General features: G+C 45.2%; 13 protein-coding genes and 1 non-coding gene across 28 annotated transcripts; 5 read left to right on the top strand and 9 right to left on the bottom strand.

Moving 5' to 3' along the window:
* Positions 1-1,743: 1,743 nt before the first annotated feature.
* Positions 1,744-9,280, bottom strand: STEEP1 (STING1 ER exit protein 1). The gene is made up of 7 exons (XM_075007875.1): positions 9,107-9,280; positions 8,267-8,384; positions 6,618-6,659; positions 5,950-6,088; positions 4,176-4,265; positions 3,000-3,092; positions 1,744-2,218 (listed from the first exon to the last, which is right to left on the bottom strand). Exons 1-7 carry the CDS (start codon positions 9,228-9,230, stop codon positions 2,156-2,158), a joined length of 669 nt encoding a protein of 222 aa, XP_074863976.1. The 5' UTR covers positions 9,231-9,280; the 3' UTR covers positions 1,744-2,155.
* A 6,627-nt stretch (positions 9,281-15,907) lies between these two features.
* On the top strand, positions 15,908-28,094 carry UBE2A (ubiquitin conjugating enzyme E2 A). The gene is made up of 6 exons (XM_075008181.1): positions 15,908-16,167; positions 16,463-16,543; positions 17,115-17,140; positions 24,523-24,612; positions 26,103-26,191; positions 26,700-28,094. Exons 1-6 carry the CDS (start codon positions 16,124-16,126, stop codon positions 26,826-26,828), a joined length of 459 nt encoding a protein of 152 aa, XP_074864282.1. The 5' UTR covers positions 15,908-16,123; the 3' UTR covers positions 26,829-28,094.
* Positions 28,095-28,242: 148 nt separating this feature from the next.
* Positions 28,243-42,865, bottom strand: NKRF (NFKB repressing factor). The gene is made up of 3 exons (XM_075008180.1): positions 42,435-42,865; positions 35,600-35,736; positions 28,243-33,140 (listed from the first exon to the last, which is right to left on the bottom strand). Exons 1-3 carry the CDS (start codon positions 42,719-42,721, stop codon positions 31,156-31,158), a joined length of 2,409 nt encoding a protein of 802 aa, XP_074864281.1. The 5' UTR covers positions 42,722-42,865; the 3' UTR covers positions 28,243-31,155.
* Positions 42,866-49,640: 6,775 nt separating this feature from the next.
* Positions 49,641-106,487, bottom strand: SEPTIN6 (septin 6). Of its 7 annotated transcripts, none has more exons than XM_075007935.1 (11): positions 92,244-92,373; positions 83,649-83,763; positions 72,130-72,325; positions 70,982-71,168; positions 70,225-70,386; positions 63,150-63,246; positions 62,646-62,814; positions 61,239-61,371; positions 59,777-59,967; positions 57,130-57,172; positions 49,641-50,641 (listed from the first exon to the last, which is right to left on the bottom strand). In XM_075007935.1, the coding sequence occupies exons 1-10, from the start codon at positions 92,271-92,273 to the stop codon at positions 57,169-57,171; spliced, it is 1,284 nt and encodes a 427-aa protein (XP_074864036.1). In that variant the 5' UTR covers positions 92,274-92,373; the 3' UTR covers positions 49,641-50,641; positions 57,130-57,168. The 7 variants fall into 7 exon arrangements, with proteins under 7 accessions (XP_074864036.1, XP_074864034.1, XP_074864035.1 ...); XM_075007934.1 differs by lacking the exon at positions 49,641-50,641 and adding an exon at positions 52,186-54,450; XM_075007933.1 differs by lacking the exon at positions 57,130-57,172.
* Positions 106,488-106,528: 41 nt separating this feature from the next.
* On the top strand, positions 106,529-111,744 carry SOWAHD (sosondowah ankyrin repeat domain family member D). Its single transcript, XM_075007938.1, has 2 exons — positions 106,529-106,666; positions 107,152-111,744. Exon 2 carries the CDS (start codon positions 107,322-107,324, stop codon positions 108,324-108,326), a length of 1,005 nt encoding a protein of 334 aa, XP_074864039.1. The 5' UTR covers positions 106,529-106,666; positions 107,152-107,321; the 3' UTR covers positions 108,327-111,744.
* Positions 111,745-115,312: 3,568 nt separating this feature from the next.
* Positions 115,313-121,833, bottom strand: RPL39 (ribosomal protein L39). Its single transcript, XM_075007939.1, has 3 exons — positions 121,773-121,833; positions 120,752-120,855; positions 115,313-115,774 (listed from the first exon to the last, which is right to left on the bottom strand). Exons 1-3 carry the CDS (start codon positions 121,773-121,775, stop codon positions 115,726-115,728), a joined length of 156 nt encoding a protein of 51 aa, XP_074864040.1. The 5' UTR covers positions 121,776-121,833; the 3' UTR covers positions 115,313-115,725.
* LOC142020434 (small nucleolar RNA SNORA69) lies at positions 116,297-116,431 on the bottom strand. The gene has a single exon (XR_012647401.1). It is a non-coding gene; the product is annotated as a small nucleolar RNA SNORA69 (small nucleolar RNA).
* Positions 121,834-127,840: 6,007 nt separating the features above from the next.
* UPF3B (UPF3B regulator of nonsense mediated mRNA decay) lies at positions 127,841-137,280 on the bottom strand. Its single transcript, XM_075007716.1, has 10 exons — positions 137,131-137,280; positions 136,337-136,443; positions 136,081-136,187; positions 134,692-134,790; positions 133,569-133,679; positions 132,602-132,645; positions 131,829-132,017; positions 130,966-131,126; positions 130,074-130,386; positions 127,841-128,968 (listed from the first exon to the last, which is right to left on the bottom strand). The coding sequence occupies exons 1-10, from the start codon at positions 137,242-137,244 to the stop codon at positions 128,822-128,824; spliced, it is 1,392 nt and encodes a 463-aa protein (XP_074863817.1). The 5' UTR covers positions 137,245-137,280; the 3' UTR covers positions 127,841-128,821.
* Positions 137,281-137,655: 375 nt separating this feature from the next.
* NDUFA1 (NADH:ubiquinone oxidoreductase subunit A1) lies at positions 137,656-139,788 on the top strand. The gene is made up of 3 exons (XM_075007718.1): positions 137,656-137,836; positions 138,352-138,441; positions 139,643-139,788. The coding sequence occupies exons 1-3, from the start codon at positions 137,735-137,737 to the stop codon at positions 139,664-139,666; spliced, it is 216 nt and encodes a 71-aa protein (XP_074863819.1). The 5' UTR covers positions 137,656-137,734; the 3' UTR covers positions 139,667-139,788.
* A 151-nt stretch (positions 139,789-139,939) lies between these two features.
* LOC142020109 (putative defense protein 3) lies at positions 139,940-150,947 on the bottom strand. The gene is given in 6 exon segments (XM_075007717.1): positions 139,940-140,985; positions 143,790-143,854; positions 147,067-147,182; positions 148,247-148,284; positions 148,287-148,361; positions 150,746-150,947. Coding segments are annotated over 6 exon segments (597 nt in total). The 3' UTR covers positions 139,940-140,884.
* Positions 150,948-161,983: 11,036 nt separating this feature from the next.
* AKAP14 (A-kinase anchoring protein 14) lies at positions 161,984-173,179 on the top strand. Of its 5 annotated transcripts, none has more exons than XM_075008040.1 (6): positions 161,984-162,202; positions 162,292-162,383; positions 165,074-165,253; positions 166,459-166,517; positions 166,738-166,790; positions 169,127-169,980. In XM_075008040.1, exons 1-6 carry the CDS (start codon positions 162,085-162,087, stop codon positions 169,201-169,203), a joined length of 579 nt encoding a protein of 192 aa, XP_074864141.1. In that variant the 5' UTR covers positions 161,984-162,084; the 3' UTR covers positions 169,204-169,980. The 5 variants fall into 5 exon arrangements, with proteins under 5 accessions (XP_074864141.1, XP_074864144.1, XP_074864142.1 ...); XM_075008043.1 differs by having other exon boundaries at positions 165,111-165,253; XM_075008041.1 differs by having other exon boundaries at positions 165,122-165,253.
* On the bottom strand, positions 170,126-179,932 carry NKAP (NFKB activating protein). Its single transcript, XM_075008039.1, has 9 exons — positions 179,505-179,932; positions 177,393-177,473; positions 176,939-177,012; positions 176,615-176,728; positions 173,710-173,758; positions 173,117-173,229; positions 172,904-172,979; positions 171,419-171,568; positions 170,126-170,914 (listed from the first exon to the last, which is right to left on the bottom strand). Exons 1-9 carry the CDS (start codon positions 179,846-179,848, stop codon positions 170,740-170,742), a joined length of 1,176 nt encoding a protein of 391 aa, XP_074864140.1. The 5' UTR covers positions 179,849-179,932; the 3' UTR covers positions 170,126-170,739.
* Positions 179,933-205,766: 25,834 nt separating this feature from the next.
* Positions 205,767-213,246, top strand: ZBTB33 (zinc finger and BTB domain containing 33). Its single transcript, XM_075007452.1, has 2 exons — positions 205,767-206,037; positions 211,172-213,246. The coding sequence occupies exon 2, from the start codon at positions 211,174-211,176 to the stop codon at positions 213,220-213,222; it is 2,049 nt and encodes a 682-aa protein (XP_074863553.1). The 5' UTR covers positions 205,767-206,037; positions 211,172-211,173; the 3' UTR covers positions 213,223-213,246.
* Positions 213,247-214,266: 1,020 nt separating this feature from the next.
* On the bottom strand, positions 214,267-267,816 carry TMEM255A (transmembrane protein 255A). 5 transcript variants are annotated; one of them, XM_075007456.1, is made up of 9 exons: positions 267,442-267,807; positions 261,501-261,643; positions 250,880-250,942; positions 233,982-234,071; positions 231,291-231,353; positions 230,064-230,152; positions 227,118-227,277; positions 225,630-225,773; positions 214,267-221,476 (listed from the first exon to the last, which is right to left on the bottom strand). In XM_075007456.1, the coding sequence occupies exons 1-9, from the start codon at positions 267,497-267,499 to the stop codon at positions 221,318-221,320; spliced, it is 969 nt and encodes a 322-aa protein (XP_074863557.1). In that variant the 5' UTR covers positions 267,500-267,807; the 3' UTR covers positions 214,267-221,317. The 5 variants fall into 5 exon arrangements, with proteins under 5 accessions (XP_074863557.1, XP_074863559.1, XP_074863554.1 ...); XM_075007458.1 differs by having other exon boundaries at positions 221,315-221,476; positions 225,599-225,773; positions 227,118-227,280; positions 267,442-267,816; XM_075007453.1 differs by having other exon boundaries at positions 221,315-221,479; positions 227,118-227,280; positions 267,442-267,813.
* Positions 267,817-271,306: the final 3,490 nt, after the last annotated feature.

Genomic DNA, 271,306 nt, shown 5'->3' on the forward strand with positions numbered 1-271,306 from the left:
ACAATGATTAAGACCCAGTAAACCAGCAATGGTGACACTTATTCACTCTGAACCACACACAATAATCTTCAGAAGTTCAAGAACCTTGAGACACACAACCTGCCCCTGGAGGTGATGGTATCTTGGGCATGGGGCTAAAGCAGGGGTATCCAACAGGCAGCTCATGGGCCAGAATGCAGCCCGTGGGGGCAGCTGCTGTAGAACCCTGGCCTGGGGCAGAGCCCTGACTAGGGGGCACAGGGTTAGCAGCAGAGCCCTGGTGAGCAGAGCGCCAAGCTGCTGCCAGCTCCGTGGGGCAGAGCCCTGGCTAAGGTGTGGTGTCAGCAACAGAGCAGCATGGGGTTAAGCCTAGGGGTGGGCAGGGGACAGACTGGGGCTGTGGGAGGTTTAAGGCTGGGGGCAGTTTGGGGCTATTTTGTGTTCGCCTCCCCAGAAGATGTAAAAAATTGCTGCATGGCCCCCACTGAAAAAAGTTAGGACACCCCTAGGTCTTTTGACTCCAGCCCCTCTAGGGTAGAAGCTCCTAGTCCAACCGCCCCGCTGCAGGGCAGAAGTCCCAAGTTCCTCCCCACCTAAATCTGGTTGGCAGAGAATAAGGGGTTACAGGGAGGAGTTCCACCAGCTGTACTTCAGCTGTGAAAGAGCTGTAGTTGGTTCACCTGTTTGGCCACACCTGTAGTAGACAGATCTTTATGCAAATTGGAATTCAGACCTCCTGCTGTGCACAGGCTGGTCCTTGGAAAGCCAAATCCGAGAGAAAAGGCCACTTTCCTGTGCTGTGCTGCTACTACTGCCTACAGGCCACAGATTCGGAGAATGAAGAAGTTAATCAGAGGATGGAAAAATGTCACAAGTGGCTATTAATAGCCACCGATTTTGAACCCAGCCATCTTTTCCCAAAGCTGTCTTTATCCTAGTTGATTTAATGCAATTAGTGAAAATTTGCATATACAACAGTGTATGCATGTGTACAAATGCATCATACAGATGTGATAACTGGCAGTTTTGTGCTCTTCCAGAAAAAGGTCCTGAAATCATCTCTCTCTGTATTCAGTCGACAGGGTTTTGGCTATAGCTGATTTAAATAGGAGTAGGCTCAAGCTCTGTGTTTTGCGTCAATCACAGGGCTCTATAAAATTCGGCATCCCAGCTGGTATCATTGACCATACTGCAATCATTTAAAATTAGAATGATTTTTGGTTTTAAAAGCAAGTTACAATCCTTGGATCCTGCTTGGTAAAAAAGCCCCAGCCAGGAATCCCAGCTGGGGCTGCCGAGGTGATGGTACAGCATACGGGCACAAAAAAGGCACTGGTTAGAAACCAGCAGGTTTGTGTGCAATAGATGGAGAAGGCAACAGGCAGGTTTGGACTTCGCCCTCTCACATCTATACTATGGGCTTAGTTGTTAAATTGGATTTAAAAACTTCATCGCCACTATCTTCTGACTTTCAGAAGCAGGGACTCAAATACTTAAATACGTAAAAACAGCCTGGCTTTCAAAAGTGCTGGGAACCCAGCAATTCCTATGATTTTAGAAGAAGTCAGCTAGGAGTTTACAAGGATGCACTGCTTACCAATTGCGTTGCAACAGGGAACCTTGTTTGTATCTGCTCAGTGATGATTTTCTGTTAGCAAATGAAGATTTTTAGATTATTGCCTTTCCAGCTTGTTAGGGTGAAAATTCCCTTTGTACAGATTGCATGATTTGAATAATTGTTTTTTAAAAGAACATGGAAACAACTGAGTGTGTCAGGATTTATTTACTGTACAGTTAAATTATAGCTTTACTTACACATCTAAGGCATACATCTGAAAATAAAATACACACTGATCTTTTGTAATACAACTGGTGAAGCTTTTCCCCAGAGCAGATGTTAGCCCAAACGTCTGGCTCCTAGAGACAAAACACCAGAAGGTGCACAGAAATGTAAGTTTTAAAAAGTCTCTGAAGTCCTTCACTATATAAAAATACCAGAGATTAAAGCACAGCCTCTAGCTGAGGCAGTGTCACTTTGATGCTCATTTCAATGCATGGCTCTGAAAAAGTCATCCAGATGCAGGTTGATTGAAGTCTCTGGTGGAATCTCAGGAGTTGATGTTGGTTTTCCTACTCTCCAACTATTCAGCTGCCTGAGCAAGATCCGATGGGAATCCTATTTGAACTGATTATCTATCAGGGTTCCTTTCATCTTGGCTTTCTTGGCTTCCAGCTCAGCCTGATTAGGAAAATTTGGACAAAATTAAAATGTTACACAAGTTCAGGAGTAACTTTCTCTCCAGTGCTCTGAGGCATGACCTTCTGGCCTGAGCATGACTAACACAGCCACCTGTCATCCGAGTAAAGAACAAAATGCTTCAAGTCTCTTCATTCAGGACCGTGTTTCTGGATGCAAATCAGGAATTTGCAGCCCCAAAAGGTCTGGGGCTTATTACATAAGAGGTCATTTCACACCTTAAATTCTGTATTACCAGAGAGGTGAGTCTAGTCAATCTTTCCACCTTAGCTATCTCCAAATTCTATAAGCCTGTCATCATAGTTAAGATAAGATGGGATGTTCTTACTGTTGGTTTCTAGGTTGACCTTTCCAGAGCTCCTGCACTGGCAGGCTCCCCTCTCCGCAACCTGGTCCCTCTAGTAGTCTACACTAAAGCCCAGGTATGGAAGGCTCAGATATAATGCGTAAGGTACATTCTGTTGCTGAAGTTTTGAGGTAACTTCCCCAAGCTGTAATCTGACCAGTCATGGGTTACTGGCTACAGAGGCTGTCCTATTTGCACCAGTGCTTAGTGAACAACGAATGATTCAAAATAAAGGCTAAATAATGTGGATTTATGTTTATGAACCACCCCCTCCTAGCTCCCAAAGCTTCATGTGAAGTCTAAAGCCCCTTTAGGGTGTTAAGATACGATGCTTATGTATACTAACAGCAAGAGAATTGGACACCAGATAAGAGATACAACTGCAGCAACAACACACTGAAAACAAAACAGACATACCAGTTCCTGCAGCCTCCTCTTGCTCATGCCTTTACGTTCCAGTTGCTTCTCAATCACTTTAGCATTTTGTGCATAGGAATCTGCAATTTCTCGCTGAAAAATATACAATGCTAAAGTGTTATACCTGGAGGCAGTGCAGTTCTGGCTGAGTCAACTGATTAGTAAGATGGGTAGTATCAATTTCCAGTGGAGTACAAAAATGTGAGAACCACCTAAGCCTGTGAAAACATCTCCATTGTGCTAGACTGCTGCTTTATATTTATACAGCATCCCCCACAAACATCTCAAAATGCTCAAACTGACAGGCATATGAAGCGATAATTTTCTTCTGCCACTGAAAGGCAGTCCCCTCTAGGGGGCAGCATGCCTGATGTTTAAAGTGCATTGTAACAACAACTTATCAGGAAGTAAAGAATCAGGGCTACCAGTCCCTGGCCAACTTTAGTCATCGTGAGGGTCTGGCTAGCACATGCAAAATGCAATCAAGAAAGGCTGTTATGTGGTTTGTTCTCTGGATCAGGCCTCTTCATTAGAATCACAGCAGAGACAGTGCAGGGGAAGTCACAATGGCTAAAGGATTCCATTTAGGCAGATGGGAGATCATTAAACACTACCACAATGTGGAGACAGTCACCTGATTATCTGAACACACTTGACTTGAGATCTACCACTAATTTCAACCAAGAGGACTGCAGAATGAAAGTAACTAGAAAAATGACACAGCAGGAGAGAGGTTGCAACTGCCCACAGTTTCTTCCACAGAAGGAAAATAAGGTCAGGAGCCCTCATAGGACAGAGAAGCAGACAATGCTGAGAGGTCAGCTACTGCAAAGTAACTCACTAGCTTTTTTAGTTGGCTTGTCCCTGTGGTGTCCAACCATTTCTGAAGCAGTGGCCACTCTAGCAAACTAGCCACTTATTCTGAAAACATTTATTGCTCAAGCCAGCTGGCCAAACTCAACCGGTCAAATAGACACATGCGGCATGTTGGACTACACGGTGATAGAAGATTTACAATGCCCTTCTTAACAGTAGGATGATCCATGCCTAGGGCATGAATCTTTTCAGCTGCAGAAACGTTTAGGTAACCAGATACTACAGTGAAGAGCTTAGATTTGATGCCCCAACAAAACTTCTGGGTAATTTGTTAGCATTAGCAGAACAAAGAAAACTCACTGCTTCAATCTCCTCCTCCTCTTCATCAATAGTGGAGACTGTGACTGAACTGAACTTGCCCATGTCCTTGGTCCGTTTGGTCATCATCACCTAGGAAACAAACAATGTTTTGCTTTAGTTCAGCACAATTGGTGTCATCAATAACTTTTCTTTACTCTATAACCCTGAAGGCTTGTCCCGTAAACCTGTACTGTTAAGTTTTGCTGTTTATGTGAAATACAGTAAAACTGGATGGATTTACCAGTACTGAGATGTTCCAGCTCTTGGAATCAATGTGTTCAACATCGAGAACTGGAAATAGTATTCACATGATAAGCCTGAGATGTTTACAAATGTATGTTCTATGTTGCTTAGAGCAGCGTTTCTTAAACAATATTCCGCAGAACGCTGATGTTCTGTGAATGACTCGCAGGTGTGCCACGAACATCTGATGCTTTTTTGCTCTCCTACACTGATGGTCTATCTTTCCTGTTATTAAGACAAGATACAATGCTACTTCATTGCCATGACACCTGATTAAAATACTTAATTTTGTTTTTGCTGCATATGTTGCTGTTTGGTGGGTTTTTTTCTTTTGGTCTGACAACAATTTTTGACAAGTGATTATCATAGGTGTTCCACATAACAAATATTATTGTTTGGTGTTCCCAACTTTAAAAAACACTGGTTTAGCCCACAAATCTAACAGGTGCAGGGATCTTTCCCCTCCTTATTGCTCCCTCTTCCAGTTTCAAAAATTTCATGTTAGTTTTCCTTGGCAGAAGTTCATAATTCAAAAGGATCTGGATAAACTGGAGAAATGGGCTGAGGTAAACAGGATGAAGTTTAATAAGGACAAATGCAAAGTGCTCCACTTAAGAAGGAACAATCAGTGTCACACATACAGAATGGGAAAGGACTGCCTAGGAATGAGTACAGCAGAAAGGGATCTAGGGGTTATAGTGGACCACAAGCTAAATGAGTCAACAGTGTGATGCTGTTGCGAAAAAGGCAAACATGATTCTAGGATGCATTAACAGGTGTGTTGTGAACAAGACATGAGAAGTCATTATCCCGCTCTACTCTGCGCTGGTTAGGCCTCAGCTGGAGTATTGTGTCCAGTTCTGGGCACAGCAGTTCAGGAAGGATGTGGAGAAATTGCAGAGGGTCCAGAGGAGAGCAACGAGAATGATCAAAGGTCTAGAGAACATGACCTATGAAGAAAGGCTGAAAGAACTGGGTTTGTTTAGTTTGGAAAAGAGAAGATTGAGGGGGGACATGATAGCAGTTTTCAGGTATCTAAAAGGGTGTCATAAGGCAGAGGGAGGGAACTTGTTCTTCCTTGCCTCTGAGGCTAGAACAAGAGGCAATGGACTGAAATTGCAGCAGGGGAGGTTCAGGTTGGACGTTAGGAAAAAGTTCCTAACTGTCAGGGTGATCAAACACTGGAACGAATTGCCAAGGGAGGTGGTAGAATCTCCATCACTGGAGCTATTTAAGAAGAGGTTAGATAGATGGCTTTCAGGGATGGTCTAGAAAGTGCTTGGTCCTGCCATGAGGGCAGGGGCTGGACTCGATGGCCTCTCGAGGTCCCTTCCAGTCCTACTCTTCTATGATTCTAAGTTGACTGGTGTCAACACCACTATTTCAGGTCAACCAGAAGAGAACATTACCATGACATAGCCCAGGGCCAGGCACTCTAGCAGAAACAGCTTAAGATCTGTTAGATCATTTTATCCATCCATACCCTTTCCACAGGCAAAGACAGTTTCATAACTCATCTAAGCAAAGTTACCTTTTTAGGAGGCTCCTGTTTCTGAGTGTATATGTTTGTTTTTCCAAAGCCCTGTCCAAACTTGACCACAGCTCCATCCACAATGAAAGTAACTGGGGCATTCTTCTGCTGATGCTGGTAAAAGAGCAGCAGTCCACACCTGGAAACAGTAATTGATTGGTGAAAGAGTGCAGATCGCAGTCTCATGCTTGATGCTTTTGCTGTAGTTTCTTTACCAAACAGGTTTTTAAAACAGCCTATACTGGTCCAGTAAAACTGGTCCAGGGATCATGTAGCTAATTAGCCTCCTTGTACAGGCTGGGACTTTTTTTTTTTCCACATAAGTGAGCATCAAAGAAGGACGCGGATCACAGACCAAACATTAGAATGTCAACAGGTAAAGAGGCACAAATACAGATTTCTATAAAAAGCCCATCTTATAATATTGTCTTGTCTCACATAGGAGTGCTGATAAAAGGTTGGCGTTTCCATTCTGGCCCCAGCTACACGAGAAGTATCAGGGCTACACAATGTTAATATTCTTACCACATGACAAGTCAAACACCTCCTGTCTCCAGCAGCTATTCTTACAAGAAGAAACATTTCTATGGGGGTCTGACAATCAATGGAAAGTAAAAGAGCAGCATCTCTTATGCTGCAATGATACGTTTTTCTCTGCTGACACTTACTTCCCACACTTCTTCCTATACTGCCGCTCAATGCCTTCCGGTCTGGGGGAGAAAGAGAATTTATTGAAAAATGGAAAGACATCAGCTACTACTGTCTAGATACTAAGGAGAGGAAAGCATTACAAATATCCAAGACTAAACAGAAATAATTCTGAATGAGCAATGAGATAGTACATTAGGGGTTGGGTCTAACAGATGTTTATTACCCCTTTATGGGCCCCTAATGCATTACAATCTCATTCTGGGCACCATTTCAAAGAGACACGGGAGTGGGAGGAGATCATGAATGGGGCATAAAACTCGAATCAATGGTGCAGTAGCAAAGTCGGGAAGACGCATCACATCACTAGACCATAGAGGAGTGGCATTAGGCCCAGAGTAAAAATGCCTTTTCCTTTAAACCCTCTTTTAAAGTACTTTTTCTTCAAGGGAGACTTCCTACTTTGATTTTATGCCTAACAAACTTCCAACACCCTTCCTTACTTGAGCTGTTGTGTCTTAGGGTTTGTCTCTATGTACCGTGCACAGCAAACTTGGGTCCAAACCTGCACTACACTAGCCTGCTGTGCACAAACTGGCTCTGTGAACCCTGCTGCCCTGCTCGGAGAAGACAGTAGAGCCAAGTGCGCTGCAAAACTTTCACTGGATAGCAGCAGGGCCCACTGGACAACTTGTGAAGGTCAGACTACTGCAGCAACATTCACGCACCAGCTTGCCACACCACTGAACAGGCCTTTAATTCTCTCTCTACAAATGCAAACTCTCTGGGTCAGAGAATGCATCTCAGTCTGTGGTGTACCATAAGGGGCCACATCAATGTGTATGAGATGTTTAAAACTTGTTCCCTAACCAGGCCTGCCAGTGGGGGGACCCAAGAGGGCAGTTGCCCCAGAGCCCAGCATTTCAAAGGAGCCTGGAGCTCCAGCTGCTGTTGCTACTTTGGAAGCAGCCAGAGCTCAGGATCCTTTTGATATACCACTGCAGTGCTGCTCTGTGTGGCTCAGGGAAGGGAAGGGCAGTGCCACAGTCTGAGTGGTGCTGAGGGCTAACTGCCCTAGGCCCTGCCCTTTCCACTTTTGGCCCACCCTTCTGCGGACAGAGCTGGGCCCTCCTCCCACCTTGCCTTGATGTCTGTAACAGAGTTAGGTCACATATAGCAGCATTAGAAAGTACGAGTGCTGCAATTTACCTAAAATCCAAGAAAAGATGAAAAAAAGCAGAGGGTCTCTTCCCCCAGATAGGTGGCACTTTAACCTGTCAATTTTGTATTGCAGTGAACAATGTGTTATAAAAGTGATTTTACAATAAACTCCCCCTGGCCTCCCTGCAATGGCAGGGTTCTAGCAGTCAAGCTGTTTGGAAGCTGCTCACTTCAGATTTGATAGTTTTGCTTCACATCTGGTTTCGTGGTGGTCATTAAATAAGGACCAGGTTGTGTTTTTTCAAATGTAATTTTTTTTTTTTGTAAACAGGAAAAAGAATTAGCATTCTGTAGTATGTTGCTGAAGTAGCTCAAAGGGGGACCTGAACTATTTGCCCATATCTTTTTAATACCAGCAAGTTAAATTATGAGACTTACAGGACAAACAGTGACAGCGTCACAGCAACTGGCAAGGAGGGAGCCACTGGCTGAACTGGAGGTTACCTACCTTCTGAGATAAACATTTTCCTCCTCCTCTGTGTTACAAAACTTATGGGCATGTTTGGCTGCATCAATCACCCGAGCCCTGTCTCGAGGCCTCATGGGCAGCTTCTCTAGCTGACAGTCTGCAGAAGTGAAGAGAAAAGGTGTTATAAAACGCAGTTTTAGGCCCAGGGCTCAGAAAGGGGGCTCTGATATCTGAAGTGTTCATCTGAGAGAGAAAGAGAGAAATGTTGAAGGGTCAATTTTTCTTTCTGTGCCTCTCCAGTGACTTCCCTAAGTCACACACATATTTGTTTTAAACATGGCATTATCCTCCTGCATTAAAAACAACCAGACAAAACCACTGGCCCACTGTGTTAGGTTTCTAGGGGATCTCCTGGTAATAGAAGTGTTCAGTGGTTTAGCAATTCAACTGGGCAGTCCAGGCACAAAAGAGTGCCCAGCACAGCAGTGTCACAGTTCTCCTTTCACCCCACTTAGACAAGGTACCTGGCCAACACAGGGGACCCTTGGTCCCTCCCCCTGCCCTCCTCTCAGCCCCCAGATGCTTCCCTTCCAAGTCCCTGCTCTTCCCACCAGGCCCCAACCACAGCTCTCTGTGATCCTCTCCCAAGGCCCCAGCTGGGGGCCTTGTCCTAGTCCTAGTCCTGGTTCCTCCGCCTCCCCTAGGCCCCAGCTGTCCCCTCCCTCCATTCCAACGACCCCCACCCCGTCCTGTTCCCGGCCCTTCTCCCTCCCCCTAGGTCCTAGCTGCCCCTTTGCCCGGGTCCCAGTTCCTGCCCCTAGGCCCCAGCTGCGCTTGGAGCCCACCTACCCCCACGCCCCCGTCCCCCCCGCGGCTCACCCAGCACCAGCACCATCTGGCCGCACAGACAGTAGTACACGTGCAGCGGCTTCTCGCCATCATCGTACTCCTCGCGGTCCCGGGTGTCGGAGCAGACCACGGAGCGCGACACCACCTTGGGCATGGCGGCGGAGCGCGCGGGCCGGCCGCGGGAAGACCCCGCCCCCTGCCGGCGTCGGACCGCCCCCTCGGGGGCGGGGCTGAACGCTACTGCGGGGCCGGGCACGGGAGACACGCGGGGCGGAGTTAGCCTGGCGCGCGGGGCGGGGTACGCTGGGGCAGGGCTTGCCCTGGGGGGAGGGGTTTGCTCTAGCCTATGAAACACTGGGCTGGAGGCTGTTGGCCCGGGATAACACGTGGTCTGACGCGGGGGATGCCCTGGGGTGCAAGACACTGGGGGCGGGGGGACGACTGCCCCGCCATAGGTTGTCACCGAAGCTTTCATCTGTTGCGACGTGCTCCCGGAGAGGGTACAGTGTGTGCACTAGAGGGGCCACCTATGCATATGTTAGCAGTAGGTCGCGGGTATGACCCACACTGTAATAAAGCGGCCCCTTTGACCCGTGTATTTTGCAGAACACGCTATGTGCATTTGGGATTGCGATGACCCACCTTAGCACAGCCCACGGAGCAAAGGATGCTGCAGCTTCTCTGATCTATGCTTGTAGGAAAAGGAGATTTTCAAAGGCAGTAATGGGAACTGGACAAACAACTCCAGACACTTTCAATAAGAAATGGGCGTGTGACTCCTTAAGGTGCTTTTGAAAATCTCAAGGCTGCTTTGCACTTGCAGAGAAGCCATTTAACACCGAGTTCAATAACAAGCAGTCCTGGAGCACCTAAAGACAAACGCATGTATTAGGTTATGAGCTTTTGTTGGTAAGATCCATGACCTCAGATGATTGGAGTGGACAATTAGAATCCAAGGTTCATACAGCAGGGAGAGGGGAGGGGGAAAAGGGTTACCTGTCACGAGTAGGACCAGTAGATGAAGCAAATTAAGTTTGTATAACAAGTCCTGTGGCACCTTACAGACTAACAGATATTTTGGAGCATAAGCTTTTGTGGGCGAAGACCCGCTTCATCAGATGTTTGCATCCTAGATGCAGTGCACATTTTAGTACTGAAAAAAAATCACTTTCTTATATAATACTTCCGCTGTCTAAGTCAGTTTCCTTATCTGTAAAATAGGAATTATACTACTTGCTAGTCCTCTTCACAGAAATATTGAGGTTAATTAATATCAGTAAAAGTACTTTGAGAGCCAAATAACTTCAGATTCAAACAGAGATAGCCATATGAATAGTCAATCAAAAATACCCAGCATTATAAATTAGCGATGATAAAATTCTGGAAGCTACATCAAACCTTGCATTGCAGGTCTTAAGTCTATCTCTGATTACTAGAGAGCAGGATGAGCTGTAGGTGGGGAGGCAGAATGGATTATCCCATGTACGCTTACAGCAGGTTTCTTTTATCACCTTCTGAAGCATCTGGTTCTGGCCACTGTCAGAGATAAGATCTTGAGCCAGATGGATGGCTGATCTGGTCCAATACGACAATTTCTACTATTCCAACTTCTCATCCACTGTAAAGCCCAGGTCCTTTTCTGCAGAACTGCTGCTTAAACAGTCAGTCCCCAACCTGTAGCAGAGTTTGGGATTCTTATGTCCTAAGTGCAGAACTTATTTAATTATTAATTATTATTATTAATTATTATTACTACTAATTATTTGATTTAATAAGACTTATTTAATAAGGACTTGTCCTTTTTAAACTTCATCACATTTCTCTTTGCCCAGTCTTCCAATTTGTCTAAGTCACTCTGGACCTTATCCCGAACCTCCAGCGTATCTACCTCTCCTCATAAATCTTCCCATAAATAATACCTATTTTATAAGCTCCTAACTGACTTTCTAAGTATGTAGCTATTGTACAACTTACTAATAATCCTCCATGTGGCCTCAAGCAATAGTTACATATATAAGAATCTGGAGGTACTAATGGACCACATTTATAGAAATTAACCAGACTGCAGCCACACTTATCTGCAGTGCATATAATAGGCCCCAGCATAACATGTACTCTCTGAGCCATAGGTTCAAATACATGAACACCTGTGCAGTCACACAGGACTGATAGCTGTGCCTACCTGTGCTCTGTATCTGATACATTTTTCCTTAGTGTTCTTCTTTTAACCTTGTTGTGGACAGGGATGGTAGCCTTCTTTCTTGGCATTGTGTGGAGCGGTATACCAGTAGATACAGTAATTGTGTGCCCAGTTCTGTGTGGCTTGCAATTAGATTATTTCAGTGCTTGGGAGAAACCTTTCTTCAGACTGGTATATGTTCTATATCACCGAACACCACAGCAGAAAACATGATCACAAAAAAGCAGCAGTAAATACACTAACAAAACGCAAAATGTATATGTGAACAGGAAATCACATAGAGCAACTGTAAAGCCACACAGGCAGGTAGTATTTGAGGGCCTTTCTTTCCATGCACTGTGTTTTACCAAACTGTGTTGCTGTTTGTACACTTACCAAAGTTTATGCACAGAGCTGCCCCTTTGCTGAAGGTACAATCCCCTTTTGTTACCCCACATAGCTGTTTTTCTTTCCTCTTCTGATCATCTGCTACAAGTCATATGCAAACTGCCACAGAACCTTTGGATTACAAACAGTCCATCTGATTCTTGGAGGGCCTAGAGATCATTGAAACTGGTGACATGCTAAGGAAAAAGAGCTCTCAACCATGTAGGTAGTTCTTTCCATCACTTCACATGGACTCATACATTCCAGGTGTCAAAGTGGCACTCAAAAAGTGTGACAATCCAGGGAGATTTGTGTTGATTCATGCAGGTGGCAAATGAGGGTCATTTGATCCATGATGGGTTATCTATATTTGGAGTGATGGTGGCAGGTTGTTTTGTGATGTGGGTGGTTGTGAAGAACTGTGGCAGCTGGACTAAGTAATCCACCATCTGTGCAGTTTCCCTGGTACAAACAATTAAACTCTTGCATATAAATTGGCTTTGGAGGAAGGCGATTGGTTGAGCTACCTCTGCTATTGCAATGGACTAGGGTTCTGGCATGGCACAGATATGTGTTTTTACCGTAGCTGTTGTACACTGACTGCAAGGGTATAATTAATTAAATCAAAATGGCTTAGAATTAAAAAATTAGACTGTAACTGACTGCTAAATCCAGTAATGCTTCAACCTGGTGATATTCAGGACAAAAAAAGAGCCTCAACTAAGCTTGTAGCAGCTTTTGTTGTTTCACATGAACTGTACAGACATAATAAGCTTCATGTGATAGAGTAAGATTACTGGATTCTTTTTATATAAATGATATAATACACTTTCAAACATCCTCTGCAAGCTACAAAATTATGGTGAGGGTTTTTTAAAAAAAATATGAGGCAGACAGCATATCCTTTGCCCAGTTAAGTACCATCTGGGCAATTTTCTAGGAACCCAAAGGGATTCACCACATTTATATAAATTGACGAGATTGCAGCCACACTCAACTGCAGCACATATAATAAGCCCCACCATATCATATACTCTCTGAGCCACACAGAGACCATTCAGATCAAGAGAACATGTCCCATGGAGTCTCCCTGGACTGCTCCCTTTTAACTCAGGGAAGCTATAGGCCATATTGTAGAACTGATGGAGCTGTACTTCTGACTTTGGCTATAAGAAGTTCAGCAAATAGCCCTTATAAATTCATTTATTCTTCTCTTTCTCTCGCCCTACTGAAGCATCAAACCATGCCTCTTGTTCAGTACAGGTTTCCTATTTATCCCTACCATGTGTGACAGCAGAGGGGTCCTTATCAATTCAGTTTTTATTATTCCATCTCATGTATTTTCCATGAACATGGGTCAGCTCATCCCACTAGTATAGAAATATTTATAAAGTCAACACCAGTGTAGGTAGCAGGTAATCTACATTCCCTCTTACACCCTAAAGGCAAGGTAGAAATTCACTGCTTTATCGTCAAATGGGCTTAATCTGCAGCAAGGGAGATTTAGGTTATATATTAGGAAAAACTTTGTAACTCTAGGGATAGTTAAGCTCGGGAATGATCTTCCAAGGGAGGTTTGTGGAGTCCTTACCACTGAAAGCTTTTAAAAATAAGTTAGACAAACATCTGGCAGGCATGCTTTAGGGTTACTTGGTCCTGCCACTGTGCAGGACTCTTTGGACTTCATGATTTTTCAAACTCTCTCCCAGCCCTATGTAGCTATGGTTCTGTGAAAACTACAAGAAACCACTTGCCATTTTGGAAAATTAAGAAGCTCCCTGGACCTCTATAACCAACTCTAGGAAATCCTATAAACCAGGTAAGAAACCTCTTGCACCCCACAAATTAAGTCACCCTAGCTGTAAGGGCAGCTTTCTGTAAGAAAGTAAGAAACCTCCCATTCCCTTTACAAACATTTAAGAAGTCTGATATCCCATAAGCAGGATAAAAGCTCTCTTCTGTCCCATAAGAACTCCTTCCCCCTTGAGCAGGTGTAATGCCCTCTTAACAGAAGGGACAGAATGTTGGAGTTAGAAAATTCCATTGCAGTTAGAGATGTATTTAATAACAATAGAGATGCAGTGTTGGGATCAGAAGATTCAGAGACAGCTGGGACCTGTCACATGGACTGACATCAGAATTTTGCCCTCCTGAAGTTCTATCCCAAGTGGCAGAAGAGATTGTCTTAGACAATATTAGGAAATTTTACTCAGTCAATGAGATTGAAGATGTTCCAAAAGGTAATTTTTAATGGGCTCCTTTTTCAGTTGGGAAGCAATCGTCATGGGGGAGTCTCCATCACAGACAATTTAGGACATCAGATTAGATTATTACAATGTCCATTCTGGCCTGGGAATCTATGAATGGCATTCCATATGGAGCACTCTCCTCTGATGAGAAACAAGAGTGACTAGCAGAAACTCACAGTGGACACCAAAAGCTGAGAGTGGAAGACAGGGAAGGATCAATGCCTAATTGCCTTGTACTGTACACTCTACCTGAACCTCTGTTATGGGCCACTGTAGGTGACAGGATCTGGGGCAAGAGGGACTGTGGTCTGACCCAATATGGCTGCTTTTACAGGCTGGATTGCAGGAGGTCCTGATGATGAATGGAAGTGATTCCCAGTGTTTCACTTGCCAAGGAATAATCATGGCTCCTGGGACAAGAGCTTCATGGCGGAGGTGTTTTTGGTAGTGTGTATATCTGGGGAAGTAGGCTCTCAGGGGAACAGTAGTGGTTCCTGGGTATTTCAGTGTAACAGAGGTATAAAGGAGAAAAGAATAAAAGAGAAAAAATATTTATTGATGGCAAATAGCAAACAAGTGACTACAAAGCATGAGGGACCAACACAGAGAAATGAGGCTTTTCCTAATTCAAACCTTTCTGCCAAAACCCAAAGGAAGACAAGAATGTATAAACTGTATACTGTGCATGTTATGTGTGACAAAAGTCATTAAAAGGATGCTGGTGTCAAAGAAATATTAGCACTAGATACCAAACAACCTTACCTCACATGTAAAGGCATCAGTATATTCCCAAGGACATCACATGCAGCCTAGGCTTTCCTTTCAGCTGCCCACTTTGAATCAATCAACATAAATATCTAGCATGATTTATTTACAGAGACTCAGCTGCCCAGCTGGAGTAAAATAACTGCCTCTCCAGTTAAGTAATTTTAATGTGGAATATAAGGAAAAAAGGGGAATAGTGAGACAGGCAAATCATTATGCAAACTGAAAATCATTTAGAGTGACTCCTGGAACATGTTGTTATGCATAAAGATCAGACTCTCTTGTGACACATTCTCACCAGACACACACAAATAGAATAAAAGGCAGCGAACACTCATGTCTATACAATGATTACCACATGCCTCTCTGATCCAGAAAATGATGGAGTTTATTCAAATAACCAGTGCCAGGGGTTCCTAGTGGGACCCACCAAGACTGGAACCTCCCCAACTCCCATCCTGCATATCACCCAACACAATATGCCTATGTACTATACTCACCCATCTGTACCACAACTTGCGTACATTCGGGCAATGCAGGACCTATGTATTTTATTCACCATGTAAATTCGAGTCTGTACATGTTGCAAGCGCTGTACATATAGCATGAGATCGCGCTGCACATACCCACCCCACATACTATGTACCTGATCCTGTGCATTATGAACACCCAGCTCATGTACCTTTCCCCCAACCCAACCCTCGTCCCCAGATTCCTACTGTAACTTGTCTTTGAAACACTCCTTACAATAACACCCCACCCGCGAGGCAGGGCAGCTTTAGGTGCATTGGGGTGCTTCACACAGGTCGGAAGCCCAGCCCCCATTCTCCCCCATGGCCCTTCTGCTTCAGAAACCCTTCTTTGCTCCTAAGGATCAGACCCTGCCCTTTGACTCCTTTCTTGTTAACCCAGAAGCGCCTGAAGGTTTCCCCCTCATCCGAGTAGGACCCCTAGGCGGTGTGTCTACCCCCCAGCACGTGGAGATCCCCCCTTGCGACTGCCTCCCCATAAACACATCCCCACGCTGCCCCGTTCCCCGCCCGGCTCCTCTGCCCACCCGCACACCCTGGGGATGCTCGCCCAGCGCCGCTGACAGACGCTAGGGGAAGGGGGAGATCTCCCCCGCTCCCTTCTCCCGTGGTACGGTCCTGGTGCCTTGGACACCGCCTTGCTCCCACCTCTTCGTCGCGGTGGTAGAGTCTGATTTGGCTCAGCTGTATCCGGCTCCTCCCCCTTCTGGGGCAGTGGTCTCGCCCGGCAGCTCAGGCGCAGACGCAGGAGTAGGTCGTAGCTGCCGCCTAAGCCTCCCCCGCGTTCCCGGCCCAGTGGTAGATGCCGGTTTCGCTTGTCGGCAGCCGCCGCCGCCTCAGTCGGATCCAGCCGCTGTTGTAGAGGTATCGCTGGGCGCCTCGTCCTCAACTCCTGCTTGGGGCTGGTGTATGAGTGATTTGTAACCCTGTGCCCGCCATGTCCACTCCGGCCCGGAGGCGCCTCATGCGGGACTTTAAGAGGTAACGAGCCCCGCTGGCTACGGGAAAGGAGGGGGTGGCCTAACATGGCGGCGGGGTCGGGAGCGCTACGCTGATTGCGTAACGCGGGGCCACGCCGCCTGGCTGCGAGTTACGCGGCTTCCTCTGCACAGTGTATCTAGTCACCAGGTTACGGCAATTGCGCAGCGCAGGAGGGAGGGGGAGTTACTCGCTGGCTACGCTCCTTGCGCTTTTTGCGGAGGGGAAGGCTACGCCGGGAAGTGGGGGAGGGGCTAATGCTGGGGTGTCCCACGGCTGCTGTGTCTCCGCCCCGCAGGTTGCAGGAGGATCCCCCGGCCGGGGTGAGCGGGGCCCCGTCCGAGAACAACATCATGGTGTGGAACGCGGTCATCTTCGGGTGAGGCTGGGGCAGGGGAGCCGGGGGAGGGGGAGAATGAGGCGAGGGCGAGCGGGCGGGTGCCGCACCAGCGTGGGGTAGGCGAGACCCGACAGCTCCCCAGATGGTCCCACTATTCCTGGCTCGGCGGTCCCCAACGGGTGCTTCTAGTGTCTCGCATCTGTGTCCTGCGAGGGTCCGGGCGGCCTCAGCGCACAGCCATGGGATCTGTTACCCAGACGATCCCCCCCCCCCCACCTTCCATCCCGGGTAAATGTTACATGGGGGCCTTTGATCGCCTGCCCAACAGCTTTAAGGGGGACCTCTTCCTCCATGTGTGCGCACACCCTCAGTCGGGTCTGTGTGCTCTTTAGCCATACGAATTGGGAGGATCTTCTGTAGGACTGAAAAGCCTTGCAGCCATAAACATCCCCCCCGCCCCCGTGGCCGATTACAGAGTTATGGGTGTGGCACCCATGCAGGACACTTGTCTGAAAGATTGTGAAAAACTTAACCCCATTTTGGGGTGGGGGGTTGAGGGGACCAAAGTCAAAGTGTGGGGGTGTAATGACTGGTTTTGTTTATTTTCCAGCCCTGAAGGGACCCCTTTTGAAGATGGTAAGTATAGTTAAAATCCTGGGTTTGTCTTTTCTTGGGGCGGGGGGGGGAGGGGAGAAGAGTGTGTAAAGGGTTAAACTACAAAAGTTTGACAATCTCAAAATGTTACTGTGCTGGGTACTTGGAACAGTTTTAGATGATATTTTGCTGTTGGAGTGAGAATCCTGTACAAATCAGGATAACATAACATTTATCTGAGATTCACTTGGCAGATGTGAGAACAGAACTTGCCTTAAAAATTGATATTTAGCTTAGTTTCTTCTGTGGCCCTTGGAACATTCCTTACTTCCCTTTACCAAGAAGGTCTTTTATTCCCCTCCTGGCCTCTGGCCCTGATCCGAGGCTGTCCTGCTGTCCACTTTCTGGCTGCCAACAGTGGCCCCTGGGCCATTGGCCTGAGCTGTGGATCCAGCTCCACAGACAGATACTGCTGTCTCTTCTGGCTGCCAGGCTGGGGTGGGCTTCCAGCCATCGACACTCAGGGCTCTGGGTCTCTCTGGTCCAGCAACATCCATAGTAGTGTTGGAGCACAAAAGTCACAAATTTTTTGGGGTTCAAACTGTATTAACATTCTGTCAAGTCTCTGTTATTTTCATGCTGTAAATGTAAATGGTAAACCAAGGTATTTGTGCTTAAACAAAAAAAGGGATTGGATGCCATCCTAAGTTTTTATAGGCTGTTACACAAGTTTGATTTTTTCAAAACAAAAAAGCAGTCCAGTAGCGCTTAAAGACTAACAAAATAATTTATTAGGTGATGAGTTTTCATGGGACAGACCCACTTCTTCAGATTATAGCCATACCAGAACAGTGTTCTACTGGTCTTCTATCATGTTGCCTTTAGTACAGGAAGTGATCTTTAACATCCCATGATATGGAAAGGCTAGTGTCTATTTACAAATGCTACTCTGCCCTTTGCTTTAAATTCCTTTGCTTTAATCAACTTAAAAGGATACCACCTTGAAATGTTAAGAATTAAAGGTACATTCAAATAATAAACTTATCCCTAAAATCTGTGCTAGTTTCTGAGGCTTAATTATCGCTCAAAATGTTTTCACTTCACTGATGCCATATGAAGGCCCAGTGCACATAGTGGAAATTTGCTGGACATGAAATGCTGTCAAATGAGCAAACCAAATGAACAGAAAACAGTGGTACCTTCGAGGAGTACCATCAATGCAGGACTGTAATTATTCTTGGGTTTCATGCTGAAAGCCTGTGCCAACTCTAGCTCTTAATGCTTCTGACCCTCTAAGGAGTCCCTCGCAAGCTGGATTCAGGCTTTGTTGTACCGATCATGCTTTACTTTCCAATATCTTAGACCCAAGAGTATTTCAGCTACTTCCTTTTTTATCCTTGGTCAGTCAAGAAGTTCATCACAGGAGCTGCCTCAGTTGTAATTAATGCGGCTCCAGTTTATATTGTACCTTAGTTTTGAGGCTTGGTGGGTTTTTTGCTTATTCTTTTTTTGCAGTGCTTGGTGGTAGGGATCACCTCTTAATTTATGGAACTGTTTAAGGCCAGCTAAACTCCCTTTTTGCTTTCTTGGCTGTAGCGTGCTAATGTTACCAGACCTGTTCAGAGGGTCACGTTTTTGGTGCACTGTTTCTAATGCCATGGTGCCCCATATGCTAGCAACATATTACTATTTGGCTGGTTGAGTGTGACTAGTTGGCTTGAACAATAAATATTTTTCAGAGTGATGTGGCTGGTTTGCTATAGCAGTAGCCACAGTAGTGGATTTCTCTTCTCTGTATCTCCTGAATTATTGGCATTTAATGTCAGCTATAGTTTTAAGCAGTGTTTGTTAAAGGTACCTGTACTTTACCAGCTCCCTGCCCCCCAGCCAGTCCTGTGGATGGGGCTGCCAAGGAGCTGGTACTCAGTACTGCTACAAAAAAGTACAGGTTTTTAATATTGGTATTGTGCTTTATATCTAGACAAGGAGCTGAGTGGATTCTGGCATTACTTGGTACAAATGCGCATTCACTCTGCACTTAAGTGTCTTACTAATATCTTGACACTTGGGAACTTTAGCAGAGCGTATAGCACTTCTCTTCACCTTGATACCTGTTGGATTGTTCTGTGGATGAACAGTCCTAGGGATGATACTCTGGCACTGGGATCTTATAATTGAGTGAAGAGTAACAGCATCTCTGGTAATATTTGCTGACTAGAGCCTATGGAGACTACTTTTTTCCTAATGTATTGGTTAGAACAGAATATATTTACTTTGTACAGCACAGCATCACCTTCTAGCATAATTCAGATGCATTGGTTATGATCTCTTCAGGTACTACTAGGGTAGCTTAGTGGTGCCTTTATCTTGTGCTCTATCTCTCACTAAGATTAACATACTAGTATTTATTTTTTTATACCTGTTCTGGATTAGTAAGACATGACTCCAAGAATGCTTTCTTAGAATCACAGGATAGAAGAGACCTTGAGAGGTCATCAAGTCTAGTCCACTGCGCTCATGGCAGGACTGAACCCCATCTATATCAGTGTTTCTTAAACTATGTTCCGTGGAACACTGGTTCTGTGAACAACTCGCAGGTGTGCCGCAAGCATCTGACACTTTTGTTACCATACACTGATGATCTATATATTCTCTTATTAAAACCAGATACAATGTTACTACTTTATTCCTATGATACCTGATTAAATTACTTCATTTTATGTTTTATCCCTGGATGTTTGTTTGGCTTTTTTTTTTGGTCTGACAACAATTTTTTAAAGAGAACTTCCCTAGGTGTTCTGCACTGAAATATTGTTTGGTATTCCATGGTCTCAAAAACTTTAAGAAACACTGATCTAGATTGTCTCTGATAGATGTTGCTCTAACCTGCTCTTAAGTATCTTCAATGTTGGAGATTCTACCACCTGTGTAGGCAACTTATTGCAATGCATAACCCCCCAGACAGGAAGTTTTTCCTAATGTCCAACCTAAACCTTGCATGCTGCAATTTTAAGCCAGTTGTTTCTTGTTCTACCACTGGGGGTCAAGGATTAATTTTTCTTCACTCTTCCTTGTGACCTTTTAGGTACCTGAAAGCTGTTGTCATGCTCCCTCCCAGTATCCCTTGCAGACTAAACAAACTCAACTCTTTCAGTCATTCCTCATAGGTCATGTTTTCTAGGCCTTCAGTTATTTCTTCAGTAATACTGAATTTTCAGTGGCCTGGCAACTTGCTGCAGCGTGCTTTTTTTTTTTTTTTTTTTTTTTTTTTTTTTTTTTAAAATCAGCTGCCCACAGTGATTCTTCTTTAGGCATCAAACCAGTCCATATGTTTTTGCCTTCTTTAGAATACAAGAGATACTTAGGAATGTCTCAGCAACATTGGGCACTCAAGTGGAGCTGTGACACATCATGATTTCTTTGGGCTTCAGTATCTGGGTGACCAGTGTTTTATCGGGCAGTTCTTAAACCCCTCTTTGGAGTGGGCTCCATCTTTGATCTAAGTGTCTGGGATGTCTTTTGTGGTGGTCTTAGCATCTGTCAGCTACTACATACTAAACAATATTATGAAACTTGGAAAGGAAAAATAAGATATCTTTGTTTATACATGGTCAAAATGTTCTAATGGATCACAAACGGGGATTCTGAAGTCTATGGATAACTGTGCATTTGTCAGATGTTCTGCTGTTCCACGTAAGTAACTCTCCACTTTGTGCAGTGGAATAGCAAACCTGTCAAAGTTCTGTAACATCTCGACTTACCGTGAGTGGAGGTTATGGAGCTGGTTATATCAACAATTTTTACAAGGTTTTGAGTCTTACAACCACAACTGGCCTCATAGTTCGGATACCTTGACTCAAATAGAGGCATCCCTTTTTTGCCTGTGAAGTTGTGTCTCTTAGGAATAGCTCTTAAGTGGGGAAGTCACTGAGAGTGTTGCTTTTACTTCAGTGAAATTAGGATTTTACTGCTGTTACCCATACAGAGGAAAAAAGTGGGGGCACTGTTTTGTGTTAGCACATGCTATAATCACTGGCAAAGAGTCCCTGCTTTGGCTCTCCTTTTTCCAAGACTGGGCCTACTTCCATGCCTACTGACATCATTAACCTCCCTTTGCTTATAGGAAAAGGAAACAGACAGGAGGCTCTTATTGTGACAGATTCTCACACTGGTCTCTGGGTCATGGAGTACCTGTAGAAGTTTCTACAGTGGCACACACTAAAGGCAAATCTCTTTCTCCTCTAAACTACAGACTGTGGTAAGAGTAGAATGAAACTGTTTGAGCCAGAGACATCTCTTTGCTAAGGAGGGAAGTGCTTAATTTTGTGCTGGAACCTTGCAGCAAAAATCTCAGGAACAAATAGTTCATCTTGTACTGGTTCAGAAGAGTACAGTTCTTAGTGCACTGCACATACCAGGCCACCTCACTGTCTTAAACTTAAGCTGCTTCCCTTCAGTTTTTGTGTCCTGTCTTTAAGAAGCTTTGGTAGGCATGTGGTCTCCAATTAAATGATCTTTGAGAAGCCAGGATGACCTATTTGTAAATAGACAAGATTTCAAGTGTGGAAGTAGTCTCATGTAAACTAGCTTATTTCTTATATGAAGTACCTGATCCTTCTTTTTCTGTCCTAAATAATTTAATAATTCTTCAGGTTTGCCCTGCAGCTGTTTAGCTGCTCACAAACTAAATCAGAGGTACATTAGTGCCTCCACAGACTTTCTTTCTCTGAGCTCACTGCAGTCATTGGTACTTTGAAATCCTCCATTAAGAAGTCTTTGTCTGTGACTGATGCGCCTGTGACAAGGGCAGTGTATTTGTTCTTGGTTACGCTATGTGTAGGCCCCAAGATTTTTGGTGGAAGATCACTTCCTGGTAACAAGGTTAGCTGCAGAGTAAGAAATTTGGGGTTTTATGACTAATTCTATAGAATTTGGTATCTGATGGCTTAAATTAGTACTGAGAGAATCTTAGATCTCATCCAACATGATGAGAATTCCACTTAAATTATGTTGACCTGCTTGCATCCTTTGTGTGTCTGCATATCTTTGAGCCTCTTCTCTGGATGCCCAGCTTCGAGTCCTTACTGGTTTGTGAATTGGAGTTACGAGTCCTATTTTGGTGTTCTATTGCTATGTAAGGTCATGCTTCAAATAAGAGAATCCTGTTTGTGTGGCTGACGTAGACATCCTGAACTTGAAAGTCATGAGAAAGTAGTCTCATTCTAGCCACTACACTGTCTGTTGCTTGCCTCAGAAGGTGGTTGTTGCCCCTTGAAAGAGGATGCTTCTGCCTTATGTGTTTATAAGACTGTTTGCATGAGTTATTTACCCTTTTTTTTTCCTTTTTATCACTGAGTATTGTCTGCAGAACCAAGGTCATGCAGCCTTTAAATGAGTGAGTTGCTTCACTCATTTGATTCACTGAAACTCTAGTGATACTGTTTCTTTAGTGAGACCGAACAATTAGATTTCCTTTGAGAAGCTATGAAAATCTTTTCAGGTAGAACCATATTAATAAAATGAGTGCAGTGAGAGACTTTCAAGGACTGAATAAATGGGTTTTTGACTTACTCGCACAGTCATGTTGTAACTCAGGCAGCAAGACAACTGAATTCACTATGTTAAGCAGGACAGCAAGACGCACCTCCCCCCCCCCGGTATTGGGATCTGTTTCCAATGTATTTGGTATCATTTCTTTTTGGCAGATAAGCTTCTCTCCTCGTTACATTGTAGCCACTGTTCTAGGATAATTCTAGTCCTGTCTTTCAGGTACACTCTGAGAACCTCTTGATGTCTATAAATAGCCTTTGCCCAGTTTCCAGCCAGATTAACAGGCATGCCATATTAATGTTATCTCAACTTCAGTGTCGTCTTAAATGGCATTGGACTCATGATGCTTTTTATAACTAGCTTGTGTACAGAAAGTGCAAAATTAAGATGTTAAGCTCTCAGTTACTGCACTTGCCATCTGTATGGTAGAAATTCAAACAATACTGCTGTTTTGGGTTTCCTGTCTGTTCCTATAAAACTACAAGCATGTTACCATGCTGGTCCTGCTGATGATTGTGAGAGGGGAAAGGAGCTGACAAAATACTCCATGGCATGCTCTTAATGCCTGCCACAAGGGAAGGCTTAAAGTTTCTCTAGAACAGCTAGTGTTTGGCTAAAACCACTTTCTTCTTAGTATTAATTATTTAAATGGTATTTGCTAATGATAACTAGAATTAACTTTTATATTCAGAGTAGAAACATGAATTCTCGTATTCAGGATATCTGGGGAAAAAATTGTTTTTAAGCTCCCTAGGTCTCAGTAGGTTGTCACTGGTCTGGGAAGAAGGTGCATTACAAGAAAAGTTAAATTGCAGTTAGCTTCCTTTAATCAGGGCAACTGATTGTATATGCTAACTGGACACTAATAGATAGTACAATCATATCTGTTGCAGGAGACTTTGTAAAGAAGTTATTTTTGGCTTCATACATTTTTGGCTTTTAACCTTTTTGTGTGTTATGAAAGAGAAAACAGTCTCTCTGTATTTTACTTGCATGCAGTTGGTGTTTCTCAGATGCATTGCTCACCCAGTCCTTTTTTTTGCTTGTACTCAAATACGTGGGACTCTGCTTATCTGCAGCTTAACTGATGGATTTATTTTTCCAGGTTGTCATAGCTTTAGGAGCAGGACTAGCATAGCCTGTATCAGCAGAAGCTATGTTAAAGTTGTGCTCAGAGGATTTAACCAGCTCAATTTGTGGGGCACACATTTTGGTAGCCTCAAACCATAGTGAATAGCTCTGACAGCATCAGATGGCTGGCAGATAACAGACCCTCCAAAGCTATTTCAAATTGGCTTCTCAAGGCTAATTACCATGGACTCTGCAAATCTGACAGTTTCAGTAAGGCTCCACTAAACTTGATGTGGGAGGGAAGTCACAAGTGCAGGAGTCTGCTAGAAATATGATTTCAAATTGTAGTACAAGCATCAAGCTTCAAAACAAAAATAAATCCAGTTACATATTGTTGGGAATGGAACATTAGGAATCTGCTTTGGAGGGAATTGCAGTCTTCCAGACTTGCAAAACAACTATTTTCCATGCATCCAGATGTTCTGAGGAACAAGATGTTTGGAAAGATATGGTGGACAGAACTATTTCCTCACCTATGACTTCTGACTAGGACAGTTCAGAATAAGAATGCTGTGAATATTACTCTTAGTGGGAGAGGCAGCTCAAAGTAGGTGTTGCCTAGGATTTAGAGCAGAGGAATGGTAAAGTTGAACAGCTTGGATTCTATTTTCAACTGTGTATTATGCTGGGATAACACATGGGACACCTCTATGCCCTGTCTGTAAATGGAGGATATTTGCCCATGTGAAGCATATGGATGTCCTTGGACAAAGTTATTTATAATTTTTCTCTTTCAATGCCAGGAACTTTCAAACTTACAATAGAATTCACAGAAGAATATCCAAATAAGCCACCAACTGTTAGATTTGTCTCTAAAATGTTTCATCCAAATGGTAAGTACTCAATCAGCTGCAATCATTGTGTGGTCTGTGGCTTATTACAGCATCCAAGAGTAAAGAATATTACTTGCTGATTAAACAGTAGTCTTTTTATAAACCTCTTTGTTTTTTATGTAACAAGTGAGCTAGATCTCATTCTGGTATAGGAGGCAGCTGGAATTGGACATGTCTCAAGTAACACCCAGGGGGTGGGTGGGTGGAGGGACTATTGATTCACTGCTCTTATGGAGCAGTCTTGATGTGAATCCCTTACATACCTGTGCTGTTTTGCTACCATATTTCCATTAAACATCTTTTGCTCAGAATTCCTTAACCTTTGAGGACAAAGACCTTCCATGTTGAGAGTTGGGGAGGGAAGGGAATCATGGTTGTTTACACACAGTCTGGTTATTTAACCCGAATGAGTAGAATCTTATGCAAACATTGTCCTGTTACTTCAAGTGTTTTTTGCTTTTAAACACCATTCCATTATATAACACTGCCACAGTTTTCCATTGGAAAAAAACCATCTGTGGGATTGTCATGTAGCCATGTGCGAAATCTTTGTAAATGTTAAAATTTATAGTCGTAACTCTTAATATGTGTATTTGTCACTTTTAAGCCAAATTTGATCATTTCTCTTCTGTGAACCAGGCATCTCCTAATAGCTTTTATCTATGCTTCAGTTCAGTAACATGGTGGCTTATAATATCAGATTCCGTGCTCTTAAAGTATTTGTGTAGATTTCCCCTAGCCCTGGCTCTTCTCTGCATTCAGAAATACCTCTTGTACAGTCAACTTTCCTTTTTCTAGATAGCTGGATTGTTTTCTCTGTTTCAGTAACTGCCTTCAGGAGTAGAAATTTCCATTCAGTGTCAGATTGCATTCCTTACTCTTGAGTGTATTTGCTTCCAGCTGTAGCTGCAGACTAACAATGGCATTGGGGCCTGCGCAACTGTTTTTAATTCCAAAGGCTTTTCATTAAATGCTTATCAAGTACATGAATAAAATTAAAACCTTTGTTTAGTGGCTAACCATACAGGGGTCGAAGACACTTAACTAGATGTAAGGGTTCCTTAATGTAATGAGTGGAAAGACCATGTCAAACAATTCTTTGTTTAGTTATTAGTCAAGTGCATGAAGACAATAATTGCTTCAAAATAATCGCTGCTGGAAGTAGTATGGTAAAGACCTCTTCAAAGCCCTTAGTTGTGAGGTCACAAAGGAAAGTGTGTGTTTGAGTGGCTTTTTTTGCTTATTCCTCAGTCTAAAAATTACCTAATTTTGCAAAAACTCTCCTTAGCAACAACTGACCTTTTTCAAGGGAAAAGGGGTCACTTTTCTTTTGGTAAGAGGTCATCAGCTCGTCCTAATACATCTTCCATTATCTCTGCTTTTGAAGATTTGAATAATGCTAGCAAAATCTGGTGTGGCATTTTTAAGGTTGTCGTCAGTGTTACCGCACCTTATGTTGTTGTTAACTATTTTTTTAACCCCTGTTCTAGTTTACGCAGATGGTAGTATATGTCTGGATATCCTTCAGAATCGTTGGAGCCCAACCTATGATGTGTCCTCCATCTTAACATCCATACAGGTAAAATGACATTCATGGTAATTCTATATGTGCATGTGAAGTTGCTGAGACAAACTTCAGGTAATAACTCAAACTAGATTTTTGCCCAGTTTAAGTCCAAGCAAGAGAGATTTTTCTAAATGATTCTAATCAATTACAGGGAGTCTTTTGGTAGAGAGCAGGTGAGTGTTAACTTTGTCATTGGGTACTTTATATTCATGTCTTACACTTGGTGTTTGGTTATTGATTTAATTGGGAAATATATTCTTGGACTTGTGTTTAAAACCAGGAGAGAAATCTTTGACTTTTAGAACCTACATGGGCATTAGTTATGCTAACAGAACACTGGCTATGCATTTCAAACCTCTCACATGAAAGATGAGGGATATCTGTGAACATGGCAAATAACCAAACTGTGATGCTACTTGATTAGCTACACTGCTTGAGTTCAGTGTGAACACTAGCTATTCCAAATAAGTTTGTTTTAAACCTGAGAAACTGATGAGATTTTTTTTTTTCTTTTTAATAGTCTCTGTTGGATGAGCCGAATCCCAACAGTCCAGCAAACAGTCAGGCAGCTCAGCTATACCAAGAGAACAAGCGGGAATATGAAAAACGGGTCTCTGCAATAGTAGAACAGAGTTGGCGTGATTGTTGACCCTGGATGATGCAAATGAACACTCTGGTGATGAGGAAAATATATATGAAGTGTCTGAGTCATCTTCCTCCTAGCATCATTGCATTTACTTTGAGCGCAAAATAGCTGTTGTGCTGTTGCCACCCTCCCTTGCTGAAGCTTCCCTTCCTTGGACATCAGAAAACACCCATTTTGAAGTCAAATGTACTGTACTTGGGTTACTTGCAAAAGAATTACTGAATTCATTTTTTGTGATCCCTCTTCTCCAGTCTTAGGACAGTATTGTGCATTTCTGTAGTGTACACTAAGCTTTTAATTGTAATTGTGTTATACACAGTGATGCTTATGTGTAGCTTGATAAAAGGGATGTTTATATACATATATACATTTTTAACTGGTATTACTAGAGTGCTGATCTGTCCAGGCTGGTAACTTGCCTCAACTGGCGGTTTTAGACCCCACTGCATTTGTAAGTACTGCACAAGCAATTTCTTTCCTGTTTTTACAGGGTTGTCAGCTGTTCAGAAATATAAAACAAACTGACTTACCATCTAAGTAGTAAAATATTGAAAATGGGGGATGCTGGCTACTTTACTTTAAGTGCAAGACAGCATATGAATACTGTTATGGTACTTCTGTTACCCTAACGGGTATGGTTAAGTACCTTTTTTTATTTACAAAAATAGGGTTTTAGAAGACTTGCCTATGAGGATATTGATGAAATAGGTTACTGTAGTCCTCTCGAGGTACTTGCTGGACAGATCTATGTTCAGCTGTTGTATTTAAGTTAAATCTTGTTCATTTGCTATTTTGAGTATTAAACACCAAGGTAGGGTGAAAAAAAACTTTCAAGGTGAGATCACATTCATTAGTACTTTATTCCTTATCTAACTGCAACAGTTAAACATCTCTAGAATACAACTGTTTTGGAAAATGAGTTAGCAATGGTAAGATGGGACACTTGAGGCTGTGGAGCTCTTGTTTAGTAAATTACTGAGGGGCAGTGTGAGCCACAGCTACTTTGGAAAGATACTTTCATTAAAGTGGGTAGAAAGTAACAAGCAAACTTGCAAAGCAGTCCAAGCACCATCTTTTGCAAGGTTAATAAGCTTGTTTGGCTTGGAAGCAGTACCTTTAACAGCAGTGGGGAAATGAGACCTATAACTGTTGTCCACTGTCCCTGTGTCTTATGTGCACATTGGTCTGTTTTGAAGTATAACTTTGCACAAGTAACCCATGTAAGAAATTGTACATTTTTCAAAACTTGTAAATAAAAGTGTAGCCTTATCCTCATTGTACAAATAGGCACAAGATCCACAAGGGTAATAACCAACTTCTATCTAGCTCCTGTTCAAAGATGTTCTCTTATGCCCAACAGAGCTGTGCATCTTCTGATCATGTGCCATACTCTTCAAGCACTACTTGAACTAAAGGGTTGTCCTGTTGTTGTTAGACCATGGACTGTCCTCTTGGCCAACTTCCATGGGTGAAGAGATTTTCTGAGGTCTTTTTGTGACTAAAATAAGCCTATTTTATTCACAAAAAAAGCTACTACCTCCTCCATATTTGATTACACAAACTGGAAGCATAGGTCAGACTGGCATCAGTCTGCACTGCAAATGACTAGTGTATAACCAATTACTGTGGAGCTGTTTTCAACCTTTCAAACAGTGAAATATCAAAGCTAGATCTCTCCACAGCTTAAACTTGCATCTGCAGCTAACTGATAAGAATTGTCCATGTTTGTAAATTTGCAGGGCTCTGCCTAGAGAGGCATCTGTTAAACTAGCAGCACCAAGTAGTTTAGGTGGAGGATTTAAGAACTGACCTGTCTTTCACAAACACTAAATGTATACAGTGGTGCTTTCTGCCTGTGGAAAAGCAGGTCCATTTGTGATAGTACTATATTAAAACTCAAGCCTTTTGGTAAATGCATTTTAATTTCTGGAAAGAATATCAGGAAGACTTTAAAAGGGAGACAAGCCTGATAGGTATAGCCACATTATTTCAGGCTGTGAAACAGCCCCATAACTATGCTATGCAGTTAGTGCTGTCTTAGGTCAGGGCTTACATCAGTTCATGCCAGGGAAGGAAAAGTATAGACACCAACAGTAGCCTTCCTATCGGCCCATATAAAGTCTTCAGTGAACAATAGCAGTGTTTTATGTGCAAAGGGCCTTCCCCACATCATTGAAAGATGATCCAGAGATTTAAAACATTAAATTAGAAAGGAGTGAGTTTTTCCCTCACTCGTTAGAAGAGGGGCAGGAAAGAAAAGTGTAGGGTAGCAGAAGGGACATTCTGAATTGTTTCCAGCAGTTCCTCACTGTGGAAGATTCTGGGCAAATGGAAGGTGCATAAAGCTGGCAATCCCACACAAGTGTGCAGAAGCTGGGGGCTCTTAATTCCTTAACTCAAGAAGGTGACTGGAACAGGAATATAATTAATTGGTAAGCAACTCTCTATACTAAAGTTTCAACAACTGCCCTACTCACTAAGATCATGCTTGAGGAAGATGCGAGAGATCAGATATTTTCAATTTGTTATACCAAAGGTGCATACCTAGATCTTAACCATGGAGTGTAATTGCCTTTGGAAAGCCCCATTTAACCAGATTTCTCCACACATACCCCAGCCTTCTAGGAAAAGGAATGCTCATTAAGAACTGTGGTTCTGCCAGTGTGTGTAGGTTAGGATCCTGGTGGAAAAGGATCCATTGGGGAACTGAGGCAGTACTATTAGATGTACTACACTGCCATGCAGTCTCCAGGCTTTGGAGTACTATCTGCCACAACCTTGAGTCTTAGAGAGTAGGCATGTAGCAGGAATCTGAAGAGAGAATGTGCTTGCAGAACTTGTGGAGTTACCATTCCTCCAGTTGTGGGAGCCAAGCTAGCAGAACAAATCCCAGGAAGATGAGTTGAGGAGTGCTAATGAAAACAAGGATGGGAGGGGCATTCGTTCATTTCTAAGTAAATGCTACTCACCTGTAACTGTAGTTCTTCAAGATGAGCATCTATTTTCACAACCATGGGATTCAAACCGCCTGTGCCAAGAGCCAGCAGGATCTTCTGCAGTGCCAGTTGGGGCCACTTCCCCTCTCCTCAAAGCCAAGGGTATAAAAGGCAACACAGGAGGATGGACTGACCTAGAGGGCAATGTAAACAGATGGAGAGGCAGATATGGGAGGCAGGAATGATAAACTGCAGCACAGGGAGAGACAGGAGAGTGGATATTGAGGCACATTATCACACAGCTGGTTGAGTCAGTGAACCTAATAGTTACCATCTGAACACGCAGCACCTATGGAATTTACACTTTTTTTCCCCCGGAGATTGAGTTTTATTGTTTTACAAGGCCTGGTTCAGAGTCTGGTTTTGAAAGGTTCAGCAATGGTGGAAGGACACGTCCCCAAAATGAAGTCTTGCAGCAGCTATTTGTTCTTCATGCAAACACAACTGTTTTAGTCATCTAGCCCAGGTAGGCAAGTCCTGGAGGCATGCTACACTCAAACCACATGTTGGAGCAGCACAAAACTTTTACTCTACTTGACATATACAAGCACAAATACATTAATATAGTGGATAGAAAGAACGAAGCACAATTTAATTTTGTTCAAGGTTAAAAAGCTCCTAGTCAAGGTAAAAATAGGTTTTTCCACTCCACCATGGTATTTGCACATGTCAAGCAGTACTTCTGGGTAAAAATCCTTCCAGCATTAACTAAGTTTAGTATAAAGTTGATTAAGGGTGCATTCATTAATTCTCAGTGCATCAGAAATTACGATTAAACTGGAACATTAGTTATAAAGAAAATTGTACTCTTAAGTTGGTTAAAGACTTCTCTGCAGGAACACAAACACACAGACATTTTACTTTGCTAACTCAACTCTTCAGAGGTTTCATACAAAATGGGGCAAACCCTTTTTTTTTCCTGGAAATAAAACTATTTTTATTGTAGGTCATACCAACTTTACATCATACTTTTCTCTGAGCTGCATTTCCTCTGTTTTTAAAAACGGCAAAATTTCTTTCCTGGGGCAAAAACAACAAGGAAATTATAATTTTAACTGGTGACTTTTTTTGGGTGATTGGATAGGTTTTGCTATTACAAAAGTATTAAAATGTGAAGGACCAATTGATACCAAAGACACAATAACTGCACTATTGGCTGCTGGGTTGCGCTAAAACATTTGGACAGAACTTTGTAAGTTCTTTTTTCTAATTTTAGAAATTAAATGAGCAAAGTAAAACATAATATATCCCACAACAAGAAAATGTAGCATCTGCTTCTTTAATCAGGGATCTAGGAAACAGTCTCCTTACGCATTCATTGGACACTATGAAACTCAATTAGCTTGAGGCATGATAAGTTCATAATGTCCAACATGGCCTTCTTGCTTCAGCTGGTCTAATAAATCTTCCTTGCGTCTCTTTCTGCTTACCACCAAGAATCTATCATGGCCCTGACCATGCGATTTACTTTTTAGACCATATTTTTGGGCAATTTGATGTATCTGCTTCCGCTCATCATTGGTAAGTTCTGTAGAGAAAGTCAAGTCAACATGACTATCTGAGCGTGCGTAATTTCGAATGATCTGCTCAATATCTCTTTTAGCAATTTTGTTTACCCTTTCCACATCAAGCCCAAGTCCTTCCCTTTTAAACTGCTCCTTCACTGCAATAGGCTCTCGTATCCCTTCACCATCTTTCCCTAACCCACCACCTGTCCAGCCCATTTTTCTTAAAATCTGATTCCCTATATTGTCTTCCTTAATCTTCTGTTTGAAAGCCTCCTCTGCGGAGCGGCCCCGAATCTCATTTCTTGAGATGACATCTTCGATGGTGCCTTTCTTCAGGTTATTGACGACAGTCGGCTGTGTCTTTTTGAGGATTTTCACAGCTTCCTCTGCTGCCTCGTGCTTCACTGATTTCTTAACCCCAGTTGCTTCAGCAATGAACTCATCTTCAAGCATCACCTTGCACTTCCACCGCATGCCTGTCATCCTTTCAAAGACATACTCCACTGTCATCTTGTTGAACTGAGCAGTATCATTCAGTGTGCACACAGGATTATCAGAGTTTTCATAGATAACAAGATCTTTCAAGTCTTTCTTTTTGCCAGAGCCCCGGGATAAAAAGCCCACTTTCTGAACCTGGGTTGTTTTCACAGGTGCCACGGTGGGCTGCATCTTTTGAAGAATTTTTAAAGCCTCATCTGCAGCTGCATGTTTGCTAGTTTTCTTACTGCCATATCCCTCAGCTAAGCAGTGGTCCTGTATATACACTCTACAGCGCCATGAGCGGTTTGACATTAAGTCATACTTATATTCAATTGACATTTTGTTAAATGAAGCAGAGTTATTAAGTATCCCTATAGCATCACTAGCATTTTCCGTGAGGACAAAATCAGTCCAGGATTTGGTTGAACTACTAGAACCTTGCAAGGGATCAGAACCAGACTGCCCAGGTGAAAAATCTTTGTTTGCAGCAAGAAAGTCATCAAGCTGTTTGAGAGCAGGAGGCAACTCCTGTGGGCATGTGCCAGACTCGCACACTATTAAGTCCTCTCGATACGTATGTTTGAACTTCCGTTGAGTAACTTTAACTTCAACAGGCTTTTGCAATAGTTTGACTGCTAATTCTGTGGCTCGATCCCTGGATCCGTTTTTGCTGCCAGCATAACCAGTGGTCAAGTAGACATTTTGGCACCTCACTTCACAAGCAAAGCCATCTGTTGGAAGCTTCTTATTTTTTGGGAGGTCAGCAGGGGCAATTTCTTTTAGAGGAGCATAAATATATTCAGGATTTGTCTTACATGCCTGAATTGAACGAGTCAACAGGTACGTATAATTAATTTTATCAGTCCCAGTGTTAGCGTCTGGGTTAGAGAGATTCTTCTGGATTGCTGCTGAGAGTCTGTCAATAAAATACTGCTTTGTTGTTATAACTGACTGGGGGAAAGTATCCGATGAAGACTGGAGAACTGAAGAGGTGGCGAAAAGTTGTTGTGGGATATCACTCTGGATAGCGTCTATACTGTTTGAAACGACACTGGTGGCTGTAGTCCAGCTACTTGCATAACCAAAACCGAATGAGTTGGAGAACTGGGGATCTGCTTCCTGCGTATTGAAACTGTTAAAAACAAAATCCACAGAGTTTTTGACTGGCTGAGCAGTGCTGTTCATGTTTGCATCCTTGTTTGACTCCTGTGTTTGGTTGTCTGTAGGATCTTCTTTTCTTTCATCTTTCTCACTACTGGCTACAAAGTGTACAGGCTCAAAACGAGGTCTCACGCGGAACCTGGGGAGGACTTTTTTGGGAGGCTCTGGATCTACGGAATGAGTGAAATTTACAACATTAAAAAAAGTTTACAACACAGGAATATGTACAGTATGATCATCTGCAGGAGCTAGTAAGCTACTGAGTACAGGAATTCCCACTCCCCACAATCACAGACACCAAGGTTTTCCTGCATAAAGATGCATGCCATAGGTAAATGGAATTTTCATTCCTGGGCAAAGTATTGAAGAAATATTTCCACTTCACTTACTGCTATGTGCAATACTGGTTTTGATACACTCAGGTTCATAGGTTTCAAGACAATCAGATCATTTAGCCTGGTCTTCTATATAAACACAGTCTAAATTCCAGTTACTCCTCTAGCAAGCCCAGTAACTTACAGATGAATCAGAGGTGTAGCCCTATTAGTCTAACTTCACAAATAAATGGCAGCCCTGTGGCATTTTAGAGACAAACGCATTTATTAGGTCATGAGCTTTCATGGGTAAAAATGACTTCATCATATGGGCTTTAATGTAATCCCACCTGAGGAAGTGGGTTTCACCCACAGAAGCTCATAACCTAATACATTTGTTAGTCTCTAGTGTGCCACAGGATGGTTTGTTACATAAGGACGGTCATTCTTGGCCAGACCAAAGCCAGTCTGGACCAGCATCCTATCTTCCGACAGTGGCCAACTCCAAAGCTTCAAAAGGAATTAATGGAATGGGTAATCTACTCATCAGGATATCCACTCCGTTACCAGTTTTGTGTGAACAGAGGCTAGGGACATCATCCCTGCTTGTTCTAGCCACTAGCCACTGAAGGACCCATCCCCGGTGAAATTATCTAGTTCTTTTTTGAACCATGTTATAATCTTGGTCTTCACAACAGCCTCTGGCAGAAAGTTCCACAGTGTACTGTGCATTCCTATTACACCCACTTCCTATTATTTTATTTGATAACCCCAGTTCCTTTGCTATTAGAGTAAATGACACTTCATTATTTACTTTCTCCACAAGAGTCATGGTTTTATAGGGGTCTCTCTCTTTTTCAAGCTGAAAAATGTTTTGTTAATTGCTCCTCATACGGAAGTTGCCCCATATACCTAATAATTTTTGTTGCCCTTTTCTGATCCTTTTCCAGTTGCAAGATATCTTGCTTATGATGGGAAGACCACATCCACACATACTATTCAAGAGGTGGGCATACCATGGATTTAAAAAGAGGCAAAATTATATTTTCTGTCTTTTTCTGTACCCCTTTCTTAATGATTCTGAACATGGTTAGCTTTTTTACTGCTGCTGCAGGTTGATGGGATGTTTTCAGAGGCTTATCCACAATGCCTTCAAAATCTTTCTTGAGTGGTAATGTAGTTGCGATTGTTTTCCAATGTGCATTAGTTTGCATTTACCTACATGGAATTTCATCTGCCATTTTGTTACTTAGTCACCCTTGTGAGACTATTTGGGGAGGCAATGTTTTCTCCTGGACAGAGCACAGGACTGGGACACAGAAGACCTGGGTTCCATTCCCAGCTCTGCCAGTAACCACAGCAAGTCACTTTACCTCTCTGTGCTTCACTTTTTCCCCCATGTACAATGTGGGGAAAATGGTACTGATCATCCCCCACTTCATCCTCACTTTAAGATCTTGTGCCTCATTTCTAATTTGAATTTGTCTGGATTAGAAACAAAACATTTGCATAAATACTGTAAAGACGATGGGTGTTGCCAGTAATTTATGCACCTGGAGAGCCACTCAAGAGAAATTCAAATATCACCTAGCTGGTTAGCAGAGCACCCACTGCTAGGTTGTGTGTGTCTATTGATGGTGCACATTTGCACATGCCTTGATGCACATAATTTTATTCTGTACAAGGATGGATAAAATCTGCACATGGATAGAAAAGATTCGAAGGAACATTAAAGATTATCACCATATAACTAACCTGAATGCTACGTAATACATAAATGCAGTAAGTACTTGGACACCCATGGAGCAGAACGTCGTTCTAACGTTAATTCCCACGTCCCAAATGCAAAACACGTGATTTCACTGGTGAAGCAATGGGCCATCTCAAGCACTTGGGAAGAACAGTCTGATCCAGTGCTACAGTGTTCATGCTAGTATGGGTTAGGCTGCCAAGTGCATTTAGACACCTTTGTCGCAGCTTATTCATCGTAACCCAGTTCATCTTGGATGAAAAAATTCCCTGACATCTGGATCAGATGTTAAGATTTTAAACTTTTGCAAGCTCCCCAAATACCACAACTCTGATTACTTCTACCACAAGCCAGCCACCCCTGCAGAGAGGGAGAAATCCAGCCTGCTTGTGGTAGTGTAACTGTGCACTAAGTAGTCTGTTGTTTTTCCCCGGGAGCATCGACTATTAGCTTGAGCCAGCGGCAGACTCTGGTCTGTTCTGCTGTTGCAGTTTCCACATTCCTAAAATCGTATCTGAAGTAGTAATGGAGGACGTCCCCTTTGATAGGCAGACAATATACTCACTGTCATAAGCAGAGCAAGGTGGAGAACAAGGTCTTTTGGGTGGTTTCGCTCGAGGCACCAACTCGAATGATGGCATCTCCCCAATATCAATACCTTCAGCCATCTCGAGGACTTTCTCCATAACTTGTGAGCCATACCTGTGTTTAATTCAAGGACAGATAGCATTAGAACCTGCTACGTTAAATCTTCATGCTGCCAGGTTTTTCCAGGTGTTCCCCACTTCTAGTACCAAACCCCTGGTGTCTACAATCAATATTTCAGTATTTGCAAGTAGGCAGACAGCAAAACCTTAACACCTCACACAAAGAAGAGCATGCCTGTGTGAAATGTGTTGTATAATCCAGTGTGGCTGGTGGATACTGCCTAATAACAGACTAGGGAGATCCCTGTGACATTACAAGCCAAACCACGGTTCAATCGGACCTGGATCCAGCATCCAGTAAAGTCAATGCGTGTCTTTCCAATGACTTTATTGGCATTGGACCAGGCTCTAATAAATGGTCCTGAAAGTTGCTGAATCTGTAATCAATTCCATGCAGGCAGATTTACGTGACTGTGTGAAACTCCAAAAGAAGTCGGGAGACTGTATGGCTTTCCTTGCAGAATTAAGGCCTTGCAGAAGAAATCTATAATAGCACAACAAGTCACCAGTTTTCATACATATTCTGAACAAACTCATGTATCTTAGCATCAAATAGTCTGTCAATCATTCATCGCAAGTCATCAAATGAATGGAGTTTGGAATTAAACTGCAGCCCCTTTAAGGTATTTGCTATTGGAACATAATACAGCAACAAGGAAAATTTCAGCAGTAGTAGGAAAGAAACAGGAAAAGTTATTGGGTTTTAATTAGTGGAGTAAGAACAGAATTGAAACTGACTCACTGCCACTAGCTGAGACAAAAAAACTTAAGTGACAATCTGTGACATGTCACCAGACATTTGGCATTGGCTGTCAGACAGTAGGCAAAAAAACCTTTAGTTTTTACCATAGGAACTAATCTGCTTGTTACTATTTATTTTAAATTAACATTGACATCACTGCAACATTCTAACCCTCCCCCCCCCCCCCCCCGCCAAAGTGATGGTGTGACAGTGTTATTTCATAAGGAGTCCTGCTTTACTTGCAGTCTGGCTCCTGCTGCAAAAGAATGTTGCATAAGAACAGCCAAGGTCACCTGCAGTTCCAGTCAAGCAGAATTCTAGCACCCTGAACTTACAAAACACCATGACCAAGATCTTCCATTGCTCCTGTAATTTACTAAATCTCTGCAGGATATTTGGACAGCAAAAGTGGAACTAAAAAATCTCTAGCGAATGGTGCCCTGAAAACACTGCATCAAGCCAGTGCTGTAGATTTTCCACTGCAGTACAGGAAGGTTGCACTGTTCTACCACAAGGCTGGTATGTAAATTAAGCAGAGCATCAGGTCAACACATTATTGTCTTCCAAGGCAGACCAAGACTAAGGCTACCATTAGATTCTAAGCACAGCAGCAAGGGATACTTTTTTAAAAAATGAATGGCCTTAGAACAGATTTTCAACACCAGTGCCACGTGTGTATGGAAAGTCCACTCATTGCTGACATATGAGACATATTCCTTGCAATGCATATGTCTTGGATATAAGTTTATGTTTAAATGTTCCATAATAAATACAACAAGGGACCCCTCTGAATGTAAGCTGAGGCTGTGTTTCCTTCGAGTTCCGCAGAGACATTCCACTACCAGTGTTCCCTGTAAGGTGAGCACTTGGGCAGCCACCCAGGAGAGATTCAGGTGCTACCCAGCTGATTATCAGAGCCCCCACAGCAACCCACAACTGGCAGTACGGGTTCCTATTGGTCACGCACATCTACACATGCCTTGGTGCACATAAAATTTATTCCACCCACGGACAGAAAAAAATTTGAGGGAACTGTCCAATATCTAGCCTGCTGGTCATTGCTCTTCCAAGCCGCTACTATTCAGAACCCTCTGAATAGAAACTGGAACCCTCAAGAAACAGGTCAATTTCATGCTGCTGCTTGTGAAAATTAGAAGCAGCCTCAGCAGCTCTGGCAGGTGCTACAGGTATTCATGAAAGAGAGGTAGCCGGGACAGAGAGAGAGTAGCGGATGCTACCCTTCCCCTTTTGCAACAGTCAACGAGTGGAAAAATGCAAGCCCTGTCTACTTGGAACCAAAGGAAGGGATACTGGAACTTAAACTTCATTCCCTTTCAGCTACAGGGTGATATGTAAGATGGTAGCCTACCTAGGAGGGTGGCAGTACAAGAATTCCTCCTGACTAATGAGTCAATATTCCCACTAGCAGGTGCCTGGGAAACACTAACCTTATATTAACTAACTTACAATTTAGTTCTTACACAGCAAACTTCCCCCCTCCTCTTGTATCCTGAGAGCAAAGACAATTTTCGATTAAGAATTAAAAAAATCTCCACTTCATAGCCGTGTCTACACGTGCACGCTACTTCGAAGTAGCGGCACTAACTTCGAAATAGCGCACGTCACGGCTACACGCGCCGGGCGCTATTTCGAAGTTAACTTCGACGTTAGGCGGCGAGACGTCGAAGTCACTAACCCCATGAGGGGATAGGAATAGCGCCCTACTTCGACGTTCAACGTCGAAGTAGGGACCGTGTAGTTGTTGCGCGTCCCGCAACTTCGAAATAGTGGGGTCCGCCATGGCGGCCATCAGCTGAGGGGTTGAGAGATGCTCTCTCTCCAGCCCCTGCGGTGCTCTATGGTCACCGTGGGCAGCAGCCCTTAGCCCAGGGCTTCTGGCTGCTGCTGCGGCAGCTGTGGATCCATGCTGCAGGCACAGGGTCTGCAACCAGTTGTCGGCTCTGTGTATCTTGTGTTGTTTAGTGCAACTGTGTCTGGGAGGGGCCCTTTACGGGAGCGGCTTGCTGTTGAGTCCGCCCTGTGACCCTGTCTGCAGCTGTGCCTGGCACCCTTATTTCGATGTGTGCTACTTTGGCGTGTAGACGTTCCCTCGCAGCGCCTATTTCGATGTGGTGCCGCGCAACGTCGAAGTTGAACATCGACGTTGCCAGCCCCGGAGGACGTGTAGACGTTACTCATCAAAATAGCCTATACTGACGTTGGCTTCACGTGTAGACGTAGCCCCTAAGATACGTGTGTGGTCCTCTGTCTAGTCCACCACTGCACGGTATGTTAATTTTGTACCTCACTGCAGTATCTTTGGGAAAATCTTCCTGGAAAAATCTCTTGACTGACCCTTCCTGCACTCTCTCATACCTGACCTATTCTCTTTTGTATCATCTGTGAGTTTGTAAGTTCTTCAGGGAAAGGAACCTTATTTTTCCCTGAGTCCTGTGCAGACAGGGGACATTTTAGTCTTATGTAACTGATTTAAATTTATCATTTCTGCTTTGTAAGATGGCAGTAGAAATGCCAAAAACAAGGAGTTCCCCATCCCATAAACCACAGGTGACTCCTCAGAAAATGGGTCTCCCTTGGCACCAGTCACATAACAGATAGTGCGCTGCAGGCACCACCCTGCATCTGCGCATGGCATCATCACAACAGGATGCCACAGAAGTGCCAGAGTCACCCTGCATGCAGCTCATGAAAATAAGATAATTGGCAATGTAGCTGCAGAAGCAACTTTGGGCCTTGATTTGTTAGCCTATCAGTTTTTAGAGAGATGGTGAACATGCAGCTGGAAAGTTTAGATCCAAACCAAGACTCTTAATTGAAATTCAGACAACTTATGAGGAGCATCTACTGAAGACAAGGTTTGTAACAAATCTTAACAGTCAAGTCTAAATTACCTTTAGTTTCAGAGCTTTGGTTGAGTATTATTCCCTGATGCACTGAAGTCAGTTGCTGCACTTAAGAGAGCTGCAAGTACTTATTTTTCTTCACATTTCTTACTCTCCCACTTTGTCACCCCCCCCCAAAGAAAAATTAACTTCTCAAATCTGAATTAATATGTACAGGGAAAACAAAAAAGCAGTTTCTGTATCACTTTAAAGACTAACAATATAATTTATTAGATGATGAACTTTCATGGGACAGACCCATTTCTTCAGATCTGGAAACTCCTGATGAGCGATATAATCTTTGTCTCAGTTATCTTTCATCAGGATTTTCCAGCTCCGAAGAAGTGGGTCTGTCCCATGAAAGCTCACCACCCAGTAAATTACAGTTAGTCTTTGAAGTACTACAGGATTGCTTTTTTGTTTTGTGGAGATACAGACTAACATGGCTGTCTCTCTGAGACTATGCACAGGGAAAGCAATCCTTTCATTCCGACTAGGAGGGATGCAGAAATTTTAAATAGTATCCTAGTTACTGTATTGTATCTGAGGATAGCAACTACATAACTTTTCCATTATTCAAGTTTGGTTTAAAATAGTCAGAAAATTCAGTTTTGGAGTGCTTTCTGACAGGTGCTTTATGTTTTAAATAAAAAGACAAAATTATTCCCACAACTATCTTTAACAAAACACACCTAAGATTAACAGAAACAAAATTTAACAATGTAATTTAGTTTTCATGATTTATACAGCTTATTTCTTGCATTTTTCTCATCTTGAGTAAGGGAGATTGGCCACTTACAATTTAATTTTTACGTCCTCCTATATCAAGGTTTCTCAATCACCCCTCCATGGAGCAGCACCACTCCCAGGGACTGACTTGATGCAGATTAGGAAGCAGCAAGCCAGTACTGGGAATCAAACAGGAAGAGAAATGTTGTTGTATGCTGTCTGAGTTCATAAGATTTTGGGAGGTGATGTGTTTAGTATTCAGTAAAAAACATCTAGGAAAGATGTATTCTGACTTTAGCATGTACATCTTACGTGTGCAATACGGGGCTAGGGCCTGGATAGAGGGATGCACCAAAAAGGATAAATAAAAGAGTGCACCTGCAAATTATTGATGAAGAGAACTATTCAGACTTCATAATCTGCTGGTATTTCCTCCCTAGTATGATTTATTTACAATTCTCTTCCTTACTTTTGAGGCCCTTTATTATGCAGGCCCCACCTACTTCTCTGACCTGATTTCCTTTTGCAGTCTCTCACCTCTTTACCGCCCTGAGTATGGCTGTGCTGCCCCTTCAGGCTTTGGGTGCCCTCCCAAAAGCTGCTCGTGAGGGCTCCACACTCATTCAAGTCACTCCAAAAAGTGCAGTCCTGCAGTTACCACTGACAGAAAATGAACATGTTTACACAATCATATAACCCAGCAAGGACTCACCAAGTCTGCCTAAAGAGAGTAACTGCATAACTACTTTCTATAAACCATGCCCTCTACCTCATCCCAAAGTTATATTCCCCCTTATCTAGCCAGTCCACTATTTCACCTCTTATCCTGCTATGACAGGGGCAGAAAACTTATTGGCCCTGGGAGCCACATACAACAATCTTCAGAAGTTTGAGAGCCATGTACATCTTACTGGGATCTAGTACTACAGCCCTGTAAGAATCACCTTATAGGGCATGGGGCTTCAGCCCCACTCCTGCTGAAACCCTGAGCCCCAGCAGGTGCACCCCTGCAGGGCTGAAGACCCAAGCCCAGTGTTCCCTGTAGTGTAAGCTGAGCACTAGGATGGCCACCGAGAAAAGATTCAAGTGCTGCCTAGCTGATTAGCGGAATGCCCACAACACACACAGCCGGAAGCATGTGCGTCCATTTGTGGTGCACATCTGCACATGCCTTGGTGCACATGACAAAATTTATTCTACCCATCAATTAAAAAAGAGGGGGAACCATGCCCAAGAACCCCGTTCCTCATTGGATAGAGGCCCTAAGACCCCTCTCCCTCCCGACAGAGATGCCACCCTGCTGCAAGCAGACGTGCTGAGCGTCCCCTGCAAACTCGTAGGTGGAGAATGGGGGTTGGGGGGAACGAACAGCACCAGGTGCTCTGCAAGTTGCCTTTCCACAGTAAAAGAGTTGCCTGTGGCTCACAGGGTTATGCAGGTGAGGATCTGGAGCCATGCTGCACCAAGGCTTTAAATAATGAGACCTCTTTCTGTCTGAGTGCCTCAGCCATTTTTTCCCCCCAAATTCTTTATTATCCTGCACCCTCAGGTATATAGAGCATCTACCAGTGTCCATCACTAATTTCATTCTTGTGCTAGATCTAGTCAGGCATCTGCCTGTCACACTGATGGATTTCACCTCTTTCTGTACTCTTCCGTGTAACGTTTCTCTCTCTTTGTCCAGACACTGTCCCTATGACCACTTGCCACAGAAGTCGTGTTGGTGGTATCCTTAAAATCATATCCCAAACATGCCCACCATCATGTCCTTATGCATACAGAAGCCATCACTTGGTCCGCTCGACTTGGAATGGCTCATATTGCAAGAAACTATTTTTCCCAAACCACTCTGAAGATCGTCCAGTGGGACGTTGGACCAAAATAATAATGTAGCTCTTCCCCCACCCCTAGCTTGTTCCCACGGCTGGCCAGAGGGGCAGGTGCGTGAAACACCATCTTCTCAGGTGGGGGGCTTAAAGGGCAGTTTGGGGAATAGGCTCAAGCGAGGGGTTCCTAAGCAACATGGGGGAGGCAGCCTAGAAACAGACCCGAGAGGAGGGGGTCCGGAAGGGAGCAGGAAGGCTGGGGTAGGACCCCAGGGGAAGTGGGGTCTGAGATACGGGTGAGAACGGGCTGGAGGGGGACGCAGGGAAGAACCTATCGACGCGGCGCTTCTACCTGTCACTGCGACAAGGTTACCGGGAAGGGAAAACCAGCCCCGGTGGCCACTCCATCTCCGAGGCGGGCGTCCCTCCCCCGGGAAGCCAGATCCCCAGCGCGGCCCTCTCCCGCCAGGCCCGGCCCGGCCCGGCCCCTCACCGGCAGCCCATGAAGACGTGGTTGGTCCAGAGCACAGAGAGCGACAGCAGCTGGTCGATGGCGGCGCCCGGGTAACTGGCCAGGTGGCGGAGAATGAAGCGGCGGCGCAGCCCCCAGTGCCGGTCGCTTTCCTGGTACTGGCGCCACTGCTCCAACACGGGCTCGGCCACCTCCGGGGCCGGCGGCGGCGGTGGCGGCGGCGGCTGCTCCGCGGGGGGAGGAGGAGGCGGCGGCGGCGGCGGCGGGGTCAGGAAATCCCCACCCAGCAGCATCGAGCCGCCGGCCATCAGCCCGGCCCCGCGCCGCGCCCCGGCCTGGCCCGGCCTGTGGGGGAAGGACGGCGGGCCAGGCCCCACGTGCGGCCCGAGCCAGGCGCTAGAGAGGCCGCGCCGAGGTGGGGTGGGCTGGGGTGGGCCGCGCACAGCGCACGCGCACGCTCCGCTCCGCTCCGCGCCCCTCACGTGCGGCCGCGACCCCCCGCCCGCGCCTCGTCACACTGTAACCCTTTTTTGTTACACGCTCGTCACGTGGGCGCGACGTCAGCCGCCCGCGAGGTGCCGGGCGCCGAGCGCAGCGCCCTCTGGCGGCGGCGCCCAGCCGGGACCTAGACTGGGCTGAGTGCGGCCCGGCTGCCGCTGGCCGAGGAGGGGGCGTCCCCGGCACAGTGCGGCTGCAGGGCGAGCTCAGGTCGGCAGCCGCGTCACGTCCCCCGCCCCCTGCGGCCTTTCACCGCGCGAGCCCAGCGCCCCCCTCGGCCAGGGCGCCGGAGCCCCTGAACCCATCCAGGCCCCGCTCTCCCTCCTCTCCCCGCCCCCACCGCTGAGGCCAGCTCTGGCTCCCGCCCCCAAATCCACCCGGGTTTTCCAGCAGAGGAGCCGGCTCCTGCACCGCCCCCTGCAGGCAACATCGCTCCACCAACGCCTAAAGCTGGTGCGTCATCTTCCCCGGGGAGCGTGCGCCCCTTTCCCCTTCCTTCCCAGGGCCCCGGGTTCACTTCTCTCCTCTCATTACCCCCCCCCCCTTACGTGCTTGCTCCCACGGATGGGATTCAGTTTACAGAAGCAAGTGGAGCCCTGGAGCCAGCAGGAGTCCCGACCTGGCTCCTAGACGACCACAAGGTGAGAACCCTACAGCCCAGAACCTGGTTTATCAGCCTTGGAGTTAGGAAAAGCTGCGGGATCCTGTCCTCACACACCAGCATCCCACTGCCCTTGTACCCTTTCCCCGAGTAATAAGCTCTATTTTCTTCCCACTCCGGGATTCAGTCTCTTGTTAAAGCGACATTAAGTACATTCGGCACTGGCTGTTTGACCAGGAGAGAGGAAGGACTATTACTCAGTGGATTACCTATTTATTTTTTTCTATGGAGATACACCTATTTCATAGAACTGGAAGGGACCTTCAGATTGCACATGCAGCAATTTCTTCAGCCCCACATTGAGCAGGCAAAAAAGATCCCCGCTGCCAACAGTCTAGTAAGTTCTGGCTGAGCCCAGACATGCTTATGTCCTGGATGTTCTAGAGCACACTTGGGGTTACCTTATTTGACCTTTAAGAAAAGAGCACATCCCTGACAGTGTGTCTGTATCCGTACCTGCCAACACATGTATTAAATATACACACTATAAGACATTAATACTTGAGCTAGTAGACATTGGTACAGAGGGACACGCCCTCTCTCTGGTGTGCTCTCTTTTTTATATGGTCACCCTAACACACTTGTCAACTAGGGTCTGTGTGATGGCTACCAACAGCTTTCATTCTAGGTCCTCATTCCTAGTCCTGCATGAGGCTAGTACAGTAGATCCCTGACTTACATGGAGGTTGCATTCCTGTGCAATTCTGTGTAAGTCAAATTTCATATTACTTGTGGGAGCCAGGAAACTGACCAGGGCTGGACAGTTTCCTGTCTCCTGTGCAGAGATGGGAGCCTGGCTCCAGCTCCCCACCCCTCTCAGCAGCAGGAAACTGGTGAGGTGCTGGAGCCTGGCTCCCAGGAGACAGGAAACTGCTCAGGACTGCTGCCCCTATCAGTTTCTCTGCTCCTCTGAGTGGCAGGAAGCTGGCCCCTGGCTCGAGCTGCCAGCCACTGACAGGAGTCCAGAAACTGACCAGCGCTGTGGCACCCATCAGTTTCCTTGCTCCCCTGAGTGCTGAGCAGTCTGGATCCAGGGGCCAGCTCCCTGCCACTCAGTCACATTAACCCCAGATTTGCACAACCAGAGTACACATGTCCAGGGTTCTACTGTACTGCAGATCTAATCCACCCAGTGCAGTAATACCAACTGTATTCTCTCCCTGCACCGCTTTTTTGGCTGAGTAGATTTTGTCAGAGCACTTAAGAGATCAGGCTTCTAAGTCATTTCAGATACAGCTATTAAGTGAAGGGACAAACAGGCTCAGAATGTGTGTATAGCCCATGTACATTTTTAGAGCACACAATTGAGTATAGGAGAGAGAATGTATCTCCTGGCCCCTTGCTAATATTAGATCCACAGACATTTTGTTTGACTATTAACGGAGAGTAAGCCATGCTAGTCTATGCTTTGGAAGGAGAAACTGCTGAACTCTCTTTCATGCTCGAATTCCACACATTGGCACCTGGTTTGAGCCGGGATGCAGAATTTTCTGGGACGCTATAGGGGCTCTTTTGCACAGTTGGCTTAACCTAATGCTTGACCCCCCACCCCTCTGCTCTCTGTTTAGCTCACCTTGATAATTTTTTTTCTGATTTGTCAACCTCGATTACTGTTTTTGGTTCTCTGTGCCTTAAATATTGAGTCTGTTCTGGTATGGCTATTGTCTGAAGAAGTGGGTCTGTCCCATGAAAGCTCACGTAATAAACTATTTTGCTAGTCTTTAAAGTGCTACTTGACTGCTTTTTTTTAATTTTGTTTGACTATGTTGTCCTATTGCTAGATACAGCAAGTGCTGGCATCAGCAACCAAAAGAGCAGGAGGAGCTATTTTTTTCAAATTTGGTAAAAACTCAAATCATTCAAGACCCACAATGTACATGAATGAGAGACGGTCCTTAATAGATAATGTCAAAGCATACTTTTTGTAACCCCCATTTCAAGAACAGTGCACACAGTGATTATAATGCAATACATGTTTACTGCAGGATATTCACAAACTTTTTACACTTTTTCCTCCCACTTTACATGTCCATGTGTTTGTACCACTGTCTTCCTCACTTTCACTCCCAAGCCCACTTTAATTAAGCCAATTTTATTTCATGTTTCATTTCAGTTTTCTTTCTTAAAATGCACATTGCCCTTCACAGCAGGAATGCCACAGGCCTTCTTTTCCTTTTCAAAATCAAGACTTGATTAGCAACACAATCAAAACACAGATACAGTATCATGTGCGACAATGCACTGCACATATTAAAGGGGGAGCTATCCAACGTTTTGAGATCATATATTGTTTGCTATTTAGATATGAGTTGTTTGTTTTGGGGCTTTTAGCTGTTCACCATTTATTGACAGCAATCAGTTTTTTGTTTTTTGGTTTTTTTTTTGCAATCTGGGTCAGGAGCCACAAAGAAATCCTTAAAGAGCTGCATGTGGCTCCAGAGCCACAGGTTGCAGACCCATAAGCAAGTGCACTTAGCTTTCTGCATCCAAGTTGTCAATGGTATTAATATGTGTAACTCTTGGCAGGCCTTGCGCTGTATACCAAGCAGCCTCCACCATTGGGGGACCCAACAGGGTAAGTGCACACACACAGACAATGTACTCCTAAATTACCGGACAGTGTATTTTAAAAATGTAAAAACTACGTCTGGGGAAATGATTTTCCTGTCAAACATCTTACTGAAATTTCAATGTAAACACATACCCCTGTCCCACATCTCCAGTCCAAATACTGCAGTGTTATGCTAGTACAAGAGTGCCCTGAAAGATGGAGAGCAGAAACACAATTAAGCCTAGAGAGAAGAGAGTAGACAGTTGTAGAGATTGTGAATAGTGTGTACTGCTCAGGTGCGACCACGCTCATAATCTTTAGGCGTATTGTGTGCTTACCTCATCTGTATGATTAAATGAAAGGGTTACTAATTTTGTGTGGGCATGGGGGACAGAAATCACTGAAATTTTACCTCAGAAATTATCTTAAAATCGAGTGTAATCACTTCCCTATAAGACTATTACCAACTGCCATAACTGACATTCTACGTTCAAAAATTCAAACCTGGTGCAGTCCTCAATCAGGTCCATCATACCTGAGGGGACCGGCCCTTACCAAATAAGGGCATCCTTCCAGAACTCTCTGAATACTAATGAGGATGGCCTATATAAGGACACACCTCAGCAGCACTGGGAATCTTAGGATCTCTCGAAGGAAGCGTGCGTGTGTGACTGACCGGACCTGACCTGACCTGAAATCACTTGCACTGTTGGCCTTTTGAGCCGCAGCTGCTACTAGACAGCACTTCCCTATAGGGGGAGCCTCGTCTGCTGCTGCACCATTCACCACCTGAGAGCCAGCATTCGAGGAGGAACTGCGGAGTCAGCAACTGCTGTTTTTGGCGCGCTCAACACCTCAGCGCACCACCGCCACCCTGGCACTGACCATCTTCTCCTGGCTGGCGTCACCTGGACCTGCTGCCATCAATTGCTGCTTCCACAGAGGGCCTTGTTTGTTGCGGCGCCCTGTGCCAGCCTCTCAGCCACTTGCTGTACAATAAAGGCCTCGTGCCCTGTTTTTCAGGCTCTCTAGAAGCCGAAGACCATACCCTTTAAACTGTTATTTATAATTGTTATTGCTCGTTATAATTGCTTGTTATAATTGTTTATTATGATTGTTTACATAATATTAATGTAGGTAAGCTAGTTAATATAGGTATAGATAGATATAGAAAATAGTATTTATATAATCTAATTATTATCTGTGTCAGGATAACCACCTAGGGACAGGGAAACCCTGCACTACATTACCCAACAGTGGCCTAGCAACCCACTGACTAGCCAAATAGGCCCTGGCCATACCAGCCACAAAAGCCTAAATAGGGCACCTCAGCCCAATATCTTAAAGGCTTTTAGCCTACGTATTTCTGGTGGGTACAAGGTGCTCCAGCCAATCCTAACCAGATACATACTAACCAACCTTTCAGTTAATCCTGACAGCAGAGTACTGTGACCTGTGACAACCAAATTATCTACTATGTTACCGACAGCAAGTTAAAACGAGTTTCATATCTTGTATTTGTTGCTGTCTGTTTGTATTTTGCTGTTGTTTGTGAAATAATAAACTGTTTTTGATTCGTTCCAATTAAACATTGTCCCCACACTCCTCATTGTATCTCAATCCCCTGGGCACAGGTACAAATTGAATCAGTATTTATCTGGACTTACCTGCACATTATATCTGGGCAATTCAGGCCGGGCCAAGGTTAGCCGAGCCCGCTCCCCTAGAACAGTACTAGAGGCATTCAATTCGGTACCAATTTACCATTTTTATATAATTGCCTCGACAACAGTAAGGCATCAAGACTTCTAGCTGCTCTGGGAAAAGCCCTACCTTTACATTTGGAGACCAGGAGCCCTGTGTTTCTGCACTTACCTGACTGCCAGTGCTGGACAGTTCTGAGCCTGAAACCAAAGTCCTAGCTGTAAAGGGACAGAAAGCACTGAGGAAAGGAGACTGTCTTCAACCCCCAACTGCATAACTAATGACTAATGTGCCGAGTACATCATGCAGCTCCCGTACCTTCTGCCTCTTGGTTGTCACGTCTCAGGGAGCTCACATCTATGCAATAAGCCATGGTCGTCATCTCTGAAAAAGACAGCCTGGGGAGAAATGGTGGTAGCAGAATTTTGTCTCTGTTGAGAGGCGGGTGGAAGACGCAAAGGATATTGACATAGGGGCGTGGGGAGAGTGGGCAGACTTATTGGCCCAAATATCTTGGTTAAAACAGCACCTTGTGGGGAGGCAAAAGACATGAAAACCTAGAGTCTCTCTCTCTAATTTGAGACAGAAGCAAAACTAGCCTGCACTGTTACTACTATGCATAGCCATGAATATGGATACCACCCATACAGGCAAGAATACAGTACCTGTGTAAGACATACTGTAGTATCAGTTGCCTGCAAGGATCAGGTCCCCCTCCTGCAATAAAACCCATTGATATAAAATGGGAATAGGTGCCTAAAATAGTGCCCACTTGCTCATATGACTAATTGCAGGACCAGACTTTTCTGTGATACTGAAGGGTTATTAGACTATCCAGGGCAAGGGAAAAATACATGGTCCATTTCCTCTGTGATCAGATGTTTTCCCTCAATCAACTGGGCATCTTCTCGTTCAAACCAGAATTTTCCATGTGACGCAGCTACCTACAGTAATACTACACAAAAGCAGACAAATATCATCTGTATTATTAAGATGAAATACACAGTAACTATAGGACAGGTTGCTCGGGATGCTTTAAATACACTATTTCATTGTTCAGTTTGAGCAATTGGTTCTGTCAATTTGAAGTTGCACACAAACCCCAATTCTTTATTTTGAAGTTCAGATGTCTCTAGTTTAAGTAGCCAACCTCAAAATGCAAAAAGCAAAGATCCCATGAAAGGCAAAGAGCAAAATTGAATATTTATATTTTGTTCTAATAACCTGTAATGTTACTAACACAAGGAAATTCAACTACTATCCTGACACTGCCTCCTTTAAAAAGGCACCTATTCTTCATCTTTAAATGCAACAGATTAAGGGAAAATCCATGTTGAATTTATAGAGCTTTCATCTCTAATACATTTTGGCATGTAAAATAATTCTGTAATTTCACCAGCAGTTATACTAGCTCAAGCTATGATCTTCTCCACTAAGCAGAGACAGACCTGGGAAAGAACTGTACGATCTCCCAGGAGAACCCAAAGTGTGCTGCAGGAAATGGTGCTGGCAGTTTAGTGGCAGGCAGGCTTTCTATCAAGCCAGGACTGCTCCAAAGTTCAGCTTAGCATCTCATAAAAGAGATTAAATATTTGGGATGAGAGGTTAAATACCACACCCCCTCCCCGCATCCTCACCATGTTGCATTAATGAACCTGTGATCTTTCTGACCAACAGGTTAATCACAGTATCCTGGTTGGATTGCAAAGAAGCTCATTTACTGAGATGCATACATTTCCTTCTAAGAGAACATATGACCAGAAGATGGATTGATTGAGGAACCCTCAGTACAAACAACAGTGGGACACAGCTGGGCTTTTGCATTTCTTTAATTGAAAATTTACATTGACGTTAGAAAGATCTTACGCTTTAACACTGCTGGTTCTCCAATGTTTGTCATGTAAATATATATGCAGTGCAGTCATTAAAACTTCCATTTGTAAAAAGGAAACAAAAAAAATGGAGAGACAGAAGAATACAGTTTGGAAAAACATGCAGCAAATGTACCAAGGGAGAACAAGACAAGCAAAAAGTTCTAGGACAGATGTCAAATGCATTTTAAGGACACTGCACTCTACTCCCAGGGTATCTGGATGGAGTACTTGTAGCTAATGACAGATCCACCACTTTCAACTCAATAACTCTAAGTGTAAGATCGTTCTCTAACTAAAGCGCACAGTAAGAGGTCAGACTATTTGGGGACAATAAATGGTTAAGCTTAAAAACAATGTCACTGAACCTGTGTCAATCAGGTGATGCAGGTTAATAAGGGCACAAATTACATTAATGGAAACATTTCATTCTGATTCACTTTTGTTCAAATTAGGTAATTTGTGCCTAGCTAGCAATGTAACAAAATCACTTATTTCTCTCCTTTGTCATCAAGTGCAACAGTTTTCAGAACAAACCAATGAGCTTCCACATTGAAAACACCACCTCCCTACTCCCTAATCAGGCATTCGAAGATCTTTAGCGGAGTCCATAACCTTTCTATTAAGCCCAGTTACCGGAAAAACCATAGCTGTAACCCAACGTTATGAGAATTTATTTGGCTACTCAATCTAAAACATCACATTTCTGTTGCTCCTCTAGATTTTTTGTACATGATCAGCTTTCCCCAAGAGTGTGCTGTCTTGTTACACAAAACACAAGACACTTCAATTTTAAATACCATGCAAATCAGAAAAGAGTGTCTTTCCAAGACGCTAACACTGAAGACTGGTTACCCCCCAACACATTAGAGGACCCCTAAACTCTTCTACAAGTGGCAGTCTTCTCCCTCAGAGCAGCTGGCGGAGACAGATTTAAAAAAAGCTACAGAAAAAAGAGAGAAAAAACAGGAGATCATCAAAAAGGAGAAGGATATTCAAAAAAAGCAAGAAGGAGACTGAACATGAAAATAATAATAGAGAGATGGGCACATGCATCATTTTAGGCACTTAAGGATCTTGAAGGGGCTACTCAAAGTGCTTGAAGAAAACAAGACAAGTTAATTTTTTTTTTAAAAATACTTTTAATAGCATTATTAAAGAAAGATCCAATGATCTAAAACAACCTGAATGCAGAAAGTGAAAGCAAGATGAAAAGCCCCTTTCAGCTAATCCCTGACAAAGTGAGACTGATGCGTTTCAGAAAATATGATTACATTCCACGGAGCTGAAAGAAGCAAAAGCTTAATATTTCAACTTCTAAAAAAGAAACCAACATTTTTTGGAGGAAAAAAATATATTTATGGTGAAACAGGATACCTGAGACAATATAAATAAAATGCAATTAAGAATTTTAGTAGTCCTGATTTCTAAAACGAGGCCACACCTTAGTTTCAGTTCTGGATTACTGCATGAGGTTAAACAGATTACTTGAGTGACTGAGTGGAAAGGAGACCAGTACTTTAAACTCAACTACCCATATTTGCCAGAAGTTTTGGGGTAGTATGTGATTCAAAAGCTTGTCCTTGAATATGAAAAAGTCATGATATTCACTATTTATCAATGTCTATCACAATACTCAGCTTTAAGATGAGCGTGACCAAATGATTAATGTTCGGGCAATAGCAAAACTGTCACAAACGCATTGGGGCAGTCAGCAACCATTTAACCAGAATAGGATTTGGGTGGCAGGGGTGTGGAGGGTGGGAGAGATGTTTGTTTCAAACTTTGTAATGTGCACACTTCAAATCTTCCAAGGTAAAGTTCTCTCTCCGCATACAACTCTTCATTGAAAGAACATTTTACACCCACAACGGCAAGGAAAGTGTGCTTATCTTACACCAAATTTTAAAGTAACAGAGAGGGAGCCATGCTAGTCTATATACTATCAAAACAAAAAGCAGTCAAGTAGCACTTTAAAGACCAGCAAAATAATTTATTAGGTGAGCTTTCGTGGGACAGACTCACTTCTTCAGACTGTAGCCAGACCACAACACACTCAATATTTAAGGCACAGAGAACCAAAAACATAATCAAGGAGGACAAATCAGAAAAAAATGATCAAGGTGAGCAAATGAGAGCATGTGCGGGGGAGAGGTCAAGAATTAGATTAAGCCAAGTATGCAGATGAGCCCCTACAGTGACTCAGAAAATTCCCATCCCGATTCAAACCACATGTTAATATGCCGGCACATCAACACATGGTTTGAAGCGGGATGGGAATTTTCTGAGTCACTATAGGGGCTCGTCTGCATACTTGGCTTAATCTAATTCTTGACCTCTCCCCCCCACATGCTCTCATTTTCTCACCTTGATCATTTTTTTCTGATTTGTCCTCCTTGATTACTGTTTTTGGTTCTCTGTGCCTTAGAAATATTGAGTGTGTTGTGGTCTGGCTACAATCTGAAGAAGTGGGTCTGTCCCACGAAAGCTCACCTAATAAATTATTTTGCTGGTCTTTAAAGTGCTACTTGACTGCTTTTTGTTTCAAATTTTAAAGTGTTATAAAGGTGATATTTGCGAACATGGACCCTGATCTTGCATGGGGATCGGTGCTGGCAGAACCCCACAAGCAGGCAGAGCCAGTGCGCACAGATCCAACTGCCATATCAGAATAGTAGGAATTTCAAAGGAGTATTAAAAAATCTCCATGTTTAGGCAATGTGACTTGGGAAATCAATAGAAGGAGAAAGAGAATTAATATTTTGCAGCAGTTATATCACTACAAAGCATCCAAGATACAAGGAAAATTCTTAACCTCTCAGTCATGCCATAAGGAAACCAAGGCGGTGTTGTCTTGTTAAACTCACAAATAAATATATTTTCATCTGTACTGTTATTTTGACAGCACACAAAAAAAACCCCACAGAATTCATTTCCACATCTCTTAATATTTGGGGGCAGGGGAGAGGGGAAATACATTAAGTGTCAAAAAAAAAAAAAGAGATTTAAAGTTACAATGGCCAAAAACCTCATTACTAACTTATTTTACATGGCTTAATAAAAGCAATAACCATCAGTACACAGTAAAGACAGACTCATGATGAAGATATCTAAGAGAACGGCTTTGCATAGGAAGGCCAGGACTGAAATATTACAAGAAGCTGTCAGTTTCTACTAGAACCTGCAATTTAACAAGTAAATGAAGGTCCATTCCAGCCCATTGTATTCAGGGAATACTATTCAGTACAGAGCCATGGGTTACTGTAAAAGAAGGGCAAAAAAATGTCATGTTAACCAGAATTCACCGCCTGAGGAAGACTGTTTTAAACATTTCCCCAACAAGAAATCTACAAGACACTTACATGCAGACTATGGTAAGATGTATATTTAAGGATCACAGTGTACCTGGCCACTGGATAAAATACTGGCCTCTCTGAAGTCACTGGCAAGAGTTTCACAGTTTCTGTGCGAATCTCACTTGAAAAACATCTTTTGCTGAATAGAAACTTAAGCAAATTGGCAGCATCTGCTTAGGAAGGCACATGGTGATCTTTTTGAGGTAATATTGTGCGTGTTAAAGCCAAAAAAGTTACAGGTCTTGAAAAACAAGTCACATGGAAACATTGCAACATCTCTTTCTTCATAAACACCAGTTCTAGCAAGTAAATATGGGTTCTAGCCATCAATATTCCCTGAGTTTGGATCCAGAGTTTGTTTCAACCCACACAAATTCATGAAGGGTAGGTCCATCAACGGCTGTTATCCAGAAAGGGCAGGGACGGTGTCCCTAGTCTCTGTTTTTCAGAAGCTGGGAATGGGTGAAAGGGAAGGGATCACTTGATGATCACCTGTTCTGTTTATTCCCTCTGGGGCACCTGGCATTGGCCACTGCCAGAAGACAGTATACTGGGTTAGAAGGTCCTTTGGTCTGACCCAATATGGCCATTCTTATGCTCATCCTAGTGATAAGGCAAGGAAATTGAGAATGTGGCCTAGACTGAATCAGATCTGAACCTCCTAGAATGTGGGAGCATTGAGATCTGGTATTGAGGTTTAGTTCACCAGGGGAAAGTGAAGAAACCACGGGGATTTTGCTGAAAAGACTGGATCCTGATACAAGTCTTCCCCAAGTTTTGGGTGGAGGGTTGTTACAGCTTCTGGGTTTTGGCTCAGACCCATCCCTGCTAGCAAGGCAAGTTTTGTAACAGTCACTTAAAATTAATCCAATCAAACAAGAGCACATCTACATAACAATGGACTAGATGTTTATACGTGAAATGAAAACAAAAAGAGGAAAGCCTCTATCTCTAGGCAGCCACATTTCACCCAAATGTATGACTATGGCATTCACAGGCAATCTGTGACAGGGCTAGGAGTCATGGCACTAAAAGCAACCAACAAGCAGCCGTGCGCTTACCATGCAGTCGTGAAACAAATGTAAAAAACGGTGGTAACAATTTAGGACAGAAAACGCTAGTCCTTAAAGCGCTCAGCCAACATGCTACTGATGCCGGGAACACATAGCAGCCTTTAGCATCTCCTGTCAGTTCCACACGGGATACTGCTGGGTTCTTCACCAAAAAACCACCAAGGATGCAGACTCTTTGGCTTTTTGTAAGAATGATGAGAAGAGGAAGGGAGTGGGAGGGAGATAAAGAGGGACAAACAGGCACAATGGCATAACTGTGTGTTAACTGAATGTAGGGGCATTCGGTTCTGGTGCGAAGGGAAAGGTTCTACAGGAAACCCGAACTGAAAATGAAAGAAAAAAAAGGAAGATTAATGTTTTTATGGATTAATTTAAAAAAAAAAAGAAAAAAGAAAAAAAAACATAGTCCTAACATACAGAACAAATGAAAATGTTGCAATGTGTTAATGAAGTTTAATTCGAGTGATTACAAGACATGCTTTCCACACAGGCTCACACAAGCAGTGGGATAAACCAGGCTTCTTTTTAAAACAATCCTTCTGGATCACGGCAGATGGCAAGATTGATCGTCAGTGGATCATTTACATCCTTACAAAACAGCAATGCCCTCTAGGGGCCAGTAAGTATTGTAATTATTTTTTGAACTGTTGGAAAAACTACCAGATACATATATTCAGCTCAGCAAAGACAAATGCCCATTCAGAAGCCACTATCTTCAACGGTGTATTTTGAACAAAAGAACTTTATTGGATTCAGAGCCCAGCACACAACAGCATCCAGTTACAAGGACTTCCAAAGGCAATCCAAACCCAGCCAGAAACAGTAACGTTCACTCCAACTGCATTTTAACTCTGGCTTTGCATTCTGCTCTAGAATAAACATTATTGTTCTTTGAGCTTATTTTTCACAACCAGATGCTGAAAGAAAAGAACAGTTCTTTTCTTTCTTTGATGCTGTTCTCATCAGCGACAAGAACACTCATCATGTCAGATGGCTTGAGAAGATTTCTTTGGATTATTTCAGTCAGCGTAGGACACTTCTGCAGATCTTACCACTAAGAGGAGCTAGATTGAATTGACGTTAATGCAGCCATCAAGCAATGTAACATTTGCTTCGTCTTCTAATTAGGATTGTTTCCTCTCTCTCAGAATAAAAGTAGAACTGGCTTTTATTTATTTTATTTCAGACTACGGCTTTGTTAATACCTGGATTAACAAAGCGTGTAGGATTCTGATTCCCTTTGTAAAATAAGTGGATAAATATTATGTTTTTAAGGATATATTCTTAATGTTGGCAGGGCTTATGCTCCCCCAAGACTTGGATAATAAATATTGTTGATCTGCCCAAACACTAGATGTTGTAGTGTCTAGTAGGAAATTGAAAAATTTACATATATGCTTATTCATTCCTGTGCTTAAAAAAGTCAACAGCTGTAAACATCCATGTATTTTTCATCCATTCCACAGAGATGGGGGTGGTTTCCCTTTTTCCTTCAGCCAGAGGGGTGCATTTCTGAAAAGTTATCTTTATATAAGTTATCCTCCCCTTTATAACCCAAGATCCAAAACGTTGAAAACACTTACTCGATGTAAGTTACATTAACCCAGTTCCCGCACTGGAGGATGCATATCCTCATGTGGACAATGAAGCTTCCCTAGTGCTATGCAGCTCACATTTCCATGTTATGCATGTGGTAAGAACAGTTGTTCACAACAGAAAAGACTGCAGTCAAGACAAACCTACTTGTGCATGGCAAGTATTTTTGCAAGGCTGGTTAAAACTCCTTGAGGACTAACATACTGACTCATTTATGCAAGAAACACTTCTATAGCCTCTCTGTTGGAGGATGTTTTTCCATTAGGCTGAATGAACTACCTTAGTCCTGAATGTACAAGGCATGGCCCAGAGAGGGGAGGGGCATTACAAGGGATAGTTTTAAAAGACTGAATGCATCTAGGATGGGTGATTTTTTTTTTAAACCAAAAATCCTGGTTTAATATGTAAGACTACTGACATCTCTTGCTCGATACACAAAGCATAAAAAATGTTTCTTATCTCAGTTATGGAAGCCTGCAGCCTGTGATCCCGGATTGCTTTAGATAAATCAGTCTGAACTCCATTTTTGTCTTATTTGGCAATAGCTGATTTAACAAACAAATTCATGGTTTGTGATTATATGGCCTGAAGATGAACAGAGGCTCAGAGAAGTTCAGTGACTTTCACTGGACTACCTGTGACCTGGGGCTAGAGAGTTAAGAATAAAACTCAGTTCTGAAACCAAATCCTGCACTTGAACCATGAGATACTACTACATCCCCGATGAAAAAGCCAATTTTCACCAGCTAGCTTGATTCTATTATTACCACATGCATTTCTATAGCAACTGTTGTCATAGTGTCTGGGGCCAGGTCTACACTAGCGAACTGAGTCGATTTCAGTACACAATTCTAGCTATGGCAATTGCGTAGCTAGACTCAACGTATCTGAAATCAAATTTACCTGACTGTCTTCACTGAGGGAGGTCAACCGGAGCATTTCTCCCATCAACCTCCCTTACTCCTCACGATGGCAAGGAGTACAGGGGTCCACTGCCAACTCCAGACAGATCGATTTTGCCCATCTTGACCAGACGCACAAAATCAAACTGCAGAAGATCAAGTCTGACCAGATCAATCTTCTGTGTAGTATAGGCAAGCCCTGAGAAGCCTACCATCTTAGAGAATAATCTAAATGGTCCTTATCCTTATTTCAGTCCTATGAATATTACAAATCAGAACAGTTTCTTAGGTATAATCATGCACATTATTTAGCAGCCTCTTCAAAGAGCATATAAAATTACAGTGCATAGGTGAAATGTGTATGCACCATGACAGACTGGTAACACATCCACAGCAGGGAAAGGGAGCAAGCAGCATGCTGGCATTAAGTTTGTGTGGTCTGTGCTGATTTCAAGAACTGTAATTGATCCCACTGCAAGATCTGTTTAAGTTAATAAAGCTTACCAGGACCAGGTACCTCATGCACCATGCAGCAAACAGCAGTTAACTGTAAAACAGCACATAAACAAGAGCTACTGAGGATGGAATGACAATAACAAAAGAACCCAAGTCATGAATAAGTGCAATTAATGGAGTTTGAACTACACAAAGAAGCGAGATATGCTGGGAAAGAGATGGGAGAGTCTAGGTTCAGCCTTTATGAAATGAAAACAGTTTAAATACTGAGTAAATATAATCCATCACTTGTTTTGGTGATTTCTGATCTAAATATTGCAATGGAATATACAGGACAATAGCAACTCAGATTTAGGTAGACAGCAAAGTACAATATCACACATTAAAAACAGCTATTGTACTTGAGAGCAGAGAACTCCCTTAGGCTATGTCTACACTAGGCAAAGTAAGTTGAACGCAGATATGCAATTCTAACTATGGCAACTGCATAGCTAAAAATCGACATATCTGCCCTCTGCTAACTTGGCTGTCCATACTGGGAAAGTTCAATGGGAGAGTTTCTCCTGTTGACATTCCCTTATTCCTTGTGTCTCATGAGGAGTACAAAGGTTGACTGCAACCCCTTAGAGGTTGATTTCCCACCTCCAGATTCAACATGCAAAACTGAACCCTGGTAGGTTGATCTATTTTAGTTAATAAAGCTTACCAGGACAATGCAACCCCCGAGCAGGTCAATTTTCTGGGGTGGCGTAGAGACAGCCTCAGTAAATCACTCTGGCCCCAAAGTTGGCTTCAGTGCTCAGTATCAACTCTTGCTGGTGTTTTCTGGGCCCCTGAAGTTTGCTGTGAAGAGCACACTAACCCTTTTCAGCCTAACGAAGCTGAATTTTTAGGAATGACACAGGGGAGGGCGGGCAGTCTGAGCTCAGATACACCAAGCATGCTTGGGTGCTTCTGGAGCAGTTTTGTGCTGTCATAGATCATCTCTCCTTCCACACAGCTCTGGCAAGATCAATCTTAGGGCAAAAAGTCTCCAATTCACAGTGCAGATCATGCCTGTTCTGCAAGTAACATTTCTCGGGCTGTGGGTGTGTTCTCAGCCTGGAACACATGCAGAAGCAAGATCGGGGACAGACCTCTGGACCCCAGAATTCAGTCCAGTCACCTCAGTAACGAAGTTCCTGAGGAACCCAAGGGCACTCAAACAAAAATAAAAGTGAGTAGGAGGCTGAAGGAATCAACATGAGAGGAAAGGACAGAAATGCTAATTAGTCATCAGCTATGCCTTACAATGCTTGCACAGCCCAAGAGACACACTGAGGCAGTAGCAGTTTAGGAGAACTAAACCGAAACATAAAATGATATATTTAATGTTGGACCTGCTTCTTAACCACACTAATGAGGAAACATCTCTAAAACATTTCAAACAAAGAGGAAACATCCTGTCATGATAAACATTCCCACCCAGCTCCTCGGGCATCTCCTGTATTCTTCATATTAATAGGACTAATTGGGTTACTTAGCCCTGCTGGCAACATGTGAGATTTACTCTGCATTTACACAGATGGTCTAGACAGGGATCAATCATGGAAATTATAAAAATGGATCCTGATAAATAGTTCTATGCACAATGCTCCTAGAACACACAAGGCGGCAGTGGAACTCTGTGCCAGGTAACGTACCATCACAGAGAGACATGGTAACTGGCTACTTTTGGGTGGAATGACAGGTTGCTTAAGTATGGACGACTATCCTGCTCTCTAGTGCTTGCAGACTAAATGTTATGGAGCCAGTTCTCCATTCTGTTACACTCACTTTTTTCACCAAAATATCACCACCAAAATCCTCCTTTCAATCTAACAGCTAGCTCAAGTCACCCCCCAGGCTCTTACACTTCCGCGTGGAAGATGTCACGTGGTTTATAGTTGTTCTGAAGTAGCTAAAATTCATTAATGAACCAATAAATTTCTACAGATTGGCATGTATCTGAGGCAATTGGCTTCAATGGAAACTGCAATGTAACCAGGGAGAGCTCCAGACAAGGAAAACTCAGCTCTCCCAATTTTAAATAGAAAGGTCAATGAGAGAAGAGAGCTCCTCTGCTCATCTTTTGATACAAACTCTGCTCAAACCCTGCTCTAGATGCATGGTGCCTCCAAATGGCTCCAGGGCTCTCCTTGCTTCTATACCTAACTACGGCTAGCTGAACTCTGTACGAGGCCCATCGCTTTACACCTCTCTGGACCACATGAGATTGTTCCCCATCATGGTGCTCACATGTTGGACGCAGGGAAACACTGGATGTCCCTAAACAACCACTACCATCAGGCTGGTTTTGTTTGGATTGCTTGGAGGAAAGAGAGCTGAGTCCTACCCCTAAAAAGAAAATCCTGACTAGGCCTGGTTTAAGGCACCCATTGGCTAGTGGCAATCACAACATTATGTTGCCTCGTTAGCACTGGGTTCTTTGCTCTTCAAGATGAAACGTGACAGTCAACAGTATCACACTGTTATTCAGCCATAGTACAGGCTGAAAGCCTGTCTTAATGCAGCTGGCCCTGAGGGCTGTGCTGGGTTCTACTGAGTGAGAAATGGTCCTGAGAGTAGTTTAAATGAAAAGAACCCAGTTCACCTCTAGAAACTAATAAAAGAAAATCATTCCCAGGAAGCAACCACCACCAGGTTAGCCACTTACTTTTTCCTCTCCTTCTCCCTTTTAAGAGTCTGTGACCCTCCAGCCTGCTGGGCCTGAGACTGGAGCAGTTCGGCTGCCGCCTTCCTCTGTTTAAACGCGTTGACTTCATCATCCAGAGATTTCTTCTTGTCCTCCAGCTTCTTTTTTTCATCCTGATGCAGCTTCTTGAGACGGTCAAACTTTTCATGCAGCTGGAGTGAAGAAGAGAGGCAGGTCGTCAAAGCAGAACGGGGCATAAGCAGGCTCTCTGTTCCAGAAAACACTGAGGTACAATATGGATTCTTCCTCCATCTGACTCTCCCTGGGGGAATGGATTAGATCCCACAAGACTGTCGTCATAGGTCCATAACTGTTCTACAGCCCATGGAAATCACATGCTTATTGCGGTAGGGCCTAGGTCCCCCACTGTGCCACACAGAGTAACAAACAGTCCTTCCCCCAACACATCCCCAAGCTAGGCAATATTTTTGTCATACATCATTGAGAAAGGTATGGAGGGGATGGGACAAGTGGCAGATGCTATTGAGTTACGACAAGTAGCAGTCAGTTTTCGGAGGGGAGGTTTTGGGGGAAAGAAGAGGAATTCTTGAACACCTTAAAGACAAACATTTATTTGGGTGTAAGCTCTTGTGGGCTGGAATCTTACGCTCCAATAAATGTGTTAGTCTTTAAGGTGTCACAGGACCCCTCGTTGTTTTTTCTGAAATAGACTAACACATCTCCCCCCCACTGAAATTTGGGGGAAGGGTTTTAAGTTTATTTTAATCCATCCATTTTACTTTTTTTTAATTTCTTCTTGAGTACCTAATTAGCTACAGAGGCTGGTAAATTATAGGCTTTAGGCTCCAACAGCCAGAAATGGATTATAGCTATTTCATGCCATGAAATTCATTCTCACAAGCCACCACACAGCAGGGTGTAATTCCCCTTATGATATTCAGAAATTGTTTAACTTCCCAGCACACGGTGGGATGTGGGGAGGTGGAGATGATGAAGACTGAGGATTCAGCTTCTGTCAAGACCCTGATTTCACTCCTGGCATTTTGGCGCACACGCAGACAATGAGGAGCAGCATTCCATACGGCAAATAAGAAGAGAAGCAATCAGGGATCACAGCTGAAGTATGATGCCCGAGATCTCCCTAGGCCATGTACACAGACATAGTACAGTGAAAGCGTTGCATTTATTTAAGGGCCTATGGTATTGTCTGGTAGCCATCATAATGGAAGAATGTTGCATTTTTTAGTGGCATGCAAATGTTACAACCAGATTTCCCTTACTCTGCAGTAAAACAGACACAATCCATTCTATTCCTGGGCCAGACCTGGACCCTTCTCTCTGTACTGGAAGTCACTACAAAGCTAGGCCTCGTTCTCTCCATTTGATGACAATTTCAGCAACATTTTGGAGATGAACATAAAGCTCACAACAGCAGGTGCAACTGGAGACACAGTATCTTTACCTCTTTTTCGGCCTCTTTAAGTTCAGCTTCTTTCTCCTTGACTCTCTGGACGAACATTTGCCTCATCTCCTCTTCCTTTTTCTGCAGTTCCCCCAGAAATTCATTCCTCTTGGCCTCGTAAGTCTCCTGTAAGCTAAGCAGGATGAAGAAACCCATGGGAAAAAAATCAGTGGTCTAAATTCTGCTCTCATTTAGGGCATCTCCACTGACATCTATGAGGGTGACCTGGGGTGAACACACGACAGTGCAGAATTTGACCATGCAGCTCTAGATTTTAAGGGAAGGGGCCAACTCAAAATCCACATCCCACCATGCTTAGGAGTCTGCGTAAGTTTGACTCTAGACCCAAGCTTGGCAGAGGAAGTCTGTCTCAATTAGCAAAGGGTTTAAGGGACTGTCAAAGAACAGCCCTCTGCCAAAGAATGTTGGAAGTACAATAGCCTCCTCAGACCTCCTGCTGGGAACAGGGGCACCGCCTTTGCTTCAGAGAAGATGGAGTGCTTCAGTCATTCCAGTCATCTGAGTCTCACATCCCCAATATATGTCAAGCTTTTTTCCTGTGCTGCTCTCTCCCGACTCCCTCCTCCTCCTCCTGCCCCATTTTCCTTCTCTCACTTCTCCATCCACAGGCCTTGGAGGTCACTGGAAGGCTTTCAACTGACTTCGATGGGCTTTGGCTCAGACCTTCACCATCAAACCCTTCATCCACATATGGATCAGCAAGCAGCATGTGGTATACCTCTCCCAGGGCCTTTCCCTTCATGTAATTATCAGTTCTGTGCATTATGACAGGGCTTGAATGGACAGGCACTCACAACGAAGCTGTCTGATGCAGCAGTTGGCTACCCCATCACTGCCTGACTGCACTGTTCTAGTCTCCTAGCTCAGCTGTGACTCTGCGAAAAAGAACAGCAGAGACCACTACTGGATACTGGTGTGAACAGACTGCCAGAGCAGTCAGCCAAAGCGTTTAAAGATGGACATTTGCTCTCCATGCATAGCAGAGGCTCCTATGAGGCTGCTCAGCTTCTTAAAGAGGTCATTTCCCATAGTTCCCTCTGCTTCTAGCATCCCCCTCCCCACACCCTATTCCACTCATGCCCCACGCTGCATCGTCCCTTCATTTCTCTACCTCTTCCCTTGTTCCACTCTTACGTTGATTGAAGTCCCCCACCCACTGAAACGTTAACCAGCTGCGGTGGCTGCTCAGCCACTCGTTATCAGCAGGGCTGCACAGAGTGTAATTAAGAGTCCAAAGATCGAACATCTCAGGAGGTTGGCATTTTCTGCAGAACCAGGCCACCATGCACTTACACAGAGCGATATGCTACCCAGCCTCCTGCCATGGCCCACGCATGCCTCTGCCAAGCTCTTTCTCTCCTACATTCAGTGCTGCAGGGATAGTACCTGAATGGCTTGCTGTCTGGATCAGTGTCTTTAAATCCCATTTCCTCCAGTTTGCACCGCCGGTACAGCTCATAGTGGCGCGTGTGGGTCTGCTCACGAAGATCCTCCATGTTCACGCGGATCAGCATCTCTCTCAGCTTCACAAAGTCACAGTGAGTTTCGTTCTCCACTGTTCAGAGTTGTGAGAGGGAGTTACAAAGAGAGACATGCACAGGTCTTCTCTGGATACCCCTCACCCTTCCACAGCCCCACAAAGGGGCTTCAACAACCCCTCCAGAAGCAGAAAGCAGCCCCTCTTAAGAGAAGCCCCATGCAGCAATGCACTACGTGGCGTGGACTGTAATTCTTAAACAAGAAACTAAGGCACGGAGGTGCCCAATGCCTCAGCAGAGCGACAGCTGGGGACTAATGGGGAGTCACTCCTGCTTCTGCCAATGAGCTCACAGTGCCTCTGGGGAGAATGGCCCCAGCATGACCAGTGAAACACCAGCCAGCAGCACTTACCCTGAACTGTGCCCCAGGGATACTGACGGGCTTTCATCATTTTGTTTCCTATTTTCAGTTCCTCCGTGCTGCCAATCACTGCGAAGGGCAAGTGGGCCTGAAACATTTCAAACAGGTCTGTATTAGACACCTTCTTACTAGTGCTGCTTGCAGGCCCCATGGCTCTGCATGGTTTTCACAGCATGGTTTTGCTCTTTCATTTCCCAGAAATGCAGAAAGGCCCACAGGGGCTGTTTTCTACCACAAAGCAGCAAGACTGAGAAATTTGAGAATTTCACCTATTTTTTTAGTTCTGAGACAACTAGCATGTGAGGAGTAACAGAAAACAGCACAGCCTAGTAGACTGAATATAGGGTTTGAAGCCAGGCACTTCCAGGGTCTGTTGCCAACTCTGCTACCAACTCCTTCCCTGACCATGGGCGAGTCACACAACCTCTGACTCTCAGCTTCCCATTGCAAAATAGGGCCCATACTTAGCAACCTCAAATGGTCCCTGTGCAGATGGAAGTTGGAAAAATGTAAAGTGCTCTATAAACATTAAGCTGTTGCTCATAGCCAGCTAGTAGATACACTCCAGCCCTCTCTCTAAAACCTTCCAGAAAAAATGCAGCAGCTGCTCCCTTAAGTTATTCTGTCTGCTGTGTGACAAACTAGATCAGAAGGGTGGGTAAGAGGGTGTTAGCGCATTCTGCACAGCAGCGAATAAATCACACTGTTTAAAATAAGCAGCCAGCTCCTTTGCCCCCTTCTCCCCCACAGCCCCACATACTGCATGGCATGTGGTATTTGCTAGTAAGAGCCATTAAAGTGCACTGAATTCTGAGTAATTAATGTAGCCTTGGAAGAGCAATTACACCAGTAAGATCAATGACCTTGGCTTTGCTCACAGGAATAAAGAATGAGGATTTAAGCTCACAAGTAGGTTGCAAATTTGTTTGGATTAGTGACAAGAGTCAGTAAGAGAACCAAGCACTCAGAGAAGGAAACGTGGAGAGATTTGTTTTTAAGCTGAAAGGGTGCAGAAGAGCTGGCTCATCCCACTCACTGACACACAGAGCCAGAGCCCAGTCCCTCAGCAGTGGCAGGCAGAGTCCTTAGAAAAGGGGAGGGGATATCAGCCCTCCAATTCAGTAAAAGCCAATCTGGCACCATGCTTGAGTCAAGCCTCAGTTCCAAAGGGAACCACGGCCAGCCCCAGTTAGCTTGAGGAATAGCACAGGAGAGAAACTCTATGTATTGAGGAGCCCCAGGAAAAGTGGGTGGATGCAGTGAATACCTTGTATGTTAGTGACAGGTCCTGCCCTGGGAGTTTTCCTATTGGAGTAGGATTGAGTTCCTAGTACTTTTAATTATGTGAGCTTCAAACAACGGATTACAAGTTTGGTTTTTTCTCCCCCCCCCACACCTGCACATACGACACATCCCACCTGGCTTTAAAAGCAGGCTACTGACTAAAACAAACAACACTACGAAACTGCCTGCTAGCATTAATGACAGACTAAGATGAGCCACACAGCCTTCTCCTAGGCCTTACTGCTTTCCCCCGATGGTCAGAGAGCAGATATGAATACAGCGTACTAGAAAAAAGGCTGAATGCTGAGACAGATGCTTAGCTCTGGCGGACCAGGCAATTGTTCAATACCCTGAGGTGGACAGACACCTCTACATTCCCACCGAAACTAAGGGGCTTGGAAGAGTTTGTTGGCACAGACTTGACCCCATTACCTTCAGGTTTAACTCCTTCTGTGTGAAGGAGCAGAGAGCTTTATGGCACAGAGCGGCCAAAGGGAAGAAGGCAAACTCCCAGCTGGAAAGCAGACACCTGCTGGAAATCAGCTAACTGTGAGGGACTGGAAAGCTGGGTCTGGACTTTTCTAAAGACAACTAAACCCTTATCGAATTAGAAGCATTGTGCGTGTTCTCGTTTTAAATGTATTTGGTTTTTCACACAAAAAAATTGCCAACGTCCCCCAGCAACCGCAGCCCAGAGATCATAGGGGAAACATCTACACTCGGAAGTGGAATGAATTCATATTAGCGACTGCCCAGAAAAACAGGATATTACCACCTACAAGATCATGAATGGGACATTTGTTTCTCACAGCACTGGGTAGGAACAGCCAAACACAGCTTCCAGAAGACAGATATTTGAAAGAAAACATAAAAATGCAGCTGGACTGAAAGAGACTAACCTGGTAGACCAAGGGGGCCAAATTTGGCCCTCAGTTACACTAGCATAAGTCAGAAATAAGTGACAATTTTACTGCAGGTATGCAAGTGGTGTGACTATCAACAGAATGTGCCATTTAGCCTATCTAGGCATTTATGCTATGTTTGTCACCATGGAACAGACCATCCTCAGTCCACACTGAACAACAACTGTTAGAAATTGTCAAAGAAAATTCATGCAGTTAAAAGGCAGAGGTTGCAGGCTTCTTTCTAGGACTAGAAAGTGTTTCCAGAGAACACGACACCATATTTCAGGCAGTTGAGAGCCTTCCACTGGACTGTTGACCCCTTATAGCCACGAAGACATGTTGGGTTCTCATGTTGGTGTCATTCTTTTGGTCTCTGCCTATTCCTGAGCGTGAGCATGTGTGTGTTACAACACACTTGCATCCTGCTAGTAACCCTCTCCCTTCAATAACCCACAGGTTATTTTAGGCCATCACAATCTATTGGCTCCCATCTTGTGTTCTTTCTTCCACTCCTGTTGTTCCCAGCCCAGCGGATGTCACATAAGACCTGTGCTTTTGGTTCTTTAGGCTGTCCATAACCAACTCACTTGGCCTATTTTTATTCCTTTGTTTTTGCCATTGGTTTGCTTAAGTTCAGGTATTGAGCAAGTACGGTCAGGTGCCACCCAAGGCCTGTTTACAGTCCATGGATTGTATTGTTGGAAGTTGATCACAGTTTCCAAAGCATTTTCAGTTTTCTAATAGCCAGCTGGCTTAGCTGTTGTAGAACAGTCTCTCCTGATGTTTTGAAAATCTTGCTTGGGACTGCCAGCATTACCTAGTTTCTGTCTGAATTCCTGGGCTTCTGTGGCCTACCTAATATATGTGAAGCTGTACTAGTGCCCTAGCTTCCAACTGAATAGCTCATTGAAATCTTAAGCTGGATATCTCAATACTCACAGTGGCTTAGATAACTGAAGGAGACCAATTTGGCTAATACAATAGTTCTATTAATTTCTGACAACTAAATGTTAATATTCACTCCCTGAAGCCTTTGTATATTTTACAAGGACTTTCTCAAGCTAACCTGGCTCTTGAAGATCAAATGTCCTCTCGTCAAAATAAAGCTTTACATTTAACATCTTGGCTTTTTGTTTTCTGGTAAGTATCCCAAAGATTTTATAAGGTTTGCCTATAATTAAATGTGAACATTTATACTCTTATTAGCATTCTTTGATCATCTCTCTCGTATTTCCTCTGAGTAACCTAAAGCCCTTTACAATCACGCCTCAAAACATCCCTATGAAGAGTACACAAGTATTATCCCCTTTGTATACAGGAGTAAACTTAAACCTCATTTCTAAAGTCATGACACTTGTGTATGAAAGAAGGAGGAACACAACCCCTGGGTTCTGGCTCAAAATCCTGTACTCTGCCGACAAGACAATGCACCATCTGTTTGAACTATTTTATCATCCAGCTGTTATTTTAATCTTAAGAGCAAAGTGGCTTCCTTCACTCTTCTAATTTTAGTTTATTTGCAGTTTTACAAACTATTGTAGCAGAGGGGCCCTTGTAATGCTCCTGTCATGTGACACAATTTATTAAAAATGCAGTAAACAAGTGAATAGCCCTGTCTGTTCCTCCAGATCCAATCATGTAACCCAGCAACAGCATTGCTCTCATGAGGATTAATTGATCCTGCTAGTTCAGGAGGGTTTTGATTTGCACAAATATGAAGGATCTGATATTTAAGAGGCATTTAGTTCTGCCCCTGGGTATGGAGATCTGGGAAGGAAAGGAAAGCCTCCCCTTCTTTTAGAGAAGTCTTCCCAATAGGCTAATCCTATCATCTGTTCTAAACATAATTTAAAAAGGAAAGACTCTCTGCTCATGCCCTCTGCACTGTTATCACAGGTTTCAGCTACTCTAGCAGGTTATCTCCAGCCCTGAAAGTCTAAGCAGTTTCCCGTTATGCAATTAATAAAACAGATTACAGTAAACTCTTTCATACCCAGCACCCGGGATGCCAGATATTCAAATATTCTGGATAATAGAGAAGTCTACCCAGCAATACATAACACTAAACAAAAACAAGATTAGATATTTAGAAACATCCAAAAATGCATGCAGAGTACTTTACCAACAACAGTAGTGTTCTACACTGTAAACTTATACTGTATTTATTTGTATTTACTTTCACTATACTATACTTTTGGAAAACGGAAGTAAAATTTACTCGCAGTTAAAATGCTGGTTATGAGAGAGTTCCGGGTGACAGAATGCTGGACACAAAAGAGTTTACTGTATTAGAATCCATCTTTTCCAGGTTTAATAAAATGCTCAAATAAAATTCAGATTCTTTCCTGTACACCATTAGTCCTTAGACTAATTATGATTGACATCAGTGTAGCACGAGAACTGAAATCGGATTTTACATCTATGAAGGCAACTCCCACTCAAGAGAAAGAGAAATGGCTGAGGGATAGGTGGCTATTTACCACTGACCTGAGCGTTATTAAGAATGTGGTGGTTGTTCCACATCCAGCTTCTCTCAGGGTTAATCCCAATTAGTTTACACCTTGCAAAGTAAGTGCAGCCACGCAGAGAGTGCGATGCAACAACAAAACTGTTCAAAATGGCGAGATCAACACACAACAGAAAATACAAAAAGCAGCTGCCCTTGGTGCGCACCCATCTAATAAAGAGCCTTGCCACTTCACGCCACATTCTTCCAAGCAGGCGTTATCCAGATAGGAAAGTGAGGCAGAAACTAAGTGACACCCCACAAATGGAGCAGTCAGGGTCCCAGCCCGTGTCCCGCGCTTCGCGTCTGCATTCCAACTCTAAGCAGTGCTGGTAGTATGTTCTCATTAGATAAAAAGCCACATAAAATATTGCCCAAGCACCCCTAGACAGAAAATACCTTTTCCATTAGAAGGCTTCAGAGAATGATGGAGATGCAAGGAGATGAGAACATGATGGTGTCAGTTTTCAAGGGGTCCAAGGTATTTACAGGGACAATTTGTGCTACAGTCAGGTAGAGCAGCACTGGTTCTCGTAGCTCAACCACAATTCAACTGCAAGCACAAAAAGTGCTAACGCAAGTGTTGGGTGTGCAAGAGGTGGGTCCCTCTCTGCATTACAGCGTTATACGCTGGAAATCCAGACTTGTGCAGGAGAATTTCTCTAAGCTTTAGGGAAAGAGCTGTTACTTGGACAAAGCTAATGGGCTGCACCCCCTTTTGGGGAGGGGAACCATTGTGGCTGTTAGTCCTCCAAGCAACAGTTCACCTGCCTTCGTGCTACAGCTCAAAACATGCCACCTCCATCAAATCACCTCCAAGGCAGGGCAGCCGGAAAAGCTTCTGCCTGCGAAAGCATCAAGACGCCGCACAGAGCGATCGTAGCCAACCAGGGGAGTTATTGCTACACAAAGCCACGGCTACAACACGAGGAGGAAGACCCAAGGAAATGCATGACTCTACAAGAAGAGAATGCAGAAACACCAACCACTTGGCCGAAAGAGCCAGGATGCGGGGGGTGGGGGAAGGAGAACAGCAGAGCACGGGTGCATCGCTGGGTCCAACGCAGATGACAATGATTTGAATAACGCCTGTCCCAGAACTCCACTTGTGTCACAGAGCCAGATTCACCCATCTGGCCTGACCTCCCCTGTGTCTGCAGCAGCTGCAGCAGCACAGACATGTCGAGACAGCAGCAAAGAGGCTGAAAGGATGCATTATTTCTAACTGGGACAGGCTAATACGAAAGGTAGTAAGTACAGCATGGGCCTCTGCTGGCCTGGGGTGAGGTTACGTAACCGGAGAGAAGCAGAGAAGAGTTGTTTTGACATGACTGAGGCTGGACCCCTCGGGCGTTCCCGTAACATCCAGTGACTCTCTTCACACTCAGAAGCACACGCACCCCCCAGAAATCAGTGACTCAGTGCCCCTAACCAGGTCTATGGGAGCTTCTCCCAGCTCAGCCATGCTGACAAAGTGCAGAGACAGCTGCCGAAAGCCAGCAAGGCAGAGCAGAAAGGGAGATTTTAACACCCTCCTTGCCAGAGCCCTTCAGCCTATCGGATTCTGAACCTGCACTGGGACGGGGGGAGGAGGGGAACACGGCAATGTTCCATGATTAATTAAACATTGTCAGTGGAATTCCCTTCACCAATGAATCTGACCCAAACAAAGAACTAAATCAATCCCACTTCCCCAGATCAAAAACCGTTCGTCTCTTAAAATGACAAGTGATACTGGCACTTTTTAAAACCAACGTAAGACCGTAAAGGTGGCCTGAAAAGGTGAGAGGCAGTGGAAGGTTCTTCCTGTTTTTCCTTCTTTACAGAGATATGAAATTGGCCTTAAAGAAGAGGTCTCCAAGCCATGGGGCATACCCCCATAAGACAACCCAGCCAGCCCAAGCCTGTCCTGAGACAGTCCCGGCCAGAGCTCTAGCTCTACTGCAGACACAGCCCAAGCTGCAGCCACAGCCTCCTTGCCTCTAGCTGCATCCCATCTTTCCCTCCCCCGAAGAGCCATGGCTCCAGTCCCAGCTCAGCTCAGGGTTGAGAGGGGGAAGACAAGAGTAAAGGTGGTGATGATGATCATGAACAATTGTGGGACCACTGCCTTGAAAAGGATATTTTGAGGGAAGAGACAACTCTGCTTGTTTTTTTAAAAATTAGAAATTCAAGCTGCAACTCCAGGGGCAACTAGGAGAACAGCAGTAAAGACTCGACAGAGTTGGCTTTTTAAGACACTTTGGCTTGAACCGAATTATAATATAAAATTGCACCAAAACCCTCTTATTCCTCTTTAAAGTGGAATAAAACAGAAAACGGAGATCAAAATCCATCCCACCTTGAGCAAATCACAGCTGTTGTTACTTACGTTCATTGTCCCGTTGATCTCAGCTACTGATTCATCGTCAGTCGGGAACTGGTAGATCTGCACGCCATTGCTGACCAGTTCACTCGTAATTTTAATTTTAAATTTCGTCAGCTCACTCTTGGAAATGGCATCAGATTTGGCAATGATAGGAATGATATTGACCTGAAAAGGAGGCAATAAGGAAAGGGTTTGGTCTTCATCCATTTAGAACAATGAAATAAGCAGTTTCCATGTCTAGCAAGAAAAAACTTAGACAGACATGAAGACTTCAGGTGTGTCCTATGGAGCTTTCTCAGTAACGCCACAGCAGGGGTCAGCAACCTTCCCGAGGTGGAGTGCCAAAATTGGGCCTTTTAACCTCTATGTACAGTCAGAGTGCCGGTGATACTTTTTACAGTCACTAATAGTCCTGCTTACAACAGCTTCATTAATAAATAAACTAAACATGCAGATCTTTAGGTGGTGGTTGGCTGCATTAGCTGGTCCTTTGTTAGTCCACAGGCGTCATGGCTTTGAGAAAACTCCTGACTGCATGGGGAAGGTGAGGCAGGCTGAGCTACTGTCTCGTGTGCCGATGAAAATTGGCTCACATGCCACTCTTGGCACCCATGCCGGGGTTGGCTAACTCCCGCGTTATAGGATGGTATGTGGGACCCGGCTAATCTAGAGATGGAAAGGTGGGGAAGACACCGGTGACAGATCAATCAAGTTTCATAAGAGTCATCAGAGCAAAACAAATAGAGGATCCACCCCCTACCTTACTGTCCAGCTTCTTCATCGTTACCAAGTCCAGGGACTTCAGCGAATGGCCCGTGGGGGCAATGAAGTACAAGCAGGCATGGATACGGGAGTCATGGAAATTGTGCAAGACTCTCTTGATCTTCAGTTCCTCTTGCAAGTAGGCTTCAAACTGAGCATCAATGAACTCAACGATGGGCTTGTAGCTTTGAAGGAGAAGGAGAAGAGAACTGCACCTCTTGTGCTTCTGAGCACGGTCCGTTTCTCATGCCCCATTACGACTGGCTACTAACACACTGCAGCACATGATCACTTGTGACACTTGCCCTTTCGTATGAAGTTCACATTCCCATACCAAAGGGTCCTCTTATTCCAGTACCAGGTCTGACAGAGACCAGCACAAGAAGTTCAGTTTAGTTTCCCCGGAAAGCTATTTGGAACACTGAGTGCTGGACACGCTGCAGAAAGAGACTGACTCTCACTTAACTGCCAGGATTTACTTATATTGTTTTTTCAATACGCATCCAGGGAGCCTCTGCAGAAAACTACGCATTAGGAGGGTCTTTGTGTGATCAGCACACAACTATTGTGCTCTTCAATCCTAAGAACGGATGCACAGTTATAACCATTCTGTTTCAGAGCCCTGGAGGCAAGCTGCCAAAGACCATACCAGCTCTCACAGAGCATCTAATTAAGGGCATGTCCCATACTTTTATTTGAAAAGCCACTGCCAGCAACAGGCAGCCACTGGACTGTAACTGCAGTTTGCATTGCCAGAGCACCAGTGAGCGAGGGGAAAATGCCTCAGCTCTCTCTGCTCTTTAGACAGGTGGTGCTCAGGCATCCAAAGGACGTAACGCAGCTGGGGTTACTGAGAAGGGCAGACACAGCTTCCAATAAATGGACACCATCTCCTGGCCAATGCTCCAGGCAGAGTGAACATTCTGCAGGCTTCTGAGAAGGCCAGTTGCTGGCCCACCCACCCTGCCATTCCAAGCAGCTGAGCAGAAAGGGGATTCAAAATGTGATTGCCAGGAGGTGAGAAAGCACCAGCCTTTCAAAGCCACCTGGACCAGCCTGGCCAAGGAGCGGATAGGAAACTGCTCTTTGGTTAAGTCAGAGACTGAAACACCCCTCACCAACAAACTTCTCCCCCTCCTTACTCACCTGTCTTCTTTGTTAATCTGGTCCCCAAAGCCCACGGTGCCCACAATGGTCAGTTTCAGACTAACATTGCTCTCCTGAAGGTCATAGGTACTGGATTTCAGCTGAACTCCAGGCTGCGAGTGGGACGCTGGCTCCCCTTCGAATTTCGTGTTGAAAAGGGTGTCCATCAGTGTGGACTTACCCAGGCCAGTTTCCCCTTAAAACGAGAGAGAGAGCAAGTGGCACAACATTTTACAAGGGTTGAAAGTTCAGCCCATCCATGTCAGATAAGTTAGTACGGGTGAAGTTTCAACAAACAGAAGCAGAACCCAATGCTCCAAGTGAACCATCGAGTCAGTGCCGGATTTACGCACAAGCTAAGTAAGATGCAGCTTTGGGCCTCAGATTAAGAGGTGCCTCCAGTACATGTTTTTCCAGTAATACTATAGGGCCTCAAACTGGACAAAGCTTAGGGTCTCAGAAGGACTTCATCTGTCCCCATGTCACATAGAACAGGAGCCCGTGTCTGCTGCCCACTGGGCTGCGTCAGTAAAACCTGGAGATGAAAGAAGGGAAAAGGCAGAGGGGAAGCAGCATTCAGGCCCCACACAAGTCCTAGCACTGTGCTATGAACAGAATTCTGTGGCATAGAGGGGATCGTCACCGTCAAACACAGACCTCTCTAGAAACTTCATTCCCAAAACAGAGGAAGAATATTCTCCAACCAGCAGCTTCCCCTCCAGTGTGCAGCAGCTCTGATCACTTTGCTTGAGAAGTCTCTGCAGGATCTACAGCTGAAGTTGGGAGACCCACCCCTTGTAGCACTGACATCCACATGCCACCTACATACTTAGACTCCTGCATTTACACAGGTCTAGTGGCAGGCTCAGGGCGTTTGCCTGGCCAGGGACCACATCTGTCCCTGTCGCCTAACAGACTGGTGGCAGTACAAGTTACAGAAGTAATACTTGGAAACCTGCTTCCACACTTCTTGGAACAACACTGAACCACATCTTGGATCCAGGCTACCAAAACCTGAGCAAACTTCCTTAGCTGAACAGCACAGACAGCTCCCAATCAGAGCCTGGCTGCAGTGCAGAGTTTAACCCAAACTTATCTACCACACATTTTAGCAAGAGAACTGCATTCACTTCCAAGAGGAGCCTAAACTTCTGCTATGGCCAATTCGGAAGGATAAAACTGCTTCCATGATGATCCCACTCCCACTGGTTTTTAAGATGCATACAGCTTTCTGGCCACAGTGGTTTCCCTCTGTCCTCCATCTAACCCACCGACTCCTTAGAGATCAAATCGACCCAAAGGTAAACATCCAGTTGCTGTAGAATTAGAGAGGGGGAAAAATATATATTTCCAGCATGGACTACATATTTTACAATACAGTTCACTTTCAAAGTTAGTGAGATGATTTAACAGCTGATGCTAAACCCTTTGAGTATTTCTTCCAGAGGACTGGTGACTTGGCTAGATTTTAGGGCATGGAAGCTAAAATGTCTTTGCGCCTGCCCTGCTGACATTTCAGCAGCCTAACTGATCCTGCCCACTTTTGTGAGCCCATGACAAATGTGCATGGCTAAGCCCGACAGGCTATGATTCTGCTGCTGGGGCATTTACAACCCAGTAGGGAGATGGGCACACACACACACTGCTCACTATGGAAAACAAATGAGCTCCAGGGGGAGATGCCTCCTAATTTCTCCATGTTCACTTTTAAAAAGCCAGGACGTCTTTTGGAAGCGTATGTGCTGCAAAACCTGTTTCTCAGACTTGGATCTGATGTTATTTGTCTGCTTTTTCCTTCTTAAAGGACTTCTGTATGCCACCCCCTACTACAGGCCTTCACTTTCCTTCTCAGACCTGCAGGCAACTTCTCCAGCACAGCTGGGAATACACTAGCAAGGCAGCATGGATAAACCCCTCACTGCTGTGAGAAGACACTCTGCCTGTCTTGGGAGCAGAGTGGCCTTTGATCTCCAGGGTTCTAGCTCTAGAATACAATATTTTCACAAGCACCTAAATTCACTATGGTCACCTCTACACCACATTCCTCTTTCAAGAGAGGAATGCAAATAAGGGAAATTGAAAATGCAAATACAATGCTGATTTACAAATCTGGCGCTTCATTTGCATAATCTCATGTGATCACTTTTTCAGAAGAGATTTTTTTTTCATTAAAAAAGCAGTGTAGACAGTGTTCTGTCAACAAACAAAAGAAAACAAAGCAACCCTTTTTCGAAAGAACCCTTATTCCTGAAAAAAAATGAGGAATAAGGGCTCTTTCAAAAAATAATTATTTTTTCTGAAGAACCCTGTCTACCCTGCTTTTTTTTTCAAAAAAACTCTTCTGAAAAAGAAATCACATGAGATTATGCAAATGAAGCATGAGATCTGCAAATCAGTGCTTCATTTGCATCTTCAGTTTCCCTTATTTGCATTCCCCTTTTGAAAGAGGAATGCAGCGTAGACGTAGCCCCTAACTTGAAAATTGAACAAGTGTGTGCATAATTATTGGAGAAAGAGAGAAAAAGAACCAACAGCTTCCCTCATATACAAAGGTAAATGTCAGGATTACCCATTGCTCATTAATTTGATTGCTCGTTACACACTAGCTACTGTTAAGAATTAGTGCATATATCAAAAGGACAATGGGCTAAGACACAGAAGCCAGTTGCAGCCATCCACCTTTTTATTAGCACAGTCTTTTGTGCTATACTAATGCACTGACACAGTTTGCTGCACTGCAGATCAAAGACCATATCCCCTACAGGAAGAGGGCATGGGGCAAGCAAACCACTAGCACCGAGTGTGCGGCAGCTCCCTGAATTGCTCCATTTGACAATCACATCTGCCTGAGGGCAGTCAGAGGGCCCAAAAGGAAGGGTCTGATCTCATGGGATGGAAACAGGTAACAGGAGATTCTCACTCAGGCAGTAGCAGAATGTTTTCTGGGATGGCAACTGCTTACCCAGTCCCAAGAGATGGACCGAACCTGGAGGTATGACATACAGCATGGCCAAGCACAGAAACTATGTCCAAAATTTAGATCAGGATGACAAGACACGTGAGAGCTAGCAGCCAGCAGCAAGCACAAAGAGATGCCTGTTCTGACCCACAACGACTTTCTCAAGGATTCCAGGAAGAGGGTAGTTTAAAAAAAGAAAATCTAAACAGACTTTGAGAGGGCTGTGGTATTTCCAGGAATTCCTGCCAAGCTTTCCTGCCTGTGCTGGTGGGATAAGAGTGGTGGAGTAGCAGCACACACAGGCACCCATACAAAGCCTGGGAGTCGGGAAGCACGCTGGGTACAATAAATTTAGGGCTGAATCCTGCACCATTGAAATCAAAGGAAATTTTGCCACTGACTTCAACAGGAACATGCTCGCCCAGGTGACTCAGGACCAGGAGAGGAGAAGAACTGGATAGAACCTGAGCCCCGGGAACACAGTGTATGAAAAACAAGGAAACACCTTCCTTTTAACGAACACTTTCCTACTGTACATTTCCCCATTCATGTACCAGCAGCAGACATGTTGAAAATTTGGTAAACTTTAAAAAGCTGTCTATGCCCCTGGAAAACAATCTAGAAATAATTCTGTTGCTAAGTCATCTCTTTCTGCGGTCTCCCTTCCCTCACGCTTTAGCAATAAGGGATTTTGCACAAAAAAAAACCCACAAGAACTTTGCTTCTCAAGAGCCTACACCTGCTACTTACCACTCACTAAAAGCAATATAATCTGGCTGCAACACTACAGTTAGATGACCGCAGTGTCAATGTGATTTGATGTCGGAGAAGCAGCAGCAGATCCCTTTAAAAAGGACCAGTTTTCAAGCCAGTGTTTTCAGTAATAAGGAAGAAAAAGGAAATACGGGGCGTAATCCTGAATCCATAAAGCCAGTGGGAAAGCTCCCACAGATTTCAATAGTGCAGCATTAAACCAGACCTCAAGTACTTTATGCAAGGGCAATGTAAGTGAATTTAGATCCACACAAAATTAGATTTTGTAAAAAAACAAAAACTTATAAATGCAACAGCGACTAAATCTGTTTGTAGACATTCTTTTCGAATCTTAATTAAGACTTTTTTTTGCATTTTGATTTCAGACCAAAAACTTAACCCAAATTTACAATAAAATTAAGACCAATGGAAATGCTGAAACCAAAAATGTGCAGCTATGGGTGTGTGTGTGCATGTGTAAATAAAACGAAGATTTAAGTTTTTTTAAAATAAATACTTCCCTGCCACGTTTAAAAGCCCAAACATTGCAGCACTAAAAATCTGAAAGCATAATTGAGCTGTAACAGAGAGGAAGCTGTGCTAGTCTATACACTATCAAAACAAAAAGCAGTCAAGTAGCACTTTAAAGACTAGCAAAATAGTTTATTAGGTGAGCTTTCATGGGACAGTGGGTCTGTGCCACGAAAGCTCACCTAATAAATTATTTTTCTAGTCTTTAAAGTGCTACTTGACTGCTTTTTGTTTTTATAATTGACCTGAGGTAAGATGAAAGAAATACAAAACAAACAAACAAACAAAAAAAACCCCACCACGGCAAGGGGTCCATGTTAATGTAAAAAAGTCATAAGATTTTCACATCATTTTCTGGTTCTAATAAACTCTGCCCTTTTTTAAGCCATCTGACTGAAATGAGGGGAAAATGCTGTTTTAAAAGGAACAAGGAATAAAGTGAAAGATTATTACCAGATCCCTCAGGACTCCTTTCCCAGCATGGAGGGAAACTGTAGCTGGCAAGAAAATGAGAATGGTACAGATAGTGACGTCCAGATGGAACAGATGGTAAAAAGGACAAGAGGCAAAGTAGTCTGGGCTCATTCCAGCTGACACCATCAGGCTCGTCACCAGAAATGACGGATGGGAATTAAGTGAGGTGTATTACCCTGAGAACAATGCAAAAATGCCAGTTTGCTCAACCTAATGAGAACATCCTTACTGGAGAAGAGGCTGCCCACTGTTAAGGTTGCACACTGAGGGTAAGTCTACACAGCAAAGTTGTTCTGGAATAGCTTATTCCAGAGTTGTTATTCCAAAATAAGCCATTCAAGAATAATGCACCCACACAACAGGGAAGCCCCGGAGTAAGCAAACCTTATTCTGAAATAGTGCGTCTACACACAATTGAGCCTATTTTGAATTAGAGCCACTGACCGCACTGTGGCTTATTTCGAAATAAGTGCTATTCCTCATACAATGAGGTTTAGCTATTTTAAAATAAGGCATCTGCTATTTCAAATTCACTTCAAAATAGTGGTTGTGTTGTGTACATGCCAGCAAAGTTATTTCGAAATAACTCTGCTGTGTAGATATGCCCTCAGAGTCCAGTACACTCATCCCTCGCTATAAGAGAGTAACTGGTCCCCAACTTTATGCTCATAGGCAGAAACTTGTAAGAAGGACACTAAATTCCTATTAAATTACATGTAAAAGTCTCTAATTAGTTCCTGGGGTTCCCCACTGGGGGAAGGAGAGGCAGCAGGTGGCGCTGCTTTTGAAAGGTGAGTGAACCTTGGGTTGGGGAGGGTTAAAAGCTGGGTGTAGTTTAGGGCTGTGAGCAGCAAGCAGGGTTAAAATCTCGTGGTGGGTTGGGTCGGGGGAGGTCAGGCTGTGGGGCCACAGGGGGTACAAGCAGCAAGGGGGGGTCTGGCCACAGGGAGTACAGGCATCAGAGGGATCTGGCTGCTGCTGTCTGGGGCCGCAGGGCTGGCAAGGGGGGCAGGTCAGGCTGCGGGGCTGGCGGGGGGCCTGGCTGCACTAGGTTGGGGCTGCGGGACCGGCGGGGAAGGGGGTGGTCAGGCTGCGGGGCCAGCAGGGGGTCTGGCTGCACCAGGTTGGGGCTGCAGGGCCGGCAGTGGGGGTGTCAGACCATGGGGGGTTGGAGCCGCAGGGAGGGGTAAGTCTCGTATTAGTGGGGGAGTTCACTCATCAAGTGAGCTAAGGTAGGTATACGAGCCCCTCTAAGTGAGTACTCGTAAATAAAGTGCTCATTTAAGGAGAGATGAGTGTATTGGAAGTTGCATCTAAGGGTCATGCAATACCACATCAGTCTACGTTACCTCCACCCCCCAAAGCATGGCTGGGAATTCGTTTAGGAAATGAAAGGAAGGTGGGTGACCTTGCTATTGTTCTCATGTGCTGTCTCAGGAAGCCTGGACAGCCTGCACACCTACGGAACAGTGAAAGCAACCTGACGTACACCATCGCTTAGCAGCCATGGTGACCACACACACTAGAAAAGCAGACTGCAATCACTTACCACCACACTACCTCTTCAAGAGGTTCGTGTTCATAGAGGCAATTTGGCTGGATAAAACCATTCCCTGGAGACAGGAGGACAATAGTTCCCTCAGGGCTTGTCGGCATGGGGGAGTTTCCCAGAGTGGCTACCCCAGTACAACGACTGTTCTACAGCTTTGCTCACACAAAGCTCCCAGCTGGCCACGCTTCTAGAATACAAGTGATTTTATTCCACAATATTTACTCCTCCTTTTCCAGTGGAAATGTACAGCAGTGTCATTACATCAAACTAGTATCAGAATAGCCACGTTGGGAAACCTTCCCACAAAGACAGCGCTGCATGAGTCCATTACAGGGAGCCGGGCTCTCTCGCTGAGGGTGGGGGCAGGGCTGGGAACAATCCCCTTCCCCCTTCGCCCAAGGTGTGGGGTCAGAGGCAACCTCCTCCCCACCCCACTCCGGTCCTGCGCCTGGGTATTACTCGGGGCAGATGTTCCGGACACGGTGGAGGCAGCAGGGCTCATGCCAGCTTTTAATTCTAAAACACGGGCAGCGGGAGCAGCAGCCTGTCCGTCCTGCCACGCCGTGCCATCCTCTCAGCCTGCTGGGAACAAGGGGGATGCTCTGCTTCCCACCCCTGTAGAGAAGCGAGGCACAGCAAGTCGGAAGGGCAGCGCAGGACAGAACAGGCTGCTGCTCCCACCCCCATGTGGCGAGTGCAGGTGGAGGAAGGAGACCTCAGCTGCGTCCACCACACCTCGCCCTCTGCCCCAGGTATCCCCCACACCCTTCCTGTCCATAAGATGGCTAGGGCAGCTGCCACAGAGCCCCCAGAAATGCAGGGCCTGAGGCAACCGCTCCATTTGGCCTATGGGTGGGGACAGCTCTGCAAGGGAGCTTCCTTGTAATTTTAGCTGGGGCTGGCAAGTTCTGCTTCAGTAATGAGGACAAAAGAGGAACAAAGTATCATTTCAAAAGCAGTATCTGAAGCCGTCAAGTGACAGGCAGCACCGATTTCCAGGCAGGTGAAACAATAATGAACCCTCCCCGCACTAAAACTATCCCTAGGTTTCCAGGCGACTTAAAGAGACAGACAAAATTAACTCCTATTGGCTCAAAGGCTGAATTTTATATTCCATGGGACGAATTCTCCTCTGCCCACAACCCCATTGAAATCAGTGGGGGCTACACAGGTGCACATGAAGGCAGACTTTGACCCCAGATACAGAAAACACCATACAATACACTCCCCGGTCCTCTTTTCAAGAGCACCTTTGCATGCAAAGCAACCTCCTTACTCTGATCGACACTGCAGTTTACAATGGCCTCCTCGAAGTCACAGCTCAAAACATTACTGCGCTGTCATCACACAACCCTGCACGCATCTGCAGCCATTCCAGTCTCTTGGCACCTTAGATTGAGACTTGTCAGCTGGGGTAATCAGCCAGATGCCTCTGAATCTGTCCAGTTTTGTCATCAAAGTATTCTCTTTGGGGAGAAAGCAACTGAGACCGGTAATTGCCAAAGGCAGTGGACGGAGCATGAACCATCTTCAGCCCTGCCATCAAACAGCACAATGGTTAACGTTACCTGGACCAGGACTTCTAACACCAGGCTCGGTTTAGGCTACAAACAGGAATTCAGTTTCTTTTCTTGGCATAAAGCTGTCATACAGTGAGACTGATATGACTACAACTCCCCTGCATGCACATAACGAAAAGCACAGACCGGGTTGCAAAACTGGGAGAAGTACAGCTTGTAAAGAAACCAGACCAACATGCTTATGTGCTGGAACTGGGTCTCTCTTCTCAGTGTGGCTGTAGCAAACTATGAGACCGAGTCCCATTGCCGGGCTCTGTCGGCGTCTCATTGCTGAAAATGCAGGAGGAGCAGATATTTTCATCTTAAAGATTCCCTCGGGGGAGGAATGAACTGAGAACTACCAATCTAACAAGACACGACCATAATCTGCACTGGCCTATATTGAGAAAGCTCACTGAAGGGCAGCAGCCATCCAATTCTATTCTCTCTCTACAACACAGATAGTACAAAGGAAACCATCCCAGGCACCAAAATATTTATCCAAGTAAAGCACCGAGGTGGAGGGCAGCCCCCATTTATCACAACAGCTGTGGAAGGAAAATTGTTCCACCGAGGGATAATTATTAGGGATGCCGTTTGTGAACTTCATGGCTTCTACTACATAACTCAGTTATTTTTCACTCCCCATTTTTGGCTTTCATCTCAAGTCAAAGATCAATGTCAGCAGAAGGCAGCTGAAAATTGCCCTCAGTGTAAATTTCACCATTACAAGTCACCTGTGCATGGGTCCTTAATAAAATATAATTGTTTTAAGGTATTCGGTGAGATTCAGCAGAGTAACAGACTAACAGCTAATGGGGTATCTATTAAAAATATCTACATAATTTCCAACAAAGGTGACTTGTGATTGAAGCATTTAAATGTTGTTCTTTCACATTCAACTGCCTTACTATGGGATTTGTTATGAACTAGTTGAGTAAGCATCCTGTTGAAAGAATCACCCCTCCATAAGTACTGTGTATTACGGAGGTTAGCAAAAAGGAGAACAAAGGGAAATCAGTCTGTGCCATTTGCTGGTGTTTTAAGATGTACCAAAGTGAACTAAGCTTTTTCTTTCCCTTCTTGTGTTTTCGGATTAAAATGCCATGTCTCTGCTACTTTTCTGGAAGAGAAGACTTTCCGGATGAGAAGAACTGACAATGATGTTACGTAAATTAAACCTGACACAAGGAAGGGATAAAGGGTTTTTTTGTTGTTGTTTTTTCCAGAATGTTTCAGAGTTTGATTTTGTTAAACAAGAATTTAACCCAAATGTCTATAAGAAAAAATATTTATCAACCTGAGTCATTCAAATAAGGCTGAAGAAAATGTATATTTTGTCCTTTGTCAAGCCAGGTGTATGACGTTTTCCTAGTAAAGTTCATTGAAAAAATTGTAATTTCAAAAAATGAAGCTAAGTAGAAGTGTCTATTCTGATTATTTATAGGAGTGGTGATATTAATATGTGTAACATTCATTGTAAAAATATTAATCTTGAGGAACCCTTGTTATTCATATTGATTAATGTTCGATTGTTCAGGATAAAAGTTTGATATGCCAAAGAATCAAGCAGTAGTAGCCTAATGATTTCCCCATATCAAGGGGCACACAATCTAAAGCAGTCACACCTGTATTTTAGAGGAAAGATTGCTTGTTAAGCAAGTGTGAAGGAAAGAGGAGTAAAGCTACACAACAAAATAAGAGTTCCATCTTTGGGAACAGTGTTTTAACTATGACGTGAATAGGCCATATTGAACACATCCAGTGGAATTACCTAGCAGCTGAACCACACATTAATGAAGTTTATTTCTCACAAGAATTCCATTGTAAGAGAAAGTTTCCCCTCTCACATCTATTTGGCAGAGCTCATCTCTCGCCATTCTGCTTTTCTTGTCTGAATTTCTCATGAATGCCATAGTGCTACACGCTGCTTTGCATATTTGGATCTTGCAAACAAAGGGAGGGGATGTTAACACTGCAATAAGACACTCTCAACTGGCCAGCAACAGCAGACATGGGCTCACAGAGCTCTACGCTGCAGCTTTAGAGCCCTGCAGCCTGACATTCAGGCGCAGACTAGAGCCGTCCAAGCATCTATACTGTGACTGTATGACCTGACAACCCACGTCAGCTGACACAGGCCAGCCACAAGCGTTCTACTGCAGGGTACATATACCTGGAGAGAACTTCACCCAGGGGGAGCTTCAACTGTTGCAGTCCAGACTGGTCACTGGGATTTGAGGGGAAAAATGTGCTCTTATTAAGCATTCCAGATTGAACCTGTGAAATCTGGGACTCTCTAGTCCAGCATGGATGTTGCTGGACCAGAGAGCCCCAGCTGCCAGGAGTTGGGGCCAGGTCAGAATCAAGCAGCAGGAGCCTTAGCTGAGGCAGGGCAGCCAGAGCCAGTGACAGGGGGACCCAGCAGCAGCTGGGAAGCCAGGGGTGGGAAGCTGCTGGGGGAGCCTGCAGGTGGGGCCATGGTAACGCAGGCCAGAGAACCACAGTTGGGCCTGGGGAAGCTGGCAGCTAGGGCTCAGAAGCAGGGCCCAGGCATGGGAAGCCAGTGGCTGGGGATGGGGAGCCACAGGCAGAGTGCAGGAAGTGGCTGTGAGGTGAGCCCTGAGGGCACTGACCTCCTCTGGTCCAGGACTGCTCAAGTCCCGAGGGCACCAGACCAGGGAGGTACAACCTGTGTGATCATCTTTTCCTTTGACTCTGCTTGTGTCTTAACGGTACCTAGAAACCAGTGACACACAGGTGTAGTCTACTAGGAACAGCAGGAGTAAGGTAGCAAACACACTTATTTCACCCTCGGGGTGTTGACTTAAGCCAGTCAGCAGAAGTAGGGCAGTCTTGTCCCACCAGTCATTAAGGAACATTCATTCACCCTGTGACACCAGGTGTGAATTTTGTACAATTTTGATCCTATGTTATGAAGAGGCCATTTGGCACAGCAATCCCATCAAAGACCAGAGGGGCATCAGCATGATATATGATATGATATAAGACAATCATATGATAGTAAGATCCAAAATCATACAGTAACGGCATACCATGACTGAGGTGCCCTGACAGAGCTGCGTGAGGACAACTTGGTCCTGCTGAGACACACAAAGCCCAGTCCAGATACTAACTTAACTCCCCTGCAAACACCTGGGCCCACACAAGTACAGAAGAAAAGCAGAGAGGGAGAGAGAAAAACAAGATAAGAAAACATTCTTTGTTTTTTAAGAGTAGCACAAGTATTGTTTAAATAACTGGCAAGGCCAAAAAAAAACAAAAAACCCTAATATTGAATTATTTGACTCAAATGTCTTATTTTCTACTAAAAGTATTGCATTAAAAATCACCATCAAAATAAAAAGCCAGGGACCTTAGAAATCACTTCAATAAAATTTCACATTTCTAGATCATCTAGATGGTACCTGATCCTGCCCTGAGGGCAGAGGACTGGACTACGACCTCTTGAAGTCCCTTCCAGTTGTAGTATTCTGTGATTGCATTTCCCTAGGATTTCAGCAGTAGACTTACCAGAGTGCCAGTAAATCTCATTAGAAAATAGATCAGATTTAAAAATAACATTCTGAATAAATCAAAGCTACCTTGTTAACCCAATTACCTAAACGTGACTTCTGGCTGCAGAGCAGCTGTGTTCAGCAATAGAATCTCCCAAAATGGAAATACTCACCCACGCACAAGATGTTGAAGCAGAAGCCATGGTTAACTGACTTATTCACCAGCTGGTCAGGCAAACTGTCAAATCCTACATGTCCAGACAGAGGGACTGTACGGCAGCCTTCACCCTGGAAAGATTTAAAACATTTTTAAGAAGTTACTGCTACGCCCAACATTCTAATTGATAGATACTTTTTAAGTCTTCTTGAAAGGACTGTGTCACTTCTTTCTTCTGCTGAGCATCCAAAAACAGATTTATATATACTGTAAATCTTTGCTGCTTGTCTGCATACTTCCCTCACTGCTTAATAAATGGCTCCAGATAATGCAAACAAAATACCTGAATCCACTTGCATTGCAAAGTTGCTTTGCCCCAGAAATGTGTTAGAGTACTATGTTTAAATAGCTGCCATTGTGTATGTATACAGTTTATTCATAACTGTTAAAGCTTCGAGGCACATGACACCCAAGACTTTCCTTTAATGGAAGCAACACACCTGCCCTCCCAGGGAAACCAGAAGTTAATTATCAGTAACTATGTCTATCTGTAACTTGATGGCTAGAAAGAATTTGTAACTATGTTGTAACCATATCCAATAATCAGACAACTGGAATGCAACATAGTTGTAAAGTATTAGTATTGTAACAATTGCCGCCAACACAACCTAAAGAGCAGCAGAACATGGCTTGTTTGTATTGTTGCACATGCAAACATCATAGTTAACTGCTTAGAGTCAGTAAAATCCAAATACAGGTTGAACTTCTAGTCTGGCATCTTTAGACGAGAGAATTTGCTGGATGCTGGGAGGTCAATATTGTCTACTATGTTACCAGTACTTCTACTGCTTAGTGGGCTCTTTGAAGATATTTAGGGTAAATTACAGCTAAATAACAGCACAGAACACTCACAGCCAGGACTGGTGGCTGTTAAACTTCATGGGACCAAAGGAAACTTGTTCACATCCAAGATAAGTAGTCATCTGGCTAACTAAAATCATGCTGGTTACGGATGTTGCTGGACGAGAGAGGTTCAACCCATAAAGACAATCAGAAACAGGAAACACACACAGCTACCATGATTGCAAGGAACAATAGGGAATAAACCCACACTACAGGTAGACTGACTAGGTCACCTAACAAGACTTCTCCATTTCTACAAATTACACTTCTGGGACTGCTGTTGTCCAAGCTACAGACAACACATAAATGCTCATTGGCAGACCGTGTACCGTCCTACACGTTTATCTATCCACGAGAGGCAACAGTGTGTCCAGGAAAATTCCATGAGTTGGACATGATTCTAAATGCTCGTCTTCTCAGATGGGAGAGATTTTGTGTTGTGCACAATTGCTGCATCTCAACCATTGGCATCTGGAACTAAGACAAATCCCAAACCCTAGATCCACAAACCTTGCATTAACAGTGACTCCTCAGCAATGCTCTACTACCCACAACATTTGGCGGCCTGGTTCCACGAGCTTAATTGCCATAGAGTCAAAATTTCCCCCCTGCATCAAAACTCAGAGGAGACCTTCCAACACCAGCAATAACCACTTATCAACTGGGTCCAGTGGAAAGACTGCACAGAGGGTGGCAGTCCCAAGACTCCATCCATTCCTGGGTCACAACAGCACCATCACGAAACACACAACAGCTATGCTGAAGCAGAGGAACTTCTGGGAAGTGAGAGGGAGAAAGTCCTTACTCCCGCACCTGCCTGGGAAACACAGAGAGATGGGCCTGGAAACAAACAAGGCTTCTGTATCTCTCCATCCCAGGGGAAACTGGGCACCAAACAGAGATCTTACTCCTCGCTGCCAGCCTTTTATAAAATGTTCACCTACCTCCATACACAGGTCAACTTATGATAAGACATTTGGGACACAAGCTAGAAAGCAGGACAAAAAATACCCAAACCAGATGCGAAGGTTCATATTTAGAGTCTGACTCATCCAAAACTGTATCTCAGTGTTAATTTCATATATTTGCATACAAATGTCATAGCAAGAGCAGTTTCTCCCCCACAATGACATTTCTCTTCTTCAAGGCATCTCCCTGAATCAGGCATTTCAATCTCCTCTGAAGAAAATCCAAATCCAGTTTTTTAAACGCATCATTAGTTAGAGTATTGCAGCATGACGAGCATCAACATCAGTTTTTTGCCCCTCAGATTTATATCTTTACATAGATAAAATCCTTTAAAAAAAGATTATGAAATGTGTTTTTCTTCCATTCAACTAAAATTTTAGAACAGAAAATGCTGTCAAGAAATGCGCTTGGAATAGACCCATCACGAAAGTTTTATTTTTTTTTAAATCTGAGGCTTCATGTACGCTCCAGACCTTAGCTGTGTCTATGGCCTGTTACGTGTAAATACGTTAACCCAGCCATATTTTGTGTGTGAGTCTGCTTCCTCCTGCCAACACGTTCGCCAAATATGGCGCTTGATGAATTCCAAAGCACCTTGTCTCCAAATCACATGTTTATAAGAGGAATGCATTCTAGTCACCCAAGGGATGTTATTTTATTTTATCTCAGAGGGCTTCTGAGCATGCAGGTGTGCATTGTGATCATTCACAATGGAGTAGGGATTAGATAATATTTTGCACAGGATGGAGAAGAGGTGAACCAGTGTGCAGTATACAGTCTTTGCGAGCATATGTTTAAGCAAGCTAAAATAAAAACCACAAGAATAATCTGGCACGGGTTTGTCTCCAATAAAGTAGCATCACTCCCTCAATAACCTATTGGAAACAGCCCACTGATGAGCACTAACAAAAGCAACAGAGAAGAAATGACAAAACAAGATTCTAACAAAAGACAGGGAGAAATAGCAAGTGTGTTTTCAGTATCACATCCTAAATCTGCAGTACTGGAATATTACCTAAAACACTGAAATTTTAGGAATTTAATCTGATTTGCTACAGGAAATGCAAGTGGAAGTATAAGCTCTCATTCAGAACACATTTTCTCTTCCATCCCTCAATACAAATGGAACCTAAAAGTTTACCCATAAAAAAAAAACAAGAGGCAAGCCATATTTCACCCCCTAGAACTATCTACACTTCCTGTTCTCTCTTCTTTAGTCACCTGTGGTTTAAAAATGCTGTTAAACCGCACTGCTCATCCGTTAAAGACAAAGCAGCAAATACCGTGCAGATAACTGATTTTGAATTGTAGTGTGTTAACCTTCTATGTTAAAAGAGGAAGAGTGTGTAAAAATAAGATGACCTATCAGTCTAATATACAGAGTGCAGTAAAGAGTTGTCAAGATAAACAACCCTGGAGTATGGAAATTCGAAAAGTCATAAAATGAAGCTGATCACTATGAAATATAGTGTAACACACTTAAGAAAGCTCCACTAATTTTTCTTGATACTTCAGTCCGGAAGTTGAAAGATAAGAAGCAGTGAACTGTGCTGGAAAGTAATGGTTCAGAGTAGACTGAGGCTGCTTGGTGCAGACCAGAAAATCAGCAGCAGCAAGAAAATCCATGGGGAAAGGACACCCTTGGACCTAAAATGTTCTGCCTGCTGATCACCTACTTATGTACATGAATGTTTTCACAACCAGGGTCTCAATCTACAAAATGCCTCATTCTCAGAATATTGCCACATGTAATATCTAGGTTATAAACCACACAGAAGTAAGAGAGGCAATTCATACTGGGTGCTCCAGTGCAACTCTAAATTAAATCTTGCTCCAAACTGATGGAAAAATATTCCAGTCTGTGTGGTATTTTGTGTGGTATTTGCTTAGATGCACTCAAGAACTTCTGCCATGGACTATCCTTCATTAAGATTTTAGAATAGGATCTGAGATGCAAAACCTGGAATGCACATTTTTATAATATTACTCAAAAAAGTTGTCCAGGAACCTGAACAAATAAAAGCATATGTAAGAAAGGCCTCTGTCTGACTGTTTCTGCTAAGAAGTTTGTCCTTTGATAACTGTGGTTAGGAAGAGTCTAACTTTTGAACAGATAAAAGATTTTCACTTCACCTTAAAGCAAGGAAAATGATGTTGCAACTTCATTTTCTGGGAGTAAGATTCTGTATTGTGATACTCATATAATGTAGACCCCAACTGGCTCTGATCAGATGACAGCCTAAAATGGCACTTTTACTGACTACTTCTAACTTGTACAAGTTTGTGGTTCTTTTATACAATGACAGGAATCCCTGGGGGCCAGTGTAAATATATTGCAGATGTCTGCATTATACTCATGGAGGAAAAAGGCTTCATGCTTTTTTTTCCTTTCCCAGTTATTAGTAGCAGTAATTGGTAGATTAGTTTTTTTAGAAAAGTGATTTTGAATTCACCAAGAAGAAACAATGGCAGTCTCTCCCTTTAAGGCGACTGCACTGATCATCCATTCAACATCCAAGAACTGTCAAGTGCTTCTGGACTTGCAGACTGACGGCTCCTTTGCAAACATTTCTTGATGCCCTTGCCAAAGGTTGCAGAGATGTCAGGCTACTTGGATATTTTCCCAGGAAAAATTCCCTCAACAAAAATGGATAGGAAAGCATTCAGCACCCGCCTCTCATTACTTTCAATCTTATACTAGATAAATTACATATGACAGCTTCCCATGCAAATAATCCTGCAAACTGACACCACACCCCCAAACCTTTTCATCCACGCAGAGACCCAAGTTCAAATGTGAGCATTGGGCTTCTGCCTATGACAATCAACTTGCAGGATGAGGACCTTATTGCTCAGGAAAGGTGGTCACTTTCACAAGAGACCTGCACCCTGTTTATCTACAGAGCAGGTAGCACAAACTCAGTGGCACTGCCCTGCTAACATGCCTCAACCAGGAATAGAAAGAGCTGCCCTCTAGAGGTAAAGGGGGAATTCCTTCTTTGCATCTCAGCCAGTGTTCTCTGTTTGCTGAGCGCTTGCCCGGCTGCTCAGGAGAGATTCCGGTACTGCCCAGCTGATTAGCAGAGCTACCCACAGCCAGCAGCCTGTGTTTCTATTGGTGGTGGACATCCACACATGCCTCAGTGCACACAAAGTTTATTCCACCCACAGATGGAAAAAATTAGAGGGAACACTGATCTCAGCAGAGAATGACAGGAACAGTGATCATTTTTGTACTGTGGATACATGTTCCCCGGAAACTGGATCGATAGCACACGTATTTCCTAGAGACCACTCAACAGCCATTTAAATGGTGATAATTTCCCATTACTGTTGACTTGGGCTGGTACCAAAGAACAGCACAGAGACAAAAAGTTATGTATCCCCACAATGAATCCCTGGTGCCAGCCAACGCCTGCCCTCCTGACACCATTTTAACTGCTCTCAACAAGAACAGAACTCTTCTTCTCCCCCATGCTACAACCATACACAACAAACCAATGCCTCAAGCCGGGCCGTAAGACAACATGAATCATCTCGCAGGATAAAGGCATTTTCAGTTTGAGGCACACTCATTTTTTGTCTGTCTAAAAAAATTGTTTTTAAATCTTTGCAGAATGCAAATAACCAGCTGCCTACCTTGCCCTGTAACAGTAGCCATGTATCACACCTCTCTGCGTTACTAAAACATGTTTAATAGCGCCAAACAGCATCTCTGTGAGAATGGAATGCTGAACTTATTTTAGAAGGCAAAGAAATACAAGCAGTGTGCCAGCTTTCATAGCATGACAACATGCCAACGGGAACGTCTCGAAGGAAATAATGTCACCAACTGGCAAGGCGACAGCTGCAATCACTAGTTTAACCAAGATTTGGTCACTGAAAATTTACAGCTTAGAAACCAAACTCTGGATATTCTACTCAAATGTTATTTTCATCTTAACACATGACTATGAAAGCTGGAAATGCACCAAAAGCACAGACCAGTATCTAAATCTCTTCAGAAAACACTATGTATTTTAAAGCAGCAGCACCAACAGGTGCCACAGGCCCAGAAGCAAGGTGAGAGGGGGGCAGAGCCAGCATGGAAGAGGCAAGGCTTGGGGCAGTCAGCCCTGGCCTCCCTCCACGTTCCCTCTGAGCTGTCACAGAGCCCTATACAGGGCTCCACAGGCGTTTCAAAAAGGCCCAGAGCTTTGGCCACAATGGCAGCCAGAGCTCCAGGCCCCTTTGAAATGCTGGACCCATGGGGGGGCCATTGCCCTCTTTGCCTCCCCTTTCCCCATCAGATTTTAAAAGGAATCAGTTTATAACAAATGCAGAGATTCATCACTATTCCACGAGCCATTGTATCTGGAGTTACCCAGAAAAGGAGATGAAGATACAGCAAACTCTTTCATATCATACTCTTAAATAACTGGCATTTTAACCATAAGCCAATTTTAGTTACAATTTCCATAAGTACAGTAGAGTGAAAGTAAATACAAATAAATACAGCATAAGTTTACAGTGTACAATGCTACTGTTGTTGGTAAATAAAGCACTCTGCATACTTTTTTGTGTGTTTCTTAATATCTAATCTTGTTTTCCTTTAGCAGAATGCATTGCTAGGTATACCTCTCTATTATCCAGAATATCTGAATATCCAGGAACCTCCTGGTCCTGGGGCTGCTGGATATGAAAGAGTTTACTGTATTTGGAACATCTGTTAAGAATGAAGCCAGAACAGCTGTGCTGCGAGCCGGTGGAAAAACATGAAAAAGGAGATGAATAAAAGAACACTTCCCTCTAATACTACCCAGAAAGAGAATACATATGGAGCTTAACAGCACAGGGACATGCACAGAGCAACCCAGGATAGACAGGGTGGAAGAGCTTTGGTTGCATCCTGAATGATGTGATGTGGAAAAGACGCAGAAGTCTATTCAGAAAGTGATCTGTTAACAAGCAAAGAACAGAAATGGTAAAGGATGGCTCTTTATGGATGGAAACAATGCCAACTAAACAAGGATTCATAGCAATGGATGCCACACAACTAATATTATAAATGAAAACTCATTAACGTCCCTAGTCCTCCAAATGTAAAAGCTAATTCTTACTCCATTTCTGAAGAATTATGTACCAGTCACTTTTCTGTTTGGCCTTTTGATTCAGGAGTATATAAATGCAACACTTCACCATAACAGGGTGAGTTAGGGTCCGAGCAGCTATGCAAATCCAAGTATTATTCATAAAACCACATAATTTTTTCAAATAACCACACAATCAACAAAGGATATTCCTTGTTTGCAATACTACGCTAACCTTCTATTCCACTGCCCAGCTACAGCCTTAGTATCTCACCTCTAGAGACAACTACACAGGTATTTTGCAGCCAGAGGGATCAAGCCTCCAAGGGTGGGTTGACAGACCCGGGCTTGTGTTAGAGCTCCAAAAACAGCTGTCTGGATAGCGTCTAAAAGGTACAGGTTAGGCTCTGAGGGCCACCTCCATGGCCCAAGGGCACAGCTTTGCATGCATAGCTAGAGAACTAGCACAACTGCCATTAGCTCAAGTCCACCCAGGCTGCAGGGCCTCAAAATGCTGTGGAGACACACCCTGAAGTGATGGATGTACACACTGCACCAAGCACCCCTAGAATCAAACACACAATTCCCCACTGTTGTCACTAGGAACCCTCCCCTGTGTACATCTCTCTGTGAGACACCTTCCAGTACCACATGCAATGTCACCCGCCATGTAAGGCAGGGATGTGCTCTTAGCTGTTTTGCAGAGAGGGGAAGTGAAGTGCAGCAACTTGCCCACAGCCACAGGGAAGTCTTGGGCCACACAGGGAATTGAACCTCACTTTCCCCCCAAACGCACCCAGGCAGCAGCACCGCAACCCCTACCCTGTCCTCCTGCCCAGCTCCTCAGTCCCTCTGGCTTCCCCAGCAGTGCAGAAAGTTGCAGATGAGCTGCACAGGCAGCAAAGCCCCACAGTCAGGGAAAGGTGCCCCTTCCAACTGGGATGGAACTGGGGGGAGGCTGAGATCCTGAAGGGTGGGGGAGCTGGGGGGCTGGGCTGGGGATGAGTAGGGGGGTGGGGAGGGGAGCTAAGATGGGGGGCACTGGGGGCACAGTGGGGTGGGGAATTGGGGGCAGCTGAGATCTGGGGGTGGAGAGCATGGGGATGAGTAGAGGGCGGGGTGGGGCAGGAGCTGAGATGGGGGGGCCTGAGATGGGTGAAGGCTGGGTGTGGGGGGATGAGGAGGGGAGCACGGGGGGCGCTGAGATCGGGGGGCGCTGGGTGTGGGGGGATGAGGAGGGGAGCACGGGGGGCGCTGAGATCGGGGGGCGCTGGGTGCGGGGGGATGAGGAGGGGAGCACGGGGGGCGCTGAGATCGGGGGGCGCTGGGTGTGGGGGGATGAGGAGGGGAGGACGGGGGGCGCTGACATCGGGCGGCGCTGGGTGCGGGGGGATGAGGAGGGGAGCGGAGATCGGGGGCGGGGAAGGAGGAGAGCGGCAGAGCTCGCCTCCGAATTCTGCCTCTGGCGCAGTGGGGACGCGCGGGCCCGGGAGCCGCCTCCCCAGGCGGGCTGAGCGGGGAACACGGGCGGCGGCGGCGGCGGCGGCGGCGGCAGCAGCAGCGCTCCGACCCCACCGCCCGCGGACCCGCAGCCCGGGCTCGGGGCCGGAGCAGCCATTCATTCGGCAGCGCCGCAGCCCGCCTGCCCGCACCCCCCGCCCCGCGCTCACCACCTGCCGCGCGATCTCTGCCGCCGCCATGGTCCCGCCGCCGCCGCCAGGAGCCGAACAGGCAACTCCCCCTCGTGCGGCCGGGAGCCGGAGCTACACCGGGGCGCGGCCACTCCGCCGGGGGGGGAGCCGCAGAGCCACCCGCCGCCTGCACCGCCGCGCAGGCCGCCTCGGCAGTGCACCCGCGCCCCCCCTGCACCGCCAGCCCGTCGTGCGGCCGCGGACCGCCCCAGAGCCCGCTCGTTCGCCGCTGCGCGCCCCGAAAAGGCAGCGGCTGAACCTTCCTCCCCCGCCGCACGCAATGGTCTGGCCCGAGCCCTGGGCTCGGCTGCAATGTGTCTGAGCGCGAGGCTGGGAAGGGGCGAGTCCTGCAGCGCCTGGGAATGTAACCCCTGTTCACCTCCACCGCCCCCGCTCACCCCCCAGCTCCTCACAGCCCCCGGGGATGTATCCCCTGTTCACTCCCACCGCCCCCGCTCACCCCTAGCTCCTCACAGCCTCCGGGGACGTACCCCTCGTTTACCCCCACCCCAGCTGTGCATCTCCACCGCCCCCGCTTCGCACAGCCCCCGGGGATGTACCCCCCGGTCACCCCCACCCCGGCTCTGCACCCCCACCGCCCCGCTGACTCCCCAGCTCCTCACAGCCCCCGGGAATGTACCCCCCCGTTCACCCCCACCCCAGCTCTGCACCCCCACCGCCCCGCTGACTCCCCAGCTCCTCACAGCCCCCGGGAATGTACCCCCCCGTTCACTCCCACCCCAGCGCTGCACCCCCACCGCCCCTGCTCACCCCCCAGCTACTCACAGCACCTGGGGATGTACCCCCCGCTCACCCCCACTGTCCCAGCTTCACCCAGCACCTGGAGGATGTACCCCCCAGCTCACTCCCCTCGCTCTGCACCCCCACCGCCCCCGCTCACCCCCCAGCTGTGCACAGTGCCTGGGGGGATGCACCCCTCACTCACTCCCTGTTCACCCCTCCAGCTCATCGCAGCACCTGGGGGTATGCACCCTCCCACTGCTCCCACCCAAACCCCCATCTCAGCACAGTGCCTGGGGGATGTACCCCCCGCTGTCGTGGCCCACACCCCCAGCGCAACACAACGCCCAGGGAGGGAGGTACCCCACTGCTACTCCCATCTACACCCCACAGCTCAGCACATTGCCCAGGGGGATGTACCCTCCGCTTCCACCATCCACACTCAGCTCAGCACATTGCCCCTCTCCCCAGGAGAGCCAACACTCTGTCCCCCAGGGGTGCTTCACCCTTCCCCTGTCCCAAGGGGACACAGCTGCCCCCTGCTGTCCTGCAGAGGCCTGGGCCAGGCAGCATCCAGCACAGCTCTGCCCTGCTGCTGGGAGGGATATGTCCTCTCCCCAGGGGCCCAGCTGTGCTGCCCCCAGATCTTCCTTGGTCACATGCAGTTTCAAGCCTCTTTCCCCCCCTTAACTTCATCCTTTACTCCCCTGAGGACCTCTGATGGGTTGCTGACATTAGCTGGTGGTCAGCTACTTTAGCCTTCCTGGCTATTCAGTTTCTCCACCAGGGTTCCCATTAACTCCTTCCATTCACGTGTGGAATAAATTTTGCTATGTGCACCAAGGCATGTGGAGATGTACACTCCCAGTAGAAACCCCTGCTGCAGGCCGTGGGCACTCTGCAAATCAGCTAGGTGGCACCTGCATCTCGGGGCCCCCCAAGTACTCAGCTTACAAGGAGCACAGCTCTTTGCCCCATTATTTTGGATGGTTCTTCTCTGAACTCACGTCAGTCCTAATTTAGCAGCACCTCTGATGTATTGCAATGGCAGTCGATTCACTCCAGGCTTTGAGGTTATTAATTAAGATATTAAATAAGGCTCCCAGCTTCTAATGCGTTTCATATCCATGGAGCGCCTAGCATGCTCTGCCCAGACCCAGGGATTCACACAGTGCCCAACGTTAATCTATCAAGTGCCACAGGACTGCTCGTTTTTACAGTGCCCAATGTGTGTCAGGGCTGAGCCCAGCACCTCTAGGCTTGGCAAAAAGTCCCAGAGTGGTAGCCATGTTTGTCTGTAACTTTAATAACAACAGACCCTCCTGTGGCACCTTAGAGACTAACACATTGATTTGGTCATGAGCTTTTGTGGGTAAAACCCACTTCCTCAGATGAGTTGGAGCTGGCTTGGCAGCTCCTCGCCCTGGCACTGCTGGGCTTGCCTCACATGTGCTCCAGCTCCAGCACCACCTGTGTGATCAATTCGGCACTGAATGTATTAACATAGAGCTGCTTCCAGCAACCAGCCCAATGACGCAGCTGACCTCAGTCTCAGTGGCACTTCATTAAACATCTCTGCCAATAGGGTATTTCTGTTCAGCTTGTCAGCCACTCTCCTCTTGGCTACACCAGCCAGGTCTTTGCCTTGCAGGCTGAGACCAGGTGCATCCCAATCCCTGAATTGCTTCGACGTCTCCCCCGTGACCACTGGATACCCAAAGAAACCAGAGATCTGCACCCAAAGGAACCAAATACCCTTGCTTATCAAACAGAAGGAAATATTTTAAAGAACAAGCAGCAATTCAAATAAAAACTAGTGTGCGAGATGGGAGCAAATTGTTGAATAGCAAATAAAATTATAACTCACATTCATGAGCTAAAACTTATGTTTCTTTAAACAGGAAGATAACCTGTTAGTTATGTCACCCAAATTTCTCTCCATAATGTCTTCAGCTAAGCCTGGCAGAGATGTCTTTTTCATGAAGCAAACCAGCTCTGGGAGTATCTTCTAGCTAGATGAAGGAGGCCTCCAAGTCTCTCTGCACTCCCAGGTATAACAGAGAAAACATTTGAGGATCGCCTCAAAATAGAGTTCCTCCCCTCACCACCATTGTTTACCTCTTCCTGTTAATGTCCTTTTGAAGCCAGATTCATATTGTATGACATACATACAACAATGCAATGATCCACTATGTAGATGTGTCTCACACCCCTCGTTGGGAGAAATTTGGCTCAAGACTTGCTACCTTTGAGTGGCCTATTTTTAACTACATAAGGGCTTGTCCACACTACATCCCTACTTCCAAGGGAGGATGGTAAGTAGGGTGCTGGGAGTTTATTAATTAAGTGCTGTGCTGCATATGCAGCAATTCATTAAGTAAATTCCCACCACCACCACCACGGCAATTTCAAAGTTTTAAACTTCAAAGTGCTGGCTTGCATCTAGCCACGGCTCACCTGCCAGTACTTCAAAGTGCCTGGCCAACTCTGAAGTCCTTTTACGCCTCAAAATTTTGAAATGGCCATGCTAATTGCCAAATTGGAGAATACAAATGAGGTGCTGAAATGAATATTCAGCACCTTATTAGCATGCTGCCGGACGCAGCACTTTGAAAGTGCCATGGTTCATTCACGCACAGATTATCTACTAGGGGGGCCTTTTCGAAAGGACCCTGCAAATGTCAAAATCCCCTTATTCCTTTTGAAGTGCTGCAGCCAGCAGTGTGCTAATAAGGCGCTGAATATTCATTTCAGCACCTCATTAGTATTCTCTGATTTGGCCATTAGCATGGCCATTTCAAAATTTTGCCCAAGTGTAGACATGGCCCAGATGGGATTTAGAATGGAACTACAGAATCCAGGGTTTATATAGCAGGGATGAAGGGATGCATGGTAGGGTGGGGAAAAAAGAGGTCACCTGTCATTAGTAGGACCAGTTCACAAAGCAAATTAAACTGGATGTTTTTTATGCCCACAAATGTCAAACATGGGGAAATTGCATAAGACGTTTAAGATCTCTATTCAGGCCAAGCTTAAAAGTGTCAGATTTAGAAATGAATCCCAGTTCAGATGTCTTCCTCTGTAATCATGTGCTAAAATTATTATATAGAAGAATGGCTATTTTTAAATCCATAGGCTTTCAATGGAGACGTTACATGACCCCTTGAGGTGAACCCCTGGGCTCCCTGTACACCATACCCACCATGCTTAAGTCACACTCACTACGTATGAAACAAAAAGCAGTAAAGTAGCACTTTAAAGACTAACAAAATAATTTATTAGGTGAGCTTTTGTGGGACAGACCCACTTCTTCAGACCATAGCCATACCAGATCATGGTCTGAAGAAGTGGGTCTGTCCCACGAAAGCTCACTTAATAAATTATTTCGTTAGTCTTTAAAGTGCTACTTGACTGCTTTTTTGTTTTGATAGTATATAGACTAGCACAGCTTTCTCTCTGTTATGTACAAAAGTGTGTGAAAATGGTGGACAACTCATGCCTTTGAATGTCACTTCTGCCTGAAATGCCACTCAATTAACCTTCCTCTCTGCTGGAGGAAATTCCTCTGATGTAAATTAGAGACTCGATAGAGTTTTGTTCCCTTTGACTAGCAGCATTTTGAAGTTCTGAGGCTCAGAGGGTCACATTAAAAAGGCTCAGTTAATTAGCAGCTTGAAAGCAGAGCTATGCTTCTTGTTAGCTGCAAGACAGCACAGGTAGCAGCAGAGAGATGGCAAAGAAATAAACATTAAGATTCAGATCTCTGTACTAAGTGGCTGATGCTTTCCAGAAAATAGCACATTCATGATCATCTGAGGGGCCAGTAGGAGCCAACCCTCTGCTCAGTCTGGAACTAGGGCCAACAATTAAAATCCATCCTTAGGCACCTAAATGAGGTTTCACTCCTGCCCTGGGATTCCCTCTCTCAGCCTGTGCCTGTAGAGAGTCCTAGTGGCTTCAATGGGACTGGACATACGTGACCACCTTAACAGAGCCCAGTATAGGAAGGACCACTGATTTAGTAAGTGCCAAAAATTCACTGGCTTCAATAGTGCAGGATCATACCCAGTTCTGTAATATTTTGAATATCCTCATTTCCCAGTGAGTCTCATGACATGCACACCAGTCATCTCCTTGCGGAAATCACTCAGCTCCTCACAGCATAGGGTCTTTGAATACAATCGGGTCCTTAAAATATTTTTGGGACAGTACAACCTTCCCTAGAGCATATAATGCAACTAGTTTCATCGCAAAAGATATTGTCTGGTTGCTTGCGTCAGGAGACACTCACGCTCCACCTCATTTTTCTAAACTTTGTGGCTGATCTATTAAAATTGGATTTAAATCTCAGTATGTAGGGACACCTCAGTAGGGACACCTCACATAAGTACTGATCAGCAGCACCAAGCCCATGCAAATCTCAAGACCTGCGGAAGGCCTATTACATTTTGCACTATATATTTACTTTAAGATTTGGGGGATTTAAGTTAGTGGCAAATTTTTCAGGAACTTCACTGGAGCCAGGATTTCATCCCACAATTTGTTCTGTCTTACATGTCACTGAGGTAATTGGTGGAAGTGAACAAATACTGCCAGTATTTGCTTTATACCTGTAAATAAAACTTTTAATCCTGTCTTTCTGGAAATTTCAGCAAATCCATATTAAGACCAAGAGTGGGCTGTTGCTACCCACTGCAGAAAAAGGGACAAACAGAACACACACACACAATGGAAAAACTATGAATTTTGCAGGGGAAAAAAAGCCACTTCACTGGTTAAAAGTGTATTCTCAGTTTAAAATCCAGATAACACTTTTATCCTGTGCTAATGCAAAACTGTTTGTAAGCACTTCTCTGGGACTGGATCATGGTTTATGGCTTGGATTTAAGTATCTTACATCTGTGAGCCTCAGTAAATTCTTTCCTCTCTAAAAGGAAGTATTTACATATTTGTATATTTGTCCAGGGTTTATCAAAACAATTTGATCTTTCCTAGGCATTGGATTAATGGCTCCCTCGCTGTTTTTCTTATTTTTAAACAAGTTTAACTACAGCCTGATGCAAATGATTACAGCTAGAATTTACAAAAAGACCTGAAGATTTAGGTACCTAATACCCATAAGAAAGGAGAGCAGCATCTAAATCCCTTAGTCACTTTTGAAAATACCAGACCATAACATCGTGTGTATAAATTTCATGGCCTGCAATGCTGGACATTGAATCTGTAATAAAGTCTGCCTCATAACCTTGTGATGGGTTAGATCACAGAAATCCCATTGGGGTTGTCTCTGGTGTGCTAATCAAGCCAATGAGGTCCACTTTCCTGCCCTCCAAGGCTCCCCACCACCCTGTCCTGTTAAGCCAGAAGCTTTGGTCTCCCACAGCCAAGGTACAGAGTAATGACATAATGTCCACAGCAACAGTAACTTAGGAGGGTATTTAACAGCCACCACTAGAGTCAGACATCATTACTTCAGCAAACTCACCTAACTTGCATCTGAGAGTTATAAAAGTCTAGGCCAAGGAAGTCTCTGGACCCGTAGTGTTGATGGGTTTATAGAAGGTAGATCTGTCAGACTAACAATCTCTTTCGAATGAAATTACATGTGTGGTCCATAAAGGGCATAGTACTGATGGTATGTCCTTAGCCTTCTGCCTTAGTATCGTGACAGTTTGGTTAAAAATAGATACAGACATCAACAAGGCATATATTAAATGGATTGAAAACTAACTAACAGGAGGGTCTGAAAATGGACTTGTGAATAGGGAACGATTAGTGAATGGGTGCATTTCTAGCAAGAGCCCTGTACACTGGAGTCAGAAAAGCCACAAGAATTAGGACACAGGCTTTATATTCAAGGAGTTCAATCTATTTAGCTTGCTACAGGTTGCACTTCCCTCGTCCAGCACCCTTGGGACTTAGCTGGTCCCAAACAAGGGAGTTTGCTATATGACAGGAGGTCTCCCCACCTGCCTCAGCCTGCTGCCCCTCCCTGATGGCCTCTCCATACCCCACTGGCCCCTCTGACTCCACCAGCCCCCACTTCGAGCCCTTGATGACCTCCTACCTCCAGCCTGGCCAGCTCTGGCCCTGAGCCCAGACATGACTGGGCTGCTGGCTGCAGCTCCAGCTGCCAGCCCTGCAGAGGCTGGTTCCAGCCCCAACTAGGCTGCTGACGTGGCTGCGGCTCCGGCTCTGGCTCCGGCTCCAGGGCACCAGCTTCAGCCCAGGCCAGGCTGTTGGCACAGCTCTGGCACCGGGATCAGGACTACCTCAAGGGGAATGGCTCTCTGGTCCTGTAAAGTCCCATGGTCCTGCCACATCACAGATGCTGTCAGACTAGAAAATGCTGGTGTTGGGAGGTAGAACCTGTAGCAGATTTACCTACTGTTGCTTGGGTCCTTAACTCAATCAATTTTTTTGAAATAAAAGGAAAAGGTACATGCTTTATATAAATCACTGTATTTTTAAAAAATAGTGTTATTTTTATGAAGTTATTTTTATTTTAAATTTCTTAAGAAAGGGGACTGTTAAAATTTGTCCTTTAAATTTTTTGGTAAATGTTTTAAATGTGAATTCCACAAAGTATATATTTTTCTTCTTCTTCCCTATAAACTCTTTATTTTTTTTCTATTTTTCAAACCTTAAACATTGATTTAGGTGCGCCAAAACAGAGCACTACTCCGAATTTCTCCATTGTCTCTCTTTTCTGGACGGTTTATTGAGAAGCCATCCTATTCCAGGTTCATCCTATTTTCCTGGCTCATATTGATACCATCTCTTTCAATATTCACTCGGTTATGGCACTTATGAGGACTGCACTTGACTGGGTGATTTTGTCTTTTTTCTGTTTGGTTTTATGAGCAGCAGTCCCATTCCAGGCACATCCTATTTTCCTGGCACAACCAAACCCTGACCTTACTTTAAGTTATGATAAGAGGAAGCTGTGGTCCTAGCCTTTCCTATTTAGGAGTTCTCAATCAAACAGACAAACTCTCTAAAATATGCAGTGGAGTAGAGAAATGGTTAAAGGGTGATTTGATCACAGGCTATAATTACTGACAAGAAGGACAGAATTTTCTCACAAAGGATCATTAATGTAGACTATAGAGATAGCTTAGCATTTCATTAGAAGTAACAGAGAGGTAGCCATGTTAGTCTGTATAGCCCCCAGCTCAAACCCCTGCAATGCATCATTAAAAACCTACAACCTATTCTAGATCATGATACTATGCTCTGGAAGGCCCTAGGTGACAAGCCTGTTCTTTCTTATAGACAACCTCCTAACCTAAGAAAGCTTTTCATTAGCAATCACAGGCTACACCACTGTAATTACTAATCCTGGAACTTTTCCTTGCAACAAACCCCATTGCCATCTTTGTCCACATCTTTATTCTGGGGATATCATCCCTAGACCTAACCATGTTAATTACACGATCAAGGGCTCATTCTCATGTACTTTGACCCATATTATATATGCCATTATGGGACAACAATGCTCCTCTACTATGTACATTGGACAAACCAGGCAACCATTTTGCCAAAGAATGAATAGACACAGAGCAGTCATCAGGAATCTCAATACACATAAGCCGGCCAGTGAGCATTTCAGTGGAGTGGGCTATTCTGTTAAAGACCTGAGGATATGCATCCTACAACAAAGAGACTTTAAAAACATATTACATAGGGAGATTTGTGAACTGGAGTTAATATTCAAATTCGACACACTAACACTTGGTATGAACAAAGACAGCAATTACCTCACCAGTTCCAAGGACTGCTTCCCTTTCTTCGCTGTTATCTCAAGCAAGACACTTATCATCACCCCCTCCAGCCTCGCCCCCGTCCTTCAGTTCCATGTATTTGTCAGTTTTTATTGCAATTTTATTGCCATTTTTTTCAGACCTCTGTGCTATAGAGATGTCTGTCTGGACTGGAAATGCTGTTGATCTGAAGAAGTGGGTCTTTCCAATGAAAGCTCATCACCTAATAAATCACGTTAGTCTTTAAAGTGCTACATGACTGCTGGTTTGCTTTATTTCATTAACAGTCGTACAAGGAACACGCACGCCTACAACCTGTCAGACATTAGCTCAAGCAGTTAGCATAAGGCTTTGAGGCCTTTGAACTTTAGCCTAAATAAGTGGCCCAACAGTGACCCATAAGGTCCCGGCAACATTATTAAGATAAGGAAAATAGATATGGGCAAAGGACGCTGCATATTTGCAGGCATATTCATCACAGTAGACCCTTTAATAAGCTAGACCACCATAAAAGAGAGATCTGTACCACTGGGCTTGTTTGCCATAATAGGGACAAAGCATGTCCTTTGTCTCTTACACCTGCTCCTCAAGAAAGGGTGTCAACAGAGGAAAGGAATGGTACAAAACATTAGCTTCATGTTATTTTTCCAGTATCTTTTTAAGTGGCTAGAAGCATTTGTGGCTTTGTTGTGAACATCCGTATTGCCAGCCAGACACGGAATTTGATCGTCCTGATGTTGGGATTAAACCCCTACAATCCCCAGATCTTCAAATGAGTCATAAATTGGACATCCATAGTAGTCGATGACCACTGAAGACCTGGGGAATCGCAGACCAAGATGTCGCGAGATCCAATGGTTGGACATTACATAAGAATATAAGAACGGCCATAGTGGGTCAGACCAAAGCTCCATCCAACCCAGTAGCCTGTCTGCCAACAGTGGCCAGTGCCAGGTGCCCCAGAGGAGGTGGAGCAAAGACATTGATCTTGCGATTTGTCTCCTGCCATCCACCTACAGCCTCTGACAATCAGAGGCCAGGGACACCATTCCTACCCTTGGCTAATAGCCTTTTATGAACCTAACCTCCATGAATTTACCTAGCACTTTCTTAAATTCTGTTACAGTCCTAGCCTTCACAGTCTCCTCTGGCAAGGAGTTCCACAGGTTAACTATGCACTGATTGAAGAAGAACTTTCTTTTATTAGTTTTAAACCTGCTACCCATTAATTTCATTTTGTGTCCTCTAGTTCTTGTATTATGGGCACAAGTAAATAACTTCTCCTTATTCACCCTCTCCACACCTGTCATAATTTTATATAGCTCTATCATGTCCCCTCTCAGCCGCCTCTTTTCTAAACTGAAAGTCCCAATCTTTTCAGCCTCTCCTTATATGGGACCTGTTCCAAGCCCTTAATCATTTTAGTTGCCCTTTTCTGAACCTTTCCAGTGCCAGGATATCTTTTTTTTAGGTGAGGAGACTGCATCTGTACACAGTATTCAAGATGTGGGCGTACCATAGATTTATATAGGGGCAGTAAGATACGCCTTGTCTTATTTTCTATCCCTTTTTTAATAATACCTAACATCCTATTTGCCTTTTTGACTGCCTCTGCACTCTGTGTGGATGTTTTCAAGGAATTATCCACGATAACTCCAAGATCTCTTTCCTGATTAGTTATAGCTAAATTAACCCCCCCCATATTGTAAGTTGAAGTTAACAACAAATTTGGACTAGAAAAGAGGCATAAATATGGAATAGTGGAGGTGATTAAGTACAGGTACAACCCACCAAGGACTGTGATCGTCTGTAGCACTGGTATATCAAGAGTGAATATTTGAACTAGAATATCACACTTAGGAAAACAGGAATGAATTAAGGGAAGTTCTGTGAACTGTGTTATCACGAAACCAGAAGGGACCATTATAATCCACAGAGAAAGCTGAGTAAACCAGGAGGCATTCAGCACCTCACAGGATTGTGCCAGAGTCTCATTTCCCAGTCGACACTAGCGTAAGTCAGGAGTAATACAACAGGAGTCATTGGAATTATGACTTGGAGTTCTCCTGCAGAGTAAACTAAGCTTCCCGGGACTTAAAGTGCACAGAGACAATTAACCATGTGCAAATATGATTTAATATTCATGTGACCCCAGAGGAAGCTTGTTAGTTTGATAATCTTGATGCTCTTGCAGAGATCACAGAGAGGGCGAGGAAGGCAGCGTGAAGGCAAGGCAACCCAAAGCCATCCTGGGATGAAAAGCTCTTAGTAGGTAATTAATAATAAAGACCTATGGAAAAAAAAACTGGAGATGTTTCAGAGACAGTGGAATTTTGGCTTGTCCGTGCTCCCTTGGAGGTAAAGGGGAAAACTTCCACTGACTTCAGTGGGAGTAAGACTGAGCTCTAGAGTGTGTAGTTAGTGTGGTGATCCTTATTGTATATGTAACACCCACAGCATTCTCAGCCCTGTACAAAACAGAGGAAAGCTCCCTGTTTAGCCCAAGGAGTTATGCAAGCAAGAGAGGACAGTTCAACCTCGATGAGTCAGCGCACGGCACCGATCCTGAGCTCCCAGTACTAGCACCTCACAGGATCGGGCCCTTACAGCATAGCAAGTTTGCATCCAAAAGAAGCCGTGCTTTCTGAACCAGCCACTAGTCCTGCCACCAAATATGGTGATCACGTTTTCTTCAAGCAACACAGAGCAGAAAGTGCGACCTCTTATGTCCGCTCTGCTGAGCTCACCATGGCTACAGCAATGCCCCCAGGAATAAAGGCCAGTGAACATTACCTGCATGTACAGGTCACCTCCACCCGGCATTCCATTGCAGCCTTTGCAGTGTAAGTGGAACAACAAAGGAAGGCCGCACGCCTATTCTTTCCTGGCAACATCAGTGTCTAACGTTACCAGCCTCATCTGAGCAATTTTATCCTCTTTTGCTATTCCAAAATGAATTGGGAATAAGGGAATTTTGACGTGTGGGGTTTATTTTGAAGCCCCTGAGTCTATACAGCTAATCCGCGTTTCGAAAGCACTTTCAAAGTGCAACTGGCCGCCATTATGCTAATGAGGCATTGAATATGCATGTAGATAGTATTCTACTTTACTCCCATTTAATTTATTTTGATAGTGCAGTTGAAACAGTTGCATAAGATTTTTTCTCAGAAAATTAACACCGTTGCAGATAAAAAGAAGCTGTCTGGAGTGCAGTATTGTAAAAGAAGGCTGAGCAGATTAGGAAAAAAAGAAACCTAGCAAAGCAAAAAAGTTCCTTCCTCAAATATCTTCGATTTGACAAACACTCAGCTGGAAGCGGTTCACAGCATCCAGATGAAGCCAGATTACTTCGAGATAGAGACAACTCACCACATCAAACTGACGCTGAAGTTGAGAAAACATATAGTGGACACCCAGCTTATACGGAGGTCGTTTTCTTGTGCAACCCCCGCCATAAATCAAATTTCCCATAACCGGGGCGGGGCGGGGCGAGCCAGGAAAATGACCAGCACAGCACCGCTGGTCAGTTTCCTGTCTCCTGTAAGTTGCAGGCAGCCCAGAGCCTGGGTCTGGGCTGCCTGCTGCTCATAGGAGAGGGGAAGCTACCACTGGTCAGTTTCCCAGCTTCTGTCAGGTGCAGCAGTCCAGAGTCAGGCAGCCCACCACTCAGAGGAGCCAGGAAACTGACCAACACTGCTGCACTGGCCCCTTTCCCTCCTCCCCACCCCCACGAAAGAAAAATGGAGGCTCCCACAGCCGAGCTCAGCTCAGAGGCTCGAGCCCAGGCCAGGTTAGGCAGGAGCATTTCCTTTGCTGGTTGGAAGCCATTTGGAGCAGGGACCATGTAGGCTGATAGATCTGATCATCACCCTGGGACAACTGGGTGGAGCTGGTTCAGTTTGTGACCGTTACCTCAGAGCCCTGGTGATTCCCCAGCACCAAAAAGAACCCTGCAACAATAACAAAATGGTACTTCTGTTCCCAGGCAAGACTGCAGAGCTGGCTGGTCACCAGCAGCTTAATGGGCAGGACTTTCCCGAGCTCAGGGGAGCCCACAGGGCCTAGTAGTCAGCACTCATGTTGTCACCATCGCTCTCCTCTTCCTCCTTCACCTCAGACAACTCCCACCCCTCTCCTGGGCTCAGGCATCAGAGCTGGGACCTTCATTTATGTTCCTTGGCTGGGACACATCAGCTCCAGTCACTTCTGCTGTCCTGTGGGGCAGGTGAACCCAGCAACCGCCTGCAGCAGCCAAGCCCATGTGACCCTTAAAGGGGCAGACTGCCTCTTTACAGTTCATCTTTCTGTCCGCATTATAGAAATGCACTTAGCCCAATGGGGCCAACGATAGGCTCTGTAACTGCGCCAATTCTCATGGCAATAACTACTGCTAGTGTAATCCATGGGAAGGCTTGAACCCTACCACTTGCTTTACAGTTGCAACATTTCTGAGAATGAGAAGTAAAGTAGAAGGCCAGTAGAAGGAGAGGCCCAATAAGGACCTATTTATTGAGCGTGGCCATCATTTCACTGGGGCACTAGAGAAATAATCCCTGCAGAAATCAATTGGCTGCTGGATTGCCTGAGTGGGCCACAGCCTGGCCTCACTGTGCATGGCAGGCTCTGTGTCACACACCAGAAGCCTGAGGCTGCTGGTAGCATAGATCCAGTTCTGTGTTAATCTGGAATTGAAAGGGAGAACTGACAGTTCTCTGGAGTTTGTGCTGGCATTTCTCTGCCGGGGGGCGGCTGAGGGGTTGTTGCCAGTGAGACATTGCTGGGCACAAGAAGGGTCTGCTTAATCTGGAGGTACATTAAAAGACCCCCAGTCATTTTAGAGTTTGGATTGCTGGCTGGCTTCGAATGGAAGCTGTAGCCCTCCCTATTTCCTGTGATGTTTGTGCATGTGGCTTCAGAGCTAGGGATGTTGCTTGGCTGAACAGAGTGGCCAGTCAGACTTTCAAGGCAGCAGAAAGAACAGGAATCAGATCCTGCTGCTCCAAAAGCACAAGCCACTAGACTTGAGTTAAGAGAATCTCCATTAGCTGCTAGCAGTAACAGCCCATGACACACAGTCAAGCAATTCTGATTCTGTGCAGCAGATGGCAATCAATCTCTCTCTCACACACACACACACACACACACACACGTGCGCACGCACACACACGCGCACACACACACACGCATGCCACACTTCATCACAGGGAGTTTCCAAGGGGGGGGGGATCTTTAGAGTCTCTTTCCATGGAGAAACAAGGACATCCCCACTGGGAAGTTGCTTAGCACTCTTGGAAACAGTCAGCTTGCAGATTAGCCCAGCCCTTATGACCCACAGTTACCCCTTAGCTCTGACAAGTACAGGGCTCTTCCACGTTCATTCCTGTGCATTGCTGAGTCCAGAGATGCTGCATCAGGCCTTTTACGTTCAAGGGGAATCCCTTAAGTTGCCTGGCACAACTGGTTTTACCTGCAACCCTCCTTGTGCAGCCCGAAGCTGTGACTTCACAGGCTGAAGACTTTCAGTTATGTCCCACACATGTTGCTCTGCTCCCTGGTGCCTCCAATGTCACATCACCAACGGCGGAGCCGAATGCCAGGCCTGCTGCTGCAGCAGCAAAGTCACGCGCAGCCGCTTAAGCTGTCGCCACTGAAAGTGAGGACAAAGGTCCTGCCACAGCATTGCCTGCGCAGCGAAACTTACCAGGGATAACCGTCACACAAAGGAACTTGGCGAGGAGCAGGCTGGTGCGGCGGGAGGGACGTGAGAACCCACAGGCAGAGGAGGAGGGGCCCTGTGGCTGGCAGCAGCCCTCCAAGTGCCCAGCGAGACGCAGCAGCCTGGGAGGCCTGCCCACCCGGAGCTCTATTTCTCCACCCAGCACAGGAGCCATTGGAAAGGTAAGCAGCAGCCGCTCCAGAGAAAAGTCCCTGCTTGTTTTCTGCTTGAATGGGCAGAGTTCCTTTTTTTCGTCTGGCTTCAGTTCCCAATGACTTGCCAGTAGAAAGGAGCACATCAAACAGCTCCCATATCCACAGATCTAGCTGGATGGTGGAGGTTATAATGTAATGAGGTTGTCAGACTAGTCACCAAAAGCTAGAAAGGAGAGAAAACACAGCCTCTGTCTGGGGGTGGGGGGGTAATTGAATATTAAGCACCAGGGAGCAGGTAGCTTGGAGAGGAGGGGCTGAGAGTGGGAGGAAATTGCTCTAGCCTTGGTAAACAAATGGCAGGCAGCAAAGTCTTTGCAAAGTAGCTGATCACTTGGAGGGTGTGCTGCCGGTAGCCCAGAAGCTGCTGGTGCCTATGACTTATTTCGCAAGACGCACGCCTTCCCCGTGAGCTCAGAAACTAAACCCTGGTTCCTCTTTGCAACATTTCTAAGGCGGACTCAGGAAGCTCTGCAAACAGAGAGCTCTGGCGGGGACTGGAGTGAGAGTCACATCGGGACTGGGAACCATTTTGCCCACCCCAGCACAGAGAGCCTTGACCATGCCTTACAGGGAGCCCCAGGAGGCGATCTTGGGGATGGTGAAGCCTGCTTGAGGAGACAGCATGGCCAGGATGCAGGAGAAAGAGCATCTTGAGGTATCAAAGGCCACTGAACTGTGTGCGTTGCCAGAGGCCCCCCAGTCTCAAAGAGAGGCACTTATGGATAGCCAGGCACCCAACCCCAACGTCCAGGCGTTATCGTCATCTGCAGCAACGGCAGCATGGAGTGTGAGTCTCCGCCAATTACAGAAGCGCGACCTGATCAGGAGCCTGGGCAGGAGCAGCAGAGGTTCAGGTAACTGGGAGGTGAGCTCTGACGCAGCCAGGCTCTCCCTGGGCCGGGGCAGCACGCGGCGGAGAGGGCTGAAGGAGATCCTGCTGCAGAGCAGTGGCCCAGAGGGAGCCATGTGGCTCGCAGCTGCTCAGAAGATAGCCAGCGGCAGCAGCAGCCGCCCAGCGGTGGAGATGCCCCAAGAGCTGGAGCAGAGCCCTGAGGACGTGTCCTTAGCCCTGGACCCCCTGGAGCACGAGTGGATGCTGACGGTGGCCCAGGGGGAGCCGCAGAGCATCCTGAGGTTGCTAGACATGGATCCCAGCCTGCTGGCCAGGAGAGATTTTGTGACAGGCTTCACTGCCCTCCACTGGCTGGCCAAGCATGGCCGCCACGAGGAGCTGATTGAGGTGATCACCAGCGCAGAGAAGAAGGGCTACCGTGCAGACGTCAACATTCCCACCGCCAGCGGTGGGCTGACCCCTCTGCATCTGGCTGCCCTGCACGGCCATGTGATGGTCATCAAGGTGTTGGTAGGAGCCTATGGGGCCAACACGAGCCTGCGGGACCACAGTGGGCACAAAGCCTGGCAGTACCTAAAAGTGGATGCTCCCCGGGAGCTGAAGGAGCTGACAGGGGCTTTAGAAGAGGACCTGCCCCAGCTCGGTACGTGGAATACCAACAATAACTGCAAGTCGTCCAGCAGGGCTGCTCGCTTTGGTGATGAATGGTTCTCCAGACTGCAGCTCTTTCGGAGCCTGTTCAGACAGGCACGTTCATTCTTCCAAGACCTTTAAGCTGTCCTTTGGGGCTAAGACTCAGTGTGAGGTTGCCTATGAACTAGTTGGCTAGGAGAGGTGGGGCAAGGGGAGCAGCAGGGTGGCAAGGCTGGGTAAAGGAGACAGGTGCAGAGCTGGAACTAACCCCTGGGAGCTGATGCACTGGGGTTACTCAAGAGCTATTGACTAAGGCTTCTGCAAACCTGTGCAGACTTGGATCCTGCTCCCAGCTATGTGTGCATCACGCCCCTTGCAGGCCACGTGATTAGCGCCTGTGTATGTGTACCCAGGGGCAGGATTTGGCCCTCAGTAACTATTCTGCTTGTACGACGGAAGCCTCTTACAGTGACTTTTCCTTGGCTGCTGAACCTCCCGCCCATGCAGGGCTGCCGAGCAGTGCAGCATGCCAGCAATGGCCCTCAAGCAGGTGCCCCGTACAGGCCCATTGCCCCAGGTTCTGTCCCGTAAGCAGAGCCTCGAGATACTAAGGGTGTCGTATAAGCAGGCCCCTTTGCTTTGTTTACAGCGTTTCTCGGCTTGCTCCAGCGCTGTGAGGGCGAGCAGCAGCCCGGCCAGCGGTGCTCTTCTGCCGTTTGTTCCGTTGTCGCTGCTCACCCAGTCAGGGTGGAGGAGGTGCAGTCCAGCGGTTGAAGAACAGGGCTGGGTGGCAGGAGAACTTGGGAGTCTATTTCTGGCTTTTCACGTGACATTAGTCAAGTCACGGCACCCCTCTCTGCCTCGGTTTCCTCTTTTCCGCATGAGGATAATCCCACATCGAGGCTGTAAGGTTAGCAGAAGCCTCGTCTGCAAGGTGCTTGGACTGCGGACACTCAGAGGCAGCCAAAACATTTCACAGTGACTCACTGAACCACCCCAGAGGGGATGGACTTCAGGTGGGTGAAATAAGCCGCCACTGACACTCCAATACCAAACCTCTCCTTCTCAAGTAAAGTGAGTTGCCTAAAGGACATAGAGGAAAAAATACAGAACACAGGTACAGCCACTACACTACAGGTGCCTTCAAAATGCCCTGGGAAGGCTCATTTGCATTGCTTTTCCTAGAACCTAGTGACTGTGTCCAATAAAAGCTTAAGTCCGCAGTTCTACTCCAGTGCTGGAGCACGGAGAAAATGGTGGAGTGAGGCAAGCAACAGCACTGTTTAAGCAGCTCCAGAACCCCCCAAGGGATGGAGAGAACGTGGAGAAAAGGAAGGGAGCTCAGAACACTCTGATGTCTTCCGCACACGTGGGCTTGGAAATTGTAAATTAATGAAGAGAGCCCGGAGCAGGAGGGCCAGACTAGGCAGGTATTAGTGGAAGTAGGTTCCATGTGGAAGAGAGGAACTGAACTCACATTCCTAGAGCAAGGAGGAGCTGGTGACACATTGTTTTGAGAAATGGAAAAGGTTCAGAGATAAGAAAAACAAACATAGTAATGCACTGAGAACATGGTGCAAAGGGACACTCCAGAGAAACAAGGGAGTGGTTAGACTCCCTCTTCCTGATGTAGCGCTGCTCAGAGTTGTAAGCATTAAAAAGGTAAACCCTCTGCGACTCACCTGTCTCACCTGTACCTTATTCATCAGGAAGGTGCGACTTTGCCCAATTTGTTTTAGGTGTTGGGGGTGCCTCTAAATGACCTGAAATAAACAGCTTGTCCAGCCTCAATTTTGCACAGAATCATTCCTGGGTCATTTTTAACTTGTCCCCTTTACGTACAGCGTGGTTGTGCTTTGAAAAGTGATTGTAAAATGGCCTTTTTGGTACTGCTCACTCATCTTCTCTGGACTCTATTTATAAGGAAAATGATATTTTCCCTCCAACTGCCAACCCTGGAAATATAAGATGGGCTCTCAGATAGGCATGTTGACGTGATTAACCAGTTAAATGTTAGTAACCTAACCAAGTAACTATTTTGATTTAGGGACTGGCCCTGCCATGGCTGTGGGGGTACCATTACCCAGCCTGCTGGCCACGCAGGGGCCAGTGCTGCTCTGGCAGGGCATGGCTGGCTGCCAACAGAGTTCACCAGCAAGCATACCAATAAGCCTCCTGCTTACCAGTTAACCATTTAACATCACTCCTCCAAGACTCAAGCTAGTTTCTTTCCTTGCCCATGCATAATTACCAGCAATAAAGATCCTGATTGCCAAATTAGGCCCTTTGTGACACCCAGGTGGATTGATTTAAATCAAGGCCATTTAAATCACCCCAAAAAAACCCATTGTTTTAAACCATGTTATCCCAAAGCCAAAGACTGAGCACTTAATTTTGAAGTAAGCCCCCACTGAACTCACTGGCTTGTCTGTTTTTTTGAGAAAACACGTATGGAACGGAGTTCCCTTAGAAAAGCTAAGTTATGCAGAAGAAAATTAGGAAATAGAACAATGTCCCCTCTTTTTCCATCCATGGGTGGAATAAATTTTATGATGTGCACCAAGGCATGTGGTGCACCACCAATAGAAACACATGCTGCCAGCTGTGAGGGCGCTGCTAAGTTGCTGGGCAGTGCCTGAATCCCTCCTGAGTGGCTGCCCAAGTGCTCAGCTTACAGAGAACAGTGGAATAGACATGGCATGTATTATATAAAACATAAAAACGACACAGTGACAATTGGCAACTTCAGCTTTCTCCTACAGTAGCTTTCTGTACTGCATATTTGAGCGATAGCTTCTAAACCCGGTTAACTAAACATGCCCTAAGGATTAGCAAAGCTAAACTTTTTTTTCTAGCAACATCCAACACAGGAAACAGCTTGAGAATTTACTTGTCAGGTCACACTTGTACTAAGACACAGAGAGCCTTGAAGAATGATGCATTGCAAAGTGAATTATTTAAGTTACGAACCCATTGTTCTGCATCCACATCTTTATCCATGTCACTCTTCTCTCCATCCATTGTCCTTATGATAGTTCATCCTTGCAGCTAAGCCCTGCAAAATCTTCTCGCACTGTTTACACTTGCCACATTTTCCCTTTTCTAACCTATTGCTTCAAAAGATTCCCAGTTAGGGTATTTCTTACACCCAGAAGCTAAGATGGTTTTTCTGTGGCCCAAATGAGGGGCAATATAGGAAGCTGTGCATGTGTTAGATAATGTCTTCCAGTTTTTTTTCCAGTCCACTCCACTGTTCCATTCTATTCTGACTCTGTCCTGTCCTATATGTTGTCTCATTCTTTCAGACAACGTCTTAACTAACTCCCCTGCCATGCTTGACCGAGGCCCGGCCCCACATAAGCGCAGAACAAAAACAGTCTCAGGCAGCTTGTATCTGTCTTCACCTGTGTGCCTTTTTAGTCTGCTGAGAAACAAACTGAAAGCCCAGAACTTTCAAGAAGCAAAGAGCTAGTAGTTCTTCTGGACAGACTAAAGCCATTTATTCCTTTCTATGAGACTGTAAGTGTATGTGCAGCATGTTTGTGATAAGCTGTAACTGTTATTGTTAATGGAGACATTCATTATTTTATTTTATTGATTTTAAAATAAAAAATCCATTTAAAATGTTTTTTTTTAAATAATTCGAGGATTGTTACACTTGGGGTTGCTGTCCTGGCATATTTGCCACAGCCCTCCCTCTTCTGCCAGACCCGCCCCCCCAAGTGAAGGCTGGCGGCTTGCCAGACCCACTGCTGATGGAGAGGCACGGGCGATTGAAGCCGACGCTGCTGCTGGAGCCATGGCAGCCAGATCCACGCCAGGGGATGCAGAGGTTGCCATGGCATGCAGCAGTGGGATACATCCATGGAGCAGGTGGAGGGCTGCCCAGTGTGCGGCTCTGAGGAGCTGCATTTAAAGGCTCCAAGCACCGCATGCAACTCCAGAGCCCAGGAATTGCTACGCCATGGTGTCCTGTTCACCGCATGTGGCGAGTCATGACAATATTGGGCACCAGGGCTTCAGTGAGCTAGCACTGGTGTAACTACAACTGATGATGTGAGATAGAATTCACCAGCCTCCTAGAGGTGGTGGGTCTAAAGGGGTAATAGACTTAGTAATGACCACTTAAAATGGATTTATTTAGGAAAGGCCTGATCTATTCAGTGGCCGTTTTATGCAGCTTTAACACTCTTGGTTTAGAAACAAAGAGATAGTATGAGGGAATAAATCATACTAGTATAACTGCCTTTACGTCAGTGTAACTGTGTCCACACTGGGAGGCTGCACTGATCTAGTTACAGTAGGATGAACACTGGAGGTACACGATGCCTAAGAAAGGGTCATTTTTCCACAGTTCCTCTTCACAGCAGAACTAGAATTGACTTAAATATTGGGAAAAAAATGACATACGCAAGTTAGTCCAAAATGGATTGAAAATCAAGCAAGAGGATTTTTAGCACAGGATCTCTCCCCTGCAGCTAACAGGAAAACCTGAAGACATGTTTTTTCCTAGCTTTTCATGGGTCTGAGTCTCCAGTCTGCTCCCAGAGAGCTAGCCATTGACTTCCAAGCATAGCAAGAACCTAGACCCACTTAACTGCACCCCATAGCTATCTTCCAGCAGCCTTTGCTGGGGATGTGTAAGGCCAGGTCCACACTTGAGGGGAAGGTCAGATAAAGATAGACAACTCCAGATACATTAAGTACATAACTGAAGTCACCTTACCTTAAGTCGAGATTCTGTGCCATCTCCTTGACAGGAGCAAATGCTCCCATTGACTTCCCTTACGCCTCACAAGGAGCAGGAGTGCTGGTGCCAACTGGACGAAGCCCTATGAGTTCAATTTAGTGTATCCCTACCCAATGCACTAAATCACAAAATCTTTTGAATTAAAAAAAAACCAAACGTTAAAAACACAACACACAAGGAAAACTTACAAACAACGCTATGGATCAACCTCAAAACATGGGGCTCCTGGAGAACCTTGGAACAGGAGAAAGCACCTTTTCAAATTGTAGCGAGGCTATTTTCAGCACATGGTCTGCGGTTAGATTTAAAAATATCTTTATTAAAGCTTCATGCTCACATCCCATCCTAGACATATTCAGCCCCCCAGTGATCAGAAATTGCTTATATCACATATCCCCCTGAAGAGCTACTGCACGATCAAGTGTCACTGATGTGTCCAGAGGTTGAGACAGAACATTAGTCCAGGGGCAGGGTTCACCGACATTTCGGGTGGCCACCCTGACAGTTTTTACCTGAAGTGCTTAATTACCTTTAGGGGAAAAAAAAAATATATGTACATGTCCAAACCACTGCAATTTTTTATGTAGGATATTATTGCAGACTCAATAAAAATAATGTACAATGATCTCTATTCATTACTAGACCAAAACCGAAGAAATCATGTCCTGTGCATGTTCTTGTTGCTTTTCTATTTTTATTTTTATTTTTTTGAGGTTTGCTGGCTACTAAGTCTGTTTCTGTGGGAAGCAGTATTTGCATGTTTGCTCGCTTGGCTTCACCCCTCCCTCCACAGGTGGCTGCATGCAGCTATGCTGGACACATTTGAGAAACACTGCACTAGCCTCACTTGCCTTGGGTGACTGGGATTTCCAGTAAGGCTTTCAGAGGTAGTTGTGTAAGACGCAACAAGCTGCCTTAAGCAAAATATGTGATCCAGCTCAGCAAATGCCGCACCTTAGCATTGACTTACTGTGAATGTCAGCAAAGAACAGCTCCATCCATTTATCACATTGAAAGTGGCTGTGCTGATCCCGCAGGGTGTGGTGGTAAAGGCTTCAGCTTCCCCAGGATGTGGTGCGCTGCCTCCAGGAAACTGATTTCAACTGAACTCCCACAGAAGGGACAGCAATTGCACCTCACTCCTCTGCTCCATTCAGCACCAAGCTAGCTTGATTTCAGCTAAATCAGTGCACAGAAGTGAAGCCACAGGAATTTCCAAGAAGCCAGAGTCTACATACAGACCCAGCACGGTGCAGAGCAGGGGACCAAGACAGGACTCAGCGTGAATCTGAGCAAATCACAACTTCACTGTTTCAGTTCCCCCTACTAAAAAGATGTTTGTATGCAAGGTCCTATGAAACTGCATCATCATCATCTGGTTTAGGGGCATTACTGCAGCATGCAGACAACCCCGAGATACTGATGATTCGACCAGTTACAATTTCAAGGTCTATTCCTCCACCTTCACTTCCGTCCCACTACGCATCCTCCTCCAACCTTTGTAAACAATCAATGTTTTGATGGTTATAACTAAAAGCATTAATCATTTAAATGTGCTGATAGCTGATCAGAAGTGGAAAGGGATAGTATTTAAAAGTCACCCAAAACCCTAACTGGAAATGTTTTGACTTCCACTCATCCCCAACATTTCACTGCTTTTTATACCACTTCAAAACCTTATGAGGATTACCGTAAGTATCAAAAGGCAAATTTCGAAAATTCAATCTGGCTACTTCAGTACAATTGACTACATAAGGGTTTCTTAACACATCACTTTTGGGTCTGCAACATAAAATTATCTGTGCATCACAGAGGAATGTGAAGACTTCTGCATGTGAGTTGCTCTGTGCCTCATTTTCTCAAATACACATTGCTTGCCATTCCATGCAGTTTGACAAAACACAACATACAAGTCACTGAAAAAAGGACTTGGGACAAGATTGTTAAAGATATTCAGGAATCTGGTAATGCAGACAGGTTTCTTAAATACCTTTGCAAATCTGACCCTTAGTGTACAAAAGGATTAAATGCACATACATCAGCTAGACTGGGCAAAACTGTTAAGACCTGTAAATATTAGCAGGGTGTCATAGGTAAGACGCATACAGCAATTTATAAGCACTAAGGTAATACAGAATGGAGTGGCCTGGAAGGGTGATTTTTCAGTTTACTTGAGAAGCATTAGATTATTTTGCTCATTCACATAGAATCCCTTGGACATTCTATATGAGTGTGACCCTCACAAATACACTTCTCTTCTAAACAGAGACTGACCTACTCTCTTTTAAGGGCAAACTTATATTTTGAACCTGCATCAAAAGTTTGGCTGTTAATGTACAATTATGGCAAAAGGATACAAAAGGAAGATTAGTGTAGCTCACATTAATTTAAGTTTTATTCTGCATATTACCCACCCATCTCACACAATCCACATAATAAATTCAGGTAGAATCACTAATTCAAAGGCCCAATAATGCTCATCTTTATTAACAAACTGGTAAACTGGCGCTACAAATCAAGTCAATATACATGAGCACAGAAATGAACCCTAATTTGAACACAGTCTTAATTTTTCAGTTATAATTATTCCAATTAGTCTATGAAAGTTATCTTTCAGGACTGCAGGTTATTTTATTTTGTTTTGGGGTTTTTTTTTTTGGCAGGTGGCGAAGAGGGAGGACAAGAAGATTGAATCCTCATAATGGATCAATGGTAGTTTTTGTTGCAATGAGTACGTCAGGTCTTAGCGCAGGAGAGATGTGTCATTAGAGTTCCCATTAAAGCAGCTCTTTACAAGCCCAGCTTGGTCCGTCTCCAATGTCTCCTTTTGGAGTTGTACCTAGAACAAAAGCAGCACACTTAGTAAGCAAGGCACATTTGAGAGTCTAACATAGACCACAATCACATTCAGAATTAACCCAGCCTTAAGGGACTGGAATCTCTTGTAAAGGGGTAGTTAGGAATTTGTCAATTAATTATGCTAACTGCTAATTATGCCAGATTAATTTTGAAATTATTTTCCAAATGTACCTGCTTTCCTTTCTCACTAAGTATATGAAGCCGTACTCAAGAAATAAAATCAGCAGCAAACTTACCTAGAAATAGCAACGCTGATCATGTACATACACTGTGTCACCAGCCTAGAATTCATTAATGTAGCACCAGCAGTAAAGAACTGGCTACTTCTTAAAATATCACCATTAGTACCATTTTTACCAAAATAAAACAGTTGCATTCCCAACAGAAGTGGATTCTGAACATGCAAGTGCAGTGCATTGCAGCATGGAGAAAGCACTTTTCCAAGGAAATCCTTTAAAGCATTAATTCAAAAACCACATACTTGAAGACTATAAATGTCATACTTTGTACATGTTAATGGTTAGCAATTTCACCAATGCATAGGTGAAATCAAAGGCAACATTAACAGCGTTACTCTCAGCAGGAAAATGGCAGTACTCCCACAAAATGAAGCACTGTAATTGCAGCAGCCTGCTTTGTCAAGTTTTGGGCAGAAAATGGATGTTTTTAGTGCATTAAGTGCTGGAAGACAAAAATAATTAAAACTGTGCACTTGAGTAATAATAACGATTGACATGCCTGCAACACAGTTAGATCAGTACTTTTACAAATGGGTAAACCAAGGCACAGAGCAAAGTGACTTTCCGAAGAAAAGACAAGTTAGTTGTACTGACAACATCATCCCACTTAATTTGCCTCTTCTCCCGGTCCTATTAGCAACAGCAACCTCCCGACCCTCACCCCGACATATAAATCCCAGATTCTAATTGTCTACTGTAAATCTAATCAAGTTGGTCTTACCCTGAAAACTCATTACCTAATAAATACATTTGTTAGTCTTTCAAGTGCTACAGGACTGCTTGTTATTTGCGAAGCAATAGACCTGTGGGCTTGTCTCTACTACAGCCCACATTTGGATCTGAAGATCAATTCACCAAGGGTCTATTCAGTGGGTCTAGTGAAGATCCGCTAAACTGATCACCAATTGCTCAGACTTTGATAGGGAGGGTTTGATAAGGTGGGTTTCTAAGTAGATCAAATGTAAGTTAACTTGAGTTATACTGCTAACATAATTCAAAGTGCAGAACTTACATAAGACTCCCCCCCATCATGTAGACCTGCCCTTAGTTATCCTGACTCCCAACCTCCTGCTTTAACCACCAGCTACACTCAGCTCAAAGAAAAGGGGAACACAGAAGTGGAAAAAATGGAAGTCAAATATGGAAATATACATGTACAGATGAAAAATGTGTTTTCCCTGCAAAGAGCTCTACTTCCACCTGCAGCAGAGGAGGATATGAACAAGCCTAATATGACAAAGTGGGTTTCAGCCCCCAAAAGCTCATGCTCAAATAAATGTGTTAGTCTTTAATGTGCCATAGGCCCTCATTTCTGGAAAAAAAGACAAGGCCACTTTAAGAAATGCAGCCCTTGCTCTGCCTCACAACATCAATTACTGCAGACTGCACAGAAGAGAAATACCTTGTGACTGTTTTGCTTGAAGTTTTGTTGTAATTTAAGATAATTAACGTTAAGATTGTCAGTTATTTTAGTAAAAGACACAGAAAGGTGGTGAGCAACAAGTTGGGCCCTACTAAATTCACGGACACAATAAACTAGTCAAGGACTGTGAAATCTGGTCTCTCCCCACAAAAGATGGTCTTTCACATTCTTTTACAGCATACTATACAGCTGTCACAGGGGAGACCAGCATTTCTCTAACTGGGGGGTTCTGATCCAACAGGTAATTGCAGAGAGGCAGCAAGGTTGTGGTAGAGGGTCATCATCTATGTTGTCTTCAAAGCTGGGACGTCCCAGTCTTCTGAATTTCTCCTCATGTGGCAGCCGTTCCATACTCCTAATAATTTTTATTCCGTTTCTGAACCCTTTCAATTCTAATATATGCTTTTTGAGTTGAGGCTACCACATCTGCATAGTTTTCAAGATGTCAGTGTACCATGGATTTATACAGAGGCAATATAATTTCTTTCTTATTATCTTTTTCTTAATTATTCCCGACACTGTTTGCCTCTCCGGCAAAGATTCCAAGATTTCTCTATTAAATGGTAACAGGTAATTTAGACCCCCATATTTTTACACGTTGAATAGTAACAGAGAGGAAGGTGTGCTAGTCTATACACTATCAAAACAAAAAGCAGTCAAGTAGCACTTTAAAAACCAGCAAAATAGTTTATTAGGTGAGCTTTCGTGGGACAGACCCACTTCTTCAGACCATAGCCAGACCAGAACAGACTCAATATTTAAGGCACAGAGAACAAAAAACAGTAAGCAAGGAGGACAAATCTGAAAAAGATAATCAAGGTGAGCAAATCAGAGAGTGGAGGGGTGGGGGGGAAGGTCAAGAATTAGACTGAGCCAAGTATGCAGACGAGCCCCTATAGTGACTAGTGAGTCTGGGATCGCCTCTGGAAGCCCATTTAAAAACTGGTGTCACATTAATTACCCTCTAGCCATCTGGTACAAGTGTATTTAAGTGGTATGTTACAAACCACACTCCGTAGTTCTGCAATTTCACATCTGAGTTCTTTCAGAACTGTTGGATGTGTTGCCAGGAAAAAACACATGTAACTACCTGAGATCAGCCATCCCCTGTTCCTGGAATAGGGCCTGGGGAATCTTACTACTAAAGAATTTGTTCACTGAAGGTCTGCCGATGGTGATGGGCTAATACACGCAAACCTATTTAATCCAGCAACCCTGGGGAAAAAGGGTATGCCAGATTATGGAATTTTCCACATCTGGGAGCGTGCACAAAGGGGGTAGAGGTGGGACACATGTGACTCTGGGCCCCCAGCTGCTTCCAGACTCCAGCCCTCCCAACTAAGGGAGCCTGGAGGGCAGGGGGAAGTGGCACTGCAGAGAGCAACTTCCAGGGTCCAAACAATGGGTATTCCCAAATTAGACACACCCGAATTACTGAGGTTAAGTGTATATAAAATTGGGAAGATTTGGAACTATAAATCAGTACCAGAACGTATATGTACACTGAAGTACTTGCTTCTCTGTCCCGTGTTATTTAAGATATACTGCTTATCGGTACTTGCTTCTAGTCCTGGTGACTTGTTACTATGTAGTTTATGTATTTGTTCCATGACCACCTCTAACGCGCAGATTTGTCCCCAGCTATGAAGACAAGAAAAGACTTCATGTATTTTCTCTGCAATGGCCATATCGCCTCCAAGTGCTTCTTTAGCATCTTCATCATCCGCTTTGTTTAGTGGGCCTTCTGCTTCCCATGAACATACGAACAGCCATACTGGGTCTGACCAAAGGTCCATCCAGCCCAGTAGCCTGTCTGCCAACAGTGGCCAGTGTCATGTACCAGGTGGGGGGGAAAGGAAGGGGACAACAGGATGGGACGAGATGACACACACCGAAGACAATGATCAAGCGATTTGTCTCCTGCCATCCATCTCCAGCCTCTGACAATCAGAGGCCAGGGACACCATTCCTACCCTTGGCTAATAGCCTTTTATGAACCTAACCTCCATGAATTTACCTAGCACTTTCTTAAATTCTGTTCCAGTCCTAGCCTTCAGTCTTCTCTGGCAAGGAGTTCCACAGGATAACTATGAGTTGAGTGAACTTTCTTTTGAGCCCCTCACAACTCCTTTCTAGGGCAGGATCCCTACAATTACACCACTGTGAAATTTGAGATTTTTATAGCTGAAATAATGAACTTTATCATCATTAAAATCCTATTACTATGAAATTGACCAAAGTGGACCGGATATTTGGTAAGGCCTTAATAGTGACCCAAAATTAGCAGGACCCATGACTTTACTAAATATAAAGGGGGAGAAGGGGTGCACAGCCCTGACTCCAGTGGCTGCCAGCTAGAGAGAGGGTGGTGGGGTTGCACTCGTCACAGAAGTCATGACAGTCACATCCCCTCCCATGGCTGTGAGTTGTGCCCCAGTCCCATGGCTCTGCTTGGAGCTGGACCCAGGACTGTGAACACCCTGTGGTTTCAGCTGGGACCATCACGGTCCTGGTTTCAGTTCCAGCCAGTCCTGGTGGGGGCGCACAACCCCCGTTCTAGTTGAAGCAGTCAGATGCCTGGTCAAGTCATGGTGCTCATGACTGTTGTGACTTCTGGCTAAATCATATCCTCATTTATAATTCAGCACAAGCAAGCGTCAATACACAACACATTCGTGAACAACAGTGGACAAAAGCATGCACTTCAGTCCATGTATGCATTCTGCTGATAATTTGTATTTACAAACCCTCCAAACTTGATATATTAGCCTGTCAATATCAGCAGACCTTCGGTGAAGCAAATTCATAGGAGTAAGCTTCCCCAGACATTGTATTGCTGTACTAGAGAATGGATGGCCTCAGGTGAACCACACATGGTTTTTCTTGACAACACATCCATGAGTACAAGATTCTTCCATCCATCCACCTGCTGCTATTCATAGCTATGCCAGCAGAAGTATGTAATGTATATATGGTCTATATATTTAATCAGATGGGGCAGTAAACTGTGAACTCTCAGGGTATGCGTATAATTACTAGAAGATCAGCTTGTTCATGGTCAATCTTCTGGGGTTTGATTTAGTGCACCAAGGGGAACAGGGCTTTACTATTAACCCTGGTACTCCTCAATGTAAGAGAGACCAATGCAAGACCTCCCATTGTGGAGATGGCCCAAAAAAACTGATTTATGATACACTGACTCCAGCTACAGGACTGTCTTAGCTGGAATTGTTATCTGAAATCAACTTTTTAACACAGCATATACCTAGCCTCAGAAAGGAACAGTTGTTTTTACCTGATCTTATTACCAGTTTTCATGCGAATCCATTGTGGGATGGGCCGGTTCTGCTTTTGCTTTTTGGCAAGGAATCGCTTGATCTTGAAGGTCTTGTGGGACGACTGAAGATAAAAAATAAAGGGAAGACACTGAAGCAATCTCCCGCGTAACAAGCTGCATTCAGAGCTCTCCTCTACAAAAGCAGTTTGAGCTGAGCCTGTGGGGACTCGCCTGCTGCACACAGCAGTCACAAAAGGGGCAAGGTTAAAAAGACAGCGAAGTGGTGTGACAGCATGCACGTGTACACACAACATCAGTTTTAACCTAGTCAAAGCTGCACAGGCTTAACCAGATTCAGTCTCCCACTTCCACTAGGGCAACAGGGCCTGACAACCACGGAGCAGACTGTGATCTCAGAGAGAGTAGGGGGACCCAGGAGCCACATCCAGAGTGCCCTGGGCATCTCAAACGGTAAAGACCACACATCCTGACTCGAAAGCCAACGCTATCACAACTGTCGGGGAGGGGGGTGGAGAACGGGGGATCTACCCCATTCGGGGTGTGCTCAACTTCCCTGCCTCCAAGGAATCAAGGGCTCAGGTATTAGCCTTGCGCTCCCCCACCACCCATTATCTTACCCCTCAGCTACGAGAGGGGGTTTGCTCCGCATGGTTCGGCCATGGGCCCAGACCCGCAGCACCACGCAACGCAGAACACCAAGAGGGAGCGTCCGAGACACCGCCTGGCCACACCGGACCCCAAACCCTGGGACGCTGCGGGCGAGCTCCAACCCGGGCAGAACAGCCCGATCCCCACCGCGGCCTCACTCGCCGGCTTGAGCCTCCTGCCAGGAGCCCCCGCCCCCGGCGAGCGGCCGACGCTGCTCCGGCGAGGAGCGAGCCGGGGAGGGGGCGGCCCCTGGCCCTGCCCCTCGCCGATTCCCCGCCAGCTGAGCGGGAGGAGGGGTCCCCCAGGCCTGGGCGGCAGCGCCAAACGCGGATCAGCTGGGGCAGCAGCGGATGCAACTGGATTGTCTCACCATGGTGCGCGACGACCAGCCGGTCACCACAATGGCGGCGCAGGAAAGAAAGGGGAGGGGCTAGAGAGCGAGAGGTGATGGAGCGTCCTCAAGCACAGCGCCTCCCCCTTACCCCGGGCTCTCGCTGTCACGTGCTCTCGCTTAAAGCGATAGCCTCCGAGGTGCAGGACCCCAAAGCTGCTGTAACCCACCGGAAAGTCCCAGCCCAGCTCCCTTGTTCAGTCCACCCCCTCCAAAAGCTGCTTACTCTCAGTGACGTGCTTATAGGAGCCACCAAAACCAAGGGGCCAAGGTCCCACTAGCTTGTGGAGTACAGCTTTTGGTTTTGTGAAATAAAACAGACTCCACCTTCAAAAAGCTGCTTTCTGGGCAAATGAGAACATGATACACTGGAGCTACCTTTACCCGAGCCCCCTGCTTTCGGAAGGGGCATGGTAATGAGGGATTTGGGCAGATGCTAATGAGGTGCTGACAGGAATGGGGTGGAGATAGTACCCTTGACTCTCCGGCAGCTGCGTCTTTTCAGGAGGATGGAAGCACTGGTCCTCACCCACCACTCAACTCCCACTGTTGGCTCCTACCAGCTGTTGGGCATTACAGCGACGCCATCCCCCGGGCAACTGCATCAGCTCGCAGGCGAAATGCAGTGAGAGGGGGTCGGGTCTGTCTCACATACCGACCTTATGGAGGGACTTGTTCCTTCTCCCCTCTAATGCACAGTCTCAACGGCGGACCAGGAGGTGTGGTGCTGCAAATCGACAACTCCTGTGAAGGCGGAGGAAGACACCCCACTGCCTTTTGGGTTATCCTGGGAAGGAGTGAGGCTAAGGCAGTAAACCCTGACAGAAAATCCGGAGGGGAGTCCTAAGGCAGTTCTGTGTCAACTTCTGGCACTGTCCCGGCAACTCCTGCAGCTGAGCTGGTACCAAACATAGAGGTTATCCTTTCCTTTGGACTATATCAGTAAAGCTGGGGCGGGGGGGGGGGGCTGGTGTCTGGGCAGCCCAGGGTCTCCACAAAAATTGCCCAGGCTCACGCCTGGAGAGGTACTCCAGCATCGCTTAACAGCGTTGAACCAACACAGGAGGCAACAGATACCGGTTACAAGCTCTTGCTCGATTGGTGTAGAGAACAAGCACCAGGGGTTGCTTCTGACCGTGGGGGAGATCATCGCATCTCATTGGACAGTCACCGCCCACCTTAAGCTGGGCAGCCCCCCAGCCAGTGGGGTACTGTCTCACAACAGTTCACTTACATCACTGGGTGCATGAGGCTTAAGGTTCCCAAACCTGACAAGAGACTGAAATGAGCACCAGACAAACCAACAGGAAAATTATTAAGATAAGGAAATCATTAAAGTTTCAAGATTGCTTGTTGGAATGTACAGACCACGTTGACCAGTTTGACTGAAGATCTTCAGGACATCAGCAACACCTGAAAGACCGCTGTCATCAACGAGGAACTGAAGAGGCTCCAAGCTGACATTGCCACTTTGCAGGAGAGGCGATTGTTAGCCGATGGCCGGGTAATGAGTGGTCTGTGAGCCTAATTACATCAGAGTCTTTAACTGCTAGGACCGGCAGTGCCTTCACAGCAGGCAGCCAGAATGGCTGACGGATGCCCCAAAGATCCACCCGAGTCTTTAACTGCTAGGACAGGCAGTCCCTTCGCAGCGGGCAGCCAGTGTGGCTGACAGGTGCCCCAAATGTTGGTGCAGAGAGCTTATTCCACCCGAGCCTTTAACAGCTGGGACAGACTGTCCCTTCGCAGTGGGCAGCCAGGGAGGCTGACGGGTGCCCCAAGAGTCTGCTGCGTGGAGGCAGCACGACTCAGCGCTCAGCGTTTACAGCACCTTACCACTGACCAGGCTGATAATAGCCAAACGGCTGAGGTTCTTTCTTTGTGTTCGGCCAAGTTACAGTATCTGGAAGGAGTCAGGCTGAAAGCTTAAATGGTTGCTATTTATTAAAAGCAGAAACAAGAATCTTAATGGTTACAAGGTTATTGCTCTATCTTCTTAACTACTAGTAGGATGATACATATTACGTCAATCAGATTACAAGTGAAAAGTTACCCATTTGAGGACCAGACGCCTCAGCCTAAAGAGCTCTTACTGTTAAATGTGCACAAAAGTACATTGCAGGTATAATTCTCACCCTTGCGTCCTTCGACTCCTGGCATAGCCAACGTCGTTCACTGAATCCCTCGGGAAGAACAATGCGAGGAGGGCATCCCCTGGGTCCTCGGGAGGCAAAGACCTTACCCGACCTGCAGGTATAGGTAATTGGAGCTCAGTTAGAGTGGTCTGCCGGGCCCTTCTTTATACCCCTTGGGTCCTTATCTAAAGGTACCAATTGTGCTGGTTTGTCTTTGTGACGCCAGTTCTTACAAGGCAGTTGCAATTTAATTTACACTTGTAAGATAGAGATGACTAAATCATTAAAACAGGACATTCTTTTCGTATGGCTGGGAGATTCCTCTTCTGGGACGACGTGTGGGCATATCAGTTATCAGTACCAGCTAAGGGCATGTTGAGGCCCTGTGGTCAACAGCTAGCCTGTTAGCCCCCTTGTCTGTATTCTTCAGTCCAGGGTCATGCTGACGCAGCACATCTGTGTTTTGAAGCATGAAAAGACTGGGCTTGAGAAGTGCATCTGTGCTTTCAAACATTCTAAGGCTGCTGTTTCCTTGTGCTTTGTGCTCAGAGGCACCTAAGAGGGGCAAGATGGAGTAGAGCAGGGCGATTCTGTCTGGCTACAGCGACTCGCAGCTTCGGGATCCCTAAAGGAAAAGGACTAGACTTTTTTCTGGCAGGACAAAGCCCAAGAGGAAACCAGGGAGCATAGTGTCAGCTTTGCCATCAGAAACACCCTTCTGCAAACGGTGGAACTAGTCATGGGTGAATCAGAAAGACTCCTTCAGGTCAAACTTCAAACCTGCGCCGGTCCTGTCCACCTGATCAGCACTTACGCTCCAACCCTGAACACCACACTGGAAGCAAAGGACAAGTTCTATGAGGAGCTCAGTGCCGCCATAGAGCAAATACTTGCTCGTGAGCAATTGTACCTTTTGGGTGACTTCAGTGCAAGAGTTGGAGCCGATCGTGACTCATGGCCCTCTTGCCTAGGTCGCTTCAGTGTGGGAAAAATGAATGACAATGGACAGCGTCTCCTTGAACTTTGCATGTATCGCAAACACATTTTTCTGAACCAAGCCACAGCACAGTGTCATGGAGACACCCACGCTTGAAACACTGGCACCAATTAGACTTGGTTATCACCAGATCTGACCATCTCAAAAACGTCCTCCTGACACGCAGCCTACCATAGTGCTGACTGCGATACAGATCATTCGCTAGTCTGCTCCAAGCTCAAGCTGAGACCCAAGAAGCTGCACCATTCTAAACCAACTGGAAGGCCCCGCATTGATGCCGGAAAGACGGCAAACTCAGAAAAAGCCGAAATGTTCAGAGAGACCCCGGAGGAAGATCTGCGCAGCAGCCCTGGGGGTGCTGATGCGACATCCAGATGGCAGCATCTGAGGGACACAATCTGCAATACGGCCTTGTCAGTTTTTGGAAGAAGAGCTGGAAACACAAATGACTGGTTCGAAGCTAACTCCGATGAGATGATTTCAGTCATCGAAAAGAAGCACGCTGCACTTCTGGAGTATAAACGCTCACTGAGTCAGAGTAGCCAGAAAAATAGTACAGCAGACAGCCAGACACTGTGCCAACAACTGCTGGCTTAAGCTATGCAGCAGTATCCAGACCTGTGCTGACTCTGGTAATCTCAGGGGAATGTACAAGGGCATAAAGAAGGCAATGGGACCCATCCAGAACAAGACAGCACCTCTGAAATCCAAATCTTGTGAAGTCATCACTGACAAAGCCAAACAGATGAAGCAATGGGTTGAACACTACTCTGAGCTGTACTCATGGGAGAATATTGTGGTTGATACAGCCCTCAGATGAGATTTGGAGGAGCAGGCTAGGCACGTACAGGAAAGCCCTACTAAAGAGGCAGTAGCTCACACCTCCCCACCTCTGAAGCTGTATTAAACCAATTCCTCCCACAGTAATGAGGGGCAGTATGCTGCTGGAAATGGCACTTTTATCTCAGCAGACACCTAAAGAAGAAGTTATGACCATGATTTGTACTAATTAAATAGCTCCTGCTACTTCTTGTAGGATATTGGTGCAGCTAACCTTGCTGTCCTGGCCCAATTACAACTCCTGTAATTAACTTTCTGCTTTCTTAAACTCCTAGATTTTACCTTGATAGTGTTGCACTGCACTTTAAAATAAGCTGATGTTGCTTCCTTGAGCTAGTAGCTTTGAAAGAAGTGATCTCTGTACATTCCATAAGTTGGAGTTCAGTTTGTTAAACGTGTGAAATGCTTTGAGATCCTGGTAAACCCAAGGAACTACTTAAATGTAGGATATTCTTTGGTAGCTTAGCTAACCTCTGCTTTACTATGTGCCATATATAATTTGCTGAGAAATATCACTGTCCTAATTGTGGTTCAAGAAAGAACACGTTCCTGCAACTCCTTTACAACAGTAATCAAATTACTGTCTCTGCCTGTAAGGAATAGATCACTAACAGCCGCCTTAGCTTAAAAGACGGCAAAAAATACTCTTGAAATATTAGTTCATCGTGAAATATATCACAAACATCCACAAGAGATAAACACAAAAATCAGGTCAAAAAATTTGAATGAGCTCTATTAATTATACAGCCTCTCTGAAGTCAGTCTTAAGTATCAGAATCACCCGTACGTTTGATCGACTCAAAACAAAAAAAACCCACGCTTTAGCTTATGAGAGAAGGTTAACGGATGACATGAGTACAGGTTGCAAGTATCTACCCAGGAAACATTCAAAAGGGCATTTAAGTCTTGCAGAAATAGGTATAACATGACCCAATGGCTAGAAGCAGCTAACTAGACTAGAAATAAGGCATAATTTTATGACAGTGAGAATAACTAACTCCTAGAACAGTTCATCAAGGGTCATAGAGAATTCTCCATCCCATGCAATGTACAATTACTGATTTTTAAATAAGACCTGCTCTAGAAATTATTTTGGAAAGTGCTATGACCAGGATGACATAGGTCAGTGATTTCTTTTGGCCTTAGAATTTATGAAGCCACACTGGGTCAGAACAGTGGTCCAGCTAGTCCAGTTTCTTGGCTGACAGTAACTGCATTAAATAGTGCATAGGAAATTGGAAGAGCATATGATGAACATTTATGGGACAGTCTATGGAGTGACTCTGCTAAAAACAGCTGGCTCAGGTAAAATGAGACCTAACAGAACCCATAGAAGGAAGCAAGGAATGGAAAAGTGTTACTAGTTACAGACTTTTTCCCATATACAAATGGTTAAAAAAAATCAAATACAATTTGCAATGAAAATTGGTGACTTGGAAAGATTCTAACTGATTGCATTATGTGGTACTTCAGAAACAGTAGCACCAGGCGTTTTCAAAGCAACTTTGCAGTGGTGTAATGTTTAATTCAAAGATCTGTATACTGTAATCCCTCGAGGTACACCAGAGGTTGCCTTCCACGCCACCCTTGTGTACCTTGAATTTCATTTATGTTGGGGAGGGCTTGGAGGGGCTCATGGGGTGCCCACCGCTCCCGCTCTGGCAGTGCTCTGGGCAGGTGGAATGGGATTTTAGCCCACATGGCTGCACGCAGGGGCAGGCACTTGGGTGAGCTAAAAGCCTTTCCCGCACGTTGCTAGGCAGGGGAAGGGACTCTTGGCCTGCCTAGCTGCCCGCAGCTGTCGGAGGCTAGGCAGGCTGACAGCCCAGCAGCTTCACGTTGTGCAAAACTCACGTCAAATGTGAGTTTCACATAAAGGTGATGCTACGCAAAATGAGGGTTTACTGTAGATAGCTGTCTGAAAGGGAAGCTTCAGATTAGACCAACTGACCACCTTAAACTAATGTACAAGATTAGTAAGAAAAGCTTCAGTGGAGGATAAATACACAGTTTAAAACATAAGGCTAGCTCTGTGTCATGCCCACGAATAGAGACATCTTACCCAACACAAGTAATTTAAAGTATCTTTAATATATTTAGATTTTATTATAGTTTTAGTACAAAAGAGCTAAGGCTAAAACGTGCTAGCTTAAAGAGGATCATTATCGGTGATGTTTTCTCTGGGCTGTGAAAGAACACTCAGGAAAGATGAAGCAGAGAGACTGAAATGGCAAGTTTCCTATGGTTTAAGATTCTAAAAACAAAAAGGAATACTTGAAAATAGTCAGAGACTTTACAGAGCTATATCAAATAAAAAATGGTTTCCGTGTAGGTCAGCAGATATCACATGAGAAATTAAAAAATAAATACCTAGTAGTAACACAAAACTGCTCCTACACGGCAACATTTTAGTTCAATTATTTCATTCAGTAATCCACTTTTTAATGGAGGATTCTTTATGAAGCCTCTCCCCACTTTCCAAACTTCCTCCTACTTGTATCTTGATTTCTGTTTTGCAGAAAACCAGGAAAGGCTTCCCCAGACCACTGTCCCACCTCCCATAATTTGAGAACCTGTTTTGGGTGGCAAGGACTACGCCGTGTATTTGTAACTACTGTAATCTCAGGCCTAAAACACAATGCATCATAGCATTAAGGGATGTTAGCTTTTGAGCAAACCTGCAGCTTTACGTTTACTTTTTTTTTTTTAAAACGCAAACATTTGTTCAGCACTGCTTTACAAAAGAGCTCCGATTTTAGATCCAGGTGTCATCCCCTCCTGACCACATGACTCACATTTCTCATACTTAAACCCATACAAAGTTTTTCTACTTTGCAACATTCTCTTCTCCATTGTAGTCTGATGCTATGAAAATAAATTCCAAGAACAATGAGAACACATTTCAAATTCTGAGGTTCTTTAACCAGAAACATCTAACACCACAATGTCCCCTTTTCTTCCTTTGTTCCTTCTTCTCTTTGAAGGCACTTCTGGATTGCGTAGTACATGCTCTTTGGCTGCTTGAATAATCAGAATACAGAAGACTTGGGGGCTAATCACTCTTCTTCTTTTGCATTACTGGTGTCATTGTCCTGTTTTTTATCTGCTCCTTGATCCAGAGACTTCGTAGCAATGTCTTCATAAGGACACAGTCTACTTCGACTTCGGGCACCTGGTTGGTATAGCTGCATTGCTGGACGATCCTGAAAAATCAATCAGAAGGTTTTAGACTGTCTTATAAACCAAAGCATCATAGTCATGCCTATCATTTATAAAAGGTGAAAAATCAAGGCAAACAGAACGCACAGACTACTTTAGACTTTCCCAAAATACTAATAATTTTTCAGTGACATCCAGAATACAACTTCAATGACAAAGAGAGAGTGCTTAAGTAGCAGATAAAACTACTTAGTTTTTTTTTTTTTTTAAAAAGGTAAAATCCTGTAGATCAGTGTTACAGTATGTGGTCCGTGAGACATTTTGTTTATCATTGCCCACACTCCAGGCTGCCTGATTTCACTGGTTTCTATTTGCACAGGTTTTTCTTCCCCTACCGATATTACTAAAGGGATACATAGCTAAAGTAGGGCATTGACTGTGAGAAGTGTGCACCCAAACTGCTGCTACATCAGCACACCCTGCAAATTCTAAGTATGCAAGCGCAGTTAGTAAAACTACCATAACTGCAGGAGACTGCCTTTGTTTTGATCGTTTGCGGCACACTGAGATGAAACAGGGCCACTGATGTGGTCCACTCACTGACCTAGGTTGCCCATAGCTGCCTTTGCTATTAGTGGAATGAATATATAGATTTTGGAGCTAATCTGTACATTAACAAGGGAACTATGCTATGCAATTGCATAGCTCTGCCTTTCTTATACCTGATAAAGCACCTTCTGAAGGTATTAGGGGAATAGCCTCTTGTATCATCATCATCTCTCACTTAGAGAAATATACTTTCTGTCCTTAACCCACATACCATCTGTAAGAATCTGGACCTATCACTTCAATTCTCGGAAGACAATGGCAAAAGCCAGTGTTTATCTTTTGGCAAAGCCACTGTTGATCAGAACCAACCAATAGCAGATGGGAAATTTGCAAAGACTGAATTCAGTTTAGTAGCAGTAAAGCTTACAAAAATGTACATATTCCACCCTGTACCACATACTTAAATGCAAAGTTTACAGTTAAATTATTATATGGGGGGGAAGTGTTAAAAAGGAAAGAAAAACAATGATCCTCCCCTTAATTAACATTTACTGTCACACCATGTCTTACAGAGTGGGTATGAATTTAAAGAGACAGCACCTTGTTTCTGATGCGATCTCTCTTGGCTGCATCCTCTTTTTTGTCCTCTTTGGTTATTTTCTCAGGTTTTTCTGTGTTGCCTGTAAAGTCTGTAAGATCACTTTTCCTTCCTTTCTCTCTGAGTGAGTTTATCTCCTTTTTTACCTCCTCTTCTTTTCTTCTAAAAACTTTGTCTCTCTCAAAGCGTTCCTTCTGCCTACGACGCTCTTCTTCTTGACGTCTCAGTTTCTCCCGCTGTAGTCTCTCATATTCTCTCTCTCTCTCGAAGTCTCTCTCCTGGTCCCTATAATCTTTTCCATATTCATCTTCAGATCTGTATGAAAAAACACAGTGAGAAGCTAAGCTTAGAAGACTGGATAATCAATCACAGAACTGTGCAATCAATATTACAGCTCTAAATGTGTATCAGTGTTGTCAGACGCTAATTTATAGATTTTAGAGAAAAAAGTTAATATTGTAGAAGCCTACAGTCATTACCAATTATTACGTTGTCACTACAGTTATAAGAACACTACAGATAGGAAGTCTCACAGCCAGACCCAGAGTCTGGACGGCACAGAGATGGCTTAAAACTAGGGCTGCCTGAAAGCTGTGCCTCAAATTTGGATCTCTCTCAAGCCAAGTTTCATTTGTAGAGCTCTTCAATTGAAATCCCAAGTGTGTTATTGATTAAAAAATGCTAAAATTTGCCTACTCAACTATGTCTGTTTAAGTCCAGATGGACCACTCCCTCTCTCCCAGATCACGAGTATACTCTCCCAGGCAATCAAAATCAGAGTCATTTCTCCAGTTCAATTCAAAAGCTGTTCCAGGACAGTGAAGCCTACTTTTATATTTTAAAACTAACACCCTGATCCCTCTAGACTAGTAAGTTGTACATATACTAACTAACTTTTTTGCTTTTTCCTCTTTAGCTTCTCCATCGGATCGTTTGGCTGATGTACTGCTTAGCACACCAGCAGCCTTTTCTTCCCTCAAAGTGTCTTTTTCCAGTTTCTTGAACTTCTCCTTTTTCTCCAAGTAGCTTTCATCTTTCTCTGGTTTTTTAAGTAGCTGTAAAGAAAACACATGGTTAATTGATAAGAAAGCTCATTCTAATTAGACTCTGCAGGATAGTAAAATTCGGCTACCCTCGGTGGACTGACTTCTGCCTAATATGAGATATACACACAAAACTAGCTATTTACTACCTCTAAGCATAGTTCAGAGCACCCCCAAAAATAAATAAATCCAAATCCCAGTTTGGGGTTCAATTTCCCCCTATAGTAGATCAAATATATTCAGTTACCCATATTAAATGGGTATGTTCTGCAGAACAAAAGCATATACATAAGTATTACAATGAAAACTCATTATTAAAAGATAAACTAAAGCATCCAACAAATAGCATGCAAATCTTCAGTGTACTTTAACATAAATATTATGAACTCTAGTTTACACCTACCAGATCATGAATTACTCTTGGAGAAGTATTTAGTGCATTTATTTTGTGTACAATGCTAGAAGACAATGTTTCTTTAAAAAAAAAAAAAAAAGGTTGCACAGAACACTGGCTTTCCATAAACAAGTTGCAGGTGTGCTGCAAGTGTGTGGAAAAATAATTTGAAGTATATACCTGATTAAATTACTAAATTTTTTTTCTGCATATGCTGCTGTTTGTTTGTTTTTTTTTAAATAAAGAACATTTTCATATGTGTTCCATGTTTTCAAAAAGTTTAAGAAACACTAATCTAAAATGATAACATGGCTCTGTACCTTAATCTTTGGTTCATCCTTTGATTTATCCCTGTCTTTCTCCGGGCATTTGTCAACTTTTTTCAGTTTTTCTGCTTCTTTTCTCTTCCTCCTTTCTTCTTCTTTCCACTTCCTCCTTTCTTCTTCTCTTTGCCTTTTTCTTTCCAACTCCCTTCGTCTCCTCTCTTCTCTTTTTTCTTCTCTCAATCTCTGAAAGGGAGAGGGGAGAAAAAGAAATCCCATTTCTCACATGGAGAAAAAAAAATTAAAAAAAAGTTTTAGATGTCCTGAAATGACAGAAATATCTTTAAAATACACAGCTTTATATAAACCGTGTCTCCCCTTGTACCTTACTTTTAAGCAACTTATTGAAAGTTTCAGTATTCACTAGAGCAGCATTATTATATGTTTCAGAAATCTTTAATCCCATATTTTAGTGGGAGTTAAAATGAACACACCCACACATCAGAACGTGCCCTAAAGTTAAACATCTGCAAAATAGGTTGATTGGACAGAAATCACCAAGAGGGCATTAAGTCAAGTCCTGCTATCAACAAAACAGTATGTTAAACAGAATACACCTTGCCACTCATACGGCTGCAGCTCACGTGACTTAGTATACTATCATGTTAATCAAGCTAAGTTTTGCTCGAAATATGCTGGAAGCCACTAGCCATCTCCCTTTGTTATTCAAAACAAGTGCTTTAGATCCATTTAGCACAAGAAAAATCCTACAGTACCCAACTAAATTATCAAAAATTCTAAGCAAAAAAGATTTTATAGAGAAATCATACCTGCTTGTTTTTCAAGAAGTTCAGAAGAGGAGTTGTCTTTTTAGCTAAACAAACATTGAAAATATAAGTATATTCGTCTTTACAATTATCAAGACATGTTTTCATATGTTAGATGAGAAAGACTCCTCAAGTCTAGACTATAGTTTTTTCCAATTTTAGTCTAACTTGTGTCAAACTTCTCTCTCTCTTCTCAAAGGCCACATCTACATGGGAAGCCTCTGTTAACAGATGTCACTGTCAGTAGAGATCTCCCAGCAGGGCATCTGTTGAGAGATCACATCTACAAACAAAAGTAGATGGAAAGAGCAGAGAGCAGTCAGAGTGCCAGGTCCCCTCTTAGAGCAGCTGACTGGAAGCTCTGTAAACAGGGCTGCTTGGTGAACTGGAAGCCCTGTGTGTTGACAAAGACGTTAAACCTAAATGCAGAGAGGTATAATGCTGCTGGTGGATGTGCCAGGTTTTGTTAACAAAGCACAATTTTGCAATGAACGCTCTGTGGGTTTTTCCAGCAAAAGCCCAGTTTTGCCAGAAATAGCTGCTTGTGTAGATGTGGCCAAAATGCATACCCTTCACATGTTTATAAATGGCTCTCTCCCCTCATGTAATGTTTTAGCTAACGTAAAAGTTACAATTGTTTTTCCATCCCACAGTATTAATGTTAAAGTAACCTTTGCACCCATCAATGAAATGCGGCCAACACCAGACATTAACTGTATATAGCAACTGTTTAGTGGAGAAGATTACTATATATAATTTAATGATACTAAACTTGAAAAATGATTGATTGAAGTAGGAAAGACTGAAGAACTTCACTAGAAGTAACACTCTAAGGACTTAATGATACTGAATAATCTAAAAAGGACCGTAGAAACCTCAACATTCAAGTCTCAAGCATATGAAATCCTGTCCTTCTTATATTTATTATACTGTGAGAAGAGGTTCAGGTTATTACGATTATTTTTCATACCTATTAATTCTTTGTTTCTTGCCTCTATTTCCTCTAGTAGTGTTTCAGGAGTTGATGTTAACTTTTCATCATCTGCACTGTAGCTTTCCAAAAACTTCTTATATTCTGGATCTAGAGAGAGAAAAAAACACATCACTTTGTGCTACAAAATACACATACTGACTCTTCTGAGAGTTTCAATAGTCATTCTTCATTTCAAACTTAGGAACAAGAACGAGTCACATAGTCCTATGAGATGCTACCCCATATTTGTTTTTAAGCAAGTTAATCAAACTCTGAGGCAGGGATGATGTGTAGTTATATTTTTTAAAATTCAGTCTTACTATTAATTATGTAGGATTTTAACAGCTTCATTCCCAGTTATGCTTAAGATACTTTGTTTTGCACTTGTCTGGTTTTCTATTAATATAATCAAACCTACAAAATCTAACTTGGACAGGGACCATCTTTTCGTTACATGTGTGCGCTTTACCTAGTGCAACAGGACCTTATCCCTTTCTTGGGGCGCACTACATACGATCATAATTAGTAATGTCAATATCCATTATGATTGTCATCCTTGAACTGTTTCACCATTGGTGGGCCAGCCCAATACAGCCAGGGATCCTGCCCAGGCTGTCCCGATGCAAATGCATACCACCACAACAGAGCTGGTGCTGCTCCAGCCTGGCATAGCTGGCTGTCCAGCTGAAAAGCCTAATGCTTACTAGATAACCAGTTAACCTCTTAAACTCGTGATCAATAAATCAATATGTAATTCTGTTACAGTGCAATAGACAAGTTCTTTTGAAGAACAGAAATGTAATTATTGTACAATAGGGTCTCAACATTCACGAGGGTTCCGTGTTGAGAACCCTTGTGAATACTGAATTTCGCAAATATGGCAGCCGCCAGCGCTCCCTACCTCAGAGAAATGATAGCTCATGAATAACTGAATTCGCGAACCTTAAGTCTGCTAATGTGGGGACCCTACTGTATTGTTGTTAAGTGTTTAGGATCAGACATCATTACACTATGACACCATCCAGTCAAAATAAATTGAAATTTGTGTTATCAGATAGAACACACCACATAAATCTCCACAAATGCATGCATACAAAATGAACAACCCTAGTAACTATACCATCATCAATTGTCCCAGTTTTGGCATCCTTTTTCTTATTCTTCTTTTTTGCAGATTTTTGAAAAGGTGCAAATTCTACTACTGCAGCATACTCCTGACCTGTTAAATGTAAGTTGTTAAAACCATTCAATCATCAAGGTAAAAAACATTAAATTCTTGACAGAGTATTATATTGGAATGACAAAGGACAGTGGAGTATATTTATAAGAAGCAATACAAAAATAGATGGTAAGCTATGAAATGCATGTGATCAGACATATATGTAAAAAAAAATTACATATATTTTGTTTATAGTCCTTTTGTCACAAAACGTTCTCAAAGCACCTTCCAGACCACACACAAAAGTATTTTAAAAGCAGTTTTGGATATAAATTAAAGATGCAAAATTTAACACCCAGAAGTCAGGAAATGCCAAAGCAAAGGTTGTTCGGGCAACCTTAATAAGACACCCTGATATTTATGCATTATGATCACATGCTGGTTCCACCCCCAGGCCTCCTGGGCACACACTATTACTGCTTCATTCACTGCATGTGGGTGGCAAGGAGGTTATTTTAAACAGGGAATATAGGGGAAGGGGAAAATTTCTGTACTTGAAAAAATCCAAATGGCTTGACAAAAAATTGCATACAATTTTTTAAATCCTATAAAGTAAATACAATGAATTACCATGTTTTCAAAAATGTAGTTTCAGGGAACCTGGATAATTTAAAATGCTTAGAATGTGAAGCTAGCAACTCAATACCTTCTGAATGAGATGTCAATTGTCATAGCTCTTTCACAGAAAGCAGCTGCTTGGTGGAAGATGAAGAATCCAAAAATTAAACTCTTAAAAACCACATTGATACAAACATGCATATAGAAAAAGAGTTTAAAGGGTGAAATTATGGGCTCCCTTATGCAGACTAGAAACAGGTGCAAGACTCCCATGGAGCCAGAATTTCACCTAAGATATATATGTTAGAGGATAGCAACAAAGCCACCAATAAAAGTTTAGTATTTTGTTTATTGGAAGCATTCAGCATCTAAGCATCACCTCAGTAAACTGTACTGAACTTATATAATCTGAACATAAATTACTAAGGGGCTGGAATTCCCCTCAAGCAATTTGTTTAAAAAAATTTAGCACTACTTCTGTGTAGAAGAGGGTTTTTATTGTTATTTTAAGCTGCATTTAAAGATTTACTATAAAAAGTGTTATGAAGTTTACTGAAAAGATTATACGCGTGCACCGCGTCTTTACTTTCAGCGTACTGTACCATATGCAATTATGACACTAAAAGAATGGGTACAATAAAAAAGTGGAAAAATTACCTCACAACCTCCTAAATGTCATCTAATATGATATCTAAGATTTCAGTACGTAACCAAAGTTTTATGTTTACTCGCCTTTGTGATCAACAAAAACATAACCATCAAAGCGATCCCTGAACAGTACTATGTCTTCTTGATTTTTAAAGTTGATGTATGCTCTGGAAAACATGTGAGGATACAGACTGCAAAAGGACAAAAAATAGCAATATGTAAGGACGTGATACTAACTGCTGATGATTTTAATTATGTGCACTACAGAAAAACGTAAAATAAAACACAACTCTGACATTCTAGCATTACATGCAAAAATTAAATCCTGAAGCATTTGTACCTGGAATCGTTAGCAAAGAATTCAAAATAGTCATGGTCAGGCAAAGGCTGAAGATGTTCTTCAAGTTGTTCCTTGGTCAAACTGGGAGGCAAGCGTCGAATTACCACCTTAACACCAGAATTTTAAAAGAGTAAAATTATTGCCTGCCCCTGACTTAATATCAGATATGCTACTTAACAGATAATGTAAAATAATAAGGTTAAGCCAATAAGTGTGGCTCATGTGGAGCTTGGGAAAGCCTGATTAGCTCTGGCTTTAGTCGAAAACCCCTACTCACTTCCCAACGGGAGCAGTCTCAGGCCCTAAGTCAGGAAACGCACCTCAGTGATTTAAGAAAGAAATTCGGGGCAAGATTCCTGACCTCTAGTCCCTAGTCTAACACTACAGGCTGCTTTGAGCAAGTGACGTGGCCAAGGGCTCTGAATCCCACGAGTTGGCAAAACACTCAAAACGCCCCTCGGCGCCAGCGGAGCTCTGCCCCTCCCGAGCAAACCATCAGAGCTCAGGGTCTCGGGCTGGCACCGAAAGAGGAGACACCGCCCGTCACTCGCTGCATTTACAGGGACTCATCCCGGGCCTCCTGTCCCTGCAGAGCCACTAGCCCCGACGGGCCTACCCCGGCTGTGGAGGACGGAGCGCTCCAGGACACCCGCCCCCCGGACCTACAGCAGGATCGAGGACCGGGGGATGCGCCAACCGCCCGACGCCCACTGCGGTACCAGGAGCGGCTCTGCCAGCGCCAGTCTCAGTCCAGGGGCCGGGGCAGCAGCGATGCGGAACATCCCCCGCCTCACCTTGCTGAGCGTCTCCTTCTTGTCCTTAGGCCGCTCAGGTTCCCCACACGTGTCCAGGGACCCCCCAGGCACCCGCTTTTCCTTGGGCCTAGTGTTCTCCTTATCCTCCTTCATCCCGGCCTCCGGCCCCCCCCGAGCCACGCCCCCTCTACCCCATTGGCCGCTGCGCCTCTCGCGGGATTTCAGCCTTAAAGGGCCACGACGCGGGCACGGCCCGGTGAGATCGGAAGTGACCGTCCCGGCATGCACTGGGGTTAACGGCGGCCGCCGCTCCCGGCATGCTCCTGAAGGTGACGAGCAGGCAGGTCACTGGGGCAAGGGCATGGGAAGCTCGATCCCGCCTGTGCTAGGTCTGGTGGGTCGGCGAACCCGGCTCCCGCCAATCACTGAGGGGGGGGCTGTAGCCCCACCCCACTCCGACCTGTTGACGCTCCCAGAAGCCTTTGCCTCGGCATAATGGCGCTGCCGCGATGCATGATGGGAAGGCCGCGTTCTCCGGTCTGTGCCGAGGCGGGGCCAAAGCGCCTGCGCAGCGTGCCGGCGCGTGCGCGCTTAGAGGCCTGTATTGGCTCCGTGTAGCCGAGGGGCTGGAGCAGACGGTGGGATGTGGTACGAGGTGCTGCCCAGCGTGGCCCTCTTGGGCACGTTCCTGGCCCTGCCCGGAATGATCGTCACCACCGTCCACAAAATTAACAATGGGGGCAAGGTCAGGGCTGGGGCTAGACCGCTCCGGGAGGGAGGCGAGGCGAGGCGCGGCGCTGGGTGGGCCGTACCCGGGGGGCGGGGGGCATGGAAGTAAGGGGAGGAGGTAGCCGGTGCGGGCCGGTCTGGAGGGGCGTTGACGTGAGGGGGTGGAAGCTGGGGGCGGGGCGCTGGGATGGGTCGGTCCGGGTGGGTGGTGTTGTGGTAAGGGGGTGGGGCGCTGCTGTGCGCTGATCTTAGGGCGGTGCAGTGGAAGTGTGGGTGCTGTCCGGGCTGTGAAAAAGTGGGGGCCGCCTCATTGGTTGTCTGAAGGCCTGGCTCAGCATTGAAGTGTTTGCTGGGCCTGTGACCGCTTGTACCTCCCCCTCATCCCAGCGCCCCACCCCCGACTACCACCCCCTCTCCCCAGCGCCCCTCCAGAGCAAGCCCAGGAGGGATGATCCTGTCCCTTTTTGCTCCCCTCTCTGCCCTGTCTAAGCACCAGCCTCCAACTGAGGTGCCTTTGCTGTGTGTGTGCAGGAAAAGAGAGTGGCACTTCATCCCTACCAGTGGTACCTGATGGAAAGAGACAGGCGCCTGTCTGGAGTTAATAAATACTTCGAGTCCAAGGTACATTTCTTCAAATACAGAACTGAGAAGATCTAGAAATAGAAGGCAGCTGAACTCTGCAAAATCCAGACTGCTCACAATTCAGTTAGGCAGGAGTTAAAAACTACAGTGCTGGGTCTCTGCATTGAGCACTTAATATTGAATTGAGTTAGACCCTGGGCTGGAGTCTGCTCTCTGTTATTTCAATATAAAGCCACCAATCTTGATAGTAACAGAGGATAGAACTTAGCCTGCTAAGTGGAGCATCAAGCAAGTGCTTATTTTAATGTATTGTCTTACATCTAATTAATGGACTGCCTTGCTTTGATCAGTTCAAATCTGGATCTGATGATGATTGCAGATCCCTGAGCCTGAATCTTTTAGCATTAGTAGTGTCTTTTCATCCTCACTTGATCTCTTCGGTACAGACTTGCCATTGCTAACACTTGAGATGACCTGTGAAGGGCTTTTTTTAAGTAACAGTATTTGTTGCTTTATAATATATTAAGACTGAAAGCCTGTAATATTTTATTAGAAGTAACCTAGTCTATTTTTTAATTAGGGGCCTCTGGTCTGTTTCTCAGGATGTGTATTATGAGCGCTCTCATTAATAAACATGGTTGGAATGTTTAATTTGTTACGTCCTTTCCCCAAGCCTTATTTAATCTAATCATTGAAGTAAAATAGGGGTTAATGACATTTTTCTGCTCAAACTTCTTTTTTTCTCTGAAATGGTCAATTTTTCATTCTCTAATAGAGTAATATCACTGGCTCTGTATTTGGCAAAGTATTTCTGAGCAGACAAATCCTAAATGTGTAAAGCATAAGGGGAGTATGAGCATACACGTTCTTTTTAAAAAAACTTTTCAAATAACCTTTAGCCACAATAAATTAGAATGGTATAATTTGCCAGGGGTATCCTTGATGAAGAGGATCTCCTCCTTTTGTAATTTCTATGATGCTGTCACAATAGTTTGCCTAGTGCTACCCCGCCCCATCTTTAGTTGTGCTTTAGCGACCCCCACTCACCCCCTTTTTAATATAGCATCTTCCAACAAAATATACAAACTTCTTAACTTGCTGAGGAAGTTATGGTAAGAAGAAGAGTAGTAAGTTGATATGTGTACTTCCTGAGTAATAGAAACAGGATGGTGAGTGGTGGTGGTGGTGGTGGTAGTAGTCTTGTATGGATAGTTAAGAAAATATTTCACATTTTTTCCAGGGATTGGAGAATATTGATGACTGAAAAGCAGCTCATTGTGTGAAGAGTCCTAGTTCCTGTACAAAGAAGTTGGCTCCAGTGCACATGAATTTGTATTTGCTGTAATGTATTAGATGTTGCTCATAAACATAGGAAATGAAAATGGGTCTCTGCACTTTGTTATAACTTTAAAAAGTGGATATTGGAAATACACCCACCTATAAACATTCTGTAAGCAACATACAAAAAGGGATACAGCAGAATTAGGTAACTGCCCCAAAGTTAGACGTGCCTTCAGTTAAAAAACTTGCAATAAAAGTTAGTGCTATGGAGAGTTCAATCTATTTTATTTATATTCTAGTTATTTTCAGTAAGCTGTGTAACTCTGCAGATAAACTAAGTTAACTAAGCTACTCTAAATAGCAAAAAACAACCATTTGAGATTGTCTACTCCTATGAAATTGGCGTGCTATGAGCAATGCTAAGCCTCAACTACTGACTTTGTTACAAAGCAGTTCAGTTATCTTCTGCTCTCACATTATCAAGTGTTGGTTACCCTTCCAAAAAAAGAGAGGTTGCAAGGAGTAGTAGCTATGCAGTCATTCATTAATGAAATGATCAGCCATTTAAGCCATACTTTTGGGGTGCATCACTGCTTACTACTGTTAATATACCATTAGTTTGAACCCTGGAGTGAATACAGTGCCTATTTAGACAGGGTAAAAGAACTGAAGAATAATTATATTATTGTAAGATGTTTTGTACTACTTATATAGCAATGAAGGTACACAGGGTATTGATATCCTCATGTTTACCATTCATTATACAAAACAAAGATGTTGATCTTGTGTTCTCATTTTAGTATGGAGTTGAAGTCATGGTATTCATTTTGTTTCTCAGATTGGTTTTAACTGTTCAGAGATTTCACTGTGGCTTTGTACTACTCATCTTTAAACTTAGCCCTAGTCTACACACAGATCATGCAACATTAAAACTGCATTGGTTAAGGTTGTGAGAGTACTACCCATAGAGAAGACCTTGTTATACAGATATATGCTTTTAGGAAATAAACTATACCAGTATAACTGCACAGTAGAGGGTTGTATAGCTTTAACTATATTGATTTAGTTTTAAAACGGTACAACATGTCTAGACAAAGGCTGTAGACTTCCAGAATCCGCTTCAATCATTGCATTTGCTTCTGCCATGTATGCAGGGGCTGTTTGTTCCTTAGCCAGTGAGTAGGTCCTCAAACTCCAACACTCAATATATGTAGCCAGGCAAAAGCAGTAAGTGGAAAGGCATCACTATCAGAACTGTAACTGTCCATGTAAACTTCTCAGCACCACATGTAGCTTTAGAAGCTGTAGTATGGAAAACAAAATGGGTGTTCAGTTTGAAATTAATTTTCATTATGCAGTTGAAGAAACATTGTTACTGATGTGATGCTCTGTTTTTGCTCTCCTTTTAATCTTATTTTAACAACCATGAAAAGCAACTAAATAGTTGCCACTTGTTCAATTCTCCTTTGCAATCAGTAGCATTATCTAGTAATCACTGTAGTTTTTCAAGAAACTAACATTTTTGGATTAACAAAGTCTAAACAGAGCTGATGTATGGAAGCAGTGAACAGATCATTAATGAACTTCTAAAGCTTTCAACGTGTACTTTGCATTTACAGCATGTTTTGTACAAAGATTTATATGTACAGTATATATACCGTCTACTTTAGATGGAAAAACCAAAGCACAGAGGTCATATGATGTGCCTCAGCTCCTGCAGTAAGTCAGCTGCAAAATGGAAAAAAGAACAGCAAAACAAGTGGCTGGTTTTGTGCTTTAGCCATTTTATACTGTCCAGATGATCTTAGGCATTAATAACCTGCTTAATCTCACAACTATACGTGACTTGCTCACTCTGCTTCTTTATTCCTAGTCTGTTCTGTGTAGTTGCAGGCTTTCAAAGGGTGTACAGTTGCCTCGTGGTGTTACTGTTAATGTCAGACATTTTGTCTCTTGCTTTTGAATATCTTTGACTTACAGGATTGCTCTAGCATTTATTAAATTGGTTTTAAAATATTATGTTCCTGTCTCAAGAAAGTCTGAGTCAGTCAATTTAATTGCAGGAACACTTTTTTGAAATACACTCAATCCATTCTCGTCTATATGCGGAAAAATTAATACCAACAGACTGATGTTTTGGATGCAATCGTATGTCACATTTGGATACTACCTGTGTTTATGTCTGTCAAAGCACATCAAATAGACATTGCTTTTCTGTTGAATTATTTAGGCTTGAGGGTTAGCTAGCACAGTGGAGAGAAGTCTCTTATGCAGTTTTTCTGTATGATCAATGTTTAACACCTGCAGGGACCATTAGACCATCTAGTCCGACCTCTTGTATACCACTACTACCTTGTACTGGAGCACCAGTGTGCTAAACCCAAATTAGTGAACTATGCAGAGCTTTTTAATCTGGCAAGATTATAGCAAATTAGGCAAGATCCTATGCGTGCCCCTTAGAGCATGACATGTATAGGGAAATGCAAAGGAAAATTGTTGTAATTCATTTTCTCTTTTATATTGAATAATGACCGGCTAGTGGCATTTTCATTACAGGCTGTTAATAGTGGTGGGCCTCAGGGCAGAAACTTTAGGAAGAGAAGTGGAGAAGAAGGTAGCTAAAGAACAGTATTGACAAAACCAGTGATGATGGGAGAGAGAAGATAGGTAGAATTCATTAAGAGAGCCAGTCATGAGAGAGATGAGGGCAGAGGCAGAATTGTCAGCTTTAGTATTGTTTCTCTTACATAAGATAACAATTGACTGCACACTAAAGCCCTGGAATAACGATCCCTAAGCAAGCTGCAGTGCCACTCTCTAAAATAATGGCATTAAACTGGTTCTTCCCAATGAGTAATCAATTTAAAATAGTTTGTTTTGTTTTTTTTTGGGGGGGGGATATTTTACTTTTTTTTAGCAGTTAGTCAAGAACTCAAAGCACTTTACAAATATTAATGAATTAACCCTAATGTCTAGGTGAGGGAGGGGAATGGCCTATTCTTGTTTTGTTGATAGTGACTGAGGCACAGTTTACACAAGTTACCCATGATCCTAGCCTGTGTCAGCAACAGAGCCAGAATCAAAATCTAGGGGGTCTGACTCCCGCTCTCTGCCTCAAATGTATCTTCGGTAGTCACCTAATTAACAGTGTTGGAGCTACCTAATAAGTATTGGAGCCACTTTAGCAGACAACTGTTCCTGCATAATTAGGGTCCTTACTGCTAGTAATTGAACAGGCCTAGAGTGTAGGAAGCTGTAGGTCATGCCAATATAGCAATGCAGCACTTTTTGCAAAAGGTGATCATACCACTAAATAAAAGATGAACAGGAAAACTGTGTGATTTAGGAGAGTAGCTGGCCTTAGGATTTGTTCTGCATTAATTTCTAATCTAAGCTTTCAAGCAATATGTTGATTGTGAGTTCTGCCTTCAGATTTGAACAGCTGCAGATACTGTGTTCATATAATTAACACCAAAAGATAGTGGCTTTTTTCTGGCTTCCCCATAGAGTTACAGTTGTAGGCATCATTTGGCCCTCAACATAATTAAAGGTTTTCTGATTAGGTGAATTGAGAGAAAGGTGGTCATTCCTTAGGAGAACCAGAGGTCTGCCCTTTCTGATGACTTGGATGTTTGCATACACAAGTTACTATTGAGGCAAGTATCGGAGGGGTAGCTGTGTTAGTCTGGATCTGTAACAGCAACAAAGGGTCCTGTGGCACTTATAGACTAGGACCCTTCATTGCTATTGAGGCAAGTTACTCTTCTACCCTTTCCAGATGGAGGAGAGAGAGCTCTTATGGCAGCTAATCTGTTTTTCCGTTGTACAAGACTCCCGTTAGTTCTGTGCACCATGTTAACGCAAAATACAGCGTCAGACTGGAAGGAGTTCAGAGAAGACCCACAAAGTGGACTGGAATTAGTAAGTTCCATCTTACTGAACTGCATGGAACCAAAATCCGGATGAAGAAAAATAATTTTAAAGCAAACTGCCCATAGACCATATCCTTTATATTTCTGTCACAGCAGGCTCTTGTTGCATCTTTCCATTTGCATTCGTAGCACATTCCACTGTTGTAAACTGGAATAAGTTCATTCGCTACTCACCTCTCCAGATCACTTTAGATTTGACACCGAGCCAGTAAATTTCCTGAGACTGTGCTACGGTTGCCCTGTTCAAAAGGAAAAAGAAGAATGTAACAGTTATAATATGGGAAGCCTTCTCAATTTCACCCATAAAGATAGTCCAATATCTCATGGTATTCTGTGACAGTGTTGCTGCTTTGCTCATAAAATTAGCAAATGTAAGCCTAACCTCATATAAAAGTGAGAGGCTGCAGGTGGGCGATGGATTCCCAGTGGAAAAATCCTTCCACCCCCAGAAAGGCTCAAACTGTGGTTCCTGCATCTGGCATCATGGTACCACACAGCATTCTTGCAAATTTTCCAGACCTGTGTCCACAGAGTATGAGCGTATTTTCTTTCTTCACTCTGTTAGTCTTAGGAGGCTGTCTCTTTTTGGAGCCTACAAGCACCATGTGAACATTTGTCTCTTTAACATCGCATTGCTCCCTGTCCATTTAAATTTCCCAGGACTGACCTACTGCACTATGTGGCCAGTGGGCTGTCAGTCACCCCCTCCTCCGTGAGGCTGGAATACTCTCCTGGCCCTCTTCCCTCCCACCATGTTGCTGGCATGCGCTCTGGATCTATCCCCCAACCCCTGTCCAATCACGCAGCTGCGAAGGATTTAGGAGGAGACATTTGGGGGTTGGGGCTTGACACTTTACATGAATGTTTCCCCACAACTTGCCATGGTCTGGAGAAGTTGTAGATTTCATTCTGCAGAGGCTGACTCATTGTCATCCTTAAGCCAAAAGTGGCCTTGGAAGACAAAAGTTGCAGTGATTGTCAGACACCCATTCATTGTATGAGTCCCTGTGTCATGTCACACTTAAAATTGTACATAATTTTTAACCTTGACTGTCTTCAACAGGCAGCATGAGTGGGAGTGATGGGGTCGCTGTAATGCACCAGAGGAAAAGAACAAAGCAGGACCTCATCCTGCAGCAACTGCAGGAGGCCCAGGAGTCACCCTAAGCCACTGCTGTTAGAAAGTAGCCACAGCAGTGGTGGCAAACCATGCTCCAGCAAAGTACCCAGGACTTGGCAGAGCTTTGGTCAGCTGTCAAGGAACAGACCAACATCCTCCAGTCCCTACAGGAACCGCCCAACACAGAATGCAAAATTATATGGCTTCCTCACTGTTGCCTGACCTCCCATCAATGTTGCTTGACCTCCTCTCATTGGGGGCCTCAGGTACAAGGGAGAGGGCAAGGACAATCGTGTGATCCACTCTCCAGTACCTCTCCTCACTGCAAAAAGGCTCACATCGCCCACATGTGACAGCAGGACTCCCTTTCTTTTTTCCCCACTCCTTAATTCTCACCCACTAAATAAAAAAGTGCCATTGTGAAAACCACATGGTTAACGGGGAGGGGTGCAGTTGGAGGTGCTTTCATAAAGGTCAAGCACACATCGTTGTGTGGGGGAGGGAGGGAATCACAATAGTTAAATGCAGCAGATTCATGTGGCTGTCTGCTCACTCATAAAGCTATTTTTCAAAGCATCGCTGATTTACATTGCATCAATCTCTGGATTGCTGATTACCCTTGTGTCCGGCTGTTCATAAACACTGCCCTGGGCATCAGCCTCTAGCACCCAGGCTGCCATGAAATTCCTCCCTTTGCTTTACAAATATTACGGAGAATACAGCAAGCTAAAACCATGGGGGTCAAAAGTCATCTGAATCTGGCTTTTAAACAGCCAAAGGTGCATTCCACCGCTATTCTGCATTTGCCCAGCCTGTAGTTTGTGCTCCTTGCTGCAGTCCAGTATGCCTCTATATGGGTTCATGAGCCAAGGGAGCAGAGGGTAAGCAAGGTTGCCCAGTATCACTATGGACAGCTCCACTCATTAATATTCCGGTCTAGAAAGAAAGTCCCATTCTGGAGCTTTCTGTACAGACCTGAATTTCTAAAGATGCATGCATCATACACCTTTCCCAAGCATCCCATGTAGATCTCAGTGAAATGACCTTTGTGATCCTCCAGTTACTGCAACACCATGGAGGAGTATCTCTTGTGGTTCATGTACTCAGAGGCCAGGTGGTCTGGGCTAGGATGGGGCTGTGCATTCCAGCTATCCCCCTTCCACAGTTAGGAAACCCCATGACAGCAAAACCATCTACTCTGTCCTGCACATTTCCCAGTCACAGGCTTTTGCAGCAGGTGGGCATTGATTGCCTTGGCTACCTGGATCACTGCAGCCCCCACTGTAGAGCTACCCACACCAAATTGATTTCCCACTGGTAGTTGTCAGGTGTTCCAAACGTCCACAGAGCAATTGCCACTCGCTTGTGAACTGTCAAAGCAGGTCTCATTTTGCTATCACTGCACTCCAGGGCAGTGGACAGCAAATCACAAAGTTCCATGAAAGTGGCCTTGTGCATGTGGAAGTTCTGCAGCCACTGCTGGTCATCCCTGACCTCCAAAAGGCTGTGGGCTCACGAGTGTGTGCTGGTTTCACATTTCCAGAACCAGTGTTCCACTGGATGCACTGCATTCAGGGCAGCCAGCAGCTGTGCATTCCTGGTCTACAGTGCTTCATTGTGATCCAAATCAACCTCCTCAGCCTTCTGCTCACTTTGTCTAATAATATACTGCATGAGCTTTCAGGAAATGTCCATAAGACACTGTAATGGCTCTAAGCTGTTCAAGATCCATGATAGCACCATGCAATGGCATGAGCCAGGGGCAAGTGGTGGAAAAATGGCATGAAATTCCTTGGGCTGTTTGTTTTCAAATGGTGGGCGTGGAAGGGAGGTGGGGGGCAATGTACGCTGGGATGATGACATCAGGCACCCACAAGCACGTGTGGCACATTTTTTTTCCCCCATAACACCCTGGCACAAAAATCCAGAATGCAACGGGGCTGCAAGCACTGTGGGATAGGTGCCCACAATTCATTGCTGACACTAGCAAGGCAGTGGAGACACACTATGCTGACTTTTTTTGGCCATGTGCAGACACTCACTTTGACTTTATAAAATCTAGTGGTAGAATGTCTACTGCAATACATTTGACTATTTCATAGTGTAGACGTAGCCAACGTGTCCTAGGAGAGCAAGACCCTGAAAGTCAATGGGGCTTCTGCTCTGGAATCACTTAGGTGGTTTTGAAAAAAATCCTATCCTATATTAAACAACCAAATCTTTTATGACAATAAATATATAGCTAAAGAAAAGAGACGAAAATATGCTTGAGCTGTCCTTTGAAGGGGAAGGAGACATCACTTAAACAGGAATACTCATAAAGCTACTTACATGAATGCAATAACTGGAAGGCAGCCAGAGGTCAGGGGCAGCCAGGTGTAAGTAGTCAGGCTTGTTTTTAACTCAGTGTTAGAATGAGTAATTGCACCTTTTGGGTTTCCAGAGCACTGCAAAGAAAAAGAATTATCACTCTATGCATTACTTGTGTAATTACAATGACCAGAAGACCTGTCACACACACTAGGTCATTAGTCCCCAAACTGCTGCAAGCACCCCCAAGTGTGGCATTGGGGAACATTTTGTAGGGGAGTGTGGCAGGGCCTGGGCCAGCCCCCGTGGGGAAGTGGGAAGGAATGCCAACTAACCCTGTCAGGGCCCCACTTTTGTCATATAATCAGTTTGTATACAAACAAAAAAATCCCTTCATTTCCCTCCTCGATAACATCCCCCTACTGTCACCAAAAGACTGGGTAATACATATCCCATGCAACATGTGCTGATCCATCCAAATGCACCCATTCCGCAGCTCCACTGAGCACTCCACAAGCACTGGTCTCGCCGTCTGCTCCATGAGGTAGCCAAAGAGCTGGGTTATGAACAGGGGCTAGTGGAGAAGAGAATCCAAGCTCTGCAAATCTGTGGATTCTGCCCAGCTGCATGGAGGGAGTCCATTCTGTACTGTGCTGCATGGGCTGATGGTACCAGGTTGCGTTCAGGCTACGGCTATAGTCCCACGGAAGACCGACCTGCTCAGGGTCGCTCTTCCAGGGTTTTGTTTTGCACATGCACAAAACAGCGCTTTCCAGGGTCAAAGTCAAACCCAGAACTCCTCACCAGTGGTGAGGATTAAAGACGGTTGATAGAAGAAACACTCCTATCGATCTTCTTCCGTGTAGACAGCCACTGAAGTTAACCACTAAGTCGATTTTAGCTCTGCAATTGCCAGAACTAACATTGCATCTCAGCGGTCGACTTCTATGCCTAGTAAGACATAGCCTTTGTTGTGGCGTGCACTGGAAGAGTAAATGGCTCTACAGGGGAGGAGGGGGCAAAGCATGCTGCTTTTCTGGGGCTGTAGCTGGGCTGCTCCCCTGCCAATATCCCAGTACAGCTCATTGTCTCGCCTGTCTCCCAGCTGCCTTTGCTGTTGTATGTTATTTCTCCCTCTACCTTTAATTTCACAGCACTTGTTACATCACATAAGGCTAGAAATGAGATGCTCCCATCTTACCTGTAAGAACTTAGTGTTATTGGCAGGATTCCGCCAAGTGCAGCAGTGGAGCCAAAGGTGCGAGCTTCCAGCAACAGGCCTCTGTATCCTGGCCCTACAAGCTGAACTGAAGATAGTACAGGCATCTATTGCGCGTTACTCACACACATAGCTGGGACTGGCTTCTCAAATGAGCACTAACATGCAATAACTCCAGAGATATGCCAGGTACATCTTAGCACATCATCTATGGCTGAAAAAATAGCCCCGTGATTAGCAAGCCAGCCAGGGACTCAGGTCAGGCTGGTTCAATTGTGTCTCTGCCACTGATCTCTTGTGACACCCTGGGCTTATCACTTAGTCCATCTGTGCCTTGGTTCCCCATCTACAAAAAGAGGATGACAACAGCTCTGTCTCACAGGGTGATGAGGTGCACCTATATTAAAGTCCCTGGGCAATATAAGTACCACAGAGACTGACTGTGAAAGAGGCTTCAGATGAAATTTTGCCCTCTGGTAACCGTGTGCAGCTCCCATTGAGGTTGTAAACAGGGCTAAGGATGAGGAGCAAATTTTCCTCTTAACTTTGTTCTAAATGTTTCCCTTGGGGCTTCTGAGCAGGCACCTAAAGCTTCCCCTTGCACAGCAGCACATTTCATCTCCAGGAGGCAGCCAGGGTGTGCAGGGGGTTGGGACCTGAATGCTGCGGGCAGTTGTGGTCACCTCTTCTCAAAAAATATACATCAGAGTTGGAGACAGTGCGGAGAAAGGCAACGAACATCATTAAAGGTATGGAACAGCTGCCAGATGAGAGGCAGCTGAAAAAGACTGGGATTGTTCAGCTTCGAAACGAGACGACTGAGGAGAAATGGGAAATAGGACTGCGGTCTATAGCATCATGACAGTTGTGGAGAAAGGAAGTCGGGAAGTGCCATTTGCCCCTTCACATGAGAAGAAGTAGTGGGCCCCGTGTGAAATTAATAAGCATCAGGTTTAACACAAACAAAAGGAAATATTTCTTCCCACAACACACAGTCAGTCAATCTGTGGAACTTGCTGCCAGAGGATGTTGTGAAGGCTGAAAATATAACTGGGCTCAGGAAAGAATGACATAAGTTCCTGCAAGGTAGGTCCATCAGTGGTTCTCAGCCAAAATGGTCGGAAACGCTGTCCCATTCTCTGGGTGTCCCTACACCTCTAACTACCAGAAGCTGGGACTGAATAACACAGGCTGGATCACTCAGACTTGCCCTGTTCTATTCGTTCCTTACTGGGGGAGACAGACCATTGGTCTGACCCAAGAGGGTCATTCTTGTGTTCTGGGACCAAGGATACAAAGAGCCAGCAAGGAATGGACCACAGGGAGAAGTGAGGAGAGGGAGTCTGTGCCCTTGGAAAAGGAGGAAAGAGAGGGTTAGATGGGAGCCATAGAGAAGGGAAGAGGAAAGACATGGGAGACGGAATGGGACTGAAAGGAAATGAGGATGACACTGCACTGTATGTGAAGTGAGTAACCAGGCAAGAGTTGGGGGAAGGATGGTCTTGTTACTCATACACAGGACAGGGAGTCCGGATGCCTGGTTTCCATTTGCAGCTCTGCCACTGACCCTCTATGGGATGTGGCAAAGTCACATCTCAGTTATGCTTCTGTCCACCAAGTCACTCACGTGGGCTACCCAGGAGCTAGCCCAGTGTTTCTCAACCTTTTTTACCAAAGTGCCCCTTTCAAAAAAATTACCAGTACCCACAGTTTTCAGACACACAATTTTTTTTTCTACCCTTGCAACACATTCATTTAAACAACTTCATTGTTACTGGTTGGTTGGAAGAAATTGCCTGTAGGCCATAAACTTGCCATAAGTGTGCAAAAAGGATAAATAAAAATTAGATGAACATAAAATAAGCCCTTTTTTTAATTCATAAAAAAGGTTGAGAAACACTGAGTTAATGTACCCTCTGGAAGAGATCTGAGTGCCCCCAGAGGGACACGTAACCCTGCTTGGGGACCACTGAGCTAGCTGATGTTAATTTCCGCTTACTGCATTCCCTGGTACAGAAACAAATTATTGACCTATCGGTGATAGCCCAGCACGAGAATTCCTGGTGCTTGTCAACATCCACTGCTGATCTCATGGTACTGTCCCAATCCTGCCAGAGGCTGAACTCGCATGAGCGGCAGTTCGTGTGCACACTCGTAGTGTGGTTACTTGCTGGGCATGCAGACCTGGCAGACTTTAAAATAACTTGCCCGGTGTTTGTAATGTCAGCAGCTCATCTACACACATTTCTCAGGTTATTTCTACTGATCGTCTCCTGCAGGTCTGCTCACGGTGGTTTTCGTTCATTGCACTAAACAGAAAACACATTTCAGGGAGAAAACTTGGTGAAAAAGAGCAGCTCACTACTAACACTGCTCCGTTTACGCAAAAAGCACACCCAGTGCAAACAACTATGAAGAGATCATGTATTTTATGCAAATCTTACCCATCCATTTAGGAAGTTGGAATTTAATTATCATGATTCAGCTGCCTGGTCATGAAGGAATGTGCATCAACATGGACCTCACAGGGGGCTGGAGTTGGTTGGGGGTGGACCCCCATATGCACAGGCATCATAGTCTCACAGGCTGATGCTGGGGCTCCTGTTGGAAAAGCAACACATGGACTAAGAATATTCCCAAAGATGATGTAGCCAAGGAGAAGTGAAGGATTCCAGGGAGCCATGACTGGGGGATAAGAGGTTGCCTCTCCTTGGAATCAACAAGGAATCCTCTCTGACTGCAGAAACATTTAAGCCCGAGGAAAGACAAGATCTTTGCTGAGTCAGTTACCAAATTCAATGTCTATGCTTTTTGTGTACACACCCCCTCTGAATGAGGGCTGTGTTCAGTGATTTCTACCAATTAGCTACCTGCAGAAGATACTGCGGGGGGGAGGGGGGGATTCTGCACCAAAACGTGCACTATTTTGCATATATTTATTTGTCAAAATAATACAGTATAATCATACCAGTGTCACCAATTTTGGCAATTTATTAAAATTACCACACAGAAAAAAAAATCATAATAACTGTTCAACATTTCCAAACATAAGGAAGTTAAGTTACAAATACTTGGTAACTAGTACCCTGCATCCCAGTTATGCCCCTGGATTTTCATTTTTGTTACATTACTTTTATGTTGCTGTTCGGTGTTCTGTAATGTACGTCACTTTCAATTGCTCAGACTTTCACAGTCATATACTTTGTTAATTGTAGTCCTGCACATTTAAGAAACGGACAAGTAAAATAGCTCCTGAGCTTCAATCTAACCCCATAGTGAAAAAGGAAAAAGAGAGAGAAAGCACATAGACAAACCTTCCTGGTGGAGGCTTCCATTAATATAATTTGCAACACCACCAGTCTGGCCAGGTAAAGAAGACTTAGTCATTAAGAATGGGAAAAATTAACTAAATGAGGGTGGCCTGCCTGCTTAGTTGTTACATTTCTGCTCTGCATCAGGAACAGAAAGCTTGCTTCACATAGTAGACCCATGCCTCCAAGCCTGGAATGCAGTCTCTCTCTCACTTGTTTGCGCACAGGTACATCCCCTTAATGTCTCTGCATGGATGCAAACATGCCCAGCGTCCTTTCTCCCCTGAGCTGCTCCCTACGTATGCGCCTGGGCTGCCATGGAAGCGTCCCGAGTTTCCCAAGCGTTTCTCTCCCCGCTTTTTCTGCAGAGGAGCCAAGAAATCTGCAGAGGGTACGAATTCTCCTCCCCCACAAGGATAAAAGAATAACTAACGGTATTTTTCTTTCTCTTCCTTCCTTACAACCCATTTCTTCCCCTGCAATTTCCGATGTTAATTGCCTTGCCAAGAGGTCTCTAACCCTCCCTGCGCTGGAGTTGTTCTGGTTTTCTATTGCTCTGAATTAGACTGTACGTAGCTCAGGGTAGAAACCTTGTTCTTTAAGGGTTGTGGAAAGATCCAGAAGCCTCATGACAAAGACTCGAGACCAAGATGACACAGGGATGACTAAGGCAAGCTTTCCCCTCTCTGCGGGAGATGGGTTTGAACCAAACCTATAGCTCTGAGCCTCTGAGTTGAAGCTTCACATACTGAGCGTTAGCTGAGATAGCAGGGGAGTTCCTCTATTAGTCCCAGTGCTCTAGGAAGGCAAATCAAAAACGTAACCCATCCTTTTTGCTAACTTCCTCCTCCCTCCCCGCTGGCGTTCCCTGTAAGCTGAGCACTGGGGTGGCCACGCAGGGAAGCGTCAGAGGCTGCCCAGCTGATTAGCAGAGTGCTCACAGCCAGTCGCGAGTGTTTCTACTGCTGGGGGACATCTGCGCGGGCCTCCGGGCACATAACAAACTGTGTTTTGCACACGGATGAGACAGCTACATGGACCAACCCATTTTCATGCATTTAGGACTGCTGGTCTCTCACTCACCCCGTGTCGCTCCGCCGCCTCACTGGTATTTTTGCTGTACAAAGCCACAGCAGTAATTTTTGGCCTCGACCAGTCCGAGCTGTAAAAAAGTCTTTTCTAGGAGCCAAGGACTCTGTGTTCTCGCTCTTGGTCCCCTGACCCCCATTTCCTTCATTCTGAGCCCTAGCAGCTTGCTCTTTTGCATTAACCCACAGGTGGGGAACCTCTGGCCTGTGGGCTGGATCTGGCCCCCTGCTTAATTTGATCCAGCCCATAGCAGATCTCCATGCTGTGGGCCTGAAGCCTCGAGCCTTGGTGCTTCTGTGTGGGGCTGGAGCACAAGCACTGGGGCCCCAAGGCCGTTCCCACTACAGGCAGGGCCGGACTAGGAAAAGGGGCTTTCGAGGCTGCAGCCCTGGGCTAAGGGGGTGGAGGGGAGACAACTCCAGGCTGCCAGAAGTCCAGATCTTTTTCTGAGACCCTCTTCGCCCAGGGCCCTGGCTGCAGCCCTTAAAGCCCCTGCATGTGATCCGGCCCTGCCTGGCTGAGGGTATTTGTGGGGGAGGGACATCAAACCTGCTGCAATTGCCCCCCGCTAGGCTGGAGCCAGGTCCCTGCAAGTGCCAGGGAAGCACTACACAGCCCTGTCCTGCAGACTGTCCCCTTCCCCACCCAGCGCCTGCTGGCCCGGAGCTGTTGGGATGGTGCCTGTGGGTGAGCACAGGCTGCTCTGAGCCACCTGCTTCCTCCCCACCCTGCCAAAGGGGAGCTGCCCTGGGAAGCACATTACATTCCAGCCCCCAGCCCCAGCCATGAGACCCCTCACTCCCTCCTAGACCCAACCCTGTGCCCTGGCCCTCGGACCCTCTTTCTCCTAAGGCCCAACTTCCTTCCTAGCCCCCACACCTCAACCCAGTGCCTGCTCCAGCACCCTCACTCCCTCCTAGACCCTGCTCCCTCCCCCACTCTAGTCCCCTTGGTCCAGAGGGGAGCCCCGGCCTGCACCCTAAATGCCTCATCCCCAGCCCCACCTTAGAGCCTGCACTGCCAGGCTGAGACCTCACCCTCTCCTGCCCCCACTCTCATCTCAACCTGCACTCAACCCCTCATTTTTGACCCCACCCCAGAGCTCAGCGGGCCACACAAAATCTAATAGTCACAGGGCCCTGAGAAGAGCTACTATGGCCCTGACTATGGTGAATTGTGTGAGGTTTCTTTTCTTTTTAAAATTGTTTGCTTGTATGTGGCCCCCAGCTGATTTGTCAGTAGGTCCATGGATCACAGCGGAAGAAAGGTTCCACTGAATTAATCTTTCATGAGTAAGTGATGCCAGAACAAACATGTGACTTGGAGATGTGAACGGTCCACGACTTTCTTTTTTGCATAATCACAGTGAAATTACCTCTGTGTGAGACCAATTTCCCTGAACATAATCGTTCTACACATTTAGAAGTGACATTTTGCAAGGAATTGCCATACTTTGGTTAGGCTCCCTCACAAAAAACAAAACAGCTTTCCAGCCAAATAGTGCAGGTTGAACCTCTCTAGTTTGGCGCTCTTGGGACCTCGCCGGTGCTGAACGAGAGGATTTCTCGGGAGGTGAGTATTGTCTAGCAACTTTACCAACACTTCCACTGCTTACTGAGCACTTGGAAGACATTTAGGGGTAAATTACAGCTAAATAACAGCACAGAACAGTGAGAACCAGGAACAGTGGCTGTAAACAAACTTTATGGGACCAGGGAAACTTGGCCACACCTGTAAAAAGTGGTCCTCTGGCTAGCTAACATCACGCTGGATTACGGATGTTGCCAGATCAGAGTGTTCCGCATTAAAGAGGTTCATCCTGTGCTAGACGAATGCAAGGGGAGCTGGTGAAGGTGCATGTGTAACTCATGCTCCGGGTGCACCTCCTCCGCTGGGGGATGTATGTGACCCACACAACTGCTGTCCCAGGTACTGGCAGGTAGACCACTTACAGAAAGAGAGGGACTGAATCTTCTCCACAGCCTTAGCTGGGAACCAGCTGCTTTTAGCTCAAATTGTAGCGGCTCACGGACTAGGCTCTGGAGGTGCCAGGTCCAGTTCTGCCCATCAGTAGTTACACACGGGTCAGAATTCCTGAACATTAGCAGAAAATTAAACGCAAGCGGTCGGTGACCACAGGGCTCGAGGAGACGAGCACGTCCAGCTCCAAAGCCCTGCCTCCCACTGTGGCCACTGGCCTCTGCCCCACCCCCGCATACACTCAGTGGGGCTGCTGGCCCCCCCATCCTGGGGCAGCACAGCTCTGGGCACCTGGCGGGTGACAGGGCTACAGCCTTCCCCAGCACAGGAGCTCTGGAGGGCAGAGCAGCATGGCCCCAGCCTCTGAACCTTTCAGTGTTGGTTGCAGGTTGCTGAGCAGCAAGGCCCCCTACGACTTTCCTGAGCACGACCTGGGTGGCAGCTGTAAGGACGCTGTGTTCTAGGCTAGCTGGGGTGGAGGCTAACTCAGCTCACATGGCTTTGTTTTCAGTCCATCACCAACCGATCACGCTTCTTGCCTCCGCCTCTCTTTGGAAAGATGGAGATGGCTTGGGAATCAATTAAACGCAAAGCCCAAAGAGCCGGTCACAAGCCGGTCAGCTGCCACACTGGACGGAGAGTGGGAGGCGGCGAAGGGACAAAGTGTGTGTCAGTCAGGGTGAGACAGTGGAGGAGGGGGTGGGAAGGGAGAGAAGGAAAGGAGCCCAGTCCCCCATGGCTGGTGATGTGGATTGTCCTGGGAGCCCAGCTAGACTGTGCAGCTGATGGAAGACCAAGAAAGGGCCATTATGGGTCCAATTACCTGTAGTTTTCCAGAAAATCATCATGTTTGGTACCCACAGGCTTTCCCCCTCCCCCGGTCCACCGCCACAGGCTGTGGGACATCTGATGGCAGCTGATGGAGTGAAAAGGAATAGAAAACAGCATGTTTCCCGAGAGAACTTCTGTGCTTGCACCATTCCTACCTCCAGGCTCCCTCTCACCCTGCACACGGGTGCGGCCATGCTTTGCGCTGAGAGAGAGGCACTTCCACTCAGGCAGTGGTCTGCCCTTCAGTGTTTGTAGAAAGCCTTTTAGTTCCCTGTCACAGACCTGGTCAAGTGCCCCCTGATGGCCACTCACCAGTTTCCTGGGAGAGGCATCCAAAGGTCTTGGAATCCGGCCCTTGTGAGCTCCCTGGGGCTCAGCTGGCTGTGGCCCACCAGCCTGGACACCAAGCTCGCACTCATTTACTCATGCACAGAAAAGCTGACCCTCAGCTCACTTGTCTGATGCCCCCAGAGCCATCACTGACCTCCCAAAATAACTCAGTAATCTAAACCCACCCTCTCCCATAAGCCCAATGATGGCACAAGGCTTCTGGGTTACAGCTTAATTCTCTCCAGCAGCATGTGGGACATGTGGCCTGCAGGGTTCCCTCAATTTTTCCCCCCATCCAAGGACAGAATAAATTCTGTTATGTAAACCAAGGCATATGGGGACATGCACCACCAATAGAAACACACGCTGCCAGTTGTGGGTGCTCTTCTAAACAGTTGTGCAACACCTGAATCTCTCCTGGATGGCTGCCCAAGCACTCAGCCTCCAGGGAGCACGGCTCGTAACATTTTTGCCAGGGCTGTCCATCACATTCAATCTTTACTTGATCACCAGAGATACATGCATTGCTCTCCAAAGGAATAAAAACCTACAAGCTCTTCTCCTCACTGTAACTCAGCCTTCGCTTGGGACTTCTTGGAGAGCCATCTCCGGTCAGGCAGGGATTCCACACCCTCATCTAGCACTTGCAATAACATCCCTTCACTTAACCAGGTGGAGGATGGCTGGAGAGAGAAGGACAGCACACAAACAGCAGCTTCCACCATTTCTATTCTTCCAGCCCATTCAGAGGTGACTCCCTGATCAGCTTCAACAGGTGACCACAGAGTCCTGCCAGGTGAATTCATTTGCAGGCAACCTTGCCCTCAACAAACTAGGTCTCCTCAGTGGGAGCTGATCTTTGGTCTGGAGCTGTTGCACATCAGTGCTCAAGTTAACAACTCTCTTCTGTTACCTTTTGCTGGCCACCTTTGGAATTCCAGCCCAGCGAGGAAACCAAGAGATGGCAAAGTGGTGCACAGTAAAAATGGAGTTTGTAGGTTGGTAAAGCCACATACAGAGAGTTCATAATCATGCATCATCCATAAATTGTACAAGCAGCTTCCCCAGATCACCAGGGCATGCCTGAGAAGGTAGACTTGGTGTCATTCCCAAAACCCCAGATGCTTGGGAGCAGCATTCCCCCTGATTTTTTCCCCATCTATGGAAAGAATAAATTTTGTTATGCGCCCCAAGGCATGTGTGGATGTGCACCCCCAATAGAAACCCATGCTGCCAGCTGTGGGGACTTTGCTAATCAACTGCACAGACCCTGAATCTCTCCTGGGTGGCTGCTTACAGAGAACACTGCTTAGGAGCATGTGGGATCCAAAGGTCGGGTCCAAGCCAGGGGAACTACAGTTCACACAGGGGAACCCAGACCCATTCCATGGATAGGATGTCACCTCAGAGGTTAAATAAAAGGGACTTCTTGGAGGATCCATACACCTGGGGGCTGGCCAGGTGTACTGAGCTTGTGCTGATTTCCTAGGACAGCTACCTCTCAAAATGGATGATAATGGGCAAAATTGGACAGGAGGCAACCTATCCAGGGACATCATTTGCATTTGGGTGTGGTGGGGCTCTTTATTATGGAAGTTCAATGGCAGGACGCATCTCACCTTAGAGAGTATGACTTGATGGAGAACAGGAAGAAACTCCCTCTCTGATGGTTGTCAGGGATGTGCTGCAGCATGTGTCTGGAGAACAAAGTCTGCCTCTTGCCAAAGAGCCAGTAAACTTTTCTGGGTTGTCAGCACCCAGCCCAAGCTCCCTCTGGGAGGTGAGTGTGATCTGTTCTTCAGCTCCTGGGCAAGTTTGCAGCGTGTATCCCCATTGTACCTTGCACCTGGTGCCACTTGCTCTTATTTCCCCATTTCTTGCTCCCAACACTGCAGCATCTCCCCCACCCTTTCATTAAAGGACTCCATGCTCTGGCACTCCCTGCCCAGTTATTGGAAAAGAAAGGAATTCTCTTCATTGGTGACTCAAAAAATCACACTGCACTCCAGCTTCAGTGGCTGCTGGGTGGCCTAACTCTTGGTTCTGGGCCTGAACTCTCCAGGAGGCTGTTCAGCAGCAAGCTTTGGAAAGGCAGGATTGTCAACCTGGCCTTTTTATCCCAGGAGCTCTAAATGGGGCTAAATGATGTAATGATAAAGCTGCTTAAGGGCAACAGACCCCTTGTCTATGCTGCTGTAGGTTCTGCTGTTGTGACAGCTAGCGGGGGGAATTAATGTCCTGTTTTTGCAGCCTTAGCGTAACTAGTCCTCTGAGCCATTTCTGCCCTTCACCTGGGGCCCTGAAGTCCAATTTTCCACCAAAGAACACAGATGGGGCTGTTAGAGTTCTGGGCAATCTACTCAGAGAAACAAAGATTATTGCAAAGCAGTGGGCACAGAGCTGTGTGGTTAATCAGGTGAATTGAATGCAGGGCAGGAAACAAAACAGTATTTAAGAGCCCAGAGCCAGCAGAGGCTAATGATCAAAGCAGGGTTTCTTTGATGCTCTCAGGTGTTTAGCTTGAATGTAATTTTCTTGCAGCTCAGAAGTACATTAAGACCCTGTGTATCCCTCTTACTCACCACTGCAAAGAACAGTCTCTGCTGGATTAGTTGGAGGTGGTACTGGGCCTGAGCTCTGGTTTCCACATGCTTCTATTGCTCAGCCATATGCCCTGTTTTCCCACTTCCCTCTTTGCTCCCACATTACTTTAGGTGCTCTGCTTTCTCTTACACTCTTGCGTGTTTCATTTTGGCAGTACAGGTTGAACCTCTCCAGCCCAGCATCCTTGAGACCTGACGGGTGCCAAATCAGAGAATTTACTGAACCACAGAAAGCCAATGTTGTCTAGCAGCATCACCAACACTTCCACAGCTTATGAGCTCTTTAGAAGACATTTAGGAGTAAATTAGAGCTGAATAAAAGCACAGAGCACTGAGAGCCAGGGCTAGTTGCTGTCAACAAAGTTTATGGGACTGCAGGAAACATGGCTACACCCAAGATAAGTGGACATCCGGATAACTAAAATCATGCTGGATGATGGATGTTGCTGGACCAGAGAGTGCCGGACTAGACAGGTTCAACCTGGAGTGGCATTTCTAGAGCATCTCCCCCTGGCAGAGATCTGTGTCACAAACATCACTCAATACACCCTGCAACTTCCCTGTGTAACAGATATTGTTATCCTCAGGCTGAGCTACCAAAACGGTTTACGCCCACACTTCAGAACTGGCCTGTAATTTGGGTGCCCCCCTCCGTATCACCAATTCCAAGCATTACACGAGCTGAGTCAATCCCCCAGAATCACCAGGGTGTTTTTTTAATCTCTACTGTGGTTTATAGCCTCTCTTTTGATGGTGAAGCTCCTTCCATCCCCAGGCAAATGCATCAAGTAGCACTGCCAGATCTCTCAAGTCTAGGAGGTGAGGCAGGGTGGGTCTCATCCTTGCTGCAGGAGCTCTGCTTGCTGCCTGGTTGGTTGGATGGAGCTTCCAGCAGCTCGCCAAACCCCGTGAAGCCAATTACTTAATTCTATGTCTTCCCATCCCCACAAGCCTCAGAAATTTCTCTCCGAATGCCAAACCAGTGCTGCCTCCTCACTCCTGGCTCCCCCATGGACTCTTCACCCCCCCATGCCCTCATCCCAAGCCTGATACTTCCGGAATGGAGCAGAGTGACCCATTTTCCCAGGAGAGGAAGGATTGGCTCCATACTGAGCTGCCGGGCTCTGCCTGATCACTCTTCCAGGATGGCAAGTGGAGAAGGCACCTAATCAGAGAGGATTTTCTCAGCAGGGAGCGGGAGGCTACTGAACTTTGTGAGAGGGCTGCAGCTTCGCATGTTTTCATTGGCTTCTGCCCCAGCCAGACTGTATCACTGACAAGGACATAACCCATTGGCAAGAGTGTTGGACAGCAAAAGCCAGATCCACAAAGGAATACTGAATTCCTACTGTCAGGCAAGTTTGATGTCTAACACCTTTGGGGATCTGGGCCGATGCGGCTGATCTTCAGAGGTGCTGCGCACCTGTAGTTCCCTTAGCTTCCAAGAGGAAGGATGGGCTCTACATAGCTAAAGTTGGCCACCCCACAAACTGAGCCATTCACAGTCAGAGTGAACCTTACAAAAGTTGCGCTTTGGACACAGATCAGCATCAGAACCAGAACTGCAGTGCATGCTTCTGCCTCCCAGTCCTGTGGTAGCATTGCTAAACCATGCTGCAAGCCCACTTCTTTATTTCTTCCCTTCTCCTGCATATGCTTGGAGTCTAACTTCCCTTTCCGTGTCTTACCCACAAAACCTCATTTTGTTAGTCTTTCAGGTGCTCTGGGACTGCTTGAGTTTTCCATTCACATGTACTTGCTAACTGCTTTGTTTTGTCTTGAGGCCACACTCCCTTTCCCCAGTGCTAGGTCTCCAAGGCAAGCCTTGACTATTTCACAGGAAACATGGACAAATCCTATGTGCTTCAGCATGAAGCCAGCCCGTCAGTGAAAATGGAAGGGAGAGCAAAGCTTCTGGGCTGAGAAATGATGGGGGGCGTGAAATATGATTTTTTTTTTTGGTGAAAGTTTGCCCAAAAGCAGCCATTTCCCCCATCCCACTGAGTTAGCGATATGCTGAAAAACATGCTGAAGGCTTGCATGAAAAAGTGCCACAACCATGTCAACGCTCAGGAGAACATCACCTGGGACCGTCCCCAGTGGAGACGAGGAATCTGGGAGGGGATGGCACAATCTGCAAGGACCCACTGGAGTGCAGATGAGGACAGGAGGAGAAGAAGAAAAGTGCGGCTAAAAATTGCCCCGCGACCCTCCAATAGCTACCAGCACCCGCCCCTTCTGTGATAAGCCCTGCGGCTCCAGAATCGGGCTGGGCAGCCATCAAAGGCCTCACAAACTGAAGGGTGACATGAAGACGTCCTACTCTTTATTGAGTGACCGACAAGAGGCTAGCCACAGCTCACCCTAGCCTGAACGAGGTGGAGGATATGGGACACCCAGTAAGAGCGATCAGTGCCAGGGCATTTTGTGGCTGGAGGCAACTACAAGTAATGGAAACTTCAGCATTATGTCACTGTTCCATCACCTGGGGATGGAGAGGTCCTGATGGTGCAGAACATCAGAGCTAATAAAGGTTGAAGACTGCAGGTTAGTTCCTTTCCTGTCACTGGTGGACCCCATGCATGATGTGGTCCTCCACAATCTTCCTACACTGCATTCAGCTAAATTTGTGTGCAAGGAACCCAGGAAATCCAACCCAGGGATTCAACGGTCTCTCTTTGCCCATTGCAGGTATTCACCAGCCCAGGGTGGTAAGTCACACAGCCATAGAAGATGGTGATGACAAAAGCCCACTGGATCTTGCAAGCCACCTCTCTGCTAGTTTAGGCCACCTGTTTCCTAGATGGACAGATTGACCCGTGAAGCGATGCTACATAGGATTATTATTTCATGCTCATTGTGGCACAGACAGAGGACAGCAGAGTTTGCTCCACAGAGAGCCAGTTCAAGGGTCTGATCCTATTTGCTGAGAGCAGAACTGGGCCTCCTTCTCGACACCGTCACTATCCTCACAGCCAGGATGCCAGCACCAAAAGGCTGAACTTCAAGCAAGTCTCTTTCTTTGCTTGTTTTAAAATCCAATGGAATGCCTGCACATCGACTCTGTTTTTCTATTGGCTGGCACCAGTGTTGCCTGGGTGACGGCTGTGTGCAAACACTCTTCTAAGGAGCCCAGCTGCTTGAAGAGCCCTGGGAATCTGCAGCCTGCAGGGGATAGAGTAGATCCCTCCACTGAGGGGGAAAAAAAACAAAACAAAACCCTGTAAGTTGCATTTAAGACAGGTAGGCACAAGAGCAGTTCTACTCTCTCCCACCAGGGCCATGAAGAATTCAATGCCATGGCTGAGGCTCAGACCTGATGTCCCAGGAATATCATCACTCTCCTGTCTGCAGAACTGACCAGCTAATCTGCACATTACTGCAGCAAAGAGCCTGTCCAATGAGCTAAACCTACTTTGCTTATGAGTAGCAAGTGCTGCTTTCTGATATGGGTGGGGAGATATTTAATAGTTAGACATAGATGTGGGTATTTACAGGCCCTGACCATTGGGGCTATAAGGGACTTAACCAATCAAAGCAGCTGCATTTTTTGTTCTCTCTTTCCCGATCAGCGGACGGGCCGTTGGCGTAGATTAGGCGAGAAAGCTCAGCAATCCCCAAATTTCATGTACTAACCTTCTCTTAGCAAACCTGTCAGTTTCTCCCGCTAAAGCTGATGATCATGAATGGGGACGATGAAGATGCTGCCCTCAAGGACAAGGCTCACATATTAATTGAGGCTGTAATCAAGGATGCCAAAGAGCATCTTCGAGAGCTGCGAGAAAAAGAGCGAGGTATTAAATACAGAGCCTGCTGCATTCAAAGCTCTTGCGCATGTCAGAGCCCCAGCAGGCCGCTTACGCAGCGTATTGTCTGTTTTCAGAAGCTGAGTACGTCATCCAAAACATTCAATGGACACTGTGCAAGGACTTTACCGTGGAGAGGGGACAGCAGCAAATCGAGGAATACGTGGCAGTAAGTTACAGAGATTGCCTTTTGTTCAGCCTGGCTGTAAACATACGGAGCCTGCAAGGCCTGCACCTTCTGAAGTCGGCTTTCCAACTGGTGCTCTGGGGCCCTTCCTCCAGATGCATGTGTAGAGCAGCCCCAGAGATATCCCTTGAGTCATGCAGAAAGGTGCTTGGACATTTCCCAGAGCTGGTTCTATTTCCTGGTAGCTCCGAACACGCCTTATGTGCTGAAACCCTTCTTGCTTTCTTTCAAGCTTCACTTGGGTTTCCTGCCCCACTTTGCTTTCTCAGCAAGCCCTTTAACTCCTCAGTGGCACCCTGGGGTGGCTAAGTGGCTGGAACGTCCTCTTTCCTTGCATGCTTGGGTGCCCTTCATTTCCTTATTTTTCCCCTCTGGAAAACCCAGTGCTCTAATGGCCTTTCGATGAGACTCAGGTATGTCCATGCCCTGAAATTGTCTTGGGGGCTTCAGCTCAGCTCCTCCCAGATGTTTGGAGCTGGGCACCTAAGTACTTATATGGACCCAGGTTTAGATCAGAGGTGGGCACTAATTTTTGTTTGGAGGCCACTCTAAGGTTTTGGTAAGGGGTCAAGGGCCACGCTTTTCTATGGAAGGGACGCAGGTCTGGGATGGAGGGTGGGAGCAGAATGGAGAACAGGGTGGAAGACTGGGGAGCAGGAGAGGGTGTGGGCTCCGAGAGGGAGTTTGGGTGCAGGAGGGGGTGACCTGGGCCAGGGTATTGGGGTGCAGGATTGGGAGGGGGGTAGGATGCAGGAGAGGAGGCAGGAGTACCACAGTCAATGGGGGTGCCCTGTAATTCAATTTAATGTGCTCCCACTAGGCACAATAATTGAATTCCAAAAGATCAGTCATGGCAGGGTGGATCTTCCCTGTAGCATAGACGTACCCTAGTAGTGGACGTAGAGAGAATCTGGGCGGTGACCGAGGGTGGGAGATTGGGGGTGCAGGGTTCAGGAGATATGGGAGCAACAGAAGACACCTTCCTTGGGGAGAGATATAGGGAGTGGGTGCAGGACCCAGGAGGGAGATGAGGTGCCAGAGCCAGGCTCTGGCAAGCCAGCACTTACCTAAACAGCTCCCAGCCGGTAGCTCTGTTACGCAGGTTTTCTTGCCTTCCAGCAGCCCGAGCCCCTGGCGGTTCCATGGAGGTCTCTGCACCGGCGAGGGGGGCGCTTTGCACAGTGCCCCCCACCTCCAGCAAAATCTCTCAGCTCCTAGCAGCTGGAAACCAGCCAATGGGAGCTGTGAAATTGTGCTGCCCTGCCCCCAACAAAATCTCTCAGCTCCCATGAGCAGGGGAGCAGCATGAGACACCCTCCCTCCTCCACAGTGCAGAGAGCCCCAGGGAACAACCAGCCACTTGGAGCGGTGGTGCTCTCTGCTACGGGGGCAGGCCCCGGGCCAAATTAAAAGGTTTGGCAGGCAGGGTCCAGCCCCTGGATTGTATCTTAACTGTCCCTGGTTCAGATCATCTTAGAGGCTCTTTTTAACTGTCACCTCACTCAATGACTTTTCACAAACACTACACGAAAAACTCCAAGACCCTGAAGGGAGCTTAAAGTACAGCAAAGATACCAAAGCCATATGAATAGAGGCAATGCCCCAACCAGCACTGTTTCCTCTGGCCCAAGGCACTGCTTGCCTCCAGCAGGGACCTGTTAAAATCCCATCAGTAATTCTGATTTAATGCAGCCTGGGACAAGTTACTTAGGGCCAATATTTGTAAGTGCCTGTATGTTTGAACAACCTAACTTTTGAGAGAGCCCATAGGTCTAGGTTTCAGAAGAACTTAGCACCTGCAGTTCTCACTGCGGCCATCTGAAGCCCAGGGAGCTCAGCAGCTCTGGCAAAACAGGCTTTTGGAGTCTCAGGCTGGGCACCCAAAACAGAGGCACCTCAAATTAGACACAGTTTGAGAAGTTGGCCCTAAAGCTGCATGTGTTCACGTCCCTACCTGCAGGACAGGACAGTGTTCACTTATCTCACTTGACATTTATGGGGCCAAGGGTGAAAGGGGTGGAGCCAAGGCAGAGGGGGCGGGGCCGAGGGCATTCAGCCTCAGCGCTGCTGGGACCATGGTGCTGTGCACCCCCCCGCCCCCAAACACACCTCACAGCTGTGTTCAGCAGCACTTCAAAGGGGTTTGAGCTTTGTCCTCCGCTGCTGCCAAAGTAGCAGTGACACTGGCGAATGTTCTAGGCCTCTTTGAAACGGTGAGCCCCAGGGCAACTCCTTATCCCCCCCCCACTGGTGGGCTTGTTCATGGCTTTACAGTGCTTCCGACATGAAAAATACTACACATTAAAAACACACCTAATCTTCTACTCTATGCAGTATTGGAGAAAAATTCCTCTGAAATCTACAGCCAACCCAGCTCTTGCTTGGAATGCCAACCCAGCTAACTTGAACTTGTCTTCTGTTATTGCAACCCCTGCTGTGTGCACATTGAATCTTGCTAAGGTATTTGCCCCAGTAACATACTGCAGGAGAAAGTTCTTGAGGTAGTTGTGATTAGACTGTGTTTAAAAGTAGCATTTCCTTCCTACCCCATCTCCTCAAGCTTGAGTGGCATGGCAGGATTAAATGAGCAATTCAGTCAATTTTCCCCCCACTTCCTGGAAGTTATTCGTGCTGGAGAGTGGAAGTCTTATATTGTGGTGCATGTTCAGCAGACGTGGGAGTTTCATGACAGCTGGCTTCACTGGTCAGATTACCTCCAGGAAGAAGAACTGAAGTACAGCAAGAGGTACCATTACCGGGTTCGCTGGAGCATTCCAACCTGCAGGAAGCCCATCCCACGAACAACAGCATGCGTCTATTTCATCATCGAGATCTCCAAAATCAAACCACCTGTAAGTATGCAAAATATTACTCAACCATCTCATTTTCCCCTTCGAAATGAGCAAGTAAAAAAAAAATCTTACTTAAGTCTGTGGAATGACAAAGCAGTTGAATGAATGATTGCAATATGTGGGTGTCACATGAAAATTTGCCTGAGTAAGTTAAGTTCTTAACTGCATGAGTGATTAGATTACTACTTTATCCCTGTCAAGATTCTGGTGTTAATCTCTCTGCACAACCAGAAAACATCCTCTTTTGTGCTGACTAATATTGCAAGAAAGGGGCTGGAATACAAATGCTTCCAACCTTTGAGACCCTCCTTAAAATAGATAGTTCTTTGGCCTCTCCTCCCCATTGTGGCTAACATGTAACCACAGCGTGTATGCTGTCAAGGTCCTTTCATTAATCTTGCTCTATTTGCAAATGTGCTGTAATACTGTGAAGACCCAGCACAAAACTAAGTATCAAAACAAATGAAGTTTGCACAGAGCCATCAGCCTTCGATGGGTTTTGCTTAGTCACTCAGGTGCAATTCTGTAGTTTGTCCAGTAGCTCTCCCGCTCTGCAGAGCAGCTTGGCACAGTCTAGGAGTCCGATTCGAGGAAGATTTAGAACTGCATGTAAACAAATCCCTTTCAGTTCTGACTTAGGATAAGGTGACGGATTGTATTGTTCTAGACCCGTGGTTTTCAAGCAGTGGGCTGTGATAAGTGTCCAAGTGCGCCATGACATTTTGTCAATTTCCCCTTGCAGTAGCAAGAGTACTTGATCCCCTGGTGCTAGCTGGCGCTCAAGCAGCAAGGCTGGGTCTCAGCTGGCATGGGGTTCATCAATTTCCCCTCTCCCTGCAGAGGCTCTTTTAAGAGCCACCATGAAGGGACATGCCAGCCTCACAGGACCCCATTCATGTTGGGAGGCAACCAGAATGCTGCTTCCCAGCCTCAATGAGTGGGCAGGGAGCCTGCCCTACCTTTCTGCTATGGCAAGCGGGAGGGGATGGAGAGTGGGAGCCTATTGGAGCCAGCATGTGATTTAAATGCCATGTCCTGGCTCCAGTGGATTGGTAGGGAGGGGAACCTGCTTTCAGTGGTTACTTGTCTATTCAACCTCTCTAGAGTGGCATTGAGCAGCTTCTGAAAATGTGCCTGTGCTCGCTGTCTAAGACAGGCTATTTTGTAGTGGATTTGAAACATTAAAGCATTTGTTCCTTGCTTAGCTCCTTGGATGCACTACTATGGTGCAAACCTCTGCAGTAAGACTGTACCCAAAGGCAATGTAAGTATGTGACGTTCATGAGCAGTCAATTCAGCTGAAAAAAATGGGTGTGCTGTGAACTGTTTATCTCATTGAAGTGGGCTGCATTACTGAAAAGGTTGGGAACCACTGTTCTAGACATGCAAACTTGACAAAAAGAGAACTGTAACTCATAAAAATGCCTAATTTGTCTGTACTCTAGCAAACGTCTGAACTGTACCACAATTATCATTTATTGCAGACCTTGCCAGTTGAGGTATTCTTCATTTTGGAATCAAACAGACTTATTCACAGGTATATTTTGTTCTAAAAGCATTTTTTAAATAACGAACCAGAGTAGAAGGTCCCTAGCAATTGTGCATAAAACATGGTTAATTTATGGTGGGTGCAGCTATATTAGAAATGGGGACAGAATACCGTAAACCCTCGAGATACACAACTTGATTGAACTTATCTCAGGTTAACGTGACTGCCGCCCCTGACAGGTGTGGTTTCCCAGTCTCCAGAGTGGCAGGGAGCTGGGAACCAGGCAGCAGCCTGCCTCCCTTCCGCTTAAGAGCTGGGAAACTGACCAAGACTGCTGCCCTGCTCAGTTTCTCCTCTCTGGAAGCAGAGGGGAACCAAGAGCCAGGCTGCTGCCTGATTTCCAGCTCCCTGCCACTTGCGGGATCCAGGAAACTGACTAGCTGGTCAGTTTCCTGGGTCTCACAAGCAGCAGGGAGAGGGGAACTAGGCTGCTTGCCCATTCCTGGCTCCCTGCTGCTCTGGGAGGCAGGAAACAGACCTGTCTTGCTGGGCTGGTCAGTTTCCCAACTCCTGCAAGCCCAGGGGAGCTGGGAACTAGACTACAGCCTGGTTCCCATCTCTCCTTGACTTGCTGGAAAATTTGAGTTATGCAGGAGTTGCAGAAACACAACCCCCGCGTAACTCAAAGGTTTACTCTATCTTGAGGGTTTCTCACTACTGACAGGGATGGCAGTCTGACTTGTGGGTGCTGCCCTTAGCTACGTCTACAGGTGAAGCCTACATCGAAGTAGCTTATTTCAATGTAGCGACATTGAAATAGGCTATTTCGATGAATAACGTCTACACGTCCTCCAGGGCTGGCAACGTCGACGTTCAACTTCGACGTTGTGCGGCACCACATCGAAATAGGCGCTGCGAGGGAACGTCTACACGCCAAAGTAGCACACATCAAAATAAGGGTGCCAGGCACAGCTGCAGACAACATCACAGGGCGGACTCAACAGCAAGCCGCTCCCGTAAAGGGCCCTTCCCAGACACAGTTGCACTAAACAACACAAGATCCACAGAGCCGACAACTGGTTGCAGACCCTGTGCATGCAGCATGGATCCCCAGCTGCAGCAGCAGCAGCCAGAAGCCCTGGGCTAAGGGCTGCTGCACATGGTGACCATAGAGCTGCGCAGGGCTGGAGAAAGAGCGTCTCTCAACCCCTCAGCTGATGGCCACCATGGCAGACCCCGCTATTTCGATGTTGCGGGACGTGGATCGGCTACACGTGCCCTACTTTGATGTTCAACTTCAAAGTAGGGCGCTATTCCCATCCCCTCATGGGGTTAGCGGCTTTGACGTCTCACCACCTAATGTCAATGTTAACATCGAAATAGCGCCCAACACGTGTAGCCGTGACGGGCGCTATTTCGAAGTTAGTGCCGCTACTTCGAAGTAGTGTGCACGTGTAGACATGGCTCTTGACAGCAGTGGCTGCAGCCCCTGACAGGAACAGGAAATTGCTGCTGTCAGGGGCAGCAAGAGTCGGGGTGCTGCCTTGGACACAAGCAGTTTCTCTGATACCATCAGGGACGGTAGCCTTGTGGTTGCCACCCTTGACAGGAGTGATTTCCCACTCCTATCAGGGTGGCAGTTGCTTTAACCCAAGACACATGCAATTAAATTGCATGACTCTTGAGGGTTTACTATACACTCAGCTATGGTAGGGTCTCTCTGGGAGTCAGTTCCTGCAAACAGAGCTGTCTGGCTCTGCCCTGCCCTTGGCTGCTTTTACAACAGTTGAGGCCATTGTGGTTTTGGCCACCCCCCTCCCCAGCAGGGCTGACTGGTGGTGACATTAAGTTAACTCTGGTGCCTCTCCAACTGCTGGGGCCTCCCCCCAGCGGGAGCTCCCCAGCTGTTCCTGGCACAACAGGACAGAAGCTAAGAGTGTAATCTGTGATGTGTTTGGGGAATGCTTGTAACACCTTATACAAACAGGGAACCCAACCTAGCTCCACCAGTATTTGAACAGATCCCTGTACACTATTTTTGATAGCACAAGCAAGTTACAGGACAGAGCTAAAGCAGAGGCAGGAAAACAAGCTGTCTGAAGCAGAGCTCTTTAAAAAAATCCTCTCCATGCGAGTCAGGGAAACCACACATTCCATCAAACAAAAAACTTTCAGACCATTTTGAGCTTGTATAGTTTCTTATCCCATCAAGGACATGTTTCTTGGGTGCCTACTTCTTGCCTACTGAATTAGTGATGGATTTACAATAGCCCACAAAGCCTCATACTTTGCCCACTTCAAAGCTCCATTTTCCAGCTGCTGAACTTTGATGTGCAGCTGATTAGCACCTTCATTCTTAAATTATTTGTCTTGTTTCTTCCTAGACCAGGACAGTGTCGGGTTAGAGAAAAGTGGCTCAAAGACATCATTGAAAGCAAAAGGGTTCTCGTGGACAGCATAACTTTCTAAATAAACTCTTGATTCAGATTAAATCAGACTCAAAAGTGTGCCTACAGTCTGTTGGCATAGAGCAATAAACTAAATGGGACAGTTTTAGGCTTTTATTGTTGGCCTTTTCTTCTTTTGCTAGCTCTTCTGATTTATATCCTACAATGACAGTATCTGATTACTATATTATGCACATATTTTAAATTTGTATGACATTAACATTTGACAGCTTAAGGTTCTGATCTTGAAGCTGCCTCTGCACAGGCATAAGTAGTGCTAGCAAAAGAGAGGTAAAAGATCAGGATATACACAGATGATTAGAGGTAGGGTAAGCCTAATGTTATGTTAAAACAAGGTTTATAAATCCAACAAAGGTAGAAAACAGGATTTCTACAATATTTATGGAAACCTACTAAGGGTAGAAATATTTCCACTCCTCAGAACTACACACCAAGGATTTTAAAAGTATTAGAGACACTTTAAAATGTATTGAAGAAAGAATACGTTAAAGGATATGCAGGATACTCATTTTGGGAACGTGCCAGATGCTACTGGGGAAATACTGGATAAGAAGTGACCAGGAGCAGGCCTCACCTCAAATATTAAGAAAGATTAAAACTACTGAGAAAAAGGAAATTAAAATACGACAGGTAAAAATTAAAGTTTTCTAGATTTCTATCAGCAAAGAAATTCAGAACTGGAATTAAAATTCTCAGTTACTGCCTGTGTATTTCCAGGACTTCTAAACACTGGCTACTATTTCATCCCACCAGCCAGATATCTACGTAGAGCAGCTAAGTTAAAAAAGAGGCAAGCTGGGAGTTCTTTCATTCAACATCCTGAGTTTTCATAGATTCTCGGCCAGACTCTTACTGTTATTACTTTTACAAAATGCATGGCTTGCGATATTCATTTTAAAATACTTCAAACCAACATCTATTAAATTACAAATATATTTCTATTTACAAATGGAGTCTGAATCACAGAATGATGAAGGCAGCTGTTTTAAGGAAGAAAACGAAAAGGAAACCATAAATGTAAATTGTGTAACGTATGAAAAGCATATCAGAAATGAACAGACATAATCAAATCTAAGCTGACATTCAGGAATTCCTTAATTTTTGCTCCCAGTTGCGGCCAGTTTATGGTGGTTAAGTCTAGCCTGATTATGTCCATGATGATTAACCAAAATGAATGGAAGATGGTTATGTTTCATTTCACCAGCAGCAGCCCGGTTGACAGTGGTATACTGCCACATCCACATCAAGGTCTAAATCAGTACATTACCATCTTGTACGACCCTCCCTGTGTGTTTCTCAGACTCATACAGGATTTGTACTTCCCCTAAGGGCAGTCGCCTGCGCCTGGCGAGTGAGTTATCCAAACAGCCTATTAAGGGTAATTGTTTCTCTGATATAAATGATCCATTCCTGAAAACTGCATCCCATCAGGTGGAAAACACTGTAGCACTTTACAGGTGTTTCCAAGTCACAAGAAGAATGGGTTAGTTCCTGCTTCCAACAATCCATGCTGTACAATTAAAAAGTAGTTATTTGTCTTCTTTGCCCTTAGTCTTTCTGTAGACCATCTCCCGGAAGCTAGCCAGGATCTTGTTCTCTCGCTTCCGTCTCTCCTCCTGGTTGAAAGAGGCCAGGGCTCTCTTCTCATCTGCACTGTAGATCTGGTTCTCCTTACGCAGACGCACAGCTTCCATTCGGCGGTGCCTGAAGAGAGCATTGCATGTCAGCTGGCAAAAACCCATTTATCCTCACCCTCTTTGGGAGAATTTGCCCCATCCTACATTGCTTTTCCTATCATCCAGCATGCTACCTGAAACTCACTAGCACTATCTCCTCTATTGTCTAAACATCTGGTTTACAGTGTTATGAACTCTAACGATATTTACATTCCAATGCAATTGTAATACCTTGCTACTATTTTTATCTGTATACCTTAAAGTACTTTACAAAGGAGGCATGAATCAGCATCCCCATTATACAGAAGGAAAACTGAGGCACTGGGGTGCAGTTGATAGGAGAGCTGCTGAGTATTTCTGCTGTTACAAAAACATACCTGTAATAAACTTACTCTAGATCATCAGAGGTTAAAAGTATGTTCATAGTCATAGGCTATTTAATCTTTTTGTTCCATAGTAACTTTCAACTTGACCACTCACAGCATTGTAAATTTCACCCAAAGTACTATCAGCAAAAACAAACAAACTCTACCTGCTACCACTCATTACATAACCAGAACTCTCGAATGATGCGATCTCTTCACTTGTCAAGCCAATTTCACCTCGGCGAGGGATGCGTTTTCCAGCCTTTACATACTCTGCCATCGCTGCACCCTCACCAGGCAACAAGGCATGGCCGTAGCTTTAAAACAAACAAAGGCATCAGTTTGTAACTGAACCGGTCACAAGCAATGTTCCCTGTAATCTTTTCCATCCATGTGTGGAATACTTTTTCCTTTTATGGGCACCAAGGCATGTACAAATGGACAACACAAAGAGAAACAGAAAACCTAGCTGTGGGCGCTCTGCTAATCAGCTGGGTGACATCTGAATTTCTCCTGAGCGACTGCCAAGCTCACAGCTTGAAGGGAACACTGGTCACAAGAGTAATTAAATCACGAGCTAAAGCAAAGGAGACCTGATAAATCCAGCACTAGAAACTCAACGAAGTGATATGTATTTCACAAAACTACAGCAACAGCATATTTAATAGTTTGTTCAAATTCTTGGACATGGCGTTCCGGAATATTCACTCCCATGCTGGATTTCCAGACTAACTGAAGCAAGGAAGTTTGTAACAGAAGTTTCCATTTACTACAGGACTGTCTTTCTCTGGGTTGACATGTAACTGTTCTTCTGGAGAGGAATGGTCAGTAAAAGTAACTCACTTGATCTCTCACTATTCATCACCCAAGATAGTCAGTCCTCCAGTTAATGTCTCTGCTTCTTTTATTCTCATAGTTTCCATCAACCAGAGAGATTGTAAGCCAACAGCTTCATCAAAAAATCAATTAAAATGGATATTTAATTTAATAGTAAGATGGGATAAAGTTACCATATTGCAGAAAGCATTTGAAAAAAATAATGCAATGTGGCCACTCTATTGAAAAAAGGAACAAGTTGCCTGTAACAAAAGTTATAAGGTACACACACTGATCAGGGTACGTCTACACTAGAGTTTTGCAGACAAAACTTGCAGAGCATCTACACAAAAAAAGGCTTTTTGCTGACAGAAACTGCTGACAAAAAAGCTGTGTAGATGGTCTGGGGGCTCTTTTGCCAACATGGTGGATGAAAAGATCAAGCTGTTTTTATGTGTAGACACGATCTGTCAACAGAAGTTTTGTAGGAACATCTCTTCTGAAAGTAACTTCCGTAGATAGATGCTTCTAGTGTAGACATAGCCTTAGAGTTCTAGCTGATTCCACAAGGTTTTCAGTTTAAGAATAAAACCAAGACTTAGTGCTTCTAACAAATGAAAGTCAGTGGGAAAAACCTCCTCATCACTCATGATTAGATGTGCTATTTTATTCTAATAGATGAAGTGCCTGTAACAATCTCTTCTGACAGATTCCTGCATGTACACATTGTGCAACTTTCTAGCATACAGCTGTCAGGTAAAAAGGTGACATAGTAGTCTTCATGTTTACTTTCTTTGATTTGACCTGTTTGCATCAATCATATATAGACTACTTACTTCAAAGGCCTATCATCTTGAGATGCATGCATTTTTGGAGCTTCTGGTCCAATTAAATTATCAGCTTCTGTATTTTCTGCAATACACAAATAATCAAGAACGTTATTGTTGTACCTTCTGTTTTGCACATATCTGTCACACAGGACATCAACTGATGCTACTGAACTGAATACCAAGGAGTTTTAACAGATGAGTTAAATAGAAAGAACCTACTTGATCTCTCAATCCAGAGATCGTCCCCTTGAAGTGGTTCATCAGAATCTTCACTACTTGAATCACTGGATTTCTTCCTACTCCTCTTACTCTTCTTTTTCTTAGACTTCTTTCTGTTACGAAGATAAAGACGAGACCGACCGCCATTTATAATCTAGTGAGGAAAAGGCAACGGTGCGAGGGGCCAGGCTTAATTGATCAATTATTGAAGCATCATCCACGTGAAGGGTTCAATTAATTATTTTTTCTTTTTTGGTATCTGTGCAGTAATTCAAAAAAAACATTCCATTATACAGACCCTCCAAGCACCATTATGGGTTTCCATGCACTTTTCTTTGGCAGAGTATTCTTTCAAGTCTCGACGGCATCTTTTATAAGCCAGAATTCAGTTTGTTGAGGTAGAGTCATGCAGATTTTGAAATTAGGCTATTACATAATATCCTGGCCCTTTCAACTACATGACAAACAGAAATGTTGGCACTTCCTTAGCAGCTAGGGAAATAATATTGAAATAGTGCTTCCCCTAGTAGAAGACACATAAAGACTTAAAAACAGCAGGTTTTTAATGCAATATTTTTGAGAACTGCTCTTACTTTCTGTGTTTCTTTTTCTTCTTCTTGGGTTTCTTTTTATCTTCCTCATCTGAAAAATTGAACATAAAAACCCCATAATAATAGCTTGATGCTTCATCACTCTTTATCGGAAATATAATCCCCTCTTCAACAGCAACTAAAGCAAGGAGGAGAAAACTAAAGGCATACAACAGTCAGCAGCTCACCCAAGATAAAAGCATACGTCCCTGAATTCCTCAACTCAACCTGCACCAGAATATACAACATTAATTTCCAGCACAGATTTTTTTTTTTTTGACAACTATCAACAACACAGGTTGAACCTCTTTAGTCCGGCCCACTCTTATCCAGCGACATCTGTAATCTGGCATGATTGTAGTTAGCTGGATAACCACTTACCACTGGCGTGGCCAAATTTCCCATGGGCCCATAAAATTTGTTTCCAGCCACAGTCCTGGCTCGCAGTGTTCTGTGCTGTTATTTGGCTCTAATTTACCCCTGAATGTCTTCTAAGAGCCCAGTAAACAGTGGAAGCATTGGTGATGCTGCTGGACAATATTGACCTCCTGTAGGCCAACAAATTCTCTTGTTCAGCACTGGTCAGGTCCAGAGGGTGCCAGACTAGAGAGATCCATCCTGTACATTGTTGCGGTTCTGCCTTTCACCCACCAGAGGCCACTGTGGCACCAGAACAACCAGCAGCCTGTTGCATTCATCACAGCACCATTCATCACATTCATCACACGGACAGAGCGGGGGCAATGGAGGCAGGAGAGGTTCCAGACTATGACTCAGACAGGGTAGTGATGGGAACTGACTAGGACACAGGTTCAGGAGCTAAGTGGGGTTACAGCACTGAGCCCTGTGGCTGAATGGGAGAGCTGCTGCCAGGGTCACACGGTGATGGGAGCCAATGTGCCTGACCAGTTTTCGGTCAGCCATGGCCCGCATGGGGGAGGCTCCCCAACTCCCTGACAACCTTCCCTCTACACCAGAAAAAAGTCCGCAACAAAACCGTCCCATGTTACTCCCACCCACACTCAATAACCCCCCAGGTTCGCTCTCAGGCTCCTTCCCTGTCCTTCAGCTCTCCATTACTCCTCAGGCCCCCAAAAGCCTTTCACTGCTGAGGGATGTGAGAAATGTGTGTCTGTAATGTAGTTTAAATGAATTACTCAATGTTCTGTAGCATTAGGCCTGGTAAGAAATCTACTTGTAAAAATTACCCGAATCCTTTTTTTGTCTGTATTGTTACAGACATACTTGCTGACAAATATTTTTAAACAAGTTACCGAAAGAATTGAAATTGGTGTGATCATATTATGTTTTGAAAATAAAATATGCAGAAATGTAAAACACTGATGACAGAATTCCCCCAAGAGTAAGTTCCATGTATTAGAGAGGAGGGTCTCAATTACAGGCCATTTACAATTGCAAATCAACGTCAAAACTGTTCAATATGCTCCTACACTATTACCACCTGGCCTGAAATGCCTGCTGGATGAAATTCTGGAGACCATTCCCTGATGGCCAGACCCTACATGCAGAATCAAGGCACAGGAAACGCAACAGACAAGTGAAAGAATGTCAGGATTAGCAATTCATTACTGAAGCCCAGCAACAGAGGCTGTATGTTGTTTCTGGGCTAGAATGCTGGCATTTCACATCCTGCACAAAGTGGCTCAGGGCTGAGAGACTTCACAGAGGGTGTGTTTTAAGGAGACATTTGAATGGAGAGAACGGTGATTTGATACACAAGAACAGAGGCTATTCTAAACGTAAGAAGTGACCCAGACATGAGACTAGGAAAGGGGCACAAAGAAAAACGGCTCAGCTTGAAAAAATGACGGATGGACTCAGGTAGAAATGGAATTACAAAAAGTTTCACTACTATCACATGGCTATTGGGAGAAGAAGAAAATCTCTTATGTATTCTGTAGTCCAGGGACAGGGAACCATTTTTTGGGTCGGAGGCCACATAAAAGAGAAACAAACAAAAAAACATAAAACCATTATTGACGTGACCTTTGACAGTCACCTCACTCATCCCATGCTCCAGCACCATGGGCAGGAGGGAGGAGAAGTGCGGATTGCAGTTCAGGGCTTCTCCCAGGCCAGATTAACTCCTTTAGGGGCCCAGGGTGGGAGCAAAAGTAGAGCTGGGGGTTCAATGTGCAGGAAGGGGCTGCTGGGGAGCAGGTGTGGGATCTGGGTGGAAGGAAAGGTGCAAGAGTGTCCTGAGGGTGTGTGTTTGGGGTCTGGATGGGAGGGTACAGAAACAAGCTAAGGGTGGGAAGTCTGGGTTGGAGGGAGGGTGCAGCAGTGGGTGATCTGTGTGGGAGGTAAGGGCATAAGTGGGCTGGGGGCAGCAATGGAAGGTACAGGAGTATGCTGGAGGCGAGGTGTCTGGGCAGGAGCGAGGGTGCAAAAGTGGGCAGGAGGTGAGGGTCTAGGAGGGAGGGAGAATGCAGGAGCAGGGTGAGGGGGTGTGGATAGGAGGAGCTGACAGGAATGTACTGGGATCACCACCTCTGGCCACCGCCACCACCCCTGCCCTCTTCCCTGGCTGCAGAAACAGCAGTGGCACAGAAAAGTATCTCCATGGAGCCTTTTTTCACTCTTGCTGCGTCCGGACATCTCCCCCTACTCTGACTGCCTAGAATTCCAGCCCACCGAGGACTGGCTGTGGGGAGGAGAACCCCAAGCCTCAGGGTCCACATCCAGGCAAAGCGGGGCCAGATCCAGACTGGGAGTTCTCCACCCCAGCTGCAGTCAGATTCACAGAGATTTCTCCCCATAACGAGCAACTAAAATACAAAATTCCAGAACACTACAAGGATTCCAACAGGCACAATATTCCAAAAGCCTATAAAGCACATGCACAGTGTCAGACCAGAGAGTTTAAAAAAAAGCCTTGTTTTCTTACCACTGGAGTTCAGTTCAGACTCAGACTCACTGTCGCTGTCCTCGGAATGCTTTCTGTGTTTTCTTTTGGACCTCTTTCTTTTCTTCTCCTTTTTCTTCTTCTTCTTTTTCTCTTCTGAAAAGATTTAAAAAGAGAACATTTGCAGCAAGATACTCCACTAATATTTTGGATTTAACACACCAGCATGCCCCTCACATGGGCTACTCTATCACGCTGGACGAGTCTTACTGAAGTCAGCAGAGATCTCGACAAGTAAAGTGAACAGATTCTAACCCTCAATCTTATATTAGTGTGCAAACAACTTCTATGATCAAAACAAAATACCTTCTGAACTTGAATCTGAAGAGCTGCTCTTAGATTTTGCCTCCTCATCTTCTGCTGGGGTATGCTCATCAGAACTGAACAGGCACAAAAAGATCTTAAATATAATGAATATTTTGGATCGTTTATCTAAAAAAATCAAACATGCAATTGTTTGCAAATTCAGAGACTGTGTTAGTAACGAAGGAAGCCATTAAATAACTAATACTTGAGTCACTCTCCAAATCACAATACATTTGATATACAACATGCTGAAACACTATGTAATTGATCCATTGGGTTTATACCAAAAAAATCATATCCAGGCATGACTGTTTATTGATTTAAGTGTGAAGATGTGTAACGTGAATTACAAGGAACAGAGAAAGCAAAGCAAGAACAAGACTTTTCTGTAAATATTAGTGTTGACAGTGATCAGAGAGCCAAAAGATTAAAAAATTCCAAAAGAAATACTTACTCTGGGTCAGGAACCTTTGGTGACAGTCCCCAGACTTCAGGTGCTCCCAATTCTCCAATCCTCTCTCTCTCATTTAATCTCCTACAAAGTGACATACCAGCATTAAAATCTAATGTGCTACTCCCACCAAACAGGTATTCAAAACCTGAGTAGTTTTGTGTTTTGACAGCATTTCTAGTCTCCAAAATCCAATCTAATGAAAGGATATTTTCTTCACTTCAGTGTTTAACATTTGCTTATTCCCTCCAAAAATAACCCTTAGTTTAACACTGGCTTTCTCAATTAGCAGGACAGCAACCAAGAAAGGGTTGAGAAATTTTAAAGGAAACCTCTGCAAGCATCAGTTAATCCTCAGACTTTGTAGTAAAAACAGGGTTTTTGGCCACATACATATTGTTCCCAATTAATTGTTTCAGGAAATGGATGTAATCATCACATTAAATACTTTAGACACATTATTTTTTGTGGAAAAACTCAAAGGCAAAGGTAACTAGTCTGTGGCAGATTATTGCCCAAGACCTCTCTCCAGTGGCCCTCATTTAAAAAAAAAAAGGAAGACGTAATCAGTAGAGACAGTTTATTATTCCAATGCATGATGCTTTGCTTTTGATCAGAACAATCAGGCTTGTCATCACCTTATGTTACCCTTGGGAGTGCTGAAGCAGTCTTTATATGGGTGGGTGCTGAGAAGTCATTGACTCAAACTGCAAACCCTATATACAATGGAATCTACTTCAAGCCTGGGCATGCAACAGCACCCCCGGCACTCCTAATTCCAGCATCTGTGGATGTACTATTTGTGAGGCCCTGCTAAATTCACAGCCATGCAAAACATGTCACAGACCATGAAGTCTGGTGTCTTCCAGTTAAATCTGGCCTTTTGTGTGCTTTTACCCTATACTATACAGATTGCATGGGGGAGACCACCATTGCTCAAATTGGAGGTCCTAATCCAAACAGAAATGCAAAGGGGTGGTGCTGTTCATTGTATTTTAACTTACTTCTACCCTGCCTTTTCAGCTGGGCAGCTCTGAGGGTAGCATCCCAACAGTAACATTGCAGATGTAAGGGTGGCAATACTACACCCATGTCACCCTTACTTCTGCACTGTTGATTTCAGAGCTGGACACCTAGAAAGTGGCAGCTGCAAAGGCCCCAGCCTTGCAGGAAGCAATGCAGAAATAAGGGTGACAATACCATCTCATCTTTACTTCTGTGCTGCTGCCGTCAGTAGCTCCTCCTTTGGAGCTGGGCTCCCAGCCAGCAGCCAATGATCTCCAGCTCCGAGGACAGCACCACCAGCAACAGCAGTGCAGAAATAAGGGTGGCAATACTGCAATCCCTCCCAAACTTGCAATAACCTGACAAGCCCCACATAATTCTTTTTGGGCCAGGAACCCTACAACACCATGTCATTTTGGATTTAAATGTTGGAAATCATGAAATTTACCATTTAAAAAAAAATCCTATGACCATGACATCGATCATAATGGGCCATGAATTTGGTATGGCCATAACTATTTGTAAGCTGTGTAAGCTCTGCAAGCAACGCAAGATAATTTAATGAGTGGGGCCTTATCAGACCTGTGGGGCTACATAATTACATTAATATAAATATCTGCACACTATTTCATGTCATGTCCCTTTGGATCACCTATTAACTTCCTACATCATTTCTTTAATGGACAAAGTCAGGGGAAAGCCATCCTAGTTTATCAAAAACTAAAGTGGAGCAAGAAATGAATATAGCAGCTAAGTGGTGAGCTGCACTGGGACATTTAGAACAAGGCTGGACAAGGCACTAAAATGTGTACTGTAGGCCACACTCCTGCACTGGGAAAAAGGGATTGTCTTCATGTCTGCAGGACCAAGGAGAGTGGACAGAAGGGGCTTTGGAGACTCTATAGCCTAAGGGAGGCTGGGGTACACCCAGGGTGCGCCACCACTGTTGGGGGTTTGGCTCCTAGTGTGGGGACTCCGACAAGGACAGGGCGGTATTTCGAGGTCTCCGGGGCTAGCTCTTGCCTCTGCCCCACCTCGCAATATGTTGGCCAGAGGCGACGCGGGGCGCCAGGGGGGCAGGACTGGGGCAGGGGCCGACTTGGGACTCGCCTCTGCCGTAGGAGCTCCTCCTTCTCTTTCTCGTAGTAGTCCGGCCACTGCTTGCTGCTGCCGTGGTGGTGGTGCCCGTGGTGCGCGGAGGAGCGCGGCCCGCCCGGCGTGCGCTCCCGGGAGCGGGACCAGCTGCGGCTCCGCCGATGCTTCAAACCGTTGCGCTCCCGAGAGCGCGACCTCCTGCCTCGCTTGTCGGGAGAAGCGGGCCGGTGGGGCCGGCTGGTTCTCGGGGGCGAGGGGCTCGCCGGGGAGCTGCTGCTGCTGCTGCTGCTGCTGCCGCCGCCCTTCCGCCGGGGTTCCGGAGAGCCCTGCGGGCTTCGAGACCGGGACACCGGGGCCATCACGGCCTCCAGAGGCCGGGACGCGAGAATGCCTCCCGGGTTGCTAACCAAGCGCCAGCAGCCACCACAAGCTACTTCCGGGTGGCGCACCACTAAACCGCTCCGCGCAACACCACTTCCGGTCGCTGCCCCGAACTATGAAAGTTCTTCCGGGTACCTCACCCACATCCGTCCGCAGGGAAACAATTTCCAAGTGTCACACCCAAACCCTTCCGGTCCTCGTGCAAAGAGGGTCTGACCTGCCGAGTGCAACAGAATAACTCGCCGCCTGCAACGAGGCGGTATCATTTGGTTCCTGCGTCAGGCCAGGCGGTTTCGCGGTGTCGGAGGCCAAGTAGCGGGCAGAGTGCAGGGACCAAGAGGAGGACTCCCCCTACCGCCCAATCTGACAGCCCGGCCCCACGCTCGGGAGCCGGGGTGGGAGCTGCCCCACGCGTGTGCAAGGGACACGACTCTCTGGGTGGCCGGGGGAAATCCTACGACCCCCGCCCCCCTCCTGGAGGTGGGGCTCCCCAGGGGGTGCAAGGCGGAGACAGGCGAGCCGATGACACTGCCCGCCGTGGTGGGGATGGTCTGTGAGTCGCCACCAGGGAACCGGCCTGAGACCAGCACCTGCTTGACAGGTCCCAGACCAGCCATCAGATGGAAACAGCGTTTATTGAGGCTCTGGCTGTCCCACGTCAGCCTCAGTTCCAGCCACTTCCATTGCTGTACTGAGCTCTCACTGGATAATTTAATCGGTGGCGCTACAAAGGTGCCATTCAATGAGGAGCCTGTGTGACTGTCCACAGGGTAGACTTGAACTTGGGAGCTCCTGTGCTTGGTGCATGAGCCTCTACAGTTTGAGCTAAAAGCCCCCTGGCTCTTAGCTAAGGCTGCAGACGAGATGTGTAAGTGGGCTAGGTGTCACTACATGGGAGAGTGATCACACCTAGGTGTGTGTGTTACACCACAATCCTGCAGGAGGTGGAAGTGCCCAAGGAGAGCAAGAGTAAACTCTCATCAAAAACTTGTATCCTGCCGCCCTTTTGGCATTGTCGTTAGCATCCTGTTCTGTGCAGGCTGTGAGCTAGTGGCCGCTGTGCTAGCAGGGCAAACTGCTCACAATACTTCAAAGGGATCAATAATGGGTTGACATGAAATAAAAGTACCATAATAAAAAGACTTTGCCTCACTGGTCCATGAGCTATCATGCCTGCACTTGATAAGTATGTTGCCCTGTACATGGGGATGAACATGCAAGTTCTGGAAAAGCCTCACATTATAGCAGCCCATATTATTGATCAACATGAGCAGGCAGACGTGCATCACTGCAATCTAGTGTCTACAGCAACTACACACTTGAAGCTTTGAATGCCAGAGAGTTCAGAGTCACAGAGTTAGTCTCCAAAGCTTCTCTTCAAATGAAATGTGTTTCAGCTGCCTGAATTAGTATCCATGACTTTTTTCAGGAACAAGGAAGCTGTCAACAATAAAGGGCAATAGAATGAGTGGAAATAGCACTTTTTTCAGTAGACAGCTCATGGTAATGGAACTCCCCCGCCCCCAAACATTAGAATGATTGAATCTTTCTGCTTCCATGTTTCAGTGCAAGATCCAAATATTTTCCCCTTAGATTCCCCACAAAAGTTGACCCCTGACCCCACCAAACAACCCTTTTCCCTAGCCAAAGAGTTGATAACACAAACCACTCTCTATGGGCAGGTCTACATTACAGGGGAAGGTTGAATTAAGATACTCAGTTTCAGCTATGTTAATTACGTAGCTCAAATTGATGTATCTTAGTTCGGGCTTCCACGCCATCCCCACTAAGGGAGATTGATGCGAGCCTGTGCCCTGTTGACTTCCTTTACTCCTATTGGGGGGTAGGGGAAGCAGAAGTACCAGTGTCAATGGGGGCACCCTGTAATTCAATTTAATGTGCCCCCACTAGGCACACTAAATTGAATTTGAGAAGATCGACCATGGCAGGGTCAATCTTCCCTATGGTGCAGACGTACCCTAGTAGTGGACATAGAGAGAATCTGCAATTTGCTGTCTGCTTCCATTTCCTTCCAGTGGACTACTGCATTGTGGTTACTGTGGTAAAAATGTGTGGCTAGAAAGGTTATTAAAAGTAGGTGGCTTTAAATAACAAATGTAATTTTTAAAAAGTGTTCCTATTTGGCCCTTTGAAATCCGGCTGGATGGCTGAGGACATTTGCGAGTGGTATGGAGTCTTTCATACCTAGGCCAACACTATGAATCAACCTAGAAACTAAAAACTATTTCCATCTGGTGGGTGTCGTGGTGGCTTTGATCCAGTTCTCAAGAGACAGTTGTCTACATTAGGAGACAAAAACAGCTTTTTGGTTTACATTAATAGTATTGCTGATATTCACAGCAGAAAGGCCTTACTCTGTTTGGTGAAGTTACTTACAGTAATAATGCAGTTAGTGTCAGTGTAATTATTTTGGGAAAGGCTGCTCACAAATGTGAATAAGATCTCCCCAGCTGGGATCAAGTTTTTTAGAGACTTGTGGAGACTGACTCACAGTGTCACTCTAAAACTGATCTCTCCAGGAAAGGGTTCAGAATACGGGTACTGGCATTGCAATCGTCGGTGCTGTAAATATTCTTTGGATCAATAGAGGTCTTCATTCTGTCAATGTAGAACATTTCATCAGCACTGAAGGATTAAACAAACATGAAAAACAAACAAAAACCTCATCAACTTTTTCTGAGTCCTTAGAACATCAGACTTACTGCTTGGGTAGAAAACATGTTTTTAAACATTGTCCTTTTTATTATTTTTTAATCCTTAAACAGCAGGTACACCTTGGAATCATAATAAGTGAAACAGTAATAATCCAAGGCATTATAAAAGTTATGCAATAAAAGCAAACAGCACTTTCTTTTCTAGAATGCGTATCAGGCAAATAAATATTTATTAAAGATTTTTAAAATACCCATTTTGGAGGGAACCGTCTTTTCTTTTCTTTTCTTTTCTTTTCTTTTCACTTGAGGACGTGCAGTACAATAGTGTTCTGACATCAAATAAGCTTACCATAAATATCAAAAGAAGCATTTCATAATATTATTCCATATTATAAGGCCCAAACCATTTTATTAGTTCAAAATCAAATCACACAAGGCTACGTCTGAATTTTGTTTGTAGTTGGACAACTGTTCCAGTTATTAGATCTATAAGGCATGATAGGAACATCTGGAAGCAGCAAGAAATCTGTTGAAATTGTATACTGAATTTAGTAAATGTGTAGCCTTACAAGTGACTTACTTGTTCAAACAGAATTGCGAGAAAGCTGCACTGTGTATAGTATTTTCATATTGGCTACGTCTACACGTGCACCCAACTTCGAAATAGCTTATTTCGATGTTGCGACATCGAAATAGGCTATTTCGATGAATAACGTCTACACGTCCTCCAGGGCTGGCAACGTCGATGTTCAACTTCGACGTTGCTCAGCCCAACATCGAAATAGGCACAGCGAGGGAACGTCTACACGGCAAAGTAGCACACATCGAAATAAGGGAGCCAGGCACAGCTGCAGACAGGGTCACGGGGCGGACTCAACAGCAAGTCGCTCCCTTAAAGGGCCCCTCCCAGACACACTTTCATTAAACAGTGCAAGATACACAGAGCCAACAACTAGTTGCAGACCCTGTATATGCAGCACGGACCCCCAGCTGCAGCAGCAGCAGCCAGAAGCCCTGGGCTAAGGGCTGCTGCCCACGGTGACCACAGAGCCCCGCAAGGGCTGGAGAGAGAGTATCTCTCAACCCCCCAGCTGATGGCCGCCATGGAGGACCCCGCTATTTCGATGTTGCGGGACGCGGATCGTCTACACGTCCCTACTTTGATGTTGAACGTCGAAGTAGGGCGCTATTCCCATCCCCTCATGGGGTTAGCGACTTCGACGTCTCGCCGCCTAACGTCGATTTCAACTTCGAAATAGCGCCCAACACGTGTAGACGTGACAGGCGCTATTTCGAAGTTACTGCCGCTACTTCGAAGTAGCGTGCACGTGTAGACGCAGCCATTATGTGTCTATGCCATTAGGTTGGGATCCCTCTTCTACTGTCAGAAGTGCTGTGGGGATCATGATAATTAAAACATCAGGGACACCACTTGCTCACCTCATGCTTTGGAGTAACCTCTTGTGGGTGTTATGTGTGTTAGTGAAAGGTCTCATTGAACAAGAAGGAGTCTTGTGGCACCTTATAGACTAACAGATATTTTGGAGCATAAGCTTTTGTGGGCAAAGACCCACTTCATCAGATGCATGAGTTGGGGGTGGCTTCAGAGGGGTATTTAAAGAGTGGGGTCCCAGTAAAAGGGAGGGCCAGAGCTGACAAGGTCTATTCAGCAAGGTGGAAATGGCCCACTATGAATAGCACTTATCAAGAGAGTTAAAAACAAGTCAGATCAGAGTGAGCCTTTGTCAGAGTCTAATGGGGAGATATTAACACCATTAACATGGTTAATGGAGGCAAATTTGCAAATAAATTGCAGCTCAGAGATTTCTCTCTCCATTTGATTTTTGAATATTTTTTGGTTCAGGACAATAAAAAAATTTCAAAAACCAAATGGAGAGATCTCTGAGCTGCAATTTATTTGCAAATTTGACTCATTAACTATGGATTAAACAAAGACTGGGAGTGGCTCGCATCTCACAAGGCAGCTTCTCTGCTGCGGGTGTTAATATCGCCCCATTAGCCTCTAACAAAGGCTCACATCCCCGTCTGATCTGACTTGTTTTTTCCTCTCTTGATAAGTACTATTGATACTGGGCCATTTCCACCTTGCTGAATAGACCTTCTCAGCTTTGGCCCTCCCTTTTAATGGGACCTCACTCTTTAAATACCCCTCTGAAGCCACCCCCCGCCCCACTCATGCATCTGATGAAGAGGGTCTTTGCCCACAAAAGCTTATGCTCCAAAATATCTGTTAGTCTATAAGGTGCCACAAGACTTCATGTTGCTCTCGAAGCTACAGACTAACACGGCTACCTCTCTGATACAGGTCTCATTGAATTCAGGTGAAAATCTAACCCAGATGGATTATTGTCATCTGAACCTGTACTTCATGAGATACGGTGCAGTGGTACCAGGAAGCTGAAAGCAATCAGATTGGAAGACTCTTAATAAGGGTGTTCGAAGCACTGCGCAAATTAGTATAGCAAATATAGAAGCAAACAACCTATATTCTAATTCTAAGAGTGTGAAGAGAGGAGAATTACGTACAGGTTGGTGAGCCGGAGTTCTAATCCCAGCTCTTATGCAATCTGTGGAACTGGACTAACATGTGGCCAGAATTTCAACTCAGCTGAGCACCTCCTGCACTCAGTGAAGTCAGCTACTCAGGTTTCAGTTGCACAGAAGGCAGCTGAGATTGCTCTTCCTCTCAAAAACTAAGATCATGAATCTCTCCTTTAGTTTTTCTGTTGGTAAAATGGTGATTAACATACTCACCTACCTCTCAGGAGTCTTCTGTAAGTGGTTGAATTAGTTAGTAGTTGTAAAGCTCTTTTAAGTATTTCAATACATAGTGTTTATATAATACTTGCATACTTCATATAACAGCCTGCTGCTCTAATTGGCCTGTGATCCAACTCCCATTAATAGAAAGCCTTCTGCAGATTTTAATGAGAGTTGACTCAGGTTTTATAATGATATTACCAGCCAACCAACATACAAAATACAAAACAAAACATAGACATCATATGGAAATTAGTGTTCTACTGTCATTCTGCCATTGGTAGGGTCTCCAGCATCAATATATTGCCCTTTGTATATATCTGACCCTAGAGGAAATTCAGGCTAAAATGACTGACTGATTTTCATTGTTACTGAAAATTCAGCCTAGCTATTCAGTGAAGGTATTTCTGGCTCATGACATTTTCATTAAAGGTTGGTTGTGTTATTTAGTGCTTGTTTATCAAATTTTATTTATTCTCTTAAAAGAAATTAACTATAACTTTGTCACATCTGAAGATTTTTTTCCTGTCCTGCAGTTTTAAGTCTTATAGCTCTCTGACTAAGTATTTCTGCCTTGAACAGGTCTCTTTTGGAAAAAGAAAACTACACTTAAGATGGTTTAATTCAAAATGCCCACGTATTGCTGATAGAAATGTCAAATTGTTAACTGTTTCAGCTGAGGGCCGTCTGCCTGGTCCCATTATGGCCATGGCCATGGGATCCTGCCACCGCTCCCAATTCAGCTGTGGCACCCCTCCATGTACATGAGGTCCTGCTACCTGGCCTGCTGGCCCTTTCGCAGCTAGGGTTGTTTGGGCCTAGCATGGCTGGCTGTCGGTGGAGCTCACTAGCAGGAGCGGGTTAACTGATAAGCGTACCAGTAGGACTTATGCTTACCGGTACGCTTACTGGTTAACCATTTCACATCCCCAATTGCTGAACAGCAACTATTACTTCTTTTTCCTGCAAAAGTTTATACATTGATTCATTGAATTTTACTTTACAATCACGCTCTTAGCCCCTTTTCCAACGATAAAACAATACTTTTTCAATTGACTAATTTAGTTACATGTAAACTAGCTGTTGCAGGTGTATTTAGCATTCTTCTTTTCAATTCCAACAACCACTTGTTACACTGAGCTGTGGAAGATGATTTCGGAGTTGAGGGCCCTCCACACAAGGACACTGTCACTAGATTAATGAAAGTAGGGCCTGTCAACATACATATGCCAAACCAACTACACCTGCTGGGGGGATCCAATTTAGCACTGGTGTGTGCAGCAGTAGGACTGCACTTATGTATGGCAGTGATTACATTGTTAATTTCACTGAACAGCATTCGATTTTGTATTGCATTTTTTCAGTCATAAGATCACAACAAAAGCCAGGATCCCTGTGGAAAAATCCACATCTAAGGGGAAAAGGCCAGCTGAAGATGGAGAAAACATAGTTAGCTCTTGCTGCTATCTGGATGGCTGTGAACAACAATGAGTCCAAGGGTGTGCCTCACTTAACTGGAAGCCAAGCATCCTGTACCGAGGGCACAGCTACAGCTCCTCCTGGATCCTCAAAACGCTGCTTTTGCACGCCCGACTTCCATCATCGTCATCTTTCTTGGATTGAGATTAAGCCATCTGATTTGTTTCCAGGTCTCTCTATCCCTCCTAGCCACCAAGACAGCAGAGAAACAGTTAAGTAATAGTTTTGTCAGTACGTTGTTGCCGACAGCCCCTGCCAGTCTCCCCTCATAGTGCAAAAGAGGTAACACCAGGGAGCTCGGCATGACTCACTGGGTGCGGGTCTGCATTTGAAGAGGAGCTGCCCATTACAACTCTTGAGGGTCTGAATGGAATGTGCCCCGTCCTATTATTATACCTTCCGCTACATCTGCTATATGCACTGGCACCTCACAGCAGTGTGGAAGGCCACCAGTACACTGATGAATCTTGAAATGAGCTGAAAGTGCCTATATTTGTGTATCACCTGGTTTTTGCTTGCTACTGTGATAGAAATAATAAAAATAAACAACAGTCATAGGATGACAGGGTGTTTAGTGCTATGGTTAGGATTGACAAAGAGAAATTAGATAAAAGTACTCTTGTTGCAAAGTTGCAACATAACACTTTATTTTTCAGCATTCAGAATGACAACAGACAAGAACACCAAACCAATGAGAGACAATACAGGCTCTTGCTAAAACAGAAAGGCTTAAGCCAACCCAGTTTGCCCTAGGCGTGCTGTTTGTAGAACTTACGGCATAGGCCTAGTCATCAAGAATGGCCCAGTCAGACACAACCAGATTCATTGGTATGCCTTTTACCAAAACAATGCCCGTACTACAACTTTATATTTTGCTTTCACTTGGCCTCTTACAAGATTTGACCTGCTACTGATATGGGTCCATAGCCATTAGATCAGCTAAAACAGTACTATCTCTGATCTGCAATCAGAGTGGTAACTGAGAAGTTGTGGGGGATAAGCTGATGCTGTAGCTGGCCTGTGAGCACTTTCTCAGCAGGCTTACATGGGGAGATTATAGACAAAACTGTTGGATATGTTAGAATGAATAATTTCCATTTTCACTCTGTTGTAACATGCTTAGAACTTTCTGAAACCTTTGAGCTATAATTGGCCATGCTTGGTTTTGGTCTAAAATAATCAGCAACTTCTCTGGCTTAATATTTTTCTGTTGAGTGTGTATGCCATCTCCCAGCAGGGCTTCCAGGATGTGGATGACTTTAGGGAAGTGTAGGACTGGAAGGGACTTCAGTAGATCCCCTGCACACAAGGCAAGCCTATGTAATAACTAACCATCCCTGACAGGTGTTTGTCTAACCTGTTTTTAAAAACCTCCAGATAGAGATTCTACAGCGTCCCCACTAAACTGCCCTGGCAGTTCACAATTTTTTTCTAATGTCCAACCTAAACCTCGCTGCAATTTAATCGCATTGCTTCTTGTCCTATCGTCAGAGGTTAAGAACAATTTTTCACCTTCCTCCTTGAACTATCTTTCATGTATTTGAAAATGGTTGGTCAAGTTGTGTGGATTTAGAATATTTTTTGTCACTCTTCTCTGGACTTTCTCCATTTTGGTTGCATCTTTCCTGAAATATGGCACTAAGAACTCTACACAATATGCCGACTGAGGCCTTATCAGTGCAAAGCAGAGTGGAAGAATTATTTCATCTTATTTGTGTTCTAACACTGGCTCATCTCTGTCAACTCACAAGGCCAAGGCCAGACAGGATTTATGGGATTTGCTTCAACACAGAGCCGATTAGGGATGATAGTACTTTATTAAGCTTATCTGCACCACCTTACTGCAATTAATTCATACAATATTAAACAAAACACTACAGGACTATATATCTATATATCTATATCTATCTATCTATCTATCTATCTCTGGACAAGAGGTGATTTGGCATGCTTACATCCCTTTCAGCCATAGGGTATTCCGGTCCCGAAGCGCCTCACATCAAGGCCATGGCGGACATTGCTCCAGCTGGGGAAAAAGGTCCAGGGTGCACCCGAGGCTCAGAGTCCCTGGTCGAAACTCAGCTGAGGCGGGAGCTCACAGTGATTTTATCCCTTAGCTGTTTACTGGGTGTGCACATACTGGCTCAACATCACTTCTAATATTCTCATGGGCCTGAAGCCAAGGTTGCCTTGGTTACGGGTCTCTCCTGTTCCCATCTCTAAATGCAGGTGTCGGAAGATGATATGGCTATTTCATGTTTATGTTTACGGGGTTCAAGGCTGTAACAGGCTGTAACACAGGGATGGGAACTTGGTTGTGCCACAGAAATAGAAGTTCCCACTGCAGACAAGCCTGCTGGTGTGTCTCATGACACTCCACGTCTTGGTGTTGGCCAGATTGTGACCGCCCAATGTACCATACAGTGTAGCATGCACAGAATACACAGCTTGTTGCATATGTATATATACAGCGCAAAGATGCCAATAGGGATGACACATTCTAATACAAAAAATTATAATTAATATGCAGGGAGTAATAACTAGGAGAACCGGGCTGAGAAGGCCATAGGCCTTAGGTGCCCACCCTTTGAAAATATCCCACCAAATATTCCCTGGATAGATCAGACTTCACCAAGCATAACACATTGCCCGGGGCATATTGCATACGGGCGTGAGTATTCCCTAATCTCTGCCCCTGTGGAGCCAACAACTGGGTGACTGCAGGTGTTTTGCAAAAAGCTGTCCAATTGAGGGAATTCTAGTTCCAGTGGAAAGGAGACCTGTGAACTCGAAAGGGACAAATTCAAAAAATGTTGACCATGGCTGGTAGCCCAATACACACTGTCTGTGGTGTGGTCTATCACACAAAGAAAATGGCAATGACGCACTAGTACAGGGCAAGCATGTACAGTTTCATCCTCCCACTCTATAGTGTTCACAGAGGACACACATAGGCACCCTTGACCATTGGTGTACATCCAGGTGGCATTGCTCTCAAGAGGGTGCGCCTAGGCTGCAAGGTTCTGGTGCCAGGTGCAGGAGAGGGTAGCCCCATGCCTTGCCCCACCATTGACCCTTATGGTATAGATATGTATCATTTGAGCCTACCAGTATCTCTGTCCCCACTATCTCTGGTGCCCACAGGAAAAAGGCAAAACATCACGGTAGGGACACAAAGTTACACCAAGTCCCTGAGGGGTTGAAATGGCTGAGGGAAAGCCACCTCAAGACCCAAAAGCAATGATGTCCCACAGCTGCAGGTGGGTGGTATGCTAGACATAAACCCTTGGGTTACGGTAAGGTGTAGCAGAAACACAGTTTCAAGCTGAGTGGGGACAGCAGCTGACCAACCATGTGTACCAATGCCAGGCTCACGTTGGAGGTGAGACCCACAGAAGTGCTCCACAAAGAGGAGTTTTCACCCTTCCATAAATGTAAGGTGCCTAGAAAGGTGGCCTCTAACATTCAATCTCATAATGCAGATGTTACAGCATCAGGTCTACAAAGCTTTTGTAGCTTATTCTCTGGGGTTTCAATATTAAACAAATGTGGGATACCTGCTCCCCTCTCAATATGGCAGCTATTACACTGCGATGAGTACATTGCAGTGTTGGTGGCTGCCATTGTACAAAAAGCCTATGCAGACGAGGCCCAAATGGTAGTAGGGTACAGGCATCAGGCAATAGTACTGCTGTGGGGGTGGCAGCATTAACAGTGTATTGAGTAGGGATCGGCCAAACATAGGCTAACAGTTGCAGATGGCCATACCCTTGAATTCTATTATCTATTGAATTCTATTCTATTATCATTGTACAAATACAGCGGATGGCTAAAAGACAAAGTAATATTAAGACATAGGGAGGGGGTGTGAAGCAAGTATGCTTAACCAGCAAGAGAAAACAGGTTTTAATTAGCAAAAGGTATACCAAATGCACTATTATTTCTACATCAGTTTGTAGCCAGACAGCCAGCCCCCTCTCAGACCAGCATTGCTGGGAACACAAGGGCGCCAAAACAACAGGGCACTTAACATAAATTCCAGCACAGCCTTTGAAGCTGTGAGAAGCACAGGTGTGCTGCTGCAATGTGCCTCTGGGAACATATACAATGATTAGGCTCACAGCAGACAGAGAAGCTGTGACAGACATGGCTCTTAGCCCCTACTAAATAACGTGATGCACACACACCCACATCCTAGGTGGGAAAATATTTACCCTAATAAAAGAATGTCCAGTAGTCGAAACTTATTGTTTCTCTCCCTTGCAAGTGTAAACTACTCTTGCGAGAGCTGGCGTCACCCAGACAGACCAGCCCCAATTTGGCATAAGAAAGGAGAAAGAGAATAAAGGAGTACAGAGGTATAAGTATGGGACCTACAGCACCATGATTTTTGAGTGCTTTTCACTATCTATCTGCTGGTCAGATAAGTGACAGCCTCCCAAGGCTTCTGCAGCTAAGAGGGTCCCTGAGCCTTGTCCCTTATTCGTCTTTCCGCGGAATTGAGTGACCGATCCTGGCTTGGCACCGCTGGAATCGAGAGATGCAAGGAGGGTAAGAAGCACCCACACCTGATCTCCTATCTTTAGTGTACACATATTTTGAAATAGAGCTCTATACTTTGTTTTCTTTCTTTGGGATTGTGGCTTCAGCTTTGTAACTTGTTTGTGTGTATGTAACATCTATACATTTAAATAAGTAGGCACTAGCAATTTTGTAACCACATGATTAGAATCTAGTTTAATAAATTTTGGTAACCATTTGTGCATAAGCCTGACTTGTTTCTCTGGTTTACTGTAAAGCAGCCAACACAATTAAAGAACCTCAGCCGTTTTGGCTATAAAGCCTGGCCATTAGGTGAGAGTACTAAGAGCCTAGCGTTGAGTTGTGCCGCCTCCACGGGGCAAACTCTTGGGGCGCCTGTCAGTCAATCCTGACTGCCCACTGCGAAGGAGCTCTGAGCTCTAGCAGTTAAAGTCACGGGTGTGGAAAGGCTCTTAGTGCTGCCATTGGGGCACCCGTCAGTCAGCGTTGACTGCCCACTGCGAAGGAGCTCTGAGCTCTAGCAGTTAAAGTCACGGGTGGTTAGGACCTTGGGGCATCCGTCAGCCTAGCCCGGGCTGCCCGCCGCGAAGGGACAGTGCGTCCTAGCGGTTAAAGTCACGGATGGTATAAAACGGGCATAGCTGGCACCTCACCAGACATCCTTGGCCATCGGCTAACAGATTTGGCGTAGTCGAAGCAGGATTGTGATATAGGCTGCACTACAGTAACACAATGAAACCAGTCATGATAAACACCACAGAATTCCCTGAGCTAGAGAAAAGTTTGACCCAAGAGGGATGGGGAAATCCTCTGTGGAGCAAAGAACTGCTGGAGAAATATTGGGGAAAACCAGCAGAGATCTGGCAGCATTTCTGTAACTGGAGAACTGCCTGCAAGATGAAGAAAGGGAAAGGAAAAGGTGCTTGTATATGGCTGCTTACTAACATTTGGCAAGCTGCCTGTAAGGATTATCATAGTCTGGCAATAGAATTTAATAGGCTACAACAGGAAAGGGACACACTGCGCAAGGAATGCCAGAATTTAGATACCCGAGTAAGAACACTGAATAGGGATATGGAGCATCTTCAGAAAAGATTACTTCCCTTAATTGAGAAAGAAGGGATAGAACGAAGGGAAAAGCTGGAGACTGAAACACGCAGAATCAACCGGGCTAAAGTTGAGACTGCTCTCTGGCTAGACCCTGAGAAATGGGACGGAGACATTTGGGACTCAGCAGATGAGTCCCCCTCCTCTGAGGAGGAATTGAGACCAGCTATCACACATCACAAATCAGAAGAACATGAGGGAAATTTGAGTGGGGCAGAGCTGGATGAAGAAGGGGATGACAATGATCCATCCACCTCTTCAAAAACAAAGAAGGGAGGTAAAAAGGGAAAAGGGAGTAAAGCTCCAACACACTTTACCAAAATTACCACCCACCAATATACTCCCATGGAGTTAAAAACAATCCAGGGAGATTTTGCTAAAAAGCCTGAGGAAGGTATAATAGAGTGGCTGGTCCGCCTCTGGGACACTGGGGGTGGATATATACGCCTGACAGCCCAAGAAACTGAGCGCCTTAACTTAGGTGCAGGAATATTCCTGGAAAATTCAGAGGGGAACACCCCTAAAACACTTTGGTCTCTGGCTTGTCGATGGGCAAGAGGAATTTACCCAGCAGTCCGAGATGAACCCACAGTAATGCACTGGACCAACATAGATGAGGTAAAAACAGCTCTATTAACTGTGGCTGTCATTAGCATGCTTGGCCAAAACCCTCAAGATTTAGCCTATGAAAGTCCATGGGAGGGTCAGGTATATGTAGATAATCTCAGACCCCTGCTTAAGGGAGCTCCGAGTAACCATAGGGCTATGGCACTGTCCCTTAGATCAGATGCTGCAGCACATAACAGAACCTTTCGGGCACTGCTAAACCGTCTGGTGTCATACTTTAGAGAATTTGGAGACATCAGAGCACTGACAGGCAAAGCTAAGATGCGTTCCCTTCAGGGAAACAAGGGGGCACCATCTAAAGGACATAAAAACAAGCGAGAGCCAACCCAGGAGGAAAAGGAGCTTAGAGCCAAGTTGTGGAGACAATGTCTGGCTTTAGGTTATCCCAGAGATGTGATAAATGGACTGCCCACAGAGTGGCTAAAATTATTAACCACCTTTAAAAGAGCTGACTGGGAGAAAACTAATGCTACTCCCAGTGCACCTCCGCAGCTCTCACCTCCTCTCCCACCTGCAGACACCCTGTATACTCAATTGCTGCAGCAACTGCAAGTGTTACCAGAGCAGGGAAACTAGCTTGCGGGGGTCAATCTCCTCTCCTAATAAACCAGCTTAAATCCAAAGAGGAGAAAACAACAGCAAAAGACCCCCGGATACATGTAACTGTAAATGACAAACACATTATTCCTTTCATAATGGACACAGGGGCTCAAATGTCCATGATTAAGTGAGAAAGTTTTCAGGGCCCGCCACCTACTGGCCGAAAGCAGGTACTTGTTACAGGAGTAAATGGCAGTACCATAACTTACCCATTAGTTAAGATAAAACTGGATATCCCATTGCAACCCCACCATCAGCCCCGAAAATATGAGGTGATTTTGGGCAATGCCAACATACTGGGCATGGACGTTTTAAGAGGAAAGGAGGGAAGGATTAATGGGGAAAGATGGGCTTTTGGAGTCAGTTCTGTTCCTCATGCCACCCACCTGGAAGAGGAAAGCCCTCCCCACTATTCTGTAAACTTACTTAGCAGAGCGCCTGCTCTCCCGCCCTCAACAGTAACAAACATAAAGCAGTATAATGTCCCAGCTGAGGCCATAAGCCCTGTTACTGACCTGATCAAAGATTTGGAACAGCGAGGAATTTTAATTCGTACCCACTCTCGCTTTAATTCTCCTGTGTGGCCCATCAAGAAACCAAATGGCAAATGGAGACTCACTATAGACTATAGGAAGCTAAACAGTAACACTGGACCATTAACTGCAGCAGTCCCTAGCATAACAGATATTGTAAACACCATACAAACCTGGGATAAACCCTGGCTAGCAGTATTAGATGTAAAGGACATGTTCTCCATGGTCCCTTTGCAACCAGCTGACCAGGAAAGATTTGCTTTTACTTGGAGAGGTGTACAATACACTTTTACCCGAATGCCACAAGGGTTTAAGCACTCACCCACTATTTGCCATGGGGCACTGGCAAAGGTCCTAGATGACCTTATACTGCCACCCAATGTACAAACTGTGCAATACATTGATGACATCTTAATAGGTGGGAAAACCTCAGAAGAGGTACAGGAGGCTATGAATCAAATCAAAGGAGCACTAGAAGCCCTTAATTTAGAGTTACCAGCTGAGAAATGCCAAGGTCCCTCCCAAGAGATAAAATTCTTAGGTACTGTATGGATAGGAGGTAGGAGGTCTGTGCCTAATGACACTGTGCAAGAGCTAAATCAGGCACCCTCCCCTGAAAGTAAAGATCAATTGAGACAGATTTTGGGAACCCTGGGATTTTGGAGGAAACATGTACCTGGCTTTGCCATTGTAGCCAGACCATTGTACAATTTGTTAAAGAAAAGTGCTGCCTGGGAATGGGCTCCTGCCCATGAGGAAGCCCTCAGGCAACTGATAGGGGAGATACACACCTATCAGGCTCTCGGTCCCATACATCCTGAAGCCCCATTCCATTTGTACCTAACTGTGGGAGCCACTGGAATGTCTTATGCTCTCTGGCAAGAAAGTGACACTGCTCCCAGACGACCAATTCAGTTTGGTTCCAAGTCATGGCAAGGGTCACAGGCTAACTACACGCCTTATGAGAAGGTGCTTCTGGCAGCTTACACAGCCTTGAGAGAAACTGAGGAATTAACTCAGGATAAGGACATCACAATTCACACTCCTCTTCCAATCATTAAACCTATATTGGAAGGGAAAGAGTTACCACCTGGTGTAGCACAGAAAATGACTATCCACAGATGGGCACTTTACATACACCACAGGGTAGGTGGTGCAGACACTGCACAAAACCCCACTATGATTCAGGAATCCCTATGGAAAGTAGGAATGCCTGATGAATACCGCCTACCTCCACAGCAGTCTCCCATTAAGGATGCTGCCCCATTTGATCCTTCTAAGCCTAAGGGAGTATGGTTCACTGATGGCAGTGCCAGGCTGGTTAAAGGAAAATGGAAGGGGAAAGCTGCAGCAGTGCCTGCAGACGCCTCTGCAGCACCCCTAACTGCTGAAATTGATGGGTCAGCACAACTTGCAGAATTGGCTGCAATTAAACTGGCCTGTGAAGCAGGAGCCACCGCAGTATATACGGACTCCTATGCGGTGTGGGCAGGTGCCACTCAGTGGATCACTAACTGGAAAAATAACCACTGGGAAGTAGGAGGTAAACCAGTATGGGGACTGGAATACTGGAAGTGGTTATATCAGCATGCCCTGCAACAACCCCTGTCTATAGGACATGTCTCAGCTCATCAGAGGAACAATACCCCAGCTGCACAGTTAAACAATTTAGCCGATGCAGCTGCCCAGCTCTTTACCACACAAGTAGAATGGGAACGCTTATATTCATGGTTACATGATAATTTAGGACACACAGGAAGTGATGAGTTAGTGCGGCAAGCACATATCAGGGGGTGGCCTATCACCCACAGACAGGCTAGAGACCTGGTGCAAGCCTGCGCTATTTGTGCTGAGACTAGAAAACATATAGCAGAAGGCCAAAGGTTTGCCAGGCTAAGAGATGGAAAAACACTATGGGCAACCTGGCAGGTCAACTATGTCGGACCACTGCCCACTACAAGGCAGAGGTGGAAATACATCTTGACTGGGGTAGAAATTGTTTCAGGGATTGGTTTTGCATATCCAACCCGATTGGCAACAGGGTTGTCCACAGTTATGGGACTAAACCGCTTAACAGCAATTGTCCCAGTGCCTCAAGAAATCCAATCAGATAATGGTTCGCATTTTAAGAATAAACTTGTAAGGGAATGGACCCTTAACCATGGAGTCCAATGGACCTTCCACCTTCCATATCGACCTCAATCTAATGGCATGGTCGAGCGCTGGAATGGGTTGCTAAAGAATCACTTGAAGCCTACTGATGGCACATGGGGAGACAGACTGGACGAAGTGGTGCAGAGATTAAGCAACAGACAGACTCCTACAGGAAGTCCAATCAGCAGGGGATTCTTCCCTACAGGGAAAGCTATCTCCCCTGCCAGAACACCACTGCACAGTTCCAAGTATGCTCCCGGAGACACTGCTGTGATTAAACACCCAGCCCTGGGAACCTTTACCTGTGTTTTGCACGCCTATAAAGAGAAAGGCGTATGGAGTGCCTTAAATGCTGATAAAAGGCTAATAACCATTACAGAGGCTTGGATCGCATCCAAGACCGGCTGACCATGTGATTTATTGCAGGAATGGTCCCATGGTTCCGAGCAACCTGCCAGCTAACCTGTCAGCAAAATGGACCGTGCAGCAGACCTGTTTGATCACTAGAGACTACTATGAACTGTTGATATATTTGCCATTACTTATACTAGCAGGTATAATTATTGCTTTTGGTTTTAAAATAAGTTTTTTAGCTAGAACCCGACCCACCAGAGATATGTTCCTGCAAGCCCTCATGATCCTTCTGTTGGCTCCAGTCACCTTGGCAATACCAGAACATCCTCTTCGGGGAGCAATCCAAACCATCGCCTCAGCTGCTGGTGCTACAAATTGCTGGACGTGCACCTTGCTAAATTCAACCAATGGACTGGGAATTGAATTTGTACCACTCAGCCTAAATGATTGGTGGAACAAAAGCGACATCTTTCGGTGGGGACCAGCGTGGTACACCAACAACCCTCGCATTGACTCGGGGGGGGTGGGACAATGGCATCGCACTGTTTGGGGACGTCCTGTGGAATATGTAAAGGGATCATCTAAAGAAGTATACCCTATTTGTTTTGAAACTCAGGGTGACATACAAATGGGTAGTCTAGATAAGCAGCAATGTGCCCATACAATTGTATTTGATAAAAGAAGAGGGGAATGGACAAACCTCATGGATGCAATGGTTAGCTCAACACTTGGGATTTTCCCTCTCCCCGTTTTTACATTCGGTTGTAAATACTGTTTTAACCATTTTAATTATTGTAATTGTTTTTTGTGTAACTTTATGTATTATGAAGCGTTTGATTCAAACTGCTCTTTCCTCCACACAAATCAGATACCTAGAGCTAAAAAGGGATCCTAACCAATTCCGCGAACCCTCATCCTCTAATTCGTTCGTCGGGTATTTCTAGATTTCCCCAAGGAGGGCAAAAGGTGCTGGCATCACCGCCACCTTGCAATCTGGGATGTAGTGTGGTGCATCAGGGGGTGGAATGTAGCCAGACAGCCAGCCCCCTCTCAGACCAGCATTGCTGGGAACACAAGGGAGCCAAAACAACAGGGCACTTAACATAAATTCCAGCACAGCCTTTGAAGCTGTGAGAAGCACAGGTGTGCTGCTGCAATGTGCCTCTGGGAACATATACAACGATTAGGCTCACAGCAGACAGAGAAGCTGTGACAGACATGGCTCTTAGCCCCTACTAAATAACGTGATGCACACACACCCACATCCTAGGTGGGAAAATATTTACCCTAATAAAAGAATGTCCAGTAGTCGAAACTTATTGTTTCTCTCCCTTGCAAGTGTAAACTACTCTTGCGAGAGCTGGCGTCACCCAGACAGACCAGCCCCAATTTGGCATAAGAAAGGAGAAAGAGAATAAAGGAGTACAGAGGTATAAGTATGGGACCTACAGCACCATGATTTTTGAGTGCTTTTCACTATCTATCTGCTGGTCAGATAAGTGACAGCCTCCCAAGGCTTCTGCAGCTAAGAGGGTCCCTGAGCCTTGTCCCTTATTCGTCTTTCCGCGGAATTGAGTGACCGATCCTGGCTTGGCACCGCTGGAATCGAGAGATGCAAGGAGGGTAAGAAGCACCCACACCTGATCTCCTATCTTTAGTGTACACATATTTTGAAATAGAGCTCTATACTTTGTTTTCTTTCTTTGGGATTGTGGCTTCAGCTTTGTAACTTGTTTGTGTGTATGTAACATCTATACATTTAAATAAGTAGGCACTAGCAATTTTGTAACCACATGATTAGAATCTAGTTTAATAAATTTTGGTAACCATTTGTGCATAAGCCTGACTTGTTTCTCTGGTTTACTGTAAAGCAGCCAACACAATTAAAGAACCTCAGCCGTTTTGGCTATAAAGCCTGGCCATTAGGTGAGAGTACTAAGAGCCTAGCGTTGAGTTGTGCCGCCTCCACGGGGCAAACTCTTGGGGCGCCTGTCAGTCAATCCTGACTGCCCACTGCGAAGGAGCTCTGAGCTCTAGCAGTTAAAGTCACGGGTGTGGAAAGGCTCTTAGTGCTGCCATTGGGGCACCCGTCAGTCAGCGTTGACTGCCCACTGCGAAGGAGCTCTGAGCTCTAGCAGTTAAAGTCACGGGTGGTTAGGACCTTGGGGCATCCGTCAGCCTAGCCCGGGCTGCCCGCCGCGAAGGGACAGTGCGTCCTAGCGGTTAAAGTCACGGATGGTATAAAACGGGCATAGCTGGCACCTCACCAAACATCCTTGGCCATCGGCTAACACAGTTTCCAGTGGTGTTTACTGTAGCCCAAAGGGTGACATTTTGCTTGTGAGCGTACATGTACAGGATGTTGCCTCACAGTGATTGGCCTCTTATGGCATCGCGCAGGGTTACAGTTCTGGATGGACAGCTGTGGCCAGTGCCACAGGTTTAGTAGTTGATGATACCGCTTGGAGGACTGTTTTTCTGCAAAGAATCCAAGGATTACAATACCACTAGTTATGCAAACAAGTTAATTTGGGATCCAGGTATTAGCTACATCTTCCAGACCTTTCCCGTTAATTTGCCTGACAAAACACATTTGAGGGCACTGCACGCATTAGTTCAGGCAGCTGCTAGGCATTTGGGTTTTCAGGAGTTAAAATTGTAGTGCTCTGCCCTCTGAGTTTTTGTAGTAGCTGATACTGCATTCTTACTAGCAATGGAGCAGATAACTCACGGCCTTGACACAAAAGTGGCAAGCTGAAGTCATAACTTCAAAGCATTTCAGGCAGGATCTCATGCCAGCAGTATCTTACTTCTTTTTTTTCTGGGTCTAGCCTGAAGTATTGCAAAACTACGTGTATAGTCTTGTTCACTTGGCAATATAGACAATTTAACAATACTACCAATGAGATAAACATAAACAAAAATACAAAACTACACTCTTCCCTGTGATGGTAGACCCATGATGTTTTAGGTTGTTCTTCAGTAAATACCAGTTTTTCTATGTTTCTGAAAGACTAAAAGAACATTTTTCTACCCCTTTGTGGTGGAGAGGTGGAAGGAACAGATTATTCCTTGAAACACTCCTTTCATTTACAAGTATGGTTAGTTATCTTCAAACTCGGCAAGCTACTTACTCTGAATTTTCTCTAGACGCTTCAGAGTTAATGACTTACTCTCTCCCTCTAATCACATGCTTGCTCCCTCAAACTTGCAAATTTCATTAGTTCAGATCTCACCATTTGAAGTATTATTGCAGGGATCTGACTTTCCCTTCCACTCTTACTACTTCCCTTATTCCTGCTAATATGCCCTCAGGGCTCTCAGGCTATAGCTATCTTTATCTATTGCTTGCCTGCCTGGGCTCAGCCCTGTTTTCATAGTCAAAATGTTTCTTTCTGTGGACACAGGCTTTAACTCACTATCAATATAGCAAGGAGAGTGGGCTCCTTATCTACTCCCAACACTTTCAGGTACCTTTTCCAAACAAGCCCCAAATTTATTCATGCAGATAGCTAGTTGTGCAAAATATGGTTACTGAGCAGAACTGCAGCAGTATCTCCTTCCTTTGCTGATGTTAGGGACCAGAAAGCCAAATATTAAAACTATCCCCCAGGAGCCTCCTGACAAGAATTAAACATCTTCTCCAAAATACGCTCACAGTTTAACAAACAAGTTTCCCTGTTCTCTGTCTTAGCCTCTCGAAACCATATACCAAGTAGCAGGGCAGGACAGAGACTCTATGCTCTATCCTTCTCAGGCTTGATCCTACTACAAGCAAGGGTATGTACAACTTCAAAGATTTTCCTTTCCCAGACAATAAGTCGGAGAGTGGGATACCAAACCTCTATCCTCACTCAGCCATACTATGACTGATGGGTATACACCTTTAAGACAGAATATTTTCCCAATTTGCCCCTCACTGGGGTGGGGGTGAGGAAGAAATCTTTTTAGGGGGAAAGGCAAAAATGCCACTTTTATTACTGGGATGACTGAGACGGGATTGATCCTGCTTGAAGCAGGGGGCTGGACTAAATGACCTCCTGAGCTCCCTCCTGGGCTCCCTTCCGGCCCTATGATTCTATGATTAAGAATACAATGTAAAAGCGGTTAACCCATTTTGTAAAACAAACTACACACACACACACACACACACACACACACACGGAGTTCTCCCCGTTGCTGTTGAGTTTTTACCAGCCTGTTGCTCACCTCCATCCCCTCCTCAGATGGGAAGGAGCAAGTTGAGATCAGATTCTGCTTCGGTCCAGCCGATGATTCCTCAGAGTGGAGTTGCTCGGATAAACTGAGGGTCATAGGAAAGTGCCTCCACACGACCTTTTACAGGTTTTAGCTGCATCCTTTTTTTCGCAGCACTGGCTCCATCATCCCATATACGTAGGAGCCAACTGCAAATGGATTCCCCACTCCTCTGCTTACACTGTCCCTGTATTACTGGCAGTTCAGTCTGAGTGTAATCTCTGCAGATTTGAGTCTGCTGTGGGGGGCATGGTGGCCCCCTTGACTCATTTGTGACCAGAGCTCACAATTCAGCCTCCTCCTCCCAGTTGCTATCCTGATCAGAGGAGGAGGCAGCCCAGATGCTCTCATCCCACGTCTCTGGGACCCAATCCTTACTAACTGCCAGACTTTAATGGCCTCTGCCTTCTCTGTAACTGCTTCCAAGAGACTGAAGAACAGCCATCTGCAGCCCCAGTCGCTGGAGTACCTACTGGCCAAATAGGTGGGTGTAGTCAGGAGTCTTTACTGGAATGGTGCTCAGACGTCCAGTCTGCTCCGTTTGATGTCAATCATCTTGGCCGTGTGTGCATGCTCTCTTTGGACAGCCGTGTAAACTCTGCAGTTAGCTGACAGTGCAGCCTTCAGAGAGCCCCCAAGAACCACCAATCAAGAGAGGTACGAAGGCACTGGAAACAGGTTTTATTGTCACTGACGAATGGTTTCCAACCTCCCCAGGGCATCTAGATTAGGTGTCCATGGTTTTATGCTGGTACTTGCATATACTGCAACAATGGCCTCAGTATATTTTCAGGGAGACGGAGTGCCTCAATACTGTCCCCTAAACTGGGCAATACATTCAGTGTGACATACGCTTTTTATACTCAGGTACAAATGAATTACACACACACTATGTATTCAGGTACAACCCCTTCATTGTAATACATCAATGCCCCCCAATGTAACTAGATCTACCCATTACTTGAGGATAGTGGTGGTGCCATCAAAACACAATCCATCATGTTGTCATTAAGACCTGTTCCTAAACTAGGGTCAGAATGTACCTGGTGCTAAGCTGTTATCTATGGGGAGGGTATGGGTAGCACATGGTACGAAGCTGGGTGTGTTTATATATGTCATGGACTGCTTAGCACTTTGGAGTAATGTTCTTATCAGCCCAGTCTCTCCCAAATTCCTGTGAGCAGAATCTACCTAGTTCACAGTTTTTGCTTTAACCCTGTTATTCAGGCTAGAGGTGCTTTAGTTAGGCATTGACCATTGTTCTGGGCCTTTAGCCTTACACCAAACCTGATCGTCCAGCCCTCTCACTACTCCAATGTGTACTGCAGCCATCCTGCATTCTGCATTTTCTTGCAGAGGCTGTGGGAGCTGCTCCTTATCCCATTCTACCAGGGGAGCTACCTGGCACAATGCCCTCGTGACAGGATTCCACCAGGAGGTGGCTGGCCATACTGAAATCCCATCTGGCGAAACGACCCCCTCTTCCCTCTTGCTCCACATTGCCTGCTATCCCTCTTCCCGCAATTGCACACTGTGATGCCATGAATCCTGTACATGATGCCAATTATGTCAACTCACAAGGCCAAGGCCAGACAGGATTTATGGGATTCACTTCAACACAGAGCCAATTAGGCATGATAGTACTTCATTACATTTATCTACTCCATGTTACTGTAATTAATTCACACTGTACACAATAAACAAAGCGCTACAGGAATGTGTGTATATATATCTGGAAAAGAGGTGATCTGGCATGCTTACATCCCTTTCAGCAGTGGGGAGTTCTGGTCCTGAAGTGCATCACATCAGGGCAATAGCAGACATTGCTCCAGCTGGGGGAAAAAGTCCAGGGTGCACCTAAAGCTGAGAGTCCCCAGTCAAAACTCAGCTGGGGAACAACCTTACAGTGATTTTATCCCTTAGCTGTTTACTGGGCACGCACATACTGGCTCAACGCCACTTCTAATATTCTCCTGGGGCTGAAGCCAAGAGTGCCCTGGTTATGGGTCTCTCCTGTTCCCACGTCTAAATGCAGGTGTCAGACGTGCTACAGGAATGGAAGTTCCCACTCTTGCTCTCTGAGACCTTGAGGCCTGCAGACAGACTTGCTGGCATGTAACATGCCAATCACTTCCTGAGGTTTTAAACAGTGTTAGTTTAAGCCCCTGGCAACAGGATTAGCTCACCACAAAATCATACATTCTTCACAGGGTGTTTACAAATTATAGTCCCTAAATAATGTAAATTGAGACCACTCAATTAACTATTGCACTCCATCTCTTTTAGTCATTTCCACGTTGTAAAGAGGTATGTGGAATTTTTACATCCATACTCATCTGCTGCAAGTGACCACAGAAAGACTGCATCTACACTAGAAAGTTCTTTTGAAATAATTTTCAAAAGAAGGGGCACTTTTGAAATATCCAGCCATGTGGCTACACACAAAAAGCATTCTTTCAAAATTAAATTGAAAGAACACAGCGCTCGTTTTGAAAGCACTCTTCTACTCCTGTTTCAGAAAGAGTGCCTTCTTTTGAAAGAAAACCTGTGTAGATGCTCCACGGGCCTTTTTTTTTTTTTTCCCCTCAAGAGCAGTCCTCAGGGCACCTGGTTTTTCAATCGCTGGCCTGTTCTAAGGAGCAGGGGCTGTGCGGATGCTCTTTTGAAAGAGCAGATCACTCGTGATACAATTTTTTGTGCGTGGACACGATCTTTCATAAGAAGGTATTTTGGAAGAGATCTTCCAGAAGAAATTCTTTTGAAAGATCATTGTAGTGTAGATGTAGCCAAGGTGTAGGGCTTTGGTAAATCTCATCACTGGATCCCTTCCATTGCTCCGTTCAGCCAAGACAGAATGTTTCCTTATGGCATGAAGGCATCTCCAGATGCCCCAATGTTTCCATAGGAAGATGAACTCCAAAGGGAAAAACACTGAGCCTATGGCCCCCTTTTGCTTCTTTATGATGTTTAAAGAGAAAATCAGCTTGTTCTATTTTTACTTCATCAAGTTCGAAGAGAAAGATTCTACGATATCTGAGGAATTAGTAATGGTGATGTCACAAGAGATTACAAAGTGAAAGCTGAGCTAAAAGGAGAATCGATTTTTCTTTCACCGTTCAGCACTCCGTTTTTGATAAAACCTATGGAAGACTGCGCCTACATTACAGAAATCCTTCAAAAGTTTTTCCAGAAGAGATTTCCAGAAAAAAACTTCTTTTGAAAGATCACGTCCACACACAAAAAAGTGTACTGAAAAATTTATCTGCTTTCGATAGAGAGCATCCACCCAGCCTCTGCTCTTGCAAAAGAATGGGCCAGGGATCAAAAAATCCACAAAGACAACTGTTTTGAAAGACGGGCCTGCAGAGCATCTCCACGCTTTTTTCAGAAGAATCTTTCTGAAAAAAGTGCTCTTCCTCATCTGGTAGAGAAAGAGGGCCACTAGAAAAAGGACCACACTCTTTCCACTTCAGATTGAAAGAGCACATTTTGTGCGTAGACGCTCCGTGGGTTTTTTTGAAAAAGGCCTGGCTTTTCTGAAAAAATTTGCCAGTGTAGATGCAGCCAAAGTGACTAATGTTTTTTGTAGAGAATGTCTTTGTTAAAGATTCTTCAATTCCTCTTCAGTTAAGTTGCCAGGTATTCATAAGTACTGTGTAGCAGGGCAAGGAGGTTGTTGTTGTTGGTTTTTTTTGTGTTCATGGGTAATTCTGAAAAATAAAAAAAAATTAGATTCTGCACACTTAAATATTTTTAATAAAAGGAAATTTCAAAACAAAAATAGTTTAAAATGAAAAGTAATTGAAACATTTAATTTTAAAAATACTGAACTGAAATATTTGGTGTTCCAGCCAGAAAAAAAATGCTAAATGTCATCAAATTTTCATTTTTCTACAAAAGAAGTGTGAGTTGAGAAGTTTTGCCAAGCCCTACTGACAGTAACTTCGAATGAACTCCATTTGAACCCTTATGACTCCCACCAGATTCAGGGAAGACTAGACTGGATATTTCTGATTAGGACAAGTGTCTTAGTTGGCTGGAAATAAGGAAAACTACATGAAACAAACAAGAGATTTCTTTATTATAAGGGAATACCAGTTCCATTAAAATATCATATAATTTGCTCTCACGCCCTTATTTCTCCTGCCCTCTAGTTCCCACTGCAGTCACCAGAAGCTTCAGTTTAGCTTTTGTACGGTCCATGGATGTCCCTTACGATAAGTGTCAGGTGCTCGGGCAAACAATTTGTACCCGCAGCCACATCGGGAGAAACGAGCTGTGGATATCCCCGTCCAGATCCGTGGATGCCGATACCTGCAGGTATTCGGGGCTTTACAGGGCTCCAGTGTTTCCAAATCCTGCAGATTTCCGTCACATGGAATGATTTTAACGATTAACCTTTACCGTCTGCAGACTCAGGCCTGGCCTGCAAGGGCGGCAACCCTCGGGCGCCCTAAGGGACCAATCCATGAAACGGAAACCAGCCCCTTAAAACAAGGCCCACGTGTCACCACCCTACCCACAAAGCCCCATCTCCGGCCTCCCTACAGGCTTAGCACAGCCCAGCGGGGCAGCCACACCCTTGGGTCCCGTCGGGTGACTAGACCGCCACCCCGCCAGCGCTCGGTGCTCTGCCTGACGTCGGCAACTCCCCGCCCCCACTCCTCCCTCAGGCTCTGGTCACCCTGCGTGCCGCGCGCGCGCTGCGGAGCGGGACCCCACGCCACCGCCGGCGGCGCGAGGCAGCCCACGTGCGAGGAACGGCCCAGCCGGGCCGGACAAGCCGAGGTCCCGCCTGCGCGGCGGCGCCGTCAGCTCCCGCCCCCTCCAGCCCCCCCCGGCGCTCCGGGCGGAGCCGAGAGGGCCCCGAGGGCGCTCGGGCGCGCTCCGAAAGGTGCCGAGCGCACTCGGGCGGGCAGGGAGCGCGCGGCCGGCGGGACAGCGCCCCCTGGCGGCCGCGTGGCGGGGGTGGCGCGGCAGCGGGCGGGGCCGCGGCGGCTGCTGGCGAGCTGGTGCCCGTTGTCTGCTGGCGGAAGGAGCGCGGCTCTCGGAGCGCAGGTACCTGGGACCCTCCCCCACGCCGCGGCCTAGGCCCGGCCGGCCCCTCTCCCCAGCGGCGGCTCCGCTCTCCTCTCACGAACCAGGAAGCGGCGGCGGCTCCCCCCCTTTGTGTGGGCAGCGCTGCCCCTCCCCCCGGCCACCGGCTCGCGCCCCCCCACTCGGCAGGCCTGGGCCTTGCGGCCCCGTAGGCCGGGGAGAGGGGCGGGAGAGCAGAGCAGAGCCGCAGCCACAGCCACAGCCGCCTCCCCCGCCCCGGGCAGAAAGCGCCCACGTCCCCACCTTCCAGCACCCCCAGATCCCGCCTTACCCGCCTCGTGTGCCCCAGGCCCCCAGCTCAGCTCCCACTTCCCTGTTGTCACACAGCCCCCACAGATCCTGCCTCCCGTGCCCCCCATGCCACGCCTAGCCCAGATCCTGCCTCCTTGCTCTCTCACAGCCCCCACAGATCCAGCCTCCCCTGCCCCCCATGCCATGCCTAGCCCAGATCCTGCCTCCCCTGCCCCCCATGCCATGCCTAGCCCAGATCCTGCCTCCTTGCTCTCTCACAGCCTCTGCCTTAGTGCCCTACCAGCCTCCCCTACCCCCCCACTGCCTTGCTCCAGCCACCCAGCTCAGCTCCCATGTCCTGCTCACGCAGCCCCCGCCTTTCCAGCTTCATGTGCCTCCCCTGCCCCGCATGCTATGCCTAGCCCAGATCCTACCTCCCTGCTCTCATGCAGCCCCCTCAGATCCCACCTTACCGTACTACTAGCCTCCCTTGACCCCCATTGCCCTGCTCCAGGTCCCTGCTCAGCTTCCACTACCTTGCTCTCTCACAGCTCCCATTTTCTCCAACCCCCCATGGATCCTGCCTCACCACACGTACCTGCCTCATGTACCTTCTTCTGTCCCCAACCGCTCTACTTTAGCCCACCCCATCATACCCTGGGTAGAGCCCATTGTCCTGCCCTTCGTCAGCCCCCCCAGCTCCCACCTTACTGCCCTTACCCAGCTTTACATGCCACCCCATAGCCCCCCACTACCCTAGCTTGAGCCCGCTTCCTTGCTTTCACTTAGTCTCCCTTAGACCTCAGCTCCCCAGGCCTCATCTAGATCCCTCCTCTTTGTCCTCATTCCCTTTCCCCCCAGCCAGGGGTATGTCTACACAGCAAAGCTGTTATTTCAAAATAACTTTGCCAGCACCTACACAACGTGACCTCTATTTCAAAATAATTTCGAAACAGGTAGACATCATTCCACGAGGAATAGAGCCTATTTCAAAACAGGGACTGTTTAGACAGGGAATAGAGGCTATTTTGAAACAGCTGTTGGACGCACTGTGGTTTATTTCAAAATAGGCTCTGTTGTGTGTAGATGCTCTATTTTGAAGTAGCTGTGTGCTATTTCGAAATGTGTTTTGTGTGTAATGGTGTTATTTGGAAATATGCTATTCTGGAACATCTCTTCCAGAATAGCTTATTTCGGATTAACACTGCTATGTAGACATAGCCCTAGAGACCACTTGTCTATCACCCATACCTCCTGCTCAGCCTCCCATGCTCCACTTGGATTATACTTTGTCATTACTAGCCTCACATGCTCTGCCACCAGTCCTCCACCTAGATCCCTCCACCACCACCCTTATGCAGCCTCCCATGTCTCACCTTCCCAATCCCTACATTCTCCCTACTTCATCACCCATATCTAGTGTCCTGTGTCCCACTAAATCCCATGTCATGCCCCTTAGGATCCCATCTGTACATCATTGTGTCTCCAGTCAGCCCATTATACGCTTCCTGTTAAGCCCCAATAGCTCACTTCACTGCCCCTTCACTACTCAGCCCATACCACACCCTCTCGTGTCTAATCCCTACTACCCAAACTTCCAGCCTCTAATTCTCACCTGGCTTTAAATATCTGGCCTCTAGTATCCACTTTACAGCCTTACAGAAGCACCCATGCACCCACATACCCAAATATATTTCCTATGTCTGTGATATTTAGCCCCCAACTCTCTTATGCAAGGCTAAATATTGAAGTGAGAAATGGGATTACATATTGGAAAAGTGGTTGTGGAGACTGCATCCATAGATTTCCTACTTATGAAGCCACAGTCCTCATACTCAGTCCCCTTATCATGACAGCTCTCCTCTTGTATTCAGAGCCATACATAGTCTGACAGTGTAGCACCCACAATTCCCCAAGTTCAGCCTTCCACATGTAACTAAAGTGCATATACTTCCCCTTTCAAAAATGACAACAGTGCAGGTCTCCATGTATGCTCCTCTTGCTCCTCTCTGCAGTTCCTCTATAAACACAAATCCCCCTTACTCCTCAAATAGTCAATGCTATACACATTTGCCCACTCTTCTTGTTGTAAGGCATGTTTAAAGCAGTCTGCCTTACTAATCTGTGTAGGAGTTCTCAAATGGGGAGATGGTACCCTTGAAGTGTGATGTTAGTACATGGGGGGTGCTGTCAACCTTCACCCCAGACCTTACTTTACCTCCAGGCTTTACCATGTGGCTTGCCCTCAGGCTTGCTGTTTGAAGGGGTCATGAGTATGAATGTTTGAGAACCACTGTGCTAGTAGGAGATGTCTGTTTATTTCCCATACTGCTTCCAGCACAACACTCCCCCGCTCATTCCATGCCATCCAGCTGCTCCCTCCCCTTCATCTGCCACGATTACTGTGCATTGTTGCCTTGCTGTATTCATGCTGCTGCCTGCAACCTACCACACACTCTTTGCTCACACATCTGCAACACCCCATCACATAAGAATTCTGCTACTTATCTGTATCCTGTCCTTCTGTATGGCCACTTCTGCAAGGCACAGCAGTACAGTTATCAAACTTGCACACTTCTGCATGTGGAGCTCTAATAAGCTACTCCAAACCTTGAAGTTTTTCCATTCTCCTCCATGATACCTGTATCATCTGCATTTTAAGAATATTTTACATTATAAAGACACATAAGCAAAGCGTTGTTGTTATTTCTTGATGGGACTGTTGTTGCTGCATGGGTTAGTTCCCCGTATCTGTTTCTTATTGAGCTTCCCCCCCATTTCAAAATGGTTGTATTGAAGCACTTGGTTCTTCTTCCCCAGCGCTGATTCTTCTTGCAGATCCTCAATAGCTATCTAGATAGACAAACCAGTGTGTTTGATTCTTTGTTTGTATTGCTTAAATTTTACTCTGAGCAGGAAGGAGGCAACTGAAGCTTGTAGAGATTAACATGTAGAGATTTTTATTTAGAACAATTGTTTGAATTCTCACACTTAAGAGTCTGAGGTTGTTGGCAGTATGCTCAATTTACTCATTTTTAAGAGGCAGTATCTTTTGTGTTTTGAAATTGTTTGACACCATAAAGGGAAATAATGTATAACTGATATTTAATTAGTATTGTTTTTAAACCATAAAGTTCATTCTATTGCAGTAAAAACAAGATGTCATAATGATAATCCTCATTTTGCTACAATATTATTTGCAAGCTATGTAATTTTTGGGAGGCCAAATTATATTTAATAGCTTGAAGTAAAGTTGTTTGATACCTATGATTTCTTTTCCAAAGAAGTAGCATTCTAAAGTTACCTATTTTGCACTAATTCTTTTGAAAAAAGGAATGACTATGTAATTGGTTACAAAGTGATTTACAGTGAAGAATGTTAAATGTGCTTAATATTAGGTCAGTAATTATTATTTTATAGTGATAAGCAGTCTAACACCCGTTTTAAATAGTTTGAAATTTGTAATTAATGTCCAGCATTTAATCTGTTACTGCCAATCCACTTACAAAGTGACATTCTCTCTGTGTAAAGGGACCTTGCAGGATTAAAAACTGATACTAAATTTGTTTCTTTGCCAGCTGTGTTTTTAATTTAACATTTTAAAAATCTTTCCTTTTCACTGTAGTGAAGGTTTTGCATTTTATTGAAATACATTGTATTGAAAGATGAAAATAGACCTGTTGGTTTCACTTTCTGGCACTCCTTCATTAACATCATGGTGCAGCATCTGAGTTACAATGCTGTAGGGTAGTCGTGCAAATTTCTGCTCACATGGGGCAAATAAATTGATTTTTTGTTTTTGTTTCTTTTGTGGGTGGGGTGTAAAATAACCCTATTTTTTTCATTAGCATTAGTCCCTTTGTTAAGAGCACATGCAAAATTTTGCTAGCTGGGCTTGTAATTAACTCAGGACAATTTTCCCTCTTGCTGATATTCATATGTTAAGCTTCTACAATATTAAAGGAATATTTCCATTTTACAGGTTTTTATTTAAGCTTTGCAGAGGCTCAATCTTGATTATATTGATCTGACATTGACCTTCAGCTAATTGTGTCTTCAGCTAATACTTGGTTGTTACTCAGTTGACTCTCTCATTTTATTGAACAGAAGATTGAGGCATTTGGATATATTTATAGCTGTGGAGAACAAGTAGCAGAAATAATTAAATTTACAAGCCATGCAGTATATGGATTATTTAACAGTGGGACTTAGACTTTGTGTACACTGCTGAACCTGTGCTGGTACAGTATAAATATGCATAGCTGTCTAGTGTATTGGCAGCATACTTTGACAGAGTTTTCTGCTAGGGTATGTCTACACTAGACATAGAAGTCGACCACTGATATGTAATTTTAGCTATGCCAGTTGTTTAGCTAAAATTGACTTATCAGTGGTTGACTGCCATGTCTGTCTATGTGGAGGAAGGTTGATGGGAGCGTTTCTTCTGTTGAACTTCCTTATTCCTTGCTTCTCATAAGGAGTTCTGGGGTCGACTTTGACCCTTGAAAGCATTGTTTCATGTGTGCGTGAAATGAAACCCCAGAACATCAACCCTGAGTGGGTCGATCTTCTGCCGTAGTGTGGCTCTAGCCTTAGTGTAGGAACCCTGCTTCCCCAGATGATAACTGCTCCTATGCTGCAGTTTTGTCAGCATAATTATGTTGGTCAGAAATGTGTGTGTTTTTCTACACCCTTGATTGACACAGCCATGCTGGTATAAATTTTAAGTGTAGAAAATGCCTCAGAACTAAGGTTTAGTTTGGCACTGGAAAAAACAAACCTGAATGTGAGGATTCTGTACTGCAGCTGAAAATTTTAAAAATTCTGCAAACTAATGTGGTTCCTTTTACTTTTCTTTCTGAAGGAATGGAGGGAAGAAAACTGATTTCTGTAACAGACACCCAGTACTCTGGTATGCTACTCCAGTCTTTGAATGAACAACGTGACCATGGACTTTTTTGTGATGTTACTGTCATCGTGGAGGACCGAAAATTTCGAGCCCACAGAAATGTCCTTTCTGCAGCTAGCACATATTTTCACCAGCTTTTCTCAGTTGCTGGGCAGGTGGTTGAGTTGAGCTTCATAAGAGCAGAGATTTTTGCGGAAATACTCAACTATATCTATAGCTCAAAATTAATCCGAGTTAGATCAGACTTACTCGATGAGTTGATTAAATCAGGGCAATTACTGGGAATTAAATTTATAGCAGATCTGGGTGCTCCTCTGTCACAAGTAAAAAGCCTATCTGGTGGCATCCAGGATGGTACCTTGGAAACTTTACCTCCTAGCTCAGATCAAGAAAGTCTTGAAACACAAATATCGTCAACAAAACATGTGAGTCAGCATGTAATTGGTGGGATGCCTGTTATAACAGAATCATTTTCCTTACATGGTGAAGAATATGAAACTACAAAAATTACTGTGAGTGATTCAGATGATGATGATGATGTCATCTTCTGCTCCGAAATTGTGCCAGCAAAAGAGCGTTCTCCAGAGATCAGTGCAGGGCCACAGAGCCAGCCTTGTCCAAATCCTGCTGGTGTTTCTGACCAAATGTCCTGTAGCACTGGTGGATCTCCTCCTCTAACTGGTATTACAGTAACTCAAAAACTCACTTCCTCTGCCAACCAACCAAGTCCAAACCAAACACAAAGTAATGCTGAATCACTTGACTCCTCAACTCCAAAGCATTTGACTCCTAACATCATTTTGCTAAATCAGTCTCAACTCAATTCATCACTGAGTGTCAGTTCTTCACATCAACAACACATCTCTCCTACGGTAAATTTGCTTGGGGAAAACCAACAACCACCTAATAATGAGTCTTTAGTTGAAATGGAAACAAATGCTGTTGAGGAGGAGGAAGAAGAAGAGGAGGAGGATGTGGAAGATGATGATATCATTAGCTCATCTAGTCCAGGTTCAGTTAGTAGCAGCTCTTTGGTTCAGCAATCTTCTTCCCCCAAAGTGGCAACATTTGAAGGATCAGGTGTACAGAAAAAACAGGTTGTTAATTTTGCACAAGAACCGCCTTCCAAACCTGGAGAGTTTAAAATAAAAATCTCAGATGTTCTTACTGGAAGCAACAAGGATTCTTCTGCAGGTATAGCATCAAAGCATGTGATGGAAGGTCAGAAGATCATAACATTAGATACAGCTACTGAAATAGAAGGCCTATCAACAGGTTGTAAGGTTTATGCAAATATTGGTGAAGATACATATGACATCGTAATTCCTGTAAAAGATGATCCAGATGAAGGAGAAGTCAAACTTGATGAGATGCCTAGAACATCTGGTGATGATTCTGCAGACAGAAAACGCATGAAGCTAAAGCATGATGATCACTATGAGCTCATAGTGGATGGAAGGGTCTACTATATTTGTATTGTATGCAAGAGATCCTATGTATGTCTGACTAGTCTGCGGAGACACTTTAATGTTCATTCCTGGGAGAAGAAGTATCCATGCCGATATTGCGAGAAAGTTTTCCCTCTTGCAGAATACCGTACAAAACATGAAATTCACCACACTGGTGAGCGAAGGTACCAGTGTTTGACATGTGGGAAATCTTTCATCAATTATCAGGTTATGGCTTCACATATAAGATCAGTTCATAGTCAAGACCCTTCTGGAGACACCAAGCTTTATCGATTGCATCCTTGCAGGTCTTTACAGATCAGACAATATGCATATATTACTGATCGTTCAAACAATATGCCTATATTAAATGAAGATGGACTTGTTTATCATGTTGGTGCAGGAAAAGATGATGCTGAAGGAACAACTTCTAATCCTCCACCCAAGCCTATGACCTGGGATGATATTTTCACTCAGCAGGGAAGTGAATCCATTTTTAAACAAAATCTATCGGAGTGTGGTACTGAATTTGAATTTGTAATACCAGAGTCTTACTGAACTGCTTTAAGGGCCGAAAAAGCTTCAGTATAGAAAAGGTGCAACTGTCTCAAATGAACTGCTAAAAATATTGTAAAACAAATTGTCAAAGTGAAAACAAGTTAACTTGTTCTACCAAGTCAGATGGTAGTAATTTAGATGGATTATTTTAGCTGCAAGTCATTTGTAGTAGTAATTCATCTGGAAGTTTACTTGAATACAGAGTAAGATATTTCCAAGGAGCTATCAGTGTTTTTTCTAGTTCATAATTTTGATCAAAAATGGAAATTTATAGCTTGACAAGGTACAGTTTCCTTAAGTAATTTGAAACACTGTTTTTCTTCTAAAATATCTGGGGTATTTCCTGTACCTTTAAACATTACATATACTTTTTCTTTCATGTTAGCACTTTAATGCTGAATTCTCTTTAGATGTTAACACCAACACCACAATAAGATGTTCAGAATAGTCTCTTGGATATGGTATAATTTAAAAAAAATCGCACTACTCATATATTAAATCCAAACAGTTTATTACTGTGAGGTTCCAAAATAATTGATCCATTAGTTTGGAGCAGTTTATTTTTGAACCAGCATCTGAATTTTGGGTTTTTTGGGTCAAAATGAACAGTAATCTTTGTGAAAATGTTCATACCGATAAGAAAAATTTAGTTTGGGCTAAACTGAACAAGCTTTATTTATATTTGTCAATATAGTAAGCAGAGTATTCAGTGGCTGGACCATTATATTTTATTCTTTTTTGCAATGGGAAGAAAATATCAAATTACAAAATTGAAGAAAAAGAACATTGAAGAGAGAGATCAACCTTTGCAATTTGTTTTTAAAATTCTGAGGAATAATGGTAGACCTTATTACTAAAGACTATGCTGATGATTTAGATTGAATTAGCGCTTTCCTGTTTTGCTCATTATGGCAGAAGGCGTTGGTCAATTATTTTAAACATTTCTGTAATACTTTTCCTAGCAGAAGACTGCAGAATATGCTCCCTGAAACTGAGAAGTAATGTAAATGATGCCTCGGCTCTGTAGCTGAGACTACAACAGATTTTACAGGCATGTTTAGCTAGATTTTCAATGAAGTTCTAAAAACTTTCTCCATTGGGAAGGGTTTCTCTAAAGAGGACTAAATCAATAATCAGCTTTTAAAAAAATGTTTATTTAGGTTCCATGACATAGGCATATCAATATTCATTTTCAGTTCTAATTATGTTCCTCCTCTCCCATGCAATTGGTACATGTTTAGGCACTTTGAAGATAGTTTAGTAAAAGTTCAGCGAGAACAAGAAATTCTAGTACTGAAAGTAAACTAAACTATCAGCAGGGTCACATAGTCTAGCATTTCTGATTTAGTAACTTGTTGAATTTTTGTAAATGGGTATATGAAAATTAAACAGGTTTATAGATGACTGAAAAGGATTATTGTGCATAGAGTTAGTTAGTGGCCTTTCATTAAATTTCTTACGTAAATGACAGTTTAGGAATTTTTCTTCTCATATTCATGATTTAAGAAAAACATTTCCTGTTCAGACCAACATTTCTTCTCCTTTTGACCATCAATCTTAAATTTCCATATCCTCCTTATTCTTAACGGAAAGATAAGTTATATTTCAAGGTAAGTGATTCAAATATAATTAAAGCTGTAATTAACGGGTACCAGAAATCAGTATTTGTAATAATGGGAGGAGGAAAAGAGAATTTGTTCAGCTACTAGGTCTAGTATGCAGCACTTCTGTTTTCTAGGCTAAGAATACAATATGTATAAATGTTTTTATATTGTAAATTTACCCTTTTAAAATTAGGAATTAGGATTTAATTCAAAACTAGGTGCATTGTCAAAAATCATAAAATAGGTTGATTTTGTGTAGAATGTTGATAACAATTGCTCTTTGGGCATCAGGGGATTATTCTTATTATTATTAAATGTGATAGGTTGATTGTTGTTTGAGTTTCATTGTTGGCATTTCAGCAGTTCCACACAATCCTTTCAAAGAAATAAAAACTGATTGCCTGTAGCAGCACAGGCTGCTCTGACTTACCTGTGTGCTAGATAAAAACCTCACCGCCTGTTGTCATGAAAACATTGAAGGCATTTTCTAAGTTTACCTGTTTTGATACATCTGGAATTAAGCTTACCTCATAAAATATATATCCAGTCATGGCTATCAATAGTAGCTGCTGCTAAGTTTTAACCCTTAAGTGAAACCAGGCCTACTGAGGTGTTTTTTTGGGGGGGAACAAACTGGAATAGTGTTTCAAAAGGTGTAGTTGTGCCAGAAGACTCAGGCCTGCATGTGTCTGAATTTAGTTTTCCTTGGAAGTGAGCGTCAATATCCAGAGTCCAGAAGTCATGTAAAATAAACTTTTTTTCAACTTCACTTCCAGTATTTATTGGATGGGAAACATGTTAGACCCTTCCTTTAAATTCTTTATGGGGCCCTTGGCTTTTATATTTAGATTTCTGGCTCTTGGACTTAAGAGTGGGTTTTGTTTTTTAAACCTTTATCATCACCTTCCAGTTTGATGTAATCCAAAACATTTTGTAAATATTAAGACATTGGCTCTGGAAAAAAATTGTATTTACACTGATTGAATCTAAAAATGCATTTTTATAAATGTTATTAGAACATTTAGAAGAGATTCTGTAGCAAACCTACTGATCATTTTACAAATATAAAGGTTAATTCTGATCTACAAAATATAATAATAATGGTTGAAAGGCCTTACTGTGTGGCTCCTATGGGAATTCATACCACAGCATTCCAATATACACGAATAAAACATATGGAGATAACAAAATTGATAGGTTGCTTATTTATTTTGTAGCGCTGAGGCATGCAGCTTATACAAAGAGGCAAAAGCTGACAAATGTATACACTGAACATTGGGTTTTACAGCTGTTACCTATCAATTGTTCTGTGTGAAACATTGTTCATTTTTATCAATACTGTAATGTACATACTTGTACAGTCTTTTCCTTAATATAGTTTTTAAAGTTGTGTTCTACTTTTCATTAACCAATACTTGATATTAGTTCTTAGAGCTTTCTATGGCAAAAATAAAAAAAATTAATTCTAGAGATGTGCAGAATGTTTCTTTTCAAGGGCAGTTCACATTTTGTGAGACACTTTGTGTTTCTAGTCCTCACTCTGGAGATCTCCCTCACAATTTAGGAAGACACCAAGCTAACTCCTGAGATCAAAAAGACTGAAACAACTTCAGATGCATTAATGTTTGTAGTTGTCTCCTGTGGAAATTTTAGAGGTAGCAGTGAACAAACATCTGGAAGATGATAAGGTGATAAGCAACAGTCAGCATGGATTTACAAAGAATAAATCATGTCCAAGCCACTTGATAGGTTAAGTAGCCTTATGGATAAGAGGGAAGCAGTAGATATGGTATACTTAGACCTTTAGTAAAGCATTTGATACAGTCTTTCATGACCATCTAATAAGCAGAAAAATACAGCCTAGATGGGGCTACTATAAAATGGATGCATAACTGATTGGGTAACCATTCCTGGAGAGTACTTAACCAGTGATTTACAGTCATGCTGGAAAAGCATAAAAAAGTGGGGTTGTGCAGTGATCAATTTTGGGTCTGGGTTCTGTTCAACATCTTCATCAACCATTTAGATAACAACATGAAAAATATACTTAGAGTTTGTGGATGATATTAAGGTGGGAGGGGTTACAGATACTTCAGTGGATAGGATTATAATTCAAAATAATCTGGAGGAAATGGTCTGAGGTAAATAGGATGAAACTGAATAAGGACACATGCAAAGTACTCTGCTTGGAAAGGAACTATCAGTTTCACACTGACAAACCAGGAAATGACTGTATAGGAAGGAGCACTGCAGAAAGGGATCTATGGTCACATTGGACCAAAAGTTAAATATGAATTAACAGTGTGACACTTGCAAAAAATAGCAAACATTGTTCTGGGATGCATTCTCAGGTGAGTTGTACGCATGACACGTGAAGTAATTCTTTACTCTGTGATGATTAAGCCTCAACTGGAGTATTGAGTCCAGTTCTGGACACCACATTTCAGGAAAGTTGTGGATAAACGAGACGGTCCAGAGAAGAGCAACAAAAATGATTAAAGGTCTAGAAAACATGACCTGTGAGGGCAGGTTGAAAGAATTGGGTTTAGTCTGCAAAAGGGAAGACTGAAGGTGGGCATAACATCTTTCAAGTACTTAAACAGTTGTTAGAAAGGGGAAGGGAGTTCTCTTTAACCTCTGTGGATAGCACAAGAAATAACAGCCTTAAATTGCAGCAAGGATGGTTTAGATTGGACAGTGGGAGAAAGACTTCCTAACTGTCAGGATGGTTAAGCATGGGCATATATTGCCTAAGGAGGTTGTGGTGTCTCCCTCATGGGAGATTTAAAGAACAGGTTAGACAAATTCCTGTCAGGGATGGTTTAACTCCATGGTGTCCAACCAGTTGTAAACTATACTGATTACTATACTGGCTACTGCTATAGCAAACTAGTCACATTATTTTGAAAATATACGCGTTGAACCTCTCTTGTCTGGCACCCTTGGGACCTGACTGGAGCTGCATGAAAGAATTTGCCAACCCATGGGAGGTCAATAGTGTCTAGCACTTTACCAACACTTCCACTGCTTACTGGGCTCTTAGAATATGTTTAGGGGTAAATTAGAGCTAAATAATAGCACAGGACACACAGCTGGGACATGTAGCTGTAAACAATCTTATGGGGCCACACAAAACTTGGTTACACCCAGTAAAAGTGGTTATCTTGCTAACTAAAATCATGTTGGATTACAGATTTTGCCAGATGAGAGTTTTGGATTAGAGAGGTTCAACCTGTATAAAATAAGTGCATGGGAACTGTACTTATTACACTATTCCCTGCTACATTAAAGCCAGCTTTCAATTTTAATGTTCTTCAGCAAAATTTCTTGGTGAGTAGCATACTATAGAGATCTTGCTGTAGGCCTTAAGTCCAGCTGACTGAACTGCACATGACCTCCTCTGCACACCTGTGGTTACATAAGACATGCAGAATTGTAGTTACTATAGCTAGAAAATGTGTATAAATTATTACAAAATAAGGGCTCAGTGGGATTAGTTAGGGTAATAAGCACCATGCCCAGGAAGGCTGGCAGTTCTGGGCCCTAAAATGGCAAATGCTCGCTTGGCTTTTGCTGTAGTTCCTAGTTACACACAAGGAATTTCAGTATAATCGTTGCAAAACTAATACTCAGAGCGCTAAACTATAACCTGCAACTTTGTATACAAGTTTTAAAATTCACAGTTTACTTTTGTGAAGTAATAAAAGGGCTGTAGGAGTCATGTAATTTTCACATGCTCATAAGCCATGCATACAATGCATGAGTGCATTTATGTTGAACGGTTATAATGCTGAAGCAGAAGGGAAACAGTTGAACAGAAAAGCCCAATGATGCTTTTAATGTTAATCTTCAGTTACAATGAATTTAAAGCAGTAATGTAGCTTTTGCTTAAATATAGCAATATATAACAACTAGTTTAAAGTGCAAAGGTTTGGCAAAAAACTTTTGCTTCTGTCAGGCCAAAAGTACCACAGTATACTTATTTTCAAAGAACTTTTTTCTGACATTGAGTTATTGTTGTCCCCTTGTTACTGTGCAGTAGGCTTTCATGTATTCCCTATGTCCTGTAGCCCTATTTAATAGAGAGAGGCACAAATGGTATACTGGATGTTTTCCAGGTGAGGATAGGACTCTAACATTTTAAAGCAGTAGAAGTAAAACTTTTCTTTTTAAATATATGTGATATATTTCTGTCCTACAGGGGGCTGTACCATAGATACTGTCACTTTTTAAAATTGCATGCAAAGTCTCTTTTTAGCATGTTAATTGAGTAAAACAGCTATAAGGCTAATTTAGAACAGGAGCATTAATGTGAATTTATTTTTGGTGCCCAAACATATGGGAGCTTTTTAAACCATACACAGTAAACTCATATCTAGCAGCCCTGGGACCGGGAGGTTGCTGGCTATTCAAATATTCTAGATAATAGAGAGGTATACCTAACAATGCACAATACTAAAGAAAAACGTGATTAGATATTAACACACAAAAATGTATGCAGAGTACTTTATCAGCAAGTCATATTGTACACTGTAAATTTACAGTGTATTTGCTATATTTATTCGTATTTACTTTTACTACACTGTACTTATGGACAAGGGAACTAAAATTTACTTATGATTAAAATGTCGGTTATTTGAGAGTTCCAGATGATAGAAGGTCAGATATGAAAGAGTTTACTGTATAGTGGGTGGAGCAGGAGGTTAGACAGACGTCTACTGGAACATGTTCTGCACACACTACTGCTTTAAATCCAGAGAGTATCTTGCATGTATTTCTCCCGCCATTTTTGTTGTCAGAGAGAAGTTCGACATTTGCTTCTGGATGAATATTTAATTATTGAGACTAGGTGGACTTGTATCTGACAGGGAACAGATGAATTTTAAAAGATGCCTAAATGTTTTGCAAATGTATAGGATTAAAAGCAGCATGTGGAAGTGTTGTTCTCTAAAAGTGCCATCCTGGCTCCCACAGGTAGTTTCCTTTCTGACACGGTCTCTCATTTGCTTAAGTTGCAAGTAGAAAGATGTTACAGTCTGAAGTCCTAGCTGTATTCCTTGTGGCTCATATAACAGCATTAAACTCTACAAGCCAAACTGCTCATAATTACATTTTGTCTAGTTTGAGATGACAGCTTGAAATGGGTGCAGCCTGACAGTTTACATTTCTTTAGGTGCAGAAGCTGAAACAGAATCTAGGTATAACAAGTAAAATGCAGATACCTTATTTTTATCCCCCAGATAAACAGATGTGAGAGGGAATTCTCAGAGTGAGTGGTTCTGCACTAGAAGTTGCCAAATGAAATCACTTCTTGAGCAAGAACCACACTTTAAAGCAACACTGTGACAATAAGGGTGAACTTTTTTGTTATGCAAGATGCATGCAAAACTTGCATGAAATCCAGATCAGCTTAGCTATCATTTGCAGATTAAAAGAAAGTCACAACAATAACAGCAAATTCTTAACAACATTGTCCTAGACTATTGTTTACGTGGTGTTGAATTTTATCCACAAAAGACTTACATCTTGAGAACAAACAGTAATAATTCATTACATGCAGCCTGTGATACAGCCACTAAAAAAGTTCTTACAGAGGATGCTGATTCAAAATAATCAAAACATTCCCAACAGAAAGAAGGACAACACATGGTTTTACTGAAGTGTATTTCATTGACTTGTGGACAGTTGCAGATGCCTTCGATTAGCAAAATGAGAAAAAACTGCATCTTTCTATTTAAGAGCTATCAACAATTGGATTGTAGATACACAGCCATTCAAATGGCACGATTCTTATGTCATTGATCACAGAACTAGCAGTGCTCTGTTCAATATACTTCCTACCTTATGAAGCATCCTGAAACAAGCCAACCTGGCTGCTGCCGTTCTCTCAGCAGTTGTCAGATTACTACAGGGTATCATATCCTATAGAACTGTTTTCCATCAGTTTGTATTATGATTTAAGAAACTCAAGCTCCTCTTTGGGTTCTCCTTTGATAAGGATGTAGACTGTAACCAATGAAAGATATAAACTACATTACATAGACAACCAATGTCCTGTCTGTAGGAAGCGAAAGGCCAAACAAAAGTAACATCAAAGATGATTTGCAAGCATCCTCACCTTTACAGCGAAAGCGTAGGCCGGAGCAACTACTGGTTCTGGCTAATCTTAAGCCATATTTATCCAGGTGACTGCTTGGCTCAAGATGAGGCACGGCAGACATCAATAGTCTAACCAGGTAGCACCTCTTTAAAAATCACAGACTATTGTAAACCAGAGGCCTGAATTTAGGTCACCTGCTATTCACCGACCCTAATAAGCATCAATTAAATGATTCTTGCTCTGTACACAGTTGTTAAACCTGTAAAATAAGTTTTTCAAGAAAGAACAAAACTCAGGATTTCATATTGTCTTCTGTAATCTTCTCTGCCTCCAACCCCAATAAAAATAAATACAAAATGTTCACAAATATTTTAACATCACACTTTTTTCTTTAGGGTGTATAAGGTGGTGGCTTTTCAAAAGGAGGAAAATATGGTGGAGAATAGCGAGGAGGAGCATTGGAGGACCACATGTAGCTTGGAGATGGTGACATTGACTGAGGATCATCTGAAAGTCCAGAAGGAGTAGAGGCTGGAAACACACTGGAATGCTGCTGAGAAGAGAGACAATTATCAAACTTGAAAAGATACAAGGTAAATAAGCATTTCTTAATTCCATACACCGAAAGGGACAGCGGTCAGTTAAAAAGAAGTTTTTACCAAACAGTATGACATTACTAAAACTTTGCATCTTGATCCTGCAATCACTTATTACATGTTCAGCTTTATTCAGATGACTAGTTCCACTGAAGTTAAGCAGATGAGTAACCACTTGCAAGATAAGAGCTTAAGCCTGTGGAAACTTGAGTTAAATTTGATTTCCTTTTCATTATTTCTGCTATTTACTGAACACATTTCACTGAGCTTGCATATTTAATACAGACTAGTCAATTTCCTCTTTCACAAACAACCACCAGTCCCATAACACTTTAAAGACTAACATGTTTGTTTATTAGGTAATGAGCTTTCGTGGTTGAGACCCACGTCTTCAGATGTGAATTGGATCTTACTCACAAAAGCTCATTTCATAATAAATAAATTGTTGATCTTTAAGGTGCTACAGGACTGCTTATTTTTGTGACGCTACAGCCGAACCTGACCATCCCTCTGAGGGTGCAGCTACACTAGGAACTAACTTCAAAGTTAACTTTGAACTTAGGCACTACTTCGAAGTAGCCAGCAGGGAGTCTACACACATTTTTCCCTTATTTTGAAGTTAACTTCGAAGTAGGGAGCCCAATTTCAAAGTCTTTACTCCATTCCCAGGAGTGGAGTAGTGCCCTACTTTGAAGTAGGGTGCGTATAGATGCTCAGCTTCAAAGTCACTTACTTTGAAGTAAGCAAATTCAAAGCTATTTTTGTAGTGTAGACACAGCCTGAGAGTAATTTCCTCCTTCACTTTTCATACATTAGACCACTTCTATAACATTTAGGTTGCAAACCCTGCCTGAGAATCAAATCTTCCTGTACATTTGTTTGGGTTTTACATAAAATAAGGGGATGGGCACTTCAATTTTGTAAAACCAGATTTGCCACACAAGACTTGCATAACTCCTCCTAGGCTACTCCATAGTGTCCCTTTAAATTGATGAAGGCAGCATGGCTCATTCCCATTTTATTTGGAAAAAGAAAATTGGCACATGGCCTGTGTGAAAATGGCTTTGATTTTTTTTTTAAAATATATCATCTCATGTCATATATGTACATGCACATTCATTTCCCTCTTACAGCTCTGTTACAGCTCATTATGCCACCAGTTAAAGGCAGGCTTGGATCCCTGTGGAGTAAACTCTGGGAGGCCACACAAAAGTGTCAAAAACCAAAGGCTTCTGTTTTGGATTATACTTTTAGATGGCAAAATGGCTTTCCCTCCCCTCCCAATTAGGACCAAGCCCCTTCTCCCTGCCAAGTTGCAGCCATTTGAATCCTCCAAAAGGCTAAACTTTGACATACAGGGTGACTTAGCTGTGGGGGATGCTGCTGTGGTACTCAACCAGAGACCACAACCTTGGGTTTTCAACATTACCAAGCACACATGTATTGCTGCCTAGCAACTACCAGGAGCTTTTGACGAGAGCCGGCTTTGTTGCAACTGTAGAGTAGGCCTGGCTTATTTTGGCTCCAGGCAGCAGTCAGATTTTATTAATGAAAGAGGCTGCTGAAAATGCTTCACTTTTGATTCCTTCCTTTCGAAGACGAACAAAGGGCAGAACAGGCTGCTGCTGGGATGTAACCACCTACTCATTTGCATTTTCTTCTCAGTGCCAGTGTTGGCTTGCTACCTGCAGAAGTCAGATCATTGGGGAAATGCGACCTGCCCAGTTGTCACGCCCCCTACTCTTCCCACCACACAACACAAATGACTAGCAGAGAGCGAGGTCTGCTATTTTTACATGGAGGCTGACTGTTTTCTGTCTGCTACGTTCGTGCCAGATGTGCGACAGTGGGATGGGAGAGGTAAGGGTCTGCTGCCACTGGAAACGCCTTGTTTCACGTGATTGGAATGTCCTGGATGACAGGAATCCGGTCTAGGCTCACAGCTGCCGTGAAACAATATCAGCTCAACCCCTAGAACTAACAGGGTGTGTCTACACAGCAAGGTTTTTTCAAAATAACAGTCCTTATTTTGAAGTAACTATCCTAGCGTCTACACAAGGCAACCGTTATTTCTCATGTCATTGCACAAGGAATAGCACGTATTTCAAAATAGGGGCTGTGTAGACAGGAAATAGAGCCTATTTTGAAATAAGCCATACTGCACCCAATGGCTCTATTTCAAAATAGGTTCTATAGTGTGTAGATGCTGCATTTTGAAATAGGCAAGTGGTATTTCAAAGTACAGTTTGCATGTAGCGGCATTATTTCAAAATAAGCTCTTCTGGAATAACCCTTCAGCTACAGTTACACTGCCCCAAACTGCCGGCTCATTTGCATATTCACTCCCCAGCGGAGGCTGCTGATGTCAGAAAAAAAAAAACTGTAAATGTGGGTCTGCTGGCGACACCCCACGTTTGTTGACAGCCTCTCATGCCTGACTTTTTTCAGGCATAAGAGGCTGACGACAAAGGTAGGGAAGCAGTTCGCTGGCAGAACCCCATTTCCACTGCTTTTTTTCTACATATACAGAGAGAGAGAAAAATATACTGATAGATAGATAAAAATAAATATGTGGCTCAATGCCCTCCCCCTTCCCCAGAGCCAGGCACCCTGAGGCCCCTCCTCCCACCGCTTGTGGCACATGTCTCTCTTTCCGAGTTCCCCAGGCTTGGAAGGCACCTCACCACCACCTGCCCTTAGCATGAAGAAGTGCGGTCTGTGCCTGCTGTGGATCAGCTCCCTGACACCCCCAGGCTCGGGCAGCAATAGCACAGCCTTCCATATCGCCCGCAGGCTGCGTGCTCTCTGTGCAGGTTAGCAATAGGCGCACACCAGTCCCTGAATCCTCTGCATGTCCCTCTGGCATGTTTAATCCTGTTCTACCTGCAGAACAATCAGGTTCACTGCATCCAAAGGAACAGTGTATGCCACATCACAACAGCCAGTCCAGGATCTCCACACTTAGAGAGGTACGTAGTGAAAACAAGAATGAGTTTATCATTAACAGAGATTCAAGTGATGGCACATAAGAATACTAGAAACAAATGGTCTCTCTCTCTCTCTCTCACACACACACACACACACACACACACACACACACACACACTCTCTCTCTCTCTCTCTCTCTCTCTCTCTCTCTCGGAGGCTAAAGGCTAAATTTCACTTACTAAACATTTCCCTGCCTCCTACAAAGTGGTTTGCCCCAAGTTCTTTCCCCAGTGTTTTTTAACACTTTAGCTGAGGTCCCTTCTCATGTGATTGAGCCCCGTGGTGGGTTGTACTCACAGCCTGAAGGAACCACTCGGAGTTCATCTGTCCCCACAAAGCAACAATTAGCATGTTGATAAGATGGTCGATGGGTGCCCATTGCCAACCAGGCAGTACTCAATTTAAACATGACCACAGACTGAGATAAGTGTCTCATCCCCACTGTCTGACCAGAGGACACAGAGCACTTCTGGTGACCTGACCCAAAGAACATAATTTTTAGTATATTTTCACATCTTTTCTGTACACACATCTTGCAATGATTACGTGTTCCATGGCAGACGTTCACTAGAGACCTTCTGTGAAGTTCTTGGGCAGACTAGAGGGTAGGTACCAGACTCGGGGGAACCCTGTACCTCTGGGTGCACCTGTGCCCTCTGTCCTTTGGCATTATATGATCTGTGGGTCACACTAGGGTTGAAGGAGGCACAATTTGTTACGCTTCCGTGAAGGTGGAAGCTCAGTATGTCTATACTGAAATCCCTCACTGTGGCTGCAGCTCAGACACACACACCGGAGCTAGCTTTAATCTAGTAACTCAAGTCCCAGAGTAGTGAAACTATGGTGGTGTGGGCACACCTCGGGTAATTACTTGTGGGGCCAGATGAAAATTAGCTTGGGGATGTCTGAGTGGCAGTTGCACCCGGTGACTGCAGACTGGACAGGCCCTTAGTGCAACTTAAATACAAAGGTAAGGGCAAGCTGTGTGTTTGCAGAGAAGGTCTAGCGATCTCATTGGAGGAGAAATTGCCTTGGTAGACCTCAGGGGAAGAGACACCTTCCCGGTTCCCCAGCTGGGGTATTCTTACCTATGTAACACCACTGTGTGTTGTGCCGTACCTGGAAGTCATATGCTGAGTATGGTGGCAGATGAGGAGTGCTGTGGTAATAGGTGTTGTAAGACGTAACTTGAGGCCTCGAGTAATAGGAGACTGAGGGATGTGCATTTTCAACTGTACAGCTCAGTGTAGGAAGAGAGGGAGTCTGTTGAGGCAAAGACACACAGAGTCTGACACAAAGGTTAACCTGCACCTGCCTCACACTCACAGGTAAGTGACACCTGACTGGCAGCAGAAGTGATTTAAAGGAAGAGTGACTGATTTCAGAGACCCGGTCTGGTGAATTAGCAACTCGCAGTTCTGTTGATTGCTTTGAAGTCAATTCATTCTGTAGCTATTTGGGTCGTTTGTTGCGTTTGTTCCTTTTGTCCCAAAGCCCGTCCCTCAACAGTACGATGAAAGGGTTTTCAGAACGGCTTCACAAATCGGAGAAGGAAACGGTCTTTAGAACTCTTTAGTCTAGTAGGCTGATCTCTTGTTTGCAATAGCACATTAAAATGCATTGGATGTTACAGCTCTTCCGTTAAAGATGGTTCTGTACTTCTCTCTCTGCATACTGTGTGGTCAAAATCGTTTGGACTGAGCTTAGGTGACAATGCTACTTATTTATGCATGACTAGAGAGCAAATCTTCACGAGTGACCTGGCATATCTCTCATATTTTGACAACATTTGTTCATATTTTGTTTGGGAAGCATTTGATGGATTTTCATATAGAGGCTCAGAAAATTTTTATTTTTGAAATCAGGCACATTGGATAAAGTGCGTTATAAATGCCGCAAGAGGAACAAATTCTTTGTTGCATTACTTTAATTTAGTATTATTACAAACGAGCCAGGTGCACAGAAAAGAGTATATGAATCTGCTTCTTTGACTATACCTCTCTCTCTAACAGAAAAAGATAGTGGTGGTTCAAACAGTAACCACCCAGCACTGACTGTATGGCCCTGTATCCCATACCCTATTCAAGGCCAATGAAGTACCACCTAGCGTCAGAACGGAATTTCCATCTTCTTCTAGGCCCAAATTATCTTATCTGCCCCACTCCCCCTCAAAACAAGCCACAGAAACCTGCTTTTTCTTAAAAGAGACATCAGGCAAAATATTCATTTTAAAATGGGATTCCTGCCTGGTGTGTTAGTAACGCCAGACATTTTAAAAGTGATTTAATCTTACTTTTCTTCATGTGCTTATTTCTTAACCTTTTGCAGTTCCCTCTGCTTAGGCTGTGTCATTGGATCTGCCAGTTTAGTCAGTTTCCCTTTCCGCTTTTAGGTATTTCAGATCCTTCTTCTCAGCACAAGCACAATGATGCGCGAGCTGAATTATTCACACATTGTAAAGAATATTTAAATTATCACCACCTGTATATACTGTGACATCATTACTAGTGCACTTTTTACGGGTGTTTCAAAAGAATGTCAAATGGGTACGTCTAAACTTGTCTCATCATATTCCTTTCGTTTCTCTAGACATCCACATCATCTTACCATGTCTTTAAAGCCTCCAAGGATTGCGGCTGTGATAATCCCGAGAAACAGTCCAACTATATTCAAAACTGTGGCTGTCCAGAGCAAGTGGTAAAGATGAATGATATCTTGGCAGCTGCTGACATCAATATATTCATAGTAGCCACCAGAAATTTCCACTCTGCTGGATGGAAAAAAATTAAACATCAGGATAAAATCTAGAAAAGCCCACGCAGCCATCAGAAAGCACTCCTGCAATCTGTGTTCTGCTGATTTTTCCACCCATGGGTAGAATAAATTTTGTTATGTGCACTGAGACCTGTGTGGAAATGCACCACCAATAAAAACACATGCTCCTGGGTCTGGGCCCCTGTGGACGCTCTGTTAATCAGCTAGGTGGAATGTGAATCTCTCTGAGACAGCTGCCCAAGCATTCAGCTTACTGTCTCCAGTGGACTGTGGTCCCAACATCAGTGGGATGTTGCCATCAGTGAGGACTCTACAGTAGGCCCATTGTGTTGTGACATGAATTTTGACCTCTCCCCATTTGATCACAGCTGCGGAGGATACTCATCTTCAGTACACAGTGGCACAAACTTATCTCACAAGTCCCTTGAAATGGCACTGAAGTCAGTGCGAGTTATGGCTGGGCAAAGCTGCATTTTGAGTCCCTGGGAGTTGCCTCTTACATTCCTACCTCATGTCCTCCTAGTTAGCACTTGGCTGCTTATTACCAGAATAATAACCCATACTCTGTTCTTATCTGCACCATTAATCAGAGGATCTCACAAGACTTCCTAGACTTTAAAACATCTCATCCCTCCCTGAGAGGTTGCTAAGCATTACCATTGCCAGTGGACAAGGATAGTTGATAGACACAGAGGACATGTAGCTTCCGCGAGTCTAGACAGTGTCAGAACTGGGAACTGAACCTTGGAGTCACTTAAGTGAACCATAGCATCATAGACTCATAGAATGCTAGGACTGGAAGGGAACTTGAGAGGTCATCAAGTCCAGCCCCCTGAAGTTGGTAACAGGCTGATATTCAGTGTGTGTGTGTCATCTGGCATTCACATAGGACCTCTCCTTCCAAGCGTTCGCAAGTGCCTGACAGACTGATAACCTCTAAGTACAAACCACGCCACTCCCCAACTTATATGCAGCACAGCAGCTGCTCCCGTCGCCTACGGATGAAGTCCTGACAGCTCTGTTACAGCCCCCAGAAATGTTGCACAACAATTACACCAGGAAATAGAGCATCTGGTTTTACAATTGTGACCCTCAGCACTCAGGGCCTTGGGTTTAGATTTCTTCTGACACATCCCATCTTGTGCATTTAAGATCTGGCATAAAGTACCACATAAAAATGTGTATTATTTAGCTATGGCAGGAGGAGTGCCACAACCAACAGAACAGCCTTGAATCTTAAATATTGAGGTCCTTCATAATAACTTATTTCTGATTGCCACTCCAGGAAGTAAATCAGATGGATCTCTAGCGGATCCCAAGGAATGCTCTTTAAGACACTGTACACATCTGGAACATGCGAGTTTCAGTAGTTGCAAACTATATTTGGTTCTTGTGGTCACATACAAATTCAAATAATGTGGAAAAGTCCAAACCCTGCAAATGCTTTAGGAAATTGATCCTTTTTTTTGCCAAATCAACATTTTCCATCAAAAATGTACGATTTTTTGGTTCTTTGAGATTATTCATGAATTCAAGTCAACTCTGGCCAAAGTTTGTTTCTCCTTAAGGCAAAATATTTAGTTTCAAACATTTCAAAACATTCAGTTCCAAACTGGAAATTTGGGGGGAAAAAAAACATTGAAACAATAATATTAAATTACCCAAAACATTTTGATTGATTTGAAACCAAATATTTTTGAGTTGATGAAAATAATTTGCAAAAATTTGGTTTTGGTTCTAATATGTTTTTTTTTCCAATTCAGTCTTGAACCCCAAAAATCTTATTCATTCAGCTCTGAAATTGGTGAAAGCAATCTTGTAATAAAAACTTAAGACTGGAAGACTGGAGATCTGAGTTTTAGGGCATAAAACTCAGATCTGCTTCTGACTTCCTTTGTCATCTGAGGGAAGATCTTAAAATCAGCCCCTGCAAGCTTGTCTTAAGATGGGGGACCAAAACTAGCAGTACCCAAATCAGAGACCACAGATGAAAAATTTGGTGTCGTCAATTCATACATTACAATTCTGTCTAAAAATTATTCTTCTACTGTTTTAATGTGTGCCTAAAATTTCAGTAGCTGGAAGAGAATCAAAACAAAACTGTTCTCTCTTTTCAGTGTTGACTTTGTGTATCTGACAGCGCTTGGACAATAGTCAGTTTCACCATTTTGTGCATCTCACTCTCTCACTTTACAATCTGTTTGTTTCTGCTCTTTTTATGTATTTTCTATTGTTTCATACACAACTGTGGACAGATCACCCACGTTAAAAAAACAGGTAAAATCACAACGTCTGTCAGGGAAAATGTGGCTGGGGTAGTACCTGAAATGAGTTTTAAATTAAAAAACAAACAACAACAAAAACCCTCATCTGAATAGTTTACAAGTCAACCATGTCCCTTAAGTCCCCATACCTCAGCTTCCCCATTTTGGAAAATGGGGATAATATTTGCCGTCCTCACATGGAAGGAGCCAGGCTCAACCCTTCGCATTTATGAAGAGACAGCCCCCCCCGGGGAGTAGATTGGTGGTTAAGCTCTTGAACATACTGAAAGACTAAATTGTCATTTAGCAATATTACTTGATCTAACTTCCCTGGCACAGTAGGATTGCTACGTGAAATAATAATGCATGATCTATGTTTATAGTAGCTGTACTTAACCAATACTATACCCAGTCTTTACCATACATTTCCCTAACCTCTTCATGCACTAGCAAACCAATGCATCTCATACTTGCTCTTAACACAGATGCTGAATGCTATTTTTAGTTTACTCACTTGCCACAGTTGTATAGGTCGCAGCAGAAGCAGGTGTTGGTTTTTATTTTAGGTGTGCAGGGTCCCCGGCGCTGTGGATTACAGATCCCCTGCATGAACACAAACAGATGGGGGATACAAGAAAACCAGGAAGACATGAGCATTGGCCTTTTATTTCTGTTTCTCTTAGGCTTGGTTTATAAACAGATTTTGATAGTGGTGGAGGGGGTGCGTGACCTTTTACTGATACGGTTCTACTGGTACAACTCCCAGTGTGGACAAAGCATAAAGGTGCCTTATTCTAGTGTACATTATTCCCTTTCCTATACAGGAGTAGCTGTACTGGTACAAGCACACTCCACCCACGCAAGGGGGTTATTGGTATAACAACAGTTGTGCACTTGTGTGCGTAGAGCAGCTTGGACAGGAGAAGTTTCCCCGCCCGAGTTTGTGACCTATGGGCCCGGGCTTGTCAGTGGAACAGTGCAAACTAAGACAATGATCCAGTGCTGGATGGTTACGGGCAAGCAAAGTGATGCAGTGCATGTGTCCGTCTGGTCCCAGCTATCGCCAAGCTCCCTCGGGAGAGGTGCCCTTCCTGGGGCCAGTGAGATTTGACCTTCTCCCTGCCACTGCTCCTCCAGTACCCCTGACGAGTGCTGCCGGGGTCAGGGGAGGGTATTCCAATTGGTGGGGGAAGCCAGGGAAGAAACATAGATTTTGCTCCAGCCTTTGAAAGTGGTTCAACTATTTGGAAGGAAAGTCCCTTCCAAAGGGACCCCGAGCAATGCACCGAGGAGGCAGCCAAAGGTGTTCAGGACCTGATTTATCACTCAGGTCTCACCCACTCCATGTGATCACAGAGGCTTCCCCCTTTTTTAGGGAATACATTTGTCATCCCCAGTTTGGGACGTCTACCGGTCTTCTCTGTCAGGCTGCCAGTCTCAGACAGGGCTCCAGGCTCGGTCTCTGTGGTGCCCACACCTGTTTCCATCATGCCCTCGCTAGTCATGGCTGTTTCCATCGTACTCTTCTCCGCTGCTGTGCTCCCCCACGCTCACTGCTGCTTCATGCTCCTTCCTCTCCAAGACCGCAGAGCTGCTCCCCACCCAGGGTACCGCTCCACTGTGCACGCAGGGAACTAGTGACTCTATCCTGAGAAGCTGTGTCCCTGATGGTCTGCAATGCAGACACCTCCTCGCCACTGCCGACCCCGTTAGAAAGCAATGCCGCCAAATGCACTCTCACCTCGGGCGGAGTCGTACTTTTGGAATAATACTGACATCGGCCTGCGTACAGTGGCCTGAGATCCTGCAGAAGAAAAAAAAGGTGGGGGGGGCGGCTTTAGCACAGCATCACACCCAAGCAGAGAACATAAAAACATACGAACAGCCACACCGGGTCAGACCAGCCCAGTATCCTGTCTTCCAACAGAGGCCCCAGAGGGAATGAAGAGAACAGATAATCACCAAAGCGATCTCTCTCCTGTCATCCATTTCCAACCTCTGACAGTGAGAGGCTAGGGGCACCATTCTTACCCATCCTGGCTAATACCCACCGATGGGCCTATCCTCCATGAATTTATCTAGTTCTTTTCTGAGCCCTGTTAAAATCCAGGTCTTCACAACCCCTTCTGGCAAGGCGTTCCGCAGGGTTACCATGCACTGCATGAAGCAAAACTTCCTTTTGTTCGTCTTAAACCTGTTAATTTCATTTGATGACCCCTAGTTCTTTTGTTATGGGAACAAGTAAATAACTTTTCCTTATTGACTTTCCACCCCAGGCATGATTTCATACACCTCTATCACATCCCCCCTTAGTCTCCCTTTTATTACGCTGAAAAGTCCCAGTCTTTTTAACGTTTCTTCATATGGCACATGTTCAAATCTAGCACCTTGTCACTCACCTGAGCAGGGAAAAGGGGCCAGGCTAGGCTGGATTTTCAAAAGAGCACTGTGCCTGCACCAGCACCTGTATGAAGGAGCCAGGTTTGCAGAAGCACTCAGCCCCTCCCATGGCAAATTATGAACATCTGTCCCTGGAAGGTCTGTCTTCACTGCAGAGCTAACCCAAGTGAGCAGCGCTCAAGCCTAGGTCCCCAGGTTAGCCTGGCCCAGGTGTGAGCAGCCATGCTACAAAGCCCTCCCTGAGTTACTGTGTCCTTACTCAGGGTGGCACTCAGCCCTCTGCATCACCCACATGGGGCTAGAACCTTTAAATCCCACTGCACTCACCTCTGCCTCTGAGCTAAAAGGCAGCAGTAGAAGGTTATCATCCTCTATGTCTGTGGTGTCCAACATGCTAGCCACTAGCCACGTGTGGCTATTTGGCCACTTGAGTGTGGCTAGTAGGCTTGAACAATACATATATATGTAAATATATAAATATATTTTCAGAATAATGTGGCTTCTATTTCCAGACTGGTTAGACACCACGGTCCCATGTGAGTGTTAGCAGGACTTCTGGGGCCATGTTCTTTACGCGGCAGTAAGCTGTGTTGCTCTGATTCTTTTGGTATGAATTATGGGAGAACTTGTCTGCTGTCCCGGGCTCAGGAGAGAACTGTGGGAAGGCAGAGGAATGGGTTATCCTACATCTTCATTGCAGAGCAGGTGGGATAGCAGTCTGAGTGAAAGCCTCACTCTAACTCAGCCCAGACCCGCAGATGAGGTAGCTAGCCCATGCCGAAAGCACCCCCCACGCTTGGGAGGGAGGGCATTGAATATGGTTGTGGGGAAAGAGGAGCCAAGGAGCAATTCCCAGGTATGAGCCCAGGCAAGTGCAGTGAAGACAGATGTTTAGGGAGCTGGGCTCTTTGAATGATCTGACCCAATGTGTGGAACAGTGTGCTGGTGTAGGGGGATGGCAGCAGGAAGACCATGATGTATTCCGAGGTATGTTCCACTTGTACAAGGGGAAGGAAAGCCAAAACCAAGTTCCTTACTGGAGATGCAGAAACCAGAGCCTGGCACTGATCTGCTCTCACCGTGGCACACAAATGTTGAGGGCTGGCAAAGATGGATCTCAGACTCATCATTGTCCAGCAAAGTAAAATCAGCTACTGGGACCCATAAACAGCAGTGCTGAGAGCAGCCCTACAGGACCCTCTGTGGCCAGGCTCAGCCACGAGCTAAAAACAGCTTTGATATTTTTACTTAATCCTTTATATTGCACCAAAACATGAAAATCAGAGATGGAAAAGAAACCCCCTCATCACAGCCAGGCAGACAAGCAGAGAGGGGAGAGGCTGGAATGCTTTGTTGTGGTTTGAGGCATTCTAGGAGTTCACTTGCTAATGTATGACCCAGCAGCAGCTGAAGGTATACAGCCTTAATCACCTAATATATGCCAATATAACTAGCACACCTGAGATCTCAGCTGGTGCGCTGCCCGACTTTACAGACCAATACAGTTGAATTGTTTCCTTGTGCCCCTCTTCCCCCAGCTTTCTGTATGTCTCCATCTGTTGTCTCTTGCCTTATACTTCAATTGTAAGCTCCTTGGGGAAGGAACTGTGAAATCAAGAGCACCCCTTTGACGATATGTCCCCTTACACAAATGTCCAAGTCATTAAACCCTTCCCGCTATACCTCACTGCCATCTACCCAGCGGCTGTACCAGAACAGTAACACATGTACAGAGCTGTTCCCACTGACATGTGTTGCCAACTACCCCATCAAACCACCCACCACTGAAATGCAACCCCTGCTCGAGTTGGGTGACTGCTGAACTCTGCAGAGAAAATGCAGAACACACTGTGGACAGTAAGTGAAGCGTAATATTGTATCTCAAACCATGGCTACAGAAACACAGCACAGAGAGGACAGCAAAGCTTTGCTGAGTTGTCTTTGAGATGGTATTCTGCTTCCAGGCCGTACTACGGGGAGGAACACAGAGAGCGCAGGTAAACAGCATGCTCGTTGCTTTGGAAATACTTACAATGTGTCTGGCAGCAAAGACCCCATCGACTATGGCACAGCAGAATGCAGCAATGACTCCAAAGCTGATGAAGACAATGGATGCAACCAGCTGCGGAAGGAAAATGAAGTATCAGCTGCTTCGACAAAACATTTATGACTTCACACTTCCATGAGGAGATTTATAAAACCTATTGATCCAAATCGGTAAACATCTGGATGATTAATGGGCTAAATGCCGCCCTCTGCTGTAGTTCTCACCAAAAAGATTGCACAAAAAAAGACAAGCGTTTGCCACTAAAGTTTTTGTGACTGCCTCTCAGACTCTGTGAGAACTATACAGCAAAACAGCACATGGTTCTGTACTGGACAAGCATACTTAGGATGTTCTGGGCAATCAAACTTTACAAGCCCCAAACTAATTGCTGTACACTGTAGCCATTCATTTATCAGCTAGTCAAATGTGTGTTGCTATTTTTAAATTTGCTGTCACACCATAGCACCTACTCCAGTTGTTACACGAACAAAAATACTTGAGTTGTTTCCAAAGAGTTATTCGCTGAACCTGCTTGTCAGCAAATAACAGATTTTTCATTTTTCTTGGTTTCTAGATCAAGGTCATCATGCGCTGAGATTACATGATGTTTATGGGAACCCCTGCAAGAGGCTAGATAGTTAAGAAAAATGCTTGATATATAAATCCTAGAACCAGAAGACGCATGTCTAGTCTAAGCTGTCTGTATTACAAGACCATGTCTCTCCTTGACCTATTTCTATATGATCTAACTCAGAACCTGACCCTGCAAGTTCGCTGCATGCAGTGTTCTGTTTGTTTTCAGTGACAGTTCCAAGCATGGAGGATTTGCAGGAATTGACCTTAATGCTGTGAAATCCATCTCTGTGTGGAATAAATGTTGTTAGGTGTGCCAAGGCATGCGAGATGTGCACCACCACCCAAACACACACTGCCAGCTGTGACTGCTCTGCTAATCAGCTGGGCAGCATCTAAATCTTTCCTGGGTGACTGCCTAAGCGCTCAGCTTACAGGGAACACTGGAAGGGACCATGCGCCTGATTCTCCCTGCAAACCAGCTTTACACCTATGTGAGTCCTTCTCACTTCGGTCTGATCCTGCCACTAATTCCACAAAAAGATCCTTACAACCATGGTGAGTCCCCCTGAAGCCAGCAGAGCTCTGCACAGGTACAAGTCTGCCCAGAAGGATCCAATTGCAAGATCAGTGCCGTGCTCCTAACTCTGTATATAAGACAGGAGCGAAGCCTGTTGAGAACTACAGTAACTAATTGTTTTAGTGTGTGGAATTCAGCAGAGCTCAGCAAAGGATCAACAGCAGCATTCCAGGCCACTCTGCGTTAGACTTCATGACACCACAAGCCAGACTCAGTGAAAGGTTGACTGAGAGTCGCCAACCTTTCAAACAAGCTGAAAGCTGATTTCTGGGCAAGGGCTGAATCCCCAGCCCAGCTGTTGGTCTCCCTTGATTCTGAGCTCAAACTCGACCCTTTCAAAAGATTTTCGCTTTGATTTTCTGGTTATTTGGAGCCAAAATATCACAGTGAAACACAGGAGGCCTGGATCTCTGTGAAGCTTGACCCTGGTGTTTTGCAGAGCTTGAACTTTCAGGAGCAAGAAAACAGGGAGACATGCAGTCAGCACAAGACCCTCTCTTGTCAAGATCTGGCCGACGGTGTCTTGCACCCTGCCTATATGGGGACCGAGCCCTGAGGCCACAGGGTTGATACTTCATCCCAGGGGCCATCAAGGTTGCATGGCAGAACTGCAGCACTGGGTGCCACCACTCCAAAGGGTCCATATAACAGGAGGCTGATTCACCAAGCTGCATCATTGCATATGGATTCACTTTAGGAGTTAACATCTCCCTCGGCTTGCGAGGGAATCGCCAGGTTATCCAGACTTCCCCAACAACTTGCTCTGGGGAAGAAGTTTCTTGCCACCCTCTGTGGCAGCTGTTCTTTCACGCACACATACCCCCACTTTCCATCCTCTGTTGGGGGCAGGGAGAGCTCATCTCACTTGCGTTTTTTCTTCTCCATGTTCCAATCGATTTCAACACCAGGCAAATAATTCCATCTCCAGCGTGGAAGAGAACTGCAAAGCAGCAGATCCAGCTGTCCACACACATGAAATGGAAGAACTGGCTAGCTACCACCCCAACCACAGCAAGGGCTGCATTGCCACGAGGCTGATCCCCTGGTCCCTTGAAAGCAGTGGCTTGGCTACGGCAGCATGAGACGTCTAAAATATATTATGCAGTAATGACAAACGGTAAGTCACAAAAGCCAGGAAATTCAGGATGATCTGCCAAGGAAAATAATAATGGGCTTGTGCCCTTTTCCACCCTTCTTCTCAATGTCTAAATAGAAGACCTTATTCTGCCTGTCGTCTTTTCTCTTGGAAGACGCCATGGCCTAGAGACCAGGTAGAATTCAGACCCTACTAACAACAGTGAAAGCTGAACCAAGCAAGAAGTATTTTTATACTTTTTTTTCCTTTTTGCTATCACCCATTTCATTCAAATGCCTGAAACGCTTAGGAAAAAAGCTCTCTTGGTTAACAATTCACTCCTCTCTCCACACTGTCAATTAAGGACTGAGGAGCACATTCCAGCTCCCTCTTCCTCCACGCAAGCCTACAGCCCTCAAGCGGGTGATCAAGACTGACTAACTGGCGTATGGCAAAGGGTTTACTTATTAAACAGATTAATTTAAAAACCATTTAAATTGTTTAAAATACGACAAAGAAAGTGGGGAGGGTTAAGTGGTTGTGTGTGGCCAAGTTTCCTGTAATCCCATAAAGTTTGTTTCCAGCCACCAGTCCTGGCTCTCACTGCTCCGTGCTGTAATTTAGCTGTAATTTACCCCTAAACATCATCTAAGAGCCCAGTAAGCAATGGAAGTGTTGGTAATGCTGCTAGACAATACTGACCTCCTGTGGCCTGGCAAATTCTCTTGTTCAGCACCAGTCAGGTCCTGAGGGTCCAGGATGAGAGAGGTTCAACCTGTATAACCTATCCTAGACGACAATCCCTTGCTTTCATAGATTTTGGGAGGCAGGCCAGTCCTCACTTACAGACAGCTCCACAACCTTAAACCAATATTCCCTGCCAATCACGCACCCCAGAAGAGAACCACTAACCCAAGAACTAATCTCTGCAACAAACCTTGTTGCCAACTCCACCCACATATCTACCTTAATGACACTATCACAGGACCTAACCACATCATCCACACCATCAAGGGCTTGTTCACCTACACGTCTTCTAGGCTACATCTACACGTGCAGCCAACATCGAAATAGCTTATTTCGATGTTGCGACATCGAAATAGTCTATTTCGATGAATAACGTCTACACGTCCTCCAGGGCCGGCAACGTCGATGTTCAACTTCGATGTTGCTCAGCCCAACATCGAAATAGGCGCAGCGAGGGAACATCTACATGTCAAAGTAGCACACATCGAAATAGGGATGCCATGCACAGCTGCAGACAGGGTCACAGGGCGGACTCAACAGCAAGCCGCTCCCTTAAAGGGCCCCTCCCAGACACAGTTGCACTAAACAACACAAGATACACAGAGCTGACAACTGGTTGCAGACCCTGTGCCTGCAGCATAGATCCCCAGCTGCCACAGAAGCAGCCAGAAGCCCTGGGCTAAGGGCTGCTGCCCACGGTGACCATAGAGCCCCGCAGGGGCTGGAGAGAGAGCATCTCTCAACCCCCCAGCTGATGGCCGCCATGGAGGACCCAGCAATTTCGACGTTGCGGGACGCGGATCGTCTACATGGTCCCTACTTCGACGTTGAACGTTGAACGTCGAAGTAGGGCGCTATTCCTATCTCCTCATGAGGTTAGCGACTAACGTCGAAGTTGGTGCCGCTACTTCGAAGTAGCGTGCACGTGTAGATGCAGCTCCAATGTGATATATGCCATCATGTGCCAGCAATGCCCCTGTGGAAATCTGACTGTCTCTGTGCACCAGAATAAATGGACAAAAATTGAACAGCAAGAATGACAATATACAAAAACCAGCAGGAAAGCACTTCAGGGCCCTGGACGCTCACTGCTGTAGACTTGAAAGTTGCCATACTTGAGCAAAAAAAAACCCGACTGCAGCAGAAAACTGCTGAGCTGGAATTCATATGCAAATTTGACACCATCTAACAGGGTCTGAATAGAGACTGGGAATGGCTCTCCCATTACAATAATTTCCACCATTAGGTATTCTCAACTTCCTATCACTGTTGGAAGTGGGCTGTGTCCACCCTGATCAAATTAGCCTCATTAACACTGTTATAATGCTCCCACCTCTGTACGTATCTATCCCTGCCAGCTTTCACTTCATGCACCTGACAGAGTGAGCTGCTGCCCACAAACGCTTGTGCCCTAATAAATTTGTTAGTCTTTAAGGTTCCACTGAACTTGTTGTTGTTTTTGCTGAAAGAGACTAACACAACTACCACAACAGCTTAGCTCAAGTTCAAACCCAGGCTCTCCTACAGGCTTTATCATCTGCTGCAAGCCAAAGCGGAAAGCCAAAATGTTGCATCTAATTGCCATTTTAACCATGCTAGCTAACCTGAGTTACGAACGTTCTTTTTCCTTTCAACCCAAGAGAAGGCGTGGCCTAAGGAAGGCCGGCCTTCTGCTGAAGGGGCTAAGGAAAAACGCCACGCGCAATCTTCCTAAGGAACCATCTTGGCACACTGTAGCCCACACCTGCCTGCCAGCGTGGAAAACCACTGTTTGATCATCCCCTTGGCATGGTTAATCAGCACTGGGAGCGGAGGGAGCTCCTTGCTAGAATGCAATCCCGCTAAAGCTCCGCTGCCCTTGTTTCCGCTTGGTTTCACTTTCCTGCGTTCCAGGAGAACGAGATGTCCCTTTGGAAAGGTCACTGTTGCGTTCCACACGCGCATCTGCCACAGGCTTGAAACACGGTGTTTTTCTTTCTGAACTGCCCACGTCCAGAGACGCTAACAGCTGCTGTGGGCTCCAGGGCCAGGTGAGAGGGGGCCCTGGCTCCATGCCCTGGAAGGGGTTGGGCCAAGGGCAGTCAGCACTCAGTGCCGCCTGGACCGTGGCACTACTCCCCCCACGAACCTGACAGCCGCGTGCAACTGGAGCAGCGCTGCCACAGCATTTCGGAGGGCCCACGGCACCGGCTGCTGATGACACAATAGCAACAGCAGTGGCCAGAGCTCCGGGCCCCTTTGAAACATTGGGCACAGGGGTAACTACCTCCTTGCCCCCCGCCACACCACCAGTGGGCCTGTCCACATCTCTTTAGCAGCCAGCTCAGAGAAAGAGCGTGTTTGTGAGAGAGAGCGACAGAGTGTGTGTGTGTGTGTGTGTGGAGATGGGGGAGCAAGGAGAGGGTGGCATGTATGTGTGTGCAGAACTAAAAGCTGTTCAATTTGTCAGGGTGTTATTTCCACCCATCAGAAAAGGCAGCCCTATAACCGAGTTTATGGGCTATTTCACAAGGCACTGTTTGGAGGGAACTGGCCAATTTCCCCTGCGGAGCAGAGAAATGCTCTAATGGTTGTTTCCTATGCTTTTCCCCACTCTCTGATGTCGAGGAAATTAGTCACTCATTTACTGGAGGCATGGCACGTTGCCATTGCCAGCGTTATAGGCTGCTTTGGTAGAAGTTTTTACAGGGGTAGTACAGCATTGTCAGCACTTGCAAATCAACTGCAATCTCTTGGGCCGTGTCTAGACTAGCCCCCAACTCTGAAGGGGGCATGGTACTTAGGGTGTTGGGAGATTACTAATGGAGTGCTGCGGTGCACCACAAAATCTGGAGGAGTAAAGAGACTTCGAAGTAGCGCGGATGATTCGAAGCACCCGTGGTGGACCCCTGGCTACACAAAAGCCAGCACTTTGAAGTTTCACACTTCCAAGTTGCCGCGGGAGAGATTTACCTAATGAAGTGCTGCATGTGCACTGCAGCATTTCCTAAGTAATCTTCCGACACCCTCACTACCGCGCCCCCTGCGAAGTTGGGGGCTAGTCTAGACACAGCCTTACTGTTGGGGATTCATCTGGAAGACCTGCTCCTGGAGTTACGGCCCTAATTAAGTATCGGAGGGGTAGCCGTGTTAGTCTGGATCTGTAACAGCAACAAAGGGTCCTGTGGCACCTTATAGACTAACAGAAAAGTTCTGAGCATGAGCTTTCGTGAGCACAGACTCACTGTTGACTCACAGACTCACTGCAAATGATGAAGTGAGTCTGTGCTCACGAAAGCTCATGCTCAAAACTTTTCTGTTAGTCCATAAAGTGCCACAGGACCCTTCATTGCTGGCCCTAATTAAGAGCCTCAAAAGGGAAGTTGTAAAAATGTAATCTGCCTTGGCAGGGTGTGAAGTTAAAAACATGAACCTGGCCCTCGAAAACCAACCCCAAATTAAAATCTTAGGAATTTAAAGCCAGCCTCACTATTTTCAGCCAGGAAGCTCTCCCCTGTGAGGGAAAAAGTTGTTTCACAGCACGGGGGCACCTCATTACTGATGACGATATCCAATTTGCTGCTAGGCTGGAGCAGAGGAGGTAGGCAGGAGATGTAAGGAAGTCCTTTGCTCAGGGTACTGCCTGCCAAAGTGACCTGCAAACGGCTGGCTTATTACTTTATTTGAAACAATTTCTTCCCTGTCTGTCACAGCTCCACAAAACCATCTCAGCCACTGAGGTGCCTCTCAGGGACAGCAGAAAAATGCAAAGGTCCCCACAGGAAAGTTCTCCTGCAAGAGGTGCAGCACTGGAAGGAGGTTTCTTTACCTGCCGGGGAGCAAGAGAAAAATCGGCATCAGCCCCTGAGGTCTCCTTCCCACATGAAGCAGTGATTAGCACAGAACAGGAAAATCCAGGCTGGGGGCTGGATGAGTTTGAGCCTGTCTGAGTGAGGGAGAAGACAGAATCTGCCCTGGGTTGCGAAGCCCCAGAATAACGCTTGCAAATGAGGGTATCTACTGTGATCCAATTAAAATGTTCTCTTACTTCTTTTCTTTTTTTAAAGAGGACAAATGCAACTGGTTACAGGGAGTGAACACCACCGTCCCCTCCACTGCCAGGCTGGTGACGCAAGCACAGGTTGAACCTCTCTCATCCAGCAACATCCGTAAAGCAGCATGATATGGGGGTGTGGCCGAGTTTCCCCTGGTCCTGTAAAGTTTGTTTCCACCCACCAGTCCTGGCTCTCAGTGCTCTGTGCTGTTATTTAGCTGTAATTTACCCCAAATGTCTTCTAACAGCCCAGTAAGCAGTGGACCTGTTGGCAATAGGCCAGACAACACAGACTTACCAAGGTGTGGTAAATTCTCTTGTTTGGCACCTGTCAGGTCCTGAGGGTGCTGGGTGAGAGAGGTTCAACCTGTACATAATTGTTCTGCTGAGCAGGCTGCTTTATCAAAGAGGTGATGGGAGGTGGGGACAAATAAACACACACATTACGTGGAAGGTGTTCACAAGGAGGGAGAGGCACATAGCCCACCTGCTCATAGGGAGAGAAGTTCCCCAGACTAATGGGAAATTGACTGGGATAGCTGTAGAATCCGCTCTCTGCATAGGGGAGTTTTGCCCACACAGTGACAGCCGAATGACGACCCCACTATAGCTTGCAGGTCAATTTCCCAGTGCAGACAAACCCTTAGAAAAGCAGGCTGGCAAAACATGCAAGCGAGGTAGCTTCATGCAAGCCTAAAATCTCCATCAGAGGAACACAAGCAGGGCTGGGAGCTGCTACTGGCTCAGGCTGCTAATGCACTTTGAAATGATGCGAGCGGATCTGAAAGGCAAGTGGTAAGAGATGGCAGCTGATCAGGAGAGTTGTGGGGAGTAGAGGAAGAGACAGGCAGGAGAAGAGAGTGAGGGAGAATAGGAAGGGAGAGGAGAAGAGAGGCTGGGACTGAGAGAGACTTACACTGCTTCTGCGCAGGTTCGAGAGACCCTCTCCCCAGGAAATGCTCCCCACGGCACCGCAGGAAAGCCAGAAGGTGGAGTCTCTCACAGTGGCCCTCAGGATGAACTATGCCTAGTCCTCAGTGACAAGGCCACCAAGTGCCAAGCTGCAAGGGCTGCCTGAGGAAGTCCATTTGGGGTCTGAGGTGCAGCTGTTGGCCTGCAAAGCCATTCGTAGCTGCAGGCTGACGTCAGCAATTATCCAGGACAATAGAGACTGCAGGGCCACGCCGCAGATGTAGGGCAGCACTTGGAAGAGCGAGGGAAGATGACACCTACACAAGTAGGTCAGTCAATTGTTTATCTTCTCCCCACTTTAAAATAACTTTCCAAACGGCACATGATGGCTGCGACCTCCTCTTGCCCCACAGCTGGGAAACGTTCCAGTTGGCAGCGTGCAAGCAGCAGGCTGCAGTGCTAATCTCATTAACATAAGAAGGAGCCGCTGTGAATACTGAAGGGATCCTTCTGCAACATGTATTGAGTGTCTGGCTGACTTCCTGGGGAACTACACCAAGCAGCAGATGGCTGCAGGATCAGGTCCTCAGACAGTAAAATGTTGTGTTGTATTAGCCTCACTGGAGAGGTGTGGTTGTGCCCTCTGGGAGGGGAGGGGCGAAAGCTGCCCTAGAAAGCTTGCACAGAGCCCAGCCAATAGGTAAAGAGTTTATAGGAAGGTGAAGGTTTAGAAGCAGTCAATCAGGCTGGGCCCTTTATAAGAAGGGCTGTGGGTCAGAGAGGAGGGGGAGTCTCTCTGAGGGCAAGGGAGGAAGACTGGATGCTTAGGACAGGGCTGGCCTTGGGAGAACAAGTGGGCGCTCCAGCCAGCCTGGACTCCCTGATACAAAGGGCCAAGAAGTTGCTAGGGCTATGAGGAAGTGACCCAGGGAAATGGACAGAGAGTGGATTGTAGGAGTCACAGCCTGAGGCTGCCAGACTAGAAGGTCCCGAGTTCGGGACCGGTGTAGCGAGTGGGCCTGGCTCTCCCTCCCCTCCTTGCATCGCATTTGCTACTGAGGAATGTGGCCAATCCAAACTTCAGTTCACCCCAGAGGCGACGCCTAGACTTGGGGCTGCAGTTAGACAATGAGGCAGGTGCAACGATTGCCGGATTCCTCAGGAGCAGGGAGAACAGAGCTGGGAAACAGCCGGAGGGCCCTGCCCTGGAGAGGACACTGTGGTCTGGGAGAGACATGGGTCCAGGATCTGAAGAAGGCGGAGACAGCCGAACAGAGAATGTGGGGGGCGATGTCAGCCCCAGAGGGTGTGTGGTAGCTGGACTAAGCTAATCCCAGACTAACCAACAGGAAGTGTTGTGGTCGTGAGTCTATGCCCCTTTACACTCTGTAAACATTACAGAGCTTCATCTCTTCTGGTAAACTCAGAGGGGAAGCAGCCAGTAATCTGAAGAAGTGGGTCTTACCCATGAAAGCTCATTACTTAATATATAATTCATTAGTCTTTAAGGTGCTACAGGACTGCTTATTATCTCTTCTGGTAGCAGCTCCACATCCAGTGCACAATCACAGTTAAAATAGGTGCCCTGATCCAAAACACAACTTCATACCACTTTATCCAACTTCACTGGCAAGCATAACTGACTGTAGTTCCTGCACATACAGACACAGGAAGGTGTCTTCTCGGCAGCTGAGTTTCTATTCTGATACTGGAGATGCTACCCAGGATGTGATTATGGAGGCATTATTAGCAGCACTGGAACAAAGGTTATGCTGAGTTCTGTGCAGGGAAGAAAGCCCTTTTATTTGCTGTGATGAATAAATACTCCACACTGTAACATGTGAAAGTAACAGTAAGAGAGGCCGTGGGTTCAATGCCTCTCCTCAGTGCTGAGCAATCCCGCTGGAAGCTGTTACCAAGCTAATGCACTGATGCAGTTTATGGAGAAAATGTTTTTAAAGCCCCACCAGGCCCTAAACAATTCCACTGAATAATACGTAAATATGCACCACATCAAACCATCCTCATAAAAAAAACCCAGCCTGTCTGACAAGAATAGAGGGCCAAGAGTGGACACACACAAACATAGACAGGAACAGTGCTCCACGGGCTAGCTGCTGCCACAGCGAAGGTGCAACACAACCACCGCTACAGCACCATGGCGCGATTCTTGGTGGGGTCACGCAGACCTATCCGGACTGGGCCCAAGAGTGATGTCATTACCAGGTATCAAACCAGGCCTGGTCTACATGTAAACGTGAGATCGACCTGGCTACACTGGTTAGGTTTGGGAAAAATTTTGCACCTATATCACCATAGTTAGGTAGAACTAAACCCCAGTGTAGATGCAGAGAGGCTGCTGGAAGAATTCTTCCATCAGCTTTGCTACTGCCACTCAAAGAGCTGGAATAATTCCAGTGGATTAATTCCAGCTGGATTAATTCCATCCATGCAGCAGCCTCAACACTTCCTACTCGAGCACAGATGTGCCGAGTCTAGGTTGCTCAGGGCTTTGAGTAAGGAGAACAGAGCCAACGTCAAGTCGCTCTTATTTTATAGACAGCCCATAAAGGACGCAGGGCAGAGGGCAGGAGTAATATGATCATGGTTACTCAGCTGCTGCCTGAATGTGCTGGTGCTACAGCAGCATGAGCCAGCTGCCAGCAGCATACAACCCTGCTGGGGGCCTGACCACATCACAGGGGAATGTGTTGCTCTTGCAACCAACCGGGCCAGGGCGAAGTGAAACAAACACCTGCAGACCGTGTGAGACAGGAGGGGGCAGGTTCTCTGCCAGAACGCTTGTGTTGCAACATTTGTCACAGATACACCTATGCCCTCTCACTAAGGTGTGTGAGCCACTTCCATAGCCCGCCCACCTAACACTGCAGTGAACATAGCTCTCACGAAATGGAGGGCTGGATGGCACTGGATTGCACTCGGATCAGTGAGGGTAGCAGTTGCTTCAGCTTTGCCAGCTCACTGACACTAGCCCTCAGCCCCCTGTATTCCTGGTCTTCTCCTGCAGCAGCAGCCTACTGCGCCAAACTGCGTAACTGGTCATGACGACCATGGAGGGACTTGGCAAAGAGCAGCCATCAGCACCCCCGAGCCCCTGCAGGATTTCAGTGTGTAGGATATCCACTCGTGCATTCCTGGAAGACTAGGCTTTCTGGTGCTTCTGGGAGTGGCAGGACCCCAACCCCGCTGCTGTGACCTCGCACAGTGCGTGCAAGTTCATGCCAACGTGGGTGGAGTGATGTGCTCTTCCCAACAGTATCCTCGTTCAGTCCTGGACAAGCCTATGCCGGCTTTGGCACCGTGCTGGACAGGAGACAAGCCACCCAAAGACAGGGCTGCCTGTTTAAAACTGGACCAGTGGCCTGTGGTTTGTTGGAGTGTCAGAGCTGGACAGTTCCGTTGCACAAGCAGGAGATCTGGGATTGCAACCATTATGGCACAAATGCCTCCCTACGGGAATATAACACCATCTCCCCTGCAGCCGTCCCTACTAGTGCTGGTACCCTATACAGCACAGCGCCAGCAGCCCTGCACTGTAGCTGCTCCATGGGGGAAAGGGGCTCGGGGCGGGGGGGGCAAGAAATTGCCAGCTCTCCCAAACTGGATGGCCCAGACACCATTTGCTGCAATGGTGTTCGGACCAGAAGGGCTGGCAGCCCTGGAGCAGGGCAGGGAGAGAGGCTCAGCTCGCAGCCGGGGGCAGCAACTGGGAGGCATAAGCGCAGGCAGGAGGAGCAGAAGGTGGCTGTGCTGCTGGCCAGGGAGACGCGATGCTCTGAAGGGGAAATTGCCACTTCTCTCCAGCTGCAGGCTGTGCAGCCACCTCCTGCAACTCTGGCTGGCACTGCAGAGGGTGGGGGGAGATGGCAGCTGGGAGAGGGGGCTGCCAAAGCCAACACTGCCCACAGCTACTTACCATCTGTCCCTAGGCGTTCACAGCATACAGAACCACTACATTTGGGGGCCCCAGCGTGGTGCCCTGCACATGTAGCTGAGGATGGCCCTGAGCTCCCCACACAGCCTACAGCCACAGTGGATGTAACTACACTGACACGGCACCAGTTCAGACGCAGCGTTACTTACGCCACCTGTTCCTGGCTTTCTGACTATGCCTCAGGCTAACAATCCCCTGGATACAAGGACTCCTGATGAGGCTGCGCAGGAGTCACCTGTGCAAACACGCAAGCAATTCAGTAACTGCACTGGCTGGATGCCAACGTAAGCTAGGCTGATGTACTACTGTTGTGTAGACATGGCCCTAGCAGAGGGGCTGTCTAAGGTTAAGGGAAGCCTTCACACCTAGGCCCTGTAGCAAAAGCCATGCAGCAATACAAACTGGATTCTTCCATAGCCATGGAGGGTGGAGCTTTGAGAAGAGGGCATTCCCTGAGGGGAAAGCCATAGCCATGGAGATGGTGAAGGACCCTGACACTCTCTGGAATCAAAACACAGACCAGAGCTCCCGGGCTTCCTAAAATAATGAGGATTATGGGACCAAGCCCCAGTTTAAGAAGGAAGCCCATCTCACATAGCTGGTAGTGAAGGGTAAGACTGGGTGAGTGAACGTGCATGCCAGCTGCTGGCTGTTTTAAAATCCTTGTCTCCAGTGCTTTGTTCCATTCTCCAAGAACCTGCTTGTTTTATGAAGGCTTCGATCACACGTTTCTGAAGGGAAGTAATGCAGGTGTCTCATCAGGCCTGTGGGTTAATAAGTGGCTGGGATCGGTGAGGTGTTGTACCACGATCCCAGGCTATCAGTGGGAAATTCTCCTGCAAGGACCTGAGGCGAAACACCTGGCTATACTCAGAGACCAGAAAGGGAAGCCACAGCTCCATAAGTGTGACACAAATCTTGCAGCACAGAGATCCACATTGTAATTCTGACTAAACCAGCCTTTACAAGCCCGTTAGGAGTGGTGGCAGTAACTTTCTAAATACTCTTGAGTGGGAAATGAGCCACCTTTGGAGAAGACCACTGAGAGGACGGGTTCAGTGCATTGCATTTAGTTTCAGAGGAGACTTCTAAGCAATGAGAGGGATTTGCAAAACACCACAGTTCTTACAGAGAAGGGCTTCCAAACTGGTCCAAGGACCAGTTTTGGTGGTCTGCAAAGAGCTGGGGGTTCCCACAAGCTACCCTTCTTTGCTCCCACTGCACAGTCACATTAAACAGACAGCGTAGGTGACTTTCAATGCCTTCCCCCACATTAGCATTCAGTGTAAGCAATTACTGTTATTGCCACAGGGCTCCGAGTGACACCACTGTGGCTGGGAGGGGAGATGTGCATGGGCAGATCTGTTAAGAGACAGTCTACAGCACACCACGAAAAAGCGTGAAAACCTGCTAGGCAGCCCCAGCAGGAGGGCAGCATTCTGGAAAAGACAAAGTGAAGGTGCTGCAAGATCCACGTTTGCCTAGGTACAAACATCTTTTCAGAACTGGGATACCAAAGCAATAGTTTCTCTTCTGGTTTAGCTGCTATTAGGGGAACATTAACACATTTGGTTTCCCGGCCATTTATGGTTTTTCATATCTGTGGTTTGGATCCTTTTGTTACTGGATCAAAAATAAATCTGTTGTTTTATGCTTACCGTGTTGGCAAGGTGCTTGAAAATAACGCCCTAAGAAATCACCTTCCATGATCAACTCCCAGCCCCAGACATACTGCATTAAAATACTTCTGCTTCTGAAGCCCAAGAAGTTGGTCCTGCTTCAGTTACAATCTGCGTCTCCTCTTTCACCACCTCCACTACTCAGCAACACTGCTCTATAAATACCTGAGCGACATTTCACCTATTTGTTGTTTCCAGCAGGGTTTTCAGCCTTATTCACTCTGGGGCTGTCTGTCAGACTGACACTCCAGCTAGCCCTCCAAATAAATCATTCCACATCATTTGGCTTTAAAATAAATATCCAATCTAATTTTAGATTGGTTGCTGTTGCTTTAATACAGCATGGCCAGAACCTAATTTTGCACTACCCCTGAGAAAAGTGACTTTTTAAAAAATGATTTCAATAACAGCATGACTGGAGCCCAGGAAAGACATGGGGTTTAATTGTGCAGCGTGTCCAGCTAAGTACTGAAGCATGTGCTTAACTTTAAGCACTTGCGTAGTTCCACTGAGTTTAAGGGGACAGACAATGCACACGCTTAACTTGCTTAATGTTACGCCTGTGATTAAATACTTCCTGGATTGCACCAGTGCTCAACTTGTGCCAACTTTTGGTTCTTAATGATAGAAAAAAATTAAGCAACTCTTTTGGGCTTTCTCACCCTTTTACTTTGTTTTGGTTTTGCTGGAGTACTGCTTCCAGGGGCTCTAATTTGAAATACGATGTCTACACAGCAGCTTTATTTCTAAATACGATATTCGGGAACAGCTTATTTCAAAATAGCCCCTATCATAAAATATCTGTTTCGGAAGAAGTGCTATTCCTCATGGAATTAGGTTTACCAAGTTCGAAATAAGGCGTCAGCTATTTTGAAATTATTTTGAAATAGCGGTTGCATTGCGTAGACGCTCGCTGTGTAGATGCATCCTAAGAGAAAAAGGGAGAAGGAAACTGTAGGTCCTCTACTTAGCAAGGAAGTAGGGCAAATAACTGACAACACTATGGAGGCCTGTGTTTTGCTTATTTCGCTTCAGTCTGCACTTAAATGGTAAATGGCAACCAAACACATCGCGCAATTTATATTAACAACAAAGAGGAATGGATACAAATCAAAGTAGGGAAAGCACAGGTTAAAAATATTTAGCTAACTTGGCAGACCCTGATGCAATCCACCCTAGGGTACGTAAGGAAATAGCTGAAGCAATCTCAGAGCTGTTTATAGCGATTATCTTTGAGAAAACATGGAGGGTGAGTGAGGTCCCGGAAGACTGGAGAATGGCAAGCAGCAGCTATCTTTTAAAAGGGAAATAAAGAGGACATAGGAAATTACAGGCCACTCAGCTTAACTGGAAAGAAATAGGAATAAATGTTTAAATATTCAATTTGCAAGCACCTAAAGGATAATGCGGCTATTAGTGATAACCACAGTGGCTTTGTCAAGAACTAATCATGCTAAAACGACCTTTGACTGGGGTACTGGCCTAGTGTATAGGGAGAAAACTGCAGTTATCCTACAGTGTGATTTTGCTAAGGCTTTGGCTGCAGTTCCACTTGACATTCTCATAGGCATACTAGGGAAATGCATTCTAGATTAAATAACTACAGGGTGGGTGCACAGCAGTTTGAAGGACCGTATTCAGAGTATTTCTCACTGTCAGACTGGGAGTGTGTATCTAGCGTGCTCCAGCAGTGATCAAGTCCTGGGTCTGGTGTTATTCAATATCTGCATTAACGACTTGGATAACGGAGTGGAGACCATGCTCATAAAATCTGCAGACGACACCAGGCTGGGAGGGATTGCAAGCACTGGGGGGGGACAGGACGAGAATTCAAAATGACCTCGACAAACTGCTCTGAAATCAACAAGATGAAATTATATAAGGACAGGGGTGAAGTGTTTCATTTGGGAAGGAAAAATAATCAAATGCGTGCCTACAAAATAGGGAATAACTGGCTGGGCAGTAATGGTGCTGCAAACGATCGGGGACAGTGAATCACAAATTGAGCATGACTCCCCGATGTGATGTAGCTGAAAAAAGGCTAAGACTGTATTCTGGTATCCTGTAACAGGGCTGGCTGCCTCCTGAGCTCCCCCTCATGGCCAGAAGTCGCTCTGCAGAATCATGCCCTTCGCTCTCTTTCTTCAGTCCCAGATAATTCAAAGTATCCCCTCCAGGGCTCACATTTGTAGTCTCCAGGTGCACGCTTGCCCTCCAGGCTCCACCCTCAGTTCAGTTTCTCTCACCCAAGAGTCCAAAATAACACAAAGTCTTTGAAAACAGAACACAATCGCTCACAGGCTACACCCCAGTTTCAGCCGTGCAAACTCCTTCCTCCCAGAGGGTGAAGCTATCTGCTTCCCAGCACCTCTTGCCTGGAGTTTGTCCTCCACAGGCTTTCACAGCAGGTATCTTCTCAAAGGCAACTGCAGAAGACTTCAGCTACTTCCCGAAGTGTCTAAGGACACAGCTGCGGTTTCCCACGCGGCCCCCGCCTTGCTGCAGCTTCCTTCTCCTTTTATACTAAAAGCATCTGATTCCCATCACCTGGCTCATTCCCTGAAGACTGAGACCCCGTTCACCAGTCCACAGACAAGGTCCACCTACCAGAATTAATACCTATACAAGGAATGTCATATGTTAGGCACCAGCAAAGCAGAAGTTTTCCCTAAGGAAAGGCTACCAGCTCCAGACTTAACCACTATTTTGTATTCATCATTTATGCCAGAGATCAGCAAACCCCAGCACGGGTGCCAAGAATGGCGAGGGAGCTGATTTTCAGCCCTGCCCTTCCCTGCTCTGTGCAGCTGGAAGCTTGCTCAAAGCCGTACCACCTGTAGATTAGCAAAAGACTCGCTAACGCTACCAACCACCACCTAAACAGTACAGCTCTGCATCTTAATTAACGAAGCTGTTGTAAATAGGCCTATTAGTGACTTTAAAAAGTATCACTGGCACAGAGGTCAAAAGGTCAAAATTTCCGCACCCTTCCTTGGAAAGGTTGCTGACCTCCGAGTTATGCTCTTGTGTTAGCTGTCCTTATTCTGGGGTTTGGGGGCCAGACCCTAAGCTGGTTTGGTAACATCACGGCAGCCCTTATGGCCTCAGTGGAACAATTACAGAAGCTGAGCAGCTGGCCCTTTAAACTTAACTACAAATGAGACAAAGAAATGGCAGTTCATTCATTACTGTTCAACCAGTCTACACAAATGTAGGGATGACAAACTCAGTACTCTAGGGCTAGGCAAACATAGTCTGCTACTTTCATAAAGGGTTATTACTGTTTGATAATTTTTTAAATAAATGAGCCACACAGATACTGAACTTACCATTTGCCTTTTGTTTTCTATCAAGTTTGATCCAATTATTCCAAGAAATGACCCAAAACCAAGCTGAAAAACAACATATTGCAAATGTTTACATACAGAAGAGACCCAATGTACTCAACATGCACACAGGGTAGGGGTAGAACAGAAGCAACAAAAAGACTTTCAAACATTTATCTGTTTCTCTTTGTACAAGAGGCCCAAACTTAAAATATCTCATGCAGCTCAAGAAAATAAATGCTAGAATAATGTTAATGGTGTGATGCTTCTAATTCTTCCGACCTGAAATTGCAGAGTACACAATTTACATGGTAATAAAAATTACTTCATGCACGTGTATGTGTTTTTATATATGCACACACAGACTTGTGTATCCCTATAGATAGTATTTTGAAAAAGGCAAATGGACACATGATGAGCATTTGCATTGCTGGTCTTCTTGGAAGAAGGATGGTGCACTCAAGCCCCCTCCAGCAAATAGTTACTTTATGTATGTGGAGTAGGCCCACCGAAATTAATGGGACAATACAATAAATGTTTGAAAGATCTCGGCCTAAGCGACCGTACAGGTTGAACCTCTCTAGTCTGGCACCCTCAGGGCCTAACCATTGTGGAACAAGAGAATTTGCCAAACTAGAGGTCAATATTGTCTAGCAGCAACACCAACGCTTCCACTGCTGGTCTTTTAGAAGACATTTAGGGGTAAAGCAGAGCTATATGATAGCACAGAACACTGAGAACCAGGACTGGTGACTGTAAACCAAATTTATAGGACTGTGGGAAACTTGGCCACACCAGTGGACATCCAGCTAACTATAATCATGGTGGACCAGATTAGATGCCAGACATGTTGCCAGACTAGAGAGGCTAAACCTGTAGCAGGGGTGCACTGGAATGCGTTACCAAGAGAGGTGGTGGAATCTCCATCCCTAGAGGTTTTTAAGTCCTGGCTTGACATAGTCCTGGCTGTGATGATTTAGTTGGGGTTGATCCTGCTTTAGGCAGGGGGCTGGACGAGATGACCTCCTGAGGTCCTCTCCAGCCCTAGAATTCTATGATTCTAAGGATCATCAAACAATTATGTTAAACAATGAGATTGTTAGTCATTACTCACGAGAAGTACATTTTTGTATTTATTGCTCGGACATTCATATTAGCACTCATTTAACTCCTTCCCTTTGTGCCTCATTTAAACAGGTGTCACAAGATGCTTTTGTGGACAATTAACAATATCCCTAAAGCAAACTATTACAAAATAATTTCACTGCACTTAGTCAGCATAATATCTCAGCACAACAGATCCCACTTTGCTTGTTTTAAATACTCTGTTTATTAACCTACTGATTGAACAATAAGTCTGAAAATCCAATGGATCGGCTGTTACAGGTTTTGACCTAGGTGGTGGTAGCACCCAAGAAATAAAACATGTAGGACCGTCTCTGAATTCCCATGTTAGAATGATTCAAGGAATTGAGTCAACATTTAGATTTTGGAGGAGGAAAATTTGGTTTATACAACCTATATAAATAGAAATGTCCATGAAATCTAGCCAACACAAAAAGAATGAAAACAGATGTTTGGATTTAAATCCTTCCCTGCTTTGTTTGTAACCCAAATATTTCAATATTATTGTGCAGTTCAAAAGAACCAAAAATAAAACTGTCTGGTCTGTTTTCATTGTCCAAATTGAGCAAAACGGAATCAAATACAAAAATCAAATTACAATTTTAAAATAATTTCAACACAGGACTCTATGGCATTATCTGGAACAAAGCTACAGATACTGTGTTACTCTTCACCTGACAGCATTTAAGCAGTTGGGAAAGGTGGTTTGGCAAGTGTCTAGAGCAGATACTTAAGAAAAGTCTTGCTTGTGTCTGTACAAAATGGATACAACAAGCATTTAAAAAGAAATATGCACTTGGCTGTAGAGAAGAGCCACAAACTAAAAGGTGAAATGCAATAAATAATTCAAACAGAAAAATATGAATGAAACTTGTGCAGGTGCAACAGTAACTGTGCGTATGGGTCTGTTCACCCCTAATGCTTTATTAGATTTCATTCATCATCAAAGGGAAAGACAACTCAGCGAATCTCTCTATGTGTTATTCAGGTTACACATTGGTGGTTACATTCAGTGAGGGAAAGAGCAAAACAACCAAAACTATGTTAGTGCCGTAAGGAGGAGATGGCATTTAGGGTAGCACGGGAATCCACTCTGACATCAAAAGACTATTTAGCTTCCATGAATGGCCTTTGACACTTTCATTTGGATGCAAAGATGAAGACATCTCAGTACAATAAAACCCTGAGTTACATGGCGGTTGAGTTCCTGCATTCGTAACTCAGATTTTCTCACAAGTGGGGATGGGGAGCCAGGAACCAGGCTGCTGCTTGGTTCCCACCTCCCTGCTGTTGCAGGACCCAGGAAACTGAAGAGCACCACAGGGCTGGCCAGTTTCCTGGCTGTTTCTCCCTGCCTTTCCCCAGCCATGTGGCTGTCAGCCTGACAGTCACTCGGCTGGGGGAAGGCAGGGAGAAGGGGCTCTTAGCCTGCCTCAGGGTGACGGCCACAGAGCAGCTTCTAGTTGTCTTAACTCGCATTAAAACAAGTTCCACCCAACCTGAAGCTGCACATTTCAGGGGTTTACTGTAAGCCTTTTTCTATGTGGGACCACCACAAAAACAGTCACGTTTCCAAACCCAGTTGTCCTACAGCTCACGTCACACGATATTTGGGAGTGTGTCTTCTTTTTTTACACTCCCAGCTCCTGGACTTGTGTATTCAGCCGAGAATTTCAGCTTTCTTTAAATCAAACAAAAAAACATTTCTAGTCTTGCGATGTGGAGGAAAGCTTCAACTGATGAAATCTCAAGTCTCTAAAACCCAAAGACAAATAAAAAGAATCCAAACTTACAACTTTGGGGAAAAAAAAAAACCCTCATGATTTTTAAGCCAAATATTTTGGGACCTGGCTTATGATTTTTGAACACATGGGGATGGCATTCTTGCCTCTAACCACAAATTACTCCCTTAAATATCTTTCACTCCAATTCTCTGATCATAAGGTTAATCTGAATTTAGGATACAAGGGGGAAAACACATCAACAAAATGACTTATTACCAAGACGTCATGATGAGCAGTGCTTTTTTGTGCTGGTACTAGCTGGTACAGAGTACCGGCGCCTCGGCTGGGGGTGAGGGGAGTTGGCTGAGTACCAGCTCCTTTTTTTAAAAACAAAAACAAAAACAAAAACCAAACAAAAAAAAAAACCACTGACCATAAGAATCTACCATCCAGAGCAATGTCATGCACAAGGCACATGGGCAAAGGGAGTCGGAGGTCTCTAGGAAGCAGAATGTATTGCATGAAGAGGCAAGTGCTTAGTTGTGCTAAGTAATCAAATTAACACCAGAAGTCTAGTCACTGATTTTTGCAATTTATCAATAATTAACAGCAGAAAAAAGAATAAAGTGTTGAGTAAGAATTTCTATGATTTCCCATTTTGATGGTGTTCTTTTGGGGTGGGAGTGTCTGAAATGTAGTCACCTGACCAGTAGGAGGACAGCTTTGGAAAGGAACTACTGAAGCCCACTCACTAAGGCTATGTCTACACTAGGCAGATATCCAATTCTAGCTACCACAATTGTGCAGCTAAAATCGATATATCTGCAATCGACTTACCTGGCCATCCTCACTGAAGAAGGTCAACGGAAGAGTTTCTCCCATCAATGTCCGTTACTCCTCACAGCTTGGGACAAGTACAGGGTCGATCCCAACCCCTGAGACAGACGTGTGAAATCACCCTACCAGATGCACAAAATCAAACCCCAGATGACTGACCCTGAGCAGGCTGATCTTCCGGGGTAGTGTAGACGTAGCCTTAAATCAGCAGCGTCCAATAGGAATTCAAAGATTGCCAGGCTTGTGGTTGTCGTCTTTCCATATTCGCCACATTATACTATTAAATAAACAATTACCTAAATAAATGCCCTCTTGCTCCCCCAGAGCCAGGCTGCCCCACAGCCAGGCACTCCCAGCCCCCCCCCACTCTACATAAATGCACCCCCCCCCCAGAGCCAGGCACCCCCAGCCCCTCCCGCTCCAACTGAATGCCTTCCCCTACCACAAAGCAGTGTCCTATTTGCTAGATGTGGCAAGTGGCGAATATATTGGACACTGTAGCCTTAAATGCATTACAGGAAGGATAGTCCAGGACTTAAGTCACTAGTCTGGGACACAGGAGAGCTGGATTCCATTTCTGCTCTGACACACATCCTTGGGCATGTCACTTTGCCTCTCTGTGCCTCAGTTCTCCATCTGCTTAAAGGTAAGTTCCCTTCCTCACAGGGGAATTGTGAGGATAAAAGCATGAGAGGATTGTAAGGTGCACAGATACTACAGTGATGGAATTCAGAGAAGGTGCTACAGTAGTATAAGAGATTTGCTCTCAGTTTGCACTCTTATCTTATTGCCCTGTCGTGATTTCATTCTCTTAACACAAACAATTCATGTTTTATTGGAGTAGCAATGACACATGCCAGATTTTATTTACTTTTGTTTGTTTTTCTTTTTCAGACTTGGTCCTGCAACTTTTTATAGACATAATTATGGGGACAGCCAGGATCAGTCTAGGGGAAAAGCAATACTAGCCCAGCCACCTGATAAGGAGAAGAAAGAAGAGGACACTGAAGAATACGTTCAGTGAGATCCTGCTAACGAGTGAATACTGCAGACTGTAAGGACAAGTGAAAAGCGACAGCAGAAAGGCCCAGAAGTGGCAGAGGTAGATGCACCAGGACATAATGGGGCTTCTCTGGCAGCAAACACACGTTGCAGAGTCTTGATGACCTACAAGTCCAAAAATCAAGGGCTTGCTTCCCTTTGCAGTCAGCTTGAGCGCCAGTCTACCCAGCCACCCCCCAGCATTCCACCTGGCATCATGCGCTGCAACCTGCCCCCCGACTCCTCTGGGCCAGGGTCCAGTAAAGGCTACCATAGCTTCACATACCTGTGAGAGCCTGCTGCACGTAAAGCCGTTCTGAACTGAACTGCGCTGCGCTGCGCAGGAGTGTTTTTCCCTCTTGTTAATGTCTGTTAACTTATTTCACAAGGTCTTACTGTATTTGGGGTTTTTTAATTTCAGGGTTGCTTTGTGCATTGGTTTTGATATGCAGCAGAATCTGTTTTTGGTAAATAATATTATTTCACTAAATATGCTGCAAAATGCTGAGCATTACGGAAAGCACCCATGACCACTTAAGCGTGAAAATTCAGAAGATCAGTGAAAAACACAGAGCAATAATTGTGAATGTAATATAAACTACATAAAATTAATGGGTGTCTTACCAGACAGCATTATATTATTATTATAATATAATAACCAATAGTTCACAGTCCTACTGGAAGGGCATAACAAGCGGGGTTCTGTGAGGATCAGTTTTGGGACCGACTCTGTTCAGTACCTTCATGTACAATTTAGATAATGGCATAGACAATATGCTTATAAAGTTTGTGGCTGATGCCAAGCCGGGAGAGGTTGCAACTGCTTTGAGGGACAGGGTTATAATTCAAAATGATTTGGACACACTGGAGACATGGTCTGAGAAAACAGGATGAAGTTGAATATGAAAAATGCAAAGTATTCCACTTCGGGGAGGGCTACTCAGTGGTGTGAGCATTGCCCTGCTAGAACCCAGTGTTGTGAGGTCAATCCTTGAGGGGGCCTCTTAGAGATCTGGGACAAAATAGATTCAAAATTTCTTTTATTAAACAATAAAAAGGCAGGGATGGAGATGGGACTTAGTCCTTCCAAGAGGGCAGGGGACTGGACTAGATGACCTCCTGAGGTCCCTTCCAGTTCTATGAGATGTGTATCGCCATATATTATTACACATACAAAATGGGAAGTGACTGCCTAGGATGAAGTACTGTGGAAAGGGATCTAGAGGTCAGAGTGGGCAATGGGCTAAATACGAGTCAACAGTTTGACACTGCTGCAAAAAAAAAAAAAAAAGCAAACATCATTCTGGGATGTATTAACAGGAGTGTTGTAAAAAAGACACAGGAAGTAATTCTTCCTCTCTACCCTGCACTGATTAGGCGTCAAGTGAAATATTGCGTCCAGTTCTGGGCACCACGTTTCAGGAAAGACCTGGAGATACTGGAGAAGGTCCAGAGAAGAGCAAGGAAAATTATTAAAGATCTAGAAAACATGCCCTATGAGGGAAGACAGAAAGAACTGGGTTTGTTTAGCTTGGGAAAGAGAAGAACTGAGATGGGACATAACAGCTTTCAAGTACGTAAAAGGGTCTATAAAACCAGAAATGGTGTGGAGGAAGCAGATATGGGAGAGTTACTTACTCATTCTCATAACACAGGAACTAGGGGTCACCAAATGAAAGTACTTATCTACACAACATAGTCAACCTGTGGAACTCTTTGCTGGAGGATGTTGTGAAGGCCAAGACTGTAACAGGGTTCACAAAAGAATGAAATAAGTTCACAAGAAGAGGCCCATCAATGGCTATAAGCTGGGATGGGAAGGGATGACGTCTCTAGCCTTAGTTTGTCAGAAACTGGGAACGTATGACAGGAGAGGGATCACTTGTTCTGTTCTGTTCAACTGTTCTGCTCATTCCTTCTGGGGCATCTGACATTGGCCACTGTCAGATGGCAGGACACTGAGCTAGAAGGACAGGCGCCGACTCCATGGGTGCTTCGGGGCTGGAGCACCCAGGGGAAAAAATTAGCAAATGCTCAGCACCCACCAGCAAACAAAGGTTGCCCCCCTCCAGCTGCCACTGTCCCTCCCAGCACTGCCCACTGGCACAAAACAGCAGTTTTGTGGCACTGTGAGGCTCCAGGAGGAGAAGTGAAGAAGCAGTGTGCTTGGAGGGGAGAGGCTGGGGGACAAGGGGTGGAATGGAGGCAGGGCAGAGATGGAGAACACACACACACACACACCCCAGGGGGGACGTCAGTGCCTATGAGCTAGATGGAACTTTGGTCTGAGCCAGTATGACCTTAAAAGCAAGGAGTGAGTGTACTTCATTTTCCATATCTAAGGTTATGCCAGCAATAGCACATTTCATCTGTAGGTCTCCAGGGCTACGTCTACACTAGCCCCAAACGTCGAAATGGCCACGCAAATGGCCATTTCGAAGTTTACTAATGAAGTGCTGAAATGCATATTCAGCGCTTCATTAGCATGTGGGCGGCCGCAGCACTTTGAAATTGATGCGCCTCGCCGCCGCGCGGCTCGTCCCAATGGGGCTTCTTTTCGAAAGGACCCCTCCTACTTCGAAGTCCCCTTATTCCCATGAGCTGATGGGAATAAGAAGACTTCGAGGTAGGTGGGGTCCTTTCAAAAAGGAGCCCCGTCAGGACGAGCCGCGCGGTGGCGAGGCACGTCAATTTCGAAGTCCCCTTATTCCCATGAGCTGATGGGAATAAGGTGACTTTGAAGTAGGCGGGGTCCTTTCGAAAAGGAGCCCCGTTGGGACGAGACGTGCGGTGGTGAGGCACATCAATTTCGAAGTGCCGCAGCCACCCGCATGCTAATGAAGCGCTGAATATGCATTTCAGCTCTTCATTAGTAAACTGCGAAATGGCCATTTGCGTGGTCATTTCGAAGTTTGGGGCTCGTGTAGACACAGCCCAGGTGCTTTAGAAGGGAGAAACATTACCCCCATTTTACACATGGGGAAACTGAGGCCTGGTGAGTGGAAGTGTCTTGCCCCAGGTCATGAATCAAGTTAGTGGCAGAGCTGGGAGTGGAATCCAGCTTTGCTGAGAACCAATCCAGTGCTCTATCTACTATGCCATGCTGGCTCCTGTGAATGCACAAATTAGACATTACCAACAAACAACCCACATGTTCCTCAGTGCCACAGAGGTTAGGCACCCCACTACAGCACAACTGTGTGCCGCATTACAGATCTCCAAGACCAGGTCCTCAGCTTGTGTCAACAGGCATGGACGCCGATGGAGCTATGCTTACTGATGCTGGCTGAGGCTCTGATCCCAGTGTTCTTCCACTTCCCATTTTAATGGTAAAAAAACAACTCGCAACCAAGGGGACATTTTTACTGAGATTCCCACTAGACAGAGGAACAAAAGCCTAAGAAAGCAATCATTTGATTCAGACAACCATCAATTTACATAGTTCTTCACCAATGTGCCCCATCCCCATTGGTAAATTGTGTTTGCACAGAACAGACAAAATACAGGAAGGAAAGACATAAGTACTAAGCAAAGCAGTTACTAAAAATACCATCAATACTGTAGAGTAGTGTAAAATCTATTACTCCAGACAAAATGTAGGAGTCCACACAAATTAGCTGAGAAGGCGAGGGAGAGCATATAAATTAGCAGTTTTCTTTTTAACAAGAAATTGTATTCGGGGTGGTTGAGTTTCACTCCAGAACTGATACAGAGCTGGTGCATGTCCTAAGGCAAATCACTTAGCTTCTTTAGGCTTCAAAGGCCAATCTATAAAGTGGGTGTAACTTACTCATCGTCTATATGAACTTAGCAATTATTGGAAGAAAAGTGCTAAGTATTATTAAGATGTCTCTGTTTAACAATGACTTCCTACAGAAATAATTCTGCCTTTGATATCTGCACAGACTCACCCAGGGAAATCAGTGAGACTAAGCAGAATGTGTCCTAATGAGTCCCTTATGAAAAAATATTCAGACGGCTAAAACCTTGCCTGTCGGAAGAAAAAACTGCTGTCTCAGCGGGTTAGGGTTTTTCCCTTCTGTTGCAACAGGCGCATTGAATGCTCTGCACTTCTGCCTGTTCTACTCCGATTCAAATACGTGTGCAAGATTTTCCTAGGGTGCTACAATCAGAACGAGGCTTTTCTTCTAGAGCTATGGAAGTGAGCTTCTTTGAGAAGTCTCACACACCTTCCAGCCGCTTCTTTATGGGTGAAAAGAGAAACCCCTGAGGGTTGTGAAACCCTGGCTATTTTAAGTATGGACTGGATAACCCAGCAGCAGTGCAGATTGCAATGGTCTCATGTACAGAAAGGTATGAAAGGTCACCCACCATCCATTTCCAGCCAGTGGATTAATGAACTCCCAGGCGGGGAGAATTTGGTGGCAGAGGAGCCATCTGAACTGTCAGGTGGCCCCAGCAGGCTATACTGAGTAAGATAATTAAACCCGCGAGTCCAATATAACTTTATAGAGTAACAAACTCATTTGGGCATCAGCTTCCGTGGGCTGGATCTCACTTTGCCAGGTGCATCTGAACTCCTTCTTGCATCTGCTGAAGTGGGCTCCATCCCATGAAAGCCGACGTCCAAATATCTTTCTTAGTCTTTGAGGTGCCACAGGACTCCTTGTTGTTTTTGCTGAACAGTCTAACACAGCGATCCCTCAGAAACTTAATTAAACCAATACCCTCAAGAATCTCAGCCTTATCTTCCGATGGGAAGGGTGAAGGGTCTTTTTAGGGTTGGAGACATTTGTTCATTGGAAGTACAAACTGTATTGAGATTAGCACCACTCCTCATGTAGGCTGGACAAGTATAGAAAGGCAACTTTCAATCACTAGCAAGCAGGGTTGGATTCAAACCAGTGAGCTTCAGGATGCTTAGGCTCCAAACATATTCCCATCACTAAATAATTTTTTCACAATATGAATTACTGCCAAGAAGTTAAACATCCCTCTATGAGGGAATTTTATTTCCCCCTTTTCCTTTCAAAATAAAAATGGGCATGTTAACAATTTTGACATGGATCAATCCCTTGTCACTTGCAAAACAAAGAAAACTAGCCCAGGGGTCAGCAGTCCCCAGCCCACCCAGGTGCCAAGAGTGGCACGTTAGCTGACTTTCATTGGCAGGCGAGTTGGGAACTCAACTCCACCCTCCTGCCCCATACATCAAGGAGCTTGTTCAAAGCCATGCTGCCTGTGGATTAAGAAAAGACCAGCTAATGCTCCCAACCATGCCCTAAATGGTAAAGCTCTGGATCTTAATTAATGTATTAATGAAGCTATTGTAAGCAGGACTATTAGTGACTTTCAAAAGTATCACCAGCACTCCCATGGTATATAGAGGTCAGAAGATCAAATTTTGGCACTTTGCCTTAGAAAGGTTGCTGACCCCTATTCTAGCTCTATTTTTTTTTCTCTTCTCCAACTGTTTTTTTCTAGCTTGGGGCCATGACTCTGTAAACATCTTTGAATGTACCATTGGTCCCATTGAATTCATGTATGTAAAATTTCAGGCCATAGTTTTCCAACAGTTTTGGGTTTCTCTTTCTTACACCACACTGGATTGGACTGGATTTATGCAAATGAAAAAATATTTTACAACCAACCATATGTCAGCCAAAAATAACATTTATCTGGAAAATTTGGAGCTGTGTAGATCAAAGAATCATTACTGCCTAAGCCTAGATTGGAGAAGACCACAGTTTGAGTAGATGTGCTTTCCACATGGACATGAGGTGGGATGTACAAAATAATACATAATAAATGGCAATAAAGGAGCTGAGCAGCTGTTAGTATTGAGGAGAAGGTTGTCTTTTTATAACATTTGCAGCATTACAAAAGACTTTGCAGGCAAGAAGTTTTCTAGACCTACCTACGAGTTCTATACTTACAATAACCCCAGGGTAATAACCTCCAACAGTCACATTTTGGGTTCTTGTTGTAGCGGCTAGGCCCACCGTAAGAATTAATACTGACACAATGAGGAGAGTCACAGTTACGTAGAGGGAATTTCTTTTTCTTCTATTGAAAGAGCCTAAAAACACACATACATAATAGAATTCGCTAATTCCATCTGGGGACAGCAACCATATCCCATAATCCCCCTCCCATCATCCCACACCGTCAACGCGTTATTTTCTCGCTGACAATCCCATATCCAGCTTTTTTATTTCTGTCAGCCACTTCTCACCTTAGCTGACTACACAAACCACTGTTGGCCTGGAATTAAGTTATATCTATCACTTTTGGCTATATATGGGGATGAAGCTCAGCAGGTGTAAATCTGCATAGCCTTCAGTGAATTTATGCTGATCTAGTGTCCAATGCCCAGGACAACGAAGCTCACAAAGAATATTATTTTATGATTGTGCACATATTAAATAAAGTCTAATTTAGTCTATTTACCTTTGTTAAATTACACAGCCACCACCCACTTTTTAAGATGATTGTTTCACATGATGAGAAATACAAGTAACCACAATCTTCTGTGTAAACGTACATTAGTAACAATCCTTCTGCCTCTCCCCGTGGCATAAATATGAAATTATAACTGCGCAACAGGTATTTTTAGTCACTTTGTGACTATTAAAATGTATATAAATCTGCCAATATATACTTAGATTATGGATTAGATTTAAAAAAAAAGCTTAAATATTTACAGATTGCCTGAAAGAGTGTAAGTATAAAGTAATGAGTCCATTAGACAGTGAGAAAGCCGGTTGTGATGTCTAAAAACTCGCTGTTTATTCAATATAAATTTTTGAAGTTTAAGTAACTTTGCTGACCAGGGCTTCTGATTACATTTTATAAATTATGGAAACCTAACTAAGTGTGGGAGTCCAGCTGGCAGTACAATATATTTCCAAAAGCTCCCCTGCCTGGCTATCCAGACTGTGAAAGCTCTTGGGAGCTGTCGGGATGATTCAAAATCTGAGTTATCTGAAGTCTGCAGTGCTTAGAAGTTGCTGTTTAGTCAATTTTGTGGTTCTTAGAACAGCTTAACCAGCAACTTTTAAACATTCTAAGGGCTTCCCCAATACTTTCCATCTGGTATTCTAAAGAGCCAACCCAGAGGAACAGTGAATGATGTAGAAAAAAGAAAGGACCAGACCCACGAAGGAAGATCCCACACTCAAACTCCGGCAAGCACTGTCCCAGATTCTCCCATTCCCCCCAGTTAAGTAAAGTGAACCTCTACAGCAATCAGCCTTCTGAGGCAGGCTTCTGTCTCCAGGCCATATTCCCCAGGCATACCAGTCGTAATCCCAGTTCGCCTTCCCTTCTGGTTGATGTGCGGTATTGTAATGATGTATCTATGTCGGCTGGGGCGTGAGTTCTTAGCTAAATATTTGCACAGCCCCTTGCATGGATGCAGTTTTATTCATACAAAAGTAGGGTGACTATTCGTCCTGTTTTTACCAGGACAGTCCCTTATTTAAGCAGTCTCACCAGCATCCCAACTTTTTAAAGAAAACGGGCAAATTGTCCCATGTTTTGTGGAGCTCCTGCTCCCCACACCTGGTGTTTCAGGGCTGCAGCTCCTGCTGCAGGGGAGCTCCTCCCTGGGGCAGCTGTAAGTGAGCTCCATCATGGGGTAGGTGCCTCGTTTTCTGGCACCCCACACCTAGGGGAGTCAGCTCTGACTGCGAAGAAGCTCCTCTGGGGGCGGCTGCCCTGTTCCCCGGTGAACCCTGCCGCAGAGCAGCTTCTACATCCCCTGACTCCCTCTGCTGGGTGGCTGTGAACCCTCATTCTTGGAACCCCCAACCAGGAGGCTGAAGAGCCCCCATCCTCCACTCCCCCTCATAGAGAGGCTATAGAGCCCCCTCCCTGGTGCCTCCATTGCCCAGGAGCTCTGAAATGGGACAGCAGCCCCCTCTCCCCCCAGGCCAGTGTTCCATATTTGCCACAGGGCAACGTGGTGACCCTAATTTAAAAGTGACTTATAAAGCACAACTCATTTCACTTCCCATACAAGAGTACCAGTATAAAACTCCTTTATGCCAGGGAAACTGCACTCACTCAGGGGGGATCGTACTACCGACTCGGTTACAGTGGAACACCTTGTAACCACGGTTACAGTGGAACACCTTACAGACAAGCTCTTAAGAAGGCCTTGCGCCATCACCATTAAGCAACCCATTTTCTGGAAGCCTCTTGAAAGGTGATTGATCTGTACACGGCACTTCACTGTGTAGCAGAGGAACTCTCGACGGTTCCCTACACATAGTGACATCACAGCAGCCTGATTGACTGTCCCATTGCATCATGTGACATCTCTGCACCACACACTTCAGCCTCTTGTGGAACAGACCACGATCTTGTAACCTACTTGTGCAAGCCATCCTGACTCCCCCTGATTTCATTGGGACTGCATGGAAGGTCTGCTAGATCAAGGAATTATCCCAGTAATATTCCTGTGTCAGGCTGACTGAATTAACCTTAGCTGCAGACTTCAAGGTCAATTATCATGAAGGGTGACAACCAGTCAGCTACAAATGTTTGGCCCTTAGCTCTGCATGCCAAGGGCCAGCTGTTTTTCCTGCAGTTTCACTGTTCCTCCCACTGAGACGCACACACTAGCTTCAGCAAAGTCCTTTAACCTTCTTAAAGCGCGGTCTGAAAGTGTCACCCACTACGGAAAAGTTTCTATTCAGAATGAACAGTTAGTTACTGGGATGGGGGCGTTCTGCTCCAGAACGGATGCTCAACATTTATGTAACATTATTTATTTATTTACTAATTCTAATGCCCCGTGGAAAAAATACCTTGAAAGTTTGGCAAAAACTCAGGGAAGTAATGCTTCATGAGATAACAGCATGAGTGAGACCAGGGCAAGCATCGCTAGTACAAGGGCTTACCCACACTAATGCTGACTAATGAAGAATAGCTACAAAACTATTCAATTAAAAAACAAAAAGATTTCAAACAGCTTTTCCTACAGCCACTTCCTTCAAAGATTATCAACACTTCCCCTAAAATCCAGGCCAGACCTCTTCTCACCACGTCCTGGTATTTTACACGCTGCGGGATTGAGTGGCGTGAACGTGTATAGAACGCTGAATATTTTTGTTTTGTGTTTTGCTAAATGTGTTGAATAAGTTAATAATATAAAATATGTCCTGCTAAAGCATTTAAAATCTGACTTAACCAGAACATTTGCTGTGTATTTGCTGCCTGACAAACACTAAAATGTAGCTTTCCCTGATGCTCAATTGTTTGTAGTTTATTACATCTCAATTTAATTGTTTTTATAAATTTACTTCCGGGTGGATGCCTTAAATTCTCAGATGTGCAGGTTTAAAAACAAAAAAGCAGTCCAGTAGCACTTTAAAGACTAACAGAATAATTTATTAGGTGATGAGCTTTCGTGGGACAGACCCACTTCTTCAGATCATAGCCATACCAGCACAGACTCAATACGTAAGGCACAGAGAACCAAAAATAGTAATCAAGGTTGACAAATCAGAAAAATATTATCAAGGTTTTGTTCTGATAGTATATAGACTAGCACAGCTTTCTCTCTGTTACTATTCAGCTTACAGGTTTAAGTTAGACAAATGGCTACAGTTGGAGAAAAGTAAAAAAAAAAAAAAAAAAGTCATCAACTCATTTATAAAGAATAACTTAAATTAGTCCTGCATTTTATCTCATATTAACCAACTTCAATCGCTAGTTAATATGCATGTTAGTTTGAATTAATTATTTTGGGAAGGCAAAAGGAAGAGTTAGAAATCAGCATAGTTTGTGGTGTATGTTTTGCTAACCTATTTAAAATGTGTCTGTCTCTGGAAAAAACAAACACAAACCAGTTTCTCAGGTCACTTTCAAAAGTGTAGTGTAGTTTATCTTTATTTGTATTGTCATGGGTATATTCTTAGGTCACCGACTAAAAAAATAAAATGATTATCAGAAGTGGAGAAGGCAGCACACAATGAGCACATATTTATCACTTATTCCTTTGTCATTGAGCCTTTTAGCATTCACTTCCATTACTTGGAATTGGTCTAGTGGCTTGCACAATTATGTAATTGAACATACAGGGTACTAGGATTTGAGATCACTGCATTGAAGCGTGCTTTAATGGCAGAGGCACTAAATAGATACTTACTTGAAATGGTTCTCATAAGGAAAAATTAAATAGATTGGGGAAAAAACCCTTTCAGAATAGCCCAAAAGTCTCATGAATGCATATGGCCAAAAGTGGTACCTAGGATAGACAGGAGGTCTAAAGCGGGTCAGCTCACCGGACGGAGAGAGGACAGGAAAAGGCAAGGTACGATATCTGAAGACAGGGTATTATGCGGCTCAGGCCGAATATCTCGAGCTCAAGCTACTTCTATGGCTCTACGACAGAGGTGAGCAAAGTGGGGGGCATGAAATTTCCTAAAGGGGGTGCAGCACGATCAGCTGCTGGGGCTGAGGCTCATCTATCACATTAAAATGTTGAAATCCATTACTGCTTTACATTTACATATTCACATTTCTATATCAACTAATTACGTTGTTACAGTCTCCAAATTTATTTCCTTAGACACGCCGAAAGGATTTTCCTATGAATACAACCAAAATTTCCATTGGTTTGGATTACATTACACAGATGGGGGTGGGAGGCTGCTAACTGCAGGGATGAAAAGTGGGGCCTGATGTAAACAGTTTGTTTACCCCGGTCTAAACTACTGTAGCCACCTTGTATTCTGACCCTTGACTCCTGTCCAAACATCATTTCAAACCAACCTAGCACAAAATCCAGTTGATGCATTGATTGCCTCCCAAGAATATGTCTACAGCAGTCCCCAAAACGGCCCAGACTGACCCAGAATCAACGCTGTCGGAAAGTATAATCCCAGTGGCACCGAGCACCTCCACTAGGGAGAGTGAAGTCTCTGCTCTACAGCCCTGGCCAAGAACCAGCTGGCCTTTCACTCATGTGAGGGTGCAGCCTTTCCCACAGTGTGGTCCGGTCCTTGGAGAAAAAATACCGGTCCTTTGGAAATATGCAAATCATCATGCACAAGCCTATGCATCTGGTACATTTTGTATTTCCCTGCGTAATTAGGGTAACAACAATCAGTTAGGCACTTCCGTATTTTATATCAAGATTCATATCATTATGCACTATTATTATTGTGAATAAACAATAAACAGTGAACATTTATCCATTTTTCATTCATTGTTTTTTCATGTGTGTTTATAGTTTTGGGGTGCAAAAAAAGGTCCTAAAAAAAAAAAAAAAGGTTCCCACTCTGTAAGGTTGGGGAAACCCTGTGCTAGAGCTTAAGTCCCTCTGGTCGCAGGTTCGATCCCTGCCGCCGAAGTGTTACAAACGCGCAGCCCAAGAGCAGGGGTCGTGCTCCAGCCCTGCAAAGGCTGAAAGTCACTTCAGCTCCCTGCTCCCCTCAGGTTATTGGCCAGGCGGGGATGCTGCTTCCCCCTGCGGGGGTTGCTGGGGCCCTGCCCGGGCCAGGGGCAGGCGTGGCTAGTGGCGACAAAGGATCAGCGAACACAGCCCCCGGGCTCGCGGAGCGGGCGGGGAGCTGAACGCGGGCAGCGCCAGCCAAGGCTTTGCAAAGCGGGACCAGGAGCAGGTCCGGCCGCAGCGGCCGGGGGGCCCCGACCACTTGCTGCCTCGGCCCCGCGCCGCTGCGCGCCCAATCCACCGCCAGCGGCCCCGATCCGATCCGATCCGGCCCGGCCCGGCCCGCCGCGCGCCTGGGCCCCCCCAGCCGCTTGCCGGGCAGGAGCGGGGCCTTGCAGGGGGCGCTGCCCGCGGAGCCGCAGCCAGGCCGGGGGGAGCGGGGGGGTGGACGGGTCCGCCCGGGCTGCACTTACCCGCCGAGTCAGGCAGGGGGACGGCGCTGGAGCGCTGCTGAGTCAGGGCCTGGCGCATGGTGCCCGCTGCGGCGCTGCCCAGCGCCTACACGGCGGGAGCGCGGCGCCTCCAGCCCGGCCGGCTGCGCCCTGCAGCCCGCCTGGCCATGCCCGGGGCCGCTGGCGCCTGCGCAAGGCTTCCCCTGGCCAGCTCGGCGGGCTCCTGCGCCCCACCGCAGGCGGAGAACCCGAGCGGGGGCGGGAGACGGGGCAGCCAGTCACTGAGGAGCCCAGCAGCGGCTCGATCTGATCAGCCCGGTGCCACCCGGGCAGCGATGCCAGGGCCCTGGACGGAGCCGGCTGCGGGTCCCCCCGAGAGCCTATCCCCTGAGCTGGAACAGGCTGCTCCCAGTGCCCCTGCCAGGGCCTCGCCCGCTGTCTGCCGGGTGTGGCTTGTCCAGGTCTGGCTCCAGCCAGTGCTGCAGAGGGGCCAGCTGCAGTTCAGCTCCAGGGCTGGGGCGAGGCTGTGGCTGGTGCCCATAGGGTGTAGGGGTGTTGCAGAGGCCTGTGTTTAACTCAGATGTGCGCCATTCAGCTCCCCATATTTCCTCCCGCTAAACTCAGGGGGCTTGCTGGGTTTCCAACAGCACCGGCTTCCTGGCACATCTGAGCTCCCGGAGTCGTGGGATTAGGGGACTCCCGTGGTAGCATTTGGTTAACAATCAACTGAGTCTTTAGCACTCTTCTCCTTGGCCCCCAGGCTGCAGTGAAAAGTTTGTGTGTGGGAATCTAAAAGGCAGACAGTGAATAAAGGCCTTCACTGTTCACATTTACTAGTGTTCACAGCTTTGTGATAGGTGGAGTGGGACAGGCTGACTCATGAGTTTTGCATGCTTGGAGTTGGTGTATTTGGACCCAGAGTTTTTATCCGGATCCCATTTTGAACCTGTGTCATGTAAGTAAGCAGGGTCTGAAGGAACATTTCTCTTACCGCTAGCAGATATGGGAGAGAAGCCCTGGGTGTGGCTATGTCAACCCAGTTTGCCTCCTGTTTTCCTAAATTTGCCAGGCAGCCAGCAGGTGGAGTGGTATGTTGCTCATTGGGTACTTTTAAATCCATTACTGAACGTCCAGGGAGGTTAAAATGTCCCCCTGTAAGTTTAGGTGTGTTCCCATTCCTGGCATCTGATTTGTGTCCATTTATCCTTTGCAACAGATACTGTCAGGTTGAGCCAACGTACAGGGTGGAGGGGCATTGCTAGCACTTGGTGGCATATATCACATCAGTGGAAGTGCAGGTGTAGGACCCTCTGGTGGGATGGCCGATGCACTTAGGTCTTGTGATGGTGTCACTTGTATAGATATGTGGAAAGAGCTGGCAATGGAGTTTGTTGCAGGGATAGATTCCTGGGTGGGTGTTTCTATGGCATGGGGTATAGCTGCTGCTGAGTACTCGCTTCAGGTTGGAGGGCTGTCTACAGACGAGGGAGACAGTCAGACCTTCCCTACAGACAGCCTCCCTGGACCTTCAGTAATGGCTTTAAAATGGATTTTAGCTATTGTTCCACAAAAGAATTTTATCACCTGATTACAGAGGGCAGTAGCTGAGCCTGAGTTCATTTACAGATTTGACACAATCAACTTTGCCTTGACTAAAGATCTTAACTGGTTACTGCATTACAAAAGCAATTTCTCTACCTTTGCTACATTTATGTATCACGTGCTGTGAATGAGACACATCCTTCCTGACTTAATTTACTTCATTAACAGGTCCTACAACTGACACGTAACTTCTTTTGTGTTTTGCTGCATCTGTTGAAGTGCTCATGACCTAATGCATTTGTTCCTCTTTAGCCACAAGAGTGCTAGTTAGTGGGAACAGTCTTGCAAATAGGGCTCAACTTTCAGAGCTCTGAGAGGGCAGGTGTGAGGGAAGGTTATGCAGGTCAGGAGACTGCAATGGCTTCCCCTGCCTGGACTGGTTTGGATTGTGCCCTGCCCGCATTCAAAGAAAGTGCTAAATAGGCATCATTAGGTGCCTCTTTGCTTAAGTTGACAGGTATCAGAGGGGTAGCTGTGTTAGTCTGTTTCTGCAAAAACAACAAGAAGTCCTGTGGCACCTTATAGACTAACAGATATTTTGGAGCATAAGCTTTCGTGGGCAAAAGGTTTTTGCCCACAAAAGCTCATGCTCCAAAATATCTGTTAGTCTGTAAAGTCCCACAGGACTTCTTGTTGTTTTTGCTTACGTCAATTGTGTTGGAGCCGCGGTTCTTCTATCCTGCCTGCTAAGCCCTGAAATCACTGGGAGCTGAAATAATTTGAGATGAATGGGCAGAAATCACAGCCAAGAAGTAGGTGGCTGCGGATAGTGACTCAGCTTCAACAGAGCAATGTCAGTGCTACAGTTGGCCAGTAGGGCGGCGGCAGAGCGGTGAGGTGAGTGGCCAGCAGAGGGCAGTGAGCAGGCTGATGATAAGTGATCGGCAGAGTGGATAAAATACCTCTCTACGTCCCCCCACTCAGGGTGGGAGATGAACTCTGCAGATGCACCTCTGATCTCTGGGTCTGCTCTGCCCAAGGGGCAGCAATTGTCAGTGGGGTGCACAGAAAAGTTGGGTATATGGAGAAGACATTCAGATTGCTGGACTTGAGAGGAAGAGGACGTCGCCCAGCCTACTTGGGGTCGGACTTTTACTCATCATTTTGTTTATGAACTCGTTTGTGGTGTTCTTCCCAAACTAATGCCAAGTTACTTTCCTCCCCTATATTAAAAGCTTCTTTTCTACACTCAGGCTTTGTGCTTGCGAGAGGGGAAGAGTTGCCTCTCAGAGGTGCCATGGGGTGGTGTGTGAGTTTCCAAGGATACCAGGTGGGGGCTTGAGCCAGTTTTGTGTTGGACGGCTAGAGAGGAACTCCTAGACGTTGAGCCTCGCTCTGGCTGCTGCTGGCTCTACGTGGCAGAAGGGTGACACTTAAACTGCACTGGGACAGCTTTAAAGAGAAGAGAAAACATTCAGCTTTAACATATTTACCTAGTTCTAGGTCAAACTTGGTAGTTTCCTTTAACAAGAGGTGGGGCAAAATCTACACAAGTTCCATCTGTTTGTGATTATACCCATCAAATTCCATTCTGCGTTTCATTTTCAAACAAATCCCCAATCACGTCTTTGTCTACGTCCAGGGCTTCTGCTGCTTTTATGTCAAAACCAGGCCAGGAATCACTGGTGTCAAGAGAAACCCATAAATCAACACAATCTGGCTTGGAAGGTTTGGGAGCTACACTTCAAAGGCTACAGCAGCATAAGCTGCAGCTGCACTGCTACAGACTAGGGCAACCTGTGGTCCAGGGGCTACATGCAGCCCATCAGGGTTTTACCTGTAGCCCGTGTGCATGGTTGCCAGATTCTGCTGGTTTCCATCCACACCATTTTTTTCCTACTGGTAATACTAAAGGGACACGTGAAGCCAGGGCACAGGAAGTGAGGTGTGAGCTGATTGCACAAAACATTGACCTTGAGGTCGGTACACCTCAAGGTAACAGCATCCAATCAAAGTGCTGTTATGATTTGGTTGGCAACCCCGCAGATTCTAGCTACGCCAGCACAGTTAGCAAAACTGCCCTATCCTGGGAGACTGTCTTGGTTATGACAATCTTGCAGCCCACTGAGATGCAGGAAGGCCACTCCTGCGGTCCGCTCAGTTATCTAGGTTGCTTATTGCTGGTGTAAATACTCACATCAGAGATGGAAGTGGGTATAGCACCATGGTAGTTAAAGGGTTTCCCTGAGGGTGTGGTAGCTAGCGTGATGGCAGAATCCTTCTGTGTGGTGCTAGGTTGGTGTAGATACGTCTCTCAAGGGTGTGGATTTTTCACGCCCCGAAA

Source organism: Carettochelys insculpta, chromosome 13 (genome assembly GCF_033958435.1).
Source record: "Carettochelys insculpta isolate YL-2023 chromosome 13, ASM3395843v1, whole genome shotgun sequence".
NCBI classification, from domain to species: domain Eukaryota; kingdom Metazoa; phylum Chordata; order Testudines; family Carettochelyidae; genus Carettochelys; species Carettochelys insculpta.

Coding starts and splice junctions, on each gene's coding strand:
- STEEP1 (XM_075007875.1), bottom strand. CDS start 9,230: ATGCCCAAGGTGGTGTCGCGCTCCGTGGTCTGCTCCGACACCCGGGAC. Junction 6,660..8,266: donor GAAAATGTTTATCTCAGAAG/GTAGGTAACCTC, acceptor TTTCTCCCCCAG/ACCGGAAGGCATTGAGCGGC. Junction 2,219..2,999: donor AGAGGAGGCTGCAGGAACTG/GTATGTCTGTTT, acceptor TTTCCTAATCAG/GCTGAGCTGGAAGCCAAGAA.
- UBE2A (XM_075008181.1), top strand. CDS start 16,124: ATGTCCACTCCGGCCCGGAGGCGCCTCATGCGGGACTTTAAGAG. Junction 16,168..16,462: donor CTCATGCGGGACTTTAAGAG/GTAACGAGCCCC, acceptor TCCGCCCCGCAG/GTTGCAGGAGGATCCCCCGG. Junction 24,613..26,102: donor TAAAATGTTTCATCCAAATG/GTAAGTACTCAA, acceptor CCCCTGTTCTAG/TTTACGCAGATGGTAGTATA.
- NKRF (XM_075008180.1), bottom strand. CDS start 42,721: ATGGCCGGCGGCTCGATGCTGCTGGGTGGGGATTTCCTGACCCCGCCG. Junction 35,737..42,434: donor CACGTCTTCATGGGCTGCCG/GTGAGGGGCCGG, acceptor AATTAAACACAG/GTATGGCTCACAAGTTATGG. Junction 33,141..35,599: donor ACCTTGCTCTGCTTATGACA/GTGAGTATATTG, acceptor CTCATTCCGTAG/ATCCAGAGCCTCCCAAAAAA.
- SEPTIN6 (XM_075007931.1), bottom strand. CDS start 92,273: ATGGCGGCGGCAGAGATCGCGCGGCAGGTG. Junction 71,169..72,129: donor CAGATTAACAAAGAAGACAG/GTGAGTAAGGAG, acceptor TCTCCTTCAAAG/CTACAAGCCCATCGTTGAGT. Junction 63,247..70,224: donor AGATCAACGGGACAATGAAC/GTAAGTAACAAC, acceptor GAAATGTTTCAG/GCCCACTTGCCCTTCGCAGT.
- SOWAHD (XM_075007938.1), top strand. CDS start 107,322: ATGGCCAGGATGCAGGAGAAAGAGCATCTTGAGGTATCAAAGGCCACT.
- RPL39 (XM_075007939.1), bottom strand. Junction 115,775..120,751: donor AAAACTGGTAATAAGATCAG/GTAAAAACAACT, acceptor CTTTTGTTCTAG/GTACAACTCCAAAAGGAGAC.
- UPF3B (XM_075007716.1), bottom strand. CDS start 137,244: ATGAAGGAGGATAAGGAGAACACTAGGCCCAAGGAAAAGCGGGTGCCT. Junction 134,791..136,080: donor TGTTTTTGTTGATCACAAAG/GCGAGTAAACAT, acceptor TACATTTAACAG/GTCAGGAGTATGCTGCAGTA. Junction 128,969..130,073: donor GAGATCGCATCAGAAACAAG/GTGCTGTCTCTT, acceptor TTGATTTTTCAG/GATCGTCCAGCAATGCAGCT.
- NDUFA1 (XM_075007718.1), top strand. CDS start 137,735: ATGTGGTACGAGGTGCTGCCCAGCGTGGCCCTCTTGGGCACGTTCCTG. Junction 137,837..138,351: donor AAATTAACAATGGGGGCAAG/GTCAGGGCTGGG, acceptor GTGTGTGTGCAG/GAAAAGAGAGTGGCACTTCA. Junction 138,442..139,642: donor ATAAATACTTCGAGTCCAAG/GTACATTTCTTC, acceptor CATTTTTTCCAG/GGATTGGAGAATATTGATGA.
- AKAP14 (XM_075008040.1), top strand. CDS start 162,085: ATGATCATGAATGGGGACGATGAAGATGCTGCCCTCAAGGACAAGGCT. Junction 166,518..166,737: donor AGACTGTACCCAAAGGCAAT/GTAAGTATGTGA, acceptor CATTTATTGCAG/ACCTTGCCAGTTGAGGTATT. Junction 166,791..169,126: donor TCAAACAGACTTATTCACAG/GTATATTTTGTT, acceptor GTTTCTTCCTAG/ACCAGGACAGTGTCGGGTTA.
- NKAP (XM_075008039.1), bottom strand. CDS start 179,848: ATGGCCCCGGTGTCCCGGTCTCGAAGCCCGCAGGGCTCTCCGGAACCC. Junction 176,729..176,938: donor TTCAGATTCAAGTTCAGAAG/GTATTTTGTTTT, acceptor AAATCTTTTCAG/AAGAGAAAAAGAAGAAGAAG. Junction 173,230..173,709: donor AAGAAAAAGAAACACAGAAA/GTAAGAGCAGTT, acceptor TCTTCGTAACAG/AAAGAAGTCTAAGAAAAAGA.
- ZBTB33 (XM_075007452.1), top strand. CDS start 211,174: ATGGAGGGAAGAAAACTGATTTCTGTAACAGACACCCAGTACTCTGGT.
- TMEM255A (XM_075007453.1), bottom strand. CDS start 267,499: ATGCGCCAGGCCCTGACTCAGCAGCGCTCCAGCGCCGTCCCCCTGCCT. Junction 234,072..250,879: donor TAGAAAACAAAAGGCAAATG/GTAAGTTCAGTA, acceptor TTCCTTCCGCAG/CTGGTTGCATCCATTGTCTT. Junction 231,354..233,981: donor TCTTTGCTGCCAGACACATT/GTAAGTATTTCC, acceptor TTTCTTCTGCAG/GATCTCAGGCCACTGTACGC.